The sequence below is a fragment of the Mobula birostris genome, chromosome 18 (assembly GCF_030028105.1).
Source record: "Mobula birostris isolate sMobBir1 chromosome 18, sMobBir1.hap1, whole genome shotgun sequence".
NCBI classification, from domain to species: domain Eukaryota; kingdom Metazoa; phylum Chordata; class Chondrichthyes; order Myliobatiformes; family Myliobatidae; genus Mobula; species Mobula birostris.
Genome location: NC_092387.1, coordinates 16,976,541 through 17,264,898, shown reverse-complemented (window position 1 = coordinate 17,264,898; position 288,358 = coordinate 16,976,541). Strand labels below are relative to the sequence as shown.

The 288,358-nt window shown below is 42.5% G+C and overlaps 1 protein-coding gene across 6 annotated transcripts; it reads left to right on the top strand.

The window, feature by feature from the left end:
• Positions 1–63,240: 63,240 nt before the first annotated feature.
• Positions 63,241–286,341, top strand: LOC140211978 (zinc finger protein 609-like). Of its 6 annotated transcripts, none has more exons than XM_072282275.1 (11): positions 63,243–63,623; positions 85,415–86,318; positions 175,827–176,049; positions 239,411–239,498; positions 241,689–244,170; positions 250,010–250,153; positions 255,272–255,653; positions 257,169–257,344; positions 267,344–267,503; positions 269,471–269,552; positions 285,982–286,341. In XM_072282275.1, the coding sequence occupies exons 2-11, from the start codon at positions 85,539–85,541 to the stop codon at positions 285,989–285,991; spliced, it is 4,527 nt and encodes a 1,508-aa protein (XP_072138376.1). In that variant the 5' UTR covers positions 63,243–63,623; positions 85,415–85,538; the 3' UTR covers positions 285,992–286,341. The 6 variants fall into 6 exon arrangements, with proteins under 6 accessions (XP_072138382.1, XP_072138381.1, XP_072138376.1 ...); XM_072282276.1 differs by having other exon boundaries at positions 282,924–286,341; XM_072282277.1 differs by having other exon boundaries at positions 269,471–269,561; positions 282,924–286,341.
• The last annotated feature ends 2,017 nt before the right edge of the window (positions 286,342–288,358 follow it).

Here is a 288,358-nt window from a genome sequence, read left to right as displayed (position 1 = left end):
GAAATAATTGAAGAGGTTTCACAGGAAATTGTCTAACCACTGCACCCGGAGGCCAACCATTGACGAGCAGGCTATTTCAGTTGGGAAGCGAATGAACCTGGTTCACTGAATAGCAGGTTCCAGAAGATTGAACAGACTGTGGCCTGACCCCAAGGGATCTTGACACAATAGATGTGGAGAGGACATTTCTTCTTGTGTGAGAATCGAGAACTTGGAATCACTCATTGAGAGGAGCAAAATTCCAACTCTATGCAGTTCTATTGCTTCAGAGCATTTTTCTTCAAAGGACTCTGGATGCCCTCTGAATATTTTTAAGGTAAAGGTCGATAGACTCCTGATAAGAAAGGTTGATAGACAAAAATGCACAGTTGAGATGACAGATCAGTCAAGATCTCATTGAATGGAGAACATACTTGAGAGGACAAGTTGATTCAAAATTTATTGAAATAAGTTTATTATCAAAGTACATTTATATCACCATATATAACCCTGACATTAATTTTCTTATGGGCATCCAATAACCATAACAGAATTAAAGAAAGACCACAGCAACAGTGTACATCCAGTGTGCAAAAAACAACAAGCTGAGTAAGTACAAAACAAGAAGAAATAATAATAAATAAGTAAAAAAGGAGCTAGTGCTTTCCCAGCATATATGATGGATAAACTCTTCCGGGCTTCCAGCCAGGTACAGATAACAATTATAATTGACGTTTCGATGACAAACTCTGCCATCTTCATTAGGGATGATGCCTGGGCATGTCTGGTTCAGTGGTATTTATACCCCCATAGTCCATCCCTCCTGATTGGTTATTCCACTCCCATCTTGTTTACAACCGAATTCCAGTTCTGAGGTCTCCCTTGTCACTGGTTATTGCTAGTTTCTACTTGGAAGATTTTGAGGAGAGAGCTCTGAGTTTATTGCCCTTACAGCCCCAAATGCTTTAGATTCATTGATGGCAACTGTATAGTGTGGCCTCATGGATCCACGTACTCCAACTGTTTCACAACCATCTGAACAATATACATCCAAAACATTCAATTTACGATGGAGATGGAGAAGAACAGTTGCTCCCGTTCCTGGACATTCTAATACGACAGAAACTGGACAGTAGCTTCGGGCATGGTGTCTATCGAAAACCCCCTCACACGGACATATACCTCAACAATAACATCCACCTACACAGTTCTTTCTATTTTGATTAACTGCGCAAAAACTCTTTCAGACCTGGAGAGTCTCCCTGAGGAAATAAGAAAATTACGCACGACTTTCCTATAGAATGGCTACAAGGTGAAGGAAATCAATCAGTCCCTTAAACAGGCCGATGGAAAAAAAAATCAGGAAAGCTAACAACAAGGAGCAACCCATCACTACCGCGTGTCTTCCCTGTATTCCTATGGTTTCTGGAAGGATCACCAGGTTCCCAAAGAAATACCAGATTAATACCATCCACAAACCCGTAACGAAGCTCAAGTTACAGTTTATGCGGGTCAAAGATGACCTGGGACCCAGGACAGGCGCCGTTTACAGGATTCACTGTGGGTGTAGTGCACCGTATATCAGCCAGACAGGATGCATCAAGGAGCACAGGAGGTGTATTTGTTTGGGTTACCCAGAGAAATCGGATGTAGCGGAACACCGCTTTCGCAATGGCCACAGGTTGACTTTGATGACACAAAACTACTTGCCTGGCAAAGGAAGTAATTGAAATGAAACTAGTGGAGAAAAATTTTAACAAAGACGAAGATCTTGCTCTAAGTAAGAACTGGATTTTTTTATTGTAAACAAGGTAGGACAGTGGAAACCTGAATGGATGAGGACTAACCAATTAGGAGGGACGGACTATGGGGGTGTAAATACCACCAGACTAGACATGCCCAGGCATCATCCCTGATGAAGATGGCAGAGTTTTGTCATCAAAATGTTGGTTATAATCAATACCTTTACCCTACTGGAAGCCCAAGAAGAGTTTATTCATAATAAATAAACAATAAATATTGAGAACATGAAATGAAGTGTCCTTGAAAGTGAGCCCACAGATTATATGAACATTTCAGTGATGGGGCAAGTGAAGTTGAGTGAAGTTTATCCCCTTTTTTTCCAAGGTGCTAATGGCTGAGGAGTAATAACCATCCCTGAAACTGGTGGTGTGAGTCCTGAGGCTCTTGTACCTTCTTCCTGATGGCAGCAGTGAGAAGACAGCATGACCTCGGTGGTAGGGGTCCCTAATGGTGGATAATAGGACAACACTTCGTGTAGATATGCTGTGCACAATGGTGGGGACAGTTGTTGCCGTGATGGACTGGGGTGTATCCACTACTTTTTGTAGGATTTTCCATTCATACTAGGCTGTGATGCAGCCAGTCAATATACACTCCAGTACTCATCTATAGAAGTTTGTCAAAGTTTTAGATGTTATGCTAAATCTTTGCAAACTCCTAATGAAGCAGAAGTGTTGTTGTGCTTTCTTCATAATTGCACTTACATACTGCGCACAGGACAGGTCCTCTGAAATGATAACACTGAGGAATTTAAAGTTGCTGACCCTCTCCACCTCTGATCCCCAGTGAGGACTGACTCGTGGGCCTCTGGTTTCCTCCTCCTGAAGTCTAGAATCAGCTCCTTGGTCTTGTTGACATTGAGTAAGAGGTTGCTGTGGCACCACTCAACCAGATTTGCATTCTTTCCCCTCTATGCTGATTCGTCACCACTTTTGATTTGGCCAATGACAACGGTGTCATCAGCAAACTTAAATTTGGCATTGGAGCTGTATTTAGCCACACAGTCATAACTATAAAGCGAGTGGAGCAGGGGCTAAGCACTCAGCCTTGTGGTGCACCTGTGCTGATAGAGATTGTGGAGGAGATGTTGTTGCTAATTTGAACCAACTGGGGTCTGCAAGTGAGGAAATCCAGGAGGTATTGAGGCTAAGGTCTTGAAGGTTATTGATTAGTTAGAGGGGACAATAGTATTGAATGCCGAACTGAAGTCGATAAAGAGCATCCTGGTGTGTGCACCTTTGCTGTCCAGATGATCCAGGGTTGAGTGAAGACCCAATGAAATGACATCTGCTGAGACCTGTTGTGTCGGTAGGTAAATGAGAGTGGAACTGAGTCACTTCTCAAGCAGGAGTTGATATGTTTCACCACCAACCTCTCAAAACACTTCGTCACTGTGGATGTAAGTGCTGCTGGATGGTAGTCACTGAGGCAGGTTACCACGTTCTTCTTAGACACTGGTATAACTGAAGCCTGCTTGAAGCAGGTGGGTACCTCAGACTGCCAAAACGAGAGGTTAAAGTTCTCAGTGAACACTCCAGCCAGTTGATCAGCATAGGTCTTTAGTACTTGGTTAAGTACCCCATCCGGGCTGGATGCTTTCCATGGGTTCACCATCCTGAAGGATGCTATCATGTTGCCCTCAGAGACTAGATCACAGGATCGTCGGGGCTGTGGGACTTTGTGATGTTTCCTCCATGTTATGATGATCAAAGTGAGCATAGAAGGCATTGAGCTCATCTGGAAGCGTAACCCTATTGTCATCTATGTCACTTGATTTTACTTTATAAAAGGTGATAGTATTCAGGTTCTGCTACAACTGTGGAGCATCCTTCAATGATTCAAGTCTGGAATTGCTTCTTCACCCATGAGATGGCTTTGCGGAGATCATACCCAGACATAACTTTCTTGGTCACCAGACCTGAATGCCTCTGATCTCTGCCCTCAACAGATTGTGGATCACATGTTTCATCCAGGGCTTCTGGTTGGGGAAGACTCTGAATAATTTTGTGAGGACACACTTGTCTACAACTGTATTAATAAAGTCCATAACAACCATGGTGTATTGATTAAGATCCTCAGATGAATGCTTGAATGTGGCCCAGTCCACTAACTCAAAGCAATCTCATAGCCATTTTTCTGCTTCCTACGGTCACCTCTTTGTTGTCCTAATCTCTGGAGCCTTGCTCTGTAGCCTCTGCCTGTATGCATTTAGGAGAAGGACAGCCAAATGGTCATATTTCCCAAAATCTGCCCCTGCTGATGATTCATATCTTCAGCAATAAGCTGTGGGCCTAACCTGTGGGCTGGTCTGTGTCTGAGCTTACTACTCAGCAGCTTGTTTACTCTAGCATGGACTACTGTTTGAAAGACATCTCCCAGCTGATTAACAAGGCTGCCTGAATGGTTGTCTCCACTCCCAGGAAGCCAGGAGGGAACCACCCTGTCCACTCTTCAGTGTCAACTGGCTGTCAAAGCTATCATTGCAAATTAATGCTCGTGGATGTCTTTGACATACACAAGTGTTCCTAAATAATCTGGTACTCCTTGGAAAAGAAAACTTTTAAAATTAGATATGAAAAATTATCACACACTTCAAGGCAACTAAGTGCATTTATTGTCATTGGTTATTATTGTCGCCTGTACTGAGATACCATTAAAAGCTTTTGTTTGGGTGCCATCTATACAGATTATGCATATGTTAGTACTTTGAGGTAGTAAAAAGAAAAACAGAATGCAGAGCAGTTCCAGAGAAACTGTGATGGCTGGTAAGCAAATAAAGTGCAAGGGCCTCAGCAAGGTTAATTGGGAGATCAAGAGTTTAAGAGATCACCTTTCAGCGCATGAGATCTCTGTTCAAGAATCTGAGAACAGTGGGATAGAACTTGTCCTTGATCTGGTGGTTCATGTTCACAGATTACATAGCCTGGATGATGGGAACGTTGGTGAGGGATGTTGTCTTCTTGAGGCAGCAGCTCCTGCAGATGGTGTGAAAGGACGTACCAGTGATGCATTAAACGGAGTTCATTACTCTCTGCAGCTTCTTACGTTTCTGCACATTCAAATTGCTGCACCAAACCATGGTGCAACCAGCCAGGATACTTTTGAATTGAATTGATTTTATTTCTTACATCCTTCACATACTTGAGTAAAAATCTTTATGTTATGCCTTCGTCTAAATGTGCAATCATAGTAATTTATAATAAATAGAACAGTCAGAAATACACTCAGATCAGCACAAGTTAATCAGTCTGATGGCCTGGTGGAAGAAGCTGTCCCGGAGCCTGTTGATCCTGGCTTTTATGCTGCAATACCGTTTCCCGGATGGTAGCAGCTGGAATAGATTGTGGTTGGGGTGACTTGGGTCCCCAGTGATCCTTCAGGCCCTTTTTTCACACCTGTCTTTGTAAATGTTCTGAATAGTGGGGAGTTCACAACTACAGCTGCGCTGGACTGTCCGCACCACTCTCTGCAGAGTCCTGTGATTGAGGGAAGTACAGTTCCCCCCCCAGGCAGTGATGCAGCCAGTCAGGATGCTCTCAATTATGCCTCTGTAGAAAGTTCTTAGGATGTGGGGGCCCATACCAAACTTCCTCAACCGTCTGAGGTGAAAGAGGGGCTGTTATGCCTTTTCACCACACATTTGATGTGTACAGACCACGAGGTCCTCAGTAATGTGTATGCCAAGGAACTTAAAGCTGTTGACCCTCTCAACCCCAGATCTAATGATGTCAATAGGTGTTAGCCCATATACATTCCTTCTGTAATCCACAACCAGCTCCTTTGTTTTTGTGACATTGAGGGAGAGGTTGTTTTCTTGACACCACTGTTTCAGAGTGATGACTTCTTCCCTGTAGGCCAGTTTGTTATTGTTTGAGATTAGGCCAATCAATGTAGTGTCGTCAGCAAATTTAATTAGCAGATTAGAGCTGTGGGTGGAGACACAGTCATGGGTATACAGGGAGTAAAAGAGGGGGCTTAGTACACAGCCCTGAGGGGCTCCTGCGTTGAGGGGTGGAGGTGAGGGAGTCCACTCTTACAACCTGCTGGCGATATGACAGGAAGTCCAGGATCCAGCTGCACAAGGGAGGGTCAAGGCTGAGGTCTCTGAGCTCCCTGTTGGGCCTGGATGGAATTATGGTGTTGAATGCTGAACTGTAGTCCGAGAACAGCATTCTCACATAAGCATCCTTCTTCTCCAGATGTGTAAGGATGGTATGTAGAGCTGTGGCTATTGCGTCGTCTGTCGATCGGTTGTGTCAGTAGGCAAATTGTAGGGGGTCCAGTTTGGGTGGTAGCAAGCTGCAGGTGTAATCCTTGACCAGCCTCTCAAAGCATTTGCTTATTATTGAGGTGAGTGCGACAGGACGCCAGTCATTCAGGCATGTTACCTTGGTCTTTTTTGCTACAGGGACAATGGTGGATCATTTGAAACAGGAAGGCAATCTACACTGGGAGAGCGAGAGATTAAAAATGTCAGTAAACACACCTGCCAGTTGTGCTGCGCACATCCTGAGTACTCGCCCTGGGATGCCGTCCGGTCCCACAGCCTTGCGACTGTCCACTCATTGGAAACATCTGCATACCTCAGCCTCAGAGATGACCAGGTTGCAGGTTGTAGCAGTGGCTTTCCTTGGAGGCTCAGAGTTAGCTCAGATGTACTTCAACAAAACATCTGTAGAAGTTTATTAAGAGTGTTCAGTGACAAACTGAAAATCCTTAGCCTCCAAAGAAAGCAAAAACTGGCGTTACTTCATTGTGATTGCATTTATGTGTACTGGGCCCAGGACAGGTTATCCAGTCTGTTGAACAAGATCCTTTACCTAAACACCACTTCCCTGTACTTACTCCATTTCGTTCAATTCCTTTAACGATAGTTCATCAACCGCTGCTTTGAAAATACTCTGCGTCTCTGCGGCTGGATGAAGAATTCCTTAGGGTTATCATCTTCTGAGTGAAGCAATTTCTTCTCATCTGCATCCTGAATAACAACTTTCTCTATGTTTTAAATTTAAGAGTGTATGGACCCAGTGAATATGATCTCCTTTCATAGGACAATCCTTTCCTTCCCAGGAAATAAACTGGTGAATCCCTGTTCCACTTTTTATCCCTTCCCAAAATAAAGAGACAAGAGCTATTTATGATACTGTAGGAGTTGTCTCACCAGCACTCTCTGCAATTGCAACAAGATAACTTTACTTTTGAACCATTTGATTCCAAACAATTGGCTTATTGATCTTTACAGAATGTCTCACTGGTACTTCCCGCTCCCTCCCCTCTTCCTTACCCTTTTCCCAACCACAATTCACTTCTCCCTGCCCCCTTCCCACTCTCAGTCCACAAAAGAGACCTATATTGGAATCTGGTTTATCATCACTCACATATGTTATGAAATTTGTTTTTTTATGTGGTAGGTGTACAGTGCAAAACATAAAATTACTACAGTACAGTGCAAAAGTTTTAGACACCCTAGCTACATATATGTGCATAATGCTTCGCACAGTACTGTAATCCCAAGAATTACAAGATGATAGCTGTGGTATAGTGGATGCACTGGTTGCCATCTTCCAAAATTCCATAGGTTCCAGAATGATTCCTACAGAATGGAAGGTGGAAGCTGTAATGCCGCTATTTAACGAGAAGAGCGTCAAAATGAGGGAGAGTAATTGACATAACATCAGTCGAGAAAATGATGGAATCTGATATTGGGGTAAGTGGAAACAAGGTGCTTGGAAAATAAGGGTCGGTAGAGTCGAGATGGATTTGCGAAAGGGGAATCTGTTGGTTCTCAGAGGTTGTAGCAGGAGGAGTTACAGGAAGGATCTGCTGGGTGTGATGTATGAGTTCACCAAACATTAGAGCAGAAGGGATTGGGAAAGAACATGCCGGTCTGGATTGGTCAATGGGGGGGACATATGAAGCATACCCAGGTCTGCTGATGATAAAAGCTGGGTTGCACTATCTATTGCAAGGAAGATGGAGAGAGATTTCTGGGGAGATATGGGAAGGCTAAGTGGGTGCAAGATAGGATGCAGTATAGAAAATATGAAGCCATCCATTTTAATACATTAAATTAAAAAAACAATTTTCTTTAATTGATGAGCGATCGGAAAATGTTGACCAGAGGAATATGGGTTTGCTCATAAAATACTGAAAGTCGACATGAAGGGAGAAAAAAGATTTGGGATGGCAAACAAGATGTTAGCCTTAATTAAAAAAGGGTTTTGATTGCGGTAAACTGCTATGTTACGACAGTTTGAATGTTGGAAATTTGCCCTTATGAAATTCACAAACAGTAAAAAAAAAGGTGAGATATGGAATAAATATTTGCACTTAAGGAAATTACATGAAAATAACTATAAAGCCTGCAAGGAGAACTGAACTAGTTTACTAAGGACAACAACCACAGCTGGCAGTTCACAGTAGAAAGCCCCTTAAGAGATTTGCTTTGGAAACTGACAAGGCAATGATTTTCTTTTAAACAATATAACATCCATACCTAGTTAATTTCAAAAGGTGCCAGTGAACAATGCAACCAAGAGCAACATCTCAAGACAGTTTAGGAAACTACTTCTTTCTCTTCTTTTAATTTCGAAAATGGTTTTGCTGCTGTTGGAGCCATGATCTATGTCTGGTGGTGTATCTCAGGCCGAGTGAGCACTCTGGTGCTTTGCTGACTCCGAGGGTGTTCAGTGAGAAAGCATGCAGCCTTGAGGCCAAGAAGCTTGGAGATGGGATGACCATTTCTCACCAATTGAAGCATCAAGGAAGATTGAAGTCATCGAGGTGAGAGCAGAGGGCAAATGGATGTTCAGTGCTGTCTACCAGCCTCTCACTCCCTGCTGCTGGAGGAAGGTGTCTGTGTTCGGACAATTTCTCTCTCCATCTCACTTGATGCTGCACGAGGATTGTGCTGGAGTCCTGGGTCTTGGGCAAGGATAATCTCTGTGGTTTGTGGATTGGGCTCTATAGTTCACATTATGGTATAGTTCTAGTTTCTGGTTGCTATTTTTGTTGCTACTTTAGGCATTTTCTTGATCGGAGCGGCCTACAGATAGCAAGCGACATAGGGCTAGATTGAATCAAGCTGATCTGAATATGTCTGGACTCTTTAGATTTTGGTGTTTTATATTCTGTGCTTATTGCTTTATTCTGCTGTTTGCACGATTTTTTTGCACCTTGTGGGGGGGGGAATGTACGATGGTTTTCTTTGAACAGGGTCCATGGTTTTCTTTGTTTCGTGGCTGTCTGTGAAAAGATGAATCTCAGGGTTCTGTACAGCATCCATGCTTTGATAATAAATGTACTTTGAACCTTCAATTCTCTCCTACCTACAATTAGGATTTCTTTGCCTACAGAACGCACATCTAGGAAGGCATTACTGTTGAGAGAAAAACTTCCCCTAGGAACACATCTCCACTTATAACATGGGATTCAATGGAAAGAAAAGTGTTCACATTTCAGAAAATCACAATACAGTTGGTTTTCTAGGAATGCAACTCCTCTGAAAGACAGTATTATTAACTGTACAAGAGAAAAGATGTTTTACTGATATTATGTTGGGACCTGGTAAAACCCCACACCTGGGATTTCACGTAGACCAGCGATCCCCAACCACCGGGCCGCGAGGAAACGATGTGAGTCAGCTGCGCCTTTCCTCATTCCCTGTCACGCAGTTGAACTTGAACATAGGGTTGCCAACTGTCCCGTATTTACCGGGACCTCCCGTATATTGGACTAAATTGGTTTGACCCGTATTTCTCCCGCTAAGGTAGAGCGTTCCTGTGAAACCTTTCGTGCCGAAATGGCGTGAAATGGCGTGTTCTCATAATCTAATACTGTAACTACCAGCATCTAAACCTCATGTAGCAAGATATCTCAAGGCACATTGTAGACAGAAACTTGACCTGACCCAGGGAAGTCGGGGGGGGGGGGGGGGGGGGATCGAAAACAGCATCCTAAAGGTGGAGAGGAGATCAGGTATGGGAGAGAGTTCCAGGACTTCGGACCAGGATCAATGAGGGTCTGACTGCTGACATCTGGCAGTGAATGACGGGAGTATACAAAAGGGCCAATATTGAAGGGGGGGGTAAAATTCCCTGAGGGATGTGGGAACACAGATCAGGAAGCAAGGGAACAGGAACAGAAAGAAGTGGCCGTAGCAGGTGAGGATAAGAATACTTGGGCTGAAGTGCAAGGTGAACAGCAGCCAGTATAGATCAGTGTGAGGATGGCTGATGGATGAAATGGGCTTAGGGCATTCAGTAGAAAGTTGAATTGTCTGATGGTCTACACTTTCAGTACTTTTGTTATCCAAGGTGGGGGTGGGGTGGTGATGTGAGTTGGTGAGATGATGCACTCTTTCTATTCCTTACCCAAGGCTTCCGAATGTTCTCGGTGTGTGGACCTTAAGTTCTCAATTTTCTCCTGAATTTTCCTTCTCCTCTTTGGGTGATCAAGGGCTAGAGGGTGCCAGGAGTCAGTGGGGGAAGTCTCATTTCTTTGAGGAGGCTTTGAACACATCCAGGAATATTTTCCTCGACCCAGCTCATCCCCAGTCAGAGCCCGGAATGGAGCGTTTGGTTCAGCAGTGTGGAGTCAGGCTTGGCCCCTGAGTGAAACAAGGACCTCAGTGGGAATGTTGACCAGAGGGAACATAAAACAGAGATCAAACTCCAGCTCTGTTAGTAAAACCAGAATGCAGAGAGATTATTCAATTTAATTATATTGAACAGCATATCTACAGCACAGGAACAAGCCCTTCGTCCCACAATATCTGCACCAACTATGATGCCAAGTTATGGGAAACTCATCTGCCTGCACTTGATCCATATCCAAAAGGTCTCAGCAAGTCAGACAGCATCTATGCAGGAGATTTACTTGGTAGACATTTTGAGATCTGATGAAGGTTACGACCCAAAACATTATCTGTTTCTCCCCTTCCAGCATTTTGTGTGTTACTAAGATTTCCAGGGTCTGCAAAATCTCTTGTGTTGTTGATTCATATCTGTTCATTCCCTGACTGTTCACGTGCCTCTCTAAATGCCTCTCGAAAACACCACCACCCCGACAGTACTTTCCAAGCACTGACACTCTGTTTTGAAATGTACCCTCCGCATCTCCTTTGAAATTGCCTCATCTTGAAACTATTTGCTCATCTTTCCAGTGAATATACAGTACTGTGCAAAAGTCTTAGGCACATATATGTGGCGTAAGACTTCTGCACAGTACTGTAGTAATTTTATGTATTCCACTGTACAGCTGCTGCAAAATAAAACAGATTTCATGACGTGAGTCATGATAAACCTGATTCTGATATGGGTCCCTATTCTGAACTGAGATTGGGAAGGGGGCATGGAGAGGGGAATCATGGCTGGAAAAAGGGGAGGGAGCGGGAAGCACCAGAGAGACTTTCTGTAATGATCAATAAACCAATTGCTTGGAATCAAATGAGCTTGCATCAGTTTTCAGTGTTGAGTGTGACTGTACCTGTGTCACTCTTCCCCCCCCCCCCACCTCTGGTACCCCTTCTCTGCCACCTATCCCACACCCCACCCTCGCCATTTTCAACATCCGGATTTACAAACTCACTCTACACTCCACATTGACAAATAGAGTACTGGGCAAAAGTCTTTCCACAGACGCTGCTTCCAATGACAAAGGATTTGGGGCAAAGTTTGGGCAAAAGGTATAGGGGATGCGATGAAAACCTCCACGTAGAGTACATCCATGATCTTAAAACTGAGTGAGTGTTGAAGAAGATGGATTAAAGAAACCCATGGAGGGTGCCAGTCAGATCTGACATGGAATCCTAACATAAATTCAAAAATAAACTTTATTCATAATAAAAAATATATAGGCAAAACAACAAACAATGCAAAGCTCAACATTCTTAGTGTCACTTGGTCAGTACGTTCATGGTGCTGGGAGCAGACACAATAATGGCATTTAAGAGGTATTCAGACAGGCACAGGGCCCTGCAGTGAATGGAGAACATGGACTATGCAGGAATGGATTGATATAACCATGGAGGGATATGGACCATATGGAGTTAATGAAGAGACGTGGACCATGGGTTGGGGGGTGTTATGAAGCCTTTGCAGGGGATGGAGAGATATCAACCACACAGGGAATGGTGTTATACGTATATACCGTGCAGGGAATGGAGGGATATGGTCCAAACAAGAAATGGAGGATATGGCCCATACAAGGATCGGATGGATATGGACCGTGTAGGGAAAGGAGGATATACAGGATATAGGAAATGGAGGGGTGTGGGCCATGGAGGGGATGAAGGGATATCGACCATACAGGGAATGGAGAGATACGGACCATGGAAGGATATGTAGGGAACAGTGGTATATGGACCATGGAGGGAATGGAAGATATGGACCATGTGTAGGGAATGGACTGATATGGACCATACAGAGTATAGAGGATATCGACCAGGAGATGGAGAGACATGGACCATGCAAGTGAAACCCCGCTGGTTTCCTTGGTTGCTTAAGTCTAGGGAAAACACTCTCTGGTCCTGCCAAACCCATGAGATTGAGACGGCTCTCCCACTCCAAACCCCGGTTTGTGTGGATGCTGTGTAATTTGCTACCCTTGGACCCGGCGGATGGCGTAGTGGCATCAGTGTCGGACTTCAGGACGAAAGGTCCTGAGTTCGAATCCAGCCGGCTCCCCTGCACGCTCTCAATCCGTGCTGGGTTATGAGCTGGTGATCTCTTTGGAAACTCACCCAGCAGAAGGCAATGGCAAACCACTGCTATAGCTTGCCTCGTACACGGTTCCCCACTACGTCAGAGAGGCGTGGAGGGAAATCGTCCGCTAACCGGAGAAACTCCAGATGCGACGTACCTTTCCCTTTTTTTTACAAATTAGTGTCAAGAAACAACAGACAGCACACTGCATATGATTAAAGGGATTATATTTATGAATCTTAACTAAAGGGTTAGTACAGAAAAACAAAAATAGAAGAGCCCATTTTAATTAAACAGTCAAATGTGCACACGTTGGAGATCATCTTGAACTTCTCGGTCACTCATGCGCTGGGCCCTCGGTCAACGTGAAAGCACACACCACCTTCCAAACGACGTTCACAATCCATCTCGAACAAACAGGTCTCCCACTGGATCGTATCCTACGACCAGTTCTCCCCAGCGTTTTCTCTCTTCATCTCCCACCGAACAACAAAAAACTCAAGACCAACCTCATTGCCCTTCACCAAAAAACCCTCCCTCTAATTGGATGGCACACATTCCACATCATCCCTTATCTTCAACAATGACCCCAACAGGTTGAAAGCAGAACAGACAGCTCTTATAGAGCTGCTAAATAAAGTACCTACAGCATAACAGTAAAGATGTGAACCAGGGCATTACACAAGGAATAGAGGTACATGGACTATGCAGGGTATGGAAGTTATGGACCATATGGAGGGAATGAAGGGATACGGATCATGGGGGCTTATGGAGCCTCTGAAGGGAATGGAGGGATATCGACCATACAAGAAATGGTGTTAAATGTACCATGCAGGGAATGAACTTATATGGATCATACAGGAATTGGAGGATGTGGCCCACTGGGAGAATGGAGGGATGTGGACAATGCAGTTTATGGTGGATATGCACCACATAGGAATTGAATGGATATGGACCATGTAGGGAATGAAGAGATATGGACCATGAAGCAAGGATATGCACCGTGCAGGGAATGGGTGATATGAACCATGTATGGAATGGAGGGATATCGACCATGGAGAGATTGGACCACATGCTGTGAGTGGAGGATATGGACCATGCAGGGAATGGAGGATACACACCATATAGGAAATGAGGGATGTGGACCATGGAGGGAATGAAGGCTATTGGACCATGTAGGGAATGGACAGATATCAACCCTGTGCAGGGAATGGAGGACAAGGACCATGTACGGTATGGAGAGATATGGAGCATGAAGAGAATGGAGGATATGGACCATGTAGGGAATGAAGGGTATTGGACCACGTAGGGAATGGATAGATATGAACCATTTGCAGATAATGGTTGGGTATGGACTGTGGAGCGAGTGGAAGGATATGGACCTTGTAGGGAATGCAAGATATGGACCATGTGCAGGGAATGAAGGATATGGACCATGCAAAGAATTAAGGAATATGGACCATGTTGGGAATGGAGGAATACGGACTATTTGTGGGATTGGTGTACAGGGAATGGAGGAATATGGACTATGTAGGGAATGGAGGATATGGACCATGTGCAAGGAACAGAGGGATATGGACCATGCATGGAATAGAAGGATACAGACCATGTAGGGTATAAATAATATGCATCATTTAGGAAATGGAGGAATTTGGGCCATGTAGGGAATGAAGGGTATTGGACCATCTAGGAGATGGATGGATATGGACCAGGCAGGAAATGAAGGTATATGGACAATGTATGGAATGAGGGGATATGGATCATGCAGAGAATGGAAGACATGGGCCATATGCAAGGAAGGGAGGGATTGGAGAATATGGACCATGTGCATAGAATGGAGGATATTGACCATAGAGGGATTGGAGGATATGGATTATGCAGGGAATGGAGGACATTCACTAAATAGGTGATGGAGGCATGTAGACCTTGCAGGGGATGAAGGCTATTGAACCATGTAGGGAATGGATGGATATGGACTGTGCAGAGGACAGAGGGATATGGACCATGTTCAGGGAATTGAAGGATATGACCATGCAGGGAATGGACAGATATGGGCCATATAGGGAATGAAGGGATATGAACCATGTGTAGGGAATGGACAATATGGACTATGCTAGGAACGGAAGATATGGACTATGGAGGGATATGGGCCATGTGCAGGCAGATAGTTTTATTTTTATTCTAGCATAGACATTGTGAGCTGAAGGGCCAGTTCCTCACATTTTTTTTCTAATGAGAAATTAAGGGTTAGTTTTAATTGTCACATGTAATTTGAACAATGCAATTCTACAAATCCTAAATCATACGTTTTTGGAAAGTGGGAGGAAACCGGACCACTTGGAGAAAATCCACGCAGTCATGGGGAGAATGTACAAACTTCTTGCACACAGTGACGGCAATTGAACCCGACCTTGACCCAAATTGAAACTGATTGCACTAACCTTTATGCAACCATGCCACCCATGCCACTCCAGGGTGCCAGATGAATGGCAATGGTACAGGGCACCACTGCTGCCCATGTGGACCCCTGGGGTCAAGCAGCCTTCCCTTGTTTGTGGGGGTTTGGTAGCTTCCCCACCAGAATCAGCCCCTCAGATTCCAGTAGCTGCACCAAATTGCCCCTGGTGTGCTGCAATAACACAGAACGGACTTGCCATTCTGGGTGACATCCCGTGGAAGATACACCACTAGCAATTAATGAGGCAGGAGGTTGAATTCCAAAGAGACTTGCAAGCTGCCCATTCCCAGTGAGTGCCGGAGGGAAATCTCAGTAATCTTGGGATATGATGATTGGCATTCTATCCAACAATAGCAATTAACCCAAATCAATATAATTTAAAGTGACAATATGTTGTTTGAACAACATTGTGCGACACAATGGGACAAGCAAGATGTATCCTCAGGTTTAATGGCGGTTCAGGAAAATTGCAATGGTCCAGCTTGCTCCTTCTCCAAGTGCTACTGGTTCATCGCCTTCTACATACTGGAAAAAATAATGCAAAGTGCATTACAAAACTGCTAATCAAGACACAATAAATAAATGTTGGTAGCATTGTAGTGTTTCAAGAGCCCCTCTAATCTTCAAATCTTGTCTGGTAATTGACGTTACTGATTGCTGCTTCAGAAAGCAGTCCCATCGTGATATTTCATATTCTGAGGTCATATAATTAGGATGACCATTTTACACTTATTGAATATAATTGGATATTAAAAATGATTAGAATGCAAATTGCTTAGCTTGGTTCTGCCCTGAAGTGTGTTCAACTGCTCTGTGACCTTAGGATGTCACCATGTAAATTGGGAGAAATTGCAGTTTAAATGGGCAAAACAGCCTGGAGACAAATGCAATCGAATTAAGATTGGCACACTGCATATTTTAATGTTGAAAAGGCTCACGAGAATCACACTGACTTCTGCCTTGCATAATATACCTTTGTATCACAGCCTCTTCAAGCTCCACAAGCATTGTGCCTTCTCTCAGCTACAAGAGTGCTTTGGAGTGACATTTGAGTAATTTGCAAGCCGTTGGGAGCAATCATTTCCTTGTTTGCCTAATCAGATAATTAAGAGGCTCATTTCTGCAGCCTTGTGGTCACAAGTTCAGCTGTAAATTGTGCTGATGTTTCAGGCAATGCCCTTTGGCAGTGACAAACTGTGAGTTCTCAGCTCAGCACGAAAGGGCTGACCGGCTCTTCAGCTCTGTTAGGATAGTCCATCCTGATGTGTGCCCATCCGTTCTGCGACCTTCAATGTGTCATTGACTCACAGTTATTATCCCTTCATGAACAGGCTGGAGAATCTTAAGACATTAATTCCAGTGCTCAATGCAAGCAAGGCCCAAAAGAAAAAAGCATTAGGATACCAAACAGAAATGTGAATTACTTTATTTTCATTAAAATTTTAATATAATTATTGACAAAGATGTTTGATCAACCGTCTCCATTGCTGTAATTACGTGATTTACTGTTGTTTTCCAATTGGTAGTGGGTTGGCAGGGCACTTTATCAGTAGCAGTGACACAACTGGTAGAGAGACTGTCTTATAGCTCCAGTGACACAGGTTTGATCCCGACCTCCAGCACTGTCTCTGGAGAGTTTGCACGCTCCCCTGTGATCACAAGAGTTTCCCCATGGTGCTCCAGATTCCTCCCACATACTAAAAATGTGCAAACTGGTAAGCGGCAAAACTTCGACATCGACATCACTGAAGAAGGATCTCAGCCCAAAACGTCGACTGTTTATTCATTTCCATTGATGCTGACTGACTTGCTGAGCTCCTCCAGCTTTTTGTGTGAGTTGCAGTGAGTATTTCCAACAAAAAAATTCCCTTTGCCATTCAAGGGGATTGCCTACACTGTACCCTCTATCTGTCACCAACTTCCTCTGAGAAGCTCGCCTCAGAGTTCCTGGTTCAATCCCCAGTACAGCCTGTCGAAGATCTGCAACATCTTCCAAAGAGGTGCTGGGAGGTCATTGCCTCCTGTAAATTATCCCTTGGGTTCATGGAAAAGCAGAATCCAAAGGAGTTGAAGTTGATGGTCATTTGTTGGAAAAAATAAGTTAGGGGAAATATGATGGGTAAAAATGGGATTGCCTCCTGGGAACAGGCAGGCAACCTCTGGGCTGAATGGTTCTTTCTGTGTCGCTATAAGTGTAAGATGTGACTGGACCATGTACATAAACACCACAGCTCCGGGAGTGGGTTAGTGTTCTGCTGTGTTTCAGCCAGTTCCAGAGCTGTGTAATCCAAGCAAGTGGAGAGAATTCCATCATTCTGATCAATAACTAATCAACAAGCTTCAATACCTCCTTGAGCAACTGGGTCCTCGATTTCCTCACTTGCAGACGTTGTCAGTTCAGGTGAACAACAACATCTCTACAATCTCCATCAGCACAGGTGCACCACAAGGTGGTGTGCTTAGCCCCCTGCTCTACTCATTTTACACTTGTGACTGCGTGTCTAAGAACAGCCCAATGCCATATGTATGTCCACTGACGATGCCATTGTTGTTGGCGGAATCAAAGGTGGTGATGAATCAGCGTACAGGAGAAAGATTGAAAATGTGGCTGAGTGATGCCACAACAACAACCTGAGCAAGTCCAAGGAGCTGATTGTTGACTTCAGGAGGAGGAAACCAGAGGTCCATGAGCCAGTCCTCATTGGGAGATTCGAGGTGGAGAGGCTCAGCATCTTTATATTCCCTGGTATTGTTGTTTCAGAGGACCTGTACAGGGCCCAGCATGTAAGTGCAATTACTGAGAGAGCAGGCGGTGCTTCTACTTCCTTAGACGTTGGCAAAGATTTGGCATGACATCGAAAACTTTGACATACTTCAATAGATGTGTGATGGAAAGTATATTGACTGGTTACATCACAGTCTAGGAAGGAAACACCAATGCCCTTGAATGGAAAATCCAACAAAAAGCCGTGGATACAACCCAGCCCATCACAGGTAAAGCCTTCCCTACCACCAAGCAGTGTTGCAGGAAACATAGAAACATAGAAAATAGGTGCAGGAGTAGGCCATTTGGCCCTTCGAGCCTGCACCGTCATTCAGTACGATCATGGCTGATCATCCAACTCAGAACCCTGTACCTGCCTTCTCTCCATACCCCCTGATCCCTTTAGCCACCAAGGCCATATCTAACTCCTTCTTAAATATAGCCAATGAACTGGCCTCAACTGTTTCCTGTGGCAGGGAATTCCACAGATTCACCACTCTCTGTGTGAAGAAGTTTTTCCTCATCTCGGTCCTAAAAGCCTTCCCCTTTATCCTCAAACTGTGACCCCTCGTTCTGGACTTCCCAACATCGGGAACAATCTTCCTGCATGTAGCCTCTCCAATTCCTTTAGAATTTTATACGTTTCAATCAGATCCCCCCTCAATCTTCTAAATTCCAGAGAGTACAAGCCTAGTCGATCCAGTCTTTCATCATATGAAAGTCCTGCCATCCCAGGAATCAATCTGGTGAACCTTCTTTGTACTCCCTCTATGGCAAGGATGTCTTTCCTCAGATTAGGGGACCAAAACTGCACACAATACTCCAGGTGTGGTCTCACCAAGGCCTTGTACAACTGCAGTAGTACCTCCCTCCTCCTGTACTCGAATCCTCTTGCTATAAATGCCAGCATACCATTCGCCTTTTTCACCGCCTGCTGTACCTGCATGCCCACTTTCAATGACTGGTGTACAATGACACCCAGGTCTCGTTGCACCTCCCCTTTTCCTAATCGGCCACCATTCAGATAATAATCTGGTTTCCTTTTCTTGCCACCAAAGTGGATAACTTCACATTTATTCACATTAAATCCAAAAAAAAGCTGTATCCATGCTCTGAGAGCCCCCCCCCCCACTACCCAGGTCATGCTCTCTTCTCATTACTGCCATCAGGAAGGAGGTACAGAACCATAGAACCATAGAAACTACAGCACAGAAACAGGCCCTTTGGCCCTTTTTGGCTGTGCCGAACCATTTTCTGCCTAGTCCCACTGACCTGCACACGGACCATATCCCTCCATACACCTCCCATCCATGTATCTGTCCAACTTATTCTTAAATGTTAAAAAAGAACCCGCATTTGCCACCTCGTCTGGCAGCTCATTCCATACTCCCACCACTCTCTGTGTGAAGAAGCCCCCCCTTAATGTTCCCTTTAAACTTTTCCCCCCTCACCCTTAACCCATGTCCTCTGGTTTTTTTCTCCCCTTGCCTCAGTGGAAAAAGCCTGCTTGCATTCACTCTATCTATACCCATCATAATTTTATATACCTCTATCAAATCTCCCCTCATTCTTCTACGCTCCAGGGAATAAAGTCCTAACCTGTTCAACCTTTCTCTGTAACTGAGTTTCTCAAGTCCCGGCAACATCCTTGTAAACCTTCTCTGCACTCTTTCACCCTTATTTATATCCTTCCTGTAATTTGGTGACCAAAACTGAACACAATACTCCAGATTCGGCCTCACCAATGCCTTATACAACCTCGTCATAACATTCCAGCTCTTATACTCAATACTTAGATTAATAAAGGCCAATGTACCAAAAGCTCTCTTTACGACCCTATCTACCTGTGACGACACCTTTAGGAAATTTTGTATCTGTATTCCCAGATCCCTCTGTTCCACTGCACTCCTCAGTGCCTTACCATTAACCCTGTATGTTCTACGTTGGTTTGTCCTTCCAACGTGCAATACCTCACACTTTTCAGTATTAAACTCCATCTGCCATTTTTCAGCTTATTTTTCCAGATGGTCCAAGTCCCTCTGCAGGCTCTGAAAACCTTCCTCACTGTCTACTACACCTCCAATCTTTATATCATCAGCAAACTTGCTGATCCAATTTACCACATTATCATCCAGATCATTGATATAGATGACAAATAACAATGGACCCAGCACTGATCCCTGTGGCACACCACTAGTCACAGGCCTCCACGCAGAGGAGCAATTCTCTACCACCACTCTCTGGCTTCTTCCATCGAGCCAATGTCTAATCCAATGTACCACCTCTCCATGTATACCTAGCGACTGAATTTTCCTAACTAACCTCCCATGCGGGACCTTGTCAAAGGCCTTACTGAAGTCCATGTAGACAATATCCACTGCCTTCCCTTCATCCACTTTCCTGGTAACCTCCTCGAAAAACTCCAATAGATTGGTCAAACATGACCTACCACGCACAAAGCCATGTTGACTCTCCCTAATAAGTCCCTGTCTATCCAAATGCTTGTAGATTCTGTCTCTTAGTACTCCCTCCAATAACTTACCTACTACTGACGTTAAACTCACCGGCCTATAATCTCCCCGATTATTTTTCGATCCTTTTTTAAACAACGGAACAACATGAGCCACTCTCCAATCCTCCGGCACTTCACCCGTAGACAGCGATATTTTAAATATTTCTGCCAGGGCCCCCGCAATTTCAACACTAGTCTCCTTCAAGGTCCGAGGGAACGCTCTGTCAGGTCCTGGGGATTTATCCACTTTAATTTTCCTCAAGACAGCAAGCTCCTCCTCCTTTTCAATCTGTACAGTTTCCATGGTCTCACTACTTGATTCCCTCAATTCCATAGATTTCATGCCAGCTTCCTTAGTAAATACAGACGCAAAAAACCTATTTAAGATCTCCCCCATTTCCTTTGGTTCCACACAAAGCCGACCACTCTGATCTTCAAGAGGACCATTTTATCCCTTACAATCCTTTTGCTCTTAATATACCTGTAAAAGCTCTTTGGACTATCCTTCACTTTGACTGCCAAGGCAACCTCATGTCTTCTTTTAGCCCTCCTGATTTCTTTCTTAAGTATTTTCTTGCACTTCTTATACTCCTCAAGCACCTGATTTACCCCCTGTTTCCTATACATTTCATACAACTGCCTCTTCTTCTTTATCAGAGTTGCAATATCCCTTGAGAACCAAGGTTCCTTATTCCTATTCAATTTGCCTCAGGACCCACACCACCAGGTTCAGGAGCAGTTATTAACCCCTCAACCATCAGCCTCTTGAACCAGAGGGGATAACTTCCCTCCACATTACTAAAATATTCCCACAATCTATAGACTCACTTTCAAGGACTCTTCATCTCATGTTCTCAGTATTTATTGCTCAGTTATTTGTTTAGTATTTACACAGTTTGTTGTCTCTTGTACTCCGGTTGAATGCCCCGAGTCGGTGCAGTCTTTCATGGATTCTGTTATGGTTATTATTCCATGGATTTGTTGAGTATGCCCGCAAAAATGAATTTCAGGGTTCTATATGGTGACACATTTATACTTTGATAACAAAATTACTGTGAACTTTGAACTTTGTGCCATACCGATTGTGTAACTGGTTTATTATTGTCATCTGTACTAGGATACTGTTACAGTGATAAAGCTTTTGTGTACACGCCATACAGACACATCATTCCATACATCATTACATCGAGGTAGTACAAAACGAAAGGCAATGGCAGAGTGCAGAATATCGTATTAAGGTACAGAAAACCTGTACTCCCAGCAGACAAATAAAGCACGAGGACTATGACCTCTTGGGAGGTCAAGAGTTCATCTGTATTGAGCAGAAGGTCTTTTCAGGCCTTAGAACAGCAGGATAGAAGCTGCCTTTGAGCCTGGTGGTACATATCTTCAGGCTTTTGTTGAATGGGAGATCACAAATTTAAGAGTTGATCGTTTAGAGTATGAGAGGTCCATTGAAGAGTCTGATAACAGTGGGATAGAAGCTGTCCTTGATCCTCGTGATACATGTCCTCAAGTTTTTGTATCTTCTGCCTGACCAGAGAGAAAGTTCAGGGTAGGAGAGACCCTTCTTTATACTGGTTGTTTTGCTGAGGCAGAGGGGAGAATGGACAGAATCAGTGGAGTGGAGGCTGCTTTCTGTGATAGACCGTGCTGCATCCACAACTCGTTGTAGTTTCTTGTGGCCTTGGGAAGAGCAGTTGCCACACCAAGCTGTGAATCATCTGATAGGATGCTTTCTATGATGCTTAGAGTCTTAGACCACTACAGCCCAGAAATAGGTCCTTCAGACCACCTAGTCAGTTCCAAACTGTCTCGTCTCTCGTCTCATTGACCAGCACCTGGACCTCCCATCCATATCTAAACTTCTTTTAAATGAACCTGCATCCACCACTTCTGGTAACAGCTCATTCCACACTCACACCACCCTCTGAGTGAAGACGTTTCACCCCAGGTTACCCTTAAACATTGGGGAACTGGAGACGTGCCATATTTCCTTAGCCTTTTGAAGAAGTGTGCTTTCTTGGCCGTCCTGCCTATCTAACTTGACCAGGACAAACTGTTGATGACACTTACACCTAGGAACATGAAGATCTCCATCATCTCCAGCTCTGCACCATTGATACCGACAGGAGTATGTAGTCCATCCCACCTTTTGAAGTTAATGACCAGCTCTTCTGTCTTACCTGCACTAAGGGAATCATATTGAGTCAAATGTGGACTAACAGAGTCACTGCCACATTATTCTACCACTTCCTTGTCAGAACCTCTCAAAGCCACAGCTTCAGCCAGCTAAATTGTCAAAGGCATCAGGGCCAGAGGAGTAACAGTGAAGAATGCCCACTATGGCAAGTGTTATCACTTCCTCAGTGTCCCTGGGTCAACATTCACTCAGTGAGTAACCACTTCATTACATACCTCCTGTACCTAATGAAGTGGCCACTTACTGTATGTTTGTGGTCATCGGCTGCTGTAGCCTATCCACATCAAGGTTCGACATGTGTGTTCAGAGATGCTCCTCAGCACACCACCAGGAGCTCAGGAACCATCAGGAGCTCTGTGGCTGTGTTATTTGAGTTGCTGTCATCTACCCGTCAGCTTGAACCACTCTGGCCATTCTCCTCTGACCTCTCTCATTAACAAGGCAATTCTGTCCACCGAACTGATGCTCACTGGATTTTTGGTTTTCGCACCATTCTCTGTAAACTCTAGAGAATGTTGTGCGTGAAAATACCAAGAGGCGAGCAGTGTCTGAGATACTCGAACCACCCCGTCTGGCACCAACCATCATTCCATGGTCACTTAGATCACATCCTTCCCCATTCTGATTTTTGGTCTGAACAACAACTGAACATTTTGACTATGTCTGCATGCTTTTATACATTAAGTTGCTGCCAGATGAAGGGCTGATAAGATATTTGCATTAACAAGCAGGTGTACAGGTGTACCTAATAAAGTGGCCACTGAGGTAAGGGGCATTGAACCACCCAGAACAGTAACAAGTCCTTCGGCTCACTGAGTCTGAACTGACCATCAACCACTTGCACACGTTAATCCCAGTTTTGATCCTCCCCACACGCTCATTATCTCCCCCCTCCCAGCCGTTTCAACCTGAAAATCCCAGAACTCGTTACATAACAACACACCAGGGATGGATGACTGAGTCAATTCAAGCAAGGACTGCCTGAATTGACTCAGATTCGCTGAGCGGGGAACAAAAGCAGAAGAAACAAGGTGGAGAACCTTCATGGGCGAGTCAGCATCTGTGGAAGAAAAAGAGAGTCGACGTTCCGGGTTGAGACCCTTCACGGGTAGATGGGAGAGAGACAGTATTAGGAGGTGAAGGGGGTGGTTGGCAAGAACTGGCAGGGTGATAAGTTGATCCAGATGAGGAGGGGCTGATTTACAGATGGAGTCAGCAACGGGTGGAGATCGTGACAGAGGTGTGAGGTGATGGGTGGAAGCATTAAAGGTCAGCAGAGGGAATTGGAACATGGAACCAAGTGGGGGAAGTTGGGGGGAGGCAATGGGATTGGTGAGGGGAGGAGACTCAGGAGGAGGGTGTGAGTGATGGGCAGACGGAGGGGATGAAGGAGAGGAAAGAAACTGGGTATTGGGGGTGGGAAAGTGGATTTGGCAGGAAAAGGATTGTGAGAGAGGACAGGTGAGATCAGAAAAAGAGAAAAAGGGACAGAGAGGTTTCATGTGATCAGAAACCGGAGAATTCAGTGTTCACGCTGTCAGGCTGGAGATGTCCAGGTGGAATATGAGGAGATTTTCCTCCAGTTTGCACTTAGCCCTGGGAGCGTGGCAACACTTGCAGACTCTCCCCAGCACATCCTCGGACTGTGTTGGTCACTGACACAAGTGATGTTTCCATGTATGGGATAAATAAAGCTGATCTGTCATCTTTAATTGAAATGGGATTAGTGGCAATGGGTGTGTAAGCTATTGGGTCTAAGGGCATGTTTTTGTGCTGTGTGACTCCAAGGCCCAGACTCAACAACAAATTTCCCGAAAAAAACTACCCGGGATGCCTTAATGTAAAATATCAGCTTGTGAACGTGTGGAGTTTACAGATTCAGAACGTTGCAGTCAGTATCGACTGGGATAGATGCATCAGCAAAGCTTTTTGCAACAACCTATTTTCAGTGATTCCTGTGTTAAACATTTACTTCCCCTGTTGTTGTGCTTAGTGTGTTGGCACTGTCCTGTGTCAATGCAGGGAGGGTCTGAAGGGACCTCTCCACTCTTCCAATTCCCGTTGGAAGTGTCCCAGGCATGCTGGAGTACAGTAACCTTTCCAATAACATTTACTTTATTAAACTGGGTGTTTAAGTGATTTGCTGAAGCGTTGCCTGGCAACCCGTCTATTCGTGTGGCAGAGAGGATCATTAGCTTGTCAGTTCCAAAAGGAGCCAGCTACTCACTGACAGCTTCTGGCCTTTCTCCTTGCTCGTGACTTTCCCTGGGAGACTTCAGCATTCTGCTTTGATGGATTTTTTATGGGATATGACTCAATCATAGCTTCCTTATAAGTGTTTAATGGCATTTCGTGTTTTACTCTCCTTTTACTGCATTCTTTTGTCATTGTAAAAGTGGTCCAAGGGTGTATGAACGCTTCCTTTCCGAGCTCTTCCAGCACGTTTACTGACCGCTCACAATATGTGTGGTAGATTTTGGGTCTATTAATCCTGTGAACCATCCTCCCTAAAGGATGGGACACCAGACTCACTCCCTCCTACCTCGTTGTGTCTTGGAGTATCAAAGGTGCATGGATCCTGGATCCCGATGAACAGGTAACATTGACACAGGTCAATCTTCCTCCTGTCCACCAAACAGATCAACGGCTGTGAACCTGCCCACACATCTGGAACAGGCATCGACACTTAATTCTGTTTCCGTTTCAGATTAATTTATTTATCCCCGTACGTCAAAGCATGTCTTTTGTGTTAACAACCAACACGTGCAAGGATATCTCTAAACCCTGTCCATAAATCCTAACCTAATCCCTAACTCCCTTTAAAATAGGCATCCGTTAGTCTCATGAGACCATAGATTTGCGCCTTGGAAAGTTTCCAGGGCACAGGCTTGGGCAAGGTTGTATGGAAGACCAGCAGTTGCCCATGCTGCAAGTCTCCCCTCTCCACCACACCAATGTTGTCCAAGGGAAGGACATTAGGACCCATACAGCTTGGCACCGATGTTGTCGCAGAGCAATGTGTGATTAAGTGCCTTGCTCAAGGACACAACACGCTGCCTCAGCCAAGGCTCGAACTAGTGACCTTCAAATCACTAGATGAACGCCTCAACCACTTGGCCACGCGCCAACACTCCCTAACTCCCTACTCTGTCCCAAAAACAATCTTAGCACAACCAAAAAATAATTATGTCCAAGCCACAACCTTGACAGAGACCGCAGCTCGGCGCCATCCTGACCGAAAGCTGGGGGTTCTGGGGCACCTTTCACTTCCTTCAAGCTGCTTCTCACCATCTGAATCATGGATAATTAAAGAGCTGGAGAATAGTTCTGGAAAGCTCATTGACCCAACAGTAAGGATTAACCTTCTCCCATCGGTAGTTCACCTCCCTGTGCCTTTTTCTCCACCTTGCTGTTCTTCCACCCATTTTTCTAGCCATTCTCATGTGGGCTTTGCCCTGTTATGTTTTGTAACTTCTAAAACTAATCGATAGAAAAACAAGGGACCCCGGAATGAATGTGTCTATTTCATTTTTCTTTTAGTGAGGCGCATACATATGAAGTGGTGGTGTAATGACGTTGGCCATTCGCGTACTTCTCACACATAACCCGTTATTAGTTATGTAAACAAACAGAGAATCCTTAATGCATTTACAATATTACTCAAATATTACTGAAATATTAAATACCCAACAGGCCCAGTCATTGCTTCAGAATGAACATTACGTTTACAATGTGCATCAGGACCATCCAGCATTCTGATAAATAATCTCACCTGTGGCATTCAAACTCTAACCCAGCTGAGTTGCTCAGTTATTGCCATGAGATATACAAGTAATTAGCCAATCTGCACACATAGCTGTTCAGACATCCCCACCTCTTCCGAATATTCCCTGTGCCAATGTGACAATTCTGATCTTTTTCTCGTTAGCCTGGTCATTGTTGCAAGGCCATGCACCAATACTGATCTCAGGGTTTGGAGTTTGATTTCAAAATTAACTTAAAGGGAGCAAATAAAAAAAATTACAAAGGTGTTGACAGGACTCAAGGAACTGACTTACTCTCTCAATGATTCAGAAACAGCTCCTTTTCCTCCACCATCAGATTCCTGAATGGTCCATGAACCCACAAGTACTAGCTGTTCCTTTTTCTGTAATTTATAGTAATTTTTGGAATTGGAATCAGATTTATTATCACTGTCTTATATGATTTAAAATTTATTGTTCAACAGTGCAATGCAAATACATAAGATTGCTCTGCACGAGGAAATCTGCAGGTGCTGGAAATCTGAGCGACACACACAAAATGCTGGAGGAACTCAGCAGGCCAGGCAGCATCTATGGAAAGTTCTCATCTTCTTTCCCAGTCTTGATGGGAGAGTCTCAGCCCGAAACATCCACTGTTGACTCTTTTCCATAGATGCTGCCTGGATGAGTTCATCCAGCATTTTGTGTGTATTCTGTAATTTAGAAAAAATTAAATAAATAGTGCAAAAAAGGAATAATGAGGGAGTGTTCATGGGTTCGTGGAGCGCTCCGAAACCTGTCGGTGAAGGGAAAGTAGCTGGTTCTGAATCTTGATTGTGGTTGTTCAGGCTCATATACCTCCTCGCTGATGGTAGTAATGAGAAGAGGGCACCTCATGGTGGTGAGGGTCCTCAATGATGGATGTCACCTTCTTGAGTCACTACCATATGAAGATGCCCTCGACGCTGGGGGTGGTTGTGCCTGTGGTGGAGCTGGCTAAGTCTACAATCCTCTGCAGCGTCATTGGCCCTGGCACTGGAGCCTCCTACCAGGCAGTGATGCAAACAGTCCGAATGTACATCCATAGAAACTTCCAAGAGTCTTTGGTGACATACCAAGTCTCCACCATTTCTAACAAAGTACAACCATTGCTGTGCCTGCTTCCCGACTGTATCAATGCGTTGACCCTGGGATACGTCCTCTGAGATGTGACACTCAGGAACCTGAAGCTGCTCACTCTTTCCACCACTGAATCCGCAATGAGAACTGCTGTGTGTTCTTTCAGCTTTCCCTTCCTAAAGTCCACGATTCCTTGGTCTTGATGATCTCGAGTGCAATGCTGTTGTGACACCACTCAAACAGCCAGTTTCTCTCAGCTCTGTACGCCTTTATGTCACTTGTATGTCAACACATAGTACTGCTGCCTCAAGACAAAAAAATTTGCTTTATATATTTGGTGATAAAGAAGTTTGATTCGGATTTTCAGAAGAGGTTACACTGGCTAGATCTTTACTCCTTGGAGTGGAGGAGACAGGGGCTGATCTCATAGAGGCATATACTGTACAATCAAGAGGGGCATAGATATGGTGACCTGTCTTCTTCCCAGGGTTGGGGAATTGAAAACTAGAGGACATTGTTTTAAGATTAGAGATGAAAGTTTGAAGAAGAACCAGAGGGGTAACTATTTTACACAGCAGAGGAAATGGTTGAGACAGGTACATTAGATACAGGTAAGTACAGTATGTAGATGCACAGATATGGATGATGTGTTTTGGAGGGATATGGGCAACTGCTGGGAAATATGATTGGCTTGTTGGTGTAGATATGTTTGGACCAAAAGGCCATTCATCACACTGAACTGCTCTGTGACTCTAGTACAACACACAAAGATGCTGGAGGAACTCAGCAGGTCAGGCAGCATTTATTGAGGGAAAAGGATAGTCGGTGTTTCAAGACCTGAAACATCGACAACATTGACTGTTCATTTCCCTCTGCTGACACTGCCTGACGTGCTGGGTTCCTCCAGCACCATGGTGCATTGCTCCAGATTTCCCTTGGGCAATCTGATTTCCTCCCGCATCCCAAAGCAAGCAGGAGGTTACCTGGCCTCTGTAATTTTCTCCTGGTTGGTAGAATTTGGAGGAGGTTCTACAGAGCAAAAGAACAAACTAAGCTATTGGACAAGACCAAAGTGATCTGCAAAATTTGTCAAAGTACGTCAGCCAAACTGGAAAAAACGATCCACAAAGATCGTGAACATTGACTAGCTGTAAAACGGCATGACCAACCCTCCCTAGTCTCTACCCATGAAGATTGAAAGGGGCACAAATTCGACTGGGCATCAGTGAAAGTCATGGCACAAGGAAACATGTGACATGCTTGAGAATTCCTAGAAGCCTGGTTTTCCACAAAACAATTCTGTAAACAGACATGTAGACCTCAAGCAACACACATCAAAGTTGCTGGTGAACACAGCAGGCCAGGCAGCATCTGTAGGAAGAGGTGCAGTCGACGTTTCAGGCCGAGACCCTTCGTCAGGACTAACTGAAGGAAGAGTGAGTAAGGGATTTGAAAGTTGGAGGGGGAGGGGGAGATCCAAAATGATAGGAGAAGACAGGAGGGGGAGGGATGGAGCCAAGAGCTGGACAGGTGATTGGCAAAAGGAGATACGAGAGGATCATGGGACAGGAGGTCCAGGAAGAAAGACAAGGGGGGGGGACCCAGAGGATGGGCAAGAGGTATATTCAGAGGGACAGAGTTCCAAGTCTCTTGAATGTCCCACATCTCACGCAGACGGGAGAAGGAAGAAAACTCTCCCTGCCATGCCCGACCACAGTCCGACTCTGAGTCGTCCGAAAACTTCGAGCCTCCGATCAGCCCTCCGACACCGAGTACCGAGCACTATCTCTATCCGAACGATTCGACCTCAGCCTCAGTCGCCAGCAGCAGGCAAAGCCGGGGATTTTGGGGCCTTCCCTCTGGAAGATTCTCGATTGTGCAGTAACAAAGGCAGCGAACCTGTGTTTCAGAAATTTCTCCAGATGTTGCTCTGTGCTTTCACATCTGTCTCCATCAAATCAGAATTGTCCACAGCCCCTATTTAACAGAAACGATATCATTTCACCAGAGAGCAGCGCACACTGCGTCGTGCCACCATCTTCTCCTCCTGCCAAAATGTTTGTAAATGGATTGCCAAAATCAGAGAGCAACCCTACCCAACTATATTTATTATCGAAGTATGCATGCAGTATACAACCCTGAGTTTTATCTTCCCATTGACAGCCATGAAACAAAGAAAACCATGGAACCCGTTCAAAGAAAAACATCAAACCCCCAGCACGCTAAAAACCCAAAATCACATGAGTGGGAAAAAATGAGTGAAAACCACAGAATATAAAACACCAACCCATAAAATCTTCGAAAAAGTCCAGGCAGATTTAGCTCAGCTCAGTCCTGCTTAGTCCAGCACTGTGTTGTTCGTTATCTGTAGGCCTCCCCAACCAAAATCGCACAAAATAGCAACAAAAAAAGGAGTGGCCAACAACCAGAAACACATCATAACGTGAACTACAGAGTCCAATCCACAAACTGCGATAATTAAACTTTGCCCGAGACCCAGGATTCTGGCACCATTCTCCAGCAGCTTTGAGTGAGAGGAGGAGAGAGAGAAAGAGAGAGCATTCCTACACAGACACCTTCCTCCGGGAGCGATGGGCAAAAGGGAGAGAGAGAGAGAGGGAGACCGTTAAACACAGACACCTTCCTCCGGGAGCGATGGGCAAAAAGGAGAGAGGGGCCGTCACACACAGGCAGTGAGTGAGGATTGGGAGAAGAATAAAAATCAGAACAGGATTCAGAACCTTCCCCCTCCACCCCGGCCCCATAGATGCTGCTCAACCCACCGGGTTCCTTCAGCAGATTGATTGTTGGCTCTGTAAATGACACGATCTGAGCAGAGTAGACGTCAACAAGGAAACATCGAACGCCTGGCTTGGAGTTGGAGACTCTTCCCAGAAACAGAGGCAACACAGGACCAGGTGGGTAAAACAAAAAGAAAATCCAAAATACATATTAAAGGGCCAACAAACTCAGGGTGATAAATGCAGAAAATGCCAGGAGAAACCAGAATACATGGCAGGATCCTGCAGCAGTTTAACTCAAATCAGTATTTACACAGGCACAGTCAAGTGACAAACATCATTCACCAAAATCTTGCTTTACCAAAATACATACCGTACCTCACTATAAATACAAGCCTGACCCAATTTTAGAGTCAGAGCCCTACAGATTATATTATGACCGATCTGTTATTATAGAGAGGATAATTGATAATAACCATTCGGATATATTACAGGATAAACTAGCAAGAACAGCTTACTTAACAGATAAGGCAACTCCAAATGCACATAACGTACAGAAATCAATAAGCAAGCAACACCAGAAATATCATGAATTAAAAGAGGAAATTGAAAGACTATGGAACATGAACAGAAAATATACATTGTCCTAATAGTAATATCTACAACTGGTATCATCCCGAAGTCACTACACAATAGCAGTAAACAATTAGGCATACACAGCAATACTTATTCAAATATCTGGAAAGCCACAATACTAAACACCATTGGAATAGTCTGAAAGTTCCTAGCAGTTGAGAAACAAGCGTGCTTGGCTATGCCCATACCTCAGGTTTTACAGGCTTGAGCTGAGAAAAAACAAAACTTCAACAATAATAATAAAAACTTATTTACAGTATAAAACACTTTTCATACAATGGCCTGAAACATTAAATCTGTTCCCCTCTCCGCAAATGCTAGCTGACCTACTGAGTATCTCCAGCGTTTTCAGTTTCTGTGACTGACGTGGAGATCTAAGTCCCTTGTCCAACAGGTTAATTCTTTTCACTGGAGCATCAGACTCCTATCCCAGAATCCCGAGTCTATCCCACTGACGGACGAAACCTCCAGCTGACCTGACAGCAGGTGGCTTCCGCAGTTAAGAACAGTGAAGCCAGTTCACAGTATTCCGGGGGTCCCTGGGCAGTGGTGGTGAGGAGTTGATCGGATGTGTGGGGGGGCTGCAGTTAGCTGGAAGTAGTGTGTGACTGGGTCAGGGCAAGAGGGCAGGTGTGGGGGAAAGGACCCAGTCAGCAGCACAGAGGTGAGCGAACACCACTCAGGGACAAGGAAATGGGCCACTCGGACCCTCAAGCCTGTCCTTACCATTCAAGATGACGATGGCTGATGTACCCCAGGTCTCATCTCCTCTTCCTTGCCAGTTCCCCACAACCCTCAAGTCCCTGACTCTTCAGTGATGAATTTGTAAGTACCTCCATGGTTCTCTTTGAAGATCCACAGGGCAGGGAATTTGAGAGATTCACCATTCCTGAGAGAAGTTTTAAAGACTGACGCCTTCTCTTGTAACTGTGTATCCTCAATTGAAATTCTCCTACTGATGGAAACACCTCAGCATGTCCTCTTGTCCTGCTCCCTTGGGAACTCAACAAACCTAGCTTTTCTTTAGCTGCTTGTGATAGGACAACCTTCTCACCCCTGAAGTAGCCAAGTGGATCGCTTCTGGACTGTCTCCAATTCAGTAATATCCTCTCTTAGATAAGGGTACACAGTGCTCCAGGTGTGGCCTCACCAACACCCTGTACAAATGGAACAACATGTCAGTATTTTTATCTCCAACCCACCCCCGCAATAAGAGGAAACATGGCTTTGCCTTTTTTAATTACTCGTGCAGCTTCATGCCAACTTTTTGTGTTTCACGTGCAAGAACATCTGGATCACTTTCTGAGGAATTAGCTCTGGTGAAGCAATGGAAGATGGAAGTTCACTTTGGCCATCTCCAACAACTCTCTTGTTTCCTGATATCTCTGTCTCCTTTGCTGGAAACAGATATCTACCAAGATCTTTAACAAACCCACTGACTCCCACAGTTACCTCGACTACATCTCTTCCAACCGGGTCACCTGCAAGGATGCTCTTCCCGCCTGTCAGTTCCGTCATCTCTGCAGCTTCTGTTCTCATGAGCCTTTCTATTCAAGGGCATCTGAGATGTCTGACCGTTTCCCCTCTACTGCTGTCAATGCACCTCGCATCTCCATGTGAACCCATCAGGGTCACTTAATGCACCCAGTGTTCTCAGTGCAGCCTCCCCTACACCGGTGCGACCCAGTCCAGACTGGGGTACTGCTTTGTCTACACTCTTTGCTCTGTCCACCACCAAAGGCATGATCTCCCAATGGCTACTCATTTTAATTCCGCTTCCAGTTCCCATACCGACCTCTGTTCATGACCTCCCTTCCTGATAGATGCAGATTAAAGGAACCACACTTCATGCTCCATCTTGATGGTCTCTAACCTGTTGGCATCAACATTGACTTCTCTAACTTCTCAAAACCACTCCCCTCTGTTAGCCCCCTCCTTTTTGCCCTTATTCCTCTGGCTTTTTATCCTCTTCTCTTTCCTGTCCGAAGCTCTCATGACCTGTGCCCATTTGCCTCGCCTTCCTCCCTCTGGTTCCTTACCTCCTTCCCTTTAGTCCATGGTCCACTGTCCTCTCCTATCAGATTCCATCTTGTTCAGCTCTTTGCTTTTTCCACAAATCACCTGCCAGCTTCTCACATCTTCATGCACCCCCCCCCCCGACGTACCTGCCTCCTCCTCTCACCTGGACTCATCTTTCACCTTCCAGCTTGTGCTCCGCGTTGATGCTGCCTGACCTGCTGAGTTCGTTTTTGTGTGTTCTTCTATTCTAATAACTGCAAGATCTCTTGTGTCACCGTGATCCCAGACAGCGTTGCCAACATTTTCCCAGGGCTGAGGAATCAACAATTACAGGGCATAGTTTAAAGTGAGAGGGTTAGGAGGAACCTGAGGGGCAAACAGGAGGATCTATATATGTGTAACCCTAAGGCTCGGCCAGCACGTGTTCGCCTAGGAGAAAACAACTTCTGGCCCTGTCAAACTGAGAAATCTTGTTTGTGTGGATGCTGTGTGATGTGTTGCCCGGTTACAAATCTGCATTGCAAAATATCAGACAGTACACAATATGCGATTAAACGATTGATCTTTATAATTCTTAATTTGACTGTATGCTTAGTAAAGAATTGAAAAAAAAGAGAAGGGCCCATTTTAAGGAAAAAGTCAATTGTGCATCATTGGAGCTCACTGTTCGTTCACTTGTTCCCGTCGACCTCCAAGCGTAGCCGGCCCTCAGACCCTCGCTCCTCAGTCCACTGTCCGCTGGTCTTCCGACCCTCTCCATTGCTCCCCAATGAAAGACCACGAAAAACCCGGCTCCCAGACACACAAGAAAGAACAACATTTCTCCCATTGGATAGCTCCACATGCCAAAGCCCCATTATCTCTAGCCATAACCCAAACATTGCAGCAACAGAGAAACCATTTCCGTAGCAGTGAAACATTACAGAGAAGCCATTACATTAGCAGTGAAACCTACAGCGTGTTACATATGGAATGAGCTGCCAGAGGAAGTGATTAAGACAGGTACATAGACAACATTAAAAAAGCACTTGGACATGGGCATATGGATACAGAAAGGTTGGATGCATAGGGACCAAGCACAGGTAAATGAAAAGAGCTTAGGTGAAGATCTTGGCCAGTATGGACCACATGGCTGAAGGGCCTGTTTCTGTGGCTACATCACTCTCTGACTCTATTGGAGGTAAGTACATGGCTGGATCCATGTTGATAAGAAAGGGAATCTCTCAGGCAAGGGCCATCTTCAAATAGAACAACTTTAACCACTGTTCCTTGGCTTTCAATTTTGTTCCTACCACTAACAGCCTTGGAACAAAACTGTCAATAGGTGAGTCACATTGCAGGGTGTCTGAATAGGAGCAGGTCAGAGGAAGGCCATCCTGTGGGTTGTGAATCACCTCACGATACCCAAAGACTCTGCTCCTTGTACAAAGTGCGGTCAAGTTTGTATTAGAATCATCTCTGTTTGCCTGGATGAGTGCTGTTGCAAGGAATCTCAGAAAGCAACAGCATCCCGAACATTAAAGCCCACTTGACCTCCCCTAAACACTCACTCCCTCCACTACTGGCACTCACTGGGTGGAGTGCTCCAGATCCCTGATTTCTGCTACCAGGAAGGGTAAGGAACAAACCACATGGAATGTCACTAATGTCTTCTTCCCTTCCTAATACTAAACCACCTTGTCCTAAGTAGATTCAGATACAGAATCAGGTTTATTGTCACAGACTTGTATCATGAAATTTGTTGCTTTGTGACAGCAGAATAGTGTAAGACATTAAAAATGACTATAAGTTACAATAAAGATAAAATAATAAATATGAGAAAGAGGAATAGTGAGATAATATCATGGATTCGTGGCTGTCTGTAAGGGGTTTGTACATTCTCCCTAAGACTGTGTAGGTTTCCTTCGGGTGCTCTGGTTTCCTCCCACAGTCCAAATTCGTACCAGTTGGTAGGTTAATTGGGCATTGTAAATTGTCTGTGATCCGGCTAGGGGTCAGTCAGGGACTGCTGTGCGGAACGGCTCAAGCTGCTGTAAGGGGCATCCCAATAAATAAATAAAATCTGATGGCAGAGGAGAAGAAGCTGTTGCTAAGTGTTGGATGTGTGTCTTCATGCCTCTGTACCTCCTCCCAGGTGGTAGCAATGAGAGCAGGGGATGTGCTGGGCACTGGGGGGCCCTTAATGATGGATGCTGCCTCGTTGAGTCATCTCCTTTTGAAGGTGTCCTCAGTGGTGGGGATGCTGGAGCTGGCTGTGACTGCAACCGTCTGCAGCCTCTTGTGATGCTGAGCATTGCAGCTTTCATACCAGGTACCGATGCAACCAGCTTGAATGCTCTCCACCATACGTCTGCAGAAATTTGCTTGTCTTTGACGATGCATTAGATCTCCTCAAACCCCTGATGAAGCAGTGCCACTGGTGTGCCTTCGTTGTGACTGCTTCACTGTGTTGGGCCCAGGACAGATCCCCTGAGATGTTAATGCCCAGGGACTTTGAAATACACCGCTGTCCCTTTGTTCCATCTGAGTCCGAACTTTGGAACCCCCTCCCTCACAGTACTGTGTAACCACCTTCGTCATAACATAAGAGTGGCACAGCTTCATCTCCACCCACTCAAGAGCAATTCAGGATCTGCGGTCAGTGACGTTCACATCCCATAACTCAGTGAACCAGCTCAAGGACGAGCTCTGTGAAAGCAGATTGGGTTTCGGGGTGGAGAGCGTCCGACACTGGTACACAGTGTGCTTTTGGCTCCCGTTTTTTTTCCCAGGGCCGTGAAATGGACAGGAACTCAGGTCGAACTATTGTGAAAGCTGAATGAGTTACTGAGGGAAAATGAAGCCGGAATATCCCAGGAATTATAAACAAAGTCCTGCTCCCTGGACTGTTGCAACAGCACCTTCCCACTGATCGAAAGCCTGCTTCTTCAAAAAAAAGTGAAGGACTATAAGTAACTGCAAGTAAAGAGAAGTAAAGGAGCTAGAAGAAAAATAAAGATAAAAGGAACGATACCTCAGCAATTTAAATAGGAAGAATATTCTGCACACGAACAACTTACAGTGAAACTGAAAATTATGCCAAGGTACACAGTGATGCAGCAAGTATTAGAGTTGGAATTGGTTTATTGTTGTCACACATACTGAGATACAGTGGAAAGTTTGTCTTGCATACTGTTCATACAGATCAGATCATTACACCGTGCATTGGGGTAGAGCAAGGTAAAACATTAACAATACAGAATAAAGTGTAACAGCTACAGAGAAAGTGCAGTGCAGGTAAATAATACAGTGCGTGACCATAGATTGTGAGATCTTATTGTATTAGGGAACTGTTTAATAGTCTTATAACAATGGGGTGAAATCTGTCCTGGAGCTTGGTGGGAAGAGCTGCCAGGATTTTGTATCATTTGCCCGATTAGAGAGGGACGAGAGAGAATGTCTGGGCTGAGTGCAGTCTGTGATTATGGTGGCTGCTTTACGGAGGCAGTGAGAAGCATATTCAGAGTCCGCGCAGAGGAGGCTGGCTTCCATGAGGTGCTGAGCTCTGTCCATAACTTCCTGCAGTTTCATGCACAGCACCCGTCATTTCAAGAACAGAGTCGCTGCCTCCCAGGCTCAATCCTGAGCTCAGGCGCTGAGCTTGAAACGTGTGAGCACATAGGTTTCCTCCTGGTGCTCCAGTTTCTTACCAAATCCCAGATGTGCGGTGTGAGCTGCCCACCTGGGGAGTTGATAGGAATGTGGGGAAAATAAATGAGGGGTGGTGTAGGATTAGTATAATTAACAGGTATCTGATAGACAACAGGATTCGGAGCACCGAAGGGCTTGTTTCCATGTTGTTTCTTTCCTCGACCCTCTGACGCTTCGTGGAGTTGAACAGATCAAACCGGACTGAGAGCTGGTCAATGGGTTAGCTGGGATGAGGGAATCATTGGGGGGGGGTGTTGTTTGGGGAGAGAGGGACGACGATCAGTCCTGGTGATGCAGCACGGGGAGAGAAGGCTGCACAAGTATGGCAGAGAATTGGGTGCTGGGACAGTGTGGTAACAGACAGGGATAATCCTGGAAAGGGTTTAAACATAGGGAGGGGACTGGCAGCTGAGCGAGAAGGAACAGGTCGACATGTGGGTTTTAACTATAAAGTTTAAAGTTCATAGTAAATTTATGATTAAAGTACATAGAGTACATGTTGCCATATACAACTAAGAGAATCTCTTTCTTGCAGGCACTTACAGGGGAAAAAGAAATACAATAGAATTTTATGTACATAAAATTAGAAAGCTGGATGGCGATGTGGTGGGGAAATTCTAGGCTGTTTCATGGTTGACACAACATTGTGGGCCGAAGGGCCTGTATTGTGCTGTAGATTTCTATGTTCTATGTTACACATAGACAAAGACTGACAAACAGGAATGTGCAAAATGAAGGCAAACTGTGCAATTAAAATTAAACGCTAAGAACATGAGTTGTAAAGAGACCTTGGAAATGAGTCTGTAGGTGGTAGAATCAGTTCAGAGTAGTGGTGAGTGAAGTTGTCCACGCTGGTTCAGGAGCTTGATGGTTGAAGAATAATAACTGTTCCTGACACTAGTGGTGTGGGACCGAAGGCTGGTGTACCTCCTGCCCAATGGTAGCAACGGTATAGGACGGAACAGTGTTGCAAAGGCAGTTTGTGTTCCGGGGTGGGCAGTGCTACAGAGGCAGGCAGCGTTCGTGGTGTGGGCAGAGTTATACACTGTACAGAGAGGAGAATCTCTCCTGAGGAGCTGGACCCGAGACATAGCTCAGGGAACCTGATAGATGATTCCAAAGTCCATCCTTCCCGGATAACACAAGGAGAAAGGCTGCTCATTCATGGCTACTCTTTATCGATTTCCAACCAGAAGATACACCCTTCCAAAACACTTAAAGCACCTCATCAGTTTAACACTCACAACACGCTGGAGGAACTCAGCAGGTCCGGCAGCATCCATGGAAATGATCAGTCGATGTTTCGGGCCGGAACCCTTTGTCAGGACTGTGGAGGGAAGGGGCAGAGGCCCTATAAAGAAGTTGGAGGGAGGGTGGGAAGGAGAAGGCTGGTAGGTTCCAGGTGAAAAACCAGTAAGGGGAAAGATAAAGGTGTGGGGGAGGGGAAGCAGGGAGGGGATAGGCAGGAAAGGTGAAGAAGGAATAGGGGAAAACACAATGGGTATAGAAGGAGGCAGAACCATGAGGGAGGTGATAGGCAGCTGGGGGAGGGGCGGAGTGACATCAGGATAGAGGAAGGGAGGGGGAGGGAATTACCGGAAGTTGGAGAATTCTATGTTCATACCAAGGGGCTGGAGATTACCTAGATGGTATATGAGGTGTTGCTCCTCCAACCTGAGTTTAGCCTCATCATGGTAGTAGAGGAGGCCATGTATGGACATATCCAAAAGGGAATGTGAAGCAGAGTTGAAGTGGGTGGCAACCGGGAGATCCTGTCTGTTTTGGCAGACGGAGTGGAGGTGCTCGACGAAGTGGTCCCCCAATCTGCGTCGGGTTTCACCGATGTAGAGGAGGCCGCACCGGGAGCACCGGATGCAATAGATGACCCCAACAGACTCACAAGTGAAGTGTTGCCTCACCTGGAAGGACTGTTTGGGGCCCTGAATGGTGGCAAGAGAGGAGGTGTAGGGACAAGTGTAGCCCTTGCGCTTACAGGGATAAGTGCCAGGTGGGAGATCTGTGGGGAGGGACGTGTGGACCAGGGAGTCGCGGAGGGACCGATCCTTGCGGAAAGCGGAGGGGGGTGGAGAGGGAAAGATGTGCTTAGTGGTGGGGTCCTGTTGAAGGTGGCAGAAGTTGCGGAGGATAATGTGTTGGATCCGGAGGCTAGTGGGGTGGTAGGTAAGGACAAGGGGAACTCTGTCCCTGTTGTGGTGGCGGGAGGATGAGGTGAGAGCCGAAGTGCGGGAAATGGAGGAGATGCGGGTGAGGGCATCATTGATGATGGCAGAAGGGAAACCACAATCCTTAAAGAAAGAGGACATTTGCGATGTCCTGGAATGGAAAAACCTCATCTTCGGAGCAGATGCGGCGGAGACGGAGGAACTGGGAATAGGGAATGGTATTTTTGCATGTGGCGGGGTGGGAAGAGGTATAGTTGAGGTAGTTATGAGAGTCAGTGGGCTTATAGAAGATGTCAGTGGACAGTCTGTCTCCAGAGATGGAGACCAAGAGATCGAGAAAGGGGAGAGAAATGTCCGAGATAGACCAAGCGAATTTGAGGGCTGGGTGGAAGTTTGAAGTAAAGTCGATGAAATTGACGAGCTCAGCATGGGTGCAGGAAGCAGCACCAATATAGTCATCAATGTACCGAAGGAAAAGCTGGGGAGCAGTACCAGAATAGGTTTGGAGCATAGACTGTTCCACATAACCAACGAAGAGGCAGGCATAGCTAGAGCGCATGCGAGTTCCCATAGCTACACCCTATCCCTATGTCACTCTGCCCCCTCCCCCAGCTGCCTATCACCTCCCTCATGGTTCTGCCTCCTTCTACTACCCATTGTGTTTTCCCTTATTCCTTCTTCAGCTTTCCTGCCTATCCCCTCCTTGCTTCCCCTCCCCCACCCCTTTATCTTTCCCCTTACTGGTTTTTCACCTGGAACCTACCAGCCTTCTCCTTCCCACCCTCCCCCCACCTTCTTTATAGAGCCTCTGCCCCTTCCCCCTACAGTCCTGACGAAGGGTTCCGGCCCGAAACGTTGACTGATCATTTCCACGGATGCTGCCCGACCTGCTGAGTTCCTCCGGTGTGTTGTGAGTGTTGCTTTGACCCCAGCATCTCAAGAGGATTTTGTGTTTACCTCATCAGTTTAAAGCCCTTCATTAGCTGCCCACTTTGTCTGCTGTCCCATTCCCACCCAATCCCACAGGCATGTCCCTCTCCGAACAGTAGGCCCCTAACTCTCTATAATTGTAGTGAATTTATTCCGTACGTTCTCGAGCTTTAATATATCTATACCATTAACCAGAAAGGTTGCTTCCCTCTCCACAGGTACTGACTGTCCTGCAGAGCATTTCCAGCATGTACTGCTTTATTTCTGAATTCCAGCATCTGTGGTATTTTGATTTGGAAGGTTTATAACGGGCTGTGCATTCGGTTCTAATTGTAAGGTGATGACTGTAGGAGACAGGGAGAAAGCCTGGCCCCCGTAAGGCAACAGACAAAGGGAAGGGAAAGGTGCACAGGGTATGTTTAGGTTTGAGGAGAGAGGTTTGTTTGTGAGCAGGTTGCAGAAAGTGATGAAGAAGGGATTGAGGAGGAGGGGAGAACGTTGGAATGGTTAAATCTAAAGCAGAGGAAGGTCAGATGTGCCGGACTGAACCAGGCACAGAACAGCAATGTTATTTTTGTCTTTTACATAATGCTCACATGCAGAAACTATTCATTGTATTACACCCTGTTGCCCGTTTTCAGGAATTTAGGCTTGCATTCCAGGAGCGACCAGGCACCACCTCCACAACATTGCATCATTCCAACATCCCATTCTTCCACTCTGTACTCTGCACCTCCCTGGATCTAATCATAACTCTCCCTTCTACCAGGATTCCCTCCTGAAATGTTATTACAGTCCTTTCGATCATTTACTAACCCTCTCTTTTTTTTGTCTTCCGTAAGATTGCATATTATTCTCCTCAGCTAAGTTCAAATGTCCAAAGACATAAATAGCTCTGGAGGATTGGCCACAGCGTCTGGATTACACCACTTGCAAACTTAGAATCTGAGTCTTGCACTTCTTTTCTGCAATCTTACTGTTAACCTTGGTATGAACTCTGGCTTAGGTTCAGATTTAGAAAGCAGATTCTGAATCACTTGTTTATCCATGTACATCGAAACACAGCAAAACCTGTTAACAACTAACACACCCAAGGGCATGCCGGGGGAAGCCTGCAAGTGTGGCCGCACATCCTGGTGCCGACATAGAATGGCTACAATGCTCGGCAGAACAACGCGGAACCCAAGCCCCGCTCCGCTGTCCCACCACCACACACAGGGACAGTCCTCCAACTCCAGGCTTTCGAAACGGGCTTTGACAGATAGATCTGATTGACCTTCGGGCTTCGATCTTCTGTATCGACCTCCAGACTAGCCGATGACAAGACCCTGAACCCCAGGTTCAAACTCCGGGCTCGGTGACTCACCAGCCCTTATGCCTCCAGTTAGCACAGATCTCCAATCCCGGGGCCTACCGACCTGGAACAGTCCAACATCCATGGATTTCCTTCATCACCGATTCACACTGCTGACCGGAGGCCTGGACTCCGGCCTGACTCCTCCACTTCCCCGTTCCTAAACACTAATCTGACCTCTGACTCTCCTCTTCCCCATCCCTAAACACGAATCTGACCTCTAACATTTCCTCTTCCCCGTCCCTAAACACTAATCTGACCTCTGACTCTCCCTCTCCCCTGTCCCTAAACACTAATCTGACCTCTAACTCTCCTCTTCCCCGTCCCTAAACACTAATCTGACCTCTAACTCTCCCTCTTCCCCGTACCTAAACACTAATCTGACCTCTAACTCTCCCTCTCCCCCGTCCCTAAACACTAATCTGACCTCTAACTCTCCTCTTCCCCGTCCCTAAACACTAATCTGACCTCTGACTCTCCCTCTCCCCTGTCCCTAAACACTAATCTGACCTCTAACTCTCCTCTTCCCCGTCCCTAAACACTAATCTGACCTCTAACTCTCCCTCTTCCCCGTACGTAAACACTAATCTGACCTCTAACTCTCCCTCTCCCCCGTCCCTAAACACTAATCTGACCTCTGACTCTCCCTCTTCCCCGTCCCTAAACACTAATCTGACCTCTAACTCTCCTCTTCCCCGTCCCTAAACACTAATCTGACCTCTAACTCTCCCTCTTCCCCGTACCTAAACACTAATCTGACCTCTAACTCTCCCTCTCCCCCGTCCCTAAACACTAATCTGACCTCTAACTCTCCCTCTCCCCCGTCCCTAAACACTAATCTGACCTCTAACTCTCCTCTTCCCCGTCCCTAAACACTAATCTGACCTCTAACTCTCCTCTTCCCCGTCCCTAAACACTAATCTGACCTCTGACTCTCCCTCTTCCCCGTCCCTAAACACTAATCTGACCTCTAACTCTCCTCTTCCCCGTCCCTAAACACTAATCTGACCTCTAACTCTCCCTCTTCCCCGTACCTAAACACTAATCTGACCTCTAACTCTCCCTCTCCCCCGTCCCTAAACACTAATCTGACCTCTAACTCTCCTCTTCCCCGTCCCTAAACACTAATCTGACCTCTGACTCTCCCTCTCCCCTGTCCCTAAACACTAATCTGACCTCTAACTCTCCTCTTCCCCGTCCCTAAACACTAATCTGACCTCTAACTCTCCCTCTTCCCCGTACGTAAACACTAATCTGACCTCTAACTCTCCCTCTCCCCCGTCCCTAAACACTAATCTGACCTCTGACTCTCCCTCTTCCCCGTCCCTAAACACTAATCTGACCTCTAACTCTCCTCTTCCCCGTCCCTAAACACTAACCTGACCTCTAACTCTCCTCTTCCCCGTCCCTAAACACTAATCTGACCTCTAACTCTCCCTCTCCCCTGTCCCTAAACACTAATCTGACCTCCAACTCTCCCTCCCCTGTCCCTAAACACTAATCTGACCTCTAACTCTCCCTATTCCCCGTCCCTAGACAATAATCAGACCTCTAACTCTCCCTCTCCCCCGTCCCTAAACACTAATCTGACCTCTAACTCTCCCTCTCCCCTGTCCCTAAACACTAATCTGACCTCCAACTCTCCCTCCCCTGTCCCTAAACACTGATCTGACCTCTAACTCTCCTCTTCCCCATCCCTAAACACTAATCTGACCTCTGACTCTTCCTCTTCCCCGTCCCTAAGGACTAATCTGACCTCTAACTCTCCCTCTTCCCCATCCCTAAACACTAATCTGACCTCTGACTCTCCATCTTCCCTGTCCCTAAACACTGATCTGACCTCTAACTCTCCCTCTCCCCTGTCCCTAAACACTGATCTGACCTCTAACTCTCCTCTTCCCCATCCCTAAACACTAATCTGGCCTCTGACTCTTCCTCTTCCCCATCCCTAAGGACTAATCTGACCTCTAACTCTCCCTCTTCCCCATCCCTAAACACTAATCTGACCTCTGACTCTCCCTCTTCCCCGTCCCTAAACACTAATCTGACCTCTAATTCTCCTCTTCCCCATCCCTAAACACTAATCTGACCTCTGACTCTCCCTCTTCCCCGTCCCTAGACAATAATCGGACCTCTAACTCTCCCTCTTCCCCGTCCCTAAACACTAATCTGACCTCTAACTCTCCTCTTCCCCGTCCCTAAACACTAATTTGAACTCTAACTCTCCTCTTCCCTGTCCCTAAACACTAATCTCACCTCTAACTCTCCTCTTCCCCGTCCCTAAACACTAATCTGACCTCTAACTCTCCCTCTCCCCTGTCCCTAAACACTAATCTGACCTCCAACTCTCCCTCCCCTGTCCCTAAACACTGATCTGACCTCTAACTCTCCTCTTCCCCATCCCTAAACACTAATCTGACCTCTAACTCTTCCTCTTCCCCGTCCCTAAGGACTAATCTGACCTCTAACTCTCCCTCTTCCCCATCCCTAAACACTAATCTGACCTCTGACTCTCCCTCTCCCCTGTCCCTAAACACTAATCTGACCTCTAACTCTCCTCTTCCCCGTCCCTAAACACTAATCTGACCTCTAACTCTCCCTCTTCCCCGTACCTAAACACTAATCTGACCTCTAACTCTCCCTCTCCCCCGTCCCTAAACACTAATCTGACCTCTAACTCTCCTCTCCCCTGTCCCTAAACACTAATCTGACCTCTAACTCTCCTCTTCCCCGTCCCTAAACACTAATCTGACCTCTAACTCTCCCTCTTCCCCGTACGTAAACACTAATCTGACCTCTAACTCTCCCTCTCCCCCGTCCCTAAACACTAATCTGACCTCTGACTCTCCCTCTTCCCCGTCCCTAAACACTAATCTGACCTCTAACTCTCCTCTTCCCCGTCCCTAAACACTAATCTGACCTCTAACTCTCCCTCTCCCCTGTCCCTAAACACTAATCTGACCTCCAACTCTCCCTCCCCTGTCCCTAAACACTAATCTGACCTCTAACTCTCCCTATTCCCCGTCCCTAGACAATAATCAGACCTCTAACTCTCCCTCTCCCCCGTCCCTAAACACTAATCTGACCTCTAACTCTCCCTCTCCCCTGTCCCTAAACACTAATCTGACCTCCAACTCTCCCTCCCCTGTCCCTAAACACTGATCTGACCTCTAACTCTCCTCTTCCCCATCCCTAAACACTAATCTGACCTCTGACTCTTCCTCTTCCCCGTCCCTAAGGACTAATCTGACCTCTAACTCTCCCTCTTCCCCATCCCTAAACACTAATCTGACCTCTGACTCTCCATCTTCCCTGTCCCTAAACACTGATCTGACCTCTAACTCTCCCTCTCCCCTGTCCCTAAACACTGATCTGACCTCTAACTCTCCTCTTCCCCATCCCTAAACACTAATCTGGCCTCTGACTCTTCCTCTTCCCCATCCCTAAGGACTAATCTGACCTCTAACTCTCCCTCTTCCCCATCCCTAAACACTAATCTGACCTCTGACTCTCCCTCTTCCCCGTCCCTAAACACTAATCTGACCTCTAATTCTCCTCTTCCCCATCCCTAAACACTAATCTGACCTCTGACTCTCCCTCTTCCCCGTACGTAAACACTAATCTGACCTCTAACTCTCCCTCTCCCCCGTCCCTAAACACTAATCTGACCTCTGACTCTCCCTCTTCCCCGTCCCTAAACACTAATCTGACCTCTAACTCTCCTCTTCCCCGTCCCTAAACACTAATCTGACCTCTAACTCTCCTCTTCCCCGTCCCTAAACACTAATCTGACCTCTAACTCTCCCTCTCCCCTGTCCCTAAACACTAATCTGACCTCCAACTCTCCCTCCCCTGTCCCTAAACACTAATCTGACCTCTAACTCTCCCTATTCCCCGTCCCTAGACAATAATCAGACCTCTAACTCTCCCTCTCCCCCGTCCCTAAACACTAATCTGACCTCTAACTCTCCCTCTCCCCTGTCCCTAAACACTAATCTGACCTCCAACTCTCCCTCCCCTGTCCCTAAACACTGATCTGACCTCTAACTCTCCTCTTCCCCATCCCTAAACACTAATCTGACCTCTGACTCTTCCTCTTCCCCGTCCCTAAGGACTAATCTGACCTCTAACTCTCCCTCTTCCCCATCCCTAAACACTAATCTGACCTCTGACTCTCCATCTTCCCTGTCCCTAAACACTGATCTGACCTCTAACTCTCCCTCTCCCCTGTCCCTAAACACTGATCTGACCTCTAACTCTCCTCTTCCCCATCCCTAAACACTAATCTGGCCTCTGACTCTTCCTCTTCCCCATCCCTAAGGACTAATCTGACCTCTAACTCTCCCTCTTCCCCATCCCTAAACACTAATCTGACCTCTGACTCTCCCTCTTCCCCGTCCCTAAACACTAATCTGACCTCTAATTCTCCTCTTCCCCATCCCTAAACACTAATCTGACCTCTGACTCTCCCTCTTCCCCGTCCCTAGACAATAATCGGACCTCTAACTCTCCCTCTTCCCCGTCCCTAAACACTAATCTGACCTCTAACTCTCCTCTTCCCCGTCCCTAAACACTAATTTGAACTCTAACTCTCCTCTTCCCTGTCCCTAAACACTAATCTCACCTCTAACTCTCCTCTTCCCCGTCCCTAAACACTAATCTGACCTCTAACTCTCCCTCTCCCCTGTCCCTAAACACTAATCTGACCTCCAACTCTCCCTCCCCTGTCCCTAAACACTGATCTGACCTCTAACTCTCCTCTTCCCCATCCCTAAACACTAATCTGACCTCTAACTCTTCCTCTTCCCCGTCCCTAAGGACTAATCTGACCTCTAACTCTCCCTCTTCCCCATCCCTAAACACTAATTTGACCTCTGACTCTCCCTCTCCCCTGTCCCTAAACACTAATCTGACCTCTAACTCTCCTCTTCCCCGTCCCTAAACACTAATCTGACCTCTAACTCTCCCTCTTCCCCGTACCTAAACACTAATCTGACCTCTAACTCTCCCTCTCCCCCGTCCCTAAACACTAATCTGACCTCTAACTCTCCTCTTCCCCGTCCCTAAACACTAATCTGACCTCTGACTCTCCCTCTCCCCTGTCCCTAAACACTAATCTGACCTCTAACTCTCCTCTTCCCCGTCCCTAAACACTAATCTGACCTCTAACTCTCCCTCTTCCCCGTCCCTAAACACTAATCTGACCTCTGACTCTCCCTCTACCCCGTCCCTAAACACTAATCTGACCTCTAACTCTCCTCTTCCCCGTCCCTAAACACTAATCTGACCTCTAACTCTCCTCTTCCCCGTCCCTAAACACTAATCTGACCTCTAACTCTCCCTCTCCCCTGTCCCTAAACACTAATCTGACCTCCAACTCTCCCTCCCCTGTCCCTAAACACTAATCTGACCTCTAACTCTCCCTATTCCCCGTCCCTAGACAATAATCAGACCTCTAACTCTCCCTCTTCCCCGTCCCTAAACACTAATCTGACCTCTAATTCTCCTCTTCCCCATCCCTAAACACTAATCTGACCTCTGACTCTCCCTCTTCCCCGTCCCTAGACAATAATCGGACCTCTAACTCTCCCTCTTCCCCGTCCCTAAACACTAATCTGACCTCTAACTCTCCTCTTCCCCGTCCCTAAACACTAATTTGAACTCTAACTCTCCTCTTCCCTGTCCCTAAACACTAATCTCACCTCTAACTCTCCTCTTCACCATCCCTAAACACTAATCTGACCTCTAACTCTCCCTCTTCCCCGTCCCTAAACACTAATCTGACCTCTAACTCTCCCTCTCCCCTGTCCCTAAACACTAATCTGACCTCCAACTCTCCCTCCCCTGTCCCTAAACACTGATCTGACCTCTAACTCTCCTCTTCCCCATCCCTAAACACTAATCTGACCTCTAACTCTTCCTCTTCCCCGTCCCTAAGGACTAATCTGACCTCTAACTCTCCCTCTTCCCCATCCCTAAACACTAATCTGACCTCTGACTCTCCCTCTCCCCTGTCCCTAAACACTAATCTGACCTCTAACTCTCCTCTTCCCCGTCCCTAAACACTAATCTGACCTCTAACTCTCCCTCTTCCCCGTACCTAAACACTAATCTGACCTCTAACTCTCCCTCTCCCCCGTCCCTAAACACTAATCTGACCTCTAACTCTCCTCTTCCCCGTCCCTAAACACTAATCTGACCTCTGACTCTCCCTCTCCCCTGTCCCTAAACACTAATCTGACCTCTAACTCTCCTCTTCCCCGTCCCTAAACACTAATCTGACCTCTAACTCTCCCTCTTCCCCGTCCCTAAACACTAATCTGACCTCTGACTCTCCCTCTACCCCGTCCCTAAACACTAATCTGACCTCTAACTCTCCTCTTCCCCGTCCCTAAACACTAATCTGACCTCTAACTCTCCTCTTCCCCGTCCCTAAACACTAATCTGACCTCTAACTCTCCCTCTCCCCTGTCCCTAAACACTAATCTGACCTCCAACTCTCCCTCCCCTGTCCCTAAACACTAATCTGACCTCTAACTCTCCCTATTCCCCGTCCCTAGACAATAATCAGACCTCTAACTCTCCCTCTCCCCCGTCCCTAAACACTAATCTGACCTCTAACTCTCCCTCTCCCCTGTCCCTAAACACTAATCTGACCTCCAACTCTCCCTCCCCTGTCCCTAAACACTGATCTGACCTCTAACTCTCCTCTTCCCCATCCCTAAACACTAATCTGACCTCTGACTCTTCCTCTTCCCCGTCCCTAAGGACTAATCTGACCTCTAACTCTCCCTCTTCCCCATCCCTAAACACTAATCTGACCTCTGACTCTCCATCTTCCCTGTCCCTAAACACTGATCTGACCTCTAACTCTCCCTCTCCCCTGTCCCTAAACACTGATCTGACCTCTAACTCTCCTCTTCCCCATCCCTAAACACTAATCTGGCCTCTGACTCTTCCTCTTCCCCATCCCTAAGGACTAATCTGACCTCTAACTCTCCCTCTTCCCCATCCCTAAACACTAATCTGACCTCTGACTCTCCCTCTTCCCCGTCCCTAAACACTAATCTGACCTCTAATTCTCCTCTTCCCCATCCCTAAACACTAATCTGACCTCTGACTCTCCCTCTTCCCCGTCCCTAGACAATAATCGGACCTCTAACTCTCCCTCTTCCCCGTCCCTAAACACTAATCTGACCTCTAACTCTCCTCTTCCCCGTCCCTAAACACTAATCTGACCTCTGACTCTCCCTCTCCCCTGTCCCTAAACACTAATCTGACCTCTAACTCTCCTCTTCCCCGTCCCTAAACACTAATCTGACCTCTAACTCTCCCTCTTCCCCGTACCTAAACACTAATCTGACCTCTAACTCTCCCTCTCCCCCGTCCCTAAACACTAATCTGACCTCCAACTCTCCCTCCCCTGTTCCTAAACACTGATCGGACCTCTAACTCTCCTCTTCGCCATCTCTAAACACTAATCTGACCTCTGACTCTTCCTCTTCCCCGTCCCTAAGGACTAATCTGACCTCTAACTCTCCCTCTTCCCGATCCCTAAACACTAATCTGACCTCTCACTCTCCTCTTCCTCATCCCTAAACACTAATCTGACCTCTGACTCTCCCTCTTCCCCGTCCCTAAACACTAATCTGACCTCTAACTCTCCCTCTTCCCCATCCCTAGACAATAATCAGACCTCTAACTCTCCCTCTCCCCCGTCCCTAAACACTAATCAGGCATCTAGGTCGCCCTAAGCCCTGTCCCTTAACCCCAACCTGACCCCTAACCCTTCTCTAACTCAAAACTATCCCTATGAATTTACAGAATCATAGACTGAGCCTTGACCTTGATGAAGTCTGCAGGTGGGTCCATCTTGACTGGTTTAATGGAACTCTGAGCCATAAGGTGTTAATGAATGCATTCAAGGGTCTTGAGCAAAAAATCTCAGCTAGCATTTCTGTGGAGTGTTTGGAGCTTCAGTATTACAACTCATCTCCTTTGATTGACATGTGAACTGAGACCATCTGTCCATGAGGTGGGCACAGAAGATCCTATGGAACAACCAAAAATAATAATTTCTCACCTAAAACCTGGCCAATAGACTGTATATCCTTTACTGAAAGAAGTAAAACAGATAACCTAATGGCTGAGCGCAAGTTTGCTGGTAAATTTCTAAAGCAGTTTTGCAAGTGTGCAAATAGCACAGTTCTTTGGAACATCTTGCTCATTTCTTGCAAATATTTTTCTCATTTTGCACTTTTCATGCTGCTGCCTCTGATTCATTTGTTCCCATTTCTATTTTTCCTTTCCTCCTCATTCACCTGTTATTCTTCCTCCTCCTCATCAGGAAATAAACTATCTGTAAGAACCCGATCTTCCACCTATCTCCCCATTGTAAAAATTCTCACTGGAAAATATTGGTTCTACAGGGGAATGCAAAACTTTGGGCACCCCGGTCAAAATTTCTGTTACTGTGAATAGCTAAGCGAGTAAAAGATGAATTGATTTCCAAAAGGCATAAAGTTAAAGATGACACATTTCTTTAATACTTTAAGCAAGAAAACTTCTTTATTTCCATCTTTTACAGTTTCAAAATAACAAAAAAAGAAAAGGGCCCGAAGCAAAAGTTTGGGCACCTTGAATGGCAGTACTTCGTAACACCCCCTTCGGCAAGTATCACAGCTTGTAAACACTTTTTGTAGCCTGCTAAGAGTCTTTCAATTCTTGTTTGGGGGATTTTCGCCCATCCTTCCTTGCAAAAGGCTTCTAGTTCTGTGAGATTCTTGGGCTGTCTTGCATGCACTGCTTTTTTAAGGTCTATCCACAGATTTTCGATGATGTTTAGGTCGGGGGACTGTGAGGGCCATGGCAAAACCTTCAGCTTGTGTTGAAGTAGTCCATTGTGGATTTTGAGGTGTGTTTGGTTTCATTATCCTGTTGTAGAAGCCATCCTCTTTTCATCTTCAGCTTTTTTACAGACGGTGTGATGTTTGCTTCCAGAATTTGCTGGTATTTAATTGAATTCATTCTTCACTCTACCAGTAAATGTTCCCCGTGCCACTGGCTGCAACATAAGCCCAAAGCATGATTAATCCATCCTCGTGCTTAACAGTTGGAGAGGAGTTCTCGTCATGAAATTCTGCACCCTTTTTTTTTCCCCAAACATACCTTTGCTCATTGCGGCCAAAAAGTTCTATTTTAACTTCATCAGTCCATAGGACTTGTTTCCAAAATGTATCAGGGTTGTTTAGATGTTCTTTTGAACCTTTTGAATAGAATTTTCAGTGCTCCTGGGCTGGGCGAGGCACATGGACAGGATGAGAACACAAAGCCTTGACTTGGTCTTGGGAGACAGGAACACAGAACACAGAGCCTTGGTCTTGAGAGACAGGAACATGGAACACAGAGCCAGGACCCCTCCTTGAGAACAGGATGTAGGGCTGGGACTCACACACAGAATGCTGAATGTGACAAAACACAAGGTAGCGGCAAACGGCCGGACCTACCTAGCGAAGATGTGGACACAGAGATGGTTCCCAACACTAGGTAGCGGCAAACGGCCGGACCTACCTAGCGAAGGCGTGGAAACAAAGAGACAGTTCCAAACAACGAAAGACAGTTCCTTATCGAGACACGGCAAGGCTCCAGTCTTGCTCTGGCGGTAGAACTTGACAGCGATACAGGTGAGGTTGCAGGCAAGCCTTCAGGCCAAGGCTTCAGGTAGAGGCTGCCGGCAAGGCTTCAGGAGGAAGGGGAAGGAAAGGGAAGGGAACAGTCCAGCCAAAAATGTGAATCAGGTGCCTCAATTCGATCACCCAACAGAAAAAGGGAAAGCCAGAAAACCTGGAATAAGGAACGATGGACCAGACTGTGAACTGGAATGTGGACTTTACGGACCGGACCATGACACTAGAAGCCTTTTGCAAGGAAGAATGGGCAGAAATCCCCCAAACAAGAATTGAAAGACTCTTAGCTGGCTACAAAAAGTGTTTGCAAGCTGTGATAGTTGCCAAAGGGGGTGTTACTAAGTACTGCAATGCAGGGTGCCCAAACTTTTGCTTCAGGCCCTTTTCCTTTATTTGTTACTTTGAAACTGTAAAAGATGGAAATAAAAAAGTTTTCTTGCTTAAAATATGAAAGAAATGTGTCATCTTTAACTTTATGCCTTTTGGAAATCAGTCCATCTTTTACTCGCTTAGCTATTCACAGCAGCAGAAATTTTGACCGGGGTGCCCAAACTTTTGCATGCTACTGTATTTCTTCCTGTGCATTTAATTCCAACACAAGCCACACATTTTGGCCACTTTTTATTCAAACTTCAAAGTAAATTTATTATTAAAGTACGTATACGTGTCCATATACACCCTGACATTCATTTTCTTGCAGGCCTTCACAGTAGAACAAAGAAATACAACAGAGTCAATGAAAAACTACCAGAAAGTCTGACAAACAACCAATGTGCAAAAGACAAACTGCACAAATACAGAAATAACAAATAACAAACAAACAAATAATAAATAAATAAACATATGGATGGATAAATAATGGTGAGAACATGAGTTGTAGAGTCTTTGAGAGTGAGTCCATATGTTGTGGAATCAGTTCAGTGTTGAAGTAAGTGAGGTTATCCACTCTGGTTCAGAAATTTGATGGTTGAAGGGTATTAGCTGTACCAGAATCTGGTGGTATGGATCCTAAGGCTCCTGTACCTCTTCCTGATGGCAGAAGTGAGAAGGCAGCATGACCTGGATGGTAGGGGTCCTTGAGGATGGATGCTGCCTTCTTATGGCAGTGCTCCTTATAGATGTGCTCAGTGGTGGGAAGGCTTTTCCTTCTTCGGTGTCAAGATCTCTGAGGATCTAACCTGACCCCAACATATCGATGCAGCTATAAAGAAGGCAAGACGGTGGCTATAGTACATTAGGAGTTTGAAGAGATTTGGTTTGTCACCTAAAACACTCAAAAACTTCTATAGGTGTACTGTGGAGAGCATTCTGACAGGCTGCATCACTGTCTGGTATGGGGGAGGGGGGCGCGGGGTGGCTACTGCACAGGACCAAAAGAAGCTACAGAAAGTTGTAAAATTAGTCAGCTCCATCATGGGTGCTAGCCTCCAGAATACCTAAGATGTCTTCAAGGAGCGGTGCCTCAGAAGGGCGTTGTCCATCATTCAGGACCCCAATCACTCAGGATGTGCCCTCTTCTCACTATTACCATCAGGTAGGAGATACAGAAGCCTGAAGGCACACACTCAGCAATTCAGGAACAGCTCCTTCCCCTCTCCCATCCGATTCCAAAATGGACATTGAACCCCTGAACACTACCTCACATTTTAAAACATTATCTCTGTTTTTGCACTATTTTTCATTTAACTATTTAATTTCCATATATAAGCTTACTGATTTACTTATTTATTGTTTTTCTATATGATCATGTACTGCATTGTACCGCTGCCGCTAAGTTAACAAATTTCACAACACACTGCATGCCGGTGATAATAAACCTGATTCTGTAATGAACTGGAGATAATTCTTTCTTATTATGTGCATTCCACAGCCCTCTGGAGCACAACCCACCACTCATGGATGGAAGAACCAGTTCCAGCCTGGGACTATTCTTGTGTCATTGGCCCTTCTTATATCACCAGGCTGTGGGGGCGTAATGGACCCCTGGCGTCACAGATACTCACTGTTGCTAATATTACTGCAGTATTACCTACACATTCACCTGAATTTGTGGTCCTCTAAACCAAGTTGCAATGAAATCCCTTGTTTACGTGAAGCTCACAGAGTAAACAGTGTATGCGATAATAATGAATACAACATTAAATACAGCACTGAAGGGCAAAGCAACAGAGTACTACAAACTGCACGCACTAGTGCAAAACCAAATGCTAAAGTGACATTAATAGAATTCTACTTGAGTCTGGCTGTCTGGACGTTCAGATTCCTGTATCCTCTCCTGAAAGGTAAAAGAGTAAAATGGCAACAAGCAGGGTGACAGGTATCCTTGCCGATCCTGTTACCCTTCCTGATGCAACACACTGTGCACACAGACTGGATGGAAGGGAGTGATGAGCCTGTGGGCGACTGGGTAGGGTTTACCACTCTCTGCATATTCAGCGGTTTGTTGCACTGGTCTCATCTTCTTGCCCAAGAGGTGCTCACCCACCTCCTCTCTGCACCAGCTCAATCCTATCCCACGCATTTAATCCAACCACAAACAAGAGAGAATCTGCAGATGCTGGAAATCCGAGCAACACACACAAAATGCTGGGAGGAACTCAGCAGGCCAGGCAGCATCTGTGGAAAAACGTACAGTGGACGTTTCCGGACGAGATCAACAACGGTTTGGTCTTCAACTGCTCCATAGCCTCTGAAGCCTGGGGTTTTAATGGAAAGCACTGTAATTATTCCAGGGAAACAAAGCTTCTAGCATCTAGGTCAGTGCAAAACATCATGTGATCAGCATTAAACTTTAATAAACTCAAACAACTTAAGCCACTCAAGTGTGTGCTGAAGCCACTCAAAGCCAGGCTTCACCTTTACACTGGCCTGACTTTCCTCACTGTTCTCCTCTCTCACTAAGTTCAATTTCATACCATCTTAACTTACAAAGTAGCTGCCACAGGAAAAAATAGTCATTTAGAGAATGGCTAATTGTACCGCTTAATCTGATCATATAATTGTTTCCAGCTCAAAGCCAGCCACAGGTAGAACATGAATCAGTCACAGACGCCTGTAACAGAACTGTCTGCCCAGCTGCCTCTGTGTTTGAACAACCTGGTTGGTACGTCTATGTACTTTCCACATCACCCTGTGGCTTTTACCTTTTCAACCGAACTGAAAGTGGCGACAGACTCTGACAGCGGATTCCAGATCATGACACTTGCTTCATAGAAACCGTTCTTATCTCCCCATTCGTTCTGTGTCCATTTATACTAAATCTGTTTCCTTTGGTTAGTAACTCCCCTGTGAGCGAGTATTTACATCATCAAAAAAACTTCAGACTTTGAACAAATATTCAATCTCCCACTTCCTCCTCTGCTCTGAGGAGAACAAGACAGAATGTATAATTTCTCAGATGCAAGGGGTTCTGCAGATACTGGAAATCTTGAGCAACGCACACAAAAAGCAGGAGGAACTCTGCAAGTCAGACTGCATCTGAAGAGGGGAATTAAAGAGTTGATGTTTATAATTTCTGTCTGTCATTGCTGAATCTTTGGAGAATTTCCACAAAACCCGGCCATCCTTAACATCTCTGTCATTCTTCAGTACATAAGTGGAAAGGTGAATCGAGTTACAATCAGTTTGTTCCCCTTTTATACTCATGAACTGAAATAAGACAATAAACAACCTTGGATATTGAATCTTGAATCCTTCTGAAAGTATTTTTATCAACCCATTCGTTTTGGTGACCTGGGTTTTGCTGGCAAGGCCAGGACCCATTACCTGTCCTGAACTGCCCTTGGGAAGGTGCAGGTGAACTGCTTTCTTGAACCGCCGCAGCCCCTCTGGTGAAGGTGCTGGTAGGGAGGGAGTTTCTGGGTGTAGACCCAGAGACAGTGAATGAAAGGCTATGTACCGGGCAACCTGGATATAATGCCCATAAATCCAAGAGATTCTGCAAATGCTGGAAACTGTGAGCAACACGCCTTAAATACTGGAGGAACTCAGTAAGTCTGGCAGCATCTATATCGGGGAACACACAGTAAATGTTTCAGGCTGAGACCCTTCATCGGACTCATCCTGATCAGCCCCATCAGGACGTCTTGATGAGGGTCTTTACCTGAAACGTTGACTCTTTATTTCCCTCCATAGCTGCTCTCTAGATATAAGGCACCTCATTCTCATACTGGGGTTTCAGATGCAGCTTGTCTGTTCTCATATCCTCCAAACACTACATTAGTGAGTGCTCCAGCATTCCCTCTGATTGGGACACATCCGGACCAGAACATATTGGCCCAATTAAGCGGCTGACCCAATTAGCTGCATTTTCAAGAAAATAATTAAAAGGTTGTCGCAAAGACAAACTAACATTTAACTAAGTAATAAGTTATGTATTTTAATGAAATGCAGAGCAAAATAGAACACTACCAATGCTACTACATTACTATAAGTCTGTGTATGAGTTCCCAATAGTTATCAACAGAGGAATTTATCCAGTGTTTGCTGCTGTGTATGGGATGTCTAGAGAGGGGTACCACACCTGGTGAAGAGGCTTGTCGTGTCCATTCTGGGGCAGATCACTCACCTTTGTTCCCCAGCTGACACTCAGCTCTCACCTGTAGCTCGAAATAGCTGTTTTCATGTGACAGTGGTCACAGCCCGGAACAGCGCTTCGCCAGGCAGGCTAAACTAGGTGAGGGGAGCCTGTGGGCATCATACTCTGGTGAAGTAAGGGATTTGCCTAGCCTAGCGTGTCATCTCAGCTCTGGTGCATTGGGCGGATGAAATCCAGCAGCCAAGAAGGCGGTTCTGCAATGCTTCATGGAAGAGCGAAGGGCATGACAAGGTACCGGAGAAGTCATGATTATCCACTGTAACCAGGGAAAGCCCCTGTTTGAGACGATTACTCATACCACTGGACTCGGACTTCCGAGGCTGAGAGAATGGAACTGTCCCTGTTCAACACTTTAAAAACTCTCCCACACATCACCAGATAAAACGGACAACTGAGACACTGCCGTGTTCTTTTGACTGAACAATGATTAGTGCAGACCGCCTTTGCACAATGCTTTTGACAATTGCATCTTCCAAGTCTTCATTTTCATTGTAACATTCAAGATAGTTGTTGATACCTTCAAATTCTTCGTGTTTGTGGTAAATGAGCACAATAATGCATCTGATGTGTTACCGGTAACTTGTGAAAGTCCTTGCTTTTGAGACCCATCTTTCTACGTATAAAACCAGCAGTTTTCAGCCTAGGGACAGAGGAATCCTTTGGACCTGTCCTGCCGCACAGTCGCACATTGAGAAGGGAAAATGATCGGTGATTGTTTTTTTATTGTCACATGTACTGAGATACAGTGAAAAGCTTTTGTCTGTCTGCCATCCAGACAGATCATTCTGTACACAAGTACACCGAGGTATAACAAAAGTGGAGAAAACAGAATGCAGAATATAACTAGAGAGAAAGTGCAGTACACGGAGAAAAGTGATCTGCATGAAGTGAACTATTTTTATGTTTTTAGGTAAATGTCTGTGAAGTTGGAGGGACAACATCTCACATTTTGCTTCAGTTGTCTATGGTTTGAACAATGGATTTTCCAGTTTCAGGTAATCACGCCCCTTTGTTCTCTTCCCACACACAGTTGTCTTCTCCCTTCCCGTCCCTTTCTCCTCCCACCTCCTTTCATCTGCCCATCATCACCTCTCCACCCATCATCTACATGCCTAGTCCTACCACCCCCTCAACCCCCACCCTTTAAAGATCACATGGAGAAGCCAGGTCACATTCTATATCTCAGGCGCCTCCACTGACACCAAAATCTACCATCTCCTCATGCCCCAGCACAACCTTCAGCCTCTTGACAAAGAGTGAAGAAAAAGTTTCAGATGAGGCGTTGAACTCATGGGCCGCCAGACAACAGTGATCCCCATTCTCGAATGTGCACTGGAGATACAGATTACTTACAGCAGCACTTAAAAGCCCTGGAGAAGTACATCCAATGTTACTCCTGCAGGATACTTCAGATTCACCAGTGGGCTACGTAAACCATTGTCAATATTGTCTTGCGATCCTGACCCCACTTAACTAGCTCCACTGGATGGGCCATACTGTTTACATTTTTGACATTAGATTTCCTGAACACTCTGCACCGATCTTAATATTTTCTAAATGGGGAGAAAATTCAAAACTCCAAGGTGCAAAGGGACTTGGGAGGCATCGTCCAGGACTCCCTAAAGGTTAATTTACAGGTTGAGTTGGTGGCGAGGAAAGCAAGTCCAATGTTAGTATTCATTTTGAGAGGACTAGAATGTAAAAGCAATGATGAAATGCTGAAGCTTTGTAAGGCACTGGTGAAGCTTCACTTTGAGTATTGTGAGTAATTTTGGGCCCCTTATTGAAGAAAGGATGTACTGACATTGGAGAAGATTCAGAGGAGGTTCACAAGAATGATTTGGGAATGAAAGGCTTATCGTATGAGGAGCAATTGATGGCTCTGGGCCTTCACTTGCTGGAAATTCGAAGAATGAGAGGTGATCTTGTTGAAGCCTGTTGAATATTGAAAGGCCTTGATAAGGTGGTATGGAGAGAATGGTTCCTATGGTGGTGGTGTGGGGGGTGGGGAGGGTCTCAGAATAGAGGGACGTCCATTTAGATCAGAGATGAGGAGGAATTTCTTTAGCCGTAGGGTGACGTATCTGTGGAATTCATCGCCACAGGTGGCTGTGGAAGCCAGGTCATTGGGTGTATTTAAGGCGGAGGCTGTTAACGTTCTTGGTTAGTCAGGGTGTGAAAGGTTACGAAGAGAAGGTAGGAGAATGGGTTGGGAGGGGAATGGATCAGCCATGGTGAAACGGTGCAGCAGACTCAATGGGCCATATGGCCTGATTCTGCTCCTCCTATGTCTTATAGTCTTAATCATTGGAAGAGATTCCCTGGAGGCAGAGTAAATCCTCAAGGTCTCTCTGACTCCCTGTTCTCCTGTGTACTTCAAAGACATGGATCACCTCCAGATGGCAACTCAAAGTATCAGGAAGGTGCTGATAACTCCATTACTGTAATATCCTCTGTCCATTTGCTGAATAAATGACCATATTCAAACTTGCTGATGACACCACTGTTGTGGGCTGAATCAAATCTGATAATGAGTCAGCATATAGGAGGGAGGGGACCTGGAGCCAGCATGTAAGTGCAATTGCGAAGAAAGCACACAGAGCCTCTACTTCCTTAGGAGTTTGTGGAGTTTCGGCATCACATCTAAAACTTTGTCCAACTTCTATAGATGTGTAGTGGAGAGTATATTGACTGGCTGCATCATAGCCTGGTATGGAAACAGTAATGCTTTTGAGCAGAAAACCCTACAAAAGGTCGTGGATATGGCCCAGAACATCACGGGTAAAGCCCTCCCGAACATTGAGCACATCCGCATGAAACACTGTCATCCATCATCAGAGATCCCCACCACCCAGGCCATGAACTTTTCACGTTGCTGCCATCAGTAGAAGGTACAGGAGCCTCGGGACTTGCACCATCAGATTCAAGAACAGTTACTACCCCTCAACCATCAGGCTCTTGAATAAAAGGGGATAACTGCGCTCACTTGCCCCAACATTGAAATGTTCCCACAACCCAATGATTTCGCTTTTAAGGACTATCTTGTTATCTCATGTTCTCGTTATTTATTTATATTTGCATTTGCACAGTTTGTTGTCTTCTGCACTCTGGTTGATCGTTCATTGATCCTGTTATAGTTTCTATTCTATAGATTGGTCGACTAAGCCCACAGGAAAATGAATCTTGGGATTGTGTATGTACTTTGATAATAAAATTTGCTTAAACTTTGAACAGAAGATCCTGAGCACCATTTTGAAATGCCCAGTCAAGCTTTACAGATTTCTGTGGGGCCAGATTAGCCTGATTTACTTTGGCCCCCTGCTCTCTCAGGACCGATCTGGTATCAACAACCTTGCTATTACAGTTGTTGCATGTTAAAGAGGAACCCCCCCACCCCCTTCCCCCTGCCCCCTGCCAGCTGTGACTGCTGTTTAAAAGCACAGCTGTCTATAGAGCCCTATGAAGAAGTTGCTGATCCAGAAAATGAGACCAACAAGTGCTGCTGACTGTACTCTACCCAGTGATGCAGCCTCTGCTGATCCCAGGAGAGCATGAGCAGATGCAACATGCATTGCTTGCCTAATCTGGCATAGCCCACCGGAGTGATTGATAGCAGTGGGAGAGCTCACACTTTAACAAATGGCCATCTGAGGACCTTGGGCACTTCAGACTTGTTAAATCCAGGAGATGTTCTGCAGGATTGCTGTAAAGGGAATTCGAGTATATAGTGTAACTTCTGGCTTGTGTTGCTGTTGCTTGAAGTAACCCTGCTGGGGTTTATGATCTCGGAACTAGTTGTGGGGAGAGAGTTGGACTGAATCTCAGGTTCCTACCTGGCATGTAACTCACACCCAGCCTTGAAAGAATGAATTAATAGGATACCTGCAAGGAAAGGAAGCCATCTTAGTTTTCTAATTTAAGATTTAGAATCAAGTTGGTAAACTTCCATCAGTGGGAAATAATAATAGGGATTGATTGCCATGAGTAGTGAGGAAGTTTTTGGGTGTTACATCATGTATAATTTTGACATTCAAAATTATGAGCTGATGAATATGTTATTGTGGTGAACCAGCAATGGGTGAGGTACTAACTTTCCCAGCTGGCTTATCCTGTCCTGTCCCTCAGATGTTTGCCTCAGTTGAAGTGGTTTTACTTCATTAGGACTTTGAGGAGATTTAGTATGTCACCAATGACTAGCGAATGTCTACAGATGGAGGCCATTCTGACTGCTTGCATCACCACCTGCTATGAAGATTCCAGTGCACAGGACTGAAGGAGGCTGCAGACGACTGTAAACTGCGTCAGCTCCATCATGGGCACATCCTGACCTCTTGAAAATGAGGTGCCTCAGGAAGGCAATGTTTATCATTAAGGACCCCCACTACCCAGGACGTGCCATGTTCTCATTTCTACCATCAGAGAGGAACCTGAAGGTGCACACTCATCATTTTAGGAATAGCTTCTTCTCTTCTATGAACCCAAGAACACTACCTCACCAAGTTGCTCTGTTTTGCACTGTTTATTATATATTTTGTTCTATTAGTATTTGTTCTAGTAATATTTTTCTGTATTGCACAGTACTGCTGCCACAAAACGACAAATGTCAGGGATAATACACTGATTCTGGTTCTTTTCCTTACTCATCTACAGTATGTTTCCATTGCTGACTGTTGGATCGAATTTTCTTTCTCAGCTCCATTCCTGGTGCTCTCCCTCCTCTAGTTTGGAAGTCCCTCGCCTGCCTCTGTATCAGCTTGTCAGAGATGACTTTCTCCCTTCTTTATTCCCTTCTGGATTTTCATGTCGACTGTGCTCTCTGTTCCTTTCAGAAAGTGAAGTGAAATTCCGATAATCCGGCAGTCTCAGGACTGGCAGACTTCCCAAACTTTTGGATGTTATTCATATTAATGCCCCAACACATTCTCATTTTGCATTTTTGTTAGATGTAACATGGTCATATAATACATTTCTCAGTTAACCTGTTTAGATTCAGGAAATGTGGCCCTGGTGAGTTTAAAGGGAGAGTGGGATAAGGCAGCAGATTATCAGAATTTTACTGCACTAGTACACTCACCCTGTCTAAACTCATCTGTTCTGGAAATCTTTACTGACCAGCTGTTCCCTCCAGAGCTGACTATTCCTGATCAGCCTCCAATGCAAATGGCTCTGGGTGAAGCTCTTGCTTTGGTGGAAGGCTGCACTTCTGTGAGAGAATCACTAAGGGACAAACAAAGTGCTTGGCATTCCCAGTCTTCCAGAGGAGGTTCACAAGGATGATTCTGGGAATGAAGGGGTTAAAGTATGAGGAGCGTTTGGCAGCTTCAGGCCTGTACACTGGAATTTAGAAGAATGCAGGGGGATCTCACTGAAACCTACTGAATGTTGAAAGGACTAGATAGATGTGGAGAGGACGTTTCCTATGGAGGGGGTATCCAGAACTAGAGGGCACAGCCTCAAAATTGAGGGGCTTTCAGAATGGAGGTAAGGAGGATTTTTGTTGCTAGAGAGTAGTGAACCTGTGGAATGCTCTGCCACAGATTGTGGTGGAGGCCAAGTCCGTGGGTACATTTAAGGTGGAAGTTGATCGTTTCCTGATTGTTCAGGGCATCAAAAGATATGGTGAGAAGGCAGGTGTATGGGGTTGAGGGGGATCTGGGATCAGCCATTATGGAATGGCAGAGCAGACTCGATGGGCTGAATGGCCTAATTCATATGGTCTTATTTCACACAATTAACCTCAGCTCTTCCTGATCCACACCAAAAGCCATTCACTTTCAGCTGCATTGTTTTGACTACCAGCCTGCCAGTTCTTCACTATTTACAATCCACAACAAAGTGAGGTGAGATGCAAGCTAAAGGACCAACACCACATAATCCACCTGTGGCATGGACAGTCAATTTTCCAATCTCAGGTAACCGGCACCCTGATCCTTCCCATCTTCTACTGAACTACCCAAGTCCTCTTTCACACAATCTTCCTCTACCCAGTTTCTACCCCTCTCCCACCAGGTTCCACTGCCGAGTGCACTACACTCAAGCCATTAGGTTTCATATCCCCTCTCCCACCTGGTTCCACCCATCACCTTTCTTTATCGTCGGATTCTGTAACCTGCACCCTTTGTTGTCGTCTCCCAGCATCTGTCGATGTCTCCTCCCTGCCCCACCTGGATCCATCTGTCCATCATCCCTGCTCACTCATACCCACCTATCGCTTACAGCTTCTGCCACTTCCCTCTCCCGCGCCTCTTTATACTGGCTGTCTCTGAGGAAGGGCTATGTCATGAAATGTCGACTGTCTCTCTGCCTGACCCACTCTGTTCCTCCAGCAACTTATTTACATTCTCATCATTGTTTTTAAACAATTCCATAATCTTACATGTTCTCATCAAGTGTTCGTCCATCGTCGTCGATGAGGACCTCGACACCATTATGATGCTGTTGAGACTAGCGTGTGATTTGGATTTAAATGAGGGAGGGTTGCACAGCGTCAGCCTCACTCTCTCTTCCCAATTCCCATCTGCATCCAGTGGCAAAACAGAGTCGAGACAGCTGGAGATGGGACTAGGCGCAGTGGATGACCAGGACGTATTCTGTGTCTTGTCCTGCTCTACACGTTCCACGACGCTTGCAGAGACCGCCTTCTTGACTGTTGGACCTTCCATAGGTCTCGTCCGGTCAATCCACTGGAGTCTGTCTTCACATGCTGGGATAGACAACTCTCTATCTCACCGAGGGTTTGAGACCCGTCGGCTACCCTCACCTGGTTTAGCCGGCTTGTTGAAGCCGTTGCCTGGGGTGTGGCTGCTGTCGGATGCAAACAGCTACGAGGAGCCACAGGTGAGAGCTGAGTGCTGGGGGTGACCAAAGGTGGACTAACCGCCTTGAAAATGACGTGACATGTTCCCCCACCAGAGGTGCTACCCCTCCCTGACACCCCATACACCCCAAACTCTATTCCTATCAACAATCCCTGCAAACTCTGTATGCCAGACCTCTCGATGTAACCCTCTCCATGCCTCTGCTCGCTTTCAACACTCTTATCAAGGTTTTGGTCACCTGCACTGATGTCTCCCCTAAAACCTTCATGTCAGATGTTCTCTGCCAGCCCTCCAGTAGTTGACCTGAAACTCTTTTCCATGCTAGAAGTACTTAGGTAATTTAACTTGTTATTGCAATTTCTCTGTAATCCGTCTTGCAAACGTAAACTGGCAAACTCCCTCAGCAGGTAGGGTAGGATTTGAGTAAAAGGAAACAGTGTTAACATTTTGAGTCTAGGACCATTTGTCTCACACTCACTCTACATCAGAGGCAAAGAAGTACACAACACAGAGACAGGCCTATCGGCCCAACTCTTCTATTTTGGCCTGAGCTGGTCCCATTTTCCTGTATTACCAATATCCCTCTAAATCTATCCTTTCCATGTACCAATATTCTATTTCCCCCAGCCTGGTCACTCTTTCTTCTCCCCTCTCCCACTAAGCAGAAGATATACCCCACCAGAAATATACTCTGCTGTTATAAGACTCTTTAACAAACCTCTTATATGATAAAATGTATTCTTGGTCTTGGCATCTTCCTTTATTTGTCTCCCTGCACTGCACTTTCTATCTGACCGCATGTCCTGCATTCTGTTTTATTTTCCCTATTACGTATTTACATATGAAATGATCTGTCTGGATGGCACGCAAATGAAAGCTTCCGGATTCCCATATCATGCCTAAAGATGTGACAATCTCACAATCATTGTCATGACCTTGCACTTTATTACCTACCCGCACTGCACTTTCCCGGTCCTATTATTTCCTTTCTCTTTGAAGTATCTGGATGTACTTTTGCTTCGAAACGATCGTGCAAGACCTTTCACTGTACATTGGTGCATGTGACAACAATAAACCAATTACCAATTTAGCACTTGAGACTCTGCCCTTGTTCTTCTTTGGATGTTGACAGCTAGCAGCATCACTCCAGATCTTCCCAGCCTCTCCTACTTTCGTTCTGGGTTTAATCCGTTCCGGGTTTTCTTCCAGTCCAAATCCGAGTTTTCAGGATTCCAGTCCGGGTTTTACCAAGCTTTCGCTCCGTTCCCGACTCCGTGGCGGGGTTTGCGGCGCTTCGCAGTCAGCTCCTGGATTTGTGGCGCCGCTCCGGGTTTTGGCTGCTGCCTCGCCAGTGCATCGGCGCTTCGCCTCGGGGACTGCTCGGATCCGGGAGAGACGAAGCGAAGCCGGGATCGGGCCCAAGCGCGGCCCCGCAGCGGCGCAGTCTGATCCGGCCTGGGGCCGGCTTTCCTAGTGAGGGGCCTTCAGCCTGCATCTTCCACCCCCCGCCCCCTCCACCGCCAGCCGCTGTCGGAGGCGACCCTCGGTGCCGGGGGTGGTGAGATGGCCGCGATCCGGTGAAGGCGGGGGGAGCCGCTCCGCTCCGGGGCCTCAGACCTGTCCCCGGGGCCTCCGCCGGGACCCGCGCCGTGTCGATGAGTCTGGAGCCTGGCTGCCTTGCCTGGGTAAGCGCTTCCCCTTCTTGCCCCGGGGCCTGGGCTCCAGCTGACGGAGGAATCCCTTTGTTCGAGGCCGGGGTGATGAGGATGGTATGGGGGGGGGGTGGTGACGGGCCCGATCTCTCCCCCTTCCAGCCCCGGTCTCGATTAGCGGACTGTCCCGGGGGAGGGGGTTGATGGTGACGGTGACAGGTGGTTGGGAGTTCGGGGGTGTGAGGTGTTGGGCCGTGAGGCGCCGAGCCGGATCTCGGAAACCTGGAACCGGCACATGGTGTGAGGTACGAGCGGGCGGCAGCCGGAGGATGCTCGGGGTCAGGGACACCCGATGCTCCCCAAATAAACCCCGGCTGCCCCGCCCGGCCACTGGACGACTCCCAGCTCCCAGGCCCGGATTGGCTTGGCAGGAAGCATTGAACACCAAGCGGAGGCATTGTTGTGGTGCCCGAGCCCCAGTACTGGCAGCTTAGCCAAGAGACAGAGTCCCTTCTGTTAAATTAAGTCTCATTTATTGTTGGTTTGCTTATCCCTCCCTCTTTCCATGTATCTTGGTGCCTTGGTACATTTGGCTTAGGTACAGCACTGACTAAGTCAGATGATTGTGATTCAAGCCTTACTCCAAGGGACCAGGGCAGACTGTCCAGTTCGGATTCTGTACAGAATGAACAAAGTGTTGAAGGTTTTTGTGTAGATCAATGTTTAAAGGTGAATCTTTTCCTCTTGCCAATGTAGTTTCCTTTTAAACTTGGTCTAGAAATTGATCTTTAAAAATGGGGTCAAGGTTAAAGATTTTGGAGTTTCTGGTCCTTGGAAATATTTAGGGACCTTCCTCAGTTTTAAATAATGATTCCGGGTGTCAGCGTTGGCGTGCTGTTAACACCTTCACCTCTGTGTGAAGGCGTGTGTGCAAGTTCAAGTTCCACTTAAAGAGACCGCAGTGCATCTTAGCTGTTACCTCAGTGCATTGTTGATGTTGACTTTCAGGTATGATTTTAAACCAAGGCTTCGCCTTCCTGCTAAGTAGGTGTAAAACTGATCCTCCAGTGTTATTTTGAAGGCTCGGGGAATTCTACTTACCTTTGGGCAGTCTTTATCTCTGAAATTGTTGTAGGCACTTGTAAAAGTACTTTCTGACTGTAAGGTGACCTCAGATTGTGATCGGATTGGTTTGTTATTGTCGTACGTAGCAAAGGACTGTGGAAAAATTCATGTTTGTGATACCATATAAATGCAAATTTATTTTTAATGCACATTTCAGGACTTAAATGCATTTTGCTGGATGTGGAATGTTATTTGAAAAGCATTTGTCAAAAACATTTAATGATTGAAATTCACAGGAGCACTTTCAGACTTGTTAGCAGATTGGATTAGAGTATTTGCCCCAGATTGGTTGATGTCATACAGGAAAGGAATGATTCTGCCATCAAGAACATATATACAAAAAAAGGCCAGCAATATCTTGAAGGTTCCCACCCACCCTACTCATGGACTGTTTATCCCACTCCCATCAAAGAGGCATCCATTCTAGGGTCACCAGACTCAAAAACAGTTACTTTCCCTAAGCAGTAAGGCTGATTAACACATCCACCCATTAACCCACCCTCCACAACCCTTATCATCACTACTTCATCATTTCCTGTCAGATTCACTTTATGTTCATATAATCAATCTGTGTATATAGCTTATTGTTTTTTTAAATTATTGTGTGTTTTTATATGCTGCATTGTATTATTTTGTTCTCCTTTACGCTTCTGTACTGGAAATGACATTAAACAATCTTGAATCCCACACATCTGCCCTCTGGACAGCTGTGATATGAGTTAGCTTCAGTACTGTCCATTTGTTCAGTGGGTTTTTATCTGAGCTGGTTTGAGAGCTTGTCCTGTTGACAGCAGTTCTTGTGTCACTGATTCGGTCGTGCTCCATTTACAACCAAACATGAATATTTTCTAATTGAAGCTCTTTAACAAACACTCAAAGTTAATATTATGCATTAAATGTTCAGTATTTTGATAATCCATATGGAAACGGTGAGTCTCAATTGTCAATTTCTAAGGAAAATATTTTGAAGGTCTTCATGCAGTTGATGTTAAAGTTGTATTTATTGTTGGTGTTTTCTCAATGGTAAGCTTGCTTTGATTGTCAAAGTTATTAATCCACCATTACTGGTATCATCGTATATCAGATGCATGAAGGGTGTTGGCTGATTACCGCATGAAAACCTTGAACCAATTGAAGACAGTGCAGACTTGATTAAAGAAAATATTTGGCAAACATTTTGGACAGCCAGTGAGTTGCACTGGGAGACCATGTGGCTGTGAGCACAATACTAGACTGTGCAGTGATTTCTCATGATGCCAAACTGCCAGTTACTCTGCACTGTTACGGGTGATGGACATCTGTAGCATAGGATGGGAAAAAGTACTTCAGAGAGGAGTCAAAGGAATGGGGTGTGGTACAAAGCAAATCAAGAAAAATAATGGAAGGATCACTCTGTGGATTTAAATGATGACACCGACTGCATTTTTGCTCAATTACTCAAGTTGTACTCCAGTAGAGGATGTCTTGTATCACAGCTGCCTGAATGTGAAAATTGCATTTGGGCTCATAAAAGCCTAGTAGTGGATGTTGAGAAAGCAATAAAAAATAATTGCAGGTAGGAATGCACCTGCTTTTAAACAAAAACGTGATACAGTATATTAGCAGCCTGGTCATTGTACTGATTGTGCTTGTGGGCTCAGTAATATCACTCACCATTCACACTAAATGCACTCTCCAGTAAATCAAACAAGTTCGTTATCTTAAGTCTGTCCAAAATGTTGACTGTTCATTTCCCTCCGTATATGCTACCTGACCTGCTGAGTTCTTCCAGTGGTGTGTGCGTCACTGATTAACCTGCTGTCATTGCTGACTGTTTCATTCGCACTGATTCACCCTCATCTTCCACCTGTCCCTGATAATGATATCCATCTTCCACCTGTCTCTGTAACCTTCAGTTTTACACCTTTGACTTCTGAATTACTCTTTATAGCAGGTTTAGCTGCACTTCACATTGGTTAAACTAACAATGCCAGAGGGAAACTTTGATATTGATCCCGAACAAAGTTGGTATTTGGAAAAATATGGGGAATAAATCTGTTAGCACAGATAAGACAGCAACATCTCCACCTCCTGATGAGCCTGAGGAGGATGAGGCTGTCCACATCCCCCATTCTAACCAGTTTTCACAAGAGCACCACAAGAGTGTCCTGACGAGCTGTATCACTGTCTGGTATGGGAATTACAAGGCGTTTGACCACTAGTCACCACAAAGGATTGGGGTCTCTCTTCCACCCATTAGAGATACTTATCAGGAGTGCTGCATACACAGGGCCCTTAGCATTGTCAATGATCCCTCCTATCAGTCCAACAATCTCTTTGAACCCCGACCATCAGGAAGGAGGTACTGTAGCATTAGGACAAGAATTGTTACGATGGGAAGCACCTTCTTCCCCCAGGCTGATAGACTACTGAACTCCCTGTGCCCCAGTCTCATCACGCATGAAACGCTGGTAGCATTTGACTGTTTACTTGTGTATTAAATGCACTTTATTATTTGTTAATTTACTAGTGGTGATATTACTTTGTGTGTGAGCTGTATGTAGAGTGTTGTGCAGTTTGGTCTGAAGGAACGTTGTTTTGATTGGTGGAATACATGTGCATGGTTGAATGACAATAAACTGAACTTGATTAAAAGATAGCAATATTTGCCGAAGTAGTTGAGAGAGTTGATGTGTATTTGGAGTTTGCAAAATAGTTTGAAGTCAGCCTAGGCTATAAAGGGGTATGGGCTGCTGTATCACAACTGGGTTGAAATAGTTGGTTTTCAGTTTTGAGGAAGACAGTGGTATTGCTTGGGAACTGATGCTAAAACAAGAAATGTGGAAATTCTCAGTGGGTCATGTCTCAGATCCCAAAGAAGTCTGTTGGAAATCAGGTCTCAAGTCTGGAAGTCTGATGGAAAGTCAACAATGTGAAATATTGAGCAGCAAAATGCTAGAGAAGCTTGGTGGATCAGGCAGCATTTATGGAGGGAAATTGACAGTTGGTGTTTTAGGTTGAGATCCTCACCACAGATGTTGTCTGGCCTGTTGAGTTCCTCCAGCATTTTGTATGTTTCTCCAGATTTCAGTTTCAGCCTGCACAGCTGCTGTCTTACCCATCGGGTAGTAGTTTGTTTTAAATCCTGTCCCGCTTGGTGGCGCAATAATATCAGCGCTGGACTCCAGAGCGAAGGTTCCCGAGTTTGAATCCAAGTTGGGTTGAGCGTGGAGCTAACAACTCGGTCTCGTAAAAACAAGAATAGCTTGCTACGGAAACACTGTCATGACGGTGCCCCGATAACACTGCCGAGTTAAGGGCTATTCTTCTTCTTCTTTGTTTTAAATCCATAATTCAATATTATATTTGTTGTGTAGATTTCCAAATTTGCAGCACTCAATTTAGATCTGCAACATGAAGTTCAGAGTTCAAACACTTAAGGAGAGTAATAAACTCCAGGAGCTCATAGATTGCCTAACTGGATTAACATGTTTGAGATACCATTTAATACAGAGAATTATTTGTGCACTCTTCCCATCTTGGTCTCTGTATTCCCTTCACTTTTACCATTGACGGAGATATTTTGGTGGAGCACATTCTCTAACTTTTTGTGTCAGCTTCTCGTTTGCTTATTTTGAAGGACATTAAAGTGCAAAACTAGTGTATAAGGATGGTTATTGAGAAAATAATTTCTTTTCTCTGGAAAAGCTAAGTTCAGTCATTTTTAATATTATGAAAAAAATTAAGAGTGGACAGTGATGTTTCCATCTATGGGGAAAGCCAAAACTTGACGCTATAAATAGCAGCTACTTATGTGTAAATCCAATGGGTAATTCAGGAAAGACTTCTCAGTCCTTGATAATTGAGGCAACTTGCATGGATGCATTTAAGGATTAGTGATATAAACAGAGGAAGGAAAAAAGAATATATTCATGGAGTTAGCTGAAAGAAAGATGGGAGGAAATGTGTGTGGAGCAAAAACACTGGCAGTATTTGGATCAAATGGCTTGTTCATCATTGCTATGTAATGCTTAGCTGTTGGGAATTAAGCAAACTGTCAGTTCTGTTGTTTTTCCTCCTGTTTTCCCTTCCTTACCCTGCCCTCTATTTCCCTCACCCAGAAGAAAATGCTTACCCTATCTATGAATGTCAGAAGGACCATTGTTTGTTACAGCAACCCATAAACCTCTGGACTGATAATAGCTCTGTTGTTAAAAGCCAAGCAGAATCAGTTTGTTTTGAAATAAAACTACTGTAGTGACTAACCATAACAAACATTTATTTCCTCTTTTATATATGGATTTGAGATCACCATTTAAATCGGCATAAACTGATGGAGGATGGTATAATTGTGCTTTAATGACTGCCCACGTTACTGCTGTTCTAGAAGCTAGGAAAGCTGCGGTAATGGTCAAAACTATTTATTGAATTCATTGTGGGGAAACACCTGCTTTTTGATTTGGAAAATGTATCATCTCAGGAGCAGTGGCCTTGGAACATAAACATTGTGACTTGCATATGATAAAATTCATTTTCACACAATATAAGAAGTTTGAATCATAGAACTGTTATGTTGGATGAGATCATTAGATCCAATACGTCCATGTGATTCAGTGTGGAAGAAACCATTCAGTCTTACTTCTTTTTCCTTATCATTTGCCATGTTTTCATCGAATATCCTTTGCCTCTCCGGAAGCCCTAATTCAGACTGTTTCGGAATAGATTCCATAAATTAACTTTGAAGTTGTCAGAACTAAGTTTTTAAGTTTTCACCGTTTATCTTATATGTTTAGTATCACCTACAGAATAAATACTAGACTTCCATCTTTTGTACTTACCAATGAGTTTAATGTCTCTGTCTAGCTGAGCTGTGAGGGTTTGATGAAATGAGTTTGGCAGCGTCCCTGCGTGTTTGAAATCTTTAGTGAGCTTTGATACAGGCTAATCCTAACAGCACTAAATGGGCATGTTCATTGAGTTCCTAGTGTGATCTGAGTGGGATATTAATAAAATAATACTATTTGGTGTTTGGACTGAATGGCACTTTGAAGGCAGAGGTGCTGGCCATTTACTGGGTGTTGGTTAACAGATGGAAAATGAAGAGTAGAAATAAATGAGCCCATTTTGAGTTGTGAGTTCTTACCCTTAACCTTCTGTCACTCTATAATTAGTGAATTGAATATATCCAAGTTTGTTAATAATACAAAGATAAGTAGCAATGTGGATTGTGAAGATGATGCAGAGAAGTTTTGGGGGAATTTAAAAAGTCTAATTAATGGGTAAGGAAGTGGCAGATAGAATACACAATGGAGAAGTAGTCACCTTCTTGTTTTGAGTGACGAGTTTTGAAAGACATTACTGTTCACGAGATTTGGGTGGTCTTGTATGTAAACCACTGAAAATTATAGATACATCAAGGAATTAGGAAAGTAAAAGGTATGTTGGATTTTATGAGAAGAGGAACAGGAAGGACGCTGGAGAAACTTGGAAGGTAAGGTAGTATTTGGGGAGGAAAATGGACAATTGATGTTTCAGGTCAGAGGTCAGATAAAGGTTCTCATGCAGAAATGTCAGTTGGCGATTTCCAGTCCAGATGAAGGGATGTGACCAGAAATATCAACTGTTCATTTCCACCGATAGATTCTGTCTGGCTTGCTGAGTGCCTCTATCATCTTGTTTGTTGCTCACATCCAGCAGTTGCTATCTCTTTTTGTCTCCTTTATTGGAAGAGGACTTGAATATGAGTAGACTTATTCAAATTATGTAGGGACTTGGTGAGGTTACACCTGGAATATTTGTGCACTAGTTTCATTTCCCTACCTGAGGAAGTATATATATGTGGTAGAGCAATGTATGTTCATGAGATTGATTGGAAGGTTGGGTTATCTGATGAGAAAGTAAATAAACTTGAAAGCTGAGAGATGATCTTGTCGAAACCTACAGCCACAAGATATCTGTAACAAGTAGTGTTCCATGGTATTGATACTAAGGCCCTTGTTGTTTGAACATGAGTAATAAACCTTGAGGACAACACAAAATTTGGGCCCTAGGTAGAGAAGAACACTGTTTAAGGGTGCATTGGGACATAGATCAGCTTCGCATACATGAGGAGTAAAATCCTTATGTCACCTTTATGTCTGAATGTGCAATGTACAATTTATAGTAATTTGTAATAAATAGTAAGTACAGTAAGATATACAATAGAACCGTCAATATCGCTTAGAAATACAATTGTGTCAGTGTGAATTAATCAGCCTGGCCTGGTGGAAGAAGCTGTCCCGGAGTCTGTTGGTCCTGGCTTTAATGCTGCAGTACCGTTTCCCAAATGGTGGCACCTGGAACAGTTTGTTGGTGGGTTGGCTTGGGTCCCCAATGATCCTTCCGGCCCTTTTTACACACCTGTCTTTGTAAATGTCCTGAATAGTGGGAAGTTCACATCTACAGATGCGCTGGGCTGTCCGCACCACTCTCTGCAGAGTCCTGCGATTGAGGGAAGTACAGTTCCCATACCAGGCAGTGATGCAGCCAGTCAGGATGCTCTCAATTGTGCCCCTGTAGAAAGTCCTTAGGATTTGGGGACTCATGCCAAACTTCTTCAACCGTCTGAGGTAAAAGAGGCACTCTTGTGCTTTTCTCACCACAGAGCCGGTACGTACAGACCAAGTGAGGTCCTCGGTGATGTGTATGCCAAGGAACTTAAAGCTGTTTCACCCTCGCAACCCTAGATCTATTGTTGTCAATAGGGATGAGTCTGCCTCCTTTCCTCCTGTAGTCCACAACCAGCTCCCTTGTTCTTGCGACATTGAGGCAGAGGTTGTTTCCTTGATAGCTGATTTGGCTGTGACCATCAGTGTAATTTGCTTTCAAGAACAACCTAAACACCGTCATCTTTGTTTTATTCAGAGTAAAGGTAATCCTGCATTCAGTCTCAGCTATTGGTGACCTTACTTGGAGTGATATTTTGGTAGTGAGTAAGTTTATTGTATAGTCATACTCCATAATATTAGTTGAAACCAGAGCACAAGAGACTCTTGCAGAATATGAACTGATTTAGTACAGTTGTGCTGAATAATGTGTGTCTCTAGAATCTAAACATGAGAAAATCTGCAGATGCTGGAAATTCAAGCAACACACACAAAATGCTGGTGGAACGCAGCAGGCCAGGCAGCATCTATAGGAAGAAGTACAGTCAATGAAATCCTGACGAAGGGTCTTGGCCTGAAAAGTCGACTGTACTTCTTCCTATAGATGCTGCCTGGCCTGCTGCGTTCCACCAGCATTTTGTGTGTGTCTCTAGAATCTTTTTTTTAATTTCAAAATATACTTTATTCAAAAATAAAACTGTGTACAATAAACCATTCAATGACTCTCAATCCTTTACAGATGTTTCCATTACAGGCTTTACATTTCCATACTTTTAGCCACCCACGTGGCGCTCTGTTGTTTCACCGATCCACACCACTGTTGAGGGGTATACTCCCCACCACCCGACCCCTCCCACTCCCGCGGGAGAAGAACCCTAAACTGTCGTCCTTCCCCACCGGGCCCTTGCGGTGGCTGCACCAAGTTTCAGTGCGTCCCTCAGCACGTACTCCTGCAGCCAAGAATGTGCTAGTCCGCAGCATTCTCCCACGGACATCTCCATGTGCTGGTAGATCATCAAGTTTCAGGCAGACCAAAGAGCGTCTTTTACCGAGTTGATGATCTGCCAGCAGCACCGGATGTTAGTCTCCGTGTGTGTCCCCGGGAACAGCCCGTAGATTAGAGAGTCCTCTGTTACGCAGCTGCTGGGGATGAAGCGTGACGCTAGCCTGTCCATCCTCCTCCACACCTTCTCTGCGAACCCACAGTGTGCAAAGAGGTGGGTCACAGACTCCCTCACTGCAGTCCTCCTGTGGGCAGTGGGGTGTGGAGACAACGTTCCGTGGTAAAAGGAGGGATCTGACAGGGAGGGCCCCTCTCACCGCCAGCCAGGCGAGGTCCTGGTGCCTGTTAGTGAGATCTGGCGATGGGGCATTTTGCCAGATGAACTGGACGGTCTGTTCAGGGAACCACGCCACTGTGTCCATCACGTCCTTCTCCTGCAATGCCTGCAGGACATTACGTGCCAACCACTGCCTGATGGCCCTGTGGTCAAAGGCGTTGTCCTGGAAGAACTCTTCTACGAAGGACAGGTATGACAGCAATGACCAGCTGACTGGGGTGTTGCGCGGGAGTGGGGCCAGACCCATCCTTCGTAGCCAGGGCGACAGGTAGAACCTGGGCACATAGTGGTACTTGGTGCCCACATATCTGGGTTCTACACACAACCTGATGCAGCCACAGACGAAGCTGGCCATCAGGGTGAGGGCGACATTGGGGACGTTCTTGTCCCCATTGTCCAGGGACTTGTGCATGACGGTCCGTCTGACCCGCTCCATCTTGGATCCCCAGACGAATCTGAAGACAGCTTGGGTGATTTCCAAGCTGTAGGAGCGGGGGACGGGCCAGACCTGCGCCAAGTACAGCAGCCCTGCAAGCACTTCACACCTGATGACCAGGTTCTTGCCCGTTGTCGATAGGGAGCACGCACCCCACAGTCCCAGTTTCTGTTTCACCTTGGCAGTCCGCTCCTGCCAGTTCTTGTTGCATGCCTCAGCCCCTCTGAACCAGATCCCCAACACCTTCACGTGATCAGACCTGATGGTGAAGGGGACACTGGATCGGTCGGGCCAGCTGCTGAAGAGCATGGCTTCGCTCTTCGTGTGGTTGACCCTGGCCCCCGACGCTAGCTCAAACTGTTCACAGATGCTAATCAGCCTGCGAACTGACCTTGGATCAGAGCAGAAGATGGTGACATCGTCCATGTACAGGGAGGTTTTCACTTGGGTCCCTCCACTGCCTGGCAGCGTCACCCCTTTTATGCCCTCATTCCTCCTGATGGCTTTGGCAAAGGGTTCAATGCAGCACACAAACAAGACGGGAGAGGAGACAGCCCTGCCTGACTCCAGACCTGATGGGGAAGCTGTCTGTTTCCCACTCGTTGACCTGGACTGCACTGCAGATATCTGTGTAGAGCAGTCTGATCCAATTCCGGTTTCCCTCCACAAATCCCATTTTGGAGAGCACGTCTGCCATGTACGTGTGCGATATCCTGTGGAAGGCTTTCTCCTGGTCCAAGCTGAGCAGGCAGGTGTTCACCCCTTGTCCTGAACGTAGGCGATGGTGCCCCTCAGCAGCGCGAGGCTGTCTGAGATCTTCCTGACCGGTACAGCACAGGTTTGGTCCGGGTGGATCACCTGTCCCGGAGCAGACTCGACCCTGTTGGTGATAGCCTTGGACAGGATCTGGGCCTCCAATTCCTAAAGTCCTCCCTTTCCCCTTCCGCTTGTAGATGGGGGTGATGATGCCCTTCCTCATGGACTCTGACATGCTGCCGGCCAGAAGCATAGCGTTGTACACTTCCAGCAGGTCAGGGCCCATCCAGTTTCATAGAGCCGAATACAACTCAGCCGGTAAGTTATCACTTCTGGGAGTCTTACTCGACTCAAAGGAATGGATGGAGCCTGTCAGCTCGTCCATGGTCAGTGGCTGATCCAGACTCTCCTGCTTGCCGTCGTCTAAGACCTGCGTGATAGACGACAGGAAGTTGCAGGAGGCTGTGGATTCTGTAGCCTTTTCGTCGTACAGACCAGCATAGAAGGACCTGCAGATCCTCATGTCATTCTGTGTAATGGAATTGTCATTTGGTATTCAGCATCTGTTGTATCTTTATAGACTGCCCATGTCTTCTTCATTTCCTTTTTGGCAAATGTGACTGCTCCCGCTTTACATCTTTCCATCATATTTCATCTGCTGTTCTTCTGGCTGTTCTTGTATCTTGTCTGTAACTGCTGTCATTTTGCTTCTGATTCTAGTGCCACTCCTAGTTTTTGGTAAATGCAAATTTGTCCAATTTGCATTGGGATTTGGTATACATATCCATGTGAGTAAATTAATAACCATAGTAATCCTATCACTGATTCTGGAAGTATCTAACTCGACCAGACACCTCTTTAAAAAAATTACCCATAATTTCCTTCTTTCCTTCTTTTTTACCATGAAAGTTTGATTTTAAACTTTGTATCTGTAGTTGATTTTAAACTTGTGAGGAGCATTGATGTTCAGCACTGCCTAAGTCCATTTTCAGTGCTGTTTTACCATTTAGTGTTTTGTGAAATAATCTTCAAACGGATATTTCATGTATTCCATTATTTGCTGTACGATGTTCTTTTATGTGCTCACCCCTGTAGTCTTGTCTCATACTTTGAGAATTTTGTAATCTCGATCATATTCTCTGCGGTTTTAATGCCAAACCTTCCTTTTTTACTCCTTCTTTTACTCCTTTCCCCTCCTTTGAGATGCTCTAGTTATACCTCTGATTAAACATTTCATCAGTAACTTGCAATCTTTTTCTAACTCCTCTGTTAAACAAAACACCTTGTACATTATTGTACCTGTTAAGGGCTTGGGATGATGCACCCAGTGCACCAAACGTAAGAACTTGAAGTTGTTTACTATGTAAGGAATGCGACTTATTCTTGAGATACTACACTTTTGCATTTCCAGCCTCTTGGGCATCTCTGCTGTCTACTCTGTGATTGGCAGGATTTAAGGTTGTTTAAATCCTTGACTCTGTAATTCTTTCCCTAAAATTCTTCCACCTCTCTTTTAGGTCACATTGTAAAATCCAGCTCTCACTTTTTCTGTTAGCTCTTTTTTTAACAAAGTTATAAAAGTTTATTTACAACACAGATACACAGGGTACAAACATTCAGTATGCACAGGACAGTGAGTACACTCAAATTTGGTTACTACCGTCTACTGGACAATTAATACCCCGGGGGCCCACTGCTCCTGGAAGTCCCCCAGTGTGCCCATTGCAACTCATTCCACATTTGCACCACACTCTGTGATGAAGCACTTACCTCTCGGGTCCCCTTTAAATCTTTCCCCTCTCATCTTAAACCTATCTTAAACCAAGAAAAAGTTTGTGAACCTTTTGCAGTTACCTGGTTTTCTGTGTTAATTACTCATAAAATGTAACCTGATAATAGACAAGCACAATCCGCCTAAGGTAATAACATACAAACAATTGTATTTTTCATGTCTTTATTGAACACATTGTTTAATCATTCAGAGTCCAGGCTGGAAAAAATATGTGAACCCTTGTATTTAATAACTGGTAGAGCCTCCTTTAGCAGCAATAACCTCCATCAAATGTTTGCTGTAGCTGCTGATCAGACTTGCACAATGGTGAAGAGGAATTTTAGACCATTCCTCCATATAAACCTGTTTCAGTTCATCAGTATTTCTGGGATACCTTGCATGAACAGCCCTCTTCAGGTCATGCCACAGTATCTCAGTTGGGTTAAGGTCTGGACTCTACCTTTCCAAGACACAGATTTTCTTCTTTTTAAATCATTCCGTTGTTGATTTACTCTTGTGTGTTGAATCATTGTCTTGTTGTATCATCCAACTTCTATTAAGCTTCAGGTGATTGACCGTGACCCTGACATTCTCCTGTAAAAAGTCTTGATACAATTTTGAATTCATTGTTCCCTCAACGATTGCAAGCTGTCCAAGCCCTGAAGTAGCAAAGCAGCCCCAAACCATGCTTCACAGTTGGGGTGAGGTTTGATGTTTGTGTGCAGTGTCCTTTTTCCTCCAAGTATAGCAGTGTGCATTTCTGCCAAAAAAATTCAACTTTTGTCTCGTCTGTCCACAGAGCATTGTCTTAAAAGTGTTGTGGACCATTCAGATGGTCTTTTGCAAACTTGAGATATGCAGCAATGTCTTTTTTTGGAGAGCAGTGGTTTTTCTATAGTGAAAACATGAACAGAGACTTCAGCAAGTTCTAGAGATTTCTGCAGGTCTTTTTCACCTCTTCAGCATTGCATGTTGTGCTCTTGGTTGATCTTTACAGGATACCCACTCCTAGGGAGAGTAACAACAGTACTCTGAATTTCCTCCATTTATAGACAGTTTCTCTTACTATGGACTGATGAACCCCCAGGTCTTTAGAAATGCTTTCGTAACCTTTTTTCAGTTTCATGCATCTCTACAGTTCTTCTGAGCTCCTCTGAAAGTTGTTTTAATCGACGCACGGTGCACATACAGCACCTTGAAAAAGTATTCAGCCCCCACAACTATTTTCACTTTTTACTGTCTCAATTTATAAATTTAAAACATATTAAAGTAGGATTTTTTTTAGCTAATCTACAAAACATTGTGCATCATATCAAATCAAAAGAAAAATTCCAAAATCTGTCAACGATTCCCTAATCTGATACTGAACGTCAGCAGGTAATGTCGTCCCTATTGTAAAGTACGGTGGAGGTAGCATCATGCTTTGGGGATGCTTTTCTGCAGCAGGGACTAGAAATCTGGTCAGAATTCATGGGGGAGGGGGAATGAATGCTGCTAACTACGGAGAAATCCTGGATTAAAAATCTGCTTGCCTCTGCCAGGAAGCTGAAACTGGGGAGGAAGTTTGTCTTGCAGCAGGAAAATGACCCAAAGCACCCTGCCAGAGCAACCCTGGAGTGGTTTCAAATGAAGAAAATTGATGGCCTTGAGTGGCTCGGTCAGAGTCCTGACCTTAACCCGATCAGGTATCTCTGGCAAGATCTCAAGGTCGCTGTCCACCACTGCTCTCCAGCTAACCTGGCACAGCTTGAACAATTTTGCGAAGAGGAATGGGCAAATCTTGCTTCATCATGTTATGCAATGCTAATAGAGACTTACCCAAAAAGACTACTGGGCGTAATAGCTGTGAGGGGTGGTTCAACTAAGTAATGAACAAAGGGAGAAGAACACTTTTCAACTGCTGAAATTTCAATTTATGAGTTTTTAGTTTTTCATGCTTTAATATTTTCCCTGTTTTTTGAGGGGACTCTTCTCTTGAAAAAAGGAGTATGTGATTAAGTTGATCAGAATCCCTGGTTGTAATGCTCATTTATTTGTACAAAGACTTGGCGGCTGAATACTTTTACAAGGCTCTTTGTGATCTTGAAAAATCTTTCTTGACAGATCTGTCAGTAACCTGACTTTGTCTTTTTTTATATAGGGTAGAGCGCCTCTACAACCCAAACCTCCAATCTCATCTCATTGATTGGAATGCCTGACTCCAAATTGTTTTTGTAGAAGGCATTAGCCAAAGGTTCACATACAGGTTTCCCCTGCCATCCGAAGGTAGAGCATTCCTGTGAAACAGTTCGTAAGCTGGAAGGTCGTAAAGCGAGGAAGCAATTACCATTTATTTATATGGGAAAACTTTGTGAGCGTTCGCAGACCCAAAAATAAACTACCGAATCATGCCAAATAACACATAAAACCTAAAATAACAGTAACATATAGTAAAAGCAGGAATGATATGATAAATACACAGCCTATATAAAGTAGAAATACTTCTCTACAATCATTTCCACACTGTTCTTGGTAGCGAAAATCTCGCGGAAGCGCTCTGGGCAGAAACACTCTCTCCAGTAACCTTTAAACTATGAAGCTGCCAAATCATACCAAATAACACATAAAAATACATAGCCGATATAAAGTAGAAATGTATGTACAGTGCAGTATCACTTAGGGGAATCGGGAAGACAGCGTCGAGCACACTGATGATGGTGTCTTTGGCTGAGTCGTCGGAGGCTGGGATGGTGCAGTGGCCCCCACCCTCCGGGCAGCGACGCGATACCGATCCGCGAAGCATGCAGGGGTCCAGTGGCAGCCGGAACGCACCCAGTACATCTTTAAGAAAAAAGCCGAAATAAACAAGCTAATTAATTAGGTGCCGCCGGGCTCGTAAATGTTGGCCCAGATCAGAGACGACGCAATCGGCAATCGCCTCTGATCTGGGCCGACATTTACATGCCGGGCGGCACCTAATTAATTAGCTTGTTTATTTCCACTTTTTTCTTAAAGATGTGCTGGGTGTGTCCCGGCTACCGCTGCATTCTCCGCGGCCCGGGGGTTGGGGTGGTGGGACACTGGAGTGTCATCTCATTGTCGATCAGGGCAGGCAGGTCATCTTCTTCTATGTCTGCCTGCCTCGATGTCGAAGGTCGAGGTTCGTCGTCTGCTGAAGGCTTGCTTGACTGCTAGCCTCGCGTATTTTTCTATCATACAGTTCTTTGTAAGCACTCAAACCATCTTGCAAATATGCCCTAAACCAACATACCCTTTCAAAATTAAAGTCATACTTTATCACTGCAGCGAAAATCTCACGCAGTTGCTTCACGTTCAGTTAAGAATTTGTTTTAAAATTTGTTCGCTACTGCATTCGGTTTCGATTGTCATCCTTTCCTCTTCCAATTGCATCAGCTCTTCATCTATCAGTTCTTGGTAATGAGATGCCAAAACCTCTTCAACATCATCTTCATCAACTTCCACAAGCCAAACTCACTTCGTCCTTACTTCATTCACCACAATCGAAACGCTTAATTATGTCTAGTTTTACGCAAAGTGTAACACCCTTACGAGCTCTTTCAGGCTTTTCCGAAACCTCAGAACTCATCTTGCAAACAGCTGCTCACAGGCACGTGTTTAAGCAATGCTGGCGAGAATGCCGTTCCGAATCCGGGGGAGAGCGGCTGCTCGGGGCGCGTGCTGCTTTTTCCACGCGCTGCCTTTTTTCGTAACAGTGAAAACACCTTCTGTTAGTGAAAACAGGGAACTAATGTAGGTCTTTCGTAACAGTGAGGTTTCGTAAAGGGAACATTCGAAAAGCGGGGGACACCTGTACTTTCGTTCAATTGTGATTGTTTAAATGGTGTACTCAGTATTGATGTGAAGAATTATGACTGTTGTTAGTTTAGGCAGATTGTGTTTGTCTATTATTGTGACTTAGATGAAGACCACATTTTATGAGTAATTAATATAGAAAACTAAGTAATTGCAAAGGGTTCACAAATTTCTTTCAACTGTATGCCTTCTAGTTTTGACTTTCTTACCCTGGGAAAAAGATTGTGACCATCCACCTTGACAATGCTCCTCTGTAAGATCAACCTTCAGCCTCCTTTGCCGCAGGGAAAACTGTTCCAACCTGTCAAGTCTCATAAATCAAACCCTTCAGTCCGGGCAACATCCTTCTGTTTTTGCTGGGGCATTTATTTTTATTGTACAAATGTTCTGCAAAGTTGCATGAACCCACCCACGCATTCCTAACCAAATTAGTCCCTTCCTGATATGTGAACTGAGTAGGAGATTTCTGAAGTGAAATAGATGTTTTTTTTTCTTTGCTTGACTTGTAAGGCAGGGCAGGGCTTACCAGATGAAAGAGAATGGGTGTCCCTTGGAGTTTTAGTTCAGTTGTAGACAGATTTATTGCCTTTATCCTATATAGTTTCAGTTGAGTGAGAATTGTGGGAGACTCAACCCATCTTGCCCCTTATACCCAAAGACCCAAGGATGGCTTACTGCCGTGCTCTCTGCCCAATGTAAAGAGATGTAAATGTGTCAGAATTGTCTCTCTGTGATAAATGAGTTCTATTTTCCCAGAATCTTGTGGAGCTGTGTGTTCATTAACTTCTCTTGGTAACAGTTGGTGCTCCACAGGTTGTCTTCCTGGCTTCCTTAAATATGCCAGGCTATAAACACAGGAGTTGGCCATTCTAGGAATGTTATCATCAAACTATCCTGATCCTGTAATGCTGATCCTTGGGGTTTTATATATATAGGATTATTGGTTTAGTATTCATTAATGCAATGAGTAGAACCAGGGAAAAAATAAATGATTTATCAACAATTTTCCCATCTTTACAAATTTATTCTTGTTATTATCTGACAAATTTATAGTAGTGTAAAGAACAATGGTACCTGGGATATTGATTGGAATGAGCAAGTTGCTAACATCATGCTGAATACATTGAAGTATTGGACAGTTTCATCTAACTACTGCATAATAGAATATATGCCGCACGTGAGCTTCCTTCTACCCTTCCTCAACCAACCTGATTGCTGTTACTTTTTAATCCTTACTTCCTTGTATGTTATTTTATATTTAGCTTTCAAATTATTTGTCTTAATTATTCTTCATGTGTGACTTCCACATACTGAATGTTCCAAATTTCCCATTGGATTTATCGGTGACTCTTAAATACCAAAGTGGCAAAGACTGCAGATGCTAGAAGTCTGAAATTAAAAAGAGAAAATGCTAGAATTACTCAGGGAACTTGAGTGGGGAGAGAAACAGAAACCTAATTTCAGGGTGATATTCTATTGACCTCCTAAGTATTACCAGCATTCTTTGTTATGATTTTAAATTTATGATCCCTGGATTTTGTCTCCTAACAAGCAGGAAGATTTTTTTTTCACATTTATCCTTTTTCAGAATCTTTGGGGCTTTCATTTTTTTTTGTGTAGAGCCTATTCTTTTCTGGTATAATTTGTGTAATTCCTTGATTTTAGCCAATATGTTTCTAAATCTTTTATTACACAGAGACCAAAATATTCTTCAGTATTCTGTGTGGGCTTGCAAGATTCCATACACATTTAACAGATGCCTTTTTTTCTCATTTCTCCACTAATGACCTCTGGTACTTTGATGTTATCTGTAAAGAATTTGTTGACCTGGCTCTGCTTTTAGTGATCTTGTCTTTTAAGATAAACCAGTTTACACTTAAACAATTAAATTAATTTGGTAGTTAGATGCGCAGCCAACAAGATTAATTAATCATATATTTTATTTAATTGTCCTCATTATTAACTATTGTAGCTGCTACTCTCACCTGGCCAGTGATTGTTTATATTTTGAAACTTATACCTCAATTCCCAAGTCTAACGAGAGGTTGCAGTGGGACAGTGATAGGATGCAGAACTGAGCTGAGAAGTGGCAGATGGACTTCAACACAGACAATTGTGAAGTGCTTCATTTTGGTAGATCAAATTTGAAGACAGAATATAATATAAATGGTAAGATTCTTGGCAGTGTGGAGGATCTGAGAGATCTTGGTGTCCGTGTCCACAGGACACTCAAAGCTGCGGCGCAGGTTGACAGTGTTGTTAAGAAAGCATACGGTGCGTTGGCCTTCATCAACCATGGGATTACATTCAAGAGCCGTGAGGTAATGTTATGGCTATATAAGACCTTGGTCAGACCCCACTTGGAGTACTGTGTTCAGTTCTAGTCACCTCACTACAGGAAGGATGTGGATACTATAGAGAGAATGCAGAGGAAATTTACAAGGATGTTGCCTGGGTTGGAGCGCGTGCCCTATGAGAATAGGCTGAATGAACTTAGCCTTTTCTCCTTGGAGCGACGGAGGATGAGTGGTGACCTGATAGACATTATTAGGTGAAGAGAGGCATTGATCATGTGGATAGTCAGAGGCTTTTTCCCAGGGCTGAAATGGCTAACAGGAGGGGGCATAGTTTTAAGGCGCTTGGAAGTGGGTATCGAGGGAATGTCAGGGGTAAGTTTTTCACACAGAGAGTGGTGGGTGCGTGAATGCACTGCCAGCGGCAGCAATGGAAGTGGATACAGTAGGATCTTTTAAGAGCCTCTTAGACAGGTAGGTGGAGTTTAGAAAACTAGAAGGCTATGCACTAGGGAAATTCGAAGCAGTCTCTACAGTAGGTTATATGGTCGGCACAACATTGTGGGCCAAAGGGCCTGTAATGTGCTGTAAATTTCTATGTTCGAACTCATTGATGGAAATGATGTACAGCAGTGGACCCAGCACCAATCTTTTTGGATATTTTCTCCCCAATTTTGGATACTGAAGTGTTCGTTTTGCTGGGAGCCTCTTGATTGCATGGCAATTGTTGTCATAGGTTTATTGTGAAATATGATATTGAAGTAATTGTGAAAACCCAAATTTATTACATACAACTGATCATCTTTGACTATTCTTTCTACTTCAAAGAGTTTGTTGGGGTCGGCCTTAAAGAGCGACCTTTCTGTCTGAAATTTGCTTGAGTATTCATTATATTTTTGATTTCTAGATTAGAGGTTAAGGTATACCACAGTAACAAAACTGAGACTGCATTTCAGTTTTTGTCAGAACTTAACCTGGAGATATCCCATCTCCCCGTGAGAAGGCTGGCACTCCAAGCTTCACTGTGGACACTCGGCTCTCATGTGAAAGGTGCTGTGTCAGTCTGGAGTTTGACCGATGATCCAGTTAAATTCCTTGCTGACCAAATTCTTTGTTTATCCCAAAACAAGATAGTGTGTGCAAAATGGCAGCTGCCATTGCTTACATAATAGAGACTACAATTCAAAAAATAATTTAGTGGCCATAAGGAATACACACATTACTGCTGGTGGTAAGGACACCCTCACAATACTTCTCTGTGAAGAAGGGCAAAAGTCCAGCATTTCTCGATCTGTTGCTGATCTTATTGAAACTGAAGGTAGTGGAGTATTATCCCAACCAAAAGCAATTTTCCTGCCTGAAATGTTGACAATTCCTCCCCACCCCCTCCCTCTACCAATGTTGCTTAACCTAGCAGATAGCTTGTTGCTCCACTATCCCAACCAGCTGCTGGCTAAGTGAACAGGTGACTGTTAAAGGTGAAAATGCAGAAACAAGATTATTTTCGATTAATTTATCTTTACACATGTCTTGTTTTCTCATCTCCTGTACTTGACAGATTTAGTGCAAATATTGTGAGGTTTCTCTTAACTTCTTTGAAAACGAGCTGCAAATGCTGGTCAGTTTGCACCTGAAGAGAAAGAAAGGCTAATGGCTTGGGTGTTGGTTTTGGTAAGAAGTGGTGGAGTCGTGCATAGAGTTTCACAGCATCGAAGCAGGCTTTTTGGCCTAACTCATCCACATTCTCATTTGCCTGCATTTGCTTATATCCCTCTAAACCTATCCATGTACCTGTGTCGAGATATCTTTTAAATGTTGTTGTTGTATCCATCTCAATCACTTCATTTGTCTACTCCTTCCATATGCCCACTAACTACCCTGTGTGGAAAAATGGCTTGTCAGTTCATTTTTAAATCTTTTCCCTCTCATGTTAAATGCATGCTTTTTAACTTTAGACTCCCCAACTTTGGGGAAAAATACTGTGACAATCCACCCTTATGGTTTTATCAACTTCTATAAGGTCACCCCTCAACCTTCTTTCCTCCAGGGAAAACATTCCCAGCCTATCCTTATAACTCGTGCATACCAATTCTGGAAGCATTCTTGTGAATCTTTTCTGCACTCAAGCTTAATCACATCCTTCCTATAGTACGTGAAGCAAACTGCACACATTACGTCAAGTGCAGTCTCACCAATGTCTCGTACAATTGTAATAACATCCCAAAACTTGTACTCGATGCTTATTTAATATAGTCAAGGATGTCTTATGCCATCACCACCTTGTGTACCTGTGATGCCGTGTCTGGGAGCTATCTTTAGTACTGCTAAGTCTGTCTCTGTTCTTCAACCATCACTAAGGCCCAGTCATTCAATGTGTATGCTCTGATTTAACTTCCCAAAATGTTTCCCTTAACACTTGCTTGAGTTAACTTCCATTGGTTGATCTGTTTCTCAGTTGACCTAGATCCCTTTGTAGCCTCAATTGATGTTCTTCACTGTCCACCACACCACCAGTTTTGGTATCATCTGTAAACTTGCTCATCGTGTCATCTTTTTTCTCAACCAACCTGACAAAGAACAGTGGCTTCATTACCAATCCCCATGGCACACCACTGGTCACAGGCCTCCAGTCTGAAACATATCCTTGCTCTATCTCCTTCTGTCTCCTTCCACTAAGCCAGTTTTGAATCCATTTGGCTAATGTTCTGTACCCACCTGCCATGTGGGACCCTGTCATTCACTTTGCTAAAGTGCACGTTGGCAACATCTACCACCCTGTCCTCATTAGTTCTCCTGGTCAGCTCTTCAAAAAACTCAAATCAAATTTTGAAGTGATTTCCTGCACACAGAGCACTATTGTTATTCAGTCCCTTTCTTTGCAAATGTAGATAGTTGTACTCATTGAAGACCATTTATTGTGTTAAGACAAGTCAGCACTTCACAAAACAACACGGAGGGTGTGGAAAACAACAGAGAAAGGGCAGAAGTTCAAATATTGTGTCTTTCAACAAAGAAGCAACAAATGACTTGAAATTGCCTCTGGGTGGATTTTAAATGTTAGAGTAAAGGTTAAAGTATTCTCTGTGGAATTAGTTGAGCAAAGAATCAAATGAGAAAGGTGAAGCCAAGACAATAATAAAGGAAGGTTTCAGAATTCCTGTGAGGTATATTCCTCCAGGATTATTAGGCAGACTCTTAACCTGTTCAGTTTGCTGTGGTGTTGTAAATGGTTTATATCCTTTTTAGGCTATAAATACAAATCCTGTCCCAAAGTCATGTATTTATGACAATGTTTTCTTGGCTGATTCTCTCACCTGGCATTACTAACTTGTTTTATTTGTTTGAGAATGCATTTCACTAAATTCTGTGGCATTGGCACCCTTCATGATAAACTTGCACTGAGTTAACTTGGATTTAGACTGACAAAACTTCTATGTTCAGACTGTCTGCCAGCTTCTGAGGTAATTATTGCTTTGACAACATGTTTGTGTCCATCAGTGTTCCTTTTTATCTGCAACCTCCTTTCACCTGTCATTGCTTGGTATTCACCAGCAGCTGGTAAATTATGCCTTTTCTGTCTCTTGGTGTCTGGTAGATTGCAAACATGTGATTTTTCAGTGTTACTGGTGCTTGTTGGCTCACACAGTTTTTTTTAACCTTTTCTAGGCAATGATGTACTCACACCGAAGGAGAAGTTGTGAGGACACTACAGTAAGAACCTAACACACCGGCACTAGACCAGGCAACTGAGAAGAGAAAGGAATCTTTTCACAAGGAAGGTGAATCTAAGATGTCCTTAAGCAGCAGCAGTACAGCGGGGAAAGGTGTGGATTCGAATGCTGTTGATGCCTACGACAGTGGGGATGAGTGGGATATCGGAGTTGGGAATTTAATCATTGACTTGGACGCAGACTTGGAAAAAGACCAGCAGAAAATGGAGATGTCTGGATCAAAAGATGGGAGCATCCCAGTGCCAAGTGCTGTGGCAGCTCTCCCAGAGAATATCAAGTTTGTCACTCCAGTTCAAGCACCTCAGACCAAGGAGAGCAAATCTAAGGCAAAAAGGAGCAAAAATGCAAAGGAAGGGAGTAAATCTGTGTCTGCTGCTTCTCTTTACACTGTGGGAGAATCAGGAAATGGGAAGAAAGAAATGCAGGCGAGATCTGCTGATATAGCAAATCCCAGTGGACTGGGGTCATCCAACAGCACGTCCAAAGGATCAGAAAAGGGCTCAAAGACTGTTCGGAATGGAGCTGGATCGAAAAAGGAGAAAGAGGGTGGATCCAGCAAAAGTAAAAAAGATAAAGGCGAGAGCAGCGGAGGTGTGCATCCGCCTCCTGGGAGCGATCCCAGTGGTGCACAGCAACTCGGGTTGGGGTCAGGGACAAAGGGCAGCTCATTTGAATGTGCTCAGAGCACAAGCTGCCCAGATGGGGCTACCGTTCAAGTGCTGGATTTGGGAAACACACCACTAGATAGCAACAGTATTTCCAACCTTCTGGGAATTAAAACAGAAACAGAAGAGGTTGAGAGTGAGTGTCGACCGCTGAAGAAGATCAAAACGGAGAAGGTAAGGACAGTGGCAGTTTTGTGTTCCCTTGTAAATCCAGATCCAGTAATTAGATTAGTGTTTTTTAATCAGACCTTGCGAGAAGAAATTTCTTGTGTCTCATGAAGTGACAAGTCGATTGATTCATTGTGTAAAGCAAACAATCAATGCCCTGAACAATCAGGCACTCTTCAGCAGAATGGCTAGAAAGAATTATCCTTTTTATATTGTCCTTTTATAAGTCCTTTTTATGTTGGTTGTATTTTGTTGAGTTAATTTGCACATGTTTTTGTTTGACTCTTTGTGCTCATGACATCATTAAGGGAACAGGCTGAGAGATAATCATTGGGGTTGTTGGTGCATGGGAGCTGAATTATTGTCAGTTGAGAGAACTCATTAACAGGGTGGTGAGTATTTAGCTTGCTTTCATTGTATGTCAGAATGCCATTTACCTGCCTGGGTGACATCTATATTAGATTATGCTCAAGGAGAAATAATTGCAAATATTTGTGTGTGCTGATAAATCTTTTAAGAAGAAGTGGTTTTGATGCTGAATGTGTAAATGTTTAAAACGTCAGCTAGTCCAGAGAGGTTGGGTCCCACTGTTCTCGACATGATTGACTTTAAGCCCACTAGATCTCTCCAAATGAGGATAGTATACATTGTCTGTATTAAAGCCATTGGGAGCAAGGCAGCTGGAGCTTATACACACAATCCCACACTGAAGGGCTATTACACTGGGTCTTTTGCAATTGCCAATGTGATTTCTCAAAGTGGATAGTTAGCTTTGATTTATGAAGTTAGGTGGTTGTTCAGTTTTGTGCTCCAGAAGGCTGTCGTCATATGCTTATAAATGTTCCCAAACAGTGACAGATAAGTAGACACAGGAGCTGACCATCCTGAGCTGTGGTTCTAAAAAGCTGGTGTTGAAAGGAAAGGGATTGAAAGCAAACTGACTTTGTTTTCTGTGATGTGCACGTCGTGGTGTCAGTATACAGCACTGCATGTAACGCTCAAGCCCTGTGTTCCTTTTCTAAACCAAAAACAAAAATCTGCTGAAAAGATGAAAGCAAACAGAAAATACCATGAAGGCTTAGCAGGTCAGACAATGTCTGTTGAGAAAAGCAAGAGTTAACATTTTAGGTCAAAGGTCTTTGAATTAAATTTTACTTTTGGTAATTACCTGCAGCATTTCCACTTGGGAAGTGGTATCACAGGACTAGAATCAGGTCAAGAATTTTTGGGGTAAAAACAGAAAAATGGAGTCAATAATTCAAGGTGGTATCCTTACACCACTTTATCCAATCTCCCCTCTACTTCCTGAGTAGCTCCTAAGGGAATTTCCTTAGCCACCTTGAGCTTAGTGGAAATGATCTTGCCTCTGGGTCAAGTCTTACGCCGGGATTTTACCTGCACAAGACTTCTGCTGCCACTTCAGAGCTGACCTGGAGGAATGCTGTAGTGGCAAAATGAGACTACTTCTGGCTGAGTCCATTCTGGTGTGAAAGATCCAGTAGTGGTTCTTCCAGTGTCCTGGATATCATTTATTTTATAACCAGTATTACTTAAAGCTATTCAGTTAATCATTTCTTCAGTGGGAGTTTCTGAGATCCAGCTATGTGCATGGGTTTGTGTTTCCATTCATTACAATGAATATTGCATTTTGAAGTGCTTCAATGCTTGAGCAGCCTAAGGCTCTGGAGATGTTAATTCTTTTACATTACAACAAATTTGACAGCTTTCCCTCTCTAACAGTACCTCTAAATTTCATATTATTATGATGTTATATTTGCCTTCTGCAGCGTTTATTGTTCCAGATTCACTGAGTGCCTATAAACAAAAACAAAGCCTCTGTCGTCGCATATATATTTGACTTGGGACCCTGGATACAAACCCCAGGAGCCTGTAGTAATCTAGCCTCTTCCTATCGGGCAACAGTTTTATAGTTGGGCTGTTTCACACTCCCCAGAGTGGATGAAATGAATTGGGTATCTGATTGGATTTTGCATTACCTTTGACTATACAGAAGACAAAATATCTTTATTGAACAATGGAGATTTAGAAGCTCCAATCTCTTAATCCTCGACACTGCAGTTCTATTTGCTGCTGTATATATTTACTGACAATAGTGCATATTTTCAAAGTAGTATTTGTCCATATAGCACAGTGAGGAGTACATGAATAATGTAGACATTTCCAAATTGGAGGCATAATGAGGAGAAACCAAATAATGCAGAGCCTGTAATGAGCGCAATATAGTGAAACATGCTTGGATAAAGCCAACTCCTTAATGTGAGGAGCGTTGTGGTGAATAATAATGTCCACGCTAGTGCCTAGACATCCATATCTAAAGAACGTCATGCGGAGTATTAGTTGGATAAAGGAGAAGAAAAGCAAAACGCTGAATTTGAATTGGTGGAATTAAGCCCACATTTGCAAGTTCTAAAGTGACATGTGGATGGATTTGGAGAGTTGCTGTTGACATGAAAAATATGGTGTCTGAGTCATGACATATTTCACTGACAGCCTCCTATGGAAAGTCAATGAGACAAGGGGAGACTTTTTCATTCTGCTTGGTTTCCAACATTTAGACAAAGCACTTATTTAAAGAGACACAAACATGTCTACAAATGATAATTAAATAGTCCTGCTGTTGGAGTGAAAATAAATCAGCCAGTTCTCATTACTACTCACTTGACTACCCTTGTTGGATTTGAGTATTTGAAAACTGGAAGACTAGTCAGAATGAAGCTGGCTTGTTGCTGCACAATGGTGAATGCATTAAAACAAACACTCAAAGCAAGAGTTTTGCTGTTGGCAAACAATGCTAAACAAAATGATGCAGAATCAAGTCTTTTGGATCTAGCATGTTTATTACTGCCAAAAATGTTTTCATTTTCGGATAGCCAATTTTTTTGCGTATCATTCGGCTCCCCGTCTATTCAGCGTTGGTGCCAGTAAGGAATGGAGAGATTAGTCTGAAGTCAAACTAGATTCCGAAACCAGCATTGAACTGTAAACTATTTTAAAGGGCAAAGCTCTTCAGTGATTTGTAAACTTGTATTCTTCACTGAAAATGTTAGAGCAGGAATATTTGAAAAGGGTGTACAATTGCTGTGGCTGACAAGGGCAGCATTTATTACCCATTGTTAATTATCAGCATGGATGTGATGGGCTGAAAGGCTGGTTTCAGTGCTGAACAGTTCTCTGAATTTGACATACAAAAGTCACCACCTTGGAATGCTGTAATTCTTCTTGTAAAGATTAAAAATAGATAAGCAGCTTAGACCTGCTGTTGGAGTGGTATATTTGCTTGGGTCTGCTTTTGGGAGTGGTGTCATGTGCATGTCTCATTCTACTGTAGGGTGGTGTGTTGGCTGTTAGGGCCTGCTCTGGAAACAGTCTTGTGTCTGCATTAGCCTTGGGTTGCAGATGCTGTTTCTAATTCAATGTCAGAATTTTGAAACATGGCTATCCTGGTTAATTGAAATGGTTGTGAATTTATGGGAAGTCAGTGAACCCAATGTGTACAATATGCAAATTGGTTTCTATGGGAACATTTTATAAGTATTGTTTGGGGGGGGGAAGGGCTGCTGAATGTTTCTTGCCTTCTCCATGACACTTTGCTCTCCTCATCACAAAACAACCAACCTTCCATTTTTGCCAGTCGTAAGAGAACTACAACTTTTTTAGTGTTCAGTTCAAATAAAGGGCAGCATACTGGTATCGTCGATGATGGCTACGTTTTATTGTGCCTGTGCTATACCTGTCAGGATATTGAACAGCTGTAGCACTGAGATTTTCAGACAGTTATTGTGCTCTAATATGCAAGCTACATTCCTGTCCCTCCTGGTCCGTATTTAACCGTTTGAAATCTGACAGTGAGGAATGGCTTCAGATTTCGCCCCTACATTGGTGACTATTTTAAGATTTGTTATGCGTTGGTCTAGTTCATGGCTTTCTGCGTTTCGAGTCTCCTGGTTTCAATCTGCTTGAGGTATTTGATTTCCAGATGGCAGAGCAGGGTGTGAACTTGTGCAAGTGTATTGCATTACCCTGTCCTTCAATATACAATGCAGAAACTTCGCCTTCTCCTCAACAAGAGCTTAGTAAAACTCCTATTTGTTTTGCCTTGAGCACTGCAAACCTATTTAGTTGGCTCCAATTTTAAGAATTAATAATTTTTATGTAAATGGGGTTAAGATAACAATAATTGAGAAAAGTGGTCTTCTGTTTTTGTTTCTTAGCTGGCCTCTGAGAAGAAAAGGAGGTTTAAGCTAATCAAATTTTCGCGTGCTAAAAGTACTTTTAAGCTTCCCATGGGAAATGCTGGATAGTGGTCAGGAGCCTCTGTGGTAATCAGCTGACAAAATCTAGTTAGTTTCATTTTGTTCAGAAAAAAAGCATGAGTACATGCCTGAGATATCCAGGGGAGGTCCTTGTGGCTGTGTAGGTGCTGACATTGCCTCCATGACTTAAATTTGAAACCTTTTCTGATGCAGCATGGCTGTATTTGCAGCTGCTAGCTGCAAGCACAAACCCACAAATGTCTGCCCAGACATTGATCCTCACATTAGCATGCCCCTTCCAATCTTATTATCTGGAGGCTGTTCCCCTTCGTGGCATGGTTGATCTGAGGAGAAGCTGCCCTTTGATCAATATGTAATGGCAACTGAGGGATATTTAGCTGAAGGGCTGTTCAAAGGCACTTGTCCTCCCATGGAAGAAAAGAGAAAGGAAGGTATCCGGGGACTGGAAGTTTCAGAACTCAGAAGCATTCTGTGGAGACTACCAGACGGTAAATCAGACACCATTAGGTCATGAACTCTGGCCTGTAAGCTGCAGGAGTTCTTGTTACTCTGGGCGTTGATGGATTGTTTCTGGCTCCCCATTGACTGCTGATTCCATTACCGGGGTTTATCTCTTTAAATAATGGTACCAAGGTTGCAACTGCTTTATACTGAGATGGACACAAAGAAATGAGATGTTTTTGACATTGATCTGAATTATTTGCTCTGTCAGCGTTGAGATCGGCCATTCCAAGATCCTTGAAGCCTGGAACAGCCTGACAGACAGCCTGCGCATGGTCATTATGGAATGTGAGAATTATGCTTTATACCACTATGAATTGTAATTCAGTTAGCTTATTTCATCTGCACTGGGAGACTAGTGAGTGAGTGCATATAAATTAATCCGTATGAGTCTTATGTTTTCCAGCCGATCTTAGATTGTCACATGGTTCTTGCTGCTCGTTGAGGTAATTTATTCATTTAGCACTGCACATAATTGATCTGTTTACTTCTGGGACTCCTGCTTTATTAGTGTCTCTTGGGGCATGAAGTGAATTACATTGTCTGGGTGGCTTAAAATGTCTGCTTGGGATCATTTAATCAGTTAGTCCTGACTATAGTCCAGCACTGAAAATGTATAAGCTCACTCTAATCAGTTTAGGCATCTACCTGTGAATGTGGAATATGAAACTGACTACTAATTTTCTAATCTTTTGGGACTACAAGAATTCGCTCCCAATTCTTGCATTGTAGTGGGTTTATTATATTCTGTAAATCTGGGTGTGTGATCTGTGTGACCGTGTACTTAGTCAGGGTGACGCTTTGTCTCCTGAGTGCCTCCTGAATGTTTTTTCCCCTATGTGAGTCTATCCAGCTGCATTGTGCCTTGGGAGAAGTGTGTAACCTGCAACCTCTTGCTTAGAAACATTACTTGGAATAATGTAAATGTGAAGACTGGATTGTGCTGCCCACCTGGAACATGTAACAAAAGGAACCGTCGTGAAAAATAATGAAAGTTGGCCAATCCATTTTTCTCTGAGAAGTGTTATTTCTGTAATAATTGTATCTGTAATTGTATGACTGGATTGCAGAGCCCTAAAATGTAACTGTAACATGGGACTAGAGGCATGTGTAGACTAGACCAAGTAGGGGTAAAAGGCACTTGGCCTTGCATGTACCAAGCTCACTCTACTTGTGCTGCAGTGCTTTTAAACCAGTCTAAAGTCCTGACCTTCGTGTAAAACATGGTCTCTGATCTCTTTCTCCATGCTGAGCAGCCAAAAGGTCTAGAATCTGAATAACCTACAATGCTGTATAATGAAGTACAGTACTTGTATACGTCATTTATTCATATCGCACCTTTGCAGTCATCTTTTTGCTGCTTCTTTCAGATTCACAATCCACGCAAGTGATTGTTCTTGACAAACGGAATTTATCTTGGCAGTTAATTTCCTTTCTCTTGGATTGAAAATGTAATTGATTTATTTCTCTTAGGATTGAAATGGGTCTTAACACAGACTTCCAGAATAGGTCAGTTAGTACAACTCTTAACCTTTTAAAAAGTTTATTGTTTGTTTCACTTTATCTTATTCCTAATCCATGATTTTCCATTGATACCATTGATGCTGAATCTTTAAACAAGTCCCTTGAAGACAATCTGAAACTAGCCAAACATTTGTAGATTAACGTTAGCCTGTAATATCAGTCCTTGTCCACAAGCACACTCATCAGCCACAGGCGTAGACTAGTTCCAGTTTGAGTGCTGTACCAGATAACCCGTTCCTAATTTCATGCCTCTGAGTTAGATCTTAAGAACATCATATAATTAAAGGTGATGCTCTTGTACAGTGGCATGCAAAAGTTTGGGCACCCCTGGTCAAAATGTCTGTTACTGTGAATAGCTAAGCGAGTAAAAGATGAACTGATTTCAAAAAGGCAGAAAGTTAAAGATGACACATTTTTTCTTTAATATTTTGAGCAAGAAAACTTTTTTATTTCCATCTTTTACAGTTTCAAAATAACAAAAAAGGAGAAGGGCCTGAAGCAAAAGTTTGGGCACTCTGTATGGCAGTACTTAGTAACACCCCCTTTGGCAAGTATCACAGCTTGTAAACGCTCTTCATAACCAGCTCAGAGTCTTTCAATTCTTGTTTGGGGGATTTTTGCCTATTCTTTGCAAAAGGCTTCTAGTTCTGTGAGATTCTTGGGCTGTCTTGCATGCACTGCTCTTTTGAGGTCTATCCACAGATTTTCGATGATGTTTGGGTCAGGGGACTGTGAGGGCCATGGCAAAACCTTCAGCTTGCACCTCTTGAGGTAGTCCATTGTGGATTTTGAGGTGTGTTTAGGATCATTATCCTGTTGTAGAAGCCATCCTCTTTTCATCTTCAGCTTTTTTACAGATGGTGTGATGTTTGCTTACAGAATTTGCTGGTATTTAATTGAATTGATTCTTCCCTCTACCAGTGAAATGTTCTCCATGCCACTGGCTGCAACACAAGCCCAAAGTGTGATCGATCCACCCCTGTGCTTAAGTTCTATTCAAAAGGTTCGAAGGAACATTTAAACAAACCTGATGCATTTTGGAAACAAGTCCTGTGGACTGATGAAGTTAAAATAGAACTTTTTGGCCGCAATGAGCAAAGGTATGTTTGGAGAAAAAAGGGTGCAGAATTTCATGAAAAGAACCCTTCTCCAACTGTTAAGCACGGGGGTGGATCGATCATGCTTTGGGCTTATGTTGTAGCCAGTGGCACGGGGAACATTTACTGGTTGAGGGAAGAATGAATTCAATTAAATAACAGCAAATTCTGGAAGCAAACATCACACTGTCTGCAAAAAAGCTGAAGATGAAAAGAGGATGGCTTCTACAACAGGATAATGAACCTAAACACACCTCAAAATCCACAATGGACTACTTCAACACAAGCTGAAGGTTTTGCCATGGCCCTTACAGTTCCCCGACCTAAACATCATCGAAAATCTGTGGATAGACCTCAAAAGAGCAGTGCATGCAAGACGGCTCCAGAATCTCACAGAACTAGAAGCCTTTTGCAAGGAAGAATGGGCGAAAAGCCCCCAAACAAGAATTGAAAGACTCTTAGCAGGCTGCAAAAAGCATTTACAAGCTGTGATACTTGCCGAAGGGGGTGTTACGAAGTACTGCCATTCAGGGTGCCCAAACTTTTGCTTCGGGCCCTTTTCCTTTTTTGTTATTTTGAAACTAAAAGATGGAAATAAAGAAGTTTTCTTGCTTAAAGTATTAAAGAAATGTGTCATCTTTAACTGTATGCCTTTTGGAAATCAGTTCATCTTTTACTCGCTTAGCTATTCGCAATAACAGAAATTTTGACCAGGGGTGCCCAAACTTTTGCATGCCACTGTATATGTCAAGGTCTATTGCTGATCGATCTTCTCTAAGACAAAATATTTTCCTGGTTTTTCAGCCAATATTCTTTCTACAGCCACTATCACTAAAAAGAATCCATGTGAGAAGTAATATGTGGCCCATCATGGCAGGGGTCTTTTAATCCCTTGTCTCACCACCTGCTCTAGAATCTTCCCAAAGTTTTGTTCACATTTTTAATATAAAATTTGATGAATAAAGGATGAAGATCAAGAATGCATAGCGGTGGCCATCTGGATGTTGCAAAGATGATCTTGCCAAAGAATTACTGGCAAAACATTTCTGCTTTGTACATGTTAATATTCACTTATTTTAATAAGTCAGATTTTTGCGGTTTTTCTTTTTCTGTAATGTTCCTCCCCACTCTATACCAAGTCGCCAGGTTCCAGTCGTTCTTTGATAATGGTGGGGTGAATTTACAAGCCAGTGCCATTGCCCAACATGCTTAAAAGGACTGTCATCAGGATCACTGGCTTGCAGATAGCAGTCAGAGCTTTGCTGCCCTTGGACTTTGTGCATATCTGTACACAGTCACAGCCTCAATACTTTTGGGAAAGACTTGTTACAGTTTTCCATTTCACCTGGTACTGTTTTCTGGTCACATCAGAAGAGTAGTTCATGGTGTAGGAGGGGAGGAGAAAGTTAATATTGAAGATGATTTTGTTACCATATTTACCTGATCAATCTTTATTTGAAGAAATTCATTACCCTTGTGTTACCCAGATGAAAGGGATGGTAGGCATTTTTTTCTCTGTTCAATAGAATATATCCCTATTCCCAAGACTTGACCAATAATTGAAGAAGGATTTATTGACAGAGGTGCTTAAAGTTAGGGAACAGATCATGGAGGGAGGGACTTCAGGCATTCACAGATAGGTACTTTCTGCTATGTTCTGCTGGTTGGGGAGGTGTTCTGTTTGTATTGTTTTACTTTCTAAAGTTGGATCATAGACAGAGTAGACAGTAGATGTGATCAGTTTATGAAGTCCTGTGATGATCTGTGGAGCAGGTGCCAAGTGGCCTTTGTGTTGCAGCTAATCATTACTGACATGTACACTCCGACTTCTCTGACACTGGTGGGAGATTCAAACCAAGAGCATAAATATACTGTAAGAAGGTCATTAAAAGGAGTGGAAAAGAATATGCAGCTCACCTCCAGAGGTGCATTTAAGGGAAAGCTTAGTGGGCAAGATGATGGGAGGAAATGCACATGGAGTACAAACAACAAATTATTGCTCCCAGGATGAATGGCTTTTTTTTGATACACTTTCATTTCATCCATAAATACTCTTGTCACGGAGTTGTTCAGGAGCTTTGGAACTACAGGATACCTCCTGTTCATAATTTGCCAGTACTTGGTACTGCTGTCTCTGCACACTGACAACTCTAGGAATAATGCTTATGGTCACTGTTCCACATTCCCATGGCGTATTTTGCAGAGTAGTCCTTGAACTTTCCTGCTTTTGATGGGCTGAAGCATTTGGGTAATTGTTGTAGTAATTGTGGTATTTGATCACTGGATTAGTTAGGCACCTTTTGATTATTGCCATGGCTGCCAAGCTCTAACTCTGTTGTTTGCTGAGGGGCAGGATGCTGTGTGTTGTTCACTGGACACTGTGTGATCGCAACCTTGTGAGAACTCTTATTAGCAGGTGCCCCTAGGGGACTTTGCTTTGTTCTGTCACAAACACATTGCACTAATTGTTAAAAATGGTTGCTGGCGTTTCCTGCTATGTTGCTTTGCTCCTGATAACATGCTTCATTACAGGTTAACTCTTTGGAGGCAGCACTGGCTTTGTGCCTGTAACTGTTAATAATCCCTTAGTGTTGGTGATGAAGCGGATGAGTGGGTCTGGCGCGACAGTTCTGCTAATGCTGTTGCATGGGTGACCAGTTCTGTCAGCAGTGTATCTGACCTTGAATTACCATCTGTGATCTAAATACTTCCGCCTGTCCCCAATGGGAAAATAATTTTCTATGGATGTACATAGACAAATGAGAGCTGATGCTTGTATATTGCACCCATCAAACTCTCAGAACTACTGGGTACATCCTGTACCTAATAAAGTGGCCACTGAGTGTATGTTTGTGGTCTCTGGCTGCTGTAGGCCATCCACTTCAAGGTTTGACAAGGTCAGAGATGCTTTTCTGCATACTACAGTTGTTTTGCATGGTTATTTGAGTTACTGTCCCCTACTGTCAGCTCGAACTGGTCTGGCCATTCTCTTTTGTGACCTCTCATTAATAAGGCAATTTTGTCCACAGAACAACTGCTCCTGGATGATTTTGTTTTGTTATTTCACACCATTCTCTGTAAATTCTGGAGACTGTTGAGCATGAAAATCCCAGGAGTCAGTAGTTTCTGAAGTACTCAAATCTTCCCGTTTGGAACAACAATGATTCTGTGGTAAAAGTCACTTAGATCAGATTTCTTCCCCATTCTGACATTTGGTCTTATCAACCACTGAACCTCTTGACCATGTCTGCATACTTTTCTACATTGAATTGCTGCCACATGATTGGCTGATAAGATAATTGCATTAATGAGAAGGTTTACAGGTGTACCTGTTAAAGTAGCCACTGAGTGTATACCACCAGTTAGAATTGTCCATTTTTCCTCCTGCAGCCCATCTCTCAAGTGTCCGTTAACTCAGGTTTTCTACCACCTAATTATGTTAGGGACAATTTACAGTAGCCAGGTAACTGACAAGCACATTTGTAGTTGTTGTGAAAAATTTTGTGACTTATTTTCTGCATTGTTTAGTGTGAGTATAATTTTGGTTCATACTAGCTGGGCAAAGAGGTTGCCCACTGAGCATCTGGAAACTTTGACGATAATGGATCAACAGTAAGATTTAAAAGTTGTGAAAGGGGCCTGTAAAATGACTCGAGGGTGAACTAGAACCAATTTGGGTACAAAGGAGGTGGGAAGACTTCAACTGAGAGGAAAAATTGAGTTTTTAAAAGTTTAAAAACGTCTAAGAATTTGCCACATGCAGGTATGAAACCCATATACTTTTCTCTGGTGCAGTGAGGTTGATGAATGTTAACCATTATGCTGTTGAAGATGTCATTAAGTGAAATTAATGGACAATTTCTGTGAAAATCCAGCAAATTTGTAAAAATATTAGTGTGAAGGCTGAAATTGGTACCACTTGACAGCTCTCACTTCGAGTGAGGAGTTGGGATGTTATTCAGAAATTGATAATTGTAATATGTATTTTCTCAATAATGGTGATCTTTGTTCATTTATAGGGATGAGGGGCTTTAGTTTTATGAACTGGAGAAAAGTTTCTTCTTGATACACAGAAGCTTGGGGAGGGATCTGATGGAACATTTTAAAATCCTGAAGAGTTGACAAAACAGGAAGAAAAATACTGACAGATGGTGAAAGGGTCAAGGACCAAGGTTCATGGAATGAAGCTGATAGGCAAAAGGAACCAAAGGAAACAAAAATAAAACTTTCTCGGGCGTTGATTGGTTTGGGCCTGGAATGCACAGCTACAATTACAACACTCAAAGGGAGTTGGAGATGGTTTTGAAATGTTTTCGAGCAAGGGTGGTGGTTGAGACGAGTTGGATAGCTCTTATATAGAGCTGGAAGGGACTTAATGGGCTCAGTGGCCTCTTTCAGTGATGTAAGTAGTTCTGTGATTCTGTAATACTCTCTGAAAGTCTGACTTCCATCAACTTGTCCCGACCAGTAGGATACAGAGATAGCACTTGACAAACTCCAGATTAATAACATCTGACCTTTCTTCCATCCCCCAAATGAAATACAAATCAGAAACTTGAGTTTGGATTTGGATCGTGTTGTAATGGTTGAAGGGCCATCTGTGATGGTGTGTATTTGTGAACCATTCCATTGTTCCCCGAGTACTGTTCACATTGCCACTGGCAATATTGCAACTCTGTGATTTATACCACTCTATCTATGGAAACAGTGTGTGCTTGCAGTCCTGGTAAAACCACATTAAATTTACCAATTCTAGTTGCTTTTATAAATTGAAGGCAAGGAAGTTCAAGTTTATGGTTATTCAACTCTACACCAAGTGGACCAAGGTGCACAACACAGTATATATAATCATACACAACACATAAGGTAATATTACCACAAATAAATCTACAAATAATAAAATATATTCCATAAGATTGACATTAAGCATAAGGTGCATTTATGAGACGTTAAAAAATAACACTATAACACTACTGGTGATGAGATCTGGGTGGTAGCAGGGCGTTTAGTAGTCTCACGGCCTGGGGGAAGAAGCTGTTTCCCATCCCAATAGCCCTTGTCCTCAGGAAGTAGAGATGCTGTTGTGTTTTCTTGACAAGTGGTGGTGTTGAGGACCCAGGTAAGATTGCTTGTTATGTGCACTCCCAGAAACCTGGTGCTTCTGGGTGCTTAGTGAGGGGGGAAGAGTGGTCAGTAATAGCAGATGTCTTGCCGAAGGGTTTTGGCCTGAAACATTGACTGTACTTTTTTCCATAGATGTTGCCTGACCTACTGAGTTCCTCTAGCATTTTGAGTGTGTGCTCAGATTTCTAGCATCTGCAGATTTTCTCTTGTTTGTGATTTGATTACTACTCTCCGAAGTCTCTTCCAGGAAAGCCTACCCTAAAGAAATTTAAATCTTCCCTTCGAAGGGAGTTCAGTGAAACGCTGTCTTACTGCTCCCCTGCTGTGATCCTTGCTGCTCTCCAGCTCTTTGACTACCTGCTTACCCAGACCTGCTACTACATCCATGTATCCTTTTTGGGAACATGTCTTTGCCACCAACTTATACCACATGGTTTCCAGATTCGTTTTCAAGTTTCTCGATTTGGACCCTCTGAGGACCCCAGGTATTTGCATTCCATTGATTGCTTCTGCTGCTTCTCCCACCGTGTTCTACTTGTCCTGCCGAAGGGTTTCGGCCCAAAACGTCGACTGTACTTTATTCCATAGATGCTGCCTGGCCTGCTGAGTTCCTCCAGCGTTTTGTGTGTGTTAATAGCAGAATTTTGAAGGGTTTGTTATGAATGATAAAAGTGTATCTGGTCCTGCGATTACGTATCAGAATGGAATTTGAGGGTTAATTTTTGGATTTAAAGGATAACTATCTGGTCTCTGTTAATTCGGAAAGAACTAATGGAGTGTCTCTGCTGGGGTTAGGTTTTGGAGATCGAAGGTGGTGTATTGCAGTCTACAGTTAATTTAGGGATTCAGTGGGGTTTACTGTCCCATTCTTCAGGACAAATAGATCAGAGGTAGAAAATCTCTGCCTAGTATTACATTTTGGATCAGAGATGGGTGGAGAGTTGGAGGAAATAATGTAATTGACCTTTTGGTTGTAGAGTAGTTAGAAAAAGTACTCTTTTGTTGGTCTCTGAAGCTTGCATGTTTAAAGAAAGGAGTTTGAAATACGCATGTTTGGGGAATGTTTATAGCCTATTTGTGCAAATGAGCTTTTTGGATGGAGTTTGGTTGGTGTGATGGGAAGAGAGGAAAAGTGGATAGTGATTTGCATTTTCTTACGTTTTTATTTAGATTAATATTTTGTGTGTGTTGCTTTGGATTTCCAGCATCTGCAGAATTTCTCGTGTTTATCGTTTTTATTTAGATGTCAGCTTTGTCTGAATGATGTCGCTCTCACCTCGTTAGAAGGTCATGGGTTCAAGTCCCACTGCAGAGATTTGAATATATAATCTGGGTTGACATTTCAATGTGCCACTGAGGTGTTGTACTGTTTATCGTAAGTGGTGTCTTTCAAACAAGATATAAAGCAGAGGCATTGTCTGCCCTTTTCAATGAGCATAAAAGAACTGTTGAATTAAAAGCGGAGGAGGAGAGTTGTTTTTTGGACTAATCCCTCAAACAGATCAGATTATCTAATCATTGCTGTTGGTGTAGTGCTTTGCTGTGTATAAACAGGATGGATATCCAGAGAGGCAGAACACTACATCTCTGTCAAATGCAAGGCAATTCACAAGTAATGAAATACAATGGGGCAAATACTGAAAGTACTTAGTAGGCCAGACAGCATCTATAGTGAGAGAAATAGCTTATTTTTTTGGGTCAGTGACCTTTCTGTAGGACTGAGAAAAGTTAAAGACAGTTTAAATTCAGCTGTGGTTGGAGAGAGCAGAAGGAAAGGTCTGGGATACAGGTGGGATATCAGGAGTGGTTATAGTATTGGCAGAAAGACTGGTAAAGGCAATTGAATAACAAAAGATCTGTCTATGGGAGGCATAGGTACGAGAAGATAAATAACGTGAAATTACCAGAAGGGGACATTCTGGTGCTAGAGCGGTGGTGCATATAGTTCAGCAGCCTCAAAGCTTCAGCAACCTGGTTCCGTTCTGACCTCTGGTTCTCTGATTGCAATTTGTATATTCTCTCTGACTGTGTTGATTTCCCCTAGATGCCCCACATTTCATTATGTGTGGGCTGGTGGGTTGAAGGAAACCTGTACATTAGCCGGAGTGTAGCACCTACTAGGCAATCAGGTGGATGCTAATGAGACGGAGAAGTTACAGAGAGCCAGCATAGATTTGATGAGCTGAACGGTCTGTTGTTTCAGAAGGAAATCTCAGATGTGAGATCCACAAACAGTGAGAGAGAGAGGAAACATCAGGAATGTCGGTTAAAGTCATTTTAATACCCTGCCCCAGGTACTTGCTGCTTAAAGTAGGATCTGCATTTTTAGAGCATAACTAAATGCATACAGATCCAGTGGAAACAGCACCAGTATTTAGCAAATGCAGTTAGTGTAGACAGATAGAAATTAGAACAGTTCCAGGGAACTGAAATGGAATCTGTTGAACTGTAGAGAATTAAAAAGAATTGGAAAATCATTTTTGATTTTCATTAGTGAGATTATTTCAGATAAGTGCTGTGCCAGAATATAATTATTTGGTATAAACCATGAATACACATTTAAGGTAATTTTGAAGAGCTAAAAGGATTGACAACAAAAGTAAGATACTTAAATAAATTTGAGCTTGGATAGATGAGCAAGATGTGTAGGTCTATTATTTTTGTGCAGACTAGTTGTGTAGGGAATGAGAAGGAAACATAGACACAGTTTTGTGCACTTGATATTACAGCCTGTTATCCTCCATAATTCACCATTCATCTAGCTCTAATGTTTGACTCATCATGTTCCTCTTTTGCTTCACCACTGCCTTTATCTGATATGTCTGCTTCACACTTTTTCCAAAACACTCAGTCATAAAGAGATGCAGCATGGAAACGCACTTCTTTGAACAGTGTTGTGTCAAACTAATTCTACGTTAATCCCATTTTAAATTCTGCATTCTCATTAACACCCTCACCCACATGATTGGGGAAGTTTACCAATTAACTAAATAACTGTTACATCTTTGAGATGTGGGAGGAAACGAGGTCACCCAGGGGAAACCCATATGGGCACCGAGAAAGTGCAGACTTTACAGACAGCACCGAGATCAGAATTGAACCAGGTCGGGCACTGTGAGGCAGTGGCTCTGTGTTTGCACCATTGTGCCGCCTAAAACATCTCGCCTCTTTTGATTGATTGAGCTTTCAGCTACCCTTGTATCTCCTTGGTCTGCTGTGTCAGTTTCCATTTGTTGAGACTCCTGTGAAGAGCCTTTGAATTTCCAGTGTATTTGAAAAATGCTATATGTGCTCAAATGTAGACATCCTGTCCTCTGACAGTGAATCTTGACAAACCGTTGAAGGTCAATGGTTCAAAAACCCATAGAAGGATTTTCTGCTTTGTAGCAATGAATCAGACTGATTTCTGGAGGATCACATTAGTTGCAAATTTTCTAATGCAAAGGTTATTGGATAAACTACTCAATAACTATCAGTGAAGATAAATCAAGCCAATGGCTTTGTTTTCATTATTTAAATAAATTAGATGAGGGAAATTGGTGACAAGGAGAAGGAATATAACTGGATGCAATAAAACATATTCTTTTGAGGGCTACATAAAGAAAATACAGATTTCAAACCTTAAGAACTATGCCAGATTGAAAATAAATATAAACTTTCCCCAAGTAAAAGTTATTTTCCGGTAAATATGGTGCTGATGAAACACGGTGATGCTTTACAGGCAGCAAATAAAATTACTAACTATTCTATTATTTACACTTTTTCTGGACTACGATCACTGCAACGCACAGCCTGTAATTTTCTTTTGGGGGTTGTGCATTTGAACCGTGTGTATCACCTGGCGTTACCATGGTGGTGTCCTGAAGGATTCAGCAACTGCATTCTCAAGAATGCAGGCATGGTCACGATGGCCAGAGCTGACTTGGGGCCAGGTTGAAGCAGTGGGACCTGGCCTGAGAGCGAAAATCAAACCAATGTTTGGCTGATTTAAGCGCCGAGCTAGATTAAAAAGATCAAGGCGTCAAGGCTGAGGGCGAAGGTTGAAATGGTTTTCAGCTCACTACTCCGCGAGGTTTACTCGCCTCAGCGCAGAACTAACTCTGCAGCTGTGAACTCACTTTCGCAGGTTCTGTGGTTTGTGTTCTGTGTTATTTGTTTACTTTCTATTTGCACAATTTGTTTTTTTTTGCACATTGGGTGTTTGGTGGTCTTTGTTGTGTGGGGCTTTTTTAATGGGTTTCATTGTGTTTCTTTGTTTTATGACTGTCTACAAAATGGACGAATCTCAAGGTTGTATATGGTACAGATATTTTGATAATAAATACTTTGAACTTTGAAGTAATCACCAGGGAAACAAATTAGTACCAAGCCCTCAGTAACTGGTGAGAATTCAAATAGGATTGATGATTGATGTTAGGGAGATACCAATCTAGACAGAATAAAGAGGACTGAAAACAACTATGTCCCATGAGATGTATGATAACTATAAGGAATAAGTAGGGTCTTTGTTGGGACATTTATGCTGTTTGATGGAGTATGAAGGCTGGACAAGTCCTGGCTGTGGGGGGAAAAATATCTATCCATTTGTAAATTGTGACTGAACAGACCTTGGAAACTATGGAAAACTCTGTTTAATGGCTAAAACATTGGAACTACCTTACAGAAAAAGTTTAAGATGCTTAAGTGATTACTTATCTAGTTGCAGTCAGCTAAAATATATTTATCTACTTATTTAGTTACAGCGCAGAATAAGCCCTTCATGCTGTGCTGCCCAGAAACCCCCAGTTTAACAATAGCCTAATCATGGGACAATTTACAATGACCAATGAACCTACCAGCTGGTGTGTCTTTGGACCGTAGGAGTAACTGGAGCACCCGGAAAAAAAACCTACACGGTCATGGGGAGAACATCCAAACTCCTTACAGACAGTGGCAGGAATTGAACCCGGGTCACTGGTACTGTAGAGCGTTGTGGTAATTACTACATTACCATGCTGCTCTAAAGGCAAGTCCCCACTGCCGAGATATCATTTGCAGGAAACAATGTCTCATACGGACAAGACATTTGTCCCCTATGGACAAGGTAATATCCTATATGGACAAGAAAACAGTGAACCAAGAGTGAATAAAATTCTGAATGAAATGGTTTGATTGGTCAGTATATGCTTGGGGTAATATTGGATTTGGGAAGGGAAGTGATGCTTTATTCAGTATTTAATGCTGCTAAAACGGGCACTGCAGTATTTCAAAATCATGTGGCGGGTTGCATGCCACAGCTATTCCACATCGATAAGTCAGGTACAAGTGTGAAGTTTGGACCTGGAACACAATCCCAGCAGTGATAGACGTGAATTCACTCAACTTTCGTTGTCTGGTATCTCGGTATTTTAACTTTGAGATTGCTGCCATGAGAGAGATGCAATGTACAGGAGATGGGATGTTCAAAATAAACGAGGCAATACATATACCTCGATGGGCAAACTGAGGTGAAATATTCTCCTCGTAGGGTAGGTTTTGTATTTAAAATATAAATGAGCTTGTCTGATGTTTCTGCAGTTCCCCGTGGAATAGGTCAAGACGTCATAACCATCTGGCACACTCTAACACTGAACCAGCACACTGTGATCATCAGCACATATGCTGCAACCCTGCAAGCAACAGATATAAAAGGCAAAATGTTTTGGGCAGCATCAGTGTTGATGAAAGTTCATTGAATGGAAAAGTTAATTCTCTTTACTTCTCCACAGATTCTACCTGATCTGCTGAATAATTACAGCCATCTGCAATTGTTTTTACAAAATTAAATTTATATTGTTTTATTACTGCTAGCTAAGAGGGATTCTCTTCTGACTTTGAAGAAGCTCTTAACTATATCTCCAGTGAGATGTTTGAAGGGTTTCAGACTTTTGGCGAGGAGAGAGTAGAACAAGATTGTCCTGCTGTCAAAATGTTTTGGCATAAGCATCACTTTATTTTGCCAGAGAGATGCACAAGGTCTCTTGGAAATCTTTTGAGCTAGGCACTGATACCAGTTGGATCATAATCATCCCTTATGCTGTGGCTTTCATTCAGTGTTGACTTATGGACTGACCACTGCCTAACCTGCTTTGTTATCTCCATGGGCCACAAAACGAGGGAAATTTTGCTGCAAGAAAACCTAGAGGTTTCAAGTACCTCACAGCTGTTTTCAGAATGTGCCTTACAGACAACCTGCTGAATCTCATCTATCAGGATCCCCAGTGTCCACAGTTTTCAGATTGTCCTGAAATAATCCATTCACTTTACACCGGTGAAGAGGCTCTTGGCTTAACCATCTGCAAGCATGAGGTCTGGTATGAAAAGAATGAGCAGGAGACCGTGTTGGTATATAGACACTAACAGAAGTTGTTTCTGGATTAGAAGCTCCATCACATATCAAGAGAAAAGAAGGTCACATCTGGGAAGAGGAGGACATGTCAGGAAACTTCATATGCAATATAATAATGATTAACTTCAAGAAATAAGACAGATCCGATTATGGTAAATTTAGAAATGTTTTATTTCTGCCTGCCATGGAACCTAGGCCCTCCTCGACGGTCTCTTCCCAGTGGCAGAAGAGCAGAGATAAGGTATATAGCAAAGCTTTGTCTTACTGCTGATCTCAACTTAAGCAATGTACCCACTGGAGTAGAAATAATTCTTGGAACAAATATATTTAATGTATATTGCCTCCACTCCAAAATTGAGATGATCCTAACATAAGTTCTCAAGTTTCAAACTTATTTTTTATGTCTACATCGAAACATACAGTGAAATGCATTATTTGCATTGACAACCAACACAGCTGAGGTATCACCACAAATCCCGATGCCAACATAGCATACCCACATTGCTCAGCAGAACAACACAGAATACAACAAATTGGAACACAGCAGCAGCAACAAAACAAGTCTTGTTTCTCCCACCCTACATGCGCACATACACTAGCAATGCATGCACATAGAGCCTGTATACTGTAATTATTGACTCATTCACTGAAGCTTAAGAGAGTGGGGTCCTCATTTTTGGCATTTGCAGAACAAGTATACTGTACCAGTCTTCCCCTGCTATACATCACCTCCCTCTGATAGCTAAGATCCACAATGATATTCCTGGAAAATGTGGACCATTTTCTGCTTTTCATAGTTAAACACTTTATGAAGGCGAACCTTCATAAAGTGATGAAACTCACCATTGCTATCAATGCACAGGTTTCCTCTGGTGCTTTGAAGAAAGGAGTGTTTGAAGATCCAAGACCTCAAATCAGTCATAAGGCCTTGTGGTCTACCAAGCGCCAGTGATCTCCGCCCTCCTCTTTGCTTTTATGTTGTGGTTTACGTGCATCAGGCATCCATAGAGTGGCACCCACCAATAAGTTGAAATGGCATTGAGAACTTTCAGTCCATTCACAAGGAGCATACTTCCTCCCAAGCCACTATATTCATGAACACATTTCACAAAGCAGCTTCTGTCCCACATGAGGTAGAGTCTGTAAGTCCCATGTTAGCCTCATCAATCACTTTGGAACCCACAGAACTGGTGGGAGCAAGTTATCCTTGATGCAATGGGATTGAAGAAGATAGAGGAGCAATTGCTGAATGAAATCCTCTAGAAAGGGTTGTGGCACTTCTGTGGTTTCATTGTTGATTGGATTCACGAAACTTTATAGGTGATTCCAAGCAGCACACACAAAATGCTGGTGGAACGCAGCAGGCCAGGCAGCATCTATAGGAAGAGGTACAGTCAATGCTTCGGGCCGAGACCCTTCATCAGGTTGTGTTTAGGTGATTCCAAGTTTGGTTAGAGGGTGGAGGGCAGATGCAATTCGGAGGGGAACTGGAAGGGAGTCTATAATATAAAATACCAAATATATTGGTTGGTGAGTATGCCAGATGAACTGCAGTAAAGTGATGTTGTTAAAATAGCTGTTGGAAAAGTATAAATAATTCTAGTGATGGATTTGGTACTTGGTAATCTGTTGCAGTAAGACAGTAGTAGCCCAGGAAATAGTGTAACTAGTCAGTTGTAAGAGGGCACAGACTGGAAGAAGTTATGTGTACACCATCAGTTCAGTCTATTATTATACGTTTGTACGTAGGTGAGCTTTGGACTAATCTACTTTGCATGCCCCAGTCAGACTTTCAAAACAGACAACCTGTTTGAACTTCGTTATGCAAAGCGATTAGGTGGACAGAGGAAAAGATTCAAAGCCGTTTTGAAGAAATGCAGCATCCCCATCCATTTGTGTGGATTTGTGGCTTATGACTACTTAAAGTGGAGGAAGAATATTTGAGGTGGTGGTGTGAACCTGGAGGCTGTGTATTGGGAACAAGGGAAGCCTTTTGGAGGTAAGTGGTGACAGGAGTGGCCCTCCTCGCGAGTTACCCAGCCGCCCGTCCTTTTGGCTGCTACTTCCCCCAAATGTGCAAGAGTCCAGGGTGCCCACTTTGGCTTCACTGCCGTCATAGAACCCAGAAAGGGGAGTTGGAAGCAGGTCTTCCCAAAGGACACCAAAGAAATTGCTTTTGATTTCTGTCTTACTTTCTTGGTATGAATGTCATTGTTCCTTCAGTCTTTTCTCATATCTTGCTTCTGATATTCACATTTTTCACTCTGTACTATTTCAATACCATTCATCAGGTACAGAATAGCACTATTAGATGTAAAAGTGTAATCATTTGTAATCTCCAAACACCCCGAATGAAGTTTTTTCCTCTGGTACAATTACTATTCTAATGAAAGAAGTGAGCAAATTGGCACAAACAAACAATCACCATGCAATTTGTGGTGTTGGTTGAGAAGATAATTGCGAATCTGGGCGCCATATTAGCTTTTTCTGAATGGCGTCACAGGATCTATTGATATCCATCTAAGAAGTCAGTAGGGATATTGGTTTAATGATTCTCCTTTAAGACACACCTCTAACAATATAATATCTCTCATTCTTGTACTGAAGGGAGTGACAGCCTAGATGGTATGCTTGTGAATCTGGGGTGGAACTTGAACTCAGTGTTATCAATTAATCAAGGTGGACATTTTTATGCAATTCTTTGCATGTTTGCATTTTAACTTGTATCTCCCCAGATATTGCTCATGGTTAGTGTTCAGTCTAGAATCATGATCATGATGTTTATATAGGCCTGTTACTTAAGGACTTGGGAATTGGTCCCCACACTACCTCTTCAAAAGTCCTTTTCATTGTGGTCAGTGAAAAGTTAGGTATAACTGGCTGTAACCTTTTGGCCCTGGATCATAAGGGCGTTGTTACAGTTATCCTGTTATCAGTCCAAGTGTGAAATGCTTAATTCGATAAAGAACTGCTTTATGACCACGTGCAGGAATGAGTGCGGTAGGTGTTGGAATTGAAGTTGTGTGCAGTAGCTCTAAGCACATTGAGAATAGTTTGATGACCATACTCCTCCTAGCAAATCTGAATTTTCAGTGGATGATAAATAACCCTGCATCTCATCAGACAAGAAAAAAATGTGCAGGTGCTGGAAATCCAAGCAACACACCCAAAATGCTGAAGTTCCTCCTGCATCGCAGAGTTTAATTTGAAAATTTAACAACGATGTTGTAAGCTGTTGCAAGACAATTATGAAGTTTGGCTGAAACCCTAATGTGCGATATTGTTTCCTGTTATTTGATATGAAGTTTATACATTAAGTAGGTCATTCACAAATTATTTACAATATCTCTGCAATGCTACAGATGGACTGGAAATTGGAAATGTGCATGTTGTTTCCTTATGGTAATCCCCAGTGGTCTCTCAGAGTAGTACAGCTTGAGGATGGACCATTTGGCCCATCCTGTCCACACTGACCACTGGGACAAATCCATAATTAATCTAATCTTCCAGCACTTGGCCCGTAGTCTTGTATGCCTGAGGGATTCAAGTGCTCATCCAGACACTTAAATACTTCTTGCTTCAATTTATTACAAACAAGCTATCTGATTCACAGAATGAATAACTGGCATTCTGGGACATAGCAGCATGAAAAACTTAATAGTTAAAATTAGATTACCAATGGCAATTTGTTTAATTGCAGTAGTCTCGTTGATATAACTAAGGTCAAATATGCTGCATTCTGTAATGAATCCACTTTTATCTTAAGTGCGATAATTTAAGACTGGGCTTATTTTCAACTAAGTGGGGTGCAGTGAAGACACTAAACAAACTGCGGGCAAATGACTCCCATAATCTTCAAAGTTGTTTTGCATCTTTTACCAAAGTACAAAATCTGTTTCAAGACACTTTGTCACGTAGGTCAGAATCTCTCAGTCAGTTAAATCATTGAGATGCAATAAGGGAAGGAATGGAATGAGGAAGAGAGAGAGGCTGCAGATTTCCAGTGATCGAATCTGGAAATAAATCTGTGGAAACTCCCTGTAGACAGAAATAAGTGTTATGCCGAGGTTCCTGAGGAAAAAAAAACGTTCTTCTGCAGCTGAATAAATAACATTGTTACTTAAAATCTTTTGCATGTGTGTCCACAACAGAGCTGTTCCAATTGTCTTTCTACTTAATGTTCCCGTTTACTCAGGCCAAGAAATACTAGCTGAGTTTAGTCATTTCTTGTTTGTATGTATCTTGCCTTCTTCATGAACTTTCTGTCCAAGTGTAGTCCATTGAATAACATTTTTGTTTAAGAGCATAAATTTGTCCATGAACACTACCTCACTACTTTGTTCTGTTTTTGCACTATGTACTTATTTGTATATATTTCTTATTGTAACATGGTAATTTCTGTGTATTGTTTTGCAGAGCTGCTGCTATGGAACAACAAATTTCACAGCATGTGTCAGTGATAATAATCCTGATAAACCTAAACTTGAAACCTTAAAATTTAGCACAAAGTATAGGAGCTTCAATAATCAATTCAAGTATAAGATTATAATTTTGAATTTTTGGATTAATTTTGATATATGTAATATGTTTGAGATTATAAGCACATCTGACCATTTTTTCAGAAAATTCACTCCAGTTTTCAAATTGCCTCGGACTTTCTGTTTAACAATAACAAAAAAGGTATGCAGGTGACCTTCTCCATCCCTGAAGAATAATCTCATGTGGGTTTTCCTTTACAATGGGTTCCAAGGGAGGACTGAAATTTATAACCCCATAAGACATAGAACAAGAGTGATCCACTGAGCTCCTTGAGCTGGCTTTGCCATTAATACGATCAATACTGATCCAGCTTTCCTCAACTCTACATTTCCTGATTCATATTCACAACACTTGATTCTCTTACTGATTTAAAATACTCTTAGCTCAGATTTGAATATATTCTGGGATACAGCATCCACAGTTTTCTGGATCACTGTCAGTCCTCTAAGGGAAGAAATTCTTCCTCATTTTAGGCTGAAATAGGTTCTTCCCCCCCCGCCCCCCACCTTTATTCTGACACAATGTCCTCTTGTCCTCTATTCTGCCATGAGAGGAAATATACTCCCAGCGTTTATCTGTGAAACCCTTGACTATTAGTAAAAGTTTCAATAATATTGCCTCTCATTCTTCAGAACTCACTGAGCATAGACCCACCCTGTTCAATAATTCCTCCTAAGATCATCCCAGTGAACCCACCCTGAACTACCTCCAAAAATCATGCATCATTCTTTAAATGAGGGAAACTAAAATGGTATGAAGTACTTTGGATTTGGTCTCGCTAGTCCCTTATAAAGTTAAGGTAAATGTCCCTACCTTTATACTCCAACACACTTGAAATAAAACCCAATTCCGGATCATCTGTTGTACCTGTTTGCAAGATTTATGTTTTGCACCCTCATGTGGTACCCTTATATCCGTTTGTGGTGGAACATTTTTCCATATTATATTCTGGTTTCTATCTTTTTGTGCAATTGCTTCACCTACCAGTATTTCTGTGTAAACTGTTTGCATGTAAACGACAAGTCCTGTAATGCTTTGTAAATGGCCGATTTTGTTGTCATAAAAAATATTTCAATGTCAAACCATAAGAGCTGACTGGGAGTGTTCTCATGCAACGTGGTGCTTACGGTTTGTGTATAATTTAGAACAAAAACTGATTTACAGCTTTTAATAGGGTGGCAGATGGATATTGTTTGCATTTCAAATGTAGAAGTAAAGATTTGAAGATTGGCATTGTTTTTGAAAATTCTATGACACAGAAACAGTGCCTCATAACCTCCTTCATTTTTCTAATGTTTTCAGTTGGTGTTCTCTCTGACATTCCTTTTCTCTTCCAAATCCTCAAAAATATGTGCTCGATTTTCTTGGAAAAAGGAACACCTACAATCAGCTTTTTGTCCAGCCTCCATACCAGTCGAGCCAATGACAGCTATAAATCATGTGTTATGTAAGTTGTAGGAAAGGCACACTTGTTCTCCTATACTTCTTGACCACATTTTTCTTGTGTGCCTGTCCACTATTGAACAGCTTGATGTTATAGCACTTACCTTGTTTCATTAAATAGAAACGAGAAAATCTGCGGATTCTGGAAATCTAAGCAACACATAGAAATGCTGGAGGAACTCAGCAGGTCAGGCAGGATCTATGGAAAATAGTACAGTCGACGTTTTGGGCCAAGACCCTTCAGCAAGACTGGAGAAAATAAGATGAGTAGAGTTAAAAGGTGGGGGAGGGGAGGGAGAAGCACAAAGTGATAGGTGAAACTGGGAGGGGAAGGGGTGAAGTAAGGAGCTGGGAAGTTGGGTGAAAGAGATTCAAGGCTGGAGAAGGGAGAATCTAACAGAGGACAGAAGGCCATGGAAGAAAGAAAAGAGGAGGAGATATTTTCAGAATTTTCCCACTTGTGCAGTTGGATCTTGGATTTCCTCACTTGTAGACCCCAGTCAGTTTGGATTGGCAAAAACATCTCCTCCACAATCTCCATCAGCACAGGAGCACCACAAGGATGTGTACTTAGCCCCCTGCTCTACTCGTTTTACATCTATGACCGCGTGGCTAAGTACAGCTCCAACACCATATACAAGTTTGCTGATGACACCATTGTTGTGGGCTGCATCAAAGGGTGGTGATTAATCAGCATTCAAGAAGGAGATTGAAAATTTGACTGAGTGGTGTAATAACAACAACCTCTCACTCAATGTCAATAAGACAAAGGAACTGATTGTAGACTTCAGGAGAGGGAAATCAGAGGTCCAGTAATCATCAGAGGATCAGAGATGGAAAGGATCAGTGACTTTAAATTCCTGGGTGTTATTATCTCGGAGGACCTGGCCTGGACCCACTATATAAATATAATTGCAAAGAAAGCACGACAAAACCTCTACTTTCTCAGGAGTCTGGGGAGATTTGGAATATCATCAAAAACCTTGGCAAACTTCTATAGATGTGTGGTGGAAGGTGTGCTGACTGGCTGTGTTATGGCCTGGTATGGGAATACCATTGCCTTTGAGCAGAAAATCCTACAAAGGTAGTGGGTTTGGCCCAGTACATCATGGTAAAACCCTCCCAACCATTGATCACATCTACATAAAACACTGCCATAGAAAAACAGCATCCATTATCGAAGACCTGCACCACCCAGGCCATGCTCTTTTCTCGCTGCTGCCACCAGGTACAAGTTACTAGTTCCTCAGGACTTACACCACCAGGTTCGAGAACAGTTACCACCCATCAACCATCAGGCTCTTGAACAAAAGGGGATAACCATACTCATTTAAGAACTCCTTTATCATGTTGTTTCATGCTCGTTATTTATTCCTACTTACAGTATTTATACCTGCATTTGCACAGTGTGTTGTCCATTGATTCTGTTTACAGTTTCTGTTCTATAAATTTGCTAAGTATGCTCGCAGGAAAAGAATATTGGGGTTGTATGTGGTGACATGTACTACTCTGATAATAAATTTTACTTTGAACTTTGATCTATCTGGCACCCCTGCTGCTCAGGAGCTGAATGTCTTATGAAGCACAACTGATTTTCCAAGGTACAATGCCAGACATTCGAGTGCCATGGACTCCCTGCAGCAGAGTACAGTGTTGCACGTTATTTTGAGTTGGTAGTTATGTGTTGATGTGCTAGTCATATTTAGAGATGTTTATTATTTTGAGTACACTGACCAATCCCTTTCCCATAGTTCCCATTACTAAACTCTATTATTCCATATTATATTAGAAGTTGCAACTGTTCTTACTGAATTGGTTCTAGGTAGGGCTTTACTGAATACATCCTCCACGAAGAGAATTTCTGCCATTGGGTTATCTAGGTAAAACACAAGCAATAAGCAACATTGCTTATTGCTCAGTTGGAACTGAGGACAGCTGGTAACAGTCCTGAAGTGCAAAAAGGCAACAAAGGAACTGTTACCAGCTATACTCAGTTCCAACCTCTCGCAAGAGGTGCCATGTCGGCCAAGTCTATCTCCGAAACACTTCCATAAATCTTCCACTTCCTTTTGATTTCGTATTGCTTGCCTGATCTCCAGCTCAGTATGAAAAGAATTTCTTTCAAAGTATACTTCAAAGACCAAAGATATTTCCTTTGTTCTTTTCCATGTACACTGTTCCCTCTTCACCTGAGGGAAAATAAAACTATTTATAATTGTATGAAATCTAAATCTAGGTGAGTTATCAGTATCACTAATACCACCAATTTCTAACCCCTGATAATGAACTCCTGCCTCATCATCTCCTCTAAATGTCCACTCCACAACCATGCCTTGCCACCTTAAGACTTGACTATTCCAGTGCCCTCAGTTGGCCCCACCTTTTACCCTCTGTAAACTGGAACACACCTGAAACTTTGCCATCTGTGTCCAAGTTGCACCATGTCCTGTGCCTTTCACTCTTTTTGCCTTTTTATTTGTTTAGGCCTCTGTTCCCCAGGCCCCATTTTGGGTATTTTATTTCTTATCTTTTGTTCTGGAAAAACTCACTAAAAACAACATCATCACCAAAATCCAAATATTGGCCTCTTTGTGTAAGATTCACCCCGGAGCTCAGTGAACTGTAGAATCTCCCATTTTAACAGTATCTTAATATTAAAATTTTCATTCACATTTTCGGTTCCTCTGTAGCTTCCCTCCAAATCTCTGTAATCTGTTTCAGCCGTTTAACCCTAGAGTTAGTTATGCTGTTCTGTTCTTGGTCATCCTTAGTTTTGATCACTGCCTTAATGGTTGCTTTGCCTTTGGTTGCCCATTCCTTGAGCTCCAGAATTTTCTCTGTCAACCTCACTATCCAGATGGTTCTCTTTTATTACCATACTTTTAAAACCCTACTCATTTGCCTGAACTTGTCTATCTCTCTTTATTTGGCCGTGTGTTCAGTATTGTTAATGCTCCTGTGAGCTAGGAATTGAACATTGTGCTGCCTTCACCGTTTAGTGTCTTTGGAGAGGGTGGAGGTGAAGGCAAATCATGAAGAGGGAAAAAAAATAAAACAAAGGGAACTATCTTGCAAAACCATTTTGTTTTGAATAATTTGATTACTGGAAATGCTGTTGGGATATTTTTATTATAAAAGCATTTTTTTAAGTTGTGTTGCCAGCTTTTTAAAATGCCAGTTGTTGAACGTCATGGAAAAGAAAAAGGCACTTAGAGTTTTTAATTAACATTTGAAGTGATTTAATGGTTCCACTTTATTACAACTTACTACACTGTCCATTTCATTGCTTTCATGTGTCTTTAGTAATTTTTTATTCTAAGTTTATCTGTATTTTGTTCTTGTATTTTGCTGTTTTGATACAAAATCTGAGCCAATTAAATGTGTCATAATGTAAGTGAAAAATAGTATGACACTTTTAAGTCTGTTGCCCTGTGTAATGGGCACAGGAGTATGTGATGATCAAGACTTGTTTCTATCTGAGTAATAAGCCTCCTATAGATATGATTCTTCTGTTTCTGTTTTTTTTCAGTTCTTGATCTGCTACCTCATTTAACCACCAACTGATCCGATCTGCTTGCACTGGATTTTCTTTTTCTGTACATGGGGACTGTAACAATTTGATTTGATCCTTAATTTCAAAAACTCCTATAACATTACAAAACCTCTGTAGCACAGACATGAGCCTTTGGCCTGACATGTTCATGCAAGTAGTTATGGTCCTCATAAGCTTCCTTTACACCTTTTATTTGTGACCACTGGTGTATCCCTGTGCTTCTTATCTCACTTCCTCTTAGGTGCAATATAAGTATAACTAATGGATCTGACTGAAGTTCTACATACCTATCACATCTACTCATCCAAGGGAGGACACCCATTTGCTTGATGGTAGTATCTAACATAGGTGTACTAAAAATGAAGTGTTTGCAGCCATGTTCTGTCAAGTAGGTAATCTATCCCAGTTTCCTAAGAAGTTAACCATCACAAAAGTCAGTTTGATCCAATAAAGTGAATTTCAGTGGGTAAGCTGAGAGTAGCTGCATTTGGCATTCAAGTGACATCTGGCAAGGTTTGATATCCAGGAGCCCTGAGAAAGTTGATGTTAATGAGCATTATGGGAAAATATTCTGATGACTGGAACTATCAGCACAGTGGAAGTTGGTTGTGGTTATTCCAGTCCTGGATATCACTGCAGGAATTTCCTGCAGGGTAGTGTCCTAAGCCTAACCAGCATCAATGACCTTACATTATCAGAACTGGGGATGATTACATATTTTCAGTTCCATTCATGGCTCTTCAGCAAATTAAGTAGCCCATGCTTGCATGCAGCAAGGCCCAGATGATATTAAGGTTAAAGTCTTTTCACCATTGGTTAAGCACATGTGATAGGGCACTTGTCATTTGCATGGATGCATCTAACTCCAATCATCCTCAAATACCAGGACAAAGCATCTCCTTTTGGTACGATATCCAGCATTTATTTTCTCTACCACCACAAGTACCCATGTCATATGCTGTTGTTCTTAAACTAATTGCTCTGAAACATCCCCTAGTCCCTATATCCATATACACCAAGAGGTGTTCACTTAATGGGAACATCAGCCCCTTCACACATTCCCTCTAAGTCCTTCACCATCACAGCTTGGAAATTAATTGCCATTCCTTCATTGTGACAGAGTCTAGGTACTGAAATACCCTCCCTATCAGGGCTGTAGGAAAACCTTCAGGAAGATGGCTCAAAGGCAGTTTGGGTGGACACCAAGTTGATATCCAGATTCCAATGAACAAAGTCAGCAGTGTCGTGATGGTGTCCACCAGTTTTGGTAAATCAATACTCTTGAGCCTGGATGATGCTGCAAAGTTAAAGCGAGGTGTGAGTGGTTGTGACTTTACCTCTTGTAACTCTTGACCCAATTATATTCCTGAAGGATGCAACTCTCAAAGAATGCTAGATATCAGACTGAAGCTCAAACTTAAAAAGTAGCTTTCCCTTTTTATTAATTTGTATCAGATTAATTACCTTAAAATAGGTTACAGTGGTATAGAAAGTCAGAATTATTTTGTCTTGCAATATGTGCTTCGACATGCTATAAAATGCAATAATTTTATAGTCACATTTCAAGAGTATTTGCAGGGCACATTGCACGGAAATTGTTGATTATGTATTGAGAGTGAAAGTATATTAATGAGAAGTTTAGACAACCAACTGGGTAAACAGGAAAGATTATCTGCAGACAGCAGGGGTTTTGTGAAGGAGGAACCTTTGAGTCCAGGGCAGGTGTGGTCAAGAGTTTAAACCACAGTAATCTCATTTTAGACTTCTTGATGAGTTTGGGTTGTGGTATCAGTTAGTGTAAAGAATAATAGAAAACTACAGCTTCACTAAATCTTCGCCATAGAAAGCCCTTTGAAATGAATTTGACGAAAGGATGCATTTGTAGTGATGGCATCCTATGCTGGTATTCTTTGTAGAGTATCATATGAAGACTTGGCTTGCTCCCACCCCACCTCAGCAAGATATGAACAATATAGTTACAGTGAAGAAATGCTGTTATCCCAGAATGGGGATCAGACATTGACTTCCCGTGTGTTTCATTTAAAATTTGTTCCAACAGCAGACCAGAAACAGCCCATGTGGTCTTTAAGCTTAACCAAAAAAAATCTTATGTGCCTGTTTTATTTATTGAGCTGATCTTGATGGGGATGAGAACTTGGCACTTAAGAGCAGCGCTGTGTAAACTTTGACATATTATTGGCCCTCTGAAAATAGGCTGCTTGATTCTTGCTTTTTTTTTTAACTGTAATTTCATACAGGTACTCCTGCTGTTTCCTCCCTGATTGAATGCAAGTATTTTTAAAAAGTAATTTTATGGATGACCACCACTTTGCAAAGCGCAAGTCATAATGTAATGATGAGATGTGTATAGTATGTAGCTGCAGTGTAGGCCTTCAGTGTGTAAGGTAATGCTGCTGTGGCTGCAGGTTTCTGGCTTTTTTAACCCTCCTACCCCTATTTCTCTATGTTATATGAAGGTAGCTGGATATTTCACCTCTAAATGACATCGTTTTGAGAGCCACACCACCAAGAAGCTGCAGAGGGTTGTAAATTTAGTCGACTCCATCTTGGGCACTGGCCTACAAAGTACCCAGGACATCTTCAAGGATCAGTGTCCATTATTAAGGATCTCCAGCACCCAGGACATGCCCTTTTCTCACTGTTACCATCAGGTAGGAGGTACAGAAGCCTAAAAGCACACACTCAGTGATTCAGGAACAGCTTCTTCCCCTCTGCCATCCGATTCCTAAATGGACATTGAACCCTTGAGCACTACCTCACTTTTTAAATTTATATTATTTTTGTTTTTGCGTGTTTTTAATCTGTTCTATATACATATACTGTAATTGATCTGTTATTATTATTTTTATTTTTTTCTTATATATAATGCATTGCATTGAACTGCTGCTGCTAAGTAAACAAATTTCGCGACATATACCGGTGATAATAAACCTGATTCTGAATTTTGATTCTGACAACCTGATACTATGCAGATACTCTTATCATTTCATAGGGAGGCGTTGTCAAGCTGTGCGTTTTCAGACTGTTGTTTGAGCTATGGTATAGTGATTCTGTTTTGGGTTTGTCGGGTAATTCAGGTATCATTGTGCAGGTGCATTCATGATCTCTCTTCTAGATTTGATAGCTGCCTTGTAACAGTTACTAGGTATTCTCGGTTGAACAGAGTGAATCACCCCTCCTACCTACTATTGAGAAGATATTTGTCAACAGTCGAACAATTGCACCCAGTGACTAGTCTGCAGATGTCCTCCAGTCTGACTGCAGTTTTCAATGAAGTTTTCAATGTTGTTATTGGCTTTCTGCTTTACAAACATATACTGGCTTGTTAGCTGAGTAAATAAACATCATTTATGGTAAAATACATTGATACCATCAGTACCACCCTGCCTTATCTCCAGTAATTTGGTGCAGGCAGTCTTGTCTGTGGAGAAAACTGACTAAATATGGCTGTAAAATAGGTTGTATTCTGTCCTTAGTCATAGGATTCATGTTCACTGGTATGCTGTTTGTATTTGTTCCTCTCCTCATGAATTTAGATTATCCAGTGGCTTTTTACTGTAGTTTTAGTTTTACTTCAATTGGCTTTCCATTCTGTGATTCTAAAGTCTTGAGTGTAATTTCATAACAGTAGCTTACTGAATAGGATAGAGGGAAGTAATTAGAAAATACATAGTTTGAATTTGACACAACTGGACCAAAGTTGTCTGTGTGATAACAAACTAGGTTTAGAGTCAAAGAGTAACAAAGCACAGAAATAGCCCCTTTGGCCCAGCTGGTCATTGTTGACCACAGCATCCTTTCTGCAAGTCTCAGTTGCCCATGTTTGGCCAAACATCCTCCAAGCCCCTGCATTCCACGTACCAATCCAAATGCCTGTTAATTGCTGCAGTTGTACCTGCCTTGACCACTTCCTGTTTTAAAAAAAAACGCGCTTATGGGTTACCATGACTTTATAGGCTTTTGCTGAATCCTGTATATCGTACCAACTCCCATCACCCCTTCCCCTCGACCTTAATTGTGTATATAGGGTAGAGCAGACCCACCAAATGCTGTGCTTTCAGTATAATGCGAAGCTTGGAAGCACTGGGGAAAATGCTAAAATATTTATGATTTAATACCAGTAAATGATTGAACTGGTTGATGTTCTTTTCCTTTAAAAGGGAGGTCACTTGATTAAGGTCTTCAAAATCATGGGGCAGTTTTGTAGACATATACTTCTATTTCTCAGACAGCTCAAAATCATGGACTATGAACTTATGGTAGTCACTAATAGATCTAAGAAAAACCAAGAGTGACCTCTTTATCAGAGTGTAGAATGTGTCACTAGATAAGTTATTACTGCCCTCTCTGTGTTGAGACGATTGACACTGGACCCATTTATAAGCATATAATAATTACAGCATGGAAACAGGCCATCTCGGCCCTTCTAGTCTGTGCTAAACTCTTACTCTCACCTAGTCCCACCGACCTGCACTCAGCCCATAACCTCCATTCCTTTCCTGTCCATATATCTATCTAATTTAACTTTAAACGACAACACCGAACCTGCCTCAACCACTTCTGCTAGAAGCTCGTTCCACACAGCTACTACTCTCTGAATAAAGAAGTTCCCCCTCATGTTACCCCTAAACTTTTGCCTTTTACCATTTGACAACTTTATATGTGAATTACTACCACCATTGTATTTGGTTGGATACAGTCTGGTACTTAACAAGGCATAAATGCCCAGTTATCTGTATCTCATCCAGTATTTGATGACCTGACAAAACACGGGTGTTCTTGGTCAACTGGAAGTTCAGGGACCACTGGGCTGAAAAGAATATGTGCAAGTTTGAAGCTCTGGTGGATGACTGACCATTCCTTTGTCTATTTATTCATTTTGGTGCTGAATTACAGTTAATTTGATCTTTTTCCTCTTCAGTTTGGTATGAATTTGAGCTTTTTGTCATGGTTTGATAAGGTGAGGTGGTGGTGATGGTAGAAAAACCTGGTGTTGCAGATGTCAGAAGTGGGAGAAGTAATGAAATGACAAATGAAAATTTCCTTTATTATTCAGTTCCTTCCTTCCCCATCTGTTCATCATGGAGGGGAATTTGTGAATTTCATAAGCATGTATTCAAGCATCATCATGCTTTTTGTAAGGAAATATTCTGAGATGTGTGATATTATTTCCTGATGGAACTAGATTACTGCTTTGCAGTTTGGTGCTCTATCTAAAACTCTGCTTTTCTACACTCATCTGCCATTCTACCTTTTGTGAGCCCTGCATTAAGTGAAATTGGAGGTCAAGGATGCAGAAACATATCAGCATCTACACATCTAACTTCAGGTTCTGTGCTTTATATTTATTGGATAGTGGAGGTTAGATTTCTGGAAGCATTTGAAGTGCAGATGGATAATTTTTAAAAGTTAGGAATTAAGGGCAATGGGGAACTGACACAGTGTTGATGTCTGGGGCACAAATGCCATTATTGTGTTGAATGGCAGGCCAGGCCTAAAGAGGAAGGTAGCCTATTCCTGCTCAATATTTTTTGTGTGCTTTTGTGTTTGTAGTACAGTTTTTGAGAATTTTAAAATTTATTTTTACCTAAGGGTTTATGACACCCCCTTTCCTCTGGCCCCCTCCTGGTCACCCCTCCTCCCTCAAACCCCCCCCCCCTTCGGCTCCCTCTCCCCTCTTGCGCCCCCTCTCCCTCTCCCCCCTCTCCCTCTCCCCCCTCTCCCTCTCCCCCCTCTCCCTCTCCCCCCTCTCCTTCTCCCCCCTCTCCTTCTCCCCCCTCCCTCTCCCCCCAACCTCAAAGCAGTTTTATGTGCTTTTACAACATGCATTTAAATTCCTGTTCAAGTTCATTGTTGTCATAGGCTACATATACAGGGTATAAATGCCATGAAAGTTAGCAGCAGTACAGTACATGATGAGCACAAACATAAGTTAACATAAACTGTACATTATACAAAACTTGCATGTTATATATACTACTTAGCAATAAGATTTTCTACTAGCTGGATTCTAAAGGCACTAAAAAAAACTCTGCTGGGAGTTAGGGGATAAACCACAGTCAAACATAATTCTGCATTTTGTAAAGGTGCCACATTTTACTTTTTATTCTGTTCTACTTAACACCAACTTTTGAAGAATAAAGTGTTAAGTAGAATAAGGTTTTGTTGTGAAACTGAAAAGAACATAAGAAATAGAAGCAGGAATGGACCGTATAGTTCCATATGTCTGTTCTGCCATTCAATAAAGTTGTACCTCTTTTTTTTTGCCTTGCTTTTTCTTTCTTATACAAACCTGATATCCCTTGATCCAATTAATATCCAAAAATCTATCCACCTTTTCCTTGACTATACTTGGCACTGAACACTCTTGGGTGGAGAATTCCAGGTAAAGAAACTTTCTCCTGCTCTGTCATGCCCATAAATACACCAATGACATCATCTCTCATCTTTGAAAATGTAGAGAGACGGTTCAGTCTTTTAATCATCTTTCCCATGATAATTCTTCAGCTCCTCCTTCGCCCCACCCCATCCCAGGAATGAATCTGATTACCCTAAATTTCACTCACTCTGTCACAAGAATATGTTGCCTTTAGAAGACAATACCTGTATTCAATAGTCCACGTGTAGTCTCACCAGGCCCTTGTATGATTGCAGTATAGCATTTTTACTGTTATAATGAATTCCTTGCAATAAATTAAAATAAAAGAAGCTGCAGATAGAAATCTGAAGTAAAAGTAGAAACAGAGGTTCCTCTAAATCTCACCAGTTAAAAAAAATACTTTTATTTCCTATCAAAGTGTTTCTCCATAGGTTGGTAGATAGTGTGATCACTCAAGTTGAGTATGATGTTCTCTCAAGGGGTTATTCCTTCAATGGAGAGTGTCTGTGCATGACTTTGCTTAATGTGGAGAGACTGTTTCATGGACAGCCACATACGGTCCTTGACAGATTGTGGTCAGGGTCCAGTGGCATGATGTGCAAGATTACTGGGTTCTCTTTAGTGCTGCAGCCTTCCTTCACCTTCACTGCTGTTGTGATGTGTCATCGTCTTCTTCCAGCTCCATCATTGAGGTCCTGGTTGGATTGTTCTTTGATTGGAACCCTATGGGAAGCTAAGTTCCAGACAGCATTGCTCTAAGAACTTACAAGGTGGCAATCCTCAGGGAATATTTTTTCCATAATGTACTTCCATCTGGTATACTTATGCCCATTTATTTACCTATGTCCTCTTGAAGCCTCTCTGCATCCTCCTCTCAACTCTCATAACAGTTCAGTTTGTACCATGAGCAAAGATGGAGTATTGCATAGATATAAATAGTGAACTGATCCCTGCTGTACCCCACTTGCTCACAGACATCAAACCTCCTCAAAGAGTGATTTATTATCACAGCCTGTCATAAGTTCACTCCAGAATGTTTACCCCCTATCCCATGTGTTCCAAATATTTTTAATGATCTTTTGTGTGGCACTTCATCAAAGAACATCTGCAAATCCAGATGTACTGTATCTGCTGATTCACCTGTAACTATTCTGCTTGTTACGGCCTTAAAAGTTTTAACAGATTTGTCAAACACAATATCCCTTTCATAAATTTGTGTTGATTCTGTCCAATCTACTATTGTTTTCTGAGGGCCCTGGTACCACTTCTTTAGTGACAAGTTCCAGCACTTTCAAGCTGATTGGTTTGTATTTCTACTTCCTCCTCACAAATAACGAGATTATATTTGCTACCTTGCAGTGTGTGGGAGCCATGCTAGAAACTGGATTCAGCTTTCAGTCCATAAAACATGGGAGTAGAATTTTACAATCTGTTCTCATGAAATTACTGTCACATTCTAAATTCCCCTTTCTGAATGCTTGGAATGTTCATAAATCTCAGGCTTGCTGCTCTTTTTAGTGGCATTGTAAGCCTTTCCTTTGATCTACTGTTATCTTTAATTTTTGTCCATAGCCATAGTTGGATCACTTCTTATGCTGGATTATTGTGCCTGTGGGGGAAATGTATTTGCTTTATGTTATTTTAATTATTTAAATATAGTCCAATATTGACCACTGACTGACTAGTTACTATAGTTTTCTATTCTACAAATGCCAGACACTCCTCATAGCTTGGTGGTTGCATTGCTTAGATCAGTGATTCACAACCTTTTTCTGCTCGTGGTCTACTTGTGACTTTACCTCTGTGCCCTACACCCCCCCCCCCCCCCAGAGTCTGTTAGTTGCTGAAGTTTTTTTTTGCTCAACTATACTGATTATTCTAACATAGTCAATATTTATGTTTTAACCAGTTATAGGTATTATATGTTATTATATACTATAATGTTACAGGTGTATATGAAAAGTAAAACTATTTGAAAGCTCTGAATAGGATGCATTATTTATATATAATGTCATTCCAACCAGCAATGAAAAGCGCTTAGTTTTGTTAATTTGGTTATTTAGTGAGATCCTTGCAACTTGGTTAAAGATATTCTAAGATCACCTATTCACAATACAGTTACAAGCTTTTGATAGCAGGTGAAGAGTTTGACTAAAACCACATTCAACTAGATAAGAGGTGTGAATGCCAAATAAAAGCAGCTTTACTTTCTCCCAGAGCTGTGGAAATTTATTTTGAAAATCAAATCCAGAGATTTTACTTGCTGCATTTGAATTGTGTTTGAGCTGTTGTGTCACTGCAGCTCATTAAGATATTCTTGCGATGTAGTGTCAATATCATTCACATTCACCCCAAATTGATCCACCACCCAACCTGAAATGTGCATCTCCAGCAGGTCTTGGAACCAAAATTCCATATCAGTGTGCAGTTGTTTCAAATGATCAGGATATTAAATCAGATCATCATCTTGGAATTCTTTAAGAGTGGCCAGTGACGGAAATTGCATAAACTCACAATATTACTGCTGAAAAGTTTGAGTTTTCCAAGGAAAGTGGTAATGGCCTCTGTGCATGAAATGAGATTGCAGTGTCGTTTCTTGTTATCGTTTGTTTGATAAATTCAGGTTTTAAAAATGTATTTGACAGGTACAATATGTCAGACAGCCGTGACAATTTGTTCTTCAAGTTGCTTGGAGATATTTTAGTAATATTTAATTAAAACAGTAATCTTACCATGCATCATTCAGAAATTCTCGTGGCCCCCTAGTTCCTTGTATTTTACTTGTGGCTCCTATGAAATCCAGTATGGCCCACATTGATAACACTGGACAACAAAGATTTTGCTTCCTGAATACTTTTGGGTATATTTTATGGATTTTGGCTGCTGATCATGAAAATCACTGAAATTTCCCTATCCCACGCCATTTTTAAAAAAAGGCCTATGTTTGTTATTTCAATTCATAATTCAAGTCAATTAAAATGTTGCCCACAATGCAACTGAAAAGTTTTCTATCTTGTCCAGATATGCCTGGGCATGCTTTGGCAGGGTTGATGCTACAAGGGAGGACAGGTTTTAGAAAGGCTATAAGAGCATCATGCACACGCTGTTCTATGCATTGTGTTTACAGATATATCAGTTTGCAATCACGTGGATGTCCATGCTCTACGCGCATAGCATATTGTGTGTACTCATTATAAAATAATTATATTTTCAGGAACATTTGTGATAGCGAAATGTCTTGGCAATGTTGCAACAGCCGTGGTACTTTGTTATATTTATGACAAGTATATGCTTAAATCTCAAAGACGGAACATGACTCCTCTCATTAAGAAAGCCTATGAGTTCTACTTTGAGTTCTACTTTGTCTTGGCAACCAAGACAAAGACTGGACTCTTCACATTTGTTGTGCAACATGTGCTGTCGATCTTAGAGCTTGGCTCAGAGGTACTTGGAAGTCAATGCCGTTCGCTGTCCTGATGATATGGTGAGAGAAGGAACGTGTGACAGACTGCTACTTCTGTCTGACCAGTGTGTCTAGTTTCTTTGCTAAAAACAAGAAATCCACTGAGTATCCCAATCTCCCTTCTGCCATGAGATCTGTGCTACATGATGCTAATCTTCCAGTACTGAAGCCACCAGAGACGAGGAGTCTAGAGGAGGCAGACGAAGATGCCATGATGCAGGAGCCAGGAATGGAAAACGACACTGATACCGACATAAATTTTGAACCCATTATGTCCAGTGACCCTCATCTGATAACTCAGTCTGAGTTAAATTACCTGGTCAGAGACTTGGGGTTTATCAAACACAACAGCAGAATTACTGGGTTCAAGACTGCAAGGATTTTGATATTTGAGACAGATGTTTCCCAGAATAACTAATGCAAAGGTTAAGAAAGGCATTTTAATTGGCCTACAAATAAGACAGGCCATCAGCGACAGGCAATTCGAAGGACTTCTGGTGGGACTGGAGAAAATCGCATGGATGGCATTCAAGGACATTGCTGAGAATTTTCTTGGCAACTACAGAGCACCAAGCTGTATGCAGCTGGTTGACAACGTGCTTCAAGCATACAGAACCATGAAATGCGACATGTCACTAAAGATTCATTTTCTGCATTCCCATTTGGACTTCCCTGCAAACCTGGCACTGTCAGTGACGAGCATGGTGAAAGGTTTCACCAGGACATTGCAGTCGTGGAGAAACGGTATCAGGGCAACTGACTGACGGATTATTGTGACACTTAAGCGAGAAGCCTCAGACACTGAGTACCAGTGAAACCAGTGATGAAAATCATCAACAAAACATTTTTAGCTTAGTTGAACTATTGCAAAGCGTCAACACCGTTAGGCAATTAAACATATAATATTCTGTAAAAGTTAATTTCCTGTTTCTCCAAACTCCTATGTGATACAAGAAGTCTGATATATTTATGCCCAGCTTCAAGCAGTTTATCTTAACCACAAAAGATTTCTGAAGAAGCAACACTTTTTTTTGGGGGGGACGGTGGAATTGCTGTTCAGTGTGATCGTTGGTTTACATTTAAGACCCTGATTTTGGATTGAATTGAATTGAATTAAATTACATTCATCATTTTTATATAAAATTCTATGATACTGTGATCATTTTTCCCAGAAAGTCCCAAAATTACTTGCTTAGTAATTAACCTATTCTCATTAGCTTGTTCCCTGACTGCTCCCTAAAGATAAAATGATTAAAAGACCATCTTTGTGTTTGCCCCACAAATTCAGTATGAAGTTGTTACTGTGAATTTTGTTTTCTCAAGTTATATGATGATTATTTTGTTATCTTTGATATTGTCAGACTAATTTACTGACTCAAACTGTCTCCAGCTTTACTACTGTTGGGCTTTGAGTGTACAGAATAGGTATACTCAAGAATCAGGTTAATATCACTGGCATACAGTACTGTGCAAAAATTGTAGGCACACTTAAAAAGATTCTGTAAAGCAAAGATGTTTTCAAAAGTAATGAAATGAGAGGTTTCTAAATATCAAAAAAATTACTATAAAGAGCGATAAACAAAAAAAATCTAAAATCAATATTTGGTGTGATCACTCTTTGCCTTTAAAACTGCATCAATTCTCTCAGGTACACTTGCGCATTTTTGTAAGAAACTTGGCTGGTAGGTTGTTCTAAACATCTTGGAGAACTTGCCAGTTTGTCTTCAGACTTTGACTATCTCACTTGCTTCTTTCTCCCCAGGTGGCCTCGATGATATTGAGATCGGGCCATACCATCAGTTGCGAAACACCTTGTTTTTCTTTTCACTGAAGATGGTTCTTTATGACCTTGGTTGTGTATTTAGGGGTATTGTCCTGTTGCAGAATGAAGTTGGGACTGATCAGTTGCCGCACTGATGGTATTGCATGATGGCTGACAACCCGCTCGTACTTCTCAGCGTTGAGAACTCCAGTAATTCTGACCAGATCACTAACTCCATTTGCAGAAATGCTGCCCCAAACCTGCTGGAAACATCTGATGTGCTTCACTGTGGACTGCGGACACTCAGCCATGTAGCACTCTCCATCTCTTCTATGGGCAAACTTTCCTGTTTGAGCCACAAATTTCAAATTTTTACTTGTCAGTCCAGAGGACTTGTTGCCATTGTTCAGTACCCCAATCCTTGTGTTTTTATGTGCAGCTGAGACTTTGTTTCCACTTCAGAGGAATGGCTTTTTTGGCAGCAACTCTTCCATGAAGACCACTTCTGACAAGACTTCTCCAGACTGTAGAAGGATGTACTTAGGTTCCAGTGGTTTCTGTGAGTTCAGAGCTGATAGCAGTGCTGGACGACTTCTGATTTAGAAGTAGTGTCAGTTTGATATATCTCTCATCTGCTGCACTCAGTTTCCGTAGTTGACCACTGCTTTTCAGGTCCTCAACCTGAAGAGCTTGGACAGCACAGGGGAGGACAGGGGAGCTTGAAGTAAGTGTTGAACAAACTTCCAGTAGAAGTGGTAGAGGCAGGTTCGGTATTAGCATTTAAAGAAAAATTGCATAGGTATATGGACAGGAAAGGAATGGACGGTTATGGGCTGAGTGCAGGTCGGTGGGACGGCACTGACCTGCACTCACTGACACGGATAACGCACGGTGAGAGTAAGCATTCGGCATGGACTAGAAGGGCCGGGATGGCGTGTTTCCGTGCTGTAATGGTTATATGGTTATCTTGAAACTCCTGTCTGCTGTGAAATTTCTACTTGGGAGAGACTTTCCTGATGCAGGATGACCTCCTTGTGTCCTGTTGCTATGCTCACTCCCGCTATGGTGTAAGAATTGATGATCTGAAGGTTAAACTGCCTCACCCTCACCTTTTAGTTTGGTTATCCTTCCCTCAGTTTATTTCCTTCTGCACAAGCTTCTGTTTCAGTTAATTAGTGTAGTTCATTCAACTCATTATGTCATTGATCATTAGCACCTGTTTGTTATCTTTGTTTAATTATGCACTGGGCTATATACCTAAAAAGCAATCAAGTTTTAAGTTGAAAAGTGGTCTGTTACATAAAATGTTACTTTTTTTTAAATGAAATACAAAAAAAATCTCTAACATTAAATTTTTTTGGAAAATGGAGTTTGGAAATCCAAAATTTGCTCTTTTTTGCTGACACTAATCTGGAAGAGAAAAAATAAACATCTAAAACAAAAATTATATTAAAAAAAATAGGGTGCCTAAGACTTTTGCACAGTACTGTATGTCGTGAAATTTGTTTTGTGGCAGCAGTACATTGAAATACAGAATACAAAACTATAATTTACAGTAAGAAATATATATTTAAAAATTAGATAGGTAGTGCAAAAAGAGAGAAAAAATACTGAGGTAGTGTACATGAATTCATTGTCTGTTCGTAAATCTGAAGGTGCAGGAGAAGAGGCTGCCCCTAAAACGTTGAGTGTATGTCTTCAGGCTCCTGTACCGCCACCTTGATGGAAGTGGGCATTCAAGGTGTTATGTGGTGTTAATTCAGAGATGCTCTTTGCACATCTCTGTTGTTGTGCATGTTTATTTGAGTTACTGTTGCCTTCCTGTCAGCTTGTACTATCCAGTCATTCTCTTCGGACTGCTCACTGGATGTTTTTGTTTTATCACTGCATTCTCTGTAAACTCTCAGAGACTGCTGTATGTGAAAATCTCAGGAGATCAGCAGTTTTTGAGATAATCAAACCACTCCGTCTCGCACCAACAATCATTCCACAGTCAAAGTCACTTGCGTCACTTTACTTTCCCATTCTGATGCTTGGCCTGAACGCAAGTGAGCCTCTTGACCAAGTCTGCATGTTTTTGTGCATTGAGTCGCTGCCACGTGATTGGCTGGTTAGATATTTGCACTTACATGTGTACCTAATAAAGTACCCACTGAATGTATGTTCCAGTAAGAAGGAAGGACAAGGATAGCCAGGTAAGGGAACCTTGAATGTCGACAGAGGTGATGAATTTAGTCAAGAAGAGAAAGGAAATAAATGTGCGGTTTAGGAATCCTCTGAGGATTATAGAGAAGTCAGAAGAACTTAAAAAGGTAATTAAGAATGCCAGGAGGGGCTAATTGAAGGTCCTTGCCAAGTAGAATTAAAAGGAATCCCAAGACATTCTTTACATATGTCAAGAGCAAGAGGATAACTGGGGTGCAGGTAGGACCACTCAGGATAAATGAGGGAGCATGTCCCTGGAGGTGGAGGATGTGGGTGAGGTCCAAAATGACTGCTTTGCGTGACTATTTACCAAGGAGAAGAGTATGAAGAATAGAGAGATTAATGTTCAGCATGCTAATTTGCCACGGCACTTTCAGACAAATAAGGTGGTGTTGGGGTTCTTAAAGATCATTAAGATGGATATCCCTAGGGCCTCTAGGGATATACCCCAGGTATTTGAGAGAGGCAAGAGATGAGATTGTTTGGGCATTGACCATTATGTTTGTGTCATCTCTAGCTACAGGTGAAGTTTCAGAGGTAGGCTGCTGTCGTTCTATTTTTCAAGAAAGGAAGAGAAGTTACTAGAAAGAGTTCTTACAGATAGGACTGATGAACATTTAGAAAACCATGCCCTTACTGGGAACAGTCTGTGTACCTTTGTGCAGTGCAAGTCGTGTCTTACTAACTTGATTGAGTTTTTTGAAAAGGTGTCGAAGGGGGTTGATGAGGGTAGAGCTGTAGATGTTGTTCGTGGTTTAGTAAAGCATTTGACAGGGTTCCTTGTGGGAGGCTCATGTATAATATTAAGATGTATGGGATCCATAGTGAATGGGCCGTTTGAGTTCAGGATAGGTTTTCCCATAGAAGACAGAGTAGTGATCAATAGGTGATATTCTGGCTGGGAAGTCTGTGACTAGTGGTATTTGACAGAGATCTGTACTGGGACCTCTATTGTGTGTCATGTATAAAAATAAATAACTTGGATGTAAACATAGATGGCTGTGTTAGTAAGTTTGCAGACAATATGAAAGTTGGTGTGCTGTGGATATGGGAGACTAGCAAAAGACAAAGGATATTGATCATTTGCAGATATGGGCAAAAAACGGCATATGGAGTTTAACTCAATCTAATATGAAGAGTGCCCTTTGGGAGATGAAATATAAGGAGACAGTACACTGTTAGCAACAAAACTCTTAACAGTGTTGATGAGCAGAAGGCTGTGCACAGCCCCTGAAACTGGCTATTCTGGTTGATAGTGTGGTAACAATGGTGTATGGCATGTTTGTCTTTATTAGTTGATGAATTATTGAGCTCAAGAGCTGGGAAGTTATAGCTTTTTAAAACTCTAGTTAGGCTACATCTGGAGTATTGCATTCAGTTCTGATCATCCCATTATAGGAAGTTTATGGAGAGTTTGGAGGTGGTGCAGAAGAGGTTTAGTAGAATGCTGCCTGAATTAGGGGGCATGTTGCTATAAGGAGAGGTCGGACAAACTTGGGTTGTTTTCTCTGGAGTTGCAGAGTCTGAAGGGTTATCTGATGGAGGTTGACAAGATTATGAGAGTCATAGAGTAGATGGCCATTATCTTTTCCCCCTGGGTTGAAACATCTCATACCAGAAGGCATGTGTTTAAGCTGAAAGGGGTAGGTTCAGAGATGATATGTAGGGCAGGTTTTTTTTTACAGTGGTGGGATTCCTGGGGTGGCATGGAAGCAAATACGACAGAGTCGTTCAAGAAGCTCTTAGATAGTCACATCAATGTGCAGAAAATGGAAGGGTATGGACATTGAGTAGGCAGAAAGGATTAGTTTAGTTGGGCATTTGATTAATGTCAGTAGTTGGGCACAACATTTTGGGCTGAAGGGCCCATCTTGTGCTGTACTGTTCTACATTCTATGAATTGTCTATAAATTCCCAGTCAGGAATGTTTTTTGTCTCTTAATGTTTCTTAGCTCTCATTCAGCTCTCTCTCTCTCTTTCTGTTTCTCTCCCTCTGTCTGTCTCTCTCTGTTCTCTCGCTCTCTCTCTCTGTTTGTTCCTCCCCTCCCTCTCGCCCCCTTTCCTGCCTTTGTCTCATCTTTTTTATGATTTTAAAAAGCACCTTACTCCTTTTCTGACTTGTGTGCATTTTCTAAAATTTAAGAATCATGAACCTTGAAAATTTAAGAACCACATCTCTTTAATGTCTATTTATTTTTTCAATCATTAATTTTGGTTCTTTGCAGGTAATCCTGCCAGTTGTTGGTTATCAGATTTGAGGAGGGAGAAGTGCTGATCAACATACTTATTGCTTGAGCTTTTGCTTCCTGCTTCTCCACAGTAGGTTGACTAAAAACAAAAATGACTTGGGGAACCTATAAACCCACATATTTCCACTGCATTCAAAATCAAAAGAGTGCAGGCACTGGAAATCTGAACTAAGAACAGAAATCACTGGAAACTCGGGGAACCTATAAACCCACATCCTTCCACTACATTCAAAATCAAAAGAGTGCAGGCACTGGAAATCTGAACTAAGAACAGAAATCACTGGAAACTCGGGGAACCTATAAACCCACATCCTTCCACTGCATTCAAAATCAAAAAAGTGTAGGCCCTGGAAATCTGAACCAAGAACAGAAATCGCTGGAATACTCAACAGGTTATGCAGTGTCTGTGGTAAGAGAAACCAAGTTCATATTTCGGATTGATGAGCTTTCAACAGAATTAAGAAACCTTGAACATTTCTCGGTTGCAGAGAAGGGAAAGAGGTGGAGAGAACAAAGGGAATGTATAGTAAGGTGGGACCCAGGGAGACTGACACAGGGATGATGAAAGTTTGTTAATCATAATGGATTCAGTTGGAGGACATAAAACAGAAGGAGCTGATTGAAGGCAGGAGGGAAGTAACCACTGGAGTAGTATTGGCAGTCTTTTGAAAACTTGTTGTACAAATTGCGTTTCCAGTTTTATTTCTTCTATCTCTGTTACTCCATTTGGAGCATTCTTTCTGAAATGCAGATTTCATTGTCATCTGCTCAACTGCAAATGGATTATTAGATTATATATTCAGAAAATGATCCATTATTTCAGGAAAGTCTTTCAGAGGTGAAACACTTTCTGTCTGAGCAAAGTTTCAGGACCATTAACTATGGTCACTTGTAATAAAAGATCATTGACCTGTGATTCTGTCCCCACAGGTGTTAACTGACAGGCTGAGTATGTTTTTGTTAATCAGTTCCTTAAAATCCTTCCAGAAATAAGCTCAGGTATTCAGTTGCAAAGTGATGGCAGGTCTTTGCAGACTTTGAGGCCCTGAGGCATGTGTGTTAATGGAGGTGTTGTAGCCTTGAGCAATCTACTCCATTTATGGTGATAGATAATTTAGCACCATCTATCAACTGAAATGCTGGAAACTGTGGATGTTAAATTCTCCATTGAACTCGGTAAACAAATGCAGTGAATGTTGGAGATAAGTGCTCTTCCAAAGAATAACAGTTGATACCAGAAAATGATCAGAATAATGAAGTGATTTAGTCAGATGTATCAGTATTACAGTGGAATAACAGGAATTACAGAGGCATGAGAGAGGAATTGGCCAGAATTGATTGGAAAAGAACACTGGCAGAGATGATGGCAGAGGAGTAATGTCTGGAATATCTGGAAGCAATTTGGAAGGCACAGCATATGTACATACCAAAGAGGAAGAAGTATTATAAAGGAAAGATGAGACAGCCATGGCTAACAAGAGAAGTCAAAGCCAATTTAAAAGCCAAAGAGTGGGCATATAATAGAACAATGGTTGGTGGAAGTTAGAGGATTGGGAAGCTTTTAAAAACCAACAGAAGGCAGCCAAAAAGTCATTAAGAGGTAAAGATGGAATATGAAAATAAGTTAACCAGTAATATTAAAGAGGATACCAAAAGTTTCCTTAGGTACATAATGTGTAAAAGAGAGGTGAGAGTGGATATTGGACCACTGGAAAATGATGCTAGAGAGATAGTAATGGGGGACAACAAAATAGTGGATGAATTGAATAAGTATTTTGCGTCAGTCTTCACTTTGGAAGACACTAGCAGTATGGTGGAAGTTTCAGGTGTTGGGGCATGAATTGTCTGAAGATGCCGTAACTAGAGAGAAGGTTCTTGGGAAACTGAAAGGTCTGAAGGTAGATAAGTCAGCTGGACCAGGTGGTGTACACCCCAGAGTTATGAAAGTGGTGGCTGAAGAGATTGTGGTAGCATTAGTAATGATCTTTCAAGAATTGATGACCTTCATCTGGTCAGGGAAAGTGAGGAGGTGATAGAGAGGAGCTATAGGCAAGTAGTCACACTGAGACCTCGGGAGACAGATAAGTGGGTAATAGTCAGGAGAGGGAAAGGCAAGAGTCAGATACTAGAGAGTACCCCTGTGGCTGTCTCCCATAAACAATAAGTACTCCTGTTTGAGTGCTGTTGGGGAGGATGGCCTACCTTAGGGAAGCAACAGTGGCTGCGCCTCCGGCACAGAGTCTGGCCCTGTGGCTCAGAAGGGTAGAGAAAGGAAGAGGATGGCAGCAATGATAGGGGACTCTATAGTTAGGGGGTCAGACAGGCGATTCTGTGGATGCAGAAAAGAAACACGGTTGGTATTTTGCCTCCCAGGTGCCAGGGTCTGGGATGTTTCTGATCCCGTCCAGGAGATCATGAAGTGGGAAGGAGAGCAGCCAGAGGTTGTGGTATATATTGGTACCAACAACATAGGTAGGAAAAGGGAGGAGGTCCTGAATACAGACTATGGGGAGTTAGGAAAGAAGCTGAGAAGCAGGGCCTCAAAGGTAGTAATCTCAGGATTACTGCCTGTGCCACACGAGAGTGAGTATAGGAATAGAGTGAGGTAGAGGATAAATGCATGGCTAAGGGATTGGAGCAGGGGGCAGGGATTCAGATTTCTGGATCATTGGGACCTCTTTTGGGGCAGGCATGACCTGTACAAAAAGGACGGGTTGCACTTGAATCTGAGGGGGACCAATATCCTGGTAGGGAGGTTTGCTAAGGCTATTGGGGTGAGTTTAAACTAGAATTGCTGGGGGTGGGAACTGAACTGAAGAGATGGAGGATGGGGTGGTTGGCTCACAAACAGAGAAAGCTTGTAGGCAGTGTGAGAGGGAGGATAGGCAGGTGATAGAGAAGGGATGTGCTGAGACCAGTGGTTTGAGATGTGTCTAATTTAATGCAAGAAGCATCATGAGCAATGTGGATGAGCTGAGAGCAGTACTTGGAGCTATGATGTTGTGGCCATTTCAGAGACTTGGATGGCTCAAGGACAGGAAAAGGTTACTTAGAGTGCCAAAGTTTAGATGTTTCAGAAAGGACAGAGAGGGAGGCAAAAAAGGTGGGGGCATGGCACTGCTGATCAGAGATAGTGTCACGGCTGCAGAAACGGAGTAAGTAATGGAGGGATTGTCTATTGAGTCTCTGTGTGGGTGGAAGTTAGGAACAGGAAGAGGTCGATAACTACTGAGTGTTTTTTTATAGACCACCCAATAGTAACAGGGACATCAAGGAGCAGATAGGGAGACAGATTCTGTAAAAGTGTAATAATAACAGGGTTTAAAAACGCAAACAACGTTGGGTTGTTGTGCTGGGAGATTTTAATTTCCCCAGTATTGATTGGCACTTTCCTAGAGCAAAGGGTTTAGATGGGGTGGTGTTTGTTAGGTGTGTTCAGGAAGGTTTCCTGACATAATATGTAGATAAACCTACAAGAGGAGAGGCTGTACTTGATCGGGTATTGGGAAATGAACCTGGTCAGGTGTCAGGTCTCCCAGTGGGAGAGCATTTTGGAGATAGTGATCCCAATTCTATCTCCTTTACCACAGCATTGGAGAGGCTTATTGAGAAAGTAAGGAGGCATGGGATCCAAGGGAACCTTGCTTTATGGATCCAGAATTGGCTTGCCTATAGAAGGCAAAGAGTGGTTGTAGACGGGTCATATTCTGTATGGAGGTTGGTGACAAGTGGTGTGCCTCAGAGGTCTGTTCTGGGACCCCTTTTCTTCGTGATTTTTATAAATGATCTGGATGAGGAAGTGGAGGGATGGATTAGTAAGTTTGCTGATGACACAAAGGTTGGAGGTGTTGTGGAGGGCTGCCAGAGGTTGGTGGAGGCGAATATGATAGAATCTCTTAAGAGACTCCTGGACAGGTACATGGAGCTTAGAAAAATAGAGGGCTGTGGGTAACCCTAGGTAATTTCTAAGCTAAGTACATGTTCGGCACAGCATTGTGGGCCGAAGGGCCTGTATTGTGCTGTAGGTTTTCTATGTTTCCAATCAGTAGATTCTGGAATGGTTCCAGAACACAGGAAAAATACAAATATCACTCCACTCTTCAAGAAGAGAAAGAGGCAGAAGAAAGGAAACTATAGGTCAGTTAGTCTGATCTTAGTGGTTGGGAAGATGTTGGAGTTGATTATTAAGGATGAGGTCTCGGGGTACTAGGAGGCACATGTTAAAATAGGCCGTAGTCAGCATGGTTTCCTCAAGGGAAACTCTTGCCTGACAAATCTGTTGGAATTCTTTGAAGAAGTAACAAGCAGGATAGACAAAGGAGAATCGGTTGATGTTGGTAACTTGGATTTTCTGAAGGCCTTTGACAAAGTGCCATACGAGGCTGCTTAACAAATTACAAGTCCATGGTTACTACACGAAACATTCAAGCATGGATAAAGCAGTGGCTGATTAGCAGGAGGCAAAGATTGGAAATAAAGGGAGCCTTTTCTGGCTGGCTGCCGATGACTAGTGGTGTTCCACAGGGGTCTGTGTTGGGACCAATTCTTTTTACGTTATATGTCAATGATTTGGATGATGGAATCGATGGCTTTGTTGCAAAGTTTGCAGATGTTATGAAGGTAGATGGAGGGGCAGGCGGTTTTGAGGAAGTAGAGAGGCTACAGAAGGACTTAGACAGATTAGGAGAATTGACAAAGAAATGGCAGATGGAATACAGTGTCAGGAAGTGTATGGTCATGCACTTTGGTAGAAGAAATGAAAGAGTTGATTATTTTCTAAATGGAGAGAAAATATGAAAAACTGAGGTGTAAAGGGATTTGGGCTCCTTCATTCCTAACCTCCTTCCTCTTTGGCTCTCGCCTCATTACCTGCTTTTGTCTGCTACTGCCTAAAGAAGTTGAAGTGCAACGTCTGAATTTGGAAGCAGAGACGACGTTTGACAAGAGTCCAACAATCTAATTCAGCAGAACTGGACCCAACTAACCTCATGACCAGCTTCTTGGATGAGCACAGGAACCTAGTTTTAACGTTCACACAGGGGGTTTTTAACCACATAATGGAAGAATTATGTTTCAAACGACTAGGATGTTGAAACATTTTCATGAATGAAAGGAAATGATACCAGCATACTCATAGTTCCTGGTAGCTATTTTAATGCCTCAAATCCTACAGTAGGTTATTTTCACAAACACCATTTTGATTAAGATTTTCAGCATAATTTGAGCCTATTCAGTCATCATGGTTTGAATTGGCATTGCTGTGTCAAATTTGTAATGTTTTCTCCTTCTGGAACTCTTATTGTGAGTTATCATAATTGATATTATAAATGTTAGGCTATATTTTGTTAAATTCCCGTGAGTACTATTTGGAGGCATTTCTACACATTGAGCAATTCTATACCAATCCCTTGAGTTCTGGAGTCTTACAGCTCACAAATAGGCCTTTTGACATGTCTTTGCCACCCTTTTCTTTTGGATTCTAGGAGCACAATATTTGGTACCTGCTTCTGCATTAGTGATCTTTTTTGCTCACGCTGTTTTGCTTCGGAGTCTGATTTTAATCAGTGGATAAATATAAAAGTCCAGGAGCTAGCTCCCAGAATCTGCACTAGTAGCCAGAAGTTGTGCTACTAATCCTGTATAAACACAGTTGTCAAACAAAAGCTATGTTGTGTATGTTGCCCTGGATAAACATTAAGTACTGTGATGACGTTTTACGGCATTTTGTGTGTGAGATGAGATAAGAAAGAGTTTTGCAGCCAGCTTGAGGCAACTTCCCTCTCTTTTATGGATCTGAGATATTGAAGAATATGTGAGAAGAGGATAAGCAATGTTCTAAGGTGATTCTCGGAGACTCAGGGCAACATGAACTGTAAACATAAGTGGATTTGGCATTTAATTTTGTCAATCCACTTTCATTCTTAGCTTTAAGAGTTATATAGAAAAAAAGGTTTGTGATTTTACAATGACTCCTGAAGCAAAATTGTTTGGTGCTTTTAAGTCTATAGGTTTTGGCTTTAATTTATTTATTTAGTTTATTTTTCTCTATTGTTTGCATGTCATCACGATTTGTTCTGTCACTTATTCATGTTGTTCCACATAAACTGGAAAATATATCAGTCCGAGATGAAAGCTGCTTGTCGCTTTGTCAGTCATGCTGCAGCCTTCCTGTAAATGGTTGCAAATGTAACTTGCTAAAGGTGCCATTAAAAAACAATATAGTTGTAGTAGGTTTACATTGAAAGGTCCTGGAGTGACAGGAAGTGCTTCACTCCGGGAGACTTTCCAGCTCTATTTTCCCCTCTCTGTATCCTTTAGTAACCTCCTCTTCAAATATTTGTCCAGTTCCATCTGAAGCAATCTAGAGCCTGTACCCAATGCTTTATTATTAAGTTACTGCAGGTTATGAAATCTTCTCTGTGTGGGACAAAAACACTCCAGACTTAAAATCAGATTTTGTCATCTGTTGTAGCTGAACAAGATTTTCAAAGCTGATTCCCTGTTTTAGCCAACTACTACGACAGTGTATGGCTACAAAGTTCTATCTGTGCTTTTGGCCTCTAAAGCTGTGGAATATGACTGCAATATATGACCGAAAGTACAAAATGTAAGCACACGCATCATTCAGTCTATTATATCTGTGCTGATGTATAGTCTTTACTAGTACTGTTCTAGTAGATTGCTATGCGATTTCTGTGAGTCCTTAACATCTGTTGAAAATTCTGGTGCGAGGACTTGAACAGGATACTCCAGCTTAACTGGTTTGTATGATTAATTATCCCTTTTGTTCATCATCACAAGGATTTCAGTTTTTCTTTGAGACAGCTTTCATAACTTGCCCTACTACCTTCTAATAGGCATGCTATTCTGAACACCATTACAGCAAGCAATTGTCATGAGAAAAGACCGCCTTGAGAAAGCGTAATATCGTTGCCAACTCATTGTGACCATTCACAACTGAAAGAGTCTCAAGTCCATTTTAGGAAGAACACAGAGCTCAGTGAAAGTCCACCTCTCTATGTCTCAAATTACACTCGAGGGCCACCTCTTGCTTGGCTAAGTCTATCGGTCTTAGAATTAAATCAAATCAGATTGGCCTTATCACTTATTGCAGAATTCAGAACTGGATTGGAATTCTTGGGCACGGTTTAAGAGAAAAAGAGAAGTCATAAATGCACATCAGCAGCCACATCCATCTTTTTTTGCCTGTATGACTTTCACCACTGGTGTGCTATTCTTCCAGATGTCCACTGATTTTAATTCTATTAGGGTCCTTTGTCAAATGCAGTTTTGATGGTAATGGCTGTTGGGATGATTGATCTTGAGTCCCAAGAGTCCCTCAAGGCATCGTCCTGGGCCCAACCATCAGTCGCTTCCAGTCATTCCTGCCACTCTCTGTAAGGAGTTTGTACATTCTCACCGTGACCATGTGGGTTTCTTCAGGTTCTCCAGTTTCCTCCCACAGTCCAAAGACATACCAGTTGGTAGGTTAATTGGTCCTTGTAAACTGACCTGTGATTAGGCTAGGGTTAAACTGGGGGTCACTGGGCAATGCGACTCCAAGGGTCTACTGTGCACTGCATCTCAATAAATAGGTAGATAGTTAATGTCAGAAGTGAGGATGTGTGATGACGATTGTAAAATGTTTAATTACATTCACAAGTCTTCAAAATATAAGACAGCTGTGATTTCATACAGCAGCATCCAATGTTCAGGAACAGGCTAATAAGAGGCAAGTGAGTTTCACATTAAAGGAATGTCAGGAAATGGACACCTCCAATAACCAAGAGCCTACGTAACTTTGATTTTAAAAGGCATATGAAATCACCAAATCTCTCACCATCCTCAAGTGGGAGAGGTTGCCATTGGGCAGAACTCAGCTGGATTAGATACATTAATGCAGATTGACTTTTCAAGTCAAGTGGTGGGTACTTGGCGGCATGACTCATCTCCTGACACCCATATCTTTTCCACCATCTCTTGAGCATGTCAAGAGAGTGATAAAATATGCAATAGATGAGTGCAGCTCAAACAACACTCAATCAACTCAACATCATCCAGAACAAAGCAAACCACTTGATCATTCCACGCAGCAAACTGAATGTTTATTTCCTAGACCGCTGAACACCATGATGGTAATATCATCCACAAAATGCGCTGTAGTTACTTCTGTAGGTTACTCTGACAGCATCCCTCAACCCTGTGATTTCTGCTGCCCGGGCTTCCAATGCACAAGAAAACCAACACCTGCTGGTTCCACCACATTAACCAGGTTTGGAAATGTATCAGCCCCCTTTATTGTCACTGCATTTAAATTCTCTTGTCCCACTTCAATTCTCCATGCAGGGTCCTTCACAAATATTGAACACAAGTCAAGCAATCAAAAGTCCCCACTGACTTAAAAAAGTTATTGCTTAAGCAACCAAAGGAGATTCTGTGGCAGATCTTGTCAGTACAGTGGGGACTAGAAATTCATATCTTGAATACAGTGTCCATGAACCTACAGGATTACTATAAAAGCTTTCAGATACCGTAGATCTACAAAGAAGGAAATTTGCCATCTGCCTGGTTGAACGGATATGTAATTGTACCTCCTGGATAGAAAGTCTGTGTGTGTTCCTAGAAAGCAATTGATGTTGCAATTTTCTATGATGCAAAAACAGTCATCTGCACAGGCATCAAGAAGAGTTGAAAAAATAATTATGTTTTATTGATTGACATCTTTTGCATAAGTTACATGGGAGCAGGTCTTATTCTGTATCTTAATTTTTTGGGTAGAATATAAAGGTGAATTAGTGTAACCCAGACAGATATAATACTAAGGTTGTCTGTAGTTGTCTTTAATGCCCTCTCAAATGGTCTAGTAAACCAGTTGGTAAAACAGAATAAGAAATAAATAAAACTTTTAGTTAATAAGACCATCCACTCTCTTAATTCCATGAAAGCTCACATCTGACCTATTTGACTGTTAAATACTTGTTGCATTCACTATGTTGAGCTGGTGTAGAAATGCAAATTATTACTTGCCCTTACCAAAATGATTAATGGTGATTTTAATCTCTCTTCTCTACCAGTGGATTGGTTCATGTATCTGATTCTATTGTTCTGCTGACAAATGGTTAAACCATTGTAGTAAGACTGCTGAGAAAACCATTTCAACAATTAATGCCATGGACTTGGAGGTGAGAGAGGAGACAGAAATGTGATATTACTTTTGCTCTTCCATGTTCTCCTGTTTATGGGCTGATTTGTGCATGCAGGAGATTGAACACTAGCTTTACTTACGTGAGGAGGTGAGGCGAGTTTTTGGGGTTTGAATTTTAATCTCAAGTCACTAAACATCCAGACCCATACTCACTAAACTTTCCATGAACCCAACCAGCATTTGATAGACTGTGCTTGCTGATTTCACATTATAGATGCTGTATTTTGAACTTCATTCTGATCCTTCTGCTGAGTTCGACCCAGCCATATATTTTATAGTACGTATCTTCGACAAAAGCAAGAGAAGCAAACTGCATTTCTGCAATAATTTTCACACACTGGGGATGTCTCAAGCATTTTTTGAATTTTAAGAACAGTAGTATTACAACAGCCAGTCAATGTACAGAACTGTAGAAATTGCCTAGGCTCCTAAGTCTATTTGGCCCATGGAGTGTGTACTAACTCTTCATTGACACAATTGTGGGTGACTTTATCCTGCCCTTTTCTCTCTTATTTTTGTATTGTTTTCTGTTGTTTCCCATCTTACTTGATCTGGCAGAGAGCTTTTTATTTCTAATTGGCAAGGGAGGGAGTGTGCCTTTTGCTTTGATACTCTACCACATTGGTGTATTTTGTCCTTCTTGGAATTGGCCCTTGTCACCCTTTTGAAAGCAGATTCTTTTCTCCATCTTGGTAGTGAGAAGAGAAGCTAGAATATCTAAGTCAGGCAATAGTAACTCCTTCACATTTTTACTGCCATTATCTTTAACTTTAGATTTGGTATCTATAGATACCATACTTGAAATATTGCTGGTAGATGTGACCTAATTTATGAAAGAAGATCACCTATTGTAGCAGTCGATTGATAATAGAAAAATGAGAGAAGCATGGAACAGAAAGAAATGTTAGCACCCTGGGCAGCCTGTCAGGATGTTGTTACCTGCTGCCACATTGCAAAAGGAAGATTGAAAGAATTAATTTGGAAAAAAAAACTATCTTTCTACACCAAACTATGCCCATCTGAAACGGGGACTGAATTTGATTGTTAACCAATGATTTTTTCATTGTTTGAGATCTGTTGGGCCTAACCATGCAACAAGACACCAATACAGACCTTCTGCCGTCTTACATGAAGAAAGCACGGCTCACTGTCACTGTCGGCTGTCCAAGGGTGGTGGAGCTGAGGCAGTTTTGTGGGGAAGCCTAGTGAGTGGAGTGACGATAGATAGTACAAATTGGTTGTACAGTGCAAGGTTTGGTTCTGTGGAAATGATTTCGCTGCTTCATTATAAGAAGTGAATTTGAAAATAAACTAAAAGATATAATAAGTGGGGAAAGGTCAGTAAGGGATAGAAACAGAGACCTTCCATTAATAGATGGTGAGAGATAAAAGAATAGGATCTATAAGAGCAGATAATATTTCATATAACCTCCCCCCCCCCCCCCCGAGTCTGGGGAAGCAAAAATTTAAGTGCCTAGCCCCACGACTTGGGAATCAGTCTGAAGGCTTTTGAAGTGTATTGACAGCAACTCAAATAAAATTACTCTTGACCCTGTGCATTGCACTCTGACAGAAGACTACACATCATGCCTCTATTAAACAAATCTCTGTGTCTGCATGAGCTATGATGAACAGAATGTGGTTTGACCTTGCATCACAGAGAGCAGGGAATTGAGCACACTCCCTAGAGAGGAATCTTTGTGAACTCTTAATAAATGCATTTTCTTGTTTGCTGATGATCAACAATAGAAAAATAAAAATCCAAGTCACATCTGCTGGGATAGGGTTGTGAGGGGAAGCATTTGCTCTACTGTTTGCAGTACATTGAGCTACAGTTTGATTATAATCATCAAGGCTTTGTGCCCAAAAAAGATCTGAGAGTTGAGTTCTTCTGAAGAAGTGTTAACGTAGATCTGTTCAGCAAATGGGACATTTGAAACAGCAGCAGATGAAGGGGTGACGGGAAAGAACTTGTTGGGATCACAAAGGCGAGAGAGAGGATTTGAAGGAGAATATCAGAAGGTAAAAATTTAACAGCGTTACAGTATGCAAGCTCCTCAGTGCGATAGTGAGTCCTGAAGAGAGTTCCCACTCTTGACTTAGCTTGATGAATTTGTTGAAGTGGCAATGATAGGAAGTCACTTTAGGTCAGGGTCCCATTGTTGTCACTACAAAAGCTCTAATGATGAGTGTTATTGTCTAGACTGAGGTGTCCAACCTCTTCTCCTCAGCAGTGTGCACTTTGTCACACTAAATCTCATACAAAATATTAAATTCTTCTGCCCATTGATCTCTCTGAATAGCTTCCGAGGGTAGATACAGTCTTTTATTATTTCTGATGTCGGGTATATTCACTAATGGAACAATAGTCACAGTTTCAGCAGAGGTGAAACTAAATCAAGAAGTTTTAGGTTGGACAACTGGATCTGATGGCTCGAGAACTAAGCATGGAACTGGGAGCAGCTGTCTTATGAACTGTTCAAGGGTCTTCACTTTCAGGACGTTGTGATCCATGTCAGGCTCCACCTCAAAGAGGAAATTAAAGGGATACACATTGCTCAGTGGATATGACATTGGTTCACCCACAGCAGTTTCCAGTCACAGATCAGGACACACCATGAATAACTGAAGGTACATCTTTAGTTGTTCCGTTTCCCTAATTTAATCCAATATACTTCCAAGAATAACGACTTACCTATAAGAAGTGCAAATAGTTTGATTTTCAAAATGTTCCTTTAAATTTGTAGTAAACTTAAAGCAATTAACTTGACACCAGATTTTCTGACCGTTAATGCTTCCTTGACACTTGAAAAATCTTCGAGTTTTAAAGATAAGAACTGAGCTCTGGTGACTTTTCTTTGCTTTACCCTGTCCCAGAGCAGTGAATGTAACCAATAAAATGTTCTATTTTATGGTCTCTCACTAAACTGTGATTTGTTTACTATTTCTGGTCTAGGCCAATGTGCTTGGAAGTAGGTGTAAGGACTTCATGGATTGCAAACAGTGTGCTCCATTGCAGCATTTAAGTTGGTTTTAATTGTGTTATTAATGAAGATTGCAGACATTTCACAGATGCGATATGTGGTTTATATCTGGCTTGATATCTTAAATTAAACCATGCTAAATATCACGAAGTGAAGATGAAATACTTAAATTGTAGCCTAGCGGCTTTCACAAAGATTTCTGGTGAAGCTGCATACTTTGTTGCAGTCTTAAACAATCCTTTCTTTGTTCTATGTAAAGTATGTTTACTATACATGGAACATCGTACGGAGAGATGTCAAGGATTCACATATGATTGATATTTGCTTCACTTAAAATTAAATATGACTGTGGTAAATCTGTTAGCAATCTGATGCCCTACATTGAACCTACACCATTGAATTGGGTGATTCAGCTGTACTGATCTATGTGAGTATTTATATACTGTGCATTTCTAAGAGCCTTTTCTCATTCTAATTACCTCCACCCACCCTGTCTTCCCTTCTCCCTCAAGTATTCATCAAATTTCACCTAAAAGCAAACAAATTATTTCTGCTTCACGTGGTAGTGGATTCCATGTTTTTGTCACATTGTACGTTCGTTAACCCTCAATTCTTTATTCAGGCTGTTTCTGACTGCGTTGTATTTACTCTCCTTGCACTGGACTTAGAAGAAGTGTATTGGCTCATTATAATTAGCCATTGTCTTCAAGTTTGTTAAAGAGTCAGAGCTGTACAATGCACAAAGCAGGCCTTTAGGCCCACCACATCCATACTGACCCTTTTGCCCATCTACACTGATTCCTTTTACCCATATTAGGTCTGCATCCTTCTATGCCTTCTAGCATGATGCCTGTCTCAATATTTTTTAAATGTGTTTATTTGATTCCACCACCACCTCTGGCAGTACGTACCAGGCATCGACCACTCACATTCCTCACTGCTTCCTCACACTTTAAACCTGTGTCCTCTACCATATCCCTACCATATGAAGAAGATTCTGACTATCCGTACTACCTGTTAAAATTATACTTAATCTGTTATAATATTTATAATCTCTTGTATGCTTTTGTCAGGTCACTCTCATTCTCTTTTGCTCCCGAGAAAAATAAACTGAACTTAGCCAATATCTCTAGGTAACTGAAATTGTCTCATCCATGCAACTTCCTGGTGAATCTCCTCTGCACTCTTTCTGGCGCAACCCACACCCTACCTATAGTGTGGCAACCATAAATGCAACCAGTAGTGCTTTGTAAAGTTGCAATGTAACACCCCAACGTTTGTTTTTTATGCTTTTCTCTGAAAGTGAGCATACCATGAGCCCTCTTCATCATCCTATTCATCTGTGTTGCCACTTTCAGGGAACTTTTGACTTGAACCACACGGTCTCTCTGTTTACCCCACGCAAATTCATGCTGCCATTTCTTGATGAGCTCTTGCTTTTCCAAATGTACATTAATCCTATTGTACAGAATTTTCTCCGCTAATTTCTTTATCATGGATATAAGGTTCACCAGCCTCTAGTTACCTGGCATATCTTTGCTGTTCTTCTTAAATAAAAGAATGAAATTATCTATCCTCCAGTCTCATGGTTTCTCACCAAAGGCCAACATAAGTGCAAAAATCTCTATCTGGGCCCCAGCCTCCTTGTCCCTTGTTTTCAACTGCAACCTCCCATAGCTGTCATTCGGCCTGGGGATTCATCAACCCTGATGTGTCCTGTTATCTGCAACTTTCAATGCAATCCTTCCAACTTCAGCACTTATTCAGGTGGAGAACAACATTTTTGCTCTCCCAACAACCCAACAACCTACCTTCACCAGCAACCTCCTCTCTTCCCCCCCCCCCAAAATTATGTTGCATATATTTCATTTAATATTTTCCAAAACAAAACCTTTGATGTGATATTCTGTTTTGAATTACTTGAAGAAATCACAATATGTATGGTAGATAGCAAGGTGGGTGGTTGATGATGGAGAACAATAGAATCTGGGAGCTGGAGACTTCATTGCAGAAGTCTTAGAATATTTACTTGGTGAAATACGCTAAAAATTCTCCAAAGTTTTGGCAGAGTCCATGGGGAAAGAAACAGTTAATGTTTCTGTTGGGGGTTTTATGTCCATATTATTTGAAGCTATATTTTACCTCAGGAAGTGCAGGTCATTTGATAGTATGGTTTATATTATTAACAAAATTCAGTCACATTTCTGATTGTGCATCTTGCTGTGTCTCTTGGATGCTACTTCTTTTGCCTTGTTGCTGAGTGGTCCTGCTGACTCTAAGATCTGCCGTGTTTATCTTGAACGTGGCTATAGAAGATTAAGGGCTCTGGCTAATGAGGTCATCACTTTTTCTTTGTGATTCTTACAGCCAACTCTCAAAGACCTGTTATTCTAGGCTCTTCTATACTCTAAAACTGAGAAAATTGTTCCACTTTGCCTTCTGTATTCCTTCCCATCTTCCTGTACCCCACTTCTCACGGCAGAAATCAGAAGATGATTGGCTGTCTTGCAAACTTATCAAATAATCTGTCTGTATAGTTTGTTTTCCAACAGTCACTCAAATAGTTTCTGACACATTATCATTTAGGACAGGCAGAGTGTTCTAACATCCCACACCCAGCCGAGGTACGCAAATCCATCTATTTGGTTATCATCTTCGGTGCTCGGTGCTCAGTGGAATAAGTCTGGAAGAGCTGTGTATAAGAATAACTAGTGACCTAAATCTTGCGGCTAAGCCTGCTCCTTTACTTGGTGTGCTGCTGAGCATTCGAATAATGAAGGAGATATATGGCATTGTGAATCAAAGACAGCTGAGAATTACAATATGCCATTGAGAGTATTGGATATATGGATTTCGGAACTATTGTGGGAGAGAGAGGCAGAATGTGGCTTTAAACAAATGAATGCAGAGTTCCAGGATGCAACTGAGCCAATGATAAAAATGTCAGTGGGTAGGAAGTAGGGAGATGGTAAAGGGACTCTGTGAGCTAGGGTTATTATCTCAAATAACTCTGAATTGAGGGACATCCCTTGCTAGGTGTTATTGACTTAGGTAATCCCTTGGGTTCGAAGATGGATGGCGAGGTCAGTGAAGGACTTGCGAACTACTACAGTTGGGGTGGGAATTGCTTGATGTAGAGGGAGTACAGGTAGTATTGGAGGTGATTCTTTGTGCCTCCTGAGACCTTTACAAACAAGTCCCCAGCCTCCCACACATTAACGTCCTCCATCATCTGTTTTCACTGGACTTTAGTAAATTCCTGATGAAGGCACTCTGTGCTCTCAGTGCAAAGCTGTATTTGAGAGTTTTATGAGGCAGGCATTTTGATAAGTCACTGAAGGTATTACATATTAGGAGACTTTGAGGGCACTCTTCAGTTATTTCCTCTGTCCTGGTACTGGGCATTTTGCCTACCCAATGGAACTGGCAGAGTATAATTGGAACCTTAGTGCTAGAGTTCTTGACTTTAGAAAGGTGCTAATGTTTATTTACTGAACTTGCCAGTGGATTTGAAGGACTTTGCAGAAACAAAATTGGTGGTACCTAATAAGACTCTTGAAGGGTCTGCTGTAGTTAGTCCATAAGTTTGAGGTTTACAGAAGGTCTTCCCAGCAGATCTTGGTGCCAGGTTTGAGGTATTGATCTAGAGAAATATGTTTTCTCTATTGGCCAGTGGCTTTGCAGGTACACTGGAAGTAGTGGTGAATTTTATATTTTAGGTTTGTTTTTACTGACTTGTGAAATATGGGAAGGGCTTCAACTTTTGAAGGGTCTCATTGTAGATTTTTTTGTTGGAGGGCAGTATTGTTCACTTGTGGTAAGTTGGCAGAGCTCTATTTTCCCATAGGTTTTCTCGTAGGCTTTATTTTCCCATAGGTTCAATGAATGAATCTGTCGTAGGACTTGGCCTCCAAACATGCACATTGTCCATATGAAAGAGTTCAGTGACTGAGCTTGGAGTTGCAGATAATTGAAATGATGTAGGTTGAAGAATTTTCTTTTTGCCTCATAGAATCAGCACAACAGGAGTTCACTGGAAGTGAAACACAATATTGGGTGAGAAAGATTGAGAAATCTTCTAATGATGGCGAAGTCTTGTTTGAGTGAACATGAATATCTGCAGGTAGTCAAACTTGAGAAGAGTCATGATTGATAATCTTCCATGCATTTTCTTTGAGTTCTTTTTTGTGGTGAAAATCATTTTCATTCTGTCTCTATTTGGATGAAACCCATACAGTGCTTCAGAGAGCAGCTTTTTGGCTCTGGGAGGAGGTAGACAAAGAAGATCCTTGCAATGACTTACCCCTCTGTAGTCACCATAGATATGCCCCGTTCCCAGATTTTGGCAGAGGAGCCTCTGAATGTGGTTATGGTTCTGTTATAGCTTGAGAGATTAAAGTGCAACTATAGGAAAATAAGGAATAAGGAGGGAGCAATAGGACTGGTGGGATCACTCTCCTGGGAACTGACACAGACCCAGTGGGTTGAATGGCCTTCAATGTTGTCACAAGATTAGGAAGTTTTGAACTTCAGGGTTTTTATTGGACTGTTCAACTTTTTGTTGGTTGAGGTGGGATTGAGACTGCATTGGATCATGTGCTGAGAGATTAGATCATCGTTGACTGACTCTTGGTTGAAGAGTTCCCCAAAGTAAACCTTTCTGAACTGTGTTTATGGCCTGTCTTTCCTTGATAACCTCTGATCTTGATTGTTAGCAGACTGGGCCTTTGGCATTTGGGCTGTATATGGTGCTGAGTGCTAAAGAATTCACACATGCTGTAACTAAAAGTGAGTTGTTAGATCTCCTGTGTTCTTTTTGCCCACTGTGACCTTTCCGTGCCAGTCAAGTTGTTCTCTCCTCCCCCCCCCACCCACCTTTTTAAGCATGGAAGAGTTTCCAAAGCAAACACACCTTGTGTCTTTAGTTAATTGATTTCTGCATCTCTTTGATCCCATTAGGGAATAAGAATTAAGAACAGAAACAGGCCACCTGTGCCTTCAAGCTTTCTCTGCCATTCATCAAGACCATAGCTGGTTTCTAACTTGGGACCTTTTTTGTGCCATATCCCTTAATATCCAGAGACCCGTCAGTCTTTGTATTCAATTAACGTTAATAACTGAGCCTCCACAGCGCTCCAGCAAATTGCAAATAAAGACAGAAAACACTTAGAAGGTCAGGCAGCATCTGTGGAGAGGGAAAACTAGGCATAATGTTTCAGGCCCAGGACTCTGTCAGAACTGGGCAAGAGAGAAAGCAAGTTGGTTTCAAATTCAGAGAAAGGCAGTGGTGGGGTAGGAGTGAGATGGGAGGTGGGTGGCAGAGAGGAAGGAATGAATAGGACGCGGGGAATCTGTCTGACAAGATGTTGATCAAAAGGATCAATGTGGCGGTTTGAGGCAAATTATGCATCTTTGTTATGTTGCAAAAAGTGGAGCTGAGCTTCATGCCCAGCTGCTCAAGCTCTGAAGGAGCAAAAACTGTGTCAGATAGATGACTGACTGAAATAGCCAGTTCTGATGCAGATTTTCTTTGGGTCAGATTAGACATCTGCATTGGTTGGGGTACTGATTCTACACTACAATGAGCCAAAAGGCTCACTTGTTCTATTGGTGATGTTGCTAAGGTGCCAGACTGGCTTATTCTTGATTGCAAAACCACCATGTTGTTCTTTGAGTTGGCTGCCTTCTGCTCATTTGTTTCTCACTCAGGGGGATGATGTCAATATCAGAGCATCTGAGTTTCCTTGCTATGAAAACAGAGTAACACACAGGTCTGTCTTCAGTTCCCATGTCGTGTTTGGCAAGAGACACGAGATTGCATTTTTATATCATGTTTATCACAATCACACAAATCTCTTGGCACTTTATCGCAAAGAAAGTAGTATTTGAAACAGTCGATTCTGAAGGTAGGATTGAACAGAGATAATCAAAGTGCTGCCAGCGCACAGAAATAAAGCACAGATAGCTTGCGTGCTTGGTGTCATAAACAGTACAAGGTGAAGTCAAATCCATAATAAAGCTACATCCACTCTACCGCTCTGACAAAACTCCCAGGACATCACTGCCAAGTGGACCCCTGGGATTTGATCTGTTTCCTAAACTAGTTATTGTTTAGGAGTGGGACTCATGCTGAATTGGTAATTGTTATTTCTTCTGTCATTGTTGCCCTGTAGAGTCTGGGCTAACACTATCAGGATTCATTTTATAACCAGCTGAGAAAACTTCAGTCCAGCTGTCGATGTTGTGTTCAAATCTAGGTCGTGCAGTAAACAACAGTTGCCAATTTTTTTGTTATTAATCCCCCCCCCCAGAGGTCATCATCTACCATAGGGACTTGCTCAAAAAAGGATCAGAGAAATTTGGGAGGCAAAAGTCACCCCTGCCACTTTGTTGTGTTACAGCTTTGCTTGTAGTTTTAATGTGCAGTAGTATCAGTGCTCATTTTTATGCTGACCTGCATGGTGTGAGAATAGTAATGAACCTGATTGCAAATGAAGGGATTTTTAAAAAAAATATTTTTTGAGACACGGCATGGTAACAGGTCCTTCTCACCCATTGAGCCTGAGCCTCCAATTTACAGCCATGTGACAATTAACCTACTGACCCATACATCTTTGAAATGTGGGGGGAAATGGAGCGCCTGGAGGAAGCCCATGCGGTGATGGGGAAACGTCCAAATTCCTTACAGGGAGCTGCAGAATTGAACTCAGGTTGCTGGTGTTTCCAAGCTTGGTATAAAACAACACCCTGATGCACAATGGAAGTTACGGATTGTTTGAGTAGTATGTAGGATGAAGTTAGATGTTGCCCACTTTGACCTAGATTCATTGTGATCGGAATGCAGCTTTCTGTTGATCAGAGGATTCGGGCATATCTAATTTTGGAGGATTTTGCCATACCCAATTTAAGAATGTGGATGAGGTAATGTAATGTTAATGTGCATAAATCTAAATAAGTGTTACATGATTGTTAAAACTGGTGCTTAAGGAACTGTACGGATTAAAGCTATTAGCAAGTACAGCTTGCGAGGGAGGAGCACTGTGTATCTGTAGAATGCTGACATGTTTGATTATGGTTTTGTGTATGTTGTGTGTGTACTTGTATGGATATTATATCCAGAAAACACTTTCCTGTGGCAATATGTAGCAGAATCAAGTTGGTGGGAATTAGTAGAGTGAAGTTGATTTGGTTTTATAAATGTTTCATTCTGCAGGAAGATTACAACTTGTGGGGGAGCTGGCTGGAGCAGGTGCCAGTTGGTACAATATGCAGGCTCTCCCTGTTAGACGTGCGTGGTCCAATTTGATTTCCTAGGTGAATAACTCTGCTGTTTGCAAAAGAACATGCAGCCCAGCAAATTGGAGAGGGAGGAGTCTACCGTTTCTCATTTGTCTGTTCGAAGTGACAGCTGGCCCCCTTCTGTAACCGTCATGCAGGTCAGGCTGCTCTTCCAAATACTTGTACATAAAGGGTTCCTCTTATTTATGCAATTACGTATGTGATTACTGAAATCCTGGCTTACCAGTGACTTGCTCTAAGCTCCTGAGCTAATCTTGTTTAATACTTTGATCAATATGTCTTGAGTCCGTTTGGAAGTGGATTGGGTTTCACTGAAGGCTGAAGTTGCTCAGAAACATTATATTCCACCGTCTTCAGTTCTGAGAAATAGGTCTATTAAGTGAATCCCTGACAGGATTGAAGCTGTAATGTTGTTCCTCTCTAAGTATCTCAAGTCCTCCACAGACTTGAAAAGGAACTGTGTTTTTAGTATTCAGTTGAGAAACATCTTTGTGTTCAGCTCTTTCTTTCCAGTTAACAACAATGTCACTCCCAAATGATTTTTCCCTTTGAGAGGAGTATTACAATGCAGGTTGACTGAAGGCTGTACATTGGCAGAAATTCAAACTAGGTATTGGTTTACAAGGTTGTATCAATTCTATTATCTCTTTGGGGTGTGATGAACAAACACATCACATTGTCTTGCTATTAATGTAAGCATGGGTAGGAAAGGAAATGGAGAATCAACATTGGAAGATGAGTCAGCACTGGACAGGTTGCAGCTAACAACTCAATTTGGCATAATCTTCTTATTAGTGTTCTGCACTCCTCCCACCAGTACATTATCAAAACTATTACAAACTACATTCAGCTATACTAATAGATCATTTTGCAGAATTTGGCCGCATTTCCACTCAAGTTGCCCGAATTACCTTATTGCTAATCATCCAAGTATTGACATTGCAACTAGGTGGGGTTGGTAAGTTCTAAGCAGGATATCCTGCCAGTCTAATTAAAAGAAAACTACAATTGCATTGATCTACACAGGCTTCTCACCGTATGTCTTATAGACATACAACAAAGAGACGGGCTATTTGGCTCAACTCATTCATGCTGACCACGATGTTTATCTGTGCTAATCCCATTTGCCTTCACTTTGCCCACATCCTTCTAAAGTTTAGAGCCTAAACCTTTCCTATCCATGTATCTGTTCAAATGTTTTTAAAGTGCAGTAATTTTACCAGTCTTTACTACCTCCTCCGGCAGATTGTTCATATCGCCATGACAACTGATGTATCATTCCAAATCGTAGAACATAGAATAGTATAGCACAGTATGGACTCTTTGACCTACACGTTCTGTCAACCTCCATAAACCATCCTCTGGAAAGAAGGCAGCGTGCTTGGTTGCAGCAGCCTCTCCAAGTCCAACCAATGGTGTAATTGTTCATCTTTTGCATCTCTCTTATAATTGTAAGACACTGCTGGTTTTTAAGAAGCCAAGTACTGCAAGTCTACCTCAGTAGTCAGCTGCTGGATGGCAGAGGAGCTGTGCAGCATAAGCTTATTGTGTACTGTGTCGATGGCTGCTACAGCTGTCCAGGGAAGGAGGCGTCGGAAGTAGTGCACGGTCCAACGGTGCAAATATTTGTCTTAAACGTTGTCCTGTCATTGAAAGATACTGTTGGACGTTGGTAATGTAAAATATTGCAAATCCAGTTCATTGGCAGGGGAGCTGCGTAGCCTTGGTTGTTCCATGGGCCAGGCCCTTGTGCGGCATCACTTGTTAAAGCAACCCAGCGAAGGAGGTGCTGGAGATGGTGTGGAGGAGAACAGAGTCATGGTGAGCACACTAGAATCCATGTTGAGTTGGGGGGCTGCCTTCTCCCGTTGTGCTGCTGTCCAGTGCTTGCTTCCTGAAGACAAGCTGATGTGCTGGGTCAGCTGCAGACAAAAACAAGAGATGAAGAACTACTGAATACTTAGAGAAACGTAGTTCCAGGACAACATCCTATGCACCATTTCCAGTCTTCACACAGGGACTTGTGTCTGTATGTGCTGTGTCCTACGTGTGACTGGACTGTGTTTTGCACCTTGGCCCTGGAGGAACATTGTTTTCATGTGTATGGTTGAATGACAGTTGAACTTGATAACCATACTCCATGAATAATCCAACCTTCCCTCCTATATAGACCGTAACCCTCCATGTTTTTACACCCATGTGCCTATCTAAGTCATTTAAAAATGTCTGTATTGTATCAGCCTCTGGCACTGCCCCTGGCAGTGCATTCCAGGCACCTACTACCCTCAGTTTAAAAAAAAAGAACTACCTCTGGCATGTCCCTTGAACTTTCCTCCACTCACCTAACTGGATGTCCTCTGCTGTTGGTCATTACTGCTCTGGGAGCTAGTTGTCTATTCTATTTATGCCTCTCATAATCTTATATACTTCTACTAAGTCACATCTCATCGTCCCACTCCAAAGAGAAAAGCCCAAGCTCGCTTGACCTTTCCCCATAAGACATGTTCTCTAATCCAGACAGCAGCCTGGTAAATTTTCTCTGTACCCTGTATAAAGCTTCCACATCCTTTCTATAAAAAGATGACTGGAAATGAATACAATACTCCATCTAACCAGAGTTTTATAGACCTGCATTTTTTCACGGTTCTTGAATTCAATTTCCTGACCAATGAAGGCCACCACAACATAATGTCTTCTTAGCCGCCCTATCAACTTGTGTGACAACCTTGATGGCTATATGGACTTGGACCCTCAAGATTCCCTTGTTCCTCAACACTGCTAAGAATTCTGTCATTAATCCTGTACTCTGCCTTCAGGTTCAGTCTTCCAAAGTGAATCACTTCACACGTTTCCAGATTAAATTCCATGTGCCACTTATCCTCCCAGCTCTGCATCCTGTCTGTGTCCCATTGTAACCTATTGCAACCTTCTATACTATCCACAACAGTACCAACTTTTATATCATCTGAAGCTTACTCACCCACCCTTCCACTTTATCATTCAAGTCATTCATAAAAGTCACAAAGAGTAGAGGTCCTAGAACAGATTCCTGCAGAACACTTCAAGTCAGTGAACTCAAGAAAAATACTACCACCCTTTACCTTCTATGGGCAAGGCCATTCTGAATCTACGCAGTCAAGTTTCCCCCGTCATTGCTTTTTGGATGAGCCTAGCGTGGGGAACCTTGTAAAACATCTTACTAAAATCCACGTACACCACATCCACCATTCATTATCATGCGCCCCCAAGCATGCTTGTGATAGTTGAAAGTAGTTTTCATTCTTTCTCCACTTCCTGAATCGGTCCAGCGATTGAAAGAAGTGCAGTTCCCATACCAAGCAGTGATGCAGCCAGTCAGGATGCTCTCAATTGTGTCCCTATAGAAAGTCCTTAGGATTTGGGGACTCTTGCCAAACTTCTTCAACCGTTTGAGGTGAAAGAGGCACTGCTTTGCTTTTTCACCACACAGACATTATGAACAGACCACGTGAAATCCTCGGTGATGCATATGCTGAGGAACTGAAAACTGTTAACCCTTTCAACCCCAGACCCATTGATGTCGTTAGGGATTAACCTGTCTCCATTCCTCCTGTAGTCCACAACCAGCTCCTTTATTTTTACGACATTTAGGGAGAGGTTGTTTTCTTGACACCACTGTGTCAGGGTGATGACTTATTCTCTGTAGGCTGCCTCGTTATTATTTGAGATTAGGCCAATCAATTTAGTGTCGTCAGCAAATTTAATTAGCGGATTGGAGCTTTGGGTGGCGACACAGACATGGGTATACAGAGAGTAAAGGCGGGGGCTTAGGACACAGCCCTGAGGGGCACCTGTGCTGAGGATCAGAGGGGCAGAGGTGAGGGAGCCCATTCTTACCACCTGCTGGTGATCTGACAGGAAGTCCAGGATCCAGCAAGACACCACCCACCCAAGACATTGTTTCTTCTCACCCTCTCCCGTTGGGCAGAAGGACGAAAGTGAATGCACGTAACACCAGGTTCAAGGACAGTTTCTAGCCTGCTGTTAAAAGACTATGGAATGGTTCCCTAGTACAATGAGATGGACTTTTGATCTCACAATCTACTTTGTTTTGACCTTGTGTCTTATTGTGTACATGCGCTACATTTTCTCTGTAACTGTAACACTTTGTCCTTCACACTGTTATTGTTTTACCTTGTACTACCTTAATGCACTGTGATAATGAACTGATCTGCATGAGTGCTATGCAAGACAAGTTTTTCACTTTACTTCAGTGCATTTGGCAATAATAAACCAATTTACCAATCTTGGTTACCTTGAGTAATGATGGAAATAACTGTCTTAATGTTCCTCTGTATCTAGAGGCCAGCAGACGAAGGAAAGTGATATAATGTGGGAGGCTGGAGAAGAACTGTCAGAGTGCTGAATAACTTCAAAGCTTAAGTTAGTGGGAGAGTGCCAGGAGAATTTTAATAAGGTGTTGATGCAGTACTGCACATAGGGGGAAAATGCACAAGACCGCAGATATTCAGGAAGGAGGATGAGGGATGGAAGTGGACATACTGTATATAAGCACCAGCATTTGATTAGAATATCAATGTGTAGAGTTAACTATGAGACAACTATCTGGTTTCAGGCACCTCCGCCCAGGGAGGAAAAAGTTCCTCCAGTCTTTGTTATCTTAATGTAACCACCATTGTTTGTCTGCTGCTCCTGAATGAATGGTTTCCATTTTTTCACTCTAATGAAAGGGCTTTCTGTAGTTCAAGTGTTAAAAACTGAGTATTCAATAAATTTCTATGGAAAGGCAGTCACTTTTCTGACATAAGGGCGCCCCATTTTGGTGGTGGGTTTCCTGCAAGCAGAATCTTGATCATCTGTTTCTTCTCATGTGGCTAGTTGAGCAATGAACCTTAGCCTGGCCATTACTCTTCTAAGTAGTTCTTAAAATCTTTTGCATGCAGCCCAAAGGGTAGACTGGGCCCTTGGTTTACATACAGTGTCATTGAAAAGTAGTCTAGAGGTGACTTGAACCTGTGACTCTTTGATTGAACTGAGAGCAATACCACTCTTGCAAAGCTAAACATATATGTAATAATCAGTTGATAATGCCTGATTCTTGTATAAACATAATCTGACACAAGAGAAATCCATGAACTCCATTGGGGATCTGCCAGCAATGCTGTCATTTGGGGTACGGTAGCAGAAACAACATATGTATAAAGCTTTAGATTAGCCAAACTTGCAAAATCTGTAAGAAACTGACAGAGTTACATACTGGAGAAAGAATTAGTGGCTTTCTTTTGTGACCTAAAAGATAGCTCACTAACAGATCTCTATTATTCACCTTTTGATCTTTTTTTTGCAGAAATTATTTGCTCGCTTTGTTGCTTTTCCTCTTCATGGCTGTTCTCCAGCTGATGAATGCACAATGTTTCATATTAAAGGAAATCCAATTACTTCTGACAGTGCTCTTTGAATATGATCATTTATTAAAAAGCCATAAGCCTCTGAGAGCATTAATGATGATGAGCAAGCATTCAGCAGTGGGACTGTTATTTTTAATAACACTCAGGCAGCTGCCCAGCATTGAATTTACTGATAGAGGCTGGGAAATGACTACAGCTTCAAAGACTGGCATCAGCGATGTTGCCTTGGAAATAGTCTGCAGTTACTATGCTTGGATGGCTGAGTGAGCCTCCACAGAACACTGCTCAGGGTGATTGTCACTGTGATTCAGGCAATGTCATTTGTGTTTTCTCCATGTAAAGTATGCACTCAAATCTGAAACCCCAGGTTGTGTATTTTTTTTCTTTGGCAGCCATGAATGAGCCAATCTCCACAGCTGTCTCTTCACCACTTCCACTTGATGTTCTCGGTGTGATGTGAAGTGAGAGTACTGCTCTTTGATTTACCTTCCTTTTCTGGTAAACGTTGAAAAGAGAATTATTTTATGCCAGCAATTTGGGTTGAAGATTTGTTTCTAGCATTTTTTTTCCACCTTGATTAATTCCAAGACTTTTGTGGAGCCTGTTTAGTTAATATTAAATGCTAGAGCTCACCAGGCGAGGTGGCATCTGTGGAGGGAAAGGGATTGTCAATGTTTCAGGTTCAGATCCTGCATCAGGACTGAGAGTGTGGAGGGAAGATGGCTGGTATATAGAAGTGAGTGGGAGGTGAGATTAGGGGCTGGTGGGTGATAGCTGATACCAGATGAGGGAGTGATGGGTGGGGTTGTAGTGCTGAAATAGAGCTGGCAGGTGATAGGTAGAAACATCAAAGGAATATGCAGATGCTATTATTTGGGAGGAGGGAAAGGGGAGAGACAGGCTGGTAGGTTATGGCTGGAGCCAGATATGGGAGAGATGATGGGCAGATGGAGAGAGGTAGTGATCCTTGTTGGCGAGAGTGAGCACCTGTGGAGTGTTGAAATGTTGGAGTGAAGTTAGCTTTTGTTGAACTATAGACCATGGTCTCTCTTTGGGGCGAGGATCATTGCTTTTTCTTACATGGTGGATGGTGGGAATGCTGATGCATTATACTAGAGTAAGTGGGGGAGGGTTGATGGGTTGATGCTTCTTGTGCGTGAGAGGGGGCAGGGGCTTTGGGGTTCTTTTTTTCTGTCATTCAATCTGTGGGGATTTTTCTTCTGTTCTGAGGATGTCTGCAGAGAACAAGAATTTCAGGTCATATATTGTATACACTCTCTGATATTAAACAGAACTATTGAAAGGTGAACAAAGGGAGAAGAACCTCACATAGATACTGTAGATATACGTGTGAAGGGCAGATAGGAGAGGGTGATGATTCTAGAACGCTAAGTGGTAGAACACCTGTCCCTCTACTACCTTCCTCACTACTGTCCAGGGACCTAAGCAGCCATTTCAGGTGAGGCAGAAATTTATGTGCATCCCTTCCAACTTGGTCTATTACATTTGGTGCTCGTGACATGTCTCCTTTACATCAGCAAGACCAAGCTTAGACTAGGCGACCATGTCCCCATAATCATCTTTGACCTTCCAATAGCATGTTTTTTCAGCTCCCCTTCTCATTCCCCCACTAGCATGTCCATCTTTGGTTGTCCCCACTGCAACGAGGAAGCCAAGTACAAACTAAAGGGATAGCACCTTGTGTTAGGCATGGATAGCCTTCAGCCCGATTGCATGAATATTTATATTTTCCCCTTCTGGTAATTTATTCCACCAGTCCACCCAAGGTCTCTGTTTATCTCTTTTATCTTCCTCTCCCCACTAACTTAGACCATCACCCTCCCCACACTGGTTCCAACTGTCTCTTACCCTATCGACCTAGACATACCTATCTGCCTGGGTTTCTTCTTCGTTGGTCCACGTTCCCTATACCCTTCCCCTCCAGGCCCCATCTGCCCATATCTCCCCCTTGTCTGCTTCTACCTATCACCTAGTTTCCGTCCCTCCCCTCATTCTCATCATTATGCAGTCCTGATGCAGAATCTTGACATGAAACATTGACAATACCTTTGCTTTCACTGATGCAGCCTGGACCATTATGTTCCTCCAGTAGTTTTTTGTGCTCTGAAATCCAGCATCAGATTATATTCAAGAATTTTATAATTTGATTAGTTTCATTTCTGTTCATTCAGCCACAGAAGAATGTCAATCTGTATTTTTGTCATGTTGGAGAGGAATTATTGTTCAGATGCATTTTTCAGAAAAAATGCAGTATTTGTATAATGAGGCTGTTCTAGGCATCCAGTGTTTGTGCATTGACCAAGAACTCATCTACAAAACAGAATAGGACCATATTGCACTGGTGTGCTGAAAAGACTATTTCTCTACTTTCCTAATGATTTTGATTGTAGCAATTGTATAATAATCTATCTTGAAGATGTTTTCATTTTTTAAAAATCCTGTTCATTGGTCCTGTAAAGCTTCTCTATGAATGCAGTGTAATAGGCTGTGATATTATCCCTATACTGTGAGAGAAGGGGTCTTCGCCTGGCTTTGGAAGCCATGTGGAAGCACAGACAACTCCCCTCTTATTTATATAGTGTCATGGGACATGTTACACCTAGTTGGAGATAGCACCTAAAACAGTGCAACCCTCTTTCAGATGATAACTGACTGTCCCTAAGTGATGAGCTCAAACCTACAAATAAGATGAGCTTTATTTGTCACATGTACATTGAAACATACAGTGAAATGCTTGTTTGTGTCAGTGACCAACACATTTGAACATGTGTTGGGGGCACCCATAAGTGGCACCATGCTTTGTGCCAACAGAGCATGCCCGCAATTTATTAATTTGTACGTATTTGGATGTGGAAGAAACTGGAGCACATGGGAAACTCACACAGTCACAGGGAAAACATACAAAATCCTTACACACAGCAGCAGAAATTGAACCCAGTCTTCTAATTGCTGGTTCTATAAAGTGATTAACTACTGCTCTACTGCTTAGCAAATCAGCAAAGTATTAACATGGTAATTTATTGTCTGCAAAGAAAGAAATGTTAAGCAAGCTCATATGCTATTTTCCTGGTCATTATCCAGTGGATCATGTTGGAGATTGACCTTACGGGGACATAAAATAGTGCTTCCCTGAAATGTTACCCCTCTACACTTGAATTAACTACCTCAGTCCACTCACTATCTAATCTCATACTTGTTTGAGTTTCCGGGGAGTGGAATTGTCTCAATGCCTTGAGGGAAAATAATCAAAGAGACTTTTTTTCCCCCTTATTAATGGCAATTAATTCTGAAGAAAGGTGTATGAGCTATATAGTAGACCCCTTGGCACCAAGATAACTTGGCTGATTAATTGTGGAAAAGGACAGTCACAAGGCTTGCTACATGGGGAATGAAGCAAGCGCTTGGCCAGCTAATTGAAGATTGTGAGCAGTAACCGGTTTCTCATTACTGTACCTAGAATTTTTCGGTTCTAGGTTGAATGTGCCTTTGAACCTGAAGCTCTATGGATAAATAGGGGGATCGATATTGGGATGATTAGTCAAAAAGACCAGTGTAGTTGGAACTGTGCCAAACCATTGATATTGCGATCAGTTCTTAAGGGTGAAATAAGGACAAAAAGATCTACCAATGGATGTCATTAATAGTTCAATGGGGTTAATAATCTTTATCTGGTCACCTCTTAAATTTATGAGTGTCTCTGTAATACTGAGCACAGAGGCACTGAAGCTCACAACACCAACTTGCCCGGCTGCTTCTGTCGCATTCCTGTTGAAGCAATCCAAAGCCACTCGCATTATCTGTTCTCTCCTCATTGCCCTTTAACCACATGCCACTATCCATTTATCAATCTCTCTTGCTCTGTTTATCTCTTGTTCTCCAGATTATTTTCTTTACTGTATTTTAATTGACATTGCAAGGAACTCTTCTCAGACCACTCTACGCAGCAAAACATTCCAAGTTCTGTTAAACACTTTTTGTAAAAGTGTATATCACCATTGCTTTCCTCAGTAATTGACAACTTAAGTTTTATTTATTCCCTATTTTTTAAGACATCTTTTAAGATTTTAAAGTAATCCTGAGAGTAAATTCTAACTGCCCTTTACTTCATAGTGTTGGTAATTTCAAATTGGTTGGTTGTATATAATCTATTGAAAGATTGAGATATCATGATGCATCATTTACGACTGTAAGACTATAAAACATAAAAGCAGAATTAGACCTTTTTCCCCATCGGGTCTGTCCTACCATTTCATCCTGGCTGATTTATTATCCCTCAACCCCATTCTCCTGCCTTCTTGCAGGAACCTTTGATGTCTTGACTAATTAAGAACCTGTCAACCTTCACTTTAAATATACTCAATGACTTTTCTTCCACAGATTCACCAATCTCTGACTGAAAAATTCCTTATGATGTCTGTTCTAGAGGGATATCCTTCTATTCCGAGGCTGTCCCCTCTGGAGGTGGGCTCCCCCCCCCCCCCCCCCCACCACTGGAAATATCCTCTTCATTTGAACAATGTTCAGGTTGTCTTTTGACATCATGCAGACTGTGAAACCAAACCCTCCCTCCTTTTGATCTCTTTTATGATATGCTAGGGTAAAAAAGATGTTGATAGCAGTTATATATAGGCCTCCCAACAGTGGCTGGGAGGTGGACCACAGGTTACAATAGGAAATAAAAAAGGCGAGTCAAAAGGGCAATGTTATAGTAGTCATGGGAGATTTTAACATGCAGGTTGATTGGGAAAATCAAGTTGGTAATGGATCTCAAGAGAGTGAGTTTGTTGAATGCCTAAGAGATAGCTTTTTAGGGGAGTTTGTCATTGATCCTACTAGGGGATCAGCTATACTGGATTAGGTGTTATGCAGTGAACCGGAGGCGATTAGGGAGCTTAAGATAAAAGAACCCTTAGGAACCAGTGATCAGAATATGATTGTGTTCAATTTGAAATTTGATCGGGAGAAAGTAAAGTCTGATATAGCAGTTTGTTAGTGGAGTAAGGGAAATTACAGTGGTATGAGAGAGGAGCTAGCCAAAGTTAATTGGAAGGAGCTGCTGGCAGGGATGTCAGCAGAACCACAATGGTGTGTGTTTCTGGGAAAAATGAGGATGGTGCAGGACATGTGTATTCCAAAAATGAAAAAAATACTCAAATGGAAAGATAGTACAACTGTGGCTGACAAGGGAAGTTAAGCGATTATAAAAGCAAAAGAAAGGGCATACAACAAAGCAAAAATTAGTGGGAAGATAGAGGATTGGGAAGTTTTTAAAAACCTACAGAGAGCAACAAAAAAATCATTAGAAGGTAAAAGATGAAATATGAAAGCAAGCTAGCAAATAATATCAAAGTGGATAGTGAAAGTTTTTTCAAGCATTTAAAAAAATAAAATAGAAATGAGAGTGGATATAGGACCACTAGAAAATGAGGCAGGAGAAATAATAATGGGGGACAAGGGGATGGCTGATGAACTAAATGAGTATTTTGTGTCACTCTTCACTGTGGAAGACACTAGCAGTGTGTCTGATGTTGTAGTGTGTGAAGGAAGAAAAGTGGGTGCAGTTACTGTTACAAGAGAGAAGGTGCTCAAAAAGCTGAAAGACCTAAAGGTACTTAAGTCACCTGGGCCAGAGGATCTGCACCCTAGGGTTCTGAAAGAGGTAGCGTTAGAGATTATGGTACCAGAGGACTGGAAAATTGCAAATGTTACTCCACTCTTTAAGAAAGGAGGAAACAGCAGCAGAAAGGAAATTATAGACCAGTTAGAATCAGTTGTTAGGATGAGGTGATGGAGTACTTGGCGACACAGGAAAAGATAGTACAAAGTCAGCATGCTTTCCTTCAAGGAAAATCCTGCCTGACGAACCTGTTGGAATTCTTTGAGGAGATTACAAGTTGGATAGATAAAGGGGATGTGGTGAATGTTGTATATTTGGACTTTCAGAAGGCCTTTGACAAGGTGCCACACATGAAGCTGCTTACCAAGTTAAGAGCCCATGGTATTACAGGAAAGTTACTAACATGTTTAGAGCATTGGCTGATTGGTAGGAGGCAGCGAGTGGGAATAACAGAATCTTTTTCTAGTTGGCTATCAGTGACTAGTGGTGTTCGCAGGGGTCAATGTTGGGACCACTTCTTTTTATGCTGTATATAAATGATTTAGAAGATGGAATAGGTGGTTTTGTTGCCAAGTTTGCAGATGATACAAAGATTGCTGGATGGGCAGGTAGTGTTGAGGGAACAGGTAGGATGCAGAAGGACTTAGACAGATTAGGAGAATGGGCAAGAAAGTAGCAAATGAAATATAATGTTGGAAAATGCATGGTCATGCATTGTGGTAGTAGGAATAAATACGCGGACAATTTTCTAAATGGGGAGAAAGTCCAGGAATCTGAGATGCAGAGGGACTTGGGAGTCCTTGTGCAGAACACCCTGAAAGTTAACTTGCTGGTTCGGTCAGTGGTGAGGAAGGCAAATGCCATGTTAGCATTCATTTCAAGAGCTCTAGAATACAAGAGCAAGGATGTGATGCTGAGGCTTTATAAGGCACTGGTGAGGCCTCACCTTGAGTATTATGAACAGTTTTGAGCCCTTCATCTTAGAAAAGATGTGCTGGCATTGGAGATGGTCCAGAGGAGGCTCACAAGGATGATTCCAGAAATGAAAGGATTATCATACGAGGAACGTTTGATGGCTCTGGGTCTGTACTTGTTGGAATTCAGAAGGATGAGGGGGGATCTCATTGAAACCTTTCAAATGTTGAAAGGCCTTGATACAGCAGATGTGGGAAAGATGTTTCCCATGGTGGGAGAGTCTAGGCCAAGAGGGCACAGCCTCAGGATAGAGGGGCACCCTTTCAAAACGGATGCAGAGAAATTTCTTTAGCCGAAGGGTGGTGACTTTGTGGAATTTGTTGCCACATGCAACTGTGGAGAACAGATCATTGGGTGTATTTAAGGCAGAGATTGATAGGTTCTTGATTGGACATGGCATCAAAAGTTATGGGGAGAAGGCCGGGAACTAGGGTTGAGGAGGAGATAGAAAAAAAGAATCAGCCATGATTGAATGGCAGAGCTAACTCGATGGGCCAGATGGCCTAATTCTGCTCCTATCTCTTATGTTCTTATGGTCTTGTGCTTCGAAGGGAAAGGTTGAAGATCCCAATCTGGAGTTTGATCAACATTATGTTCCTCTGACTCATCACTGTAACTGCTGGGTTTTATTTTACTGTATGTTTTGGAGGCTGGCAGCTTATGTTCAGACTAACAGTCTTTAACTTAGTGCCACTGTCAAAGAGATGTAACACAGGACTGACTATACACTGCTTGTAGTGAATGCCCAGAATATGAATATACTGCTGCAAATTGTTTGTAGCTTTGTATTTGATAGTGTGTGTTGGGCACAGCCAAGGTCCATCACAAAGGAGACAAAAATGACGTTTAGCAATATGCTATGACTTTGATGAGAGTATGTAATTGATCACAAGTCCAAGAACTGTCTACCCTTTGCAGTAACTGCTATATATTGATTTTGAATAAAATTGGGTGATGGCCAGCAACCTTTGATTGGCTATGCTTCACAACAGGACATTGAATGGCTGTGTGGCTGGAGTATAATGAGATTTACCCTCATACCAATTCTGTCTTGGGACCATTTATTTTGAAAATATTGAGTTTCTGTCTGGTTGGGCTGGGCCAAAGGCTAAAAAGGGTTTTATTGTATAACTAACATGACTAAAGATTTAGTTATATATCTAAGTAGAACACCAATCTGCTAAGATTTTTTTAGTTAAATTTCATAATTTAAAAACCTCTTTTATTGACCTGTCCCAAATTATGATCAGGTTTAATATCAACAGCATATGTTGTAAAATTTGTTGTTTGATAAACTAACTCCAAAAGCTCATTGTGGAATTGTGACTCCATGATTTTGGTTCTGACATAACATAAAATAGTGATTAATATGTTGTAGTAAATTGCTATGGGCCACATGTGATTGGTTCCTTCAGTTGAAAATTATGTAGGTAATGATGTGTTGCTCCTTTCTAAGGGTTGCAGTTACAGTTCACTTCACTAGTAGACAATGTGTGTGTCTGTCTCTCTGTCTGACTCTTTCTGTGTGTGTGTGTGTGTGTCTGTCTCTCTGTGTCTCCCTGTCTGCCTCTGTCTCTCTGTGTCTCCCTGTCTGTCTCTGTTTCTCAATCTCTCTCCACCTCTCCATCTCTGACTCTATGACTTTGACCCTCTCACTCTCTCTCACTCTCTCTCTCTCGCTCTCTCTCACTGTCTGCATGTGCTGCAAATCTTAAAGTTTGGAATTCAATGTGAGGTCCTATTACCCTATCATGTCCATGCTAACCAGGTACTCATTTATCATCATCTCAAGTTAGATAGGAGCACTTGGTCTGTAGCCTTTCATACTTTGGCTATTGAGCACCCATCAAGGTAATTGTGTTGTGAGGTTCCTGCTTCTTCAACCCTTCAGACTTACTGTAAACATTTCCTTCACACTCTAAAATGCGCATCTCTTTGACCAATTCTTGGTCTCCTCTCCTGAAGTTTTCCTGAAGGGTTTGATGATACATTTTGGTAAAGTTCTTTAAAGTGCATTGGATAAACATGAGATTTGTAGATGCTGATAATCCAGAACAAGACGCACAGAATGCTGGAGATACTTAGCAGGTCAGGCAGCAGCTATGGAAATGAATAAACTAAAAAAATGTTCAAAGGTTCATTTTATTGTCAAAGTATGCATGTATAATACAAGCAACTCTGATACTTGTTTACTCCAGATAGCCATAAAATACAGAAAAACCATGGATATTGATGAAAGAAAAGACAAAGAAACAAAACTTGCAGATCCCAAAATCACCCCCCTCCACAGCAAAAAAAACCCAGCCACAATAACAATCACTGACCCACTGCACATAACATTCCGCAACCCTTTCACTTGCAGAAGAGAACATTTGCACCAAACTCCCAACCCCGCCTCTTATATGCAAAATGAACAGATTACCCACCCGCCAATCATCCACAAGAAAGAGAACACTGGAAAAAAAACTGAAGGAAACCAATAATCACACAGATCTCAGAATATAGGAAACATTTTTTGTATGCATACGAGGAGAGCAGCCACATGAACAGAGTCCTTCCGAGATGGATTCATTCATGACCTTGTGCCTCGTCAATGTTTCAGACCGAGGCCATTCTTCAGGACTGGGAATGATGGGGGAAGATGCCAGTATAAAAAAAGGTGGGGCAGGGGAAGGAGGACTAGCTGAAAGATGACAGATGAAGCCAAGTGGTTGGAAGAGGTAAAAGGCTGGAGAAGAAGGAAATGCTATTCCTTTTTCTCAGTTCCTTTGTCTCTGCTGCATTTGTTCCCAAGATTTCCAGGACATCAGAGAACTCCTTCAAAGAACGGAGTTTCCCTTCCTCCACCATTGATGCTACCCTCGCCTGCACCTCTTCCAGTTCCCGAACATCTGTGCTCACCCCATCTTCCCGCTGCCTTTTCAGGGATAGTGTGCCTCTTGTCCTCACCTACCACCCCTGAGCCTCTGCATCCAACACATTATTCTCTGCAAACTCTGTCATCTTCAAATCCCTACCATCGAATATATCTTTACCCCCACCTCCCCAAACCCTCAGTGCTTTCTGCAGGGATCGCGCTCTCCATGATTCCCTTGTCCATTATTCCCTCCCCAATAATCTCCCTCCTGTCACATATCCCTGCAAGCGACTGAAATGCTACACCTGTCCATTCACCTCCTCCTTTACCTCCATTGAGGGTCCCAACCAGTGCTTCCAGCTGAGACAACACTTCACCAGCGAATCGTTTGGAGTCATTAATTTTATCCGGTGCCTCAGGTGTGGCTTCCTCTATGTCGGTGAGACGTGACATAAATTGGGGGAACCACTTTGTTCAGCACCTTCAATCCATCCACCAAAAGCGGAATGTACTCGTGGTCAACCATTTAATTCCTATTTCCATTCCATTTTCGACATGTTGGTCCATTGCTGCCTCTTTTACCACAATGAGGTCACACTCAGGATGAAGGAGCAACACCTTATGTTCCTTTTAGGTAGTCTCTAACCTGAAAGCATTAACATCAGTTTCTCCTTCCGGTAATTCTTCCACCTGCCCCCCCCCCCCGTCTTCTATTCCCCACCCTGGTCTCTTACCTGCCTGTCATCTCCCTCTGGTGCCCCTCCTTCTTCCCTTTCTTCCATGGTGCACTCTCCACTCCCATCAGATTTCTTCTTCTTCTCCAGCACTTTACTATTCCCACTCACTTGACTTCACCTATCACTTTCTAGCTAGTTCTCCTTCCCCTCCCTTGACCTTTTTTATTTCAACATCTTTCCTCTTCCTTTCCAGTCCTGATGTAGGGTCTTGGCCTGAAACATCGACTGTTTATTCATTTCTGCAGTGGCTGCCAGTCCTGCTGAGTTCCTCCAGCATTTTGTGTTGAAGTGCATTAGTATGTTTTCATATTATGTTCAAAGTAAGTTTATTATCGAAGTACTTATATGTCACTGTATGCAACCCTGAGATTCATTTTCTGTGGGTATACTCAATAAATCCATATTAGAATAATAACCATAGTAGAGTCAATGAAGGACTGCACCAACTTGGGCTTTGAACCAGTGTGTAAAATAAGCAATAATTGTCGAGAAAATGAGATGAAGAGTCCTTGGAAGTGAGTCCACTGGTTGTGGGAACATTTCAAAGATGGGGCAAGAGAAGTTGAGTGATGTTATCCCTTTTGATTCAAGAGCCTGATGGTTGAAGGGTAATAACTATTCCTGAACCTGATGTGAGTCCTGAGGGTCCTGTGTCTTCTACGTGATGGCAGCAGTGAGAAGAGAGCGTGGCCTGGGTGGTGGGGGTCCTTGATGACAGATGCTGCTTTCCGATGACATTGGTACATTGGCCTTTATTAATCAAAGTATTGAGTATAAGAGCTGGAATGTTATGGTGAGGTTGTATAAGGCATTGGTGAGGCCGAATCTGGAGTATTGTGTTCAGTTTTGGTCACCAAATTACAGGAAGGATATAAATAAGGTTGAAAGAGTGCAGAGAAGGTTTACAAGGATGTTGCCAGGACTTGAGAAACTCAGTTACAGAGAAAGGTTGAATAGGTTAGGACTTTATTCCCTGGAGCGTAGAAGAATGAGGGGAGATTTGATAGAGGTATATAAAATTATGTTGGGTATAGATAGAGTGAATGCAAGCAGGCTTTTTCCACTGAGGCAAGGGGAGAAAAAAACCAGAGGACATGGGTTAAGGGTGAGGGGAGAAAAGTTTAAAGGGAACATTAGGAGGGGCTTCTTCACACAGAGAGTGGTGGGAGTATGGAATGAGCTGCCAGACGAGGTGGTAAATGCGGGTTCTTTTTTAACATTTAAGAATAAGTTGGACAGATACATGGATGGGAGGTGTATGGAGGGATATGGTCCGTGTGCAGGTCAGTGGGACTAGGCAGAAAATAGTTTGGCACTGCCAAGAAGGACCAAAAGGCCTGTTTCTGTGCTGTAGTTTCTATGGTTTTCTGTGTTTTTTTTCTATGTTTCATATCGATGTGCTCAATGTAAGGGAGGGCTTTACCCATGATGGACTGAGCTGTATTGACTATTTTTGTAGAATTTTCTATTCAAGAGCATTGGTGTTTCTATACCAGGCTGTGATGCAGCCAGTCAGTACACATCTATCGAAGTTTGTCAAAGTTATAGATATCATGCCGAATCATTGTAAACTCCTAAGGAAGTAGAGATGCTTCTGCACTTTCTTTGTAATTGCATTTGTGTGCTGGCCCCAGGACAGGTCTTTGGAAATTATAAAATCGGGGAACTTAAAGTTGTTGACCCTCTCCACCTCTGATCTTCCATTGAGGACCGGCTCATAGACCTCTGGTTTCCTCCTCCTGAAGTCAATAGTCAGCTCCTTGGTCTTGCTGATAATGAGTAAAATGTTGTAAGAGGTTGTTGTGGCACTACACAGTTAAATTTTCAATCTCCCCCCTACATGCTTATCTGTCACCACCTTTGATTTGATGTATGACAGTAAGGTTGCTGGCAAACTTAAATATTTATGTACTTTTTAAAATAATATGTATAATTGTTTGCATTTTAATAAATAATAAAGTAATTTAAAAATTGTTGTGAGATTAGGCTTGGCTATCCCACTTTATGTTGTTGGTGAAATTTGCATTTTATTGCAACTAAAATACTTTATTGTTGTACTGTATTTAGCATGAGATCTGGGTATCAGCTCCAGTTTTCTGCTTGTTCTCCTGAACTCTTGACTGCTTCAAAATTTATATCTCAGCCTTCAGTATATTCAGTGTAATGGTTTAGGATTTCAAATGTCTTCTGTAAATTCAAATATGTTGATTATACTGGATCCCCATTATCCATATGCTTTGTTACATCCTTCAGATCTTCAAATTTGTCAAATACGATTTCTGTTTCAAGGTGTGATTTGCCTGCAGGATTGTATTATTTTCTAAATGTGGTCCATATTTGTTGGGGCTGTGTCTTTTTCTGTTTCTCATGGCCTGTGCAGATCTGTCTCACCTGTTAGTGTAACCACTGAATGTGTGCATTTCAAGGCATGCCCAGCCTGGCTATGACTGCTGTGTTATACTATTTCTGCATATAAATCCAGTATTGGACTGGGATTCAGCAAAGCAACCTTAATGTTTCGAGTTACACTTCCTGTAGCTACGAGGTTGGTTTGAGTGGTTTTGTGAAATATAGTTGGACGTTTAACGCTAATCTGTGGGCTGGTATATTTGTATGTTTCCATTTCTGAGGTAATTATTGAAAAATTGCCTAAGGATAAGTTGCTCAAAAGTGAGCTGCTGTTGCTTAGAACCGATATCTTTGTTGACATTTCATCACTTTTAGCACAACTTTTTAAGTGATTGTACTTTTTTATCAGCGAGGTCAAAGGAGTTAAAGAGTTGTTTTTCAAAAGTGAGTTTGTGGATGACACCAAAATTGGTGGCATTGTGGACATTGAAGAAGGTTATCTCAGATTGCAACAGGGTCTAGATCAACTGGGAAAGTGGGCCAAGAAATAGAAGATGGAATTTAACCTTGATACTTGTGAAGTAATTTGGTAAATTAAACCAGGAGTCATAGTACTGTACAGAAGCAGATCCTCTGCACACGATGTCTGTGCTAAACACAATGCCAATATTAAAGAAAATTCTGTTCAGCTTGTACGTGATCAATACCCCTTCATTCCCTGCGCCTCATAAACACCACCATTGTATCTGCTTCCACCATTACTTCTGGCAGCCTGTTCTAGGCACCTACCCACTCTGTGTGTGTGTGTGTGTGTGTGTGTGTGTGTGTGTGTGTGCGTGTGTGTGTGTATTGCCCCATCTTGCCCATCGCACCTTAAATGCATATCCTTTTAGTATTTGGCATTTCTATCATGAGAAAAAGAATGTGACAATCAACCCTATCAATGCCTCTCATAATTTTATAAACTCCTATCAGGTCTCCAGCCAGAGAAGAAAACCAAGTTTTCTAGCCTCTCCTTTTAGCTCATACCCTCTAATCCAGGCAGCAATTTGTAAACCTCTTCTGTACCCCTTCCTGCAATGGTGTGACCAGGATTACACATGACAATCCAAGTGTGACCTCACCAAAGATTTGTTTTGCTGCAACGTGACTTCCTTAGTCTTGCACCTGATCAGTGATGGTGAGCTTATCATATGCCTCCTTTCCACCCACAGGTCAAGGTCCTGGAGAGTGTTATAGAACTGAGAGACCTTGGGGGACAAGTACATGTTTCCCCGAAAGTGGTCACACAGGGGGACAGGATTTAGTATATTTGCCTTTATTGGTCAGAGTGCTAAGTACAAAAGTTGGGATGTCAGGGTATAATTATACAAGATATTATTGAGACCACACTTGGAACATTGTATGCTATTCTGTTCACTTAGCTATAGGAAGGATGACATTAAGCTAGAAAGGGTGCAGAAAAGATTCACAAGGATGATACTGGGACTTGGAGGTCTTGAGTTAGAAGGAGAGATGATAGGTTGGCGCTCCTTTTCCCCTAGAGTGAGGGATTCTGAGAGGCAACCTTTTAGAAGCTTATAAAATCATGGGAGGAGTATGGATGAGGTGGAAGATTTAAAGGGGATCTGAAGGGCAACTTTTTTTTAAAGAGGATGGTGCGTACATGGAACAAATTGCCAGAGGAAGTGGTAGACATGGGTACAATTACAAAGTTTAAAAGACCTTAAGAGAAGTATGTTAATAGGAAAGTTTTAGAGCAGGGGTTCCCAACCTGGAGTCCACAGACCTCTTGCTTAATGGTATTGGTCCATGGCATAAAAAAGGTTGGGAACCTCTGCTTTAGAGGGATATGGGCTAAGGTCATGTAATCATTGGGCAGAGATGTGTATTCTACACAATGAGCCTTCTTGCATAACATTCATCAGGCAAATCCCATGTACGAAATTTAAAAACTTTACTACAATGTCTCAAGCTCCAAATTTCTAACATTGCAGATGCTTCATCTTGGTTCTGGATCATATTTCATGACATAAGTCTGTGATTTAAAAAGTAAGTTCATTCTGAATTGCTCTTTCCTGGAAAGTCCTATTGTTTCTGGTGTACTGTCTTCAAAATTAGTTGTGGCCAGTCTACTCTTCAGCTGCCTTAAGTATATTTGTGAAAGAAAAGAGGGTTGGGATTTTTGACTTGCCGTGAAAGTTGGTGAATACAAAACCTTGTCAAATGATTGTGTCAGCAAATTCAATAGAATTGGGAAATTATGCAGAATGAGTCATGACCATGGAGAGGATATTTTTTTAGAAAGTAGGACAGTGGATGGCCAGTGGATGTCTCTTCAATTGATCACATTTCCTTTTTCTAAATTCAGTTAAGATACGTATATGGTTGGAATAGGGATGGCAGGCAAAAGATCAGGGATTGGAATTGGATTTTTATTTCTGTGGCAGATGAAAATTTCCTGAGAACGTTAATCATCTTTGTTAATTTGTTGAATGAAGTTTCCACATCATCACATCACAGGCAAATGGGGAACCAAGTGAATCTTATTTTCTAGTTTATATTTGATATATTTGACAAAAACACTTAGTAGTTTAAAAACAAGGAAGTGCTATTATTGGTTATTTTGATAATTTAATGCACAAGAAGAATTGAAATGAAAAGCAACAATCCAGACTGAGCTGGCAGTCAGAATAGTAATCAGCCTCTTGGGAACTTTATCCCTGTGTAGACAAAGTAATGAATTAGTGTTAAAGTGCTGGTAATGTGGGTGGTGTAATATCTGTGCAAAGCCTTATGGACAGCTCCAGCTCCTTGTTACTAAATCTAATGTGGTATTTTTCTTTACATATAAGACATTTGTTGCAGAATTTATTCTGAACAGACTTGCTAACTTTCTTACTGTGTGTAGCTTCTCACAATTTATATGAAAGTTAAGATTCCATTGCAACTTCTCTGCTGCTGAATGCTGTCTGTTCTCTATACTTGTTGCTCTCTACAGCTGCTATAAGACAGTTTATTTCTTTAAAATTGTGGCCACGATGTCTTCTATATACCTTGTTTGTTTGGTTTCTTCTCTCATCCGGTATTATTCCCATTGGCTTTCCCTGCATCATTAAAAAGGATGGATTTTCTTGGAAGTAAATTCCGAAGCAGAATGCATTTTGTGTGTCACTAACTACAGTATGATGTATTGACTTTGAGCATTTACTGATACCAGTGCTGTGGATACTTTATTGGTTTTGCTTTCATCTATATTTCCTTGCAACTTTTTATTTTATTCAGAGATACAGTGTGGAACAAGCCCTTCTGGTTCAATGAGCCTTACTGCAACCCACCTACTTAACACTAGCCTAATCACAGGACAGTTTACAATGACCAATTAACCTACTGACCGGTATGCCTTTGGACTGTGGGAGGAAACTGGTACACCAAGGGGAAACCTCCGTGTTCACAGAAAGAACGTACAAACTTTCTTACAGAGTCGCCAGAATTGAACTGCGAGTTTCAACACCCCAAGTTGTAATAGTGTTGCACTAACCACTATGTAAACACCAACAACTAGTTGGTGCCACAAATTGAAATACTATTAAACTATTTCTTACTCTACATGCTGCCTGACCAAGTATTTTCTGTTACCATTATTCTACAAACGTACGTTTCAGTACATTTTGTAGTTTTCTTTGTAGTTGATTGGTTCTGCTACTTCTCTTCAAGCAGAAGGTTCACAATGTTCTCAATGGTTTGAGCAGGCACCTGCAGTGTAGTTTAAAAAAGTATTTATAAAAGCAGTTCTTGATGCTCCTGACCTTGAAGCAAATGCCACAGTCAGGGTACACCTAATTTAACATGGAGGTGCAAATAAAATAATTCTTCTTCCGTTGTGACTTGTTTCTCTTACTGCCCTTGATCACCCACTCTTGACTGAGGTTGAGGCATCTGGATAGCATTTTTAATATTTAGGACGTGCTGAATTAATTAGCACAGGCAACTGAACTCTGAACTCTCTGCGACAGAACAGGTGTGTCACTGTAAAATAGATAATCATTTTCAAATTAAAATACTTTGTACAGAGCCTACAGCTGGTGCTGAGTTAGGGAGATCTTGCACTCCATGCGTATTGTGCTCATATGCAATCACCCAGTTGCCCACACAACCTTTGAATGCAGTTTGGATTTGTTACAGTTTTGACTGCCCCTTGGGACATGCTGGATTGAAAGGGCATGCCCTGTTCAGGCTCTGATACACCCATTCTAAAGAGTTCTTCAAAAAAATGTGCCTCCTGGTAAATGTGCCTATCTTCTACAAAATTTAAAAACAAATTATGTTTCATAAAACTTACAGATCTTAACTCAGTCAAGAGTGGGTGATCAAGTTGATTCCCAACTATTAATGAGCTGATCTCAATCTGAGTGAAGACTGGCAAAGACGGTCTCAGTTATGTGTTGCATTTTACAAGCACATAGTTGGACATTATCTACTTTAGCATAGCCAGTTAGATGAGTTTCTTTGGACTATTCCCAGTGAGAAGCTGAAGGGAACGAATCATGAAGATAATGATTGCTTTTGCTTCAAGATGTGATACTTTTTACAACCTGAATCTTTATTAGTTTTACTTTGTGAAATTTTATATCCATGAAGGTGAGTGGGTGTCAGATTAAATAGGATTAAATCTTTCTATTTCAAGTATCCAGTGCTGGCATGAGTGCAGACAAAGAGGAGAGACTTGTGTTCATATATTACCCTTCATTTTCCTCTTGAGAATGTCTCAAAGTGTTTTTCAGTCAGTAAGGTACTTTGAAAGTGTGACCCCTGTTGTAATGTAAGGACTGTTGTAGACAGTATGTGCAAAGCAAGCATCTATGAAGAGCAAGCTGATAACTGAATAATATACTTTAATGATGTTGAATGAGTGAATAAATACTGTTAGGAAATTGGAGGCAATTTTTAAAAATCAATGCCAGTGGACATTCAGAGTTGACAGGGTCTCAGCTTAAAGACTCCTTCAGAAGACATTGTAACATTCCCTCAGTACTGCACAGAAGTTGTATTTGTTAGGATTTATATTTGTCCCTCTGGAGTCAAAATCTGAGGGATAGATACAAGTCCTAACAAGATTTATACACAAGGTAGATATCAAATTCTAACCCCTCATCCCACTGTTCCCATCTGCCCACCATCCCTCCCTTATTTGGTTTCACACTTCACCTGTCTTTCCAATCAGATTCCAAAATACACAGCCCTTTATTGCCCCCATTTGAGTATAAAATTGGCATTGGGTATATAAGTTTGGAGTTCATAGTACAGTTGTACAGGGTGCTGATGAAGCTGCACCTAGAGTAATGTGCTCAGTTTTGGTACCTCTGTTATAGCAAGCATGTTATTGAATTGGAAAGAATTCAGAAAAGATTTACAGTACAAGGAAGCTGCCAGGATGTGAGGGACTGTGTAATCGGGAGAGGTTGGACAGGCTAGGACTTTATTCTTTAGAGTGTAGGAGATTGAGGGGTGATCTTATAGAAGTGTATAAAATCATGAGGGTCACAGATAGGGTGAATGCACTCAATCTTTTTTTCCCAGATTGAGTTACCAAGAACTAGTGTATAGATTTAGGGTGAAAGAGGAAAGATTTAAGGAACTTGGTTGTGTGATTTTGTGACTAATCATCTCGCTGTTGCCACCTCCACCCTTCCCTTCCCCACATGATTGTATCTGCCTGTCAACGTCTTCTCGCACAGATCCGCCTATCACTAGCCAGTTTTTGCTCCAGCTCTCCTGCTTACCTCTTTATGCTCTCCTCTACTCTTTCAGTCCAGACCCAAAACCTCAACTCTTTGTTTCCCTCCATAGATGCTGCCTGACACGTTGAGTTCCTCCAGCAGCTTTTTTTGGCTTTCTACCCCACCTTGCACATCAATGAGGCCTTCCTTAGAGTGGGTGAAATTGCACATATTTAGTACTCTGACCACAAACTTGGACACAGACTGACTTTTAAACAGAGCTCCTGATTGACTTCAGTCTTGACATTCATTGATATAAAATGTTGAGAGGGATTTGCTTGGAGGAAGAGGGTAGTGATTAATTGCAATCAGACCATCTAATGAACTGGCAGACATTTTGTAGAACTAGATGAAACATAAAGAACAGAAATGCATCATTTAATCTTACAGTTTTAGCTGTTCAGTCTTCCACATGAATTGCTTCCTCCTCCTTACCCAACAAAACCTGCCCTTCTCATTGCCTGTCATTTGAACAAGATTTGTGAGTAACTCTGTAGCTTCTTCTGACTGCCTGAGGTAGGAATGTAGTGTTCTTTTGCATTGTAAGCCTAGTACTTTACAGATTTGACAGATTTGCCCTGATTGCCATTGAATTCAAAGATGAGTGCTTTCCTCTTACCATCTGAGGGCAGCCCCAGGGGGTGGCATTCCTAGAAAATGACAATTTTTCTATAATGTTAAATTGCATCATCTGTGCGTGTATCAAGAAATGCGAGTTGAATAAATGGTGCATATTTATCTTTTTTTAAACATATGGCCTGTGAAGGTGTATCCCCCATTATTTGCAATACCGAAATGACTGTAACCCCGTATTGGTCTTCATTGATAACAAAGTATGAATAATAATAGTTGTATGAGTAGAACTAATTATTTTTGGAGCAGAGATTGTTATTTAGAGTTGTTCAAAACCATGAGTGGTTTTGTTAGAGTACAAGATATTCATAGTTGCAGACAATTTGATAGACAGAGAACTTGGATTGAAGGGATTGACAAAAGATCCAGTGTAACTGATCAGTGGTGCATCATCTGAATAACTGGAAGCAGATTTAAATGGGAATGGGCTTGAGTACTGGCAGGGAGGAAAGTGACAAGCTAAGAATGAAGAGCAGGAGAGTGGGATTAATTAGTTGGCACAGACTTGGGAGACGCACTAAGGGCTGAAAGGCTTCCGTCATTGACATATTGTTGTATGATCCTGTGGTCTGGTAATCCAGTGCTCCTGCAGGTCTGTAATTGGGGTGCTTCCATATGAGTTAACTGCAGTCCTGCCGCTAATTCCTATGCATCCGGGGAACCACCTTCTTTCACTTTCTGTTGGATTCTTCTCAGCAATGCTTCGGAGCTGAATTCTCAATTCCCTAAGATTAGGAGATTCCTGGGTTTGTTCTAGAATCCTTGAAGTAACTAACTGAGGATAGCATAGAGCAGCCTTCAAATGTCCTCCCCGTAGTGATTAATGAAGCTTTTCCATTAGGAAACCAAATATGAAACTAATGTTTATCAAGGTTAGAATTCAATAATCAGATTTTGTGTGTGTCTGTGTCTGTCTGTCTGTCTGTCTGTCTGTCTGCCCTAGGTTCTTCTCTTCCACCCTGGAGCTGTGATTCAGTGGCAGGTTTTTGATGGTTATTTCTTAGCTGGCAGCTCTTGGCATAAAGGAAAGTTATTTTATTTGCAGCTGTTGAAGCTTTGGAATTTAAGGTTCCAAATTTAATGGAATTGAAAGTTTTAAATCATGTTGCACTTTCCTTCTCTTACAGATGGACTCTCCTGCCTCCACGCCAGCCCCTCCACCCCTTCATCTCCTACCACCTGTGAACAGTGGGGTAGCCTCTCCTGTGGAGCAGATCATGGTCCGCACACGCTCGATTGCAGTCAATACCTGTGACGTTGGACTTGCGACTGAGCCTGAATGCTTAGGACCTTGTGAGCCAGGGACAAGTGTCAATCTTGAAGGGATTGTCTGGCAGGAAACAGAAGACGGTAAGAAAATAATATGCATTAGCTTTTTTGGCATATTGGTTTATTGAAGGCATCTGCAATGTCTGATCTATGGGGTGTGGAGGGAATCCATCAATGTCTGCTGCATATTTTTGGCACTTTGTGGAAGGAAAATGTTTCCAACACATTCATCTTCTCAGAAGCCAAGCATCCCAGCATTTTTCAGGAAAAGAAAATATTGAAGGATCTGCACACGTGCAGGAGGAAAAATAGCCACATCCCGAAGGCTATATTGTGAGAGAAGGTAGCCCAAGCTAAAAGACCACTAGAACTCCTGATTCTTTGCTTTAAGGGTGTTAGTGACAAGGATATGAATGCTTTCAATACACCTAAGACTAGCAGTAGACTGCTAAAAAGAGAAGTGAAAGGTAACATAGGCTATGGGTAAGATTGTAACACCCATCATGTTTGGTTGCAGCAGTTCCACACTAGAGAGCATTATAAACAAGCCACAGAGCAATAGATTGCTCAATACCATTAGCTAATGTTAACGCTTTCAGTTGTGGTACATGTGGCAGGCGCTGTCTTTCAAGAATCAGTATATTTTGTTATCTTGGGTGTGATATGACTTTGCTGGAGTTTTGATAGCTGCCAATCTGTCGTCCTCTACATGTGGAAGGATGTCAATTAATCTGTGGCTTGAGCAGAGTTTGAATCTTGTTCCTTAGCTGCTGAAAACCTACTAATGAAGATAAAAAATTGGAATCTATTTCAGTTCAACAATGGATTAATGTAATATTTTTAACAACTTTTAATGAAGTGAGTTGAATATTTAGGGTCCAGGTTCTTCATCAGGACCTGATGCAGGATCTCAAGCTGAAACGCTGACACCTCTGCCTTTACAATGCTGCTTGGCCTGCTGAGTTTCTACAGTAGTTTGTTTTTTTTGTGTGAAAGGTTAGAACATCCACAGTCTCTTGTCACCATATGACAAAGGAAGATTAGAGTTTGCTGATCTGAGCTCAGCAACTGTGAGCAAATGGATCTTGCATAACCTTTCCCATGTTTGCATGTAAAAAGTGTGAAATTTGAAGAGAACATTCCCTCTCTTCCTGTCAAGATAGCAGCAAGGTGCGGTCTCCATTGACATTGTACTTGTTTTTTTAAGTTTTTCGGATAGCTTTGCTGACAGGGGAGTTAGGGATCAGATTAGTGTTCAAGCACAAGGACATGGAGAAGTTAGAAGACAGATCAGGGTTTTTGGGATAGGAATGTGGAGGAGTTACTTAGAGGTTAGATATTGGCAGTCTAGGCCTCTCCTCGGTGCTCAAAGGCCAGAGACATGGATGTGTGATGAAGGGCATCCGTAGATGGGCTGGCAAGCATTGTGGGCAAGGATGAGAGCTGGTGGCCCACCAGATCAGCAAGTTCCCCTCAGTTCAGTGAGTCCCGGAACTGGATGGCTGTACGAGCAGGAGGGAGGGCTAGTGACCCCCTAGGTATGTGAGTTGGCAAATCTGGAGTTCATTGCCCCATCATCAGCTAGTCCTACGAAATACTGAAGCCTGCAGGTCAATTGGAAGGCCAGAAGACAAACACCAATGGCTGAAGCACTGGGTCTACGATTCTGAAGTCCACTAGGGAAGTTGGGGGTCTGGAAGGCCTGTCCCAGTGTTGTAGGACTGTCTGTGTGGGTGGGTGGGAGAGAGGAAAGGGGTTTGTTTTGCAGTTCGTTTGTTGTTGCTTGTTGTATTCTGTGTTGTTCTGCGGAGCATTTTGGGCATGCCATATTGGCGCCGGAATGTTCAGTGATGCCTGCGGACTGCCCTCAGTACATCCTTGGGTTGTGTTGCTTGTTAATGCATATGACAAATCCGCACTTTACTATATACTTCAATGTACATGTGATAAATATATTAATCTGGAATCTGAATCCCTCTGAGCTGTGGTTTCAGCAGAATACTCCCATGAGAATTTGTTACTGCGGCAGCTACAGTGTTAGAGTGTAAGAAGCCCTAACTTGAGTGGTGATATGCTTTTATTGTAATGTTTGTATACTTATTTCTACAACCATATGTTAGTTTACTTATTTTAGTTATGTATGTTGATGTTAAAAGTACAAGATGCAATTTGAGGGGAACTGGTGTGAAGAACTTTAGGCATTATGAATGATAAAAATGGACACAGCTCTGGTCCCTTTCACTTGTCACTGTCTTGGACCTACGTAACTTTACATTGAACCATGAAATCACAGAACCCTTCTATTAAAATGTCTAGCTAGACAATTGAATGAATATAAAACATGGGATGACTAGGAGATGGTATTAAATGCAGATATCGTCCTCTGAAATATTCAGGGTGCAGCCTAGCGACAGGATACACATGCTCAACAAGGGAGATGCACCTTAAGGTTCAGTTGTTATTTGTTATTTGATGGAGAATATTAATTTTTGGCATACAAATGCTGATTTTAACTCAGGTTTGGTCCTACTGGAGTTGTTCTTTAGTGGACTCAAGCTCTTCTAAGGATTTAAAAGCTTAAGCGTGCAGAAGAAATGTATCAAAGTACTGTAAGATCAGGGCTGAGAAACTACTTTCATGCAGAGAGGTGAAGAGTGAAATTGTTTTCTACAGAGCAGCGATGTTAACAAAAGGTTTCATATGGTGATTGATGTTGATAGATTTAGTAGTGTTCAATATTGATTGTTTTTCCCCTGTACTATTTAAAGTACGATCTGGGTTGATACCATGTAAAAATTTTCATTGTACCTTGGTACACGTGACAATAATAAAACAATTAAGTAAATAATTTTCTCAAATAAGGACAGGCGTTTTCTACTTGTGGTCCTAGGTTTAAGTTTATTGGCAAACATATCAGTGAAGAAATGGCATACCTGTTCATTGTGCCAAGTTGTGTTCTGGAATGCCATGCCGGAACAGACTGGTGGAAGGGGATTCAAGAATAACTTTCCTAAAACCCAGCTAAGTAAAAGTGAAATATTTGCAGACTTGTGGAAAAACTGTAGGGGGGATGCTAAATAGGTTGGAAAAGCCTCTACAGACAAGATGGTTTGAATTCTCATTCTGCACTGATAGCTTCTGTGAGCAGACTGCTCCCCACTTTGGAGTGGGTGGAAACCAAATGTGACTTATTTTGTATGAGGCACTTCAGAGATCTAATGAATGTTTGGAGGGGTTAGGGTCTGTCACTCTGAACAGGAATGCGGCATTGTCTTGCAAGTTATAATGTCCTGCAAGTAAATAGATGCAGAAGATGGAGCAAGCATTATATTTCATGCCTTTGATATTTTTGGCCAGTACTTGACGTTGGTGCAGTCTTTCTTGACAGATATGATTTGGCTACTGTAATGGGTCATTTCTCTTTGAGACTGAGTAAGAATCAGTGGAGTTTCAGGAGAGAGCCAATGGAGATTAATGAGTGGGCTGAACTAGATCTGTGTTTTGGTTTTCATAATGATAATTTACATTTGTTTGCAGTATCTGGAATGTTGTTCCCTCACTGGTTGGGCTGCTCAGATTCAGACTGTTCCAGGATTTCCTTAAAAAATGTCCTTAAATGGTAATAGGCATCAGACAGTCTCTTGATTCAGTGGCAAATAGAAGCTTTGAACCACACACAGTTTACAGAAGACAATGACCAGACAGGATGAGGTTCTTCTCACGGAATAACAACTTAAAATTACTCTGAATTAGGATGTTTTTGATTAAGTAAAATGGGGATGAGAAATCTGTCCAATAGTAGATAACAATTTTAAATCATTGAGAGAATTGTCCTTAAAAAGTCAGAAGATAGATTTTTCCAGTTAATAGAGGCCATATCTACAGTATATGTGTTTGAAGGCAAATGGATCAGGATTTCAACAGGCAGAATTTGCTCGTGTGAGGATGGGCAGGGGGATGCAACTGAAGGACAACTCGTTCAGTATGATAGACTTATTATAAGTGTCATAAGTTACCTGCTGATTGAAAGCTGCTCCTCTGTGGGAGGTGGGGACTGGCCCGTGGAAGGAGCATTGCAGCCCCTCCCATGAGCTTGATGTCATCAAGTTGATGACGTCATGGTGCCAGTAGGGTTTAAATCTAATGCACGGTAACCATGCGGTCTTGTTTTTGCTCTCGAGTTGCCGTGGACCAGTAGACAAGGGTGATGAAGAAACGGTAAGCAGTGAGGAGGTGTGCTGCAGTACAGAAGATCCGTGCGCACACTCTGCTTAAGTGTTTGCCACTGTGAATGTTTAGTATCTGTTTTGCCACTTCAGGCACTCAGTTTAGTTAAGAATCTATCACTGAGTTTATCTTGAAGGGTTATTGAATGTTTAGTGTCGTGGTCTTGTAGTTTAGGGGGCTTAGGTAAGTACTTGTTTGACTTGAATGTTTGGTTGAGTGTTTCACTATTTGTCTTGCAAATAAATAGTTAACGCGCTTACTCATAAGTAAGTGTCTTCTCTTCCACTCACTGAACCTGCAAGTCCGCTTCCCCATAACAAGACCACATGGCCACCACGTAAGCTGTGAAGTACTAGACTATGAAAGGCTAGAAAGAGCTGTCAGACTCTTCTGATGTGGGAAGGGCTGGTGGTGGAGGGAGATCTTGTAGAGAGAAACACAAACAAAATGCTGGAGGAACTCAGCAGACTAGGCAGCATCTATGGAAAAAAGTACAGTCGACGTTTTGGGTCGAAACCCTTGTAGGATGTTCTACGAGTCTGTGGTGGCCAGTGCTATCATGTTTGCTGTTGTGTGCTGGGGCAGCAGGCTGAGGGTAGCAGACACCAACAGAATCAATAAAATCATTCGTAAGGCCAGTGATGTTGTGGGGATGGAACTGGACTCTCTCACGGTGGTGTCTGAAAAGAGGATGCTGTCTAAGTTGCATGCCATCTTGGTCAATGTCTCCCATCCACTACATAATGTACTGGGTGGGCACAGGAGTACGTTCAGCCAGAGACTCATTCCTCCGAGATGCAGCACAGAGCATCATAGGAAGTCATTCCTGCCTGTGGCCATCAAACTTTACAACTCCTCCCTTGGAGGGTCAGACACCCTGAGCCAATAGGCTGGTCCTGGATTTATTTCATAATTTACTGCCATAATTTACATATTACTATTTAACTATTTATGGTTCTATTACTATTTATTATTTATGGTGCAACTGTAACAAAAACCAATTTCCCCCGGGATCAATAAAGTATGACTATGAAACTATGAGACTAGAAAGAAAGTACTTTGAAGGCATCTTATTATCACTGGCATGTGAAGTGAAATCTGTTAACTTAGCAGCAACAGTTCAATGCAATACATAATAGAGAAGAAAAAACCCAAAATATAATAATAAATACATCAATTACATTATATGTATATTGAATAGATTAAAAATCGTGCAAAAATCAGAAATATTATATATTTTTAAAAAGTGAGGTAGTGTCCAAGGGTTCAATGTCCATTTAGGAATCGGATGGCAGAAGGTAAGAAGCTGTTCCTGAATTGCTGAGTGTGTGCCTTCAGGCTTATGTATTTTCTACCTGATGGTAACAGTGAGAAAAGGGCATGCCCTGGGTGCTGGAGGTCCTTAATAATGGATGCTGCTCCTTGAGACACCGCTCCTTGAAGATGTCCTGGGTACTTTGTAGGCTAGTACCCAAGATCAAGCTGACTAAATTTATAACCCTCTGCATCTTCTTTCAGTCTTGTGCAGTAGCCCACCCCTCCCCATACCAGACAGTAATGCAGCCTGTCAGAATGCTCTCCACGGTACATCTATAGAAGTTTTTGAGTGTATTTGTTGACATACCAAATTTCTTCAAACTCCTAATGAAGTATATCCGCTGTCTTGTCTTCTTTATAACTGCATCAATATGTTGAGACCAGGTTAGATCCTTAGAGATCTTGACACCCAGGAACTTGAAACTGCTCACTCTCTCCACTTCTGATCCCTCAATGAGGATTGGTATGTGTTCCTTCGTCTTACCCTTCCAGAAGTTCACAATCAGCTCTTTCATCTTACTGACGCTGAGTGCCAGGTTGTTGCTGTGACATCACTCCACTAGCTGGCATATCTCACTCCTGTATGCCCTCTCGTCTCCATCTGAGATTCTACCAACAATGGTTGTATTGTCAGCAAATTTATAGATGGTATTTGAGCTATTCCTAGCCACACAGTCATGTGTATGTAGAGAGTAGAGCAGTGGGCTAAGCACGTACCCCTGAGGTGCACCAGTATTGATTGTCAGTGAGGAGGCGATGTTATCACCAATCCGCACAGATTGTGGTCTTCCAGTTATTGCAGAGGGAGGTACAGAGGCCCAGGTTCTGTAACTTCTCAATCAGGATTGTGGGAATGATGGTATTAAATGCTGAGCTGTAGTCAATGAACAGCATCCTGACATAGGTGCTTGTGTTGTCCAGGTGGTCTCAGGCCACACGAAGAGCCATTGAGATTGCATCTGCTGTTTACCTATTGTGGTGATAGGCAAATTGCGGTGAGTCCAGGTCCTTGCTGAGGCAGGAGGTCATTCATCATCAAGGAAATCAAAAGATTTCTTAAAAATTAATTTATGGTTCCTGTTTTTTGTTTATAAGCTATTGTTAGCCTGTCGTTTTGTTTAAGAATGTGGTAAAAAGCTTTGGTTTTGAACTGCTTGTGGAAATCGTGAGCTTTTGTGCCCATGGAAAGTATAGAATTGCACAGTCAACAATTGGAAGGAATGAGTTCCATGGCCCGTACCAAACGGGGAACATGATAAAACTTTGCATTGACAAAACAGAGCATTAGCTTTACACAGTCCTCCACTATGTAAAAGATTGTTCCCCAACCTGCATGTGGTGTCCAAGACTTGCAGCTTCACTTACTTGTAGTACAAGTATTTTCAGTTCTTTATTTATAATACAGCACAGGGTCGGCCCTTCAAGCCATACCGCCCCAGCAACCCCACAACCCTGTGATTAACCCTAACCTAATCATGGGACAATTTACAATGACCAGTTAACCTGGTCATTAACAGGAGAAAACAGGAACAGTAGGGAAAACCCATACATTCCACAGGGAGAACATAGGGTCTCCAAACAGAATGGTGCCGAACTGATCTCTGTACTCCAGAATGCACCGAGCCTTAACACGGCATCAAAGGTTATGGGGTGAAGGCTGGGGAATAGGGTTGAAGAGGGGGGAAAAAGGAACAGCCATGATTGAATGACGGAGAAGACTCAATGGGCCAAATGGCCTAATTCTGCTTTTTTGTTTTATGGTAATAATGTTGTGCTAACTACTATGCTACGTGTAGCTGCACATTGTGATGCTCGGTTGATGGGTATTTTCAGATCCATGATAAGTGAATCAAAAGTGCCAGGGCTCAGTCTATCATTCTTGTGTAATTTATGTTTGTCTGTTGTCTGTATCTGCATGCCTGTGATGCTGCTGCAAGCATAATTTTCCATTGTTACTGTACTTCGCCGTGCTTGTTCACATACTAATTCTCAACTTGACACAGTGGCATATCAGTAGCACCACTCTCTGGAATTTATCCCGATTTCCAGTGCTGTCTGTGAGGAGCTTGCATGTCCTCCTTGTGATGGTCTGTGTTTCCATCAGGTGCTTCATTTTCCTCTCCCGTGTCAAAGATGCACATGTTGGTAGGTTATTTGGCTACTGTCGATTGTCAGTATAGCTGAGGGGCTGGCGAATTGTGTGGGAAGGAATGAGCACGATGATTGATAGAGATGCAAAAGGAAAAGTGGAATTAGAGCAGGATTTCTGGAGATGGGTCTTTGACTTTGGAGTGGACAAAGTTGCCTTATGGGCATATTTCCATATTGTATGACTCATAACACATTTCTGGAGAGGAAAGATTTATTTTACGCATTGGGTATCCTGTGCATTAAAAGTGAAAGGGCTCCAATTCGTATATTTCCTGATTTTGTTGCTTGAGTGTCGGAAATTTGGAACAGCAGTATAATGCTGGCTGCAACGCCAGTGGGATTAAATCAGGGGATTTCCAGAGATTCAATTTCCAGGTCACATTGGACCTGAAAATCCAAACCTTGGGGGTGGGAATTGTGTGTAAGTCATCCCCAGGTCATGGTAGGGTAACCTGAACTATTTGCAAGTCAGGAATGTGCTCGCTGACCAAGTTCCAAACCTCACAACAGCTAGGAAGTCCATCATGTTGATCTTCCAAATGCTTCTCAAATGTACGGACTGTACATAATTCGGGCTGCGTAAGTTGAAGAGGACCTGTAGTAGTGGTCAGTAAATTATTGGTGTACAACCTCTTAGATTTGTGGAGTCAGTCATTTTGTCTCTTTTAAAAAGTAGTAAAGGGAAATGACATGTTTGGAAAACCCTCTAAAATCTAAATGTTTCTGAGTGAGTGATGCGGAATTGCGAGGCTGAAGTACTTATTGCATGAAAGTTGCTTATTGCATTTGTGAGCATTATTTCATTTGGGTTTCGAGGACACTATTTCCATGAGCTGGAGTGGTGGAGGATTTGACCTTCATTGCCTTGAGAGTGGAATGGAGAAAATGAAAGTTGATTCCTTGAGACAAGCAGATCTCTTTGTTGACCTGAAACTTGGAGCCATGATGTGTGAAAGTATCTAGAATGTGATGATGATGACTGCAGCTTTATGATCTCCCAGACATGACTTTCATCGTACACTCAACAGCCACTAGATACACCTATACACCTGCTGGTTAATGTAAATAATCAGCCAATCGTGTGGCAGCAACTCATTGCGGAAAGGTATTCAGTCATGGTCAATATGTTCAGTTGTTCAGACTAAGCACAATGGGGAAGAAATGTTGGTGCTAGACGCCATGGTTTGTATCTCAGAAACTGCTCTCTGGGATTTTCACACACAACACTCTCATGGAGTGGACAGAGACTAGTATGAAAAACAAAAACATCCAATCTGTGGGCAAAAATGCTTTGTTAATGAGAGAGGTCAGAAGAGAATGGCCAGACTGATTCAAGCTGACAGGAAGATGACAGTAACTCAAGTAACCACTTGTAACAACAGGGGTACAGAAGAACATTTATGAATGCTCGTGTTAAATTTTGAGCTGAATGGGCTACAGCAGCAGAAGACCAAGAACATACACTCACTATAGCAAGTACTTGAGTGTATATTGCAATTGCAGCATTTTAAAACTAGTAACACACATAAAAGTTGCTGGTGAACGCAGCAGGCCAGGCAGCATCTGTAGGAAGAGGTGAAGTCGATGTTTCAGGCCGAGACCCTTCGTCAGGACTAACTGAAGGAAGAGTGAGTAAGGGATTTGAAAGTAGGAGGGGGAAGGATGGAGCCAAGAGCTGGACAGGTGATTGGCAAAAGGGGATACGAGAGGATCATGGGACAGGAGGTCCGGGAAGAAAGACATGGGGGGGGGGGGGACCCAGAGGATGGGCAAGAGTTGTATTCAGAGGGACAGAGGGAGAAAAAGGAGAGTGAGAGGAAGAATGTGTGCATAAAAATAAGTAACAGATGGGGTACGAGGGGGAGGTGGGGCATTAGCAGAAGTTAGAGAAGTCGATGTTCATGCCGTCAGGTTGGAGGCTACCCAGACAGAATATAAGGTTCCTCCAACCTGAGTGTGGCTTCATCTTTACAGTAGAGGAGGCAGTGGATAGACATGTCAGAATGGGAATGGGATGTGGAATTAAAATGCGTGGCCACTGGCAGATCCTGCTTTCTCCGGCGGACAGAGCGTAGATGTTCAGCAAAGCGGTCTCCCAGTCTGCGTCGGGTCTCGCCAATATATAAAAGGCCACATCGGGAGCACCGGACGCAGTATATCACCCCAGTCAACTCACAGGTGAAGTGTTGCCTCACCTGGAAGGACTGTTTGGGGCCCTGAATGGTGGTAAGGGAGGAAGTGTAAGGGCATGTGTAGCACTTGTTCCGCTTACACGGATAAGTGCCAGGAGGGAGATCAGTGGGGAGGGATGGGGGGGGGTGAATGGACAAGGGAGTTGTGTAGGGAGTGATCCCTGCGGAATGCAGGGTGGGGGGAGGGAAAGATGTGCTTATTGGTGGGATCCCGTTGGAGGTGGCGGAAGTTACGGAGAATAATATGTTGGACCTGGAGGCTGGTGGGGTGGTAGGTGAGGACCAGGGGAACCCTATTCCTAGTGGGGTGGCGGGAGGATGGAGTGAGAGCAGATGTACGTGAAATGGGGGAGATGCGTTTAAGAGCAGAGTTGATAGTGGAGGAAGGGCAGCCCCTTTCTTTAAAAAAGGAAGACATCTCCCTCGTCCTAGAATGAAAAGCCTCATCCTGAGAGCAGATGCGGTGGAGACGGAGGAATTGCGAGAAGGGGATGGCGTTTTTGCAAGAGACAGGGTGAGAAGAGGAATAGTCAAGATAGCTGTGAGAGTCAGTAGGCTTATAGTAGACATCAGTGGATAAGCTGTCTCCAGAGACAGAGACAGAAAGATCTAGAAAGGGGAGGGAGGTGTCGGAAATGGACCAGGTAAACTTGAGGGCAGGGTGAAAGTTGGAGGCAAAGTTAATAAAGTCAACGAGTTCTGCATGCGTGCAGGAGGCAGCGCCAATGCAGTCGTCGATGTAGCGAAGGAAAAGTGGGGGACAGATACCAGAATAGGCACGGAACATAGATTGTTCCACAAACCCAACAAAAAAGCAGGCATAGCTAGGACCCATACGGGTGCCCATAGCTACACCTTTAGTTAGGAGGAAGTGGGAAGAGCCAAAGGAGAAATTATTCAGCGTAAGGACTAATTCCGCTAGACAGAGCAGAGTGGTGGTAGAGGGGAACCGTGTAAGCGGAACAAGTGCTACACATGCCCTTACACTTCCTCCCTTACCACCATTCAGGGTCCCAAACAGTCCTTCCAGGTGAGGCAACACTTCACCTGTGAGTCGACTGGGGTGATATACTGCGTCCGATGCTCCCGATGTGGCCTTTTATATATTGGCGAGACCCGACGCAGACTGGGAGACCGCTTTGCTGAACATCTAAGCTCTGTCCGCCAGAGAAAGCAGGATCTGCCAGTGGCCACGCATTTTAATTCCACATCCCATTCCCATTCTGACATGTCTATCCACGGCCTCCTCTACTGTAAAGATGAAGCCACACTCAGGTTGGAGGAACAACACCTTATATTCCGTCTGGGTAGCCTCCAACCTGATGGCGTGAACATCGACTTCTCTAACTTCCGCTAAGGCCCCACCTCCCCCTCGTACCCCATCTGTTACTTATTTTTATGCACACATTCTTCCTCTCACTCTCCTTTTTCTCCCTCTGTCCCTCTGAATATACCTCTTGCCCATCCTCTGGGCCCCCCCCCCCCACCACGTCTTTCTTCCCGGACCACCTGTCCAGCTCTTGGCTCCATCCCTCCCCCTCCTACTTTCAAATCCCTTACTCACTCTTCCTTCAGTTAGTCCTGACGAAGGGTCTCGGCCTGAAACGTCGATTGGACCTCTTCCTACAAATGCTGCCTGGCCTGCTGCGTTCACGAGCAACTTTGATATGTGTTGCTTGAATTTCCAGCATCTGCAGAATTCCTGTTGTTTGATTTTAAAACTAGTGCCTGTTCATTGGGGTGTTGTTCTCAACTGCTTGTGACCTTTGACAGTTGAATTTTGTTCTCTGATCTCCCATAAAGGTTTGTACGTAAGAGTATCTTTGTCACATTTCCCCTTTTCCCTTCTCATTGCTTAATCTCTTCCTCTTCTTTTGAAATTATTAATACTTCATTTGGAATTGATTTTTCTATGATTAGGATTCCTTTAAGTGGAGGGATAAATATTTTTTAACTGTAAAAATTATGTTAAAAAACTGTATACTGTTGGGCTTTGTGCAGCCAGAAATTGTGGCTGAACTTTCAACATGTCAAGGCCACTAAGTAACAGACCACGAAGTGCAGTTTGCTCACTGGGGAAGTGAAATTAATGCACAGTGCTTCAAATATCAGGGCACGCTGACAGCTAGGACGAGTGTTAGTAATTTGAGCACTTGTACCAAGATAAGATTACCACATTCACAGCAAGCTCCAACCATTGCACTCAGACTTGGAAAACCTTAGTCATTCACTTGAGCCTGTGTTTTGTTTCCAACTGTGGTGTGAGTTGTGAGTGCATGTGGTAACACTCATCTCAGAGCCCTGGAATGGCTTTCACCAATAATTGGAGAATTTTCACATGGACTTCATTTGCGTAAATTGGACTTGGGTAGATTTAAACAGCTGGGTTTGCTTATGCCTTTCTGCAGTGTTTGCTTTTCAAATCGTACAGAATGTGTCAAGATGATCTCTCCTCTCAATTCATTCCTTCCGCTGTTTAATTACCTCACCCAGTTCAAAGACAAATATACTGAAATAGGACAAACACATTATATTTGTCACTTTATTCTTTGGCCTTGGTTTAATGCTACTGGTTGTCTGCTAAGACAAAAAAACTACAACATATCATAATACGGACACTTCCAAAGTTCAAAGTAAATTTATTATTAAAGTACATGTATGTCACCATATACCACCCCAAAATTCATTTTCTTGTGAGCATTCGCAGTAAAAACAAGAAACACAATAGAATCAATGAAACTGAACAGGACAGACAAACAACCAACGTGCAAAAAACCCACAAACTGCACACATATAAAAGGAAATAATACTACTAACAGTAAGTAAACAAATAAATAAATAAGCAGTAACTATAGAGGACAGAAGATGGAGAGTTGGTGAAAATTAGTCCATTGGTTGTGGGAACGGTATTGGGGCGAATGAAGTTATCCCTTCTGGTTCAAGATCCTGTTAGATGAGGGGTAATAACGGTTCCTGAGCCTAGTGGTATTGGTCTTGAGGCTCTTTCACCTCCTCTCTGATGGCAGTAGCGGAAAAAGAGCATGCCCTGGATGATGGGAGTCCTTGATAATGGATGCTTCTTTCCTGTGACAGTGGTTTTTGTAGATGTGCACAATGGTGGGGAGGGTTTTACCTGTGATCATTGGGCCGTACCGATTACATTTTATAGGCTTTTCTGTTCAAGGCCATTAGTGTTTCCATACCAGACTGTAATGTAGCCAGTCAATATATTCTCCATCACACAGCTATAGAAATTCGACAGAGTTTTAGCTGACAAGCCAAATCTTCACAAACATCTAAGAAAGTAGAGGTGCCGCTGTGCCTTCTTCATAATGGCACTTACGTGCTGGACCCAGGAAGGATCCTCTGAAATGATAACACTAAGGAATTTAAAGTTCTGATTCTCCCTCTGAGGACAGGCTCATGGACCTCCGGTTTCTTCCTCCTGAAGTCAATAATTAGCTCCTTGGTCTTGCTGACATTGAACGAGAGGTTATTGTTGTGGCTCCATTCAGTCAGATTTTCAATCTCCCTCCTATATGTGGATTCCTGATCACCTTTGATCTGGCCAACAACACTGGTGTCGTCAGCAAACTTAAGTCATAAGTATAAAGCGAGTAAAACAGGGGGCTAAGCATTCAGCCTTGTGGTGCACCTGTGCTGATGGAGATTGTGGAGATGTTGTTGCCAATCTAAACTGAATGGGTTCTGCAAGTGAGGAAATTGAGGACCATGTTGCATAAGGAGGTATTGAGGTCAGGGTCTTGAAGCTTATTAATTCGTTTTGAGGCGATGATAGTATTGAATGCCAAGCTGTAGTCAATGAAGAGCATCCTGATGTATGCATCTTCACTGTCCAGCTGTTCCAGGGTTGAGTGAAGAGCCAATAAAGTGGCACCTGCTGTTGACCTGTTGTGACGGTAGGCAAATTGGAGCAGATTCAAGATGGATCTCAGGCAGGAATTGATATGTTTCATCACCAAGCTCTCAAAGCACTTAATTACATTGGATGCAAGTGCTTCTGGATGATAGACTTTGAGGCAGGTTACCACGTTCTTGTTAGACACTGGTATAATTGAAACCCGCTTGAAGCAGATGGGTACCTCAGACTGCCAAAGCAAGAGGTTAGAGATATCGGTGAACATTTCAACCAGTTAATCAACATAGGTCTTTAGTACTCAGCTGGGTACCTGTCTAGGCCTGATGCTTTCTGTGGATTCACCCTCCTGAAGGATGCCTCAAAGACTGAAATCACAGGGTAATTTGGGAGCTTGTGAAGGTTCTTCCATGTTTTGATGGTCAAAGCGAACACTAAAGGCATTGAGTTTATCTGGGAGCGAAGTTTTGTTGTAACCTATGTCACCAAGTTTCACTTTATAGGAGGTGATGGCATCCAAGCCCTGCCACAGATGTCAAGCATCCTTCAGTGATTGAAGTTTGGTCCAGAATTGCCACTAAGCACATGAGATCGCTTTTTGGAGATTGTACTTGAATGTGTTGTATTTTACTTGGTCACCAGACCTGAATGCCACTGATCTGGCCCTCAGCAGACTGTGGATCTCATGGTTAAATCAGAGCTTCTGGTTGTGGATCACTCTGATATTGTGAGGACATTCTCGTCTATGACTTTTTTTATAATGTCCATATTTGTTCAGGTACTCTTATGAGTCATTGAACACATCCTAGTACACTGACTTGAAGCAATTCCATCACTGCTCCTCTGCCTGTATGCAGGTAGGTTGAGGATCAGATTTCACAAAATGCGGCCTAGACATGGAACATTAAGCATTCCTAATTGAAGTGTAGTAGTGATCAAGTGTGGTAGGATCCATGGTGAAACAGGTAATATGTTGATGATAATTGGGCAGAGATCTCTCCAAACAAGGCTGATTGAAGTCTTTGACAATGATTTGAGGGTTGTTGGAATAGGCTATTTCTTGTTTGCTGATGGTGGCACTCAGTACCTCAAACGCCTGCTTAACAGCAGCCTTTGGTGGTAAGTAAACAGCAATCATGATTGCAGAGGAGAACTCTCTTGGTAAGTAAAATGGTTGGGACTTAATCATTAGATGTTCTAGGCTGGGAAAACAAGAGTGTGGAAAGACTGCTGTGTCTAAGCACCACAAAGAGTTTATCATGAAGCATAGACCCCACCTTTGCCTTCGCTGAATTAACAGTCTGGTCCATACGGTGATTTGAGAAGCCCTTGGGTTTTACCAGCATATCTGGTGTGTCCAGAGTAAGCCATGTCTCCGTAAAACAGAGAATGCAACAATTCCTCACTTCTTGCACTTAGGTCCTCAATCTTGTTCTCCAGTGACTATTTGCTAACAAGATGCTGGGTAGAACAAGTTTCATACCCTGGCATTTTAGCCTGGCTTGATGTTCTTTCCTGGCCATGGCGCGATACCGTTGTCTGCTTAAAGGTGCCTTACCTGCATGCATGCTTGAGAGTCTGCCGAATCCTTCAGGAGATTGTAAAATTGCTGCTTTGTTGAGATGGTTCAAAAATATGTTACTTAAAGGGAAATTGCAAGCTGCAGAATGCAATGACGGTAGTTCAGAAAAAGTATAATTAGAAGTTTTGTAAGCTGTCTGCAACACATCATCATGGTCCACCATTCACACAGAGCATCATCTAGTCTCCCTTCTTTGAGGAGGATCCACCAAGTATGTTCCTTTGCAGAACCATCCAATTCTCCTTCATTAGAGATTATTTAAAAGTTCAAGTTCAAGTTTATTGTCAATCAACTGTACACATGTGTACAGCTAAGCGAAACAACATTCCTCTGAGACCAAGGTATAAAACACAGAAAACTGTGCAAAAGTCTTAGGCACCTGAATTTTGCTATTACATGTATTGTGGCTTAGATGTTTATATTTTGTTTTCAGCATTAGTGTGTCAGTAGAGAAGAACAAATTTTACATTTCTAAACATTCTTTTCCCAAAAAATTAAATGTCTAAGAGAAATCTTTGTATTTCATTAAAGAAAGTAACATATTAAATAATCGACCACTTTTCAAACAAACCTGATTACTTTGTAGTGATATAGCCCAGTGCATGATTAAACAAAGATAAACAGGATGCAAATGATCAATGACATAATGAGTTGAATTAACTGAACTGATTAACTGAAACAGATGTAGAATGAATTAAACTGGATGAAGAACAACCAGACTAAAAGGTAAGGGTGTGGCAGATGTGATAGTTTAACCTTTAGATAAACAATTCTTACACCATGGCTAGAATGAGCATTGCAATGAGACACAAGGTGGTCATTCTGCATCAGCAAGGTCTCTCCCAAGCAGAAATTTCATGCAGGCAGGTTTTTCTAGATGTGTTGTCCAAGTTCTTTGAAGAAACATAAAGAAATGGGCAAAGTTGAGGACCAGAAACACAGTGGTTGGCGACAAAAACTGAGTACAGCAGATGAGGGATACATCAAACTACACCCCTTCTATATTGGAAGAAGTCCGGCACAGCTATTCGCTCTGAATTTACAGAAACCACTGGAACCTGTGAACAACCCTATACAGTTCAATAAGTCTTGTCAGAAGTGGTCTTCATGGAAGAGCTGCTGCAAGAAGAAACATTCCTTCGAAGTGGAAACAGAGCCAAGCGACTCACCTACACACAAAAACACAAGGACTGGGGTGCTGAACAATGGCAGCGAGTGCTCTGGACTGACGAGTCAAAATTTGAAATTTGTGGCCCAGACAGGAGGCATTTTGTCTGTAGAAGAGCTGAAGAGCACCACATGGATGAGCACATGGTCAAGGTCATAAAAAACTACCTCAGTGAAAAAATGAACAAGCAGTTCTACAACAGTTAATATGTCCTCCACATAGCCCTGACCTCAACATCATGAAGGCTGTCTGGGATTACCTGGAGAGACAGAAGCAAGCGAGACAGCCAAAGTCTGCAGCACATTCTCCAAGATGCTTGGAACAACCTTCAAGCCAATTTTCTTATAAAACTGCACAATTGAGATGCAGTTTTAAAGGCAAAGGGTGATTTGATTTAGTTTTTTACTGTATACTGGTCTTTATAGTGGTAAATGTTTTGATGTTTAAAGCTTTTCATTTTGTTATTTTGAACTAATTTTTTTACATGTGCCTAAGACTAAGACCTCTGCACAGTGCTGTATTACCGACAGCACATGTAATAATATTAACAGATAATAAAAATATATTCTGTAGCTATAGAAGTTGATATAAAGTGCATATAGGTAAATATGCAACATTATAATGCTATTGACACTGTCATAAATAATATTTACTGGGTGGTAACAGGGCGTTCACAACTCTCTCAGCCTGGGGAGAAAAAGACAGCACTACCTGCCTTTTACAAAAAGTCTGGCATGCAAAGTCAAAAACTGCAAGTTAGTCAAAGCTAGCAGCTACACCTTTATTTCATTAGTACAGCCTCACCTTTTATAGATTTACATTATTGTGTTTACACAAGGTGCTCAGGCATTGTCTTGTACATGACACACATCAAATGTAAAGTGTCATTTATTCACCACAGAATGTCCTCGAAGATGTGACAACTGTTAACAATAAGTATTATTGCCATTGATGTAATTCCAGTCTGCAATCTTGAAGCTATTATTAATCTTGACAGATCTTTGTTGCTGCTTTCTTTTGATGGAATGTTACGACCTTTGCTGTAAGTGCAGTTTATGGTTCTGTTTTTTATTTAATGATAATGTTGCTGGCTTTATTTCTCAGCTCACCTCTATAATTGGATCCTAATTATTCATCAGATGCTTGTCTCGTCCCAGATCTTTGTCATTGCTATTCCATTACAATCAAAGGAGGCATGCAAGCTTGGCACTATCTATCATCATCACTCCTATTTAGAAAAATAAATCTTTTCTCTCTGCTCTGAACTTAAATGGTGATTGTTCTTACTTCCCACTGACCCACAGGAGCAATAGAAAGGCACGAAGACATGCGGGTAGGGCATGTTATAACTCAAAGATTCAGGCATATGTTGTGAAATTTGTTAACATTGTGACAGTACTACAATGCGAGACATGGTAATATAGAAAAATGGATTAGTGTGAGTATATATAGTGTATGTATATTAAATAGTTAAATTAAAATATATTGTGCAAAAACAGAAAGAAAAATAGTAATGAGGTAGTGTTCATGGGTCCAATATCCATTTACAAACGTTTGTAGAAATCGGATGACTGAGGGGAAGAAGCTGTTCTTGAATCGCAGAGTGTGTGCCTTCAGGTTTCAGATCTATAATTTTTAATTAATCTACCTTTTGTGAAAGCGAGTTTTAATCTGTATTAACATTTATATATTCAGGAATTTCCAAATATTTCTCCTGAATTACCTGGCTTCAAATTTTAGATAACTGAACTGTTTTGGATTTTCTACACATCAGAATAGTTTCTCTCCATAATTTACTCTATAAGTAATCTATCAATAGTTTGCAAACCAGTTACTCCTTAACCCATCAGATTCTAAGGAATATATCTCAAATTTCTGTAATCCCTTGACGTTTAACTTTGGAATTAAAGAATCATTCAGGCAAATCAATGTTCTCTACAATACAGAGACCACAACTGCTCATGGTATTCCCAGTCCACGTTATCCTAAACTTGTTATAGCTGTTCACTTGTGTTCCATTCCTATCATTATAAAGGCCAACAATCCATTAGCTTGTTTGGTATTTTCTTCGCTTGTCCATGACAGTGTAATGAATTCCAGAGGGTCTTCTCACTTTTTACCACTCTGATAATCCAGCCCCCTCGTTACTTTGTGCCAGACAGGTAAATTTTCTGGTCTATTGGATGCTATTTGCGTACCCTTTTTTTCCCTTCACTTGTTTACGGTGAACTCAGTATGTTTAAGGATAGAAGGAAATAGAATCCATGATTTCCAGCTTGTCATAATACCTGTAAGCTGAAATATAGAAGTGCTCCTGACCCTTAGTTTGTCTGCAAACCTACCCATGTCCTGCTGTTCTCATTCTGAACCCCTACCCTGGCTCCAGCCACACGCCTGGCTCACACTGCCAAACCATCAGGATTTTCAAATGAATCAGATTGACAGTTTTACTTTTTTGTTAATATCCAAACCTCACATTATTAACAAAAACACTGAATTCCTTTTGCCACACTTCTGTCTGCTCATTTTATCTGTTAGTAATTTATTGTGGGTACAACTGTGGAGCATTTAAATCAGTGGATTAAATAATCACACATTTTAATAAATGCTACTTTTAAATTATGGTCACTGTGAAACTACCAGATTATGGTAAAAACCTATCTAATTCACTGTTCTTCAGAGGAAATTTATTGTCCTCACTCAGCCTAGTGTCTTTATTCCAGGTCCAAAACAATAAACTAGTTTAATGGCAGACAGTGTGTGCAAATGACCTCCCCAGCTGACCTGTACACGTGTTCATTGCAGTGTTGGTGGAAGTGACCTTTCTGTTGTCATCATAGAGACTGCATCTTGCCCTCATACTGCCAAGATCTTATGTGGTAACGTCAGCAAGCTAAATGGGATAGACTTGGAGCAGAACTGCCAGCTCCAGACAAGGACGGCAGGTCCTTGGAATAAATCATTGACTGTTCATTTCCATTCATAGATGCCGCCTGACCCACTGAGTTCCTCCAGCATTTTGTGTGTGTAGCAACAGCAATGTATTGTTACAACATAATCTGTAACCTCATTTGCCTGGCATATTCCATTATCATTACAATCAAGCCAGGTTAACAGACCTTGTGGTCAGTGCAGCTCCAACCCCATAAATAAGTTTTCTGACAACACCACTGTTAGCCAAATCAAAGATGGTGATGAATCGGCATAAAGGAGGGAGATAGAAAATCTGGTTGAACAACGACAACCTGTTACACAGTTTCAGCAAAATCAAAGAGCTGGTTATTGACTGCAGTAAGAAGAATTAACATGAGCTGATACTCTTGAGAGAGTTGGTAGCTTTAAATTTCTTGGTGTTATCATATCAGAGGATCTGTCTAAGGACCAGCACATAAGTACCATCACAAAGAAGGCACAATAACCCTCTTCTGTCTTAGAAGTTTGCATAGTTTTGGCATGTCATTTAAAATTTTGACAAGCTTCTTATAGATGCAGGTGCAGGATATCCTGACTGGTTGCATCATGGTCTGGTATAGAAATGCTAATGGAATGGAAAAACCTCCTAAAGGTTGTAAACAGTGCATCACAGGCAAAACCCTCCCTAGGTCTGAGCACAAGAAAGGGGTGTTTCCACAAGAAGGCAGCATCCATCATCAAAGATTCCAACCATCTGGGCCATGCTCCCTTCTCGCTGCTGCCGTTGGGAACTTTGAGGTATAGGAGCTTTGGGTTCCACCCTACCAGATTCAGGAATAGTTAGTACCCTTCAAGGATCAGGCTCCTGAACCAGCGTGAATAACTTCATTCACTCACCTCAATTCTGAATTGATTTCACAACCTATGTACTCAATTTCGAGGATTCTACAACTCATGTTCTCTGTAATACTTAATTATTTATTTTCTTATTTGCACCGTTTGCCGTCTTTCACACATTCATTGTTTGTCAGTCTTTGTGTGTAGTTTTTCATTGATTCTATTGTATTTCTTTGTTGTCTGTGAATGCCTGCAAGAAAATTCATCTCTGGGTAGTATATGCTGACATATATGTACTTTGATAATATATTTACTTTGAAATGTATCTTTGCTTTGAAATTTCAACTTGTTCAAAGAGCAATGCAGAAGATCTTGCTGGGGCAGCGCTAGAAGTATCAAAAATTTAGCTGCTTTCCTGGTAACTGGTATAAGCTGCTCTTTACAAATCCCTACTGACCTTGATTGAAAATTTTGATGTATTCAGTCCCTCCTTTGTTGACTTAAATAATTTCCCAATGATGAATTTTGGGTTGACCTCAATTTCACTAACCAGTAATGTTACATAACTTTTCTAGAATTGCCTGAATTTCATTTAAGCCCCGACGAGAGTGATTGATTACTTTGCACCAGTATTTGAATAAAGGGCAAAGACTCATCAAAATTAGTGCACAGAAAACAACAGTAAATTAAAGAAAGAAGTTTATTTTAATCCAAAGATGAAAACTATCAAACATGCGAGTTTGTCACCCTTTAGTATCATAGACTTTTTTGTGTTTCCTCCTTTTGAAATGCTAAATGAACTTAATGATGTAATGTTTAGTATTTGGGTAAATAATTGTGCATTGTTCAGCTAGTGACTAAACTAAGATTCATTATTCATCCCAAAATTCAACATGGCCCACTCCTTTGATTGTAAGATGCTGAAGGCTGCTCTGAACTAGCCAAAGAAATCATTGAGCTAGTCTTCTTATCCTAACGTGCATGAAAGTTAATATCCCTTATCCCAACTTGTGCTCCATGTTCCTCTGCTTATTAAATTTATATACTCTGCCCCTTCACAGCAGTTCCTCAAGGATCTACATCAATTCCCATGAAAGTTTCAAGTCTTCTTTCCAATTCCTAATTTTTTGTATGTTTATTTTATCATTTGTCATGAATGTTATCATTTTATCCATAATTATTTACCAAGTTCATTTATCATTGTTCTTGTCTTTGCTAAAAGTCACTTCAGTTTTAGTTATCAGTCTTAATGTTATTCCAATTGTGTCTCAGTAATGCCTCCACATTATACTTTCCAAATTTTGGAGTTCGCTGTCTGTAATTCGTTAAATGTTTGTCCTTATATTCCATTTGTATAAAGGGCTCATTAAATTGGGCCACGCATTCTAGCTTGTGTATTTTTCTCTTAAGTTTTTTATTGGCTACAACTGTGCATTGGTTAAAGTGTCTCTGCAAGCAATCTGAAGAACTGGAGATGTGAATTTAAGAGTGCACCAAGTGTGGGGAATTAAAATACTGTATTTTAAGCTAGCAGTTTATCCAGTGCTGATGATGTGGTTGCTGGATTTTCATTGCATTCCATCTGGATCATTAATGTAATTTAGGGAAGAGAATGCCATCTCTACCTGGTCTGGATGCTTCTAGCTCCGGATACACAGCAGTGTGGTTGAAATGGCTAGCAAACCATTAAAGGCAATTTGATTTGGGCAATTAATGTTGGTCATGCTAATAACACCCATATCATGTGAAATAAAATGTGTTTTACAATACCTTTCTTATTTCCTCCTTTGGATTTAATTTGTTCTCTTCAGTTTTCCCTTTTCCTGCCGTGTCTGAAACACAGTATTAATCTAATATCTCTGTTTTCATTTGACTTAGTTATCATCCTTGGATTTTAAATCTCTTTAAAAGCAAATTTCTCCCCAACTCTCCAGCTCTTACAGATCTCTGAGGGTGCAATACTATATTCTACATTCTGTTTTTCTTTTCACTACATTGACATACTAGCGTATGGCACAATTTGACTGGGTGGTACGCAAACAAAAGCTTTTCACTGTATCTCGATACATGTGACAATAATACCACCAATGCCAACACTACATTGCTGGTTTTTGGTGTAACTGCATCTGACCATTTGACACCAGCTTATTTCCATGATATCATCTACTGTTAGATACCCAGTTATGTTTTAGCTATCTGTGTGGTTGATAGCAGTCCTTGACCTATACTTCCTCTAGTAAAGGCCTTGCAGGCAGTTGTTGAATCTGCTGCCTGATTGCATTGATGTGTCTGCTGACTGCTTTTGGGTTACTTCCTCCTTGTGGTTCTGATAGCTATCTCACTTCCAGAGAAAAGAGGCATAGGTTTGAAGATAAGCCAGTGGCTGTTAGCACTATGGGAACCAAGCCTTTTCAGTTAAGAAAGGTGGGGAGGGCAGAATGTCATCAACTCATAGTTTTGTTAACTTGTTTACACATTTTCTTGCCACTTTCCTTGCTGACCATCCATCTGAATGTGATTATGAGTGAGTGCCTTTTGTTCTTCCCATAGTCTCACAAATAGTCTTACCCTTCTCCAACAGCCTCAGGAGAATGTTATGCTGCTCCAATTCCCACTTATTTCATACCCTGATTTCCTTTGTTGTACTGTTACTGACTTGCCACCAGCTACCTTGTCCTTCAGCTGTTTCCTGAATCTTTCTGGCCCTCTAGCTCCTCCTCTAAATCACAGCTTAAAGTACACCTCTTTGACCGAAAGCTTAGGTGACCAGGTCTAGCATCTCCATATGTGGTGCAGTATCACATTCCATCTGAATACATTGTTAAGGGTAGCATATTCAAGGATAGCTTGCTTGAGTCCTGATTAGTTAAGAATCAGAGTCAGGTTTAATGTCACTGGCATATGTCATGAAGTTTGTTGAAATTAGTTTTGGCATTGGTTTATTTTTGTCACATGTACCAAGACTGGTTTGACCATCAAAACGTGAAGGAACCATCATGAACTCTCAGATCCCTTGATGATGCTATGATTTCACTCTCTGAAGCCGACATGCACTCAGTAGCACTTATATCCACAGTGATGAAGTCTTTTGAGAGGTTGGTGATGAAACATCAACTCCTGCCTGAGAAGCAACTTAAATCCGCTCCAATTTGCTTACCAGAGCAACAGGTCCACAGCATATACCTTCTCACTGGCTCTTCACTCAATCCTGGATAATCTGGACAACAAAGATGCATACATTAGGATGCTTTTTATCAACTACAGCTTAGTATTCAATATAGACATCCCTTCAAAACTAATTTTTAAAAAAAGCTCCTTGGCCTCATTACCTCTGTGCAATTGAATCCTGGATTTCCTCACTTGCAGACGCCTGTCAGTTTGGATTGGCATCAACATCTCCTCCACCATCTCTGTCAGCACAGATGCACCACAAGGCTATGTGCTTAGTTCCCTGCTCTACTTGTTTTACATTTAAAACGTATAGCTAAGCACAGCTCCAATGCCGTATTCAAGTTTGCTGATGACACCACTGTCATAGGCAGAATTAAAGGCGGTGATGAATCAGCATGTTGGAAGGGGATTGAGAAATTTGGCTGAGTGGTATCACAACAACAACCTCTTACTCAAGGTCAGCAAGACCAAGGAGCTGATGTTGACTTCAGGAGAAGGAAAGCAGAGGTCCATGAGCCAGTCCTCATTGGAGGATCAGAAGTGGAGAGGGTTAGCAACCTTAAATACATAGGTGTTATTATTTCGGAGGATCTGTCCTGGGCCCAGCACATTAAGTGCAATTACATAGAAACATAGAAAATAGGTGCAGGAGTAGGCCATTCGGCCCTTCGAGCCTGCACCGCCATTTATTATGATCATGGCTGATCATCCAACTCTGAACACCGCCCCAGCCTTCCCTCCATACCCCCTGACCCCCGTAGCCACAAGGGCCATATCTAACTCCCTCTTAAATATAGCCAATGAACTGGCCTCAACTGTTTCCTGTGGCAGAGAATTCCACAGATTCACCACTCTCTGTGTGAAGAAGTTTTTCCTAATCTCGGTCCTAAAAGGCTTCCCCTCTATCCTCAAACTGTGACCCCTTGTTCTGGACTTCCCCAACATCGGGAACAATCTTCCTGCATCTAGCCTGTCCAATCCCTTTAGGATCTTATACGTTTCAATCAGATCCCCCCTCAATCTTCTAAATTCCAACGAGTACAAGCCCAGTTCATCCATTCTTTCTTCATATGAAAGTCCTGCCATCCGAGGAATCAATCTGGTGAACCTTCTCTGTACTCCCTCTATGGCAAGGATGTCTTTCCTCAGATTAGGGGACCAAAACTGCACACAATACTCCAGGTGCGGTCTCACCAAGGCCTTGTACAACTGCAGTAGTACCTCCCTGCTCCTGTACTCAAATCCTCTCACTATAAATGCCAGCATACCATTCGCCTTTTTCACCACCTGCTGTACCTGCATGCCCACTTTCAATGACTGGTGTATAATGACACCCAGGTCACGTTGCACCTCCCCTTTTCCTAATCGGCCACCATTCAGATAATAATCTGTTTTCCTATTTTTGCCACCAAAGTGGATAACTTCACATTTATCCACATTAAATTGCATCTGCCATGAATTTGCCCACTCACCCAACCTATCCAAGTCACCCTGCATCCTCTTAGCGTCCTCCTCACAGCTAACACTGCCACCCAGCTTCGTGTCATCCGCAAACTTGGAGATGCTGCATTTAATTCCCTCATCCAAGTCATTAATATATATTGTAAACAACTGGGGTCCCAGCACTGAGCCTTGCGGTACCCCACTAGTCACCGCCTGCCATTCTGAAAAGGTCCCGTTTTCCCACTCTTTGCTTCCTGTCTGCTAACCAACTCTCCACCCACACCAATACCTTACCCCCAATACCGTGTGCTTTAAGTTTGCACACTAATCTCCTGTGTGGGACCTTGTCAAAAGCCTTCTGAAAATCCAAATATACCACAGCCACTGGTTCTCCCCTATCCACTCTACTAGTTACAAAGTGCCTCTACTTTCTTAGGAGTTTGTAGAGATTTGGCACGACATCTAAAACTTTGACAAACTTCTATAGATGTTTGGTGCATCACAGCCTGGTATGGAAACACCAATGCTCTTGAATAGAAAATCCTACAAAAAGTAGTGGATACGCACTAGTCCTTCACAGGTGAAGCCCTCCCAACCATTGAGCACATCTACATGAAACAGTGTTGCAGAAAAGCAGTATCCATCATCAGGGACCCCCCAGTCATCTTGGGCATGCTTTTCTCTCGCTGCTGCCATCAGGAAGAAGTTACAGAAGCCTCAGGATTCAGGAACAGTTACTACCCCTCAACCATAAGGCTATTGACCTAAGGGGATAACTTCACTTGCCCCATCATTGAAATGTTCCCACAGCCAATGGACTCACCTTTAAGGACTCTTCTTCTCATGTTCTTGATATTTATTGCTTATTTTTTTTTTTGTATTTGTACAATTTGGTGTCTCCTGCACTTGAATGCCCTAGTGATTCTGTTTTGGTTTTATTCTATAAATTTACTGAGTATGCCCACAAGAAAATGAATCTTGGAGTTATATATGGTGATAATGTACGTTGAACTTTGATACAGTGGAAAGCTTGTCTTGTGTGCTGTTCATACAGATCAAATCATTACACAGTGCATTGAGGTAGAGCAAGGTAAAATAATAACAATGCAGAATAAAGTGTAACAGCGACACAAAAAGTACAGTGCAAGTAAACTATAAGGTGCAAAGTGCAAAGTAGACCATGAGGTCAAGAGTCCATCTTATTGCATAAGAACTCCGTTCCAAGAGTCAATTAGCAGCAGGATAGAAATTGTCCTTGACCCTGGTGGCATTTATTTTCCGGCTTTTGTATCTTCTGCCTGATGGGAGAGGGGTGAACAAAGAATGCCTCGGGTATGTGGATTTTTGATTATGCTGCTTGTTTTACTGAGGCAGCAATAATAGTAGACAGAGTCTTTAGCGGGGAAGCCGGTTTCCGTAATGTGCTGAGTTGTGTCCATAGCTCTGCAGTTTCCTGCAGTTGCCATACTGAGCCAATATGCATCCAGGCAGAACACTTTCTATGACGATTTGATAAACATTGGTAAGGGTCAACAGGTACATGCCACATTACTTTAGCTTCCTGAAGAAGTAGAGGGTTGGTGACCTTTCTTAACCATAACATCAATGTAGTTGGACCAGGGCAGGCTTTGGGTGATCTTCACACAGAAGAACTAGGGATGCAGGGTCTTGACTAAAATGTTGACAGTTCCTTCTCCACCACACAACTCTCCCCTGGAAATGCCACTTGACCTCCAGCAATTTGCTTGTTGTTCCAGCTTGCTTTTGTTGTTTCTGGTACTTGTGATCATTTTTGGAAATTAAAGTACTGAGGGAGTCAATGTGACCTCACTTAATTATGGAGCTGGTATGAGGGGCTGTATGGCAGGCAGGCTCATGTTCTTAAATTAGCAACATTTTGCCACATTATTTCAGATGTAGCCCTTGCACAGCTTTGAATCGCAAATAGCAGAGTATAAAGCCGACTCTTAATCGAATGGAAAATTTGCAGTTCTCAGAGCATTCTGAATAAGTTTTAGGTCCTAAAGCAAGGAGATCAAAGCCTTTGCTCTGCCTACGGTACTACATATCTATAATTATTTATAATTAGCATTTATCCACCAACGAGCAGACAGCTCTGAGTATCTGAATCCTCAAAATTTCAAGAACAAATCAATGTAAAAAGTAGTTCAAACTGGACTGAAATAGTTGGAGACAAGAGACTGCAAATGCTGGAAATCTGGAGTTTTGATAAAGGGTTTCAACCCCAAAATGTCGACTATCCATTTCCCTCCTCCAATGCTGCCTGATCCACTGTGTTCTGCCAAAACACTTGGATTTCTCAAGCAGGTGCCATTCCCCTGGTAGTTTTGCTTTCCTTTTTAATTATTCCCACAAGACTGGTTGAAATCACAATACATTTCCTCCAGTCCTAGTGCAGGCTTTCTGTTCGGTTGGCGAAAAGGCTCCAGCAGAAAATTCAGAAGATTTATACTCCCTAAATAAAGCAGTTTCTTCGTCACTGTCTTAAAAGGTTTGTTGTGGTCCTTTGATCTGGACTGTGGCTATGGAAAAAAGCATTGCTGCATCTGTCATGTTATGCCCTCTCAGAATCTAGCATGTTACAATGAAATCATCTCTCATTCATCTATAGTGCAGTGAAATGACCTAATTTCTTATCATAGAATAGCATTCTCATCTCTGGGACTATTTAATGCAGCCTTTCTATTACCTTCAAGGCATGTTCTTATTCCCTAAGCACACTGAAACAGCACATAGTACTCCAGGTGTTGACATGCCAAACTTCTGTACAATTGATATCAAGACTTGTACTATAAACACAAAAGATTCTGCAGTTGCTGGAAATCTAGGGTAACATACAAAAATTCCGAAGGAACTCAGCAGGTCAGGCAGCATCTATGGAGAGGAATAAAGGGACGATGTTTCAGGCTGAGACCCTTCACGTCAGGACTGAAAAGGAAAAGGGCAGAAGCCAGAATAAGAAGGTGGAGGGGAAGGAGTACAAGTTGGAAGATGATAGGTGAAACCAAGTGAGAGGGAAGGAAGGTGGGTGGGGGGAGGGGAATGAAGTGAGAAGCTGGGAGGTGATAGGTAGAAAAGGTAAAGGTTTGAAGAAAAAAGTATCTAGAGAGTGGACCATGAGAGACTTGTACTATATTTGCAATAAAAGCTTATATACCATTTGCTGTATCTGTATGCTGACTTGCGTTACATGTGTGAGGATACCCAAGTTCCTGTGAACGTAAGCATCTTGCAGTTTGAAAATTGTTTTTTTTTCTGTACACAATTCTTTACATTATATTCTGTTGGCCACTTTCTTCTCAGTTATTTAATCTGTCTATCTCTTCGCAGGTTTCCTTCACAGCTTACACTCTCACCTAGCCGAGATATTTAGAGATACAGCACAGAATAGACCCATCCAGCCCTTTGAGCTACATCAGCAATTTAATCCTAGTCTAATCATGGGACAATTGACAATGACCAATTAACCTACTAACCAGCTTGTCTTTCAACAATAGGAGGAAACCTGAGCACCTAGAGGAAACCCATGCATTCATTGCGAGAATGTATAAACTCCTTATAAGTTATGTTGGAATTGAACTATAAATTGTGTAAATAGCTCCAGCACCATTACGACTAGAATAAAAAGTCTAAAAACCCAAAAGTAAGCTTTTTATTCAAGTTCTTTTCCTTTCTATAGTAATCTACTCCTTGAACGTGTAACTCCTTGTTTTGTATTTCAATCTTTGTGTGATGCTATTTCAATAATAATCTAATTAACACTTGAAGAGAGTGTATCCATACCCCACTGAATTTATTTCTTCCCAGCTTGATTCCATGCTTTCTCCTTAGTCCAGATCCTTCTTATCTACATTTGTAATAGCTCTGCTCTGTCCTCCAATAGTCCTAGACACCCTGATCCCAACTAGTACATCGTTGCCATGAATATGCAATCTCTTTACACCTAAATTCTCATCAAGAGGGTAATAGATCTCTTCTTGGTAATAGCTTCAAATAGTTCCCGTGCTCATTTGAACCTGAGTGAACTCATCCTTGCGTTGAATAATGATTCCTTCAGCTCTTTTCATTTTCTCTAGATCAAAGGTGTGACTATGGGAATTGCACATGATTATGCCTGACCTTTGATGGCATATGTACAACAGTCTTTGGTTCACTCCTACTTGGGATCCCTTCCCGGAACTTTCTTTACTATACTCAGTGATACTGCTTCTTGTACGCCGATAAAACTCAGTAATTTCAATATTTCTGTTGCCAGTTTTCACCTGGTTCTCACTTTCACATTGTCCATTCCCAATTTGCCCTTTGCCTGTTTCCAATCTCTCTGTCTCCATCTTTAAGGGTTTGTTATGTGCCATGTCATATGACGTAGGCGATCATGGTTTTTCCATGACCATGATTGTTCTTGGCAAATTTTTCGACAGAAGTAGTTTGCCATTGCCTTCTTCTGGGCAGAGTCTTTACAGGGCGGGTGACACCAGCCAATCAATACTCTCCAGAATTGTCTGCCCGGCCTCAGTGATCGCATAACCAGGACTTGTGATGTGCACCAGCTACTCATACGACCATCCACCACCTGCTCCCATGGCTTCCTGACCCTGATCAGGACTAAGCAGGTGCTACACCTTGCCCAGTGGTGACCTGCAGCCTAGTGGAGAGAGGAAGCACCTTATACCTCCGTTGGGTAGAGACATATCTCCAGCCTGCCACCCAGTGATAACAGCCACTAAAAGCCCATACGTAGACTCTGTCAGTTTTCTGGACCATACTACTTAGTTTCTTCTTCAACTGTGGCATCTCCTCTACCACAGCTGATAAAGCTCTTGGCCGTACCTTTTTTCATTTCCACATCTTGCTGTCACTCCCACTTCCTGGTTAGAGCCAGGATGGGGTTCCCCTGACCTTGCATTCCATCCCACCAACATTCATATTCAACAAATCTTTCATGATTTTGGCCCAGTGTAGAGTGCCCTCCTGTTTCAAAACATCCATTATTGCCCCTGTACCTAAAAAGACCAAGGTAATATGTCTGAACGACTGCCGTTCTGTCACACTCACCTCAATAATAAGCAAATGCTTTGAGAGGCTGGTCAAAGACTACATCTGCAGCATGCTACACCCACACTGGACCCCCTACAATTTGCCTACTGACACAGCCGATTGACAGATGGCGTGATAGTCACAGCTCTACATATAGTCCTTACATATCTTATGTGAGAATGCTGTTCTTGGACTACAATTCAGCATTCAACACCATAATTCCCTCCAGGCTTGATAAGAAGCTCAAAGACCTTGGCCTTCACCCTATCTTGTGTAACTGGATCCTAGACTTCCTGTTAGATCGCTGGCAGGTGGTAAGAGTGGGCTCCCTCACCTCTGCCCAATTGACCCTCAACACAGGTGCCCCTCAGGGCTGTGTCCTAAGCCCCCTCCTTTACTCCGTGTGTACCCATGATTGTGTCACCACCCACAGCTCCAATCTGCTAATTAAATTTGCTGATGATACTACGTTGATTGGCCTAATCTCAAATAATTTCGAGGCAGCCTACAGAGAAAAAGTCATCATCCTGACACAGTGGTGTCAAGAAAGCAACCTCTCCCTCAATGTCGCAAAAACGAAGGAGCTGGTTGTGGACTACAGGAGGAATGAAGACAGGCTAACCCCTATTGACATCAATGAATCTGGGGTTGAGAGGGCGAACAGCTTTAAGTTCCTCAGCATATACATCACCGGGGACTTCACATGGTCTGTGCATACCGGCTGTGTGGTGAGAAAAGCACAAGAGCGCCTCTTTCACCTCAGACAGTTGAAGAAGTTTGGTATGGGTCCCCAAATCCTAAAAACTTTCTACAGGGACACAATTGAGAGTATCCTGACTGGCTGAATCACTGCCTGGTATGGGAACTGTACTTCCCTCAATCACAGGACTCTGCAGAGAGTGGTCCAGATAGCATAGCGCATCTGCAGATGTGAACTTCCCATTATTCAGGACATTTACAGAGACGGATGTGTAAAAAGGGCCCGAAAGATCATTGAGGACCTGAGTCACCCCAACCACAAACTGTTCCAGCAGCATAAAAGCCAGGACCAACAAGGTCCGGGACAACAGCTTCCACCAGGCTCTCAGACTGATTACTTCACGCTGATACAATTGTATTTCTATGCTATATTGACTGTCCTGTTGTACATACCATTTATTACAAATTACTATAAGTTGCACACTGCAGATTTAGATGGAGGCGTAATGTAAAGATTTTTACTCCTCATGTGTGTGAAGGATATAAGAAATCAAGTCAATTCTAATTCTAATTTATTTACAGTGAGACTCCCTTACCTTCACCAGCCACCTCTCAAATCATTTCATTTTCCAGTGTAGCTGCAGGATATACAGCATCTGCCTTTATACCTCATCCATTCCATTGTCCTGGGATCCAGGTAAGCATTCCTTTCGGGTGGAGCAACATTTTTCTTGCACATCTTCCCATCTACTGTCCTGATCAGTCCTCACGCTGTGTTGGAGGCAGACATTGAGCTTCCTCCTGTCTGCCACTTTAATTTTTCCATCCCATTGACTTTCTCTTACACAGTTATAGCAGGGTCCAACATAAACTTGAACAACATCTCTTCTCCCGTCTGGACATAGCAGCCTCTGAAGTCAATTTTAAAATCAAAAGCTTTGCCTAACTCACTTTGGTTGTAGCAGAATTGGTCAGTATTGTAGGTCATCACTTGTTATTTTAACTTGATATTTCATCCTTCACTAACACTGCAGGATCTTTTAGGCATTCTCTATAATTTGTAATTTTAAAGTTCCTTCATTTTTATTTTCTCACCTTAACTGCCAGAAACCAGATTAATTTATCCACTGTTTATTGCTACAGTAATCTTGGTTCTTCTCCATCAATTAACTGTAATCTCTTCCTCCCAGTTCTGAGGAAGGCTTGTTAAATTGAAACATTAATTTTATCTCCTTTTTCACATGTGCTGCCTGATCTTCTAAGTATTTTCAGCATTTTCTGTTTTATTTCAGATTTTCAGCATCTGTAGGTGTTTGATTTTCAAAGGTTTCAGAGGTACGTTTAAAGTCAGAGAAATGTATACAATATATATCCTGAAATTATTTTTCTTCACAACCACCCACGAAAACAGAATGATTGCCCCAAATGAGTGCCCCAAAGAATGATTGACAGTTAAATGTTAGAACCCCAAAGCACCTCTAGCTTCCCCCTCCCTCATGTAAGCAGCAGCAAAGCGACAGTTCCTCCCTCCCCCGCCAGCAAAAAAACATCAGCGGCCCCCGCCAAGCACTCAAGCTTGCAGCAAAGTGTCAATAAAGACACAGACTTGCAGTACCACAAAGACTACTCGTTCACCCAGTAATTCGACATACCACAGGCTCGCTCTCTCTCTCCCTGATAAGGGGAAAAAAAGGTGTCTCCGTTTCACAACAAGAGGGGAGACATAACGAACAACTCGCTGATTTACAACGTTAAAAATCTGTTGCATCGCTTTTTCCAAGCTCTGTGCCCAAAGAACTTTGGTCTCTGGGCACACAGCCAGCAGCCAACTTGCTGCTTTCGATCTTCTGTGTACTCCCACAACACACCGATTTCCTGCAGAGGCACCGACCTCGAGTCTGCCTGCCTCCAGATCCATGAAATCCCAAAACTCCGAAGGTGAGCTAATCTTCTGGGCCACGTCCTTAGTATAGTAAGTAATGGCAAGTCGTGAGACCCCGAAAGCGGGTCCCATTCCCACAAAGAACCAAAGTCAGCGTGTAACTCCAGGTCAGGGTCTTCAAAAGAACCCTGAAAGGGAAAAATAGAGATATTAACGATAGAAATAGAGCTGTTTCCGAAGATGTAAGTGAAGGAGTGGCCGCTAGGCACCATTCTCTCCTTAGCTCCACCTTCATTATATAGTTAGAAGAAAAAGGTGTGAACCCTTTGCACTTACCTGGTTTTCTGCATTAATTACTCATAAAACATGGTCTGATCATCTAAGACACAATAATAGTCAGACACAATTTGCCTAAACTAATAACACACAATCAATTGTATTTTTCATGTCTTTATTGAGCACATTTTTTAATCATTCACAGTACAGGCCTGGAAAAGTATGTGAGCCCTTGTATTTAATAACTGGTAGAACCTCCTTTAGCAGCAGTGGCCTCCACCAAAAGTTTCCTGTAGATCAGACTAGATCAGACTTGCACAATGGTGAGGAGGAATTTTAGACCTTTCCTCCATACAAGACTGTTTCAGTTCATCAATATTTCTGGGATAGCTGCATGAACAGCTCTCTTCAGGTCATGCCACAGCATCTCAATCGGGTTAAGGTCTGGACTCTACCATTCCAAAACACGCATTTTCTTCTTTTTAAACCGTTCTGTTGTCGTTTTACTCATGTGTTTTGGATCATCATCTTGTTGCATCATCCACCTTCTATTAAGCTTCAGATGACGGACCATTACCCTGACATTCTCCTGTAAAATGTCTTGATACAATTTTGAATTCATTGTTCCCTCAACAATTGCAAACTGTTCCAAAGCAGCCCCTTCCACCATGCTTCGCAGTTGTAATGAGGTTTTGGTTTTGGTGCGCAGTGCCCTTTTCCTCCAAACAGCAGTATGCATTTCTGCCAAAAAGTTCAACATTTGTCTCATCTGTCAACAGGACTTTATCCCAGAATCATTGTGGAATATCCAGGTGGTCTTTTGCAAATTTGAGACTTCAGCAATGTTGTATTTTTGGAGAGCAGTGGTTTCCTACATGGTGTCCTTCCACGAACGCCATTCTTGTTCAATGTTTTCCTTATTGTGGACACATGAACAGAGACTTTAGCGAGATCTAAGAGATGTCTACAAGTCTTTTACTGTTACCCTTGGGTTCTTTTTCACCTTCTTCAGCTCTTGGTGTGATCTTTGCTGGATGCTCACTCCTAGGGAGAGTAACAACAGTACTAAATTTCCTTCATTTGTAGACAATTTCTCTTACTGTGGACTGAACATGCTGGTCTTTAGAAATGCTTTTGTAGTCTTTTCCAGCTTCATCATCTCTATAACTGCTTCTTCTAAGGTCCTCTGAAAGTTGTTTTGATCAAGGCATGGTGCACATCAACCGATCTTTCTTGAGAAGAGCAGGCTCTGTCAGTAACCTGACTTTGTGTGTCTTTTTTAGGGCAGAGCATTTCGACAATCCAAATTTCCAATCTCATCTCATTGATTGGAACACCTGACTCCAAATAGCTTTTGTAGAAGGCATTACCTCAGAGGTTTGAACCTCGACTCTGACTTTAAATGATGTACTCCGTATTGATGAGAAGAAGTCTGTGTTTTATTAATTTAGGCAGATTGTGTTTGTCTATAATTGTGACGTACATGAAGATCAGACCACATTTTATGAGTAACTAATGCAGAAAACCAGGTAATTGCAAAGGGTTCACAAACTTTTTCTTGCAACTGTATATCTATTGATTCCAGTTTACCCTTCTAATCTATCCAACCTTCAAAAAGATTAATTGAATCTGGACTAATCATGCTTTATTTTTTTCATTAAACCACGCTGTCTGTGACTCTGTTTTCCAAGACACCCGTTATCACTTCCTTATTAACAGATTCGAACATTTTAACAGTAGCAGATTCAGGCTAATGATTACTAGTCCCTTTTTTAACACCCTTCACACCTTTCTTAATTGTGATGTACATTTTTTTCCTTCTACTCCACTGGCCTATTGCCGAATCTTGGGAATTTCAGTTAATCACAAGTATCCCTACAAGTAGGTCTTTTTGAACTTGAGGTACTTACCTCCTTTCAGTTCGAATACACTCTTGATATTAAACCTTCCTTGGATTCCCACTGTTCCTGATGTATTATTTGCATCCTCTGCTGTAAAGAAATAAAACCTTTAACTTCACATTTTTTTCTGTTTGTAGGCTGTCAGCTTTTCAGATAAAACCAACATCTCTGTCTATTACTAATTGCCCTTGAGGAGATGGTAGTGGGTTTGGGCACAGCAGCCTGTGTTGTGACCGAACTTCCAGAGTGTGTTTGGGTGTTGTTTCTCTGGTGATTTGATGCAATGTTGTGGTATACCATCTCAGAAGACCATTTAGGATCAAATCACAGTCTGAAGTCACATAGGCCAAACCCTGAGGAGGTTAATTATTGCATTTGATTATTATCACCATTTCCAATACTGTTTCTTTAAATAAATTTGTTTAATTAAATTTACCAAGCTGCGGTGAAGGGTTTAAAATTCATGTCTCTGGTACATTGGTCCCTGCTTCAGGATTACTAGTCAAATGTCTTAACTACTAAATTACTGCAGCACTGTTTATAGGTTGCCTTTTATGTTACCCACTAATCTTACGTTCATACGTTCTTCTTATCCTTATTTTCTTTCTTAATCCTATCCTATATTTTTTGCATACCTATGTGCCCACTTATTCTCCACATAATTACTCCTGTCTCAGCCATTCTCCCAAGCCAACACTCTTCATTTCTATCATTGGCTTTTGTGTTTTTTTAAAAGTTTATTCATTCTATTTTCTCTCTTTGAAGAGCCAACCCTCCCAAAAGTTTTGGAAATTTATTAACCTCTTCTAATTTATAAACGTGAGAAAATCTGCAGATGCTGGAAATCCAAAGCGACACACAAAATGCTGGAAGATCTCAGCAGGCCAGGCAGCATCTATGGAATGATGGTTCCGGCCAAGACCCTCTTCAGGATTGAGAAGGAAGGGGGGAAGGTGCCAGAATAAAAATGGGGGGGGGAGGAAGGAAGACTAGCTAGAAGATGATAGGTGAAGTTAGGTGTGTGGGAAAGGTAAAGGGCTGGAGAAGAAGGAAACTGATAGGAGAGGAAAGTGGACCATAGGAGAAAGGGAAGGAGGAGGGGACCCAGGGGGAAGTAGTAGGCAGGAGAGGAGAGATAAAAGTTCAAACTGGCGAATACAGGAAAAGGGGGTGATTTTTTTAATGAGAAAGACAAATCGATGTTCATGCCATCAGTGTGGAGGCTACCCAGACAGAATATAAGGTGTTGCTCCTCCACCCTAAGGGTGGCCCCATCTTGGCACAAGATGTTGGAACGAGAATTAGAATGCTTGGCTACCAGGAAGTTCTGCTCGTGGCAGATGGACCAGAGTTGCTCAACGAAGCAGTCCTCCAATCTACAATGGGTCTTACCAATGTAGAGGAGGCCGCATTGGGAGCGTTGGGCACAATAGACAGCCCTGGTAGGTGAAGTGTTGCTGGACCTGGAAGGATTGTTTGGGGTTCTGAATAGAGGTGTATGGGCAGGTGTAACCCTTAGGCCACTTGCAAGGATAAGTGTCAGGAGAAAGATTATTGGGGAGGGATGAAGGGACAAAAGAATCACAGAGAGAGCAATCCTGAGGAAAGCTGGGGGGGCGGGGCGGGCAGGGGGGAAGGTCAAATATGTTCAGTGCTAGTATCCCTCTGGAGATGGCAGAAGTTGTAGAGGATGATATGTTGGATGTGGAGGCTGATGGGGTGGTAGGTAAGGACAAGAGGAACTGTCAGTATTAAGGTGGTGGGAAGATGGAGTGAACATGGATGTACAGAAAGTAAGGTGATGTGGGTGAGGACAGCATCAATAATGGACGGAGGGAAACCCCATTCTTTGAAGGAGGAGGACATCTCTGATGTCCTGGAATGGAAAGCTGTGTCCTGGGAATTTAGCCCCAAGTTGGCTACTTTCCCTCTAAACATTTTTTGGAATATTAACTTTAAAATTTAGAGTTCAGAAATATTTCTTTGAGCCTTAGATTGTTAATTTATAATAAACTTTTTAACCTACTTTAGCACACTTTGAATATGTTTGGACAGGTTCTTGGATAGGAAGGGGTTTGAGGAATATGGGTCAAATACAGGCAATTGGGACTAATTCATGAAGGCATCGTGGTCAATATGGATGAGTTAGACCAAAGGACTGCTTTCCATGGTATGTGAGTCTGATGAATAGATTTATTTAAGTTTGATTCTAGTTTTGTACTTGAATAAATCATTCTGTGTACTCTATCATTCCATCGTATTTTGACTACTTCTACCCAGAGAGCGCCTCTTGGCAGGGATATTGAAGTTACTTTACACAAAAAGTTCTGAAATAATAATCTGTCCTGTGGTGAATTTCATAAATTAAATCATAGAAAAAACTTTTACCTATGCACTTGATGAGCTGGAATATCTACTTCATTGAATAGAAGTAAACCCCCCCTTTTGATTCTTGCTTTAACTTTATTTCAAATTCCTCCAGATACACATGCCATTTTCAATCACCAGGATAATAATCCTTGTGTTCCTTTCTGTCTCCTGTTTGTTGCCACTCTTGTATTCATCCCACCTTGTCCCTTTTGTCATTCATGGGATTTAGTTGTGGTAAAACAAGCACACGTTATTATAAGACAACTGCTTGCATTTTCGAACATCCCTTGAATATGGGTAAATTCCAATGTGCTTCACATTGTCAAAAATTGGGAGCAATATTAGGTTAGAATGACTGATTGTTATTGAAAAATGTGGTTAAAGAGGGCATAAAGAGATGGAGCAGCTTGTGAAGGCTGTTGGAGAATGATGAATAATTTGAGTTGTTTGTGTGAAACAAAAGCACTTTTTAACAATCTGAGAGCTATTGTTGGGATAATCTAATGAGTTGATTTAAGTTTTAAGGTCTATTGTTATCTTCTGGTTAGTCACTCAACAAAGTTCCACTGTGGATGTGCTGTTTGAGCCCCATATGGCACATGACATCCTGTCTCTTGGCAGAAGGGCAGGAAATGTTGGCATGGAGTGTTCTTTCTGCAGTACAGAATGTACTGCCCTAGGAGTGCCTGTATGCTTCAGTAAGTAAATTCTGGCCTGGTCCTGACCGATGTAAACCCTGATGACGGTTAACAATGGAGCAAGGAAGCAGGAATACTGCTCGTGAATTACTTCTGTGTTTCTGTTGTTTGACTCTGAATTCCCAAGACTTGTAAAGTGATCAGCAAAATGATTTCTGACTTAGATAAACTCAAATACTGGGAACTGTTTACATTCCTTTGAATTTTCCTCCAGGAATACTGAATGTGTTTTAACTGGAATTGCCACTTGTGTATAGAACAAGTCGGCCTGATCTGTTCAGCTTGCACTCTGAATTCTAATCAGTTCATCTGTTCTTATTTTTGATTTTTAAATCTTGCTCTTTATTGCTTTTTTTTTGCTCAGATTATAGGGTTGAATGGAGACTGGAAGTGTACCTAAGATGAATTGCAGAGGGGGGCTGGCGTGAGTGATCTTTCAAACTGAACTGGTCCTGATTAATGTTGACATAGACGTAATGGGCCTGTTTTCAGACAGTGTTGGTGTTCTATATGGTTTACAGTGAGCATTCTAATATTTGACAGTGAGCCCTGCGATGAACCTCAAATTGCAAACCTGCGTTTTCCCGCTACTCCCAGATGGGGTTCTGCAACAATCTGACAGCTTCCTAGTCAGTTTCCAGCTCTTAATTCCAGGTACTTCACTCCTTTACATTCTCAAACAGACATTGTAGGAGTTAAACTGATTTTTTTCTTTGGATTATTTGATTAGTATTTTATTTCTGTCCAGAAATCTCAACAGTGCACTTGTCTCTCCTTCTTGTGATGGGCACTTGTCGAATAAGCACTAAATGTAGGAGGCAGTTTCAGAATAAGGCAGTGGTTTTGTTGACTTTTTACAGCTAACCCTGTGGCTGGATCATTTTCCCACAAAAATCCATCTCTTTTCAATTTTGAAACTTGTACAGGCCCACACCAGGCAAAAGTTTATTGAGTTGGTGATGAATCTTGTTGGGTATTCGCTTCTCTGTCTCTATTACATCAGGAGTGTTACAGAAATCTGTGTGGTTGTGAATAATGTACTGGGTTTCAGGGAATAGTGCTGAGTCCCTGCTGCAACCATTTTAAATTACAGTAAATCAAGGAAGTAGTGGGTGCTAGAAATCTAAAATAAAATAAAAACAGAAAATGCTGAACAAAGAAAGTCACATCTGTGGGGAGACAAATGAAGTTAATGTTCCAAGTTGAAACCGTGTCTCAATTTGCAGACTGTTGTAGTGCATATCAAAACCAACAGAGTTTTCTACTTGAAATGCTAACTCTTTCTCTTTCTGCAGATATTGCCTGACCTACTGAATATTTGCAGCAATTTTTTTGTAAATTATAGAAACACTTTGAACATGGAACAGTATAGCACAAGAACAGCCCCCTTGGTCCTTGTTGTCTATGCTGACCAGGATGCCAAATGAAACTAATCTCGTTTGATGGCACTTGACTCTGACCACTGCTTAATCCCACATGGTCTGATTATAGTTGCAACTTGAACTGAAATCTTTCTACCAGTTTGTTAGCAACTCCTGTCGTGATGATTGCAGGAAATTTCAGCAGCTGCTGACTCCTAGAATTTCCCCTGCTGTTTCTCTTATCTTGAGGGCAGAAACTGTCAAACCACTGACCTGTAACTGTTGCTGAAATCAGTAAACTGGATTTAGTCATTTTTGGGAACTGGTTGTGTGAAGTACATATATAGACTCTGAATCTCTGAAGCTTTTGCCAGTCTGAAGCTTTTGCTAGTGTGTACTCTCCTCTGCTGGTCATCAGTTCCATTGAGAACAATGATTGCTGGCAGTGTTTACTAATATTTCAAGTGCTTTGAGGCATTCTGGTTAATTGTACCACTTTTTGATCACCTCCAGTGAACAAACTGGGAAATGCTGCTGCAGGGAGAATTTTTTCACCCTTTTCTTCACCTTCAATCTTTTCCCTTGATCCTACTTCCCCCCCCCCCCACCCCACATCCACCTCCATCTTCCTCTGTCTCCCCTATCCCTCCTCCCATGCACCATTATCCCTTTCCTCCTATGTACCCTCTCCTGTCCCCTCCCTTGATACCCTGTTCCCTTGGTCAACACCTATAATCCCTCACACTGTCTGATTCCTTTACTCAGGCCCAACCAGCCCCATCTTTCTGGTCACCAACACCTCCACCCAAACTTTCCATTCACCTTCCCATCATTGAATATTCCCATCTCCTAATCTGCCCCCTCTTCCACCGAACCCTTTATTGCCCCTTTACTACCCTGAGTCTCAGAAGCCTATCGGCTAACAACATGGAAAAGTTCCGGTCACGCACCTCTGAAAAGTTAATAAATGTCTCAGTAAGGAAGGTGACTGTGTAATCTTCACAAATTAGATTCTTGTCTATTCCCCCATGCCTTTAGTTCTTGGACATTGGATAAACATCTGAAGTAAACTAAGGACACAGTGTCCTTGAGGACATGACAGCAATAACCAGTCCATCCAGCTCTTCAGAGAGTAGTCTGGGGAGCTATAAGCTCACCATTTGCTAAGAGGTGTAAATCAGGTTGAAGCAAAGCTAAATTTTATTACTGAAATCATGAGACCTCATCAGGACATCCTCATTGGCAAGTTTTATGTTGCTGAGATTGGATTGCACATGATGTTAATGTGTTGAAATTAATTTAAACATTCTTACCTGTTTAGGAAAAGCACACCTTTGTTACTAACACAGGAGATTCTGCAGGTACTGGAAGCCTTAAGCATCATACACAAAATGAAGAAGGAGGAACCTAATAGAGGAGATGCCTTCTTCCTTTCCAGTCCTGATGAAGGGTCTCAGTCTGAAACATTGATTGTCTGTTCTTTCCATAGATGCTGCCTGATCTGCTGAGTTGTTCCAGCAGTTTGTGTATGTTGCTCACCTCTGTTATTAGATTTCAAGGAGGTTGACAGATATCACGCAGTTAAGTTCCAAATGTAATCCCAAACATCTGGCAGCTGCATCTGGAATTCAATTTGGGTTGAAATTCTGAATTAATTTCCTCTTGATACTTTTTGATGGCCTCAATGTGCAGTTCTTTGAAAATCCTCACTGAGGAAATGCTTTCCCAACACATGGCAATGTCACTTGGTAAATATTAGCAAGCAATGTCTTCGAATATTGTTTTCCTTTGCTGTTCTCCTTTGCCTTATGTATCAAGTATGTGAGCTTTCCTGTTCATAGCCACAGAGGAACAGAGAATTAATCTCATAATTATATGAATGTTTTGGTAATTTATTTAATTGACATTTTGTGTGCGTGTTTTTACGCACTGAACAGTTCAAGAGTGAGGAGCACAGAGGTTAGTGGGAAACTATTGACAGAGGTTAAATTCTAATGTGTTTGCTTTTGGGGAAAAGCTAAATTATCTGTTGCAACTAGAGTTGGTTGCAATTATTTTTTTCTTGAGTCAGCAGCATAGTTTTGGCTGTAGCAAAATAGCGATTTAAAACTGAACAATGAGATTTATTGTCACCATTAGTAAAGTTGAATGGAAGTGAAGTTTTCCTTGAGAATTTGGCCTGGATGTATCTGTCACCACAGGATTTATAGATTTATATCATTAAAATCCCCAGGGCAATCTCCCCCTCGAATCACATTTTACAACCATTCTTTGGTGTCAGACCCGAAAACTGAAAATAATACTTAAAATGTTTTTCCTCCCCCACTCTCTACCCTTATCCCCCCAAAAAAAGCATTTAAGTACAACAGATACATAGAAGAGTGAGATGCTGTAAAAAAATACAGAATATATCACTCAGTAAAAATCTTAGATACAATGGCTGGTGTTACAGCCTTTTGAACCATGTTGTTCAGATAATGCCATTACGGTTGCTTTAAATTTGGATATTGTTTGTGTGGGATCCCAAGTGTGGAGCTGATAAATGAGCTTGGGTTGGGAAAGTTAATGTGACTGACTCAGGGCTTATTGAAGTATATGGATGATAATTGTGCTGTGGGCACTTGTTCTGTTTGTTTTCTCCATGGGAGGTTCACAGTCTATAATGTAACATTATGCAAGCCTTTGAGAAGCACTTCTGTAAACTGAGAATAGAGATCTTTAATTACCAAGTGATATGCTTGGGCAGATAACACAACTATGACAAGATGCATTAATGTAGCACCTTCACAACAATAAAATATCCCAAGATTCTAAACAGGAGCTTTATCAAAAAAGATTTTCACACCAAGTATCCTGCATAAATGAGGTAAGTTCTAAAAAACGTTGAGGAAAGAGTAGTCGGGAATTGGTGTAGAGAAGGTTTTCTACTTGGGTATGTTTAAGTCTATGGCCAAATATAAATCTTATCATGACGATGGTGAGCCTGTGGAAGTCTCAACCACAGAAGTCAGTGGAGGCCAAGTAGATTAAATGTATTCAAGAAGGAGGTAGGTATGTTTCTTAATTTCTAAAGAGATGAAGAGACATGGGAAAGTCAGGAGCACAATATTGAAGAGGATCAGACATGGTAAATTGAATGGTGGAGCAGGCTATAAAAAGGCTGAATGGCTTACTACTATTTTGTGTTTCTTTGAAGGAATTCTGGAGAACCTTTAGACAGAAAGTGATATAAAAATGGAAGTCATATTGCTGAGGAACATCTGAGGTATTAGACAGATTTGGGAGGCTCATAGCTAAGTAATGGAGAATGACCAGGGATAGGAGACAGTTTGGTATTTGAAGGACTTTCAAATACAGTAGATACATGAGTATGAAAGGAAAGGAGAAATATGGATGATACGCAGGAGGACATATAGTAGAAACTGGCATCAAGAATGGCACAATGTCTGGGCTGAATGGTCTATTCCGTGTTTGCTATTTGATGTTTAAGAAAATAAGCATAGGTTAATGGGTATGAGAGGAGACACCGGTATGGACATATTGAGCCCAGTGATCTGTTTTCTATGCTGTAAAACTTATGCAATTACTTTGAGCTTTCTGCAATAAATGATCAAAAACAGCTAATAACAGCACCAGTGGCAAATCCTTTGTTGAGGAAACACTTTCAGTTAGCAGATGGACCCTTTGTTTGCATGCATATACACTGATTTGTGGAAGTTGTTCTGGGTTTCATCAAATGGCATCAACAGGAGCGGGAAGATTTGCTGAGATTTCCCCACTAACACCCTCTCTGCACTACAGTGTGACTCACACATCCATGGCTGTGGCTAAAAGTAGTGGAGCTCAGCTTGTGACAATGCTATAGTGAAGGCACCTGACTGCAGAGGCAGAGAAAGCTGGCAAGAACATGCTCATGCCAGCTGTGTTTAAGCATCTCATAAGATCTAGGACAAGTTCTAAAATAGAAGTTATTGAGTCAACAAGGGAGAAAGCATTGAAGTTCGCAGTGACGAACACCCATTTACACTAAAATCCAACCTTAATCCCTTTATCCTATTATTTATTTTCCCTACATCCTCATCAATACATTCCCCTCCCCCACCTCCAATATCTATTGCTCACCTTCTCTCTCTCTCTCTCTCTCTCTCTCTCACACACACACACACACACACCATTAACAGTGGACAATTAATCTATCAATGTGCTTGTATTTGGGATATTTACAGGGGGAATGGGCAAACTCCCCATACCTGGCTGTCTGGCACTGAGAGGCAGCAGTTCTATCAGCTGTGCCACCCAAGTCAGTCAATCAGTTGTCTAACACACTTACTTTTACAATTTGCTGGAAGCCTCAGCATAGAGTTATAAAGCAAAGAAACAGGGCCTTCAGCACACTTGGTCCATGGTAACCATCAAGAATCCATCTGTAGCAGGGCTTCCCAACCTCTTTTAGGCCTTGGAGTCCTACCATGAGCCAAGGGGTCCGTAGAGCCCAGGTTATGAACCCCTTATCTATAGTAATCCTATTTACCTGCACAATGCCCGTGCCCTTTTATGCCTTAGCAGCTCAGGTGCTTGTCCAGATCTATATTCTGGGGATACTCTACTCCACCCATACCAGCAGTGTGGTCCAAATTCCAACCATCCTCTCGGTGACAAAATTCTTCCTCAGGTTCTCTCTGACTCTCTTGCCCTCATCCTGAAGTTATGTCCTCTAGTTTTAGGTGCTCTCCTGGGAAATTTCTTAGCGTATCCATGCCCCGAATAATTTTGTATACCTCTGTGAGTACCCCTCTCAGCCTCCTGCAGTTGCGAGAAAAACAAATCCGGCCCCTCCACTATTTCCTTGTAAGTGCATTGCTCCAACCCAGACAACATCCTGATGAATCTCAAACAAGAGAAAAGCTGCAGATGCTGGAAATCCAAGCAACACATACAAAATGCTGGAGGAACTGGCCTGCTGAGTTCCTCCAGCATATTGTGTGCCCTGATGTATTTGCTTTACACTCACTCCAGGGCAATTGTGTGCCCATGTCGTATGGCCCCCGAAACTGGCAGTGACAAGCCAATGTTTTGCTGACCTGCTCTTGTATATTGTGTCCTGTTTAATGAAGGCAATTATCCCATAGGTCTTTTCCCACATCCTGTCTACCTGCACTGCTAGCTTTGTGGATCTTTGCACTTGTACACCAAGGTTTCTCTGTTCCTTTCTGCTTAGATTCCGTCTGCCATTGCTCTGCCTATCTTACTGGCCCGTAGTCTATGGATATCTTCACTAACAACAGGCTGTTCAATAGACAGGATAAACCCACCAGAGGTTGCAGTGCAAGGTGTACATTGAACCATGGAATTACAGTCAATGTTGTGACTGTTTGATTCTCAGTGTACATTCTTGGTAGAGTGACACTGCACTATTGTTCCTGTAGGAAGGGTCAGACTGATAATCCATGTCACTTGAACAAGCCACTTATAGGGCAAGTACATAACCAAATACTTGTGGTTGGTCACTTATTGCAAGACACAAATTCTTAGAAGTAATTTGCTGCCCAGATTGTGTTCATATTGCTGCTGGACAACAAACTGATAACTGTTTTATTTAAATGCAATCTCATTATGGAATTGAAAGCATAATTTGCATCATATAATTTTCAAAGGCTTTGTTAGCAGTTGATACCTAATAACAGTCTGAGTTCTTGATCCCACTGGCACGTCTCATGGAATTTAATATGTCTGCTTTTTTAACGATTAAACAATCAGGAGTATACCAGGAAAGATTATATTGATTATTTCCGTTTTTAAACTACTTTCAGTTTTCTCCCTTTCCTCTTGTATTAAGGCATTTGCATCTAAATTTATTCTTTATAAATTCTCATCTAACTCTTTCATCTGAGCTAGGATTAACTTCCTGTTTTGGGAACTCTGCTCTGTATATTTGCATTTACAAATTTACATAATGAACAGTTAACTTGCTCTTTTATTTCTACTGTCAGAACTTGTATCCCTGTGCTGCAAACATGTGTAGAGGTACAATCTCTAATTTTCATGAAACAAAAGGTTATAAGTTAAAGTGAATCAAGTTTCAGATGTTCTGATCAGTAATTCGGAGGCTGAATTGAAATCAATGCTCTGAAAGAAGATACAGACAGTCCTCGGTGTCTGCGGATTCCGCATCTGCGGATTCAACCAACCGCGGATCGAAAATACTATACAAGTATCCCCTGCTATCAGAAAGTAGAGTGTTCCTATGAAACCTTTCGTAAGCTGAATCCAAAAAATAACCTACCAAATCATACCAAATAACACATAAAACCTAAAATAACACTAACATACAGTAAAGGCAGGAATGATATGCTACTAGCAGAACCAGTAGTAACATCGGCAGCTTTCAAGATTCTTTCTCTCTGCGTGTAAATAGGACGAATGGTGGACGCAGGCAAGTTCAACGCACGCACAATGCCTTTATTTCGTTCACCACGATCGAAATGCTTAATTACGTCCAGTTTTACGCTAAGTGTAACATGCTTACGAGCTCTCTCAGGCTTTTCTGATACCTTAAGACAACATCTTGTTAACGGATGCACAAAATAAATCGAGATAAAGCACTCTCGCTGCTCGGGGTGTGCGCTGCCTCTATAATGGCTCACTGCAAAACAAACGCTGAACACTATTTTTACTTTTCATAACACCCTTACGAGCTCTCTTAGACTTTTATATAAGAGACTTGAGCATCCGTGAATTTTGGTATCCGCGGGGGTTCCCGGAACCAATCCTCTGCAGATACGGAGGGCCGACTGTACTGCATGAAAGAGTGCTTAAACTACTAACCTTCCCCATTCCTGATGCCATTAATTTAAAACAGAGAATGTTACAGCACACATGATGTTGTGATAATCTTTTAATCTACTCTAGGATGAATCTAACCCTTCCTCCATATAGTCTTCCATTTTTCTATCATCCTTTTGCCTATCAATGAGACTCTTATATGTGCCTAATGTACAGTGGCATGCAGAAGTTTGGACACCCCTGGTCGAAATTTCTGTTGCTGTGAATAGTTAAGGAGTAGAAGATGAACTGATCTCCAAAAGTCATAAAGTTAAAGATGAAACATTCTTTTCAACATTTTAAGAAAGATTAGTGTATTATTTTTGTTTTGTACAATCTTAGGGTGAAAAAAAGGAAAGGAGCACCATGCAGAAGTTTGGGCACCCCAAGAGATTTGAGCTTTCAGATAACTTTTACCAAGGTCTCAGACCTTAATTAGCTTGTTAGGGCTATGGCTTGTTCACAGTCATCATTAGGAAAGGCCAGGTGATGCAAATTTCAAAGCTTTATAAATACCCTGACTCCTGAAACGTTGTCCCAACAATTAGTAGCCATGGGCTCCTCTAAGCAGCTGTCTAGCACTCTGAAAATTAAAATAAATGATGCCCACAAAGCAGGAGAAGGCTGTAAAAAGAAAGCAAAGCATTTTCAGGTAGCCGTTTCCTCAGTTCGTAACGTAATTAAGAAATGGCAGTCAACAGGTACGGTGGCGGTCAAGTTAAGGTCTGGAAGACCAAGAAAACTTTCTGAGAGAACTGCTCATAGGATTGCTAGAAAGACAAATCAAAACCCCCGTTTGACTGCAAAAGACCTTCAGGGAGATTTAGCAGACTCTGGAGTGGTGGTGCACTGTTCTACTGTGCAGCGACACCTGCACAAATATGACCTTCATGGAAGAATCATCAGAAGAAAACCTTTCCTGCATCCTCACCATAAAATTCAGTGTCAGAAGTTTGCAAAGGAACATCTAAACAAGCCTGATGCATTTTGGAAATAAGTCCTGTGGACTGATGAAGTTAAAATACAACTTTTTGGCCGCAATGAGCAAGGGTATGTTTGGACAAAAAAGGTTGCAGAATTTGATGAAGAGAAAACCTGTCCAACGGTTAAGCACGAGGGTGGATCAATCCTGCTTTGGGCTTGTGTTGCAGCCAGTGGCACGGGGAACATTTCACTGGTAGAGGGAAGACTGAATTCAATTAAATACCAGCAAATTCTGGAAGCAAGCATCACACCATCTGTAAAAAAGCTGAAGATGAAAAGGGGATGGCTTCTACAACAGGATAATGATCCTAAACACACCTCAAAATCCACAATGGACTACCTCAAGAGCACAAGCTGAAGGTTTTGCCATGGCCCTCACAGTCCCCCGACCTAAACATCATCAAAAATCTGTGGATAGACCTCAAAAGAGCAGTGCATGCAAGACGGCCCAAGAATCTCACAGAACTAGAAGTCTTTTGCAAGAAAGAATGGGCGAAAATCCCCCAAACAAAAATTAAAAGACTCTTAGGTGGCTACAGAAAGCATTTACAAGCTGTGATACTTGCCAAAGGGGGTGTTACTAAGTACTGACCATGCAGGGTGCCCAAACTTTTGCTTCGGGCCTTTTTCCTTTTTTGTTATCTCGAAACTGTAAAAGATGGGGGGGAAAAAGAAGTAATCTTGCTTAAAATATTAAAGAAATGTGTCATCTTTAACTTTATGCCTTTTGGAAATCAGGTCATCTTTTACTCGCTTAGCTATTCACAGTAACAGAAATTTTGACCAGGGGCGCCCAAACTTTTGCATGCCACTGTATCTGCCTCTACCACCACCCCTAACAGTACATTTCATGCACCCACCACTCTCTGTGTTTAAAAAAAAAGGATTGCTTTGACATCTCCCCCACACTTTTCTCCAATCACCTTAAAATAATGCAAACGAATATTAGCAATTGAAAAAGTCTTTGGCTGTCCATTTGATTTGACCCCTCATCCTCCTTTTCTCCAAAGAGAAAAGCTCTAGCTTGCTCAGCCTTGCCTCATAAGACATGCTCTCGAATCCAGACAGCATCCTGGTAAGCCTGCTCTGCACCCTTTCTAAAGCTTCCTATAACGAGGCAACCAGAACTGAACGTAATCCTCCCAAGGGTGATCTAATCAGAGTATTATAGAGCTGCAACAATACCTCACAGCTCTTGAACTCAGCCCCCCAAACACCATTTGCTTTCTTAACAACACTTTCAACTTGCACGGCAACTTTGAAGGACCATGGATCGCAAGGCTCCTTGCTTCCTCCACACTGCTAAGAATCCTGTCATTAACCCTGTATTCTGCCTTCAAATTTGACTTCCAAAGTGGACCACTTCACACTTTTCTGGGTTGAACTCCATCTCCATCAAAATAATTTGTTAAACTTTTTTTGGCAGTTCACTCTGATCGCAAAGAGACCGTCATCTATATGAATTTCTAGTTCAGGTTGTGAAATGTCTTGTATATTGTACACACCGTCTCTCCACAAGACTTGAGCTACTGTGACACTGTATTTTCCTTTGGAAATCAATAAAGTAAATACCTATAGTCTGATATTCAATCACCAGATCGGTGTAGGATTCCCACTGGCAAATTTCACCTGTGGGGACTACTACCTACCTGTATCTTGTTACCATGTTAGAGATTACAGAAGAAATCAGAAGAAACATCTGATGGGCCAGATGTGGCTTGGTTGGCCATAATCTGAAATAGGGCCAATATCACCATCCCCATTCCAATGCTCTTTCCCCACAGCTCCACAAGTTATTCTCTCTCCAGCGTTTATCCAGTTTGAAAGGATTGATTGACTTTATTACCACCATCCCACGGAACTCCAGATCATAATTATAACTCCCCTCTCTCACATCACCCCCATCTTCCTTGTATCTTTTGTCTAGTGTTTTAAATCTGAGCCTTCATCAGTGGAATCAGAGCTGTCTGACCTGCTGAGAATTTTCAGCATTCTCCTGTTTTATACAGTGTGATCACTGAGCTTGATTGACAGGAATTATCCAGTCATCTTCTCTTTGCCTCACTATATCCTGGCATTATCACTGAATGCAATTTTTTGTTCGTACGTTATATATCCCAGATCACTTTGAAAAACTGCTCTCACAGAACCTATCAAAGTGCCCCACAAGTTACAGCATGGTACTTGCCCTTCCCCAGATTATAACAGTAGCTATATCTGTACAGTGCTTCACTGACTCTGACATGCCTTGGGATCTCCTCAAGTCCTGAAAAGCATGTCATTAAAGCAAATTTTTTTCGCCTCCTTGTGTGCTGTTTGACAGCTGTTGGATGCTGTCCCTTTATAACATTAACCTTTAAGTGAACTATCTAATTCACTGCTGTTTGTTGAATCTCTGGATTGCAAACATGTTTAAATTGAGCAACATTGTCCACCTGGAACCTGCACTGGAACAAAACTGCAGCTCTAGTGGGATGGCTGTCAGGTGAGCATACTTAGTCTCAAAAAGCAGACCCTCGGTGGAACCAGCAGGGGCTACGGTGCCCCCCTTTGCCAGCTCCATGAAATGGAAGACTGCCCATTATTGGTACGTGTCTCCAATGCGACTGGCGTACTGTCAGCTGCTTCGTGCTGACAGGGGTGTGGGGCCAGAGCTTTAACTGTGCTGTAAATCTCTTTGATGCCACGAGCTGCAAGTTGAGGGACCATTTTACTTGTCTGTTAGAAACCTTGAACAGTCTCACCCTGAGCAGGCTGCACTGTGCTGTGCTAAGCTGCTTCTGATGGTGTTATTGCAAGGGCTTGCCACCTCTGCAAGAGGAATGAGTTCATTCCTAGCATCCGTTGTAATGAAACATTTATGAGGATGTGGGGCAATTGTGCTGGGGCCATGCTGTGCAAACACAGCCTGCCAGAGCAGAGTTTTGTTAGAGCTCAGCAGATTGTGGCTGGGTTCCCATCTTTGCACAGGCATGGCTTTGTGTGGAAGGAGTCCGACTACACCCTCACATTCCACCCTTTATTCTTCTCATTCGTTCAGACATGAATCTGATTACTGGAATTGCTGGGTAGCTTCGCCTGTGTCAGGTCGTTTCAGCTGCAGAAACTCCCTGCCTTCCGTGGGAGAGTGGAACAAAGGAAGGTGTTAGTCTGGAATTTTGGGAATGTCATTCCGCTTGATTTATCTGCTTGCAGTTCTCATTGGCTATTTACATTCTTTCCTTGAACTGCACAATGTTATGATTTATAGCCAGGATGCATTCTTCCCTTCCCCTTATGTCTTTCATCTTTGTGCTTCATTTTCTTCTCTTCCTGAGGTCCCTGGGTGCTCCTACCCCTTGACCAAGCGACTAGACAGCTAAAAGCTCAGCCGTTGATCCTTCTAAGAGATTGACACTGAGATCTTTTAAATCTTTTTCTTGGCCATGCTTTGAAAAAGCACCCCTCTCACCTCTGTCACTCCATCAGGCACTGTGACACTAGTGGCTGCCAGTCGAGACCAGTTCTCGGTTGTACATTTGGCAAATTTCTTGATCAAGGGAGTTAAAACCAACTTACAGTGCTTATAAAAAGTATTCCCCCCCCCCAGGAGTTTTCATTTTTTATTGTTTTATGTCATTGAATCACAGTGGATTTAATTTTGCTTTTTTGACAGTGATCAACAGAATTATTTCTTCGTGTCTAAGTGAGAACAGATTTCTACAAAGTGATCTAAATTAATTACAAATATAAAACACAAAATAAATGGTTGCTTAAGTATTCACCCCCCACCCTTATGACACACCAAATCATCACTGGTGCCATCAATTGGTTTTAGAAGTCACAGAATTAAATGGAGATCTTTTTTTGGAAACCTGTGTGCAGTCAAGGTGTTTCAATTGATTGTAGCAAAAATACACCTTTATCTGGAAGGTCCAACTGCTGGGCAAAAACTACACCACGAAGACAAAAGACTCCAAGCTGCTCCACAAAAAGGTTATTGAAAAGCACAAGTCAGGAGATGGATACAAGAAAATTTCCAAGTCACTGGATACCCTCAAGAAGTGGAAAGAATATGGCACGACTGTAATCTGCCCAAAGCAGGATATTCTCAAAAACAGAGGAACTGTGCAAGAAGGGGTCTAGTGAGGGGGGACACTAAGAGATCTAGGACCCCTCTGGAGGAGTTACAAGCTTCAGTGACTGAGTGGGAGAGACTGCATACAACAACTGTTGCCTGGGTGCTTCACTGTTGAAAAAACTTGCATGAAATCATGGCTAGAGTTTGCCAGAAGGCATGTGGGAGACTCTGAGAAGTCAGCCAGAAGAAGGTTCTATGGACTGATGAAACCAAAATTGAGTTTTTTGGTCATCAGACTAAATACTATGTTTGGCGTAAACCAAACATCACTAGGCATCAGAAACACACCATCCCTGCTGTGAAGCATGGTGGTGGCTGCATCATGCTGTGGGGATGCTTCACTGCAGCAGGCCCTGGAAGACTTGTGAAGGTAGAGGGTAAAATGAATGCAGCAAAATACAGGGAAATCCTGGAGGAAAACCTGATACAGTCTGCAAGAGAACTGCAACTTGGAGGAAGATTTGTTTTCCAGCAAGTCAATGATCTCAAGCATAAAGCCAAAGCTACACAGGAATGGCTTAACAACAGTAAAGTTAATGCCCTGGAGTGGCCAAGTCAGAGTCCAGACCTCAATCCAATTGAAAATTTGTGGCTGGACTTGAAAAGAGTTGTTGACTCACAATCTCCATGCAAAATGACAGAGCTTGATCAGTTTTGTAAAGAAGAATGGGGAAAAATTGCTGTGTCCAGATGCTCAAAGCTGATAGAGACCTATCCACACAGACTCAAGCTGTAATTGCTGCCAAAGGTGCATCTAATAAATACTGGCTCTAAGGGGGTGAATACTTGTGGAATCAATTATTTTGTGTTTTATATTTGTAATTAATTTAGATCACTTTGAAGAGATCTTTTTTCACTTTGACACGAAAGAGTTTTTCTGTTGATCAGTGTCAAAAAGACAAATTAAATCCACTGTGATATAATGTTGTAAAACAAAACATGAAAACTTCTTGGGGGCGGGGTGAGTGAATACTTTTTATAGGCACTGTATGTTCTTTCCTCTCTAACACTCTGCAAGAGCTATTATAGCAGGATTACTGGTTAATGTTCTTGAGACACATCTTGGTTAATCCAGGCCAATTGTAGCATCCCAATGTGACTGAAAAACCAAATTACTGCAGGTGTTGAAAATCTGGAACAAAAATATAAAGTCCTGGACGCACTCAGCAGTTCTGTCTACCTAAAACTATTCAGTAAAGTTGGTAAACTTCCCATGCAACAAAGGGCAATAAGGTCTTACATTTTGCGGTCACTTTGTTCTAGATCTTGGTTAACTTAATGGGCTGCAGATTTGGAAGTAAAAGTACATTATTTGTCAATATTTCCCCGTGTGCTGTTAGAATAATGTAATATTGATTTAATTTGGTTGATTTAATTTTATCGGACGTAAGCAAGGATAAGATGTTACACATGTACATAGCTGAATCCTAACTGTTGTTGAATGTACTGATCACCTCTACTGGGAGAATATTTTTTAAAATCTGCTACAGAGATGGTGCGTAGATTTAATCTGTGGTTCATAAACAGTAGGAATAAGCCTTTCAGTAGATCAAGACTGATATTTTAACTCAGCACCATTTTCCTGTATTAACCTTATGCCTTGATTTCCCAGTTCAGTTTTCAGAGTTTTACACAATGTGTGAGCTTGCATTGAGCTTAATTATTGTAGTTGGATTTGTATATTTCTGAGCCTAGTTGACTTCCTTGTGTTACAGGTTTTGATTGTTGCCTGCAGGATATAAGACCACACAACACATGCCAAATAATAGATGAGCATGGCTCAGAACTGAATGAGCCCTTGTGCTTGTACAGTTTGAAAACTTCATGTGTTGTGAAATCAGTCTGAAAGTGGAATTGCTGGATAACATATTGGTGTTTTGTTAACTAGATCAAATAAATTCTAAATCTAAAATTGCACCCTCGCCATCACTGAGTGCATCTCAAGTGGATTGTTAGTGAAATCAAGGTGTAGTCTGGTCCTTGGAAAGCGTTCAGACCATATGTCTGGACAAAATGCTGATGTTATTTCTGATAATGATATAATTGGCTTTCATTATCTGTGTATTTTTCTTGTACTTTCTTCAAAATTACATACCTATCCTCACTTTCCAACTAGGAGTTTAGACCATCCTTGGTTTAATCTACTGCTGTGAAGTAAAATGAGACTATCCTGGTCATTGTGGCTTTTAAGTAGAATGAGTATAAAATCCAATTTTAAGGAGGGAATGATAACTAATGTTCCTCTCTCTTACCCCCACCCCCAATCCCCTGTCCCCACCCAATCTTTTATGTACAAGTACATGTGGGATAATGGGAGAGGGCAGGATTGGAGTTGGCTGTTAGGAGCAGGTCAACTAACCTGCTGATGCACATGAAGAGTAACTACTGTGGACATGCCAGTGGACGAGGGCTTTTAGAAGGATACCGTACTTAGTGGAACTGAGTCTATTGCAAAGCCATTAAAAGAGAAATTTGAAGCAGCATGTTTCAAAATGTCAACAGTATTATCTGGAGAAGAGAAAATTGGGCTGGACTCTCACAGATTGCAGTAATGCTGAAATTGACACCATTTGCTAAAGTCAATTTTGCTCACAGGAGTTCCACCAGAATACTAAACAAAGGATGCACATATAGTCTGTGGCTGTTGCCATGACATTTTGCTCTGGCTTGAGCATCTGCTTTTCCACTATTGCAGGGTATGGGTATGCTTGGGGAAAATCCGTTTTTGATGGTCAGTCATGAGAGGGGGAAGAGCAGGAGACTGAGTACTGCAGGTTTGGTCAAGCTGTGTTCTGAGATGGCAGTACATTGGTGAGACACTGCAGCCCTCACTAAGAGAAAATGGAGAAGATTCCTGTCATTTCAGCACTCCATTGGAATTTAGAAGAATGAGGGGTTATCTCATTGAAATCTACTGAATATTGAAAGGCCTAAATAGAGTGGATGTTCAGAGTATGTTTCCAATTATAGGAAAGTCTAGGACCAGAGAGCACAGGCTCAGAATATAAGGATGACCCTTTAGAACAGAAATGAGGAGGAATTTCTTTAGCCAGAGGGTGAGGAATATGTGGAATTCATTGCCACATGTGGCTCTGGAGGCCAAGTCATTAGATGCATTTAAAGTGGAGGATGATAGGTTCTTGATTAGTAAGGATGTCAGCTGAATGGCCTAATACCAGACATCCCACCTCTCCCGGAAGATCCGGGAGTCTCCCTCATATCGATAGTGGCTCCCTGACGCCCGGAAATTATATACAATATCCCAGAAATAGATTTTTTTGAGAGGGAGAGCGAGCATCCTGATTGATGTCCCTTCGTGCTAAGAGTAGTCCCCAACCACCGGGCCGTGAGGAAACAATATGATTTGGCGATATGAGTCATTTGCACCTTTCCTCATTCCCTGTCACGCACTGTTGAACTTGAAGGCACGCGAGGTCATTACCCATGCGTCATCCGTGTCAGCGTGGGAAGGAGATCAACTTCTCAAGCTTGTAAATGACGATGGGCTGAAAAGTTTGTTTGACATGACATCTCTGCCAGCATTCTGGATCAAAATCAAGGCTGAATATCCTGCGATAGCCACGAAAGCACTGAAAACGTTGCTTCCATTTCCAACATCGTATCGCTGCGAAGTGGGATTTTCTGCAATGAATGCAACGAAAACTAAATTGCAGAATAGACTGGACATAAGGAACCCCCTTCGAGTATCGCTGTCTCCCCTCAACCCTTGATGGCACCATCTTGTTGCAGGAAAACAAGCCCAGAGCTCGCACTGATTCAGCGATATTGGTGTGTTGCAATGATTTTATATGTTCATACGGGGAAAATATGCGCTGGTGTGTTTAATATCCAAATGTTACTTAAAATGTTATGATGCTATCGACTTACCACCTATATTCCAGTCGTGATTAACACCCCCCCCCAACCCCACCCCCGGTCGGCTGGTCTGCAAGAATATTGTCAATATTAAACTGGTCTGCGGTGCAAAAAATGTTGGGGACCCCTGCTAAGTAGACCTATCAGTTTTCTGTATGGGCGGGCTTTACAGTCGACCTCAAAAATAATGACAGTGTTGCTCATTGCACTGTTTGTAGCAGTGACTTTTCTATTGACCATGGTGGGTTAAAATGTAAAAGACATGTTGAGGTGAGTTTAACAGGTGTCATTACAGCACAGCTAACGTTATTTAAACTAGCTGGCTGGCTGCTAAGGAGCTACACTATTGATGTCCTACGTGATGAGGCCAAACTCCCTGTCGACTTGCTTAAAGTTGTAATAGAATAAACATGATAATATAATATAGCACGTATTTTAATGTCACATTTGCAGCATATACCCAACTTGGTTTACAGATTAGACAAAATCACTGAACAAAGTATTACATACATCCTTGGAGGTCGACGGGCGGGTGGGGTGGGGTGCTACTCCCTGAAATGGTGGTGATACCTCCCTGAAATGAGTTTTTTCAGGGTGGCATGTCTGTAATACTGCTTTTATGTCTTGTGGCCCACAATTCAGCAGAGTCATTTGGCTCAGGGGTGAGCTCTGGCTAAATTTTGGGGCACGAATGTCTTGCAGTATGTCATGGGCAGAAATGCAGCAATCTCACACAAGCAGAAATCTTCCACAGGGTGGCTGTGATCATGAGTTCCTTTGGATAGTGGAAACCTGAAAGCTTTAAGAAACGTAAAGATACTCAGCAGTGCCTGTAGGGAGTTTATCATAGACGGCTATTACAAATGGAGTACCTGTATTTTATTGCATTATATAAAATGAGTGGCAGTTTGTCTGGATAATATAGAATAGATAACTAGCAGACTTTTACTGATTGTATCTTAAAAAGATAATCAATTTGAAAATCCTTGTGCATGGATTTGATTCAAAAACACTGCATAACTTCACTGTTGCGTAATAGGAGGCTGGTCTATAAAACTGACCCTGAGCAAGGCCTTATCTACAAGGAAGGAAAGGGAAGTAATCTGCTTTTAAAGTGCAGGTTCTGCTCAAACACTCAACTGCTGGTAAACTACTCCTGCATGACCTCTGGCAGCCAGCCATGTCACTGTGTGTAAATGCTGGGGGAGGAGAGGGAGGTCCGGTTGCAGGAAACCCTGATGCTTCTCATTCCTAATGAAAAGCGAACTTGGAGCGCAAATTGCTAGCTAACATTCCATTCCAATTAGATACACATTACCTCAACATGGATTGGATTACTGTGTGTGTGTGTGTGTGTGTGTTTGTGTGTGTGTATACGTGCCTCTTTGCTCACGTGTTCAAACACAAGTACACGCTCGTACACATGCATGCTCTGGAACATTTGCCTTTGGCTGACCCAGAGAAGCATTAGAATTGCAGCATCTAGCTAGACCTGTACATAGCTGCAACTTCAAGGAAATGTTCACATCGCTTTGAGTGGAAAAGACTGAAACTTAGTCTTCCCAGGCATTGGTGCATGTACAGATGGACCCAGGGTTCTACTGATAATTCAGATGGAAGTTTATTTATCACATGTACATTGAAAAATTCAGTGAAATGCGTCATTTGCATTAAAATACAGCCCACCTGGGGATACACTGGCAGTAGCCCACAAGTGTTGCCATGCTTTCCGGCACCAACATAGCATGCCCGCAATGCTCAGCAGAACAGCATAGGAAACAACAAAACAGCAAGACAAGCTCCAATCACCCTCCCCCCACCCACCCATGCACATACACAGTCCTCTAAGCCCGGGAAGTAATGAAGTATTTTCTTGCTGGAGAAAATTTCTTCAATAAAAACAGTATAACTAAGCCAGTTCTAAAATCTGCAGGCACATTATTGCAAGCTCCATGTTCTCAACATCATCCACATCAGAAACTGGAAAAGGAAATGTGATTGTCTATGATCGTGAAATATACTTAATGTGCCAACGAGGTAGAGGGTGACAACCTTTTGTGCGCAGTTTAAATTCCTTTGTGCACTAGTAGCAAAAGATGTGTGCTCGCGCACACGTTGGGGGGGGGCGTTGCAGCAGAATCTGTTGGTGGACCTGGGAGCAGGTGAAGGGAAGGGCGATTTAAGATGGAGGTAGCTAGGACTGTGATAAGGAGCAACACGAAGGGCTACCAGTGGTGTTATCTGATAAATAAGGAAGGTAGCAATAGGAACTATTAGGGAGGAAGTAAAGATGGAACCTTGAGTTTTTTAAAAGGTGGAAAGCTATTGGGTGAACAAGAACTACAACTTCCACCATCCCCTTCATTTAGGCAGCAACCAGCTGCTCCCACAATGCCTAAGCATTTCTTTGCCAATTATTTTTTCTGTCTCAAACAGCAGCAGTTGATTGGTAGTTCTCATTCACCAACAGGAGAGGGTTTCATTTCCTGCAAATCCATTTGTGTGTCTTACCCAGGCACAGTATCTTATCGAAATTGTCCCGGGGATGTTTGCCATTCTGCAGTGACCCAGAGATCTGCAAACACTGGAGCTTCAACAACGTGCAAAAGTTACCAAGACTGGTTGAAATTTGCAGTTCCTACTCGAAGCACTGTTAATTGGCAGGGTTTTGGGGAATAAGACCAACTAGACTGCTGGGCAAAGAACTGGTGCACACTCTGGGCCAACTGAGGCCTCCTGCAATATAACATGTTTCTTGTCTTGTCCATACTGCACCACCCGCCGCCGCTGGTCTATAAACGTGCGGTCCCTCATGCATGCAGTTGTAATTTAAATTGCGGTGTTTAAGAGCAGGGACTTGAAAGTTTTACTGTCAGCGGCGGATTTAATGTGTGGCGGCAGGGAGTTCCAAACTGGAACGGTGCTAGGGTACAGTGAGTAGCGGTAGCAGTCCTTGTCGGTCTGAATGGTCTTGTAGTTCAGGGATTGGTTTTGTCGGGTTTCGTTACCAGGGGTGTCAAGTACGAACAGAGAGAAAAAGGTAGTTTCTCAGGTTGATACACAATGAGAAAATTATGTTCTACTAGAATTAGCACTGGGATCATTCCTGTTCTAAGCATCTGTAAACATTTGAACTTGGTAATCAGAAGGACAATATCAACATTTATGAATAATTATAAAGCTAAATTTCAGAATATGATGTAAAAGACTGACGGAATGGAGGAAGTTCCTGATTTGTAGAAATAGTGTGCAAATACAGATGAATTTCACCATGGGCAATTGTAGTGAGGTAAATTTTGATACCGTGAATAAGGAAGCCACTTGCTTCTTGGAATTTTCTTTTGGTTTACTTGGAGCATCACAATAGCAAAACGTTGCATGTCATTGGCCACTAACAGTCTCCCCTACTACTTCCACACTGCCAGGGCAACCAAGAGACTCGATAATTACTTTCCAAAAATCTTGTGGTTTCCTTATTGCTCTTTATTGTTCTGATTATTCTGTGGTATTTTTGTTAATGGTCTTAGTTTGATATCACTGTAAAGCAGGTGCATTGCATTTTCATGTTTAACTTCATTCCTTTCCTTAATGCAAATGTAGCTGTGGCTTTTGTTGTCAGCAATTAAAGGTTGATTCATACTTTGCTGCCAACTAAAGTAAAGTGTGTCGGGTCCTCTGGGAAATGTGGTAACTGTCTGCTGGAGAAGATTTGATGTCTGGGTCAGCACTACTTTCCCAAAGTTTATTCATCTGGATCCAGTCCAGATCAACAGCCAATTTCAATGATGTAATCAACCATAAAAGGCACCAATTAATTGTCTATTCAGGAGTGCAGATGTTGAGAAGAAATTTCCCAGTCAAGAGAACAGCTTGAGATGCCAGCTGTGCCTGACCATCATGCTGGTTTGGAGATTAGTGCTGCCAGTAGAGCAGGCGACTGAAGTTAAGCCATTTTTATTCTCCACATATTTCCAACAAACTCTCTGCTCTCCCTTCCCAAGTTCTGTACTCATTTGCACCCTAGGGGCAAATAGTCAAATAACCTAGCAACTGGCATGTTTTTGGGATTTGGTTGGAAATCCACTGGGAGAACATGCAAACGCCACACCCAAGCACCGAGGGTTGAGACTGAATCCCTGTCGCAGGCACTATGAGGCAGTGGCTGTACCATAACACTGACTATGTGCAGTTTCTTTCTTTCTGTCAGGGTGATGTCAATGACCCGCTGAGTACTGAGTGGATTAAATGAATTTCTTGATTGTTCTGTGAAGATTTGAATCCTACTTTCAATCTATGTTGATGTAGTCTCGTCTTTCTGTCCCTGACAACATAGGTTAGCCTGTTTTTGCATTGCACTTCCAACGGATACATTAATATGGCAAACATTAGACACTGAGCCAAAATCAGTGGCTACTTGTGGCAAGTATTAATCTCTGTGAAATGGAGACAATCACTTTGGAACTGGCCAAGAGCAGCCTTTTCATTGTCAAAGTTCAATGTTTTATGTCTAAAACTCTGGAGTTTTTCAAGAATTATGAATGTTGAGCAGCAGGTGAGAATATATTCATTGAGAGACAAGTAGAGAATTCAGAGTGATATTAGCGGGGATAGGGAGCCTTGCATTTGTCTTTTTAAACTACCTATGTATTGGCAGGGAGGAGGAAGAGATGGGGAGTGTCCTATTTTAGCCTTTGTCCATGTGTGAGAGAGCGGGGCTATTGTGCTGATCTAATAGAATTACTCCAGCCAGGATTTGTATGCCCCCTACAGGCTAGTTGAAGTATTATGGATGCTGGCTGAGACATTGGCACTTACTGTTGGCTTCTATTGGATCAACAGTCCACAGTAATTTTTAGGAGATAGTGGATGATGTCGAACCTAGTTTGATGATTATCATGTAAAATATATGTTTATTTAACCATAAGTTTTTTTGTAAAATAAACTCAATCAGATAGAGCTGGCTGTCACTGGTAATTCTGTTCACCTTCAGAATCTTGGAGGGTGGCTAGTGATGTTGCATTCTTCAAGGAGAATAGCAGGGACAGGCTGGTGAGCCTGACTTTGGTTGTAGTGATGTTACTGGAGGAAATTCTGAAGGACGGGATCTAACATCAGTTGGATAATCAGGGCCTGATCAGGAATAGTTAGTGCGGTTTTGCACATGGGAGGTCATGTCTGATGAACCTTTTGATAATTTTTTCGGGGAAGTAACTAAGGGGATTGATGAGGATAAGGCTGCGGATGTTGTCTAATAATAGGGTCCTTGACATGGAACCACATGGCAGGCTGATGTGGAAGGTTAGTTCACGTTGGATTCTCTGGCTGGTGGCTTCTGGCCAAGTGAAGTGCCCAAGGGGGTAAATGTTACTTGTTATTTATGTAAAAGACTTGTATCATGGTGCAATTAGCAAGTTTGCTGGTGGTACTAAATTAGTGGGCCTTGGTGATAGCAAAAGAGGTTCAATGATTTGCAAAGATCTTTGTCGGTTAATGGATTTCAATCATGATAAGTGTGAGGTGATGCATTTTGGACATTAAAACCAGGGTAGGACTTGACAGTGTGCTAAAATTCACTGAGTGTTGTAAATCAGAGGGACCTGGGAGTACAAGTGTACAGTTTGCTGAAAGTGGCTGTGCAGGTAGACAGAGTGGTCAACAAGATGTTTAGCATTCTGGTCTTCATCAGCCAGGACAATGAGTTTAGGAGTAGGGCTATTATGTTGCAGTTGTATTAGTCATTGTTGAAGCGATTATTTGGAGTATTGTGCATTGTTTTGGTCACCCTGTTAAAGGAAAGCCATTATCAAGTTGGAAAGGGTGCAGAAAAGATTTACTAGGTTGCTCCTGGTCCAGAATGCCTGAGTTATAGGAAGTGGTTGACCACAATGGAACAATTTTATACCTTGGAGTGTAGAAGAATAAGGGGTGACTTCACAAAAATTTATAATGTTATGAGGGGTATGGATAAAGTAGACAGTCATAGTCTTTTTCCCGTGGGGAGTTCAAAATTAAAATGCACAGATAAAAGATAATAGGGGAGAGAGTTAAAAGAGACCTGAGAGGTAATTACTCAGAGTATAGTGAGTACCTGGACTGAGTTGCCTGAAGGAAGTGGTTGAGGCGGATTCAATTGCAACATTTAAGAGGCATTTGGAAAGGTATATGAGGAGAAGGCTTAGTGTATTATGGACTGTTGCGGGCAACTGAGGCTCGCAGGGATGATGCCGTGGTCAACATGGAGCAGTAGGGCCGAAGGGCCCCTTTCCCATGCTGTATTACTCTATGACTATCAGAAAGCTCTGTAAGGATCAGAAAATTCTACTCCTGCATCTTGTATTATTTGTACTGCTGGCCAACAAATAGAAAACGATCGCTTGGTATCTTGATTCATGTGTTTCTCAAGAGACAAATCAGGTGTCCAAATACTATTCTTTGGTTGTGGAATTGACAGGAACACATGGTATGAAGTCATCTATAATTTCACTGGATACTGGATGGTTGTTCAAGTAAGGGTTCATGCTGAGATGTATTTGGCCCCTCACCAGAGATGAAGGCCTTCGTCGGTCAGAGTTGACTATAGATATTGTGTCCTAGTTGTCCAGATACGCAAGCCTGGGCAGTATGATATGGAGAGCAAGCTGTTGCCCATAAAGCAACCTCTCACTCTCCACACATCTGATGAACCCAAAGAAATGGCAGAGACTGATACAGTTTTGTACCAGCAGCATTGCAGGAGTTGTCAGTCAACATTGAAATCAATGCAAGACTGCTTTAGGGACTCCAGCTCCTGATTTTTCCCCTTGCGGTTTACTCCCGAAGCCTTCTCAATAAGTGGGTATAGCCTCAAGGCAACGGAGGTTTGAGATCAGTTTTCCTTCTAGATGGTCTGCCAACCACAGCCTACAAGCCCCATCTGCCCGAAGTGACTGGTTTTAAGGTGCCAGTAACCCACCTTTGCCCCTTCTCCTGTCAGTAGAAACGGTTCTGCCGAGCTTAGTAGCTAATCCACATGTGAAGGCCAGGAGCTGGACTTGGCTGTCAGAGACTATTCGAGGCACATGCCATTGGGAGCATTTAATAGGTAGTGGGCGCTTGTCCTCAATACCACCTCCGGCTATAACAACCTTCAGGAACCTTCACCAGAAGAAGAATGGAATTCGGGGCTTTGGTTTCTGGCAACTTCCATTAGAATTAAGCAGAAACCTGACACTTTTACAGGGATAAATCAAGTCACTTTTACAAATGGATTAAAGATTAGCTTTATTTGTCACTTGTACACCAAAAATACAATGAAATACATCGTTTGCAGCAATGACCAACAGAATCCAAGGATGTGCTGGGGACAGCTCACAAATATTGCCTTGCTTTCTGCTTCAGCATAGCTAACCCTAATCAATATGTGTTGTGTGTGTTAGCCCTAAATCAATGTGTCTTTGGAATATGGTGGAAGCCAGTGCTTCCAGAGGAAAATCATACGGTCATAGGGAATACATACAAATTCTTTAAAGAAGGTGGGAATTAGACCGTAAACACTGGTGCAGCAAAACATTGCAATAACTGCTACACTACTGTGCAGCCTCTACTGTGAGATTAAATGTGTTCCAGAGAACAGCCAGTTGAGCTCTAGGGTGGCCTGACCAAATTCCTAGCATTGCAAGGTACATGGTGTGTTTAATTACCTTATCTATATCCTGCTCCGTAAGAGTCAGGTGGAGGTTATTGCAATAACAATACAAACGCTGGGAAATATTCTGGCCATTGCTTTATTAGTTGGGCTGCTGCCATGTTTCAAGGGTTGGTTTGAAAGGACTGGCATCATTGTGTTTCTCTGTTTCATGTGATGCCATTGATCCTGCTTAAGTTACAGTGCAGCTCAAATTCTGTGTTATTTTTCATTTACAAAGAGAAATTTGCCATGTCCTCTTGTAAAAAGTGTTTTCACAAAGGAACTCCATGGAACAGTGGCAGCATTGTGCGTGGATCAGTGTGATGCCTCCTTTGTTTACCTAGACTGGCAGTGAGTCCAGTCTGTTCCCTGAAGTGCTGCCAAACATTGCTGCTCTCAACAAAGTCATCTTTGGCTTCAGATTTGTGTCCGGTAAATTACCTCTTTTACCAGTATTCTCTGACCACAGCATTCTGCAGGTGTCTGCCTGCTATCGTTTTGCTTTGTGTTAGTCATTTCCCGATTCAAATATGAACCTGGTGATCAGCTGTGGTTAACTGTACCTGTCAGTACTGATGTACCCTTGAGGGTTAGATGCAAAACATTCAGGGCCTCCAGGGCACAGGACTCTTAAACAAGAATGCATTGCGATATTCATTCCAACAGAATCTGACCTGAAGTAATTCAACTGCTTAGTTAATTTTAACTTTTAATCCTGTCCTATATACTGACAGTATGCCATGGGACCAACAGAGGCACATGATTTGCTTGGGGTGGCTTATTAATTAATGTGGAGGTTGTCCAGTGATTTGTATATTTCAATGTCTACTTATTTGTCCTCCCTCTGGCAGGTGTCCTGGTGGTTAATGTGACTTGGCGAAACAAGACCTATGTTGGAACCCTTTTGGACTGCACAAGACATGATTGGGCACCGCCAAGGTGAGCAAAAGATTTAAAGGAAGAGCTGTTCTGTAGTGATACCATTGGTTATACGGATTTACGTTAGCTTGTGCCTTTTTGTACCTCATCGAAGAATTTAAAAAATCTGTTCTAGTATAACAATCCACTTTTAAAATGTCCATCATCTTCTCGCCATTGCATCCAAGTGTTCCTTTACATCTCACTGGTTTGCCTTCGTATCCTGAGCCATTGTATGTGTTGGCCTCTGGGTGAAGGAAGTTATAAGTCATGGCCTTCACTCCACAATTTCAAAGCTGATCTGTGACCTAACCACTTCTGTCCATACTTACCCTAGATTTCCTTGGATGACATGCAAGCCAAAGCCTTTTGTTGTATCTCGGTACATGAGAAAATAACAAACCTATACCATGCATTATTTTCAATTAACAATTATCCCAGCATCAACTTTGGTTTTACAAAAGAAAAGAACAAATCTACCACTCCTACAAATGTTTTTCAACTTCCTCCTGAAAGGACTGGCTCTAATTTCTAGTTATGCTCTCTAGTCCTAGACATCCAAAAAGTGGGAAAAGCTTCCTTCAACCTTTTCAATTCTCCATACTAGCTTGAAATGTTCTATCAGATTCTAGGACATGCAACCCCAGTGCCCATTTTTCCTGGTAATTTAACTCCTTTGTGTTGAATTGTATTTCAACATAACATGCATTGCTCAAAACTGAACATAGTATATTAATCACGAGCGTCGTAGAGTTTTGTACTAGTAAAGCATAATTTAAATCACAATCCACAAAAGGCTAGCATTCAACTGCATATTTGAATATTTTTGGTCTTCTATTTATGACGTTCTAATGATCTGCATGTCTAGCCCACCGAATTTCACTGTGTATTGGGCTTTGCTTCTTTCTGAATTATCCACTAATTTGAACTAAACAACATAAATTATAAGACAAAATTTAGTAACAGTGTTTTTTTGAGTTACATGATATCTGAAGTAATGCACTTTTAATTAAGAGTAGAAGGTCAATAAATAATTCTTCTACACATTATTAGAGTGGAGACCCAGGCCACTGCAATGCAGTTCAAGAGCAGAGAATGTTAGTATGCTTATACTTTTAAATTGCTTATTTAAGCTGGTGTGAAATTAATTTTGAAGGGATAAAGATTAAAGATTTTTTAAAGATACTGATTAGCTTCTTCTGTCACGTGTACATTGAAACATACGGTGAAATGCATATTTGTGCCAAAGACCAACACAGTCTGAATATGTGCTGGGGGTAGCCTGAAAGCGTCACTGTGCTTCTAGTGCCAACAAGGCATGCCTACAACTTACTAACCCTAACCTGTAAGTCTTTGGAATTTGGGAAGAAACCAGAGCACCCGGAAGAAATTCATGCAGTCTTGCGGAGAACGTATAAACTCCTTACAGGCAGTGGTAGGAATTGAACCCCAATCACTAGTGCTATAAAGCGTTATGCTACTGTGTCGTCCCCAACTGATATCTCGACATTGATGAGTCTAAATTAGCACAAGAACACGACACCAGTAGACAGTAGAAAAAAGTGACAGGTCATGGCAAGGCATCAGTGAACCTTGTTCTGATCTTTTTAGCGCGACACCTTTACTGTGGGACAGTGCCTTGCAGGCTCCAAATGATGCTGGGTAGGAAGATGTGTGTGCTGCTGTTGCATTATTTGATTGGGTGTGTGAAATCTGGAAACAGGTCGTTGCTACAATTGGTGAATGAGCCAAAGTATCATAGTTAAAAAAATAAGAGAAAAATCTTAAAAGACAAAAGTATATTTCTTTCTTTATTCTTCAAGGGCACAGGCCTGCTCTAAATCATGCACTAGAGCCTCCCTTCTACTGTGAGAAGACAAGTACTCCCATCAATTATTTCTTCAGGGGCTGTGCTTGAGATCTGTAAATTACCAGTGAGAATAGCAACTGCATATCATATCTATCCACACCATTGCATAACTCAGCATGGTCCATTCTAGTGTCCATGTGTTTGATATTCTGGAATCTCTTTTGAACTTAATATATATTTATTTCCTGTGTACACTGGAATATGTGTTTGTTGGTGTCCTTATGCTTATGCAAGGTATGTGATTATCTGTTAAAGTCAGGTGAAAATGTCCTTTTAATGAGACACCTTATAGATTTCTCTTCATTTGCCCACAGTAGATGACGTTTATTTCCATTTCCCAGGTTTTGTGAATCACCAACAAGTGACCTTGAGATGAAAGGAAACAACCGAGGGAGGGGAAAACGAGTACGGCCCAGTACAAATGCTCCAGTGACCGAGGCTACTGTGGTTCCGGATACCAAGGTGATCAACAAGACTCGGGCATGTACAAGCAGCAAGGGACGTCGGGGCAGCCAGAACTCCTCTGACAGGCGTACCCCCACAAATACTGTTGAAGATGTCAAGGCAAGTCCTTCAGCAGGAAACAAGCGGAAAAATAAGCCTGCTCCAGATTTGGATTTGACCTCGAGCTCTGAGGATTCAAAGGGAGGGAAAAGGATGCGTTCGAATTCACGTGGAGCTGTCACCCCAACCCCTGTCATGGTGGTGAAGCCTGAGGCGTCAGTGCCTGAGCACAACTGTCCATCACCTGTCCTTATTGACTGCCCCCACCCTAACTGCAACAAGAAATACAAACACATCAATGGGCTTCGGTACCATCAGGCTCATGCACATACAGATAGTGACGGTAAGATCGAGGGTGACATTGACAGTGAGGAAAAGAACTCCGATGGCGAGGATTGCACCCAACACCCGTCACTGAGCCAGGATTCCAGTAGCTGTAATGGTTCTTCCAGCTCTCACACGTTTTGCCAGTCAAAGGGCTCCATGTCACCAGCACAGTCTGTCACGCCAAAAAGCAGGAGGGAAGGCAGCATGGAGGCCCACAGCCCTTCCCCCACTGTGAAGCTTGGAATCACAAAGAGCTCTAGTAAAAAGAAAGCCCCTTCAGAGGCTGATGCTGAATCTGGTGGGTTGTACAATGTCGACTGTCCGGAAGAAGGACTTCCGGTTGCCAGCCCGAGTGATGACACAGGAAACGATGGAGATGACTCCACTGAAAAAAAATCAGCCTTGGAAAAGGATAAAGCCAAGAAATCGAGTGGTTCCAAATCGGAAAAGCTCCCTCTGAAAACAAAGTCAGCCAGGCCTATTGTCCCTGCCATGACACCAGCGCAGATGTACAGTTTCTCTACTGCCACGTTTACTGCATCAGGCTCGGGACCCACTCCCGGTTTGGCTCCCACTGTTGTTCAGGCAATGTCCAAGAGCCCGCCCCTCAAACCCATTCAACCCAAGCCCACTGTCATGGGCGAGCCATCTACGGTAAACCCAGCACTCACACCCTTGAAGGAGAAGAAGAAAAAGGAGAAGAAGAAGAAGGATGCCAAGGAGGCAGTGAGCCCCAAGCCACTGGGCAAAGTGGGAAAGCCAGAAGATGGTAAAAGCCCTTTTCGAGATTCCACTGCTGATTCCACGCCCAAAAGTGAGGGGCTCTTGAATGGGTCTTCCGAGTCGCATGAAAGCCGCTTGGCGAGTATCAAAGCCGAGGCGGACAAAATCTACAGTTTCACTGATAATGCACCGAGTCCATCCATTGGAACGGCCAGCAGGTTGGAAGGCACTGGCCTGGTCACGCCTATAACACCCTTGCACGTGGTGACACAGAATGGAGCCGACAGCTCCTCGGTGAAAACCAACAGTCCAGCGTATTCTGATATCTCTGATGCAGGAGAAGATGGAGAAGGAAAAGGAGATGGAGCAAAAGTTAAAGCATCATCTCCAGACCAGATGGCCAAGGAAAGTGCCAAGAAAGCTTTATTTTCTTCTTCCTCCTCTTCCTCCTCCTCCTCATCCTCATCCTCATCCTCCTCCTCCTCGACGTCAAGAACTCAACCTCCCTTAAATAAGGAAACTCACTCCCCTTACTATCAAGGTTATGAATCGTACTATTCTCCCAACTATGCCCACTCTAGCCCTGGGGGTGCCAGTGGAGGCTCAGCGACTGTAGGTCATTCCATCAAAGTCAAGAAAGAGGTGGATGAGGAAGGAGTGGAGGTGAGGGTCAAAGTTGAAGGTTCAGATGATAAGAAGACTGAAATAAGCAGTGCTGGCCACCATCCTTCAGTGATACAGCAGCGGTCCCAAATGTACATGCAGCCTCTATATTACGGCCAATACGCCTACATGCCGCAGTATGGGTACAGTGATCAGGGATACCACAGTCACATGATGAGTACAAATCCAGGGTATAGGCAGCAGTATGAAAAAATGTGTGAGGAGCAACATAAACAGAGGCAAGAGCAGAACCGGGGCAAACATACCAGCAGTGATCCTGACAAAAAGCAAGAGCACAGCGTGAAAGATCGAGAACGGGAGGAGTGGAAGCAGAAGGCTCCTGCCTCTGCCACCCTCTCTAAAGCACCCAGCTTGACAGACCTTGCAAAACCTGTGCCTAATAAGCCCAAGGACTCAACGGACTCCATAAAATATGGCATGATGGCAAAAACGGATGATGCCTCCAAGTTGCAGTCACAGCAGGCAGAAGGATTAAAGATGAAATTAACTGAGGGGAGTCACCTTGGGAGGGAGTTGGGTGAAACAAAATCTGGACTAGAGTCCAGCAAACACTCTGGAATGGATCCAGGACTATGGTATAGACAGGTAAGATCTAAACTTAATCCTGAAGTCAGTTCAGGTTTTTTTCATTACCAAGCTGCATCTTTTAAACAAGGATATTAATTTAGCTATGTGTTGACCTAGTCTGATTATAGTGTGGTGATATCACCCCATACTTGACTGAAGGGCACTTAATCATGATGGGTGCTGGAAACAGTACGATATTAACAAGACTGAACTGACACACAGTAGGAAAGCAATTTGCTTTAACAGTATTTGTCACATTTGAAGATGGCTCAAAGTGCTTTGTAACCAGACAATTACATTGTGAAATAAAGTAACTGCTAGGCAGAACTCATAGCAATTTGGACAGGAAGATTTAGCTTTTGTTGATCTTGGCGAGAAGTTAAATGTTGGCCATGAATCGACAAACTTCCTTGCTTTTGGATGAACGCACATACAAAGTGTCTGAGGAACTCAGCAGATCAGGCAGTATCTTTGGAAGGGGATAGACAGTCCCTGCAAGTGGTTGGAGTCACCCACTGTACCTGGTGCTCCCAGTATGGCCTTCTCTACAGTGATTGATTCAACCTGACGTTGATTGAGGGAACGGCTTTGTTGAGCGTCTTCACTCCATCCGCAACAAACAGGATCTCCGGGTGACCAACCATTTAAATTTCAATCCCAATCCCTATTTTGACATGTTAGTCATGATGGGGCCACTCTCAGGTTGGAGGAGCAACTCCTCATATTCCGTCTGGGTAGCCTCCAGCCTGATGACATGAACATCGATTTCTCTAACTTCTGGTAATGTTTCCCCCTCTCCCTTCCCTTTTCTTCCATTCTCCGCTGTCTCCCCTCTTTCTACTTCTCTTTGCCTCATCTGCCTATCACCTCCCCCTGCTGCCCCTCCTCCTTCTGATTTTTACCATTCCCACCTATCAACTCCTAGTTTATCACTTCATCCTCCCTTCCCTCCCTCACCCACCTACCTTGGCCCCTCACCTTCTTGCTTGTGCATCTTCTCCTTGCCCCACCACTTTATTCTAGTTTCTTGACCCTTCCATTCCAGTTCTGGGTTAGTCCGAAACATCAATTGTCCATAGATGTTGCCTGATCTGCTGAGTCCCTCCAGCATTTTGAATGTGTTATTCCGGATTTCCAGCATCTGCAGAGTCTCATGTTTTGGATGAATCCTGTTGTTTATTTTATATCCACCTGGATGAGGGGGAGAAGCTTTAGTTTACACTCTTTTCGGAAAATAGCACACTTGACAATGTGGTATTCCTTCAGTCCTACTCTAAACTTAATGCCACAGCCAGTAACTGAGGGATAAAGGGCTCCTTACAAAGTTATGACATCAATAAAATAAAATTAATTTGTTCCATTTAAGTCCTAAGGATTGGTGTTGTGAAAGGGAGAAGAGCCATATAAATAAGTAGTTATAATCTGTCGGTTATTTATCATCATGATACTGAATAATCAGCTGCAAATTTGAAAACCTCAGCCCATCAACAATCCTAGTCTATTAGAAGTCAGTGCAAATGTGATTTGAAAATCACATTCTCATTTTAATTGCTTTGGTTGGGAAAGTTGTTTTCCTGTCATGTAACGTCTGCACATCATTAGATGTTGGAGACCATGTATAATGTTTGAAGAAAGCTTTCTTAAAAACAAAAGCCCTATTAAAATAACTAATTTGTAAATCTGGACTTTGATTGACTGAGGTGCAAACTCCTATTCCTTGAATTGCACAGCTTTGAATGGTTCTCATTCCAGTGCTCCATCTGTGCAAAGCCCAGGCTTCATTAAAGCCACTGCATTGTGGTGAGCAGATTTTTGTTCAGTTAATGACATACCGTAACTGGTTTTACAACATTGAAGTTACTTCCAAACAAATGTTATTTTTTAAAAAGCAATTTCCTTATGGCTTTAGCTTAACATTTTTAAAGAATTTGTGAAAGCACACAGCTTCAGATTGTCTCAACTCTCCAAGGGGAAAGTGCAAGACACCAGATGTTTACACAATCCTAGGTGCCAACACAACCATCACTTTCTTAGCAGCAATGTACTATTATAAGATCATAAGACATCGGAGCAGAATTTGGCCATTCAGCCCACTGAGTCTCCTCCACCATTCCATAATTGCTAATTTATTATTCCTCTCAATTGTATTCTCCTGCCTTCTCTCCGTTAACTTTGATACCCTTACTAATCAAGAACCTATCAACCTCCGTTTTAAATATGCAACCCTCTGGCTGAAGAAATTCCTCTGTTATTACTTTGACCAGCACCTTCAAATTTTATTGACAATCAGGCTTGAACTACAGAGGCATCTATACAGATTTTTGATATTTAACGGATTATCTGATCAAATTGTTTATTGTGGTCTTTGTGTACGGTTCATCTGTTTGCCCCATTCTGCAACCTGAGCAATACCACGACCTGTTTATATTTGGCATTCCAATTCTCATATTAAAACGCTATCAAAATTAGGAACAATTGAGTAAAAAATACAAACGTTTGTATTTGCATGATTAATAAAATATCTAATATAGGCATTTTTCATATCTGACTGAGCATCTCGGATAATTTGACAAATTAGAAGATACAACAGAAACGTCTAACTTTAAAAAAACATTTTGTGATACTGGGAAATATAGAGAAGGCTAATTGCTTTATTAACTAATCCTGCATGTGGAAGGATGGAGCTTCTTTATTGGGAGGGGGGGAAACTCACCAAAGATCATGAATTTGGAGAGATTAGATGAAGGTGGGATTCATTGCTGCTTTGATGCTCCATTATATCAGCTGTGAGTGTCAGATCCACACCATAGCTGGAGCTCAGGTACACAAAGTGATGAGGCAGGGTAGTAGTTGAAAGCCCTTTTGTCACATCAAGCTGTGAAGTGATGCCAGTTGTCAGGATTGCAAAAGTGGGAAGGGTAAAATGTTGTTACCTCAACCTTCGACTGCTAATATTTTTATTTCATACTTACTTATATCACCTTATCTTAGCTTTATTTCACTTGTGACATGACGCCTGTAACTTGTTTGAATTAGTATTTGGGTGTGAGCTTATGCTCTTTACAGTGATGGTGAAAGTTTCTCAAAAACTTTAATCTTTTTTGGGTGATATTAGAATTCACGATACAGTATTTCCAGTCTATTCTCAACCCAGGTTTTAGTTGTAATGTAGCCAGAGATGATAAAAAGAACTTTGTGAATTATGATGGCCATGACTTTGACAACTGATAGAGGGAGACACAAAAGCAGCAGAATCAGGAATCCCTTAGTATGCAAATCGTTCCATCTGCATCTCTTCCTATTTTCATTAGCATTTCTGAGGTACAGTGAAAGTAATGACTGTTGACAAGGGAAAACACAGACGTTGTTTTGGTGGTCATTGAGTAATAAGGAGGCTGCCAGTTATTCCTCTGATTAGAATTACGGAGTGGCTAAAATATTTTTGTGTAAGATTAAACCAAAGAGGCAGATAGTGATGCAGAGTAGGCTGCAGTTTGATATTGGTAAAACCAAATCACATCTTTTCCATTTAACTGAAATATCTAGGACTTTGGATGGTTTGATAAAGGCTGCCTTTCCCTTACTTAGTCTGCCATGAACTGGATTTGAGACTGCTGTTAATGCAAATATCTAATCGGAAAATTGTGGCAGCAACTCGATGCAAAAAAGCATGCAAATGCCTAACACTTTGGACGGTTTGATAAAGGCTGCCTTTCCCTTACTAAGTCTGCCATGGACTTGATGTAAGGCTGCTGTTAATGCAAATATCTAATCAGAAAAATGTGGCAGCAACTTGATGCATAAAAGCATGCAAATGTGGTCAAGAGAATCAATTATTGTTCAGGCCAATCATTAGAATGGGGAAGAAATGTGATCTAAGTGACTTTGACCATGGAATGATTGTTGGTGCCAGACAGAGTGGTTTGAGAATCTCAGAAGCTGCTGTTCTCCTGGGATTTTCACGCACCTCAATCTCTAGAATTTACCAAAAAAAAAGGTGCAAAAAAATCCCCAAAAATCCAGTGATTGCCAGTTCTGTGGGCGAAAACACCTTGTTAATGAGAGAGTTCAGATGAGAATGATCAGACTGGTTCAAACTGACAGGAAGGTTACAGTAACTCAAATAACCATTATTACAACAGTGGTGTGCAGAAGAGCATTTCTGAACGCACAATACTTTGAAGAGGATGGGTTACAGCAGCAAAAGATCATACTGTGTTCACCCTAAATAAGTGGCCACTGAGTGTATAATCAAAAATTTTATCAGATGCTTGTTCTTTAGATTTGATCCTAAATGAACACCACCTCTTTAGGACTAAATTATGTGCTGTAGTCTGAGGTGGAAAATAGAAAGAAAAGGAAGAAAGAGGAAATTATTTTTATTATTTTTATATCCTGATAGTCTTACCCAAGGAGTTTAAATGGAACTGAATCTTAATCAGCTACAATTTTGTTGAAAGATAAAACAAGATAGTTACTAAGTGTCCTATGTTTCTAGGTTGTATAAGCATCTAAATTTACAGGGAAGATTTGTCACTTAGTAATTACCTTGGCAATCTACCAGTGCAAAGATTAAGTTCTGATCTTGAATTTCCTTTTTGATCCCATTTGCTCTTGCATCTTGTTTTCTGCCTCATAAGGAGTGCTCATTAAATAGATGAGGTTTCTCGGATTTTTAGCTTCCCTGTAGCATCTCTCATTGCCTTAAGGTGTGTCAGATCACTTTATATTTGTATAGTCCCTGTTGTAGTGCTGGGCATGGTAATTGTTAACCTGCACATACTAATGGCTCACAAACAGCCCTTTGATAATGTCCAAATTCTTCCAGTGCTTTCAACTGAAGGATAAATATCGGTAAAAGCATTGAGGAAGATCTATAGTTTTGTTCAAAATAGTGAATATGGGATTTCATGTACTTAGCTGAGAAGGTACACAAAGCCTTGATTTAGCAGCTGACCTGGAAGATGACACCCCATAAGTCACAGCTTTCCTTCAGCACTGTACTGGAATATCAACCTATAGTAAAGACTTGCGTCTTTGGTGTGGAACCTGAATGCTTCTGATAGAGATAGAAGTGTTGCCACTGAACTGTGTTCAAATGCAGTTCCTTCCACCAGGCCCTGTGACACAAATATAATTAGAATCTCTAACTGAATGATCAATTTTGTTTCCCAACTGATGGAAGAGTTCAGTGATGAGGAAGAAAGAGGAATAATCAGGGTTTAAGCTGCACATGGAATTGATTGGCTGTAGTCGTAGTTAACTAGTGCTTTGTCTGTTTCATCCCTGACAAGTGTGCCCTGGTGCCTCATTGAGCTTGCTTGCTTCAGGCAGTTATTGTGCCAAACACACTCTTGGCAGATCAAATGCATGTGAATTACTGTGAGGTTTTTCTTTTATCTTTGTGGTTAAGTTGAAGTTCCCTTGTAGTATTTACTTGATAACCCATATAACAGTAAACACCATCTAATCACTATTATGTTGCAGCTCGCTGTGGACAAATTGGATGACCCATTCCTATATTGCAGTAATGATTAGTTTGATCTTTATTGGAGTCTAACTGCATGACACTTTACACTGACACATCTCATAAGACTCGGCATAAAAAATCTCTTATTTTTCCCCTTCCTCAATCGAATACGATCCTTTTCAGGTCTATGGAAAGTAAGCATTTCTGTGTATATATAATACAGAGGAAAGTGTGTTGGTATGCCCTTAAATGGAAAATCCCTCAAAATCAAAACTTCAAGTTAAATAAAGGCTAAAGAATGCCCGTACTGTATACAGATGATCTCGGTTTGCAGACTCCTGGCTGCTCCACCTGTGGCGTGTAATCTATCTTTTTTTGTATTTATAGCAAACTACAGAGATAGAACCTGATCCTAACTCACTTACTCAGTACTGCACTTCATTACATCTTATGCCGAGACACGGCAGTGACTTTAATTCTTCATCACTAAGGGGATTATCAAGATGCCAGCTAATTCATTCCTGGAGAGAGGTGAGAGGCCGCTCTCTGCAGCCCATACGGGAAATCATAAAGCATTTTGTGTTAGTTGCTTATAATGTTCTGTGTGGTGAGAAGTGCCCTTTTCAGCACACACATAGAGCTATGTGTGTCTTGGTGTTGGGCTTCTTAGTGTATTGGGAATTCTGCATAATTGAACTTTCACTTTATTCTTGTCTTCATTGTGGCATGGAAGTGATTGCACAAAAGAAACATTAATTGGCCATTTCAGGCAGTAACTGACAATCTGCCCACACTGGAATCAAATGTACACTTTTTATGTGATTTTAAAGATTGCATAGTAGGAGACCGTTAAATGAAGCTTAATGGTACAGCCAGTTGGAGAGCTGTAAACAGGACACCTGGAAATGCTCAAAGACGCGGGCGGACCATTCAGAAGCCAAAGGCATTTGAGACATGTTTATGTAACTGGGGAAGAGTGGAAAATGGAATTCATTCTGTTGGAGAAGAGGAATTTTGATAAATTCTTCATTTTTGGTTCTGTGTAAGGTTTCTCTATCCTGAACTCAAATGATGTACCTTTTATAGAGAATGGTGACACTCTGGATATCTTCTGGAAACTCAAGTTAAGGTTGATAGTTTTAGAAGCAAATTTCAATTTAATACACCATTGTACATGTCAATCGATAACACACAAATAAACTGATCCTACATCTTCCAAATCCTCTCCTCTTCTACTGCATAGAATGCCAGTGTGATTTAATACACAGTTCATGCTTCATGTAAGAAATAGAGCACTGCTGTTCCCAGTAATTGACATATTTACCTGTAATTGTAACAAATAGAACAGTATTAGAATTGTAAATCCCTTTGCATGTTTAATTCCAATAACTGTGCATTATTTCTGCTTCAAATTCTATTCTATATCTCAATTCAAAAGCAATGGAATGAATTTCAGACAAGTAGTTTCTGAGACGCACAATAATAGACAATAGCTTTTTTTACTGAAATATTTCTAATAACCATATCTATTTTAAAATGGAAACCCTATAAGAATGATTTGCTTTTGTTTAAATAATAGTTTTGAAAAACATTCTTTTACTCTTCATTTCCTTGTATGTCACAGTGGGAGCTCAGTCAAGCTCTGATCAAGAACAGATTGGTCACAGTTTTGAGCTCCAGACTCGGCTCATTACAGCTGGGACAGTGGTATGAGTGGCTAGTGATAGGTTTCACTAAGCCTGTCAGGAAAGCACCTGAGCTCTCTGCCCTTTAATCATCACCCACGATACTGGCTGGAAAAGGGAGGCTGCTGTTTAAGGACAGGCTTGGTTAATAGTTAACAGGCTAATAGTCAAACGATCACATTATAAATAACAAGGTTGTGTGCCCAGTTGGTGTGAAGCCGCATGTTGGCTAGGTTTATCTCTTCAGAGCAGAAAACAATAAAACAGACAGGCAGAGAGGAAAAAAAATCATATACCATTGCTAATTACCCCATATCTTTAAATAAGTGAGCTCTTGACCTCACAATTGATCTCAGAATGACCCTTGCCCCTTATTGTCTACCTGCACTGTACTTTCTCTATAAATGTAACACTATATTCTGCATTCTGTTATTTTTTTTTCCCTTGTACTAACTTTTGAAATGATCTGTTTGAATGGCTTGCAAAACTAAGTTTTTCCACTGTCTCTCAGTACAAGTGAAAATGATAAACCAATTCCAATTAGTTTAAAAGGTGATGGCTAATTCCAAGAAAGGAGAAGCAAAAAGGAGGTACACTAACTGCACAGTGATACTGCAGTAACTACAGATTCAGATGCTGCCTGTGTGGAGTTTTCATGTTCTCTCTGTCATTGCCCAGGTTTTACTTTGGGTCCTCTAGTTTCCTCTCACATTCTAAAGACCAGTAGCCCACTGTAAATTCCCTTAGTATAGGTAAAGGGCAGAAAGAATCAGAAGGGTGTGATCGACATGTAAACAGGAAAATAAGTTGTGGGGATACAAGGAACCAGACTAATAGGATCGCTGGGAACTGGCATGGATTTGATGGGCAGATAGATCCCCTTTCTGTCCTTACAAGTGAAGTATCTAGTTTAGAGAGAGGAAGGAAACATTGGCTAGTTTTTGCCTAGTGTTCTGATTGAAACAATATCAAAGCCTGGAAACAGGCTGTCATTCTGACTCCTTAATGGGAACAATTGGTGGGAGTGGACGGGTTAATGAGTAGAGGGAAATACTGCAAGAATAGGAAATGGCCATTTCTTCTAAACTTGAAAGTCTGTTTGGAAATTGACATAATTCATCTTTAATTCTCTGCTAAGAATAAGAATTGGTTTTCACTGACACCATAATGACTAGTATCAGGGTCATTACAATCCCATGCATAGCTCCCGGGAGTAAAATTATCAGTTGAGCTGCATTCAGAATTTAGATCAATTGTATCAATCTCATAAAATTGACTGTTAGCTCAGTGACTGATATATTACACAATTTCCTTTTCCTCTCCCTTTATGAATAACTGGTGAAAGTGGTTTAGCTTTCTGCAGGGCCTTCAGAAGATGGCTTCCCAACCTCTTGCCTCAGGTCTTGGGAAGACCGGAGTCAGTAAACACCTTTCCAAAGTGAGTCAGGCCCTTCAAGATGCATCTCGCCAACTGAGCGCAGTCTGAGAGGGCAGTGTGTCTTGCACAGGAAGCAGCCTTGGAAGCCATGATACTTAGCGATTCATTTCAGTGCTTCTGTAACATTTGAGCTTGGCTTGTTGTGGACAGCACACAGCAACAGATGGGAGCAGCTGTTCTCCATCACGCTCAATTATAGCTGCCTCTGCAGCCATTTCCAGCATAAATTAGACTACCTTATGGAGTAGCTACTCCACAGAACAAGATTGTTTCAATCCTTCCTTAAAGTGCTGCTTTCAAAGTGAAATCCGAGCTGCATATAGTTTCCCTGAAATTTCAGCAATGTTACATTAATACTCTGAGCCTGATTTTACTTCCCTCACAGCCACTCCACCTACAGGACCAGTAGAATTTTTCATTTCTTCTTTTCACCCCCTTCTTCCACCCAACACCACCTCTCTGCTGTCTGAGTTTGGAGTGATGCATGGTTTTCTCATCTTTGGAATGCACAGGCATGATCCTAACTATGATCCAGAAAGGAGTATGTTCTGTGAAGGTAGGGGGTGTCAGAAGGATGGCACTTTGTACCGAATGGTTGCCTGTACCACTTGATAAGTATAGGTTAGGGTGCCCATCTACTGTCTAGCATCAGAAACATACCTCTAAAAGCAGTCAGAATTGGATGGAGCTGTCGCAATATCTCTCTTCTTGTCCAGGTCAGAATAGTCCTCGTTTGCTCTTGTTGTCTTTGCACTTAATCAGACTGGAAAATTTTGGTGGGACCATCCTGCTTTCAGGCTCCACCCTCACTGCTTTGCCAGCCCATTAAAGGGTGTCATGGAAACAGAGTTTTGATCGGATAGTCCAAAGCTGGAATGTGAAACCCTCCCTCCCCTGCCTTTACCTGCTTGGTAGAGGTGAGGTGCAGAGAATTACAGGGAATGAGTAAAGATTTGATACTGAGGTAATTTAATTAGAAAGTTTATAAAAATTGTAATTGTATGTACTCAGCACGTTATTTGCTCCATGAGTTGTAGAGAAAACCCCAAGTACTTAAAAGGAGCATCCACAACATTGGGTATTTTACTGGACATGCACTTCCATAGTCATAGAGTCACACAGCGCAGGAACCACATCCCAGTTAACTGTTTTTACCTGCTACACTAATCTCATTTCCCTGCATGGTCTGTATTCTTCTGTACCTTGCCTAATTAAGTGTTTGTCTAACTGGCTCCTAAATATAGTGATTCTATGTAATTTCACCGCCACCTCTGTATTATGTTGCAGATATCAATGACATGGAAAAAAACTTCATCCTCTCACCCTAAATCTATGCCCTTTAGTTTTTGATACCCTCACAATGGGAAAAAGATTTGACTGTCTACCCTATATATACCTCTTAAATTTTATATTCCTCTATTGCGTCACCTTTTAACTTCCTTCATTCCAGTGTATCCATTCTCTCCCCATAACTATTAAAGTCCTCCAATCCAGGCAGCATTCTAGTGAGCCTCCTCTGCACTGTGCAGTCATATCTTCCTATATTGTGGCAACCAGACCAATGCACAAGTGCGATCTGACAAGTATGCTCCAATTTTTATATTCTGATTTCTGATCTCAATTTAGGTACGCAAGCGTATCACAACCCAAATTGTATGTGTTGCCACTTTCAGGGAACTATGGCCTTGAACCACAGGGTCCATCTGTTTATTGATATTCCTGAGTGTCCTACCATTTTCTCTGGGTATCCTATCACTACTTGATTTCCGAAAATGCATCATAACCACTTGTTCATTCAGAAATGTTGGTAAACGCTGCTTTAGTGGGAGAAATTCCTACATTACAGCAGTAATGGACTGATTGAAACATTTACTTCATTGACTGGAAAGCTCTTGGGATTTACTGGTTTGCCCAGCCTTTCTCCATACCATTTGGCCAGACTACAATCAGCCCCAGTCAGGATGTTCCCCCTGAGAAATTCTGGCTTAAGAACTTCAGCCCTCGCTTGTCACTACTGCAAACTCACCAGTCATGTGTCTCACATAGCTTTTCTTTGCTCAGGAGTTCCCTAAGTGACATCATTAAGGGCCCTCAATTTGTGAAAGATCATTGTGTGTTGCACAGTTTAAATAAAACAGACCAACTTTGTCAAATTTATCAATTTTAAAAGTTTCATCTGGTTGGGTTGAAGTAAACAAACTGTTCCATTTTAATGTCAGCTGAAAGGCGCAGGTGCTTATCTATGGACTTCAGTTAACACATTAGCAGTTCCGTAAGCTGTTGCTAATGTTGTCATATATGTCTTGCATTTTGACTAAGAAGATGTTATAATAGATTCTTATCTTATCAATGCGTGCTACATATGCCAATATGCTTCATAAATCCCTGGAGATTTTTTACTTGTGGTAGCTTCTCTTGGCTTAATTTGGTCTTGAATGGTGTAGAATATGCCCTTGGCATTTATGTCTGAGTGCAGACTTTGGTATTTTTTTAATAGAAGTGTTGACCCAGGACTGTACTTTGCAGGAATCTGAAAGCAGATTGTGGTCTTACGTGTATCCTAACAAATACTCCGAGCAGCAAAAGGCAGAGGAGGAAAGGTGGAAAGAAGCAGAACGAGACCGGAAATTTAAAGATGAAAACTCATCTCGAATAAGAAGCAAAGAGATAGCAGTGAAAGAAGAAGGTAAAGACAGCATGTGCCTGGAGTCCCGTTCAGCTTCATTGGAAGAATGTCGATCTGTTGGAAAAGATCCCAGATCAGGACTTCACATTCCTGTGTCCTCCTCAATGGTTCAGCACCCATCCTACATGTCGTATGTTCATGGCTATCCTTATGGAAAGCCATATGAAGCTCCTCACCCGGGATTCCGAGGGGTGACGCCAGTGATGATGCAGAATTATCCAGGTAAGACCATTTGATATATCAGGTATTTGTGTGAACCGCCAAGTCAGTAGCATTAAAATAGATCCACGTATCGCCACTTACCCAATAGTGACATGATTCCATGAACAATCTGCTGGTGGAACTCAATGGGTTGTGCTGCATCTGTGGGAGGAAAGAAATTGTTGACATCTCAGATTGAAACCCTACAGTAGGACTGAGAGGGGAGATGGCCAGTGCAGAAAGATGAGGGGGAGCAGTGAGCAGGAGAACTGGATGATTGGTGCACTGAAGATGGGTAAAAGGTAGTGGACAGTTTCAGCCAGGTAGTTAGTATATTTGATAATATTTTAGTGACTGAGCAACAAATGCTATTTCATGAATATATGTGGCTTAATGAGATTAAACGAGAAACTTGTCCAGGAAGTAAGTATATAGATGTGCATTGGGTTTTTTTTGGCTAGGTTGTTCTCCATAGGCTTTAGATCAATACAGGAACCTAGATGCAGTTTGTGGTATTGCATAAGACCAAAAGAAGGAAACTCAGTTAAAATTGTTTGTGTGTGTGTGTGTGTTTGTTTTCCTTTCCTCTCCAAGAAGTGAAAATACAGTACAGTAGGTTCCAGTTAATTGGGACCAGTACATTTTGGCCCAATTAAGCAGTTGTCCCAATTAACAGAAATAGTTAAAAGGTATAAGAAGACAAATTACCATTTAACTGAATCACAATTTATGTTTTTAAATGAAATACAGAACAAATTACTGTATAACACTACAGTACGTATATTAGTTCCTAATCGTTATCAAGAGGAATATATCTGTCATGTTCTTTTGATTGACTGTAAATGAACAAAATCAGTGCAGACTTCTAGTAAAGATAATAGACTGCCTTCACACAATGCTTCAGACGATTGCATCCTCCAAATCTTCATTTTATTGTAACATTCAAGATGATTATCGATACCTTTGTAATTCCTATCTTGTTGAATTCGTGAAATTAGTTTAATTTTCACTCCGGACCATTTCTGGCACCTCCAAGCCTGAATACTTGAAACCTTAGTGAGTAAAACAATTCCGAATTGTCTTACTGCTTATTTCTCACCAACTATCAGTGACACAAATCACTGCTTTTTGAACACAACCTCAAACAATTGACACTATTTAAAACTGATCACTCTGAGCATGCTGTATTGTGTAATGGCCACGCATGTGCACATGGTTGACGCTAGTTAGGAATTGTTCACAATAGTCTTCTGCCCCAATAAATGGCATACTTTCCCAAATGAAACAAAGGGAATCCCAACCATTTTCTCAATTTAGTTTTTGTTCTTTAAGGATTGTCCCAAATAAACAGCTGTCCCTATAACAAATGACCCAATTAACCAGAATCCACCGTATAATTGTCTGTGACTGCTGGTTGCTCTGAACACTGAAATTGTCCAGGTTGGCTGTATCGATGGAGAATTTTAATGCTCTACTCTTTTTAGATCCTAACTGTGCTTTATTTGTGATTGATTTGGGTCAACATTTGTTCTTCAGGATCATACTTGTCTTCTGGATTCTCTTTCTCGCCATATGCAAACAAGGTTCCAGGACATGATGATGGCGATCGGGCTCACGGGAGTCCTGGTGTGGGCAGCAAGTCAACCTCTGAATCAATGGCCCTAGATATCTTGCAGCAACATGCCAGTCAGTACAAGAGCAGGTCACCAACGGTAAGTTGCCACAGCTAAGATCACCTCAGTCTGTGGACAGTACAGTATTAGTAAGCACTGTCCATCATTCAGTTCCACTTTCTGAAGTGGATGCTTTCCAGACCTTTGACAGGAAAGGAAGGGTTGGCACAATTACAGGTGTCCCCTGCTTTACGAAAGTTCGCTTTACGCCACTTTGCTTTTACGAAAGACCTACATTAGTATCTGCTTTCGCTAACCGAAAGACGATTTTCACTTTTACGAAAGAAGACGCCTGCTTTAAACTTGTGTTTACCCCGAGAAAGACTACCATGACCGTGAAGCCTTGCGCAGGCAGGTGTGTGCGCATGCATGTACATGCCATATTTTTTTCTACAAATCGGTTTTGCCTAAATCTTCCCGATTCTATTAAGTGAAGCTACACTGTACATACATTATTCCTACTTTATATAGGCTGTGTATTTATCATATTCCTGCTTTTACTATATGTTAGTGTTATTTTAGGTTTTATGTGCTATTTGGTAGGTTATTTTTTGGGTCTGGGAACGCTCAAAAATTTTTCCCGTATAAATTAATAATAATTGCTTCTTCGCTTTACGCCATTTCAGCTTACGCATGGTTTCATAGGAACGCTCTACTTTCAGATAGCGGGGGAAACCTGTACTTCTGTTGTTGAGTATGACTCATGGCTCATCACAGAATAATTTTCCGTTAACTCTGTTGCTTGGATGTTAGTCAATGACCTTTGGTCACACAGTCCAATCAACTCCTTTGCTGTAGATTCTGCCAAGCGTTTATCAAACTCTTATCAATGCTTTCATAGCTCTTTACCAACAGTTTCTTTGTTATTCATTGTCTGTCATCTCTTACCTTTGAACACCTCAACATGAATCCATGTTCAGCAGTTAATCTCAACCATTCCCACAGCTCCTTCATTTCTAAAACTACTCAGCAGAAGGTTAATGTCCTGTGGTGCCCTATACCTTACCAATCAGCAACTCTCAATCTCTATGAAGCTCAAAATTGTCTGACAATTCTCTTAAAACTGTTCTAACATCTCTTTCATGCTTAAGACAAAATGTGAGAATGAGCCTGTCATCTGATTCCTTTCCTACCTCTAAATCATACCAATTGCTTTGTCATCTTTTGTACCTCCCTATTTCATTAACAATTATCTAACTGTTTCCCCCTCACTTCCTCTCACCCTCCCACCCCACTGCTGTCCTCACAGCTTGAATGTTCTCCTTCCATAATAACTAAAGTTATTGTGTGATCTTTAGTTTATATATTTTAACGTCAGTATAACTCGTCACCCCTCTTTCACTCTTCCTGCAGCCCACACCCTCAGGAAGCTTAATATCAAGGGGCACAGCCTCAGAATAAAGGTATATTAAAGGGACAACTGAGACGAGGAGGAACTTCAACAGCCTGTAGGTGGTGAATTGATGGAATTCATTGCTGCAGGGGACTGTGGAAGTCAAGTCATTGGGTGTATTGAAGGCATAGATTGATGAATTCTTCATTGGTAATGGGGTTAAGGGTTACGGGGGAAGGCAGGAGAATGGAGTTTAAGATATTAGCCATGATTGAATGATGGAGCAGGTACAATGGGTCGAACAGTCTGATTCTGCTCCTGTATCTTATGTTCTTATCCAGTGCAAATTAATAATTATTTCTTTCTATCTCACAAACTCTGCTGATTTTTTTCTTTCACCCATGTATTTGTTAAAAATGTTCTGTGTGCGCACCGCAGTCTGGAAATGTAATCTTTTCCCAATTTATTTACTAATGTGATGGTGGCATCTTGCTCCAAGCTCTGATAGGAAGCCCATCTGTCTCACGGCCTCGGAAACACAGACTTTTTGGTGAAAAGGTGTTGTTGACTCAAGTTCAAATCAACAACCTCCAAAACGTTAGCAGTGATAAAGAGTAGGATGTGTTATCTCTCTCTGTGTAAAATCCACACAGCCTTTTATTTGTCAGACAATTTGTTTTTTCTTAGCCTGAATTTTCAAATGTACAGTTAATTTTTTAAAAAAAGCCAAAATCTCATCCTTGCTGTCAGACTCAGCCTGTCATTAGTTCAGACTAGAGGTTCCCAATCTTTTTTATGCCATGGACCCCTACCATTACCGCCCAGGTTGAGAACCCCTGGTTTAGACCTCACTATGAAACTACAAGGTAGCTGGTTAGGGTAAGATCATTATAGCAGGTCTAAGAAAGTAAAGTGGCTAGTTAATGCCGAGGCTGTGGGGTGAAAAGATGACGTATATAATGGGATGTCGTGTTCCTGTTATAATGGGAGGAGTACAAAACACAGCAGCAACTACTTTAGAAGCCCACCTTACCCAAGCTCCAGCAGTGCGTGGACTGTTGCATGATCTTAATCGCTTCTGAGTGGTAATATTGTTAATTCAAGATTGTTTAATGTAATTTCCAATACATGAGTGTAAAGGAGAATGAAATAAGACTTATTCTGGATCTGATGCAGCACAAAAAAAAACACAATAAGATAAAGATAGAAATATAGAAAACCTACAGCACAATACAGGATCTTCAGCCCACAAAGCTGTGCTGAACATGTCCTTACTTTAGAAATTACCTAGGGTTACCCATAGCCCTCTATTTTTCTGAGCTCCATGTACCTGTCCAGGAGTCTCTTAAAAGACCCTATCGTATCCACCTTCACCCCCGTCGCCAGCAGCCCATTCCACGCACCCACCACTCTCTGCATAAAAAAAAGACTTACCCCTGACATCTCCTTTGTATCTTCCTCCAAGCACCTTAAAACTGTGCCGTCTCGTACTAGCCTTTTCAGCCCTGGGAAAAACCCTCTGACTATCCACACGATTAATGCCTCTCATCGTCTTGTACACCTCTATCAGGTCACCTCTCATCCTTCGTTGCTCCAAGGAAAAAAGGCGGAGTTCACTCAACCTATTCTCATAAGGCATGCTCCCCAATCCAGGCAACATCCTTGTAAATCTCCTCTGCACCCTTTCTATGGCTTCCACATCCTTTCTGTAGTGAGGCGACCAGAACTGAGGACAGTACGCCAAGTGGGGTCTGACCAGGGTCCTATATAGCTGCAACATTGCCTCTTGGATCCTAAACTCAATCCCACGATTGATGAAGGGCAATGCATCGTATGCCTTCTTAACCATAGTGTCAACCTGCATAGCAGCTTTGAGTGTACTATGGACTCGGACCCCAAGATCCCTCTGATCCTCCACACTGCCAAGAGTCTTACCATTAATACTATATTCTGCCATTATATTTGACCTACCAAAATGAACCACTTCACACTTACCTGGGTTGAACTCCATCTGCCACTTCTCAGCCCAGTTTTGCATCCTATCAATGTCCTGCTGTAACCTCTGACAGCCCTTCACACTATCCACCATACCTCTGTAGCCCTCCGGTAGGCCTTGGGCTCGCTCAGCTCGCTTTCGTCTAGGGGAAGCAGCCTTCAGCCCCGCCAAACTGGGTATTTAGTTTGTGTGGATGCTGTGTGATGTACCCCACCCCGCCAAATAACAGACAATACACCATATATGATTAAATGATTACAATTTATAGATATTACTGAAACTATATAATTAATAGAGATAAAATATAAAAGGAAAGTGAAAGGCGCCAAACTTATGAAAGTTCAACCTCTTCGTGCACAGTTGGAGCTCTAGTAATGGTCCTTTTTTCACCATTTGATCCCCTCTGACCACCTCGACCCGCCGCCTGGGACCAACCACAGTGGTCAACCAGACGCGCCACACGAGTCTGTCTTCGTCTCCTCTCCTTGCCGAAGACCCTGGGCGTCGGACTCCCGCTCGGGGTCCATCCCGTCGGCCAGCTCACAGCATCGCATTCTCTCTCTCTTTCCCCATCGCGCCTTCTGCCCAAAAACCCATGCATCACAATAGCTTACAGACACACAAGAAAGAATAACATCTATCCCAGTTGGTTCTTTCCTTCTCTTATCAATAATATAACCCAAACAAGCTGCTAGCGAGAGAACTTTCTCAGCAGTTAACATAACAAAGAAGCCATTTTAATTAGCCTACACAGTAACATAAAAGAAGAAATCCCTTGCACCTCCAACCTTTGTGTCATCAGCAAATTTACTAACTCACCCCTCCACTTATTCATCCAGGTCATTTATAAAAATCACAAAGAGTAGGGGTCCCAGAACAGATCCCTGAGGCACACCACTGGTCACCGACCTCCACGCAGAGTATGACCCGTCTACAACCAGTCTTTGCTTTCTGTGGGCAAGCCAGTTCTGGATCCACAAAGCAATGTCCCCTTGGATCCCATGCCTCCATACTTTCTCAATAATCCTTGCATGGGGTACTTTGTCAGATGCCTTGCTGAAATCCATATACACTACATCTACTGCTCTACCTTCATCAGTGTGTTTAGTCACATCCTCAAGAAATTCAGACAGGATCGTAAGGCACAACTTGCCTTTCACAAAGCCATGCTGACTATTTCTAATCATATTATGCCTCTCCAAACGTTTATAAATCCTGCCTCTCAGGATCTTCTCCATCAACTTACCAACCACTGAAGTAAGACTCACTGGTCTATAATTTCCTGGGCTATCTCTACTCCCTTTCTTGAATAAGGGAACAACATCCGTAACCCTCCAAAACACCTCCCGTCCCAATTGATGATGCAAAGATCATCACCAGATGCTCAGCGATCTCCTCCCTCACCTCCCACAGTAGTCTGGGGTACATCTTGTCTGGTCCCGGTGACTCATCCAACTTGATGCTTTCCAAAAGTTTCAGCACATCCTCTTTTTTAACATCTACATGCTCAAGCTTTTCAGTCTGCTGTAAGTCATCCCTACAATCCCCAAGACCCTTTTCCATATGAATACTGAAGCAAAATACTCATTAAGTACCTCTGCTATCTCCTCCAGTTCCATACACACTTTTCCATTGTCACACTTGATTGGTCCTATTCTCTCACGTCTTACCCTCTTGCTCTTCACATCCTTGTAGAATGCCTTGGAGTTTTCCTTAATCCTGTCCACCAAGGCCCTTTCTAAGCTCCTTCCTGCTAGCCTTATAATCTTCTAGATCTCTATCATTACCTAGTTTTTTTGAACCTTTCGTAAGCTCTTCTTTTCTTCTTGACTATATTTACAAGAGCCTTTGTACACCACAGTTCCTGTGCCCTACAATCCTTTCCCTGTCTCATTGGAACGTACTTATGCAGAAATCTACACAAATATCCCCAGAACGTTTACCACATTTCTTCAGTACATTTCCTTGAGAACATCTGTTCCTAATTTATGCTTCTAAGTTCCTGCCGGATAGCCTCATATCTTCCCTTACTCCAATTAAGTGCTTTCCTAACTTGTCTGTTCCTATCCCTCTCCAATGCAATGGTAAAGGAGATAGAATTGTGATCACTATCTCCAAAATATTCTCCCACTGAGAGATCTGACACTTTACCAGGTTAATTTCCCAATACCAGATCAAGTACAGCCTCTCCTCTTGTAGGCTCATCTACATATTGTGTCAAGAAACTTCCTTGAACACACCTAACAACTCCACCCCATCTAAACACCTTGCTGTCAGGACATGCCAATCGATATTTGGGAAATTAAAATCTCCCACCACGACGACCCTGTTATTATTACATCTTTCCATAATCTGTGTTCCTATCTATTCCCCAATGTCCCCGTTACTATTGGGTGGTCTATGAAAAAACACCCAGTAGAGTTATTGATCCTTTCCTGTTTCTAACTTCCACCCACAGAGACTCCATAGACAATTCCTCCATGTCTTCCTCCTTTTCTGCAGTCATGACACTATCTCTAATCAACAGTGCCATGCCCCCACCTCTTTTGCCTCCCTCCCTGTCCTTTCTGAAACATCTAAAGCCTGGCACTTCCTTCCCCTGAGCCATCCAAGTCTCTGTAATGGCCACAACATCATAACTCCAAGAACTGATCCACGCTCTAAGCTCATCCGCTTTATTTATAATACTCCTTGCATTAAAATAGACACATCTCAAACCATCAGTCTGAGCGCATTCCTTCTCTATCACCTGCCTATCCTTCCTCTTGCACTGTCCCCAAGCTTTCTCTATTTGTGAGCCAACTGCCTCTTCCTCTGTCTCTTTAGTTTGGTTCCCACCCCCCAGCAATCCTAGTTTAAACTCTCCCCAATATCCTTAGCAACCACCAACCACCACCCACCTCCCCAGCCAGGATATTGGTTCCCCTGGGATTCAAGTGCAACCCGTTCCTTTTTGTGCAGGTCACTCCTACCCCAAAAGAGATCCCAATGATCTAGAAACCTGAATCCAGTCCCTCAGCTCCAATCCCTCAGCCATGCATTTATCCTCCACCGCACTCTATTCCTATACCCACTGTCACGTGGCATAGGCAGTAATCCTGAGATGACCACCTTTGTGGTCCTGCTTCTCAACTTCCTTCCTAACTCCCTGTAGTTTGCTTCCAGGACCTCCTCCCTTTTCCTGCCTATGTTGTTGGTACCAATATGTACCACGGCCTCTGGCTGTTCTGCCTCCCACTTCAGGATATCGTGGACACAGTCAGAAACATCCCAGACCCTGGCACCTGGGAGGCAAGCTACCATCCGTGCTTCTTTCCTGCCTCCACAGAATCATCTATCTGACTCCCTAACTATAGAGTCCCCTGTCACTGCTATCCTATTCCTTTCCCTAACTGCCTGAGCCACAGGGCCAGACTCTGTGCCAGAGGCGCGGCCACTGTTGCTTCCCCCAGGTAGGCCGTTCCCCCCCCCCCCCCCAACAGTACTCAAGCAGGAGTTCTTATTGTCAAGAGGTATAGCCACAGGGGTGCTCTCTAGCCTCTGACTCCTGCCCTTCCCTCTCCTGACTGTTACCCACTTATCTGTCTCCCCAGGCTCTCCCGGTGTGACTACCTGCCTATAGCTCCTCTCTATCAGCTCCTCACTCTCCCTGACCAGACGAAGGTCATCGAACTGCATCTCCAGTTCCCTAAGGAGCTGCAGTCCCTAAGTCTCTCGGACTTCCCACATCTGACACCGAGCACAGAACACTGGCCTCACACACATACTTTCTGTCTGTATTCTACACAGGCAACCTACCTCGCCTCGACCCTTATCGTCGAAGCCCCATTGAGCCAAAGCCTTCCTACTCTGTCTCCTTCTACTCTGTTGCCTGTTACTGTATAAAACTGCCTCCTTTTAAACTCTTCTTGCTGTTCTCACTGGCTGACCACGCGCTTGCGCAGTCGCGCCCCGATCAAACCACTGAAGAAATAACCGTCTCCTTTTAAACTCTTCTTGCTTTTAAGCTCTTCTCAAGAGCACAATAACAAAAAAACACAATAAATATAAATACATAAGATGGCTTATATGATTGATTGTATGTCTATAAGTGACCATACTGAGCCATACTAAATCATAAATTTTATGATATGATAAAAATATTCTACTACTTTATTTGGGTATCTTTTATGTAAACTTTCAGATCTGAGAGTCAGAGAGATTTACACCACTTAACCAGGGCCTTGGCCCATTGTCCGCCCCAGCTCATAACCTTCCATTTAAGCCAAACCTACTTTGCTCTCTTTTTCGTACACACCCCTCACTTACTGCTCACCCATACAGCAGGGCAAATTAAGGTTGTCAGTTAACCTCTTTGGGATGTGGTAGAAAGCAGATTCCCTGAAGGAAACCCGAGGGAGAAGATGTAAACTCCACAGGGACAGCACCAGAGGTGGTGATCAAGCCCAAGCTGCTCGCACTGTGAGACAACAGCTCTGCTGTTTGCTGCCCAGCTTAGGATCAGAGGTTTGAATGCAGCTGTTAATTGATCCAGTACTGTACCAACACTATCATATTCAAAACTATCCAGGCTGTATTCACTGACAACAGCGTTATTGACAATTAAGAAAGCACTTACGAAATTTTAGAATTTCAGTATTTTTAAACCATCATCTTTTGAAGAAAAATGCTGTACAGTTTCAAAATACAGGGGTCTTCGCTGTCAGCTACATTGATTCAAGAGGGAATTCATGTGTCAACCTGTTCTATAGCACCGTAATACCAAATGTTGTTATAATAAAAACATAAAATGTTGCAAATGTTCAGCAGATGAAGCAGTATCTATGGAAAGTGAAATGACAAACAGTAGTTTCAATAGTACATTTAATGTCAGAGAAATGTATACAATATATATCCTAAAATTCTTTTTCTTCACAAACATCCATGCAAACAGAGAGTGCCCCAAAGAACGAATGAGAGTTAAACGTTAGAACTCCAAAGCCCCCCCAGCTCCCCCTCACGCACAAGCAGCAGTAAGGCAACACCTCCTCCGAGTACTCCAGCGTGCAGCAAGACATCAATAAAGGTACAGACTTGCAATACCCCAAAGACTACTTATTCACCCTGTATTCCGACATACCACAGGCTCTCTCCCTAATAAAGGGAAAAAGAAATGTCCCCACTTCACAGAAAGAGGAGAGACATAACAAACAACTTGCTGATTTATGATGTTAAAAGTCTGTTGCATCACGTTTTTTGAGCTCTGTGCCCAGAGAGTCGGCCCCAAGGCTCAGGTCTCTGGACACGTAGCCTGCTGCTCCCGATGTTCCGTGTTCTCCCGCAGCGCCCCAGTCAGGGGTACCAGCCATGAATCAGTCCGTCTCCAGAGCTTTGAAAATCCGACACCCTGAAGATGCGCTAATCTTTCAGGCCGCGTTCTTGGGATATCAAAAAGCCACCAGTCATGAGGCCTTGAGAGCAGGTCCCATTCTCGTAAAGAATCGAATTTAAAGTGTAACTCCAGATCAGAGTCTTTAAAAGAATCTTGAAAAGGAAAAAAAAAAGAGATATCAAAGATAGAAATATTTCAGAATGATGTTCTATCAAGCTCATCATCATTAAACAGTAAATCCAATTCCCCTTCTCCAATTGCTGTCAGGCCCAATGATTATTACCAGTATTTGTTTTATTTCAGGATCACAGCATCTGCAGTATTTTGCTTTTGGGTGGTCCACTATTAGAATGGTCACACAGCTGCCCAGTAAAAGGAAGCATTGTATTGCTTGCTCTTGTGAAGCTGAGGTTAAAGTTTGTTATTAGCTGATCATACTACACCAGGACTGGGAGGGTTCTGATAAATGAAAATCACCCGAAAAATATTCCTGTAAATACAAATTAGAAAAGAATCAGCGCTGGTCAATTGTGAGGTGCACTGATTTCTGTTCTTTCATGTTTGGTGAGAGCTGTTGTGTAACCTTGCCTAGTGTGCAGTCTGTGGGTAGTTGGTAATATGCACACTTACCCTGCAATGAAGGAACTACATGATTTCAGTGCCTTCAAACATCCTTGGGTCAACACAGTGGCTTTCCCAACTAATTAATTGTGAAGCGTGCTCTCTGTTTGCAACTTGGCAAGCATGGCTGCCTGTTTGTAAACAGCAGGAATTCAAAAGCAGCAGCTCGGATGATTGATGAGTCGGCCTGTTTATTCAGCAGGATAGAAAGCAAACCCCCTGCTCTACTTCACATGGCTTCAAAAGTTCTTTTGTGCCCACTTTGAGAGGTGGTTCAACCTTCATTCAAACGGCAACTCCTCTGATGGTGCAGCATTCCCTCAATACTGCACTGGATTGTTCAGAGTAGAGCGTAACTCTGGGCTGTTCAGCCTGAGTTATGAGTGCTGAATCTTCGCTAAGTTTATTCATTTATTGAGATACAGCGAAGAGTGGGCCCTTCTAGCCCATCAAGCCATGCCACCTAGCAATCCTTCAGTTAAATTCCTGCCTAATCACAGGACAGTTTACAGTGATTAATTAACCTACCAACCGGTATGTCTTGTGGACTGTGGGAGGAAACCAGAGCATCCAGAGGAAACCCACACAGTCACAGGGAGAATGTACAAATTCCTTAAAGGCAGCGGCGGGAAATGAACCCAGGTCATCTGTACTGTGCTACCATGCCACTCTTTCTGTGTGTGATATTAAGGAGTACCATTCCTCTTTCAAATATAGACAAGCGAGAAGCCATCTCATGAAAGGGAACGAGGAGAACGAGACATCGATAAGGAACGGCCCCGTTCTTCCCCATCCCAGCGACAGATTGCCTCACATCACCATCTTGGAATGGGATACCCATTGCTTCCTGGGCAATATGACCTCCCGTATGCAACAGGTAGGACCAAGAAGGAGACACGATGGCCTTTAATGTGAAATCAATGGTTTTAGTGATTCTCAGACTTGTGTTCATGTGAAGTATGGTACACACAGCTGAAAATCAATGGAGTGAGCAACTTTGCTGCATCTCCCACTTCACGTCTGCCAGGGTAGAGTCCTGCACTGTGCAGTACTTCGAGGTGAAGTTCCTGAAGTAAGGATGGTGTGGGAAGAAAAGCCTTCTCATGGCACATTTATATTGTATATATTGTCAGAGAGCATAGAACATCACAGTGCAGTACAGGCCCTTCGGCCCACAATGTTGTGCTGACCTTTTCACCTATTCTTAAGATCAATCTACCCTTCCCTCTTACATAAGCTTCCATTTTTCTATCATCCATGTACCTATTAAGAGTTTCTTAACTGCCCCTAATGTATTTGCCTCTACTACCTCCCCTGGCAGGGTGTTCCACACACCCACTACTCTCTATGTAAAGAACTTAGCTCTGACATTTCCTCCCCCCATGTACTTTCCTCCAATCACCTTAAAATTATGCCCCCTTGTCATAGTTTGCTGTAATGCTATGCATTGGAATAATTTCTGTTTGTGGATTTTTGTACAATTCAAGACAAATGTGAACTGCTTTAAAATTTTATTAAAGAAAGTCAGCAGTTATGCATTTGCAAAAACTTATCCCAGTCATTTCCACAGAGAAGGCAAACCTAAATAAATACAGTATTATAATCCATGACAAACTAAAGGTAGAACCAGTATCCAGTGTACACATTTCAGTGCCTGGACACCTGGGCAGAATGTGTGGCTTGGGTAATGTTCATTTCAGGATAGAAGTGAATTGATGGTGTTAAACATCTGCATTTAGCATTCTGTGTTCTTAAAGCAATGTACTGAGATATTGTCACTGGGTGAGTTGTGAACTTATTTCACTAGAATTCAGAGCTGGCAACCTGTGGCATGCACAAAACTTTTGTTGGGATGCGGAATGCAGTGCCACTGCTCAATTCTTTAAACCACGCTGATAATAAAAAGATACATAATGATAATCTTTACTGCCAAGTGAAGCAGCAAATGATTTTTTACAACCTGAGAACAGACATGTTTCCACAGGAAATGTCTCACACCAGTCTGGTGCCAGCTAGATGGTTACAACACATGACATTGGATGATGCGTCTTGAAATCCTCGCAGACCTGGTGTACACATCAGTATTTGGATAGTAAATGGTTGGGCCATTTGGCATTGGCTTTGCTCTGCTTATGTTTTTTTTCCTTCTGTCATTTGTGAGGTAACTTATAGTAACTTTTTTGTGCCTTGCTGCCACAAAGAAGAAACAAATTTCACAATATATGTAAGTGATAATCTGATTCTGGTTCTTATTCAGAGGTAACAGAGGTAAATATATGGTGCCTTCATTTATTTGATAATCTCTGCTCAATATTACCATGGCACACAAAAGAATTTTTAGATTATTGCCAATTTGGGCACACACTTGCAAAAATATTTGCTACTCGGGCACTAGATCCTTTCTGACACTGGTCTTTGTGAAATCCTGTTCAGGAGATCAAAAAGTTTTCGGAGAGAAATACACTGAGCTAAATTCTTTAACAACAGGAATTCTGCAGATGCTGGAAATTCAAGCAACACACATCAAAGTTGCTGGTGAATGCTGCAGGCCAGGCAGCATCTCTAGGAAGAGGTACAGTCGACGTTTCAGGCCGAGACCCTTCGTCAGGGTCTCGGCCTGAAACGTCGACTGTACCTCTTCCTAGAGATGCTGCCTGGCCTGCTGCGTTCACCAGCAACTTTGATGTGTGGAGCTAAATTCTTTGTTTTGTTGGAATTAGATTTTTCCTCTTACTAGCTGTTGGATGATAGTTGGGTGGTTAGTTGCTGGAGTGCTTGGGTACAGGGAGGAAATGCTCATGTCAGCCATACATTGTTCTAATCCCATGACTTTTCACTTTGCAGGCCTCTCCTCCCCAGCCATTGTTGCAAGCCAACAGGCTGCAGCACAAGCCTCAGTGTCCACACTGTTCCCACCAACCAGAAGGTGAGAATGGTAAGGGAAATATTGTATGTTTACTGAATGCATGTTGGAAAACACACTGTTGGTGAATGAGGTTGGATACTGAAAAAAACAATAGCTGAGTGGAACTATGACATGGTGGTCATAGTCATATTTGAAACGTACCTTATTAAAAAGGATTGGGTCATTGGAACTTGATTGCAACAGTGGTATAGTTAGTAAAGCCACTGCCCCACAGTGCCAGAGACCTGGGCTCGGTACTGACCTCCAGTGCTGTCTGTGTGGAGTTTGCATGTTCTCCTTGTGACCATATGGGTTTCCTCCAGATACTTCAGTTTCCTTCTAGATCTCAAAGATGTGCAGGTTACTAGGTTAATTGATCATGGGAAATTGTCCTTTGTGTGTAGGTCTGTGGAAAAATCTGGGAGAAATTGATGAGAATGTGGGAAGAATAAATGGGATTAATGTATGCTTTAGTATACATTGGTGGTTGATGGTCAGTATGGATTTGGTGGGCCGAATGGCCTGTTTCAGTGCTGTGTGACTTTGTGCCTTAAAGTGTTTACAAATGGCAGGAAGGAAATACGAGAGAAGAGATGGTGCTGTTGTCTTAAGGTAGCTTTTGTGGTTCTGGATGGAGTTGATGTCCATGAGGAGACAGTGGTTAGTTGGAATTTAGGGAACTCTCCTGCCACTTGGTGTATTCTAAAGACCACCAGGTAGGATAGGGAGATGGTAATTTCAGTTCAGATTTATTCCTCTGAGATGTGTAAGCATTGTAAAGTGGTGAAATTGGGGAACTCCAGTTACCCCAATATTTAGTGGGATTATATTAAGATAGTTTAGTATTAAGGTAAAGAAAGGGAGGGATTTTTGCGAACAAGCAATTTCCTGCATAAGTGTATTAAAGCCAATGAATAAAGAAGCATTGCTGTGTCTGGTTCTGGGCATGAGTAAGGCCAAGTGTCAAGGGGGGAGCATTGAGGCAACGGTAAAAATTATTTCATAACTGTAGGATGGAGAAAGGAACGGCCTGAAATAGAACTTGGGCATGAAAGATGGAATGAGAGCAAATTAGGTCTGAATAAAATGAACCAGGAGAAGACTGGCAGGTCAAATTGTATCAGTAACTTTGAGGAGTTGTAGGTACAGGCTGAGTGAGAGGGAACAAGGAGCAAGACAAAGCCAGGATTCTGTATGTGACTGAGGAGATGGAAACTGTGATGAACTAAGGAGGAAAATATGAAGCATTTTGGAGGAATAATTCAAGTGAGGCAGGGGCTGAATACAATGAACTGAGAGGTAAAAGCAAATATAAGAAAGGTAAAAATATATGTCCAATGTAGCTTCCTAGTTTTGTATTCTCAGAAGCAAATATAAGAATATGAGAAGAGAAAGGAATCGGTCAATACTTTTGAGGGATGTAAGTAATAAGCTGATGGTCAGAGGAGAGGTAGGGCCAAAAGCTGGTCTGGAGTATAATGGTTGCTTGTTTTTTTTTTAACCAAGAGAGAGGATGCTGCCTAAGTGGAGGTGGTGCAGTGATGCATGGGGTGAAGCATTAGAAAGCCACACTTAAAACAAACGTCGCCTAACTTAGACTGATGGGAGTGGTGCTGGAGCTTGTCAGTAGACTTTTGTTGGACTTCAATCCTCCCTTGATGAAAGGGAGGTGCCAGAACTGTGACACTCATGGTTAAGAAGAAGTGTAAGGACATGCTCAGTAACTCTTGTCCAATATGGTTTGTATCGAACATAGAACATTACATCAGAGGAACAGACCCTTCAGCCCATGATGTTATGCAAAACTAATTAAAATTAATGATCAAATGCTAATTAAATGCTAAGCTAATCCCTTCCGACACAATATCCAAAACCATTTCCTGTTGGGAAATGTGGAGATGAGTATGTGGAGAAAGTTGAGTTAATAAAAGCAGGCCAGTGAAAGAGAAGTTGTCCTTGAATTTTAGTTGGAAGTTTGAGGTAAGGATGTTGTTTATATGGACTTTTAGATGATGTTTGACAAAGTTCCACACAAAAGGCGAACAACAAAATTAAGATCCATGGAATTAAGGTAATCACAGCAAGAAAGAAAGTTAGAAGACAGTAAATAGGAAAGGAGCAGATGGACCTTTTTCTGTGTTGTATGATTCTGAGTTGGCCACTCGGCCCCTCAATCCTAGCATGCCATTCATTGTTACCATTGGGCGAAGGACAGAACACAGAGTTATAGTAAACACTTTCTTCCCCAGGCAGATGGATGGCAGTCTGTGAGTTTTCTCTGGGGCAATGCTGGAATCACTGCTTTCTAATATACCTTAATGACTCTGTAAATTAATATTTCCAGATTTGCAAGTGCCACCAGATTCGGAATAGCAAGATAGTAAAAGGTTTAAGAAGGCAGAAATAGATTTTCAGAAGGGCAAGCAACCAACAGATGGATTTTAATAGATGTGAAGTGATGCATTTTGGCAGAGAGGAGGAGGTGAGGCAGTATTTACTGAGTGACACAGTTCTAAAGAGTGAGGAAGCTAACTATATGAGCATGAACCTGAAAGAAGCTGAGTGGGCTCAGGCGACTTAACCTAAGGTGTAGAATACAAAACCAGGAAGTTATGTTGTACATATATTTTAAAAAGGTCCTAGTTGGTTCACAACTGAGAAGTGTGTCTAGTTTTAGTCACCATGCTAAAAAAAAAAGTGAAGGTTAACAGATTGCAAAAGAGTGGGTCTGTGCTGCATTAGACTAGAGAAGCTATTTATATTGGAGCAAAGGTTGGAGAATATTTGATAGAGATGTCATATTAATGTTTTTGTGGATTGCAGCCTTATTTGTGTTGTGCCAGAACCAAAGTGCAATGTCATCTGGAGACCTATACTCCTGGCAGGATTACTCTTAGAGTAAGGCTAAAGAGAAGGTACCAGACAAGATAGCATTCCAACTCTTAGTAACTCCTGGATGAAGAGAACCCGCTTCTCAATGACTACAACAGCAGAAGGGGGCTTCAACACAGGGTGATTCTCCAGTAACCATGGTGTACCCCAGCTTTCAGAGCCGGATTCATCTTTCACCAAGTCTCATAATGTGCACTGGCCTTGCCATCAGTCTCTTTCCAAATTGCCAAGCTCTCCCCCAAAACAACAGACAAATGACTGGGTGATCTTTGGCAGTATCCAGGCACAAGTTCACACATGTGGTCTTCATAAAATGGTCAACTTGCTGTAGGAAGTGAGATAGTATAAGCACAAGATCCTGAAGATGCTGGAAATCTAGAGCAACACACACAAAATGCTGGAGGAACTCTGTAGCTTAGTCAGCACCTATGGAGTGAATAAACAGTTGACGTTTCAGGCGAAGACTTTTCTTCAAGACTGAAAAGGAAGGGGGAAGATGTCAGAATAAAAAGGTGGGGGGAGGGGAAAGAGGACTAGCTAGAAAGTGATAGGTGAAGTAAGGTGGGTGTGGGAAAGGTAAAGGTCTGGAGAAGAGCGAGTCTGAAAGGAGAGGAGAGTGGATCGTAAGAGAAAGGGAAGGAGGAGGGGAAGTGATAGGTGAGGAGAAAAGTTAAGAGGCCCAAGTGGGGAATAGGAGAGGAGGGAAGGGAGAGGAAAAAAAATACTGGAAGGAGAGATTGATGTTCATGCCATCAGGTTGGAGGCTACCTTGATGAAGTACAGTGTTGCTCCTCCACCCTGAGAGTGGCCTCATCATGGCAAAAGAGGAGGCTATGGACTGACATGTTGGAATTAAAATGGTTGACTTTCGGGAAATTTTGCTTTTGGCGGTTGGAGTGCACCCAAGCATTCCCCCAATTTACATTAGGTCTCACCAGTGTAGAGGAGGTCGCATTGGGAGCAGCGGATACAATAGACAACCTCAACGGATTCGCAAGTGAAGTGTTGCCTCACTTGGAAAGAGTGCTTGGGGCCCTGGTAGGAGGTCAATGGGCAGGTGTGGCATTTCTATCACTTGTTGGGATATAAAAGGAGATTAGTGGGGAGGGACTAGCAAACAAGGGAATCATAGAGGGAGCAATTCCTGTGGAAAGTGACAAGCATGGAGTATGGCGGCTGCAGGTGTGTGTATGGGAATCCTTCTGAGGATGTCCTCCACTCTGTGTGGGGAAGTGATGAGGGAAAGTGTCCCACTCCTCCTTGGCTGGTTACCTGTCTGGGTCAGCCAGGTCACACCCAAACAACAGCCTGAAGCAAAACATCACCTTCACAAACTGGAACATTGAACTCTTATTAAAAGTCTAAGGAGATTGAATTTTCTGACCCGAGGGAGAAACATCAATCAGTGTATAAGAATATGGATACTGTTGCTTTCCGTGATGCGAGATATGCTTGGACAGCTGACTGAAAGGGAGAGGATACACCAACTGGGGAAGAAAATCTTCACGAGGAGCATGCTCACAGCGTTGGTTTTGCCATTAAGGACACTCTCCACAGCAAGAAGTTGGGATTCTCAACTGAGTTGATAAACGTTTCTGACTCTTACATTCAAGCAAACCAAGCAACGGTCCACACTGGTACTGGTACTTTTAGTGCAACATTTGACTCAGTGGGAAACAAAAAGAATGGCTGTGTGCCAGTCTCGATGAAGTTTTCATTCCTGTTCCTGAAGAAAACAAACCTCATTCTTCTTGGATACTACAATGCAAGAATCAGCAAGGACACAGAGCTCTGGATCAGTACTGCTGGCAACGTGACAAAGACACAGACAAATTGCGTACAAACTGTTTCAAACCACCAGCACCTGCCAGTCTATGTCATCCTGAGGACCTGGGATAGTCATGGAGAGATGCAGAACAGAAACAGGCCATCAGGCCCATTGAGTCCACACTGACCATCAACCTCTCCACATTTTAACACTCACCTACACATCTGAAAGACCTTTGCCTCACCAGATATCTGAGCTGGTGATTGCTGTACTAGTTATTGCTTCTGACAGTTCATCAAGCTCTTTGCAAAGCAAAAAAAATCAAAGGACCCCACAGGTAATATGGGTTGAGCGCCCCTTATCTGAAATGCTTGGGGCTGGAATTGTTTTGAATTTCAAATTTTGGAATATCTGTATCTACATAATGAGATGCCCAAGTCCTAACACAAAATCCATATATACACAACAAGATACCTGAAGATAATTTTATATACTATTTTTAAATAATTTTGTGCATGAAACAATAATGTGTATATTGAACCATTAGACAGGTAAGCTATCACTGCTTCAGCCACCCAGGTGGCTGTTTGGCACTGACATCATTCCTGATTCTGATTTTATGTGCTACCGGTAAACAGTCTTTATCTTAAATTTGTTCATCACATGTGTACTGATGCAGTTGTTCAGTGTGTTCGATTTTCATCAGCAACGATCTTGTCAAACTCATCAATGAATTTCTTTGCTTCCTGATCAGCAGATGCTTTATCATCACAATCTTTAAAAAATTAATGCAGTGCCTTTTCTTAAATTTCTGCAACCAGCCTGCTAAATATTCACAATTACCTATTTTCAGTTTTTCATGATAGATCTTTGCTTATTAAGCAGCATATGTTCACTCTGACACTGCCGAATCCACTCTTTCAATACAAAATTGAGATCTTCATTTTACATTTTTTTAAAAAACATTTTTCTATTTTTCATTAACTGCTGTTCATTACATATTTGAGGTCACTCCTCAGAACTGTTTCTGTGTTTATCACCAAGGAACCTTCAGTGAAACCTTGTGGAATTTTCCATTTGTGATGACATGTCAGTGCTCAAAAAAATTTCTGATTTTAGAGGTATTTGGATTTTGATTTCAGATAAGGAATGCTCAGCCTGTATAACACACTGTGCTGCAGGTTCCCTGGAAGTGCAAAGAACCAATGAAGTGCAGCCAAAGAAAACATTCTCTCCAGCTGATGGATATCAAAGGTGTAATACTGAGGGCGAGGGCCAGGCCCTGAGAACCACCATTCGTCTTCATTCCCAAATGTCAAGGTTCTGACAGAAATGTAAAGCAGTTTAAAAACAAAAGGAAAGTTGCTGTGATCAAGAAGACAACCATAAATATACCAAGCTCACCAAGTCAGGGTACAGACGTAAAAGGAGATTTGAAAAATCACTAACACTGGAGGAGTCAAAAGATGAGGGGAATCCAACAGCTTGTGAACAATTAATGAATACAGATACTCTTCAGTGTTACCAAGGCCACATATTGTCCATGTCTTATAGATGAACCCCTGGTAACCCAGGATGGCGCAAGACTCTTCAAGGATAGGTTAGTCAAAGCCCAATGAAAGTGCGGGCGGGGGGGTGGGGGGAACGTCGACTCAGACCTTGAGAGCTGAGAGGCCTGCATCGGGTATTTTCATGCCTTACAAGGTGTAGATTGGAAGTCTGTGTGGGGCGCCACTCCTCGCACAGACACTAGAGCAATGTGTGGTTAAGTGCCTTGCTCAAGGATACAACATGCTGCCACAGCTGAGGCTCAAACTAGCGACCTTCAGATCACTAGACAAATGCCTTAACCACTTGGCCACGTGCCCAACACGAATGCCCAATGAAAGAACAGTTCTAATAACTCCTAGATCGTCTGCCACTGTAATGGACAGCATGAATTATCCCACAACACCCAGCAAAATATTCCATCCACACATTCCCCCACTACACGCTCCCAACTTAACCTACCACATCTGTGGCAGGTCGGGCAGCATTGAGGGAGGGAAATGAACAGGTAACGTTTCGGGCTGAGACTCTTCATAGGTTGGATTTGCTGTGCCATCAGAGAGCTTAAATAAATGACAAAGCTGTGGTCTGGAGTTCTGGCAGAGATCCTTGACCCAAGAAGAGACTCTGACCAACAGGCTCCATCACCTCAATTATAATCTGGAACCAAAAGAAATTCCTGCTGATGGAGAAATACTGGACTAAGTGTTTTGAAAAGGGAAGTCAGTGGAAGCCACTATGGCTTCTCTCTGCCCCGCTGCTGGGAAATCCCTTGTCTGAATTCTCCTGAACATAAGCCTTCCCCTTTTTGAAGAAATCTTATCTCCATCACTGTGGGTTCAAGCCAGTGAGGGAAATTACCCCTGCCAGGCATATACTTGGGTGATGTTTGGGGCTTCCACTAATCACTTATGACCTATGTCCATTACCACAAGGCTTACTTTCGTCCACCAGAAGTTTGTCCACATTACACAGCTTCAGACTAATCACATCATTTCACGGCACAAGGAGGCGAGCAAGGTATCTCCACAACCTTGGTTTTCCACTTCTCCCCATTCCATGTCAGACACCATCTCCTGTATTGAGCACAAGAGTTATCAGTCAGGCAGGTCCGTGAATTCCTGCCAAAAGTAAATGGACATCATTCATTCACTTTAAGTGAGCTGATAGCCATTTTGGAACATAGGAATATGTCAAATGTTCACCGGCCTCTGGCTTCAGTTGTTGTTGTTCCTCTTCCTGCCTTGTGGCACACCACTGTTTCCATAGCGTTTGGCTTTTTTTGTTTTGCGAGGCCAAATTGCTCACTCAACACTCAACCCAGGACAGATGGAAACTATGCAAGGAGCTGGTCAGATTCGAACTGGGGACCATTCACCTTGAAATCCAGTGCTGATGCCACTACACCACTGGCTGGCTATTGGCTTCAGTGCCGAGAGGTTCTGCATCAGCCAGTCCCCGGCACCCCTCACCTCACTTCACCATGTGTCACACGGAATCTGAATCTACATGTCATAGTTGATGGTTGATACTGAAACACTAGAAAACATAGAACAGTTTACACCCTGGGTGGGTTCCCCCCCACTCCCAGTAGCCATTACTGACCCAGCTGAGATCCAGTGTGTTTTCAGCATTGTGTCATCTGTGGTTCACCCTCACCGTGTGCAGTGGATGCGGTTAGCAAGAGAAGCAGCATCCATGGGGAGAGAGTTTAAGGCCACATCTTATATGTACAGTGCTGTGGGCAAAAGAAGCTTTCTCTTAAGTTAAGTTAAGCTAGACAACCTCTCCTCCTCTTCTCTCACCCTGAACACCGGCGTGCCTCAAGGCTGTGTGCTGAGCCCTCTTTTGTACTCCCTTTTCACCTACGACTGCATTCCTGTACGTGGTTCTAACTCCATAATCAAGTTCGCAGACAACACCATGATGGCTGGTCTGATCAGAGGGGATGACGAGACGGCCTACGGGGACGAGCTTCAGCACCTGGCTGCGTGGTGTGCCAACAATAATCTGGCCCTTAACACCCAGAAGACCAAGGAGATCATTGTGGACTTCAGGTACGCCAGGAGTCACACTCACGTCCCCATCTACGTTAACGGAGCTGTAGTGGAGTGTGTATCAAGCTTCAAATTCCTCAGTGTCCACATTTCCGAGGATCTCACCTGGTCCCTGACCTCCTCCATCCTGATCAAAAAGGTTCAACAGCGCCTTTATTTCCTGTGGAGCATGAAGAAAGCTCACCTCTGTCCCAGGATACTGACGGAATTTTACCGCTGTACCATTGAGAGCATACTCACCAACTGCATCTCAGTGTGGTATGGCAATTGTCCCGCATCGGACCGCAAAGCACTCCAGCGTGTGGTGAAAACTGCCCAGCGGATTATCAGCACCCAATTGCCCACCATTGAGAACATCTACCATAAACGCTGCCTGGGCAGGGTAAAAAGCATTATCAGGGATGCATCTCAACCTAACCATGGACTTTTTACTCTCCTCCCATCCGGTAGGGGCTACAGGAGCCTCTGCTCCTGCACCAGCAGGCACAGGAAGAGCTTCTTCCCTGAGGCTGTGACGCTGCTGAACCTCTCATCACAGCGCTAAGCAGTATTGCATCTGTATTGTACTGTCTCAGTACTTTTGTATTTGCGTGCTGTAGCACTTTTTATTCGCGGTTATTTTGTAAATAACAGTATTCTTTGCATTTCTGGTGAGATGCTAAATGCATTTCATTGGCTTTGTATCTGTACTCGGCACAGTGACAATAAAGTTGAATCTTTATCTTTTTATCTTACAGCTAGGATACTTTGTATCAAAATCATTGAAAGATTTTGGAACAGGATCCTTAGTTATGCATTTGGATCCTCACATTCAAATAAGAATTACTGTCACTGCTGAGTCCATAGTTAATAAGTGCATCCCCAACAAGTTCTCCTTTCTGCGTTCATTCAAGGCCAAAGACCCAGAGGGTTGAGAGGAAAGTGATATCGAAACCATCAAAATAACTCTGAAGAAGGTGGACTATACAATGAACGTGGGAAGTCCAAGAATGAAGAAATCACTCTGGGGCCAATGCTTGTCTGAAAGACCGTCTTCAAAGAGCTTCTTCCCTGCTAGATAACACAACCAAGCAGAATGAGAAACCAAATGGAAAAAGAACAACAGTGAACCTGACAAAGACTCATAGGCTACCACAGGGCACACAAGCATCCCCTTTCTAGTCAATATGGATGAGAACCGTGTTCGTTTCTTGAGTGTTTTTCTAGCTGACAAGATGAGTTTATATAGGACAGGTACAGGTAGAGGGAAGCTGCTCCCTTTATGGTACCAGCCACACAGACCAAAAATGAAGAGCAAAAGGCTCAGAATGGAGAAGAAAAGAATATCCCCATTCTCGTTGGCTGGTGAAGGCAGAGTTGGCTAGAGTTTTTTTTCCTGAGGGAGGAGAGTTAATGGAGCTATAATGGGTTGAGCAGAGAAATGGGAATGACTGCTGTCGTACAAAGGGTCAGTGAGGATGCAATAGGCTAAATGCCTTCCTCCTAAGGTATAACAGCTCTACAATCGCTTTATCGTGAAGTCTTGTTGAATTTACTTCATCACCAGGAATAACAGAGAGCTGGAAAATGAGAACCTATTTAAATTCCTATGTGTCTGTTTTATTTTAAACTTTCTCACAAAAGGAGATGACATTTCACATGAAGTGTGAGGATGTGGAGAGAGTGGTTGGTGTGGTTACACTTACCCTTGACACAGCATTACAATAAAGGAAAGGGATGTGAATTTGTGTCGTCACAAACTGTAAAGTGCTGAGGGATGAATGAGGGACTATTTCTGCTGTGTGGTTGACGCTGTAATGAACGTAGTGCACAGATCAAAATCCCTGAAAGAGCAAGAATGGCCAGATGGTCCCTTTGTATTACAGGGAGTTGAAGTGCTATTGTTGACCATGACATCACTGAGAGCATTCTGATTGAACAGCACCATGGAATCACTTACAGCTCAACTCTGATTGCCTATCCTAGTTTCTCCAGGACTATTGTATATTGTCCTTGTTCCTTGCAATACAGGAAGACGCTTTTCAGTCTGTCAAGTCCCTGCCTGCTTGCAGAACCACCCCACTCTCCCACCAATTTTCCATGTGACCTTTTCTCTTCATAGTTCCAATGCAATCTCCACCCCCCCACCCCCCCATATTCTAAGAAGAACCCACACTGGGGTCAATTTAGAAGAGCCCATTATCTACTACCTTGAGTGTCTTTGAGTTGTGGGAAGAGAGCCCAACACTGTGATGTCACCAAAAGTGGCATCACAATAGATAGAGTGATGAAGAAGCACACTGAACTTCATCAGTCAGGAAACTGAGTATTGGAGTTGGGATGTTATGTTATGTTGCAATTTTACAAGTTGCTGTTGAGGCTACACTTGATGTAATGTGATAGGAAAGCATAATTTAAACTGGAAGGAGTGCAGAGAAGATTTGCAAGGGTATTGCCGGAACTCAGAGGGAGTTATAAAGAGAGATTGGGTAGGCTAAAACTTCATTCCTTAGAGCATAGGAAATTGAGAGGTAACTTCATATAGGTGTCTAAAATCATGAAGAGTATGGTTAAGGTGGATAGTTTTTTTCCCAGAGAAAGGGATCTGAAAACACTGGACAATAAACTTCTTCAAAAATGTTCCTTCCAACAAAACTTTTTGTTTATGATAGACCACTTGAAGCTGAACACAAATATGATTTCAGACTACTACTATTCACATTGGGAGTTGGAGAAACACAAAATTAACTTTTAATGAATATAATGAATTTAATTACATAATGGTACTGACACTTTATAATAGTTCAACTAAGCTATTATAAATAGTTTTGTTAATGATTTTCATTTCTGCTCAGTGTCTGAGGCTTCCTACTTAAGTGTCCAATGATAATCAGCCTGCATTGATGGATTCCAGTTGCCCTGATACCGTTTCTCCATGACTGCAATGTCCTGGTGAAACCTGTCACCATGCTCATCACTGATAGTGCCAAGATTTACAGGGACGAAGTCTAAATGAGAATGCAGAAAATGAATGTTTTGTGACATATTGCATCATGAAGCATGTTGTCAACCAGCTGCATGTGGTCTGGTGCTCTGTAGGTGCCAAGAAAATTTTCAACATCTTTGAATGTCTTCTCCGATTTTCTCCGGTCTCACTTTAAATTCTTCGAATTGCCTGTCATTGATGATCTGTTTGATTTCTAGACCAACAAAAATACCTTTCTTAATCTTGGGATCAGTTATTCTGAGAAACATCTGTCTCAAATATCAAAATCTTTCATGGAAATTTATAGCCTTTCTAAAACCCATCCTGCCATGCAGCATCTACCCTACCTAAGCCTGCCCAGGCATGCCTGGACAAGATAGAAAACTTTTCAGCTTACATTTTGGGCAACATTTTAATTGACGAATTATGAATTGAAATAACAAATACAGGCGATTTTTAAAAATAGTACATGATAGGGAAATTTTGTGGTGATTTTCATGAACAGCAGCTCAAAATCCATAAGATACACCCAAAACTATATAGGAAGCCATTCCCATTCTGACATGTCTATCCACGGCCTCCTCTACTGTAAAGATGAAGCCACATTCAGGTTGGAGGAACAACACCTTATATTCCGTCTGGGTAGCCTCCAACCTGATGGCATGAACATTGACTTCTCTAACTTCCGCTAATGCGCCACCTCCCCCTCGTACCCCATCTGTTATTTATTTATATACACACATTCTTTCTCTCACTCTCCTTTTTCTCCCTCTGTCCCTCTGACTATACCCCTCGCCCATCCTCTGGGTTTTTTCCCCCCTCCCTCTTTTCCTTCTCCCATGATCCTGTCATATCCCTTTTGCCAATCACCTGTCTAGCTCTTGGCTCCATCCCTCCCCCTCCTGTCCTCTCCTATCATTTTGGATCTCCCCCTCCCCCTCCCACTTTCAAATCTCTTACTAGCTCTTCCTTCAGTTAGTCCTGACGAAGGGTCTCGGCCCAAAATATCGACTGTACCTCTTGCTAGAGATGCTGCCTGGCCTGCTGCGTTCACCAGCAAATTTGATGTGTGTTGCTTGAATTTCCAGCATCTGCAGAATTCCTCGTGTTTAGGAAGCAAAACCTTTGTGGTCCAGTAAAATTAGAGGAGATAAGTTTAAGTTGAGAGGGGAAGGTTTTAAAAGAGACTCTTTTATTCATGTAGAGGTATGTGTATATATGGAACGAGCTGCCAGAGGAAGTGATTGAGGTAGGTTTTGGATTCTGATAGTTTAATCTAAGGTTCCTTCAGAAGTCACTGTCACTGTTGATACCCTGAACCAAGTGAGCAAGTTGTTTTTCAAAAGTCAGGAAAGAGGCACAAAATTTGTTGCTTCACGTCGTTATATCAAGTGCTATAGAACAAAGGAAATAGGAGCAGAAACTAGTAGCAGAAAGCTTAAAGAAAAAACTTAGATGTTAAGAAGATTAAGATGGTGCTGCTTTGTGTTTAGCTATTTTATACCATAGAAATAAAGAAAAAACTATCCAGATTTATAGATAAGAATTAACCAAGTAGAAAATTATTATTTAAATACAGTAGTACCAAGTTAAGCTATGAGAAAGCAATTATTCAAGTAATGCAGAATAAAAATGCTTCTAGAACTTTGCAGAATTATACTTTGTTTAACCACTAGAGGCATATTAAACTGTTATATGCATATAAGAACTAATTAAAATACAAGCAGTTAATTAATAAACTGCAAAGAAAATAATTAAACAGCCTAAGAATTAAACAGCCAGACCCAACGTAAGTATATTAACGACATTCATAAGACACTTGGACAGATAAATGGAGAGGAGATAGATTTAGAGAGAATGAGGGCCAGTGGGACTAGCTCAGGTAGACACCATGTTTAGCATGGACGAATTGGGCTGAAGGGCCTGTAACCATACTGTGTTACTCTGATTCTGACCCTCGAAGTAAGTCCATGCAATTGCAGGAAGAATGTACAAACTCCACCGGAGGTCACGATCAAACCTGTGTCACTGGCACTGTGAGGCAGCATTGCCATCCATTGTAAGATGCATTGTAGATGAATGCACTGCAAGGGGACATTATTTTTTCAAACTGAAACCCACAGAGCTTGCTGGCTTCTTACACGGTCCATTTTCTGTTACAGGGTTTGAGAGGGTGCAATCGATCTCTTTGTTCGAAGTCATGTGACTGGATCACGTGAGGATGCTCAGCATTTTTTTTAGACATCAGTTCAATGGTGTTCCTGGTTCCTGCCATGAAGTCAGGCAGACTATTGTAATGTTTCTCCTGCAGACTCGGATGTTTGTATTGGAGACCTGATGCCTATTATGTATGTGTCTCGGAGGCAATGAGCAGAAACAGCCTGCCGTTCTTAGTGTAAATATCTTGTAGAATATGTCCCACCCCTAAATGAAAGAAGTTTCCAATATTGACTGTACATTACTATTGTTAAGTTCACTGCATTATAAGGATGGAAGGGCACTGTAAAACTGGTCCCTACTTGATAATTCTCTCTTGCATGCTGTCCAGTGGCCCAGCCTGGAATGGACGTGGCTAACTTATGTGACTGTCATTGTTGATACCCTGAACCAAGTGAGCAAGTTGTTTTTAAGTGAATGGAGGGAGTCATTGGGCAACATTGGTGCTTTTAATCTGCCTTCTCACCCCCTAGTACACGTTCTGCCTGGGAGCCACCAGTGTGTCAAATGAAAGTTTACGCTGTAACTCGCATTAGCAGCTGGCTCACTCCGAGTGCGGGCATAGACTTTTCATGTTAGTTCGACATCGCAATAGATTTAACACTTCCTGAGCAGACCTTTGGACCTATTGCATAATGCTACTGTCTGCCCAGAAGTTGACTTAAATATATAGATAGTGCAGACAAAGCTGGCTTCTCAGAATGAAGGGTGATAGTGGTGGGGAGTATACCTTCCTTCAGGTACCCGGTGTTAGCACTAGGTCCAATGGAGCAGAGTGGTTCCTACTCAATCAGAAGGATCCAGATTTTCCATTGTTCACAGCAGCATTCCATGCACCTTTTCCTTTCCAGCTTGTCTAGGATTATGGTCAGCTGCAACTCCAAACTCGAGCCAGACCTTCATTCAGCCGAAGGGAAGTTTTGGATCATCATTGTGGGCCCAGGTGCATCCAAGTCCCTGACGTGAATGGCCAATGAACACGATGCACCAGCCAGTCCTACTCGAAATGTACCTCTATCCAACTGCGAATGATCTATTCATTAGACAAGGGGGTGGCGGTGGGGCTGGGGAATTGTTGGATCCAGACTGTGCACAGTGCTGAAAGGAGAAAAAATGGATCCAATTATACCCCTTCCCCTCCCTACACCCTCCCCCGTGCACCCACTTCCTGTGCACACACACTCTGAACACAGATCACTGTCTCAAGCTCCAGGCACCATGGGTGTTCCTAGCACTGAGGATCTAAAAGCCTGGCTCCTGAAGGCACTTAAGGGTATACTTTCTTCCTTTGGAAACTTTTTATTAAGTTAGTGCAATAGCACCCAGATCTTGCCTCAGTCAGTGATAGATGTATCCCAGCTGTCAGGAACCATTCACTCCCTTGTAAACATATTGCATATGAGGACATGCTTACTGCACACAGAGGCAGAATCAGTGTCCCGTGTCCTTAAGAAATGTAAATAGGATATTTTATAAGTCGAGCACAGGACCAGAAAATGACGTCAAGACTGTTCTTCTGCACTTAGGATTAAAATCAACAGCTCCAACTTGAGCCAGGTTCCCTGAAAACCCAGGTGGGAGGTTTCTGGTCATCGATTTGGGCTGAGTTGGATTCATATCCTAGAAGTGAATGGCCAATGAAACATACCTGTAAACTACTTTGCTTCCCATTCCCATTTCCTGCCAAACTTGTCCACTCAGCAGAGCTGGCAACACCCGGTTGATTCTGCAAGCGGAAAGTTTGAAGCTGGTGATAAGGTTTTAGCCTTTAACTCACTCCCTTGTGTTCTGTCCCTGGACAGTTATAAGTCCTGACAGATATTGGATCTGATTGAACTGGCTGACTCATAATGTCCTCCCCTCTCTGGTGAGAATATGAATCGATTCTAACCCTTGTGGATGGCCAGCAGCCCTGTTAGTAAAGTGGTTCTCTGTAACATATTGATGAATTCTGTCACCAAGTGTCATCTTTTTGGTAAGTGAATTGACCTGTGTTCTCAGAGAAAGGGAGGGACACCTGAGGCCAGCTCATTATAACTGCAGGACTGTCTCCACTTCAGTTGTCTTTTACCCAGTTTGGGAATATTGTATATTCGTGCCTGAATGGGCTTCTTTCCAAATTCTCCAGCATAGAGTTACTGTGCAACAACCAAGGTAAATCAATTTTCCTTCTGCACTATTCCAAGAGCAACACTGATGGACAGGTGAGACTCCAGTGATGACTTTGAATCACCATGTGCACCTGTCCAAGCAGCGGCCTTGTGTCAGTGTTGCATACACATGACAGACAGCACAATCCACGTGCACTTCACCCGGGGCGCCAGCTTCGCGGGCCATTTGGAGGGGACTGACCTTTGGCCATAGATTCCTAACAAAAAGTTTGGGGTGGAGGTAAGCTGTGTGGAAGTGCTGCCCAGCATTTAAGGTTTTCCCAGAGTGTTTTCCTGAGATTGGCCTCAGATGTGCCCAGCCCAGTTCAGGCATGGCTGTGGAAATGAGTTAGGGAATATTCAAAGTTGCCTGGGCTGTGTTACACAGCATATAAAAAGGACATGACAACTCAGTTTGTGTCATCACTTGGTAACAGAGAGTTAAATGTTCCACAAAGGTTAACAAACTGCATTCGTGTTTTTAAAAAAAACTGTTTTTACCCATTATTGGATGGGTTCTTGGTGGTTCCACTCACTATGACCCTTTCCTCAGCCTTGGCTTTCCTACCACCTTCATTTACTGACTCTTTGAGGCACCCGCCCAGCTCTCTCCCAAGATCCCCCCCTCCCTCCAACAGTACACATTCCCCCGCTCCTCGTTCTGAACCTCTTTACTGTTGCTAGGTGCTGTTTGCTGTAAATACTGTACAGAGAAACTACTGTAAAATGTTTAGTTTTTTTTAAATGAAAGATGTCTGAGATTCTAGTTTCTAGAGTTTTTTTTGTTTGTGGGTGAATTTGTTTCCAAAATCCTAATGATGTGATACTTACTTTTCTTGAACACTGCTGTTAGGTACTGGTGAATCCAACAGTCCCCCCTTGGAATGACTCGCTTCAGTGCTGTATTGGGATTAAAGACCTGATCATTTGAGAGTGCCTGATTGTGACCTCGTCACACCTCTTGTACAAAACACGTGTGTGTGTGTGTGTGTGTGTGTGTGTGTGTGTGCGCGCGCGCGCGCACGCCCCCCACTCTACCTTCCCCCTCCCCCTCCACCTCCCCTCCCCTTTCCTCCCCTTCCTCCCCCTCCCCTCCCCTCCCCTTTCCTCCCCCTCCCCTCCCCTTTCCTCCCCCTCCCCTCCCCTTTCCTCCCCTTCCTCCCCCTCCCCTCCCCCTTCCTCCCCCTTCCTCCCCCTCCCCTCCCCCCTTCCTCCCCCTCCCCTCCCCCTTCCTCCCCCTCCCCTCCCCCTTCCTCCCCCTCCCCTCCCCCCTTCCTCCCCCTCCCTCAGAGTTAAATTCCCAATCATTCCAAGGAGAACAGCCTGTTGTATCTATTGACTTACTTCCTGGGTTATTTCTGGAAATCATAGCGCTAGAACTTGGCTCCATATCCCACCCCTTTGGGCAATCAGTGTGCTGTCTCTCACAGCTGAACAAATCAGCAATCGAGCCCTGCACTATGGTTAAATCTCTCCACTGACTTGTTAACTAATAAACAGTGGGAGAAACTGAGAGTGCCACTTCAATTGGTCCCTCCTGATTGTTGATGTCTGCACCTTATATCTGTTTCCCCTCCTCAATCAGTGACTTCTCCATCTTAAGTTTGTCCCCAACTTTAATCAGTGACCTCTCCACTTCTATCTGCTCCCTCTCTAAACAGTGACCTCTTTGTCTTAAACCTGTCTCTATTAACCTCTTGATTTGTAACTTCACCTTAAATCTATTTCTCCTCCCCCTGTTCTCTCCCCCCCCCCCCAATCGGGGACCTCTCCACCCTAAGTAGGTCTTCTGATTCATGACCTCTTCACCTTAAACCTATCCTGTCCTTCAGATCAGTGATCTCTCCACTTTAAATCTGTCCCCAATCAGTGACCTCTTCATTTTAAATCTGTCCCAGATCATGACCTCTCCACCCTAAATCTCTCTTCCCAATCAGTGACCTCTCAACCTTAAACCTGCACCCCCACCCACCCCCAATCAGTGACCTCTCCACCTTAACTCTGCCTCACCCCTGTAGCGGACCTTGGCTGTTTGGTGCCGTTGCTTTCCCAGGGCAGTGGACTGTTGCTCAAACACTCGGGGCAGGTAGACGCGGGCTGGGTGTGTGGCACCCCTCAGACTTGGAGCTTTGTGTTACAGGATGAATGCAGAGGGTGTGATAGGTACAAGACCGCCAATTACCCAGCACCTTCGTGCACTCTTGAGAATTGGGTCACTTGGATGGAGCATTCCTGTCTAGTCAGCACCTTTATGTGGGTGGGAGAGCACACATTTCACTTTCCAGCAGGCCTACCTGTCCCTAGGATTCACAGGGCAGGCAGTTGGACCCCTCTGGTCCACCACACAATGGCACAAGTCTCCCATCCAGCATTTAGTAACATTTTCAATAGAAAAGAGAACCCTGGCAAGCAGCTGGATTCAGACTCTCTGAATAATCTGAGCTTTAAAGAAATTTTACTGAAAGCCCTTCAGCATTCCCTGCCACAAAGCAACACAGACTGGGACCCCAGAAATGGCCAACAGCTGACATCTGAATCTCACTGTATGCCTTTTAAATGTGTAATGGGCCATTTGCTCTCTGCCCAGTGTGCATAGGAACTGAGTCTGTTGGCAATTACCAAGCCTGGCCTGTTGGTGACCCGATGGCATTAAAGAGCAAACTGATCGCCCAGCCTATTGTGGAGCAGGTCCATCGATAATGTTCTGACTTCATCGCTCACTCTGCCAATCAGTCAGTTCCTTCAGGTACCAGGACCTCGGCTGTTTCTCGCCTGGGGTCTGGATCCTAGCAGAGAGGCAGCACCTGCTCCTGCTGGTGTTTCTTGCCTCCCTACCTGCTCTGTCCCCATCCTTCACAGGTCGCCAAGGCACCCTGACCTACTCAGTCACTGCAGACGGGGAGGCTGGCTGTTCGTATTCTCTCACTTGTCCCGGAGAGATGTATAGTTTTCAGAACCCATTCCCTTCCTGCCCCCCCCCCCCGTGAATGTAGCTGTGCGTCAGACTGACGAAGCCTCACGGTACTTGAAGTGTAGACGTTTACAACATATTATTTTTGTTGCTGCGTTGGATTGGTTTCTTGATAAGTGAAATGGAAGCTCTTACTGGTGTATCTCATGTAAAGTGTATATTAAGGAGTTCTTTTTTTATACAGTACTGTACCTTGCCTTGTGCATTTAGGCAAAAAAAAAGTAATAAATCTTTTTATGAGACAATCACACCCCTTGTT

Bases quoted from the DNA above. Each gene is read 5' to 3' on its own strand.
- LOC140211978 (XM_072282275.1), top strand. From the start codon at position 85,539: ATGTCCTTAAGCAGCAGCAGTACAGCGGGGAAAGGTGTGGATTCGAAT. The intron at 250,154-255,271 runs GTGAGAGGCCGC...TGTACTTTGCAG, and splicing joins TAATTCATTCCTGGAGAGAG to GAATCTGAAAGCAGATTGTG. The intron at 257,345-267,343 runs GTAAGTTGCCAC...TTTCAAATATAG, and splicing joins ACAAGAGCAGGTCACCAACG to ACAAGCGAGAAGCCATCTCA.